General features: G+C 42.8%; 1 protein-coding gene and 1 non-coding gene across 3 annotated transcripts; one reads left to right on the top strand and one right to left on the bottom strand.

The window, feature by feature from the left end:
* Positions 1 to 30,384: 30,384 nt before the first annotated feature.
* LOC8043039 (obscurin) lies at positions 30,385 to 259,186 on the bottom strand. Of its 2 annotated transcripts, XM_040216616.3 has the most exons (98): positions 258,673 to 258,955; positions 212,813 to 212,874; positions 198,524 to 199,164; positions 172,200 to 172,318; positions 171,132 to 171,272; positions 170,309 to 170,479; positions 169,269 to 169,338; positions 169,080 to 169,172; positions 168,907 to 168,999; positions 167,628 to 167,792; positions 164,154 to 164,291; positions 152,917 to 153,082; positions 148,293 to 148,523; positions 145,874 to 145,939; positions 144,146 to 144,382; positions 143,847 to 144,012; positions 143,371 to 143,546; positions 139,128 to 139,221; positions 136,428 to 136,606; positions 132,616 to 132,745; positions 132,341 to 132,516; positions 131,721 to 131,826; positions 131,231 to 131,406; positions 127,379 to 127,484; positions 126,327 to 126,505; positions 125,441 to 125,549; positions 124,618 to 124,796; positions 123,098 to 123,203; positions 120,933 to 121,111; positions 120,358 to 120,463; positions 118,443 to 118,615; positions 118,081 to 118,186; positions 117,796 to 117,968; positions 117,178 to 117,283; positions 115,782 to 115,954; positions 115,033 to 115,153; positions 112,414 to 112,586; positions 110,541 to 110,649; positions 109,892 to 110,067; positions 109,423 to 109,531; positions 108,645 to 108,817; positions 107,450 to 107,561; positions 106,615 to 106,784; positions 105,544 to 105,679; positions 103,060 to 103,229; positions 101,510 to 101,639; positions 100,709 to 100,878; positions 100,455 to 100,590; positions 98,931 to 99,100; positions 96,874 to 97,009; positions 95,619 to 95,788; positions 95,116 to 95,248; positions 94,303 to 94,472; positions 93,949 to 94,084; positions 92,633 to 92,802; positions 91,954 to 92,089; positions 90,919 to 91,088; positions 90,192 to 90,327; positions 85,564 to 85,733; positions 85,023 to 85,155; positions 84,385 to 84,560; positions 83,305 to 83,422; positions 82,716 to 82,891; positions 82,267 to 82,372; positions 81,198 to 81,376; positions 78,574 to 78,767; positions 77,886 to 78,038; positions 76,788 to 77,026; positions 75,789 to 75,914; positions 72,336 to 72,511; positions 66,258 to 66,329; positions 64,892 to 65,329; positions 63,519 to 63,725; positions 62,783 to 62,913; positions 61,808 to 61,964; positions 60,372 to 60,653; positions 59,480 to 59,585; positions 58,938 to 59,138; positions 58,110 to 58,248; positions 56,086 to 56,258; positions 55,069 to 55,095; positions 54,830 to 54,982; positions 54,438 to 54,483; positions 54,200 to 54,280; positions 53,607 to 53,821; positions 51,847 to 51,991; positions 50,294 to 50,525; positions 48,767 to 48,918; positions 47,989 to 48,121; positions 45,874 to 46,005; positions 45,007 to 45,171; positions 44,511 to 44,697; positions 39,392 to 39,674; positions 38,010 to 38,196; positions 36,610 to 36,685; positions 36,112 to 36,261; positions 31,887 to 32,078; positions 30,385 to 30,681 (listed from the first exon to the last, which is right to left on the bottom strand). In XM_040216616.3, exons 2-98 carry the CDS (start codon positions 212,856 to 212,858, stop codon positions 30,645 to 30,647), a joined length of 15,132 nt encoding a protein of 5,043 aa, XP_040072550.1. In that variant the 5' UTR covers positions 212,859 to 212,874; positions 258,673 to 258,955; the 3' UTR covers positions 30,385 to 30,644. The 2 variants fall into 2 exon arrangements, with proteins under 2 accessions (XP_040072550.1, XP_040072551.1); XM_040216617.2 differs by lacking the exon at positions 164,154 to 164,291 and having other exon boundaries at positions 258,673 to 259,186.
* Trnat-cgu lies at positions 91,373 to 91,445 on the top strand. The gene has a single exon. It is a non-coding gene; the product is annotated as a tRNA-Thr (tRNA).
* Positions 259,187 to 261,022: the final 1,836 nt, after the last annotated feature.

The following is a 261,022-nucleotide window of genomic DNA, read 5'->3' as shown; positions in this document are numbered from 1 at the left end:
CTGCGATTGCTTTCATAGACATTTCATCGACCACGTACACCCGGATACCTTCGCGAAATCAAGACGACGATGTCCCGTCAGAACCTACTACGATGAGCTCGACGACATCATCGCCCTTTCTTCGATTGTTTCGGCACGGACTGACAGGAACAGGGTTCCTGTACTACGAAAAGGTGATCGACTTCAATTTCGAATTCAGGCGCTTGATCAGGCTTTCAAGAGCGGAGCTGGCTGACCGATATGAAGCTTCGGCGTTTTATCCGGATCCCGTTGGTGGACGACCGCAGATTTCGGCGGAGAAGGCGTTGTTGATCGTGCTTAGTTACTTAGGCACGAGAGCCAGAATGTATCAGATTGGGGACCGCTTTGACATGAGGGAGTCGTCCGTTCACCACTGTATTAAAGTGTGCTGAACTTTCTGAACGGCATCAGCGCGCAAATAATCATCTGGCCTGACCAGGAAGGATGTCGGAGGAGCCAAGCCGGCTTCCCGAGGAAGACTAAGGGGAAAGGGCCCCGCAAAACGATCCGGGCGATCGATGGATGCCACGAAGCCTCCGAACCCCTACTACAATCGAAGCAAAGTTTCATTCCATTGTCCTGCAGGGGATCTGCGATGATCAAAATCGATTCATTGATGTCTACATTGGGTTCCCCGGTTCAGCGCACGACGCCCACATCCTGAAGGGGAGCCCAGTCTTCGAGGACGCGGAAGCCAAGTGTGCGGGTGGGTACCTCCAGGGGGATGTGCGGCTTATCCTCTGCTGCCATACGTCATGACCCCCTTCAAGTCTTCAAAAGCGCCCCTGCCGAGCTGTAAGACTACGTATAACATCAGAAACACTTTCGGGCTGCTCATGCAGCGATTTCAGAGAATGTACTTGGTCGACAGCGCCAGCATCAGACAGTGCTGCCTTGTCTTTATGGGCGCCTGTGTCCTCCACAACCTCTGTAATGCAGAGGGAGACTTCTTCAATGACCTGAACAACGCCCGCCCGCCTGGCCAAGTCGCCAACGACGACGACGACCACGTGGTCCGACCGGACGATGCCACAAGGAGACTCTCCAAGCGGATCCGATAGGCCATTGCTAAAATCGAGTGTTAGGAAGCGATATCTACAGTAGCTCCTCCAAAAATATAATTCGTCTTTTTCTTTTGTGTGTGAACGTACGAAGATGGTATGTGAGCTTTGAAAAATGAAACGTGACTCCATGAAACCACGAATAGAAAGTAACGGGTTACTTTGTTCCTCCCCTTTCTGTGTACACTATTATTATGATCCAATTTCCTACTACATTCGTATCGCAGAAGACATATGTGAGCATGCACAGGCAGCCAGTGCCATTGACTCGTAATACTAAAACGTAACATCGTTCCCCAAGCTATTTTCAGCCTAACAATATGGCGCTAAAAAAATACATGCTGCAAAACTCGGAAATCTTTTTAAAAACTACGAATAAATCAGGGAACTGCAGAGGAGAGGCAAACAAAATCAACAAGATAATTTCAACGAATTTATTCATACTGCCAGTTGAAATAATAAAACTAATAAATAAAACGGCCTGCGAAACTGTCAAACAGTAGTCAAGTTCAGTGAAGTGCATGAAGCACGTCTACTCTACCGGCGCGCTCTTTTGGATGGCAGTCACGGTGCGCTCGAGAACAGCCATCCTGTCCTTGTGTTGTGTCGCTGCTTCTGACTGGCCTCCACGTCGGCGAACACCTTGAGCAGCGAGCCCATGGCTGTTTCTCTCTTCCTTTTGCTCGATGTGCCGGCCGGAGCACGCTGGTGTGAGGGCGGGCGGCGGAGCCACCCCTGAGGCTAAGGAGGAGGGTTCTGTCTCTGCCCCTCGGGAGATTTCAACATCGGTAGCTTCGGTCCGAGCGCGGCCGATGTTATGAGCCGAAGGGCCAATCAGAGAGCGCAAAAAGCGCAGCATCATGGCGTGCTCTCTGCTCTTGATAGGACTATCCGGCGGAGAAGCGTGCACAGATACACGGCGAATACCGGCTGGTCCTATCAACTGCAGAGAGCACGCCATGACGTTTCGCTTTCTGCGCTGTGTGATTGGCCCTTCTGCTCGTAACATCGGCCGCGCTCGGACCGAAGCTGACCCCCTCTCTCTTCCTTCTGGCCGAGCAGAGAGGGAAGATGGTTTCTTATCGTAAAGTATTTGGTTTCTTTGTGTCAACTTCGGGGCAGAAGATAACCCACGATGGGGTTTGGGGGAGCCGTATGTAGGTTACAGCGGCTCAACGGGCGAACAGGATTTGGCTGACGTTTTGGTTGTGGAACGCGTGTGGCCGTTGCAACCTAAGAACGAAGGGCGAGGGTAAGACGGGCCGGGGAGGAGGAAGCAGACGGAACGCTAAAGAGAGAAGGAGGTTTCTCCTTCTCTTCTCCAGCGTTCCGTCCGCTTCCTCCTCCCCGGCCCGTCTTACCCTCGCCCTTCGTTCTTAGGTTGCAACGGTGGCAGTCTCCCCTTCTTTCTCAACCACTCTTCCCGGCGCTAACAATAGGGTTCGTGGAATGTGGTGCTCCTTCTCGAGGACCACAGAAACGGCACGTTACAAGTGATGACCAAAAAAAAAAAAAAAAAAAAAAAAAAAGAATTAGTGAACGTACATACTCCTCGTATTCAAAATGATTTTTTTTTCTTTTTTGGCGTTTTTGTAGGCTTTTTTTTAAAAACTTCCACTTGTTCTCGGCCTGGTCAGCTGTGAAAATGCCGCCGAACACTCCGACGAAGGTGCCGGCCAGCTGCTGACACAGGGCTCGTTTTTTCCTAAAAATGATTGTTTACTAGCATGTATTGTAAAATATCCCGACAAAGGCATACCTGAAACCCCCCTTTGTTTTGAGAAGCTCCTTTAGTTACGAACTTAGTTTTCACCAGTGCCGGATAAAGAAATGTTGGGGCCCTGGGCTAATAAGCATTCCCCCCAATATAGCATGATTCTGAGGAAAGCGAGAAACGCATCAAACGTTTGCTTGTAGCCATCAACGGCTACATTTACTTGGGACGTCCATTTTATGCGTATTTTGGTTTCCGGAAATGTTTAGACCCCTAATCCCGTAAGTAGACAAGACTGTATTCGAAAAATTATTTATTAAACTCTTACACAAACATCACAGAGCAGCAAAGAAAGAATGTGCACATATGTTACACAATGAATACATATAATCAATACTATACAATATATAATTGGCAACACGAACGATAAAGTGGACGCTACAGTACAAATGGAAATTACCAACACTATAGTTACAAAACAATTTTCGACTTTTCTTATTGGCAGAAGCGCTTTCTCGGCAACGTGGAAGTTGAGACAGATCCTCTATATTGTAATGACATCTTTCGTGCCTTCGCTTTGGCAAAATCTGATATAGTAATAATAGTTTGTTCAAAAGATAAATCATGGAGAAGGTCACTCTCAATTGACATGATAGCGAGCGAGTTCAGCTCCCCATCCAGAATGTTAGAACGAAGGCGATCCTTTATGACTCCTTAGAAAACGATCGCTCGCTTTCACAATTTGCCACGGGTATGCTTAGGTATATTCGCAATGCAATCGAAAGGTTTGGAAACACATGAATAAGTTTTCTTTCGTGCAGCAATTGAATTAATCTATAGGGCACTCGTGTCCTGGCATGGAGAACTTTGCAGAAAGTTTGAAAACTGAATTACCTCGGCTGAAAACGCTGGCTCTAAATCATTTTTGTAGGTATTCGCCAAAGTTCTCGGCCTGCTGTGCCAGAGACATCTCGCTCCCAACTTCTGTCAGCAATTTTAAAAACCCGAACTTCTCGCAGAGTTCGGCGTAAACAACATTTCGCACCCGCAAAGCAGAGCCCAGACTGTCAAGTACGACATTGTAGGTCTATATATAAAAAAACAACTTTTCCCTACCTTGTAGCGCACAATCGCTTTTTCCGTCCGGGTACCTTCTCGCAACGGTACGTTTGCCCACATCCTGATAACACTGAATGGTTCTCAACATGCGTGCTTTCGCCCGCATTTCACTGCGCCACGGAGCACTTCCTAGATAACAAAGAGCAGTGCTGCTAGAGATGTCGTCATCAGCGAAGGCCAACGCATGGGCTCATACTGGCCGCGACGATTGCGTCAACGTTCGACTCAAACTTGGTTCGAAGCCAAACGCTGACGTAGCACTCGTTTTCAATCAGTGTCCATGCGTCGGCCTTCGTATTGTGACGAGAAAATGACAGCACTACCGCCTTGTCTTCTAGGTGGTGTTGCACTCACACGCTCTGTTGGCTGTCAGTCAATCGCTCACGGCCATCCGCTGCTGTTCATGTTCCGTACACGGGAAAGGGAAGGATACGAGGGCGCGGCAGAACAGACGGACAGCCAACAGGCACACGATTGGCAGGTGGCGTGTGACGTCAAGTCTGACGAGCACCGATGTCACAGAAAAGCAGAGGAGGCGAGGAGGAAAGCCATGATGTTTGTTTGCCTGGTGAATGTCCGAACAGAAGACGCTCTGCCGGTCTTCAACTTTCACTTCATATGACGGAGAAATGTCGCTTCACGCGCTCTGAGGTATCCTGTTTGGAAAAGAATGCGACGACTTCAAGCTTCCACTATGCCTTTTGCGCACGCCATCGAACTTCTCGTTCGACGCCATCTTATTTTCTCGCCGGAACGATGGAGCAATCCTCGGGTTTTGGCAGAGTACGGGGATTAGCAAGATGCATCCATGACGTTGCGCAGAAGTCCTCGAAGCACGATGATGTTTGTTGCTCTCTACGGGAAAAACCTCCGTCGTGTGAGTACAACATTAAGCGCCGTTCACACTCTTGCGACCGACTTCGACCGAGAGAGACCAGACCGGTTTTTAAAGGGACACTCAAGCGGTTTTTGGAGAAGCTACTTTTGTAAGGTCGCAAGAGGCTGAAAAATCGAGATCGCAAGAGGCTTAAAAACCGGTCTGGTCTCTCTCGGTCTTACTCGGTCGCAAGACTGTGAACGGGCCTTTAAGGCCCGTTCACACTCTTACAACCGAGTACGACCGAGAGAGACCAGACCGGTTTTTAAGCCTCTTGCGATCTCTTAGGACCAGCTCCGCTGCACCGCATCCCGTCCTAAGAAGTCGCAAGAGGCTTAAAAACCGGTCTGGTCTCTCTCAGTCGTACTCGGTTGCAAGAGTGTGAACGGACCTTTAGGCGCCATTCACACACTTGCAACCGAGTACGACCGTAGAGACAAGACCGTTTTTTAAGCTCTTGCGACGGCGTACAACCTGCTCCGGAGCAGCGCATCCAATCCTCCGCCGTCGTACTCGGTGGCAGGTGTGTGAATGGCGCTTTAAAGGGCAACTCCGCTCAATTCCGAAAAATTTAGGCTTCCATGTGATTCACATTCACAAAGCACTACTAAACAACTCTACGTCTTCGGATTCGCGAAATGTGGATTATTATTTGTGTAATCCTAATTTAAACATCAGCAAATACCGAAACCGAAACTTCGGTTGCGTCAGGCAACATCGGTCTCGGGTCGTCAGAGGCATGGCACGTCACGTCGAACCACGTGGTCTTGTGACGTTCCGGAGGGAGCGAGAAACAGGACACGCAACGCGGGCAGGTTTTTTTGTTTTTTTGTATTTTTTTATTGGACGCGGGCAGGTAGCTTTGCGTGGCGTGGACGGTGATGGCCTGGGGGAGAGGTGGAAGGGGAGAAGACGAAAGAGAAGGGGAGCGGAGAAACAGACCGGTAAGCGCGCAGGGCAGCGCAAAGTAGCGCATCCGTGTTACGGTGATCACGTGAACGCCCGGTCAGCCAACACCGGGAGGAGAAACTCATGACGTCATCGTTCAATTTCGCTCTGAGAAGTAAAAACAAGCAAAACGTGAGAATGACGTATCATGCCTCTGACGTAGTGGCTCAACGTTGGCCGCTCCAACTCCGTGGCACCCGTGGCATTGACTGCGCTGATGATTGCGCCTCGCGCCGCACGCTAGAGTTGGCAGATTTCGGCGACTTGGCTCGCTTGAAGGTTTGCTGGCCAGTTTAATAAATAAATAAGCGGAATTAGATCGTAATATTTGACGTGGGGTCTTCCTATATGATACTGAAGAGGGCTACATAGTTTTCTAAATATCAAAAATGAAGCGGAGTTGCCCTTTAAAGGGTAACTGCAAAGAAAGAAAAGTGTTTTTTAAACAGCCTAATTTAAACAAGCAAGTCACAAAACAACTCTTCCGCGAAAAAAATATTGCAGCAATATTTATTGCGCGAGACTCATTTTAGTTTGCGGCTATTTCGTCCGTTTTAAATCGCGCGCCACAAAGTTGGTATTATGCGTCATGGAGTGACGTGCGATAGCAACTCTTCTCATTGGCTAAGTGATTGATTGATGGCTTAGATCTTGGTTGTTGAACCTTTGTGATATGTTGCAATTTATTTTTGAGCCGCATATTTTTACGCTTTAAGAATAACCCATGTAATTAGTTGTTATTATTCTTTACAAAAGGTCTACAAGACGGGCACTTCCGTTTGGATTCCTACCATAACTAACAAAAGCATGGCCGCCGATGTTTCTGCTCTTTGCTTGTCTCGCCTACCTCAACTATAGTCGGATGCAACCTGAGAACAATCTTTTAGCTCCACCCACAAGCGCATTGCGCCCATCTGAAGTGCCTCCGCCGTCGAGAAAGTAGTTCGCTAGCAACGTTGCTTTTTCTTCCTTCAGGAAACGTGTCTTAAACTACTACAATATTTATTTAATTCATTCAGGACATTTAAATAAGTTAGAATACGTTTTTGTCAACGAAATAGCTGTTTAGTAAAGAAAGAAAGTAATGTCCAATGTACCGTTTTCCCAATTCATTTTCTGTCCAAGATACTGTCTAACATACCGTCTTCTCACCTCTCAGCAGTGCTAAGCCTCGCGCCCGCTTCGAAATTTTCGTTGGCGATAGCGTCGCTGGATTCTCACGTTGTCGCGCAAGAACTGCTGCAAACGCAAGCCGATACCATTAAGATTTCGTGGCGTAACCTCGGGCACGTAAAACACGGTGCAAAAAAGCAGAATAATTGTCACGAGAAACTAGCGTCGCATTGCTAAGGCCAGCAGCCATGTTGAGCTTTTTTTTTTTTTTTTTAAAAGGATCGCGATTGGTGCACGGAATCGTGACGTCATGAAAACGATTGGCTGGCGTTTCTCGGCGTAGGATTACATTTTCCTCTGAGAGGCATTTCCGGTTTTTTCTTAGCTTGCAACCGACTATAGTCGTTTCGCCTGTAAGTAATCAGTGTCTCCTGTTGACCCAGGTGCTTTAGTGAGACTTCCTGAAGTGGTGTGTGTTTAGCAGCTGTCGCAGGTGTTAGTGATAGGAGGCGACGCGAGGTTTTGGCTTTCATAGCGCGGTTTGTTATTGAGGAGCTTCAGCGAATATAGGGGGCGCACCGGTCGATCCAACATGGCGGACAAAAGGGGGATAGTTTTGCGACGCCCGTAGACCGGTAGCGTATAAATTAAACAAAGCGTGTCGTTCTCTGTTTGTTGCCGTGTGCGAGACGATCATCGTTTCAACCAAGACCTACCGTGATGCTACAGATGAAGTGTTCAAGCCAATCGAAGGCAAGAAGAAATCTTGCCATAGTCAAGATACGTGTGCAAGTGTTCGACGTGAGCTCTCACGCTGGTGCAGCTGTCATCAAGTTGAACCGAATGTACGCGGGTCCAAAGAAAGGTACATATCGACAATTTTCGCGCGTTGAAGCTATGACGCGTACTATCGGAAACAATATGAGCGCGAACGCGCCTCCGCGGCGACAAGCGCAAGCGCGTTCACGCTCATATTGTTTCCGAGTGCGGCTACAAACATTTTCGTTGACGTTGCTTAGATGATGTAACCATTCAGGCCTCGCATTAAAAGGTGTTGCGAACTCTTCTATCCTTGGTGTTATATTGCGATCAGCTGGTCGCCGATCGTCCTGTTTTTACGCATAATGTAAACAAGCCCCGAAAGCGCCAATCTCATTTCGATGTGCTTGTGCACCCCTACAAGCCTCTTTCTTGGCTCTTGTGGGAAGCTTAAAAAAAAAAAAAAATCGAATGTTGTCGAGAAACTTCGCAGAACTAAATGGTATCGGACTCCCTCTCCGGAGGTGCGATCGGGGACAGCAGGGCTTGGATTGCCGGCTGGACGCCGCGAAGCGGCGTGTACTGGTTACGCTTTGTAATTAGCAGCCGATACTGTCGCCGCGAAGCGGCGTGAACGCAGGCGGGGGGCTGTGTTAACGAGCTCCCCAGTGATTCACGCGCCGTTCGAAAAGGGTGGCCCGAGCGGCATGATCTCTCGGAGGAGTGCGTATAGCCATTTCCGCGCGAAGCGCACTCCGGAGTGCGTATAGCTTTACTCATATTGTAATAGCAATCGTCGCATCGATCATTCGAGTTGTATGCGCCACGGTGATATCTGCTGACAAACATGTCTGTATTAAATGCGAGAAGGAGAACGAAGGTAAAGCTTTTTCAACTGTTTTCTTTTTACAGAATAGCGTGCTTTTTACAGAACAGTGTGCTCAAGAATGAATGCCAAAGGTGCTTATGCTAAGTGGTAGATGTATGCAGTTGATTTTCTGTTTGCCTCTGCATTGTAAATTCGAAGATATGTATCAGCAGAAGACACATGTCCTTTGAAAATGTCTTTTATTAGGGCAAAATAAGTTTTCATACACAACCAGAGTTCACAACACCATTTAATGCGAGGCCTGAACGGTTACATCATCTAAGCAACGTCAACGAGAATGTTTGTAGCCGCAGACCGATACATTTAGGTTTAGATAAGTACGCGTTATAGTTTCAGCCTCAAACACGCAACATTGTTGATATGTACCTTTCTTGATAACTGCACCAACGTGAGAGAGCCCACGCCGTCGAACACTTGCACACATATTTTGACTATGGTATGGCAAGATTTCTTGCTTGAAGTGAAGATCATCTCGCTACGACTAGCTACGACCACCCACCGCAGCGATGCAGGCGTCGAAGGGGCGGAAAGCAGTCAGTCGCCGTCACCCGACGCTGCTCGTTTGGCATTCACGGCTTTCTGCCCAGGTGCTTCGTTTGTACTTGGCACCGAGTGTTATTTTCTGTGCTTGTGTGCGCTCAGTGGCTAGATATGGGCCTCAAGAGCAGTTCTTCAGGCTCAATAGCGTTCGCCGAAGAACTTCTGAAGAAAATGCTACCAGGAAAAAAAGCACGAAGACACAACGCACCAGCTTGGCGGACTATGCACTGGGCACGGAAATCGGGCCCTGCGGATTATACACCAAATGCGAACTATCTAAACAAAACAAAAACATTTTTAAGCTCAATTGGCTTCTGCAGACTATACGCCTGGACACTGGTGCCTGTTATTATGCATTGTATATTCAGTGCTGTTTGTTGCGGCTTGAGACTGCCTTCCTGTAATGATGCAGAGGGGTCCACTGAACCTTGAAATAAAGATATTTAAGCATATCTAGATGCAATGTCCCTTGAAGCCAGGTGGTCAGGGAAAAGATGTGCCACTACCTTATTTGCCAACAGCACACCAATGGTCACGATCAAAACTCACCGAGTCAATGGGCAGTTTTTTCACCACAATATTTATTGCCGTGTAATCACCAATTTGTTTCGTTAAAAATCTTGAGGCTGTAGCCTATAGCACACCCATTCTGGATCTGCAAAGCTTATGCTGTCAACATGCATCATCACATGGGCATGTTTCTTATCAATCTTAAACGTAAAACGCTAGTTATGCAACGAAATTCCCATATCATCACATTTTTAGCAAAATGAATGGTCCCACCTGTCACACTGTTAGCTTTGGAAGTAAACCAATTCACAATACCACCAGTGGCATACATCGTGCCAAGCATTAGTGCCGCATGTGGCACAAAAATGTCCTAACTAGGGAAGCAAACTTAATCGATCGTGTTGATTAAAGCACTTAAGTACGGGAGAAATTATCAATCAGAAGGTCACTCGAAAGGGAAGTTTTCTCGCTGAACGAATATGACTTTTTATTGGGCGTTCCGCAACGAAAGGCCGAAGACATTCACTCCGTGATCGGTACAGAATCATTTGCTTAGCAGTCGGTCGTGCGTGCTAAAAACAACAAAAACAAAGGAGGATTAGAAACGCGATAGATTCACCTTTGCACGGAGTACTTACACTCAAAGTCGTGTCAACATAAAGCGACTATGGCCCACCTTGCTAGCAGCACTCTTAAAATTTATCCGTGCAGTCGTCGCACCCGTGCACCAACCGAAAGCGTTGCTGCAAGCCCCTCCGCCGTCAACTTTGAGTCGCTGTTGAGTCTGAAGAACTGCTTTATGAGGTCCATATCCAGCCACTGAGCACATACACAAGCACGGGAAATAATACTCGGTTCCAAGTACAAGCGAAGAACCCGGGGCGGAAAGCCCTGCCAAACGACCTGCGTCGGGCGACGGCGACTGACTGCGTAGTACACAGGTTGCGCTCCTTCGACGCCTGCATCGCTGCGGCGGGTGGTCGTAGCGAGTCGTAGCAGATCGTGTCACCTCTGTTGCTCGTACCGGAACACTAGAACCGCGTAATATTCTTGCTGCCGAAGTTTATAAGCCTACGTTCGCGGCCAACGCACGTACATAAAGCGCGAAACACATGTACGACGAAACCGTCCGATCCGACGTCCGACCGCGCAATCCGACGGTCGGAGGCGAGGGTTTTCAACGCTCTCCGATGCTACGAACACCCTCTCCCCCCAAGGTCATTCCGGCAGTCCGCACGTCGGATCGGAAGGTTTTCGTCGTACATGTGTTTCGCGCTTAAAGCCAACGCCCAGCGAAACTATCCCCCTCGTTCTCTTTCGGCGACCGGCCGCCAGGGCGGTGACACCGTCGCTGAAACTCCTCAATACTTTCGTTTTCTTGGGGTGTTCTCTTTGCTTTCGTAGCACATTTTCTTTGCTTTCTCAGCCTGTTTTTTTTTTTTTTGCTTGCGCGTGCAAGTGCCGATTTTTTAGAGATGTCAGCTCCTGTAAAGAGGCGCCGTTGCTCTGTAAAGTGCTGCCAGATGAGTGATCGCGACTGCGAGTCTTCCAGCAGCGATGCCGCCCCGAAAGATGACAAGTTGAATGCTATTTGGTTTGAGGCAATCGGGCGTTCACGTAGCGACAAACGTGCCAGGTATGTTCTCGTCCTTCTGCTCCGGAGGCCTTCGAGTGAACGTCCGCGACTGACACGGTGCGGTCCCGACGCTTTTCTTACCGAGCGCGCCGAAGGCTCGGGATGCTCAGGCGGTGCGCCGTCTTCGCTGCTGGCCATAGAGTTCATACGTACTAACTAATTCTAGAGGAAAGGGTCCGCCATTTCACCTTGCATTCTGGCTGCCGCAAGCGGCGGAGCATGGGCAGACCTTTGGGGTCCCACACACTGTTACCAACTGCCTTCGAATTCACGAATATAATTATATCGGAGCAGTTTCATGATCTTCAACAATCCACGTACTTGCCGGTGAAAAGCTATTCGTGTTCCTCTCGAAGCTTTCTTTGCATAGCGCAAAGGTTTACGGCATCGCGTCAACGTAAAACTAAACCAGATAAGCTATGGTTTTGGTAGGCGCGCCACGGGAGTATGAAACCGCGTAAGTAGATTTCCGAGATTTCGACTGAAGGGAAGTTCATGCAGCGTAATGAGTATATTGCTTATTGAGGAGTTTCAGCGACGGTGTCACCGCCCTGGCGGCCGGTCGCCGAAAGAGAACGAGGGGAATAGGTTCGCTGGGCGTTGGCTTTGTGTAAATGCGTTGGCCGCGAACGTAGGCTTATAAACTTCGGCAGCAAGAATATTACGCGGCTCTAGCGTTCCGGTACGAGCAACAGAGGTGACACGACCTGCTACGACTAGCTACGACCACCCGCCGCAGCGATGCAGGCGTCGAAGGAGCGGAACCTGTGTACTACACACACAGCGAAAAAGTACACCCCTGGACGTGTAAACCGTTGTCCCAGGGCGGACTCCCCAAATGGTGTTCGTTTTACACGCGAGGCTCGGTGTATTTCGTTTGCACCCGAGGTCTCGTGTAAAATGAACATCTTTGAACGTGTACTTCGTTCTGCGATCACACGTCTAGGGGTGTTTTTTTTTACAATGGCGGCCGTTTGACGCAAGACGGGTTCTACGAGCGAGGCCCAGCGCTTTACACGGCTTTTCGCCGCAGCGAAAGCGTAGTTTGCACGTGTTCGTTCGTAATCGTCCATACGTGCTGAACTACCGCAAGCATTCACCCCCAAGCGCCGACGCCGTATCCATTACGGCGATTACGCGACAGTGGGAGCGACCATCGACTGCATCCAGCAGCGTGCTTCCCCATCGAGCAGGTCTCGTTCGCGTGGCGGTTCAGCCGATCGCCGAGGCCTCAAGCCGGTTGCATTGTCACCGACGCCGGGTAATTTCCACAGCAGTTATCTTTTCGCGACCACAGACATGAACTTTATTGAAAAAGCCCGTTTGCCGCGAGCGACGACGAATAGCCCCGACACCGACCCTACCCGACCGGCGTTACCGACGTCCCGCTCACCTCTTTACCGCGAGCAAAGTTGTACGCGACGTTTCGACGTATCCACTCATATCTCGTGTGTACGCAAATTTTGCGGCTTTCCGGGTACGAATCGGCTACCGAAACGGCCAGCGAACGAAGACGAACTGAACGCCGGCGCTATGCGCCATTTAAACACGCGGTTACTTTTCTACTAGACTGTAGCTATGTGGTGTGGTTCCTTACACATAAATGGACTACGTACAAACAAAGCTAAAATAAAATTGGGCGGCTGCTTGCGCCACCTAGTGAGTATGCAGAAAACTACAAAAATGAAGGACATTTCGGCATTTGAGGAAGTGACACGCTCGAACACGGACGGCAGCATACCAACACATACATCACATCACATACCACAAGATCAACATACAAGCATCTACATACACAAACAACGAACAGAGACACTGACAACCCGACACTCCTACTCGATTACGAGAGAAACCCACTCGGTATATATAGCAGACTTTTTGTTTCAAACGAAGGTCCGGTGACCCCCCCTGTATTTTACATGAACGTAACGATATTACACAATTATTACTCATATAGTACGGCGACATAAATATAATTTGGGAAGGTACACATTTCTCTTAGTCTACATTATAGCTAAAAGACACCCTATATTTAAAAAAAAAATGTTTCGAGCTAGCCAAAATGTAGCAAAATCTGGTTTCGTTTTCGGAAGTTCGAGCGCTCAAGGCTGGAATGCGCTAGCGAAGTGTGTGCTTGCTTCTGTCAAACTATAATCCGTTGTATGACGCTCTCAAAGCTGCTGGATGCAGCCCCCGTCTTGGTTTAGGGTTTGATTTACACGCGCTCCCGTGGAAATGAAATTATGCGCGCTCGAGTCGATATTATTGACAGCGTGAAGTATAAACCGAATGTAAACGATTTTGCGAGCGACGAGAACAGCGACGGCGACCCGCTTCGCTGACGCTCGGTCACTCGCGCGACGACGCAAGCCGCATGAAAGCGGAACGATGTTTTCTAGAAATCCAAAAACCGAGTGACGCGACGAGCGATAGTAAGAAATCTTCGTAATACGTCGCTGACTCGTCGCTGTCGCCGTCGTTCGCTAAATCGCTTTATGCAGTTATACTCACGCTAGTGCCGACCTGCATTACCCGCTGAGCCCAAGCAAGCGATAAGGATATTCAAATATGTCACAACAGTGGCGTGCATTCGCTAAAAAAACATATATCTCAAATTCCTGTAGTTTGACGTCGGGATCCGTTACTTGTTCTGCTGTCACCTTGGCGAAACGGTCACTAAAGAGAAACTAGTCAGTTTGTTTTATCAGAAATTATAAAAACCTTATCTAGCCACTGTTATGCACAAAAGCACTCTGGAATTTCATATAAATAGTTTAGAATAAACTGAACACAATCGGTAACTTAATTTTCCAAGCATAATAATAAAAAAAAATCTTAGAAAACAATGTATTTTTAAGGTGTTTCAAATAAAAAAAATTGAAAAAGGAGCCTTATTTCAGCTGTACTATCACGTAAATACTTTGGGAAAAAAATATTTATTGAGAAGTAGGTTTTGCAATCTCTAATTTGCTTCTTTCAACTTTCGTTACTTTATGCATACTTGCAGATTGTATCCTGACAAATCTAGACAAAATTGTATAAAAAGTAACAGTCTATATAAAATTTATAGCTTAATTAAATTCACATTTGTTTGATAATGTTCAATCTTAAATATGAGTTTTAAATTTCACATCTATTATTACAAATGATTGAATTACATGCTGCTTGATGCATGCTGTGCCGCCCCCCCCCCCCCTTTTAAATATATATATCCTGTATATTTGCTGGTTAGTTGTTGTAAACCTCTTAATGTCGTGTTATTTGTTCGTTGTTGTAGGTGTGTGAATGCATATGTTGTACCCCACTCCTACTTGGGCCTTCAATGGCCAGTAGTATCCTCTAAATAAAATTAAAAAAAACAAGTGAGCAGTAAAAATCTGGAAGACAAAAGTAAACACAGAGCCGTGCAAAAAGGCATTCAGTATATGAAACAGATACAGATATGGGCCTCTGGCGGTCCATCGGTTCAGCCTCCACACCGCCTAAAGACGGCAGTGTTGCAATATTACGAACCAGCGCACAGGTAGACAGTTACCAAAAATCCAAACACAAAAAACTCACATCAGTGCTGTGCGAGTGCATATTTTTGTGTATTTGGATTTTGAGTAACTGGTCTACCTGTGCGCTGGTTCGTAATTATGCCGTACCAACTCGCCCAATCTGCCGTATTAATAGTGTTGCAAAATACTTAGATCAACTATAATGCTAATGACTGCAGTGTATAAAAGCAAGCTACTCGTCGGAACGAGCTTGACGGTACGAGAATGAAGAGAATGTTTTCGCAGTTAAACTCAGAGTCTGTCGCACCGTCTCTTCCGTCCTCAAGATCGAAAGTGCTACAGATTGGTGACCTGGACATGATGATTGACTCCGAGCACCTGCTATCCAGGGGAATGTTCTTCGTGGCCAAGGGCACGGCAATGGCTCTGCCTTTTCGGACGAAAATGCAGTAGGCACATATTCAACTTTCTCAGCCTCCACATCTGCAGCGCCTCCGCAACCACCTCTGCTCTGTCGCATCTAGCACCGGCATCTCCCAGCAATGGGCTGCGACCACCTTGCTTGCCCCACCGGCTTGGCAAGTGAATATTCATCGACATCTTCACACTGTTCACAAGGCATGTTGCTAGCCGACCAGGGTCTCCTCATCGTTGCCATGTCAGGCATTCGCTCTCAGTTCGGTTCCTCATCTTAGGGGATGTTGCATCGGCCCCGCAGTCGGCCGGCATCCCCCTTTCAGTCCGAGGCTGTACACTCCAAACTGATCGAGCCGGACTGAAAGCACGACAGGGTCGATTTCCCCCGTCTGCTGCCTCATTTCCTGACCTCGGCGTCAACTACCATGCACGGCTTCCAAACGCTCTCTTTCCTGCTCTCTAGTATGTCATCCTGCTTGCGGTATATGTCAACAGCAACGACACCTCTCTGGAGCCGCAATCACTTCAACAAAATCGTGCCATCCCTCACAGTGCAGAGCTGAGGGCGATAGCTCTGCGGCAGTCTATCGGTTCAGCCTTGGCATCGCCAAAGATGACAGTGCTACTCATACTCGTCACCACGAGCTCAACGACATGAGAATAAACAGAATGTTTTTATTGCTCGGAGTCGGTCGCAGCATCTTTTCCGTCCACAACATCGTATACTCTATAGGTAGTAAGCAAGAGACACACTTCAGATGAAAAGAACAAATGCTCAGATCACACATGCCGCGGGTGTCCAAAATTATCCATCATGTTGAATATTGTTTTGGTTTTTTTAATTCTAACAGAAGACAAACATCATTATCGCGCAATCAAAATGAATACTTACGAAACACCTACGTCGCAGTGTAAGTGCTCATCGCTGAGCTGCGGCTGTGGCATATATGTATTTATTTAAAAGTGCACCGATGATAAAACCTTCAGGTTTGGCAACAATACCGAGATTACAACGGTTGTTGTCCATTATAAAATACAAAAGAAATAAAAAATACCGGAAACAATGCAAGGTACAAATCTGCACAACAGGCTTCCGAATTCAACTACTTCGTCGTACTGGAGTTTGTTACAGTAATAACAGCTTTGGATGGGCTGTGAGGACAGCATTCACACTGAACTGGGTGCCTTGGTGACTATCACCAGTGTTGAGGAGTTGCCACTCCAGAGTTGGAACGATTCCGCACTTCCACAACCCTGGAATCGAATGCAAATAAAATGGTGGCAGCATTGGAATGAAATGGGAATGAAATTAGTAGTTACATTTTGCCCAGAATAGAGTAGGAATGGAATAGGCTTTGTTCTAATGCGAGCTGCTTAGATGCCGTCAAAGGGGCTTTCGAAACGGCATTATTGCACTTAGGTAACTGACGGTTTGGTTATCTGACTGCTTATGTTCTTTCGAGGATGAAAGTGGCAACCCCAGTGAAGCAACCCAAACTGTAGAGTTGTAGGCTGACAAGGGCAATTTACTCGATCTTAATCCAGGGAAAGGGTTTTGCACCTCAGCGTTCCAAAAACTACCCGTGCCCAGCACTTTTCAATCTGTGTTGTCACGTGACACGACCCACCGGAGTAACTCGGATCTATTTGGGTAAGATTTGGAACACAGCCAAAGTGTCGTTCCTGGTGCTGCGAGATACAACCATAGGGCGGTTGGGACCATGTGTGATTACAGCACCAGTTGCAGGCCACCAGGCAGGGACAATGTCACACCGCCCGCACTTCGTTAATACACGTGACTCCTCACTTATTATGTATCTCGTAAAAGTGGAGGACATATACGGTTCTTTTGTGGAAAAGATGGGCGACTTAGTTTTCCTTTCTGTTACGAGGCTTTTACACCTGGTGGTGCGATCAATATCTGCAGTGCCCCCATACCAATTGCCACTAGTGCTATGTGCGACCAAAGCTCAACTTAGTAAAATCAATGATTGCAGGTAGGGTTTTGAATTTTGCAGTTGTCTACGCATTTCACAACGCCAGCTTTACGCCGACGTTATTTTCCGGTAACTTAGTACTAGCTGTCAAGTGCCATTTTCACAATTGGGAGGGATTGAGAGGAATGGAATGCAGCAGTTCAGCCATTCCAGGAGTGGGAATGGGCCCAGTTTTTCCTTTCCAGGAGTTCAAAGGAATGGAATTAGTATTAGAAAATTCCAATTCTCTGCAATGGAGTTGGGTGGAATGGGGAATCTTTTGTTTGTTTGCACGCCTAGAATGTTTGAGATGACTCGAGAATCTTGTTTGTTCGAGCTCGGAACCTTCTAGATACCTACGGGCTTACAAAAAGAGCTTTGCATGGCTGCTCGAGTCAGTCGTCCTTTTGTCGCTGTCAAAGTATGTGCGGTCTTTGTTACTTTATGTTTCTCGGCACAAGTTCGCTGCATTTAACATTGATCTGAAGTTTTATTAATCAAGTTTGTTTTTGTTCATGACATATTGGTGGATGTGCAGGGTAACGCAGTCTATGCCCATAAAGCGTACCATCTGCGAACACGATAACTCTGAAGACGACGATCGTGAAGGCGACGTCCTTGAAATCATCCGAGGACGACTCCAACTCTGACACCAACGACGACCTCAACTATGGCCTCGGAAGCGACCCGGACAATGAACTTGACAAAGCCCCTGGCTACCACACTTAGACGAAAACATCATGACGACTTCTACGCTGATGATGAAACGGACGACAACTCCAAAGACCAAACCCGGCTACAATGTCAACAACCAACCTGACAACGGCCTCGATGACAAACAGTCTTCAACCGTGGTGACGAGACTGATGACGACACTGATGATGACCCAGGCGAAGACTCAAACAATTTCATGAAAGACGATCCCGACTACGGCTTTGACAGTTATCCAAGGGCAATCCGGACAATGACTTTAAAGGGCAACTCCGGCCAAAACTCGAAATTAAAGAAATTACTGGTATCACTGTAGTGACACAAAATACGACCCCAGCCAAAATATTACGTCCGTGGGATGCCGCATTCTCAACTAATGCCGATAATAAAAATGTGACCCGCCGCGAGCCGCTGCACCTTAGCGGTCGGCTAGCGGGTTGCCGATCACTAAAGCAACATTGGGCCGTGACGTCAGTATCGTTCTTTTTTTCCTCCAAGCGTTACGCGGAGTGCGCTTCTTTGAGCCGCTACCACCGCTACTTGGACTTGTGATTGTCATGTTTAGCCATTGCTTTTATCTGTAGCCCGTGTAGCTTCGGTATAGCCTTTTGTTTATTTGCTTGTGAGGACTCAAAGACTGGTTTTAGCGAGCAACTCGTAGCGCCCAAGACTGCCCAGCTGTTCCTCGAAGGATGCCGAGTAGAACTTGTAGTGCTGTGGGCTGCTCAAACAACCCGCTGCACAACCCGGAGGTGCTTTTTCACAAGTTTCCAACATACCAGAAATTGAAGAAGGTGTGGGTAAATGCTGTTCGACGAGTGGACTTTGGCTTTTACGCGCCCAAGGAAAAAAGAATGCAAAAACAGACATGTACAGCCCTAACGCAGCAGCCCGTGCCGGAAAGCCTCAGAGCTTCGTGTCTGTTACTGACCCGCAGCGCGAAAGCGAGAGGGCACCCAGTACTGTACTTCACTGGCAGCGCGTCGTAGAGCAACGCCGCTCCATCCACGGAGCCCCGATGACAATTTAGGCCTAGCGACAGAGTACGGAAGACTGCACACACGGCGACAGCCGCTGAGTACGGTACTGAACGAGTTCACTCGTTTTCCAGTCGCTACCTTTTGGGTATACTAGCGACAAGTACGGCATGGCACACGCACGGCGGCAGCGGCCGCCGAGTACGGCACTGTACGAGTTTACGGGTTTTCCAGTCACTGGCTTTTGGGTATACGCACTAACTCTTCCTACATGTGCTGGATAACTACCACATATACAGAATTAAAATAAAATCAGCTTACCTCCTACCTTTAGACGGCTAGCGCAACAGAAGTAGCTGCTGATCAACCTGCATACTCGTTGAACAAGAACGATCCTGACGTCACGTTCACATAGCGGCTGATTTCTAGTGCTGACAGGGCCTCGAGCGGCTAGTTTCGGTTTTGTTGGCCGTGCCCCAAACAAAACTTTGAGACGTCCATATCTTTAAAACTACGCACAATAACGAGGAAAAAATTACACCTTGCAATTCAGGGACGCTGACTGCACTAAAAACAGTCATAATCCCAAAATTGAAAGTATGGTCCGGAGTTGCCCTTTAACGACAACCACGACTACAAACTTGACGGCGACCTTGATGATGAACCCGATGACAATACCTACGGCAAGTGTGGTATCTGTCACGAAGACGAACAGGACGACGACGCCTGGTATGTCACTCAACGAACGGAGGAAGTTTGCCAGCTTGGTAGCATTTTGATGCAAGCCAAAACTTCCTGACGATGACTGCTACAATCTTTGTCACCACGACGCCCAGTTTCAGCCTGGCTACCCACTGTGAATCTAAACACCAATTCATCGTCGCAGCAAGGAACTGTTAAAGTGGTGCTTCGACCTCAAGGTTATTCGCTACATGAGACCCAAGTTGTAAGTCGTTGGCCAATGGCACATCAACATTGTCACGCTGCCCTCTGCGACCCGTAGGCGATTCACGTCTTCCGACTCAACTGAACTAGGTATGCTCGGTAGGACTGTGAAAATCTGCTATTTACGAGACTGTATTTTGACCTAGTCTTGTTTAAGCTGTTAATTTAATTTTGTGTTGCATAAAGACGAGTCTTTCACAAGAGGGGAGTAATGCCACATGCAAATAGCAGAGTCAGCAGCGTGATCGACTCACATGCCGCTGACCCCGCCAGCGCATGTCCTTCTTTCTATTGTTTGCGTGACTGGAATGATGAGACGACTCTAAATTTTTTTTGTTCGAGCTCAGAAACTTCTAGATACCCACGCGCTTACAAAAGTACCTTCGCTTGGCTGCGTGAGGCAGTTGTCCTTTCGACACCATCAAAAGTCTTTGTTAATTTATGTTTCTCAGCACAAGTTCGGCGCATTACACACTGATTTTAAGTTTAATAAAGAAGTATGTTTTTATTTGTGACAAAATTTAGATGAATTTTGATAATTCAATCTTCTGATATTTCAAACTAAAGTGTGTGGCTTCCAGGGCCCGTTTGCTCAAGCGCTAACCGCGGCTAAAGTTAACCGCAGTACCTAGGAGAGGGATTTTGAAATCATGTGACTGGCTCGGCAGGAATGCAGGGAAACATGGCGGTGCCCCGGTGAGTGAGCGCCGCTCGCTTTGAAACTAATATGTCGTTGTAGCTGCAATATTGGGCGCGTTAGTCAGCAATGAATGGTGCCAGAGGCTTTCGCTTTGCCTTACCTCATTTAAATCGCAAAGCATGAGCATATGACCTCGCCGCATTTTTTAGATAGTCTTTCGATTCTGGCCATTCCTAAGCCTAAATGAACGCGATAAATGTTAACATGGCAATGTCTTTGGAAAGTGGATTGCCTTGACTCAATCGGCCGGGTATTAATAGCACACAAAAGCAGACAGCGTCCCAATAGACCATATTAGACCTTTCTCTAAATTTCCCAAGCACCGAGGTGCATGCTACAAGTGTAGTTACACGCGTTGCACGTGCTGGCATCTGAAGTAGTAACTGTTCTAAAGCAAAAAGTCTAAAACAAATTTTGTCTTGCATGTGCGTTGGTCAAATATTTATTATGATTATTTACTTCGAATCTTTTATAAGAGGAAGGCCAGTGCGCGCAGACCGCAGAATTATACTTCCAGCGTTCTTCTCGATGCTTGGGTAATTTAGAAAAAGGTCTATAGGGATGCCGTTTGCTTTTGTGTGCAATCAATACCCGACCGATAGAGTCAAGACAATCCGCTTTCCAAAGATGTTGCTAAGCCGACAATTACCACATTCATTTAGGCTTAGGAATGGCCAGAGTCGAAAGACTATCTAAAAAATGCGGCAAGAGCCTTGCTCATGCTTTGTGATGAAGTGAGGTAAGGCAAAGCGAAAGCCTCCTGCACCATTCGTTGCTGACCAACGCGCCCGGTATTGCAGCTACGACATATTAGTTCCAAAGCGTGCGGCGCTCACTCACCGGGGCACCGCCACGCTTCCCCGCATCCCTACCGAGCCAGTCACGTGATTTGAAAATCCCTCTCCTAGGTACTGCGGCTAACTTCAGCCGCGGTTAGCGCTTCGAGCAAACGGGCCCTGGAGTTTGAAATAATGAGAGTCGACTGTAAAACACCATTTTTGCTACCCCAAGTAGCAATTTATTTTAGTGTAATTTCTGGAATCTTTTATTCAGACCGAACACTTCTTTTTCAATAAGCTTGTCGGCATAAAATTTAGACTATTTTTTATAGCCTAAACGTAGCAAGCGTTCAAAACAAATACAACCTAGTGCATCAGATACACAGAAAACACAATATTAGCAAATGCTACTTTTATTGAACACATCTGGAGTTTCTGTTGGATACATACAGCGCTGTGAAGAAGTACACCATTCTTATATGAAAATAAGCTTCCCACCAGTGAAATTTCTCAAGTTGGACAGCCTTGTTGTAAGTCAGGCACGTTAAAGAGAACCCTGCCCAAGTTTTCATAGACACTCTTACGAAGTTGTTTCATCCGTACAATAGCGACTTCAAGGTATATGTGTAGAAACTTCCCAAAGTGCAAACATTATGTGAAGAAACTGCATTTCAAAGTTGACGTCCTCGCAACCCCCCCTATCGGTAGCTGCTCTACCGGCAACAATGAAAAGAACTATAGAAAGACCGCTGAGGCCACATAACGTAAGACATGGTGTCCAAGATTCGCCATGCACAGCATTGTTGGTAGTTGGACTTGTTTGTGCTCACTCTTTTACCCAGTCTGTCGATTGACAGCTATTTAGAGTGCATGATAGGAACTATTTGTGCTGTAGACATAAAAACATGTACATGTTGCCCCCCCCCCCCCCCCCCCCCCCCCCCCCTTTGAATCTGGCAGGCGAGACCACTCGAAAATGTTTGAGAGTAGCTGTGTAGAACTGACATGTTCTAACATTCTGATGACACAATTATTCATATTAAAAGGTATGCTTAACCGAAATTCGAAGCTTGCAAAACAACACTGGGGCGGTAGGCGGGATGCTGCAAAACCCCCAAAACATCACACATAGAGCATTATTTCTAACGGATGGCCGTATTTTTGGAAACATGTGGGATTCAACAAGGCCGACGAGACATGTGATGTCGCGATTCTCATTCCCTCTCCTCTAGGCTTCATCCCCTTAAGCAGGTGAACCGAAGTGGGAATGAGAGAAACGAGGCCGCTTCCCCTCATTCTAAAGTGTACCAGGAGAAGTATGATGTCACATTTCTTGTTTGATTGTGCCCTTTCCTTTCCAAGAATACGGCCATCCGTTTGAGATATTAATGTATGAGTGATGTTTCGGAGTTTGTAGAGCTCCCATTCAAAGCTTCCGCGGCCTTATTTTATGAAATCCAAATTTTGGTCCAGCATCCTTTTAAACAAGCTTTTTCAAATATTAGCATAATGAACATACAATTGGACAACTTGCTAACTCACAACAGCATCCTCCCGATGATGCCGTACAAAGGTTCTGTCACACGCACCAACCGAGGGGATTGCTGCAAGTCCATCCACCCTCAACTTTTAGTCACCTTTGAGACTGAAGAACTGCTGTATGAGGCCCGTCCAGCCACTGCGCACACAAAGAGAAACACGGGAAATAACACTCAGTGACGAGCAAAGTCTCTGGGCGGAAAGCCCTCCATGACAAATGAGCACTGTTGGGTTACGGCAACGGCGTAATACACAGGTTCTGCTTCTTGGATGCCTTCACCGCTGCAGTGGGTGGTCGTAGCTAGTCGTAGCAGATAGTGTCACGTTTGTTGCTCGTACCAAAACACCAAAGCCGTGTAGTATTCTTGTTGCCGAAGTTCATAAGCCTACGTTCCCAGTCTACACACACTACACAAAGCCAGCCACGAGCAAAGCTAGCCAACCCCGTTTCTGCTACGGCGACAAGCCGCCAGGGCGGTGACACCGCCGCTGAAACTTCTGCCTCGGCTCTTCAAACTAGGGCCCCTCAGTGCACAAGCATGACACTTGCTAGGCTGCTCTGCCTGTACCAAGTGACACGCGCCCGCATGTTCCCTCTCATAATTCTTCTGACTGTACGTGCCCCGTATTGTACACGGCCATACTGTGCACATGGCGAAAGTTCCCTTTTGAAAGTGCTCCACGGTCGGCTTACAATGCTGCGAACACATAGCACATGACCACTATAGGTGACGACAGTTGGGACACTTGCCATCCGTCGTTGTGGCGCAAAGTCGCTTTCTCAGTCGTCCTCACAAGGGGCGAGGAAAGGCAGGCACTGCATAAAAAATCAATACATATTATAACACTGGCTGTGGCAAACTAGTTTCAAAGATGATACAGTCATGTCTTTTTAATATGGACACCTCCGTACTATAAAAAGATTTTTTTTCTATAATGTAAGGTGTTTATATGAGAAAATTAAATTTAAAACAAAAATTGGATAACAAGCATAACCAAACAAACAGTTTATTCAGCTAAAAGATAATGAGATGTGAGTTTGCTCTATTGCTTTAGAGCCGTTTAACATGTAGCACTACTGTCGTTTACAAGAACAGATACCCAGGCTGTAAAGTGATGATCGGCTGAATAGCAAAAGATGTTGCACTGTATGCACAAGCCGGATGTAATTGACACTTAGCTGCCGGCAGTTAGGATCCTATAATCTTATGATCGCAGACGGGAATTACATCTGGTGCCTACGGCTGGAATAATGTCTCGCTTCGTAACAGAAAAAGCACAAAAAAACACAGGATGGAGAAACCGGGTGTCACAAATTCAGGCTTCTCTTCATTTTTTTAAATACTTTTATGATCTTTTTTTTTGGACCACTTTAAGTGTTGGTACGGTCAAAAAGGGGGAGTGTGGTGCCACTTTTAATCTCAGTTCGTCCTGTCGTAGTTCCTTTCTAAGTCCCCAATGAATTTGCTCGTTTGGGGATGGGGTTTTTGTTAACGGGCGACGTAGATCATCCCAGGTCACAGTCTGTGGCTTTGACCTCGCGGACGGAGGGGTGCGTATGCTGGCTCGCGTATGGTGCCGATTTGACATGCAGGGGCGCCGCCGGGATACAAAGATGTTTACGCTGGCTAGCACGCTTTTTGAAGGCGGCGGCTTTGCTCAGTCTGCCGCCTGTCGTGTTCTATGTATCGGCGATAATTGATGTTTTTGGACTCATACGGGGGAATGGATGGGCACATATGTTTGGTTGTCTGAAAAATGTAATAGGTTTTGCCATTTGGGTCGTTGCTGTGTAGCTTTGTTTTTCTTGAAAGTTGACTGACCCGAAAGGCGGGGAAACGGGAGGTTGGTCGGTAGACGAGCCTATAAAAGGGGGTTCGGGAACAAAGAAGGTAGTCCAACTCCAGAGCTGGCCGGGTCGCTACTCAACGTGGTTACTCCCTGCAGATGAGTCTTGGAACGTGTAATTTTTGGCTTCTGCCCTGCCTGTCGGACAAGTGTTTGAGTTCGTTGTGCTGAAGCGTGTGTGGCTGTGTGGTGCGCGGTGTCGACCTCATCAAGCCTCTAATCGGACCGCTGGACTTCGAGACGCCGTTCTTCGGCCGACAACTCCAGACTACGGACTGCTCTGGACTCGGCACCTACCGGAAAGCTAAGCCTGGTTTTCTAGGACTTGTCTACTACATTCTCTGGCTCTGAAGTACGAATTGTTGAATGTTGGGAAGATTTTTACACAGTGCTACTTTCTGTCGCGACTGTTTTGGGGGATTATCCCATGTGTGTAGAGGTAACGTTCGAGCTCCATCTCGGTTTGCTCTCGTTGTTAGTGTCGGGTTTTCGTCACTGTTTTGTTGGCTTATTCCGGTTTTATGAGCGTCGAGTCTTTTTAGTATTAGTTTCTGGCTCGCAGGGCTCCATAGCTTTGAGCTGGAGTGTGGTTTGTGTTGAGTGCTCTATTGCCGTGTACAGCTTAGTTTTTCACTTTATTAAATCTAATCTTTTGTTTGCTTATCCTCCCTGTGTCATCATCTTTCTCTACTGATTATACACCAGGCGTGGACCTAGCGCTAGTCAATGGTCGAACTTAGCTCTCTTGTTCTTTTCCCGTAATTTCTCGTTTATTCTCAGAGTGGATCATTGAATTATTTTTATTAATTTGAACCCCACTCCGTGACACCGAAACAGATGGGAAAGCACCACAACGTATTAAACTCGTCGAACATTAAATGTTCTTGAATTATACCTCACCCATGCTTGCTACGTGATGAAGCCCAAAGGTTAGTTCAATGCCAATCAATATTAAATGTCTTTAGATGGGCACCTGCTGCCCGATCATGGCCTTTATTGCAAAGCACTGTTCACACATTTGCGAGTCCTGCAGTGCCTTGTGGAATGGTGGGCGATACTTGCTGTTCCGCAAGGCACTGCAAGACAGATCAGGCTCAACTTTTGAATGTCGACGTGCTTACGGAATGCTGCAGCAAACCAATCATTCGCCGAGGGAAAAAGAAAGGACGCTGCATGCCTCCGTGTGCTCATTGCCAGTGTTTTCTGCTCTGCTATGTACCCTGCTTGTGTGCTGTGATTTGCAAGCCAGCGCGGGATATATTTCCTTGATTTGTTTGTCTGTTCAGCTGTGCGAGGTTGTGATTGAAACAACCAAGAAGTATAGACCGCCATTCTTTTCATCAAGCTAAGGCCTCACTCATCCGAACCGGGGACGATGACTGCTGTTGTTTACACGATTTTCGACAGCTATGTGGAGTGGCTTTGTGTTTAAAATTGCAATCCTAAGTGCAAAAAGAAGTTACCGCAGACTATATTGTTAAAGGTTGATTTCAACTGGCAGGCTCTGGCTACAACCACCTTAATATTCATTCAACATTGTTTGCATTTCTACTTACCCGTGATCGCTTCATTTGCCAAACACGTTAGTGGCCGGTCACCTTACCAATGAAACTAATGTGCTGGTGTCTCCGGCGAAGAATTCCCTCAGGGCTACATGCAATGCACAACCCAGTTTGTAGCCGGTTGTGACTGAAAGCTTTCACACTGGGGAAACGTTGTTGTCACAAACGCAGTCAAAGAATGCGATAGGATTGAGGGAACAGGGGGATTGTCCAAGTTGACTGACTGCATGAGCATATGTTTCTATCGCCACCGTGTTTCCTCCACGCAGGCGACGGAGAAAACGATATAGAGACTCCTCGCGCTTGCCAATGCCAAGTTTCTCTAAAACGTCGAAATACGAGACACCCAGCAGCGAAGTGTCGATATTGCCGGAGAGAGCGGCGGGACAACGATCAGCGCAGGATCGCGGCTTCGCCACTCTTATGCGACGGTGTCTTCGGTTTCCGCTCTCTGCAGCTTCCACCGGGACGCTAGCCGTGCCTAATTGTGCTAGCTTTGAGCACCACAGTTCATAGGGTTCACCGCGCCCGAGCGAAAGCTCGCGCAAAAGAACCGGCGAGCAGTCGAGTCGTTTCCAATCGACGGGGTGGCTAAACGCCGGTTGTGTGAATCGGGCTTAACGCCTGAGCCGGCTTGCTCAAAGCAAATCTAACGTTCTTGAATGTCATGTAATAAAAATCTGAGACGTGCTACATTCTATACAAACTTGATAAAAAAAATCAAACACTCACCTTCGGCTGCTACGTCCTCCGTACCGCTTCAAGGCAGAAGCAACATGGCGCTCGACGTTTGGGGTGTTGGGCTGGGGTGTTTTCAGTGTTGCTTACACGCCTAGTCGTGTAAACCGAATCCGAAACACCAATTTTTACTACCCCAAGTAATTTTTTGACGATTTATCACTAGCAGAGCGTGTAAAAATATGCTAACGAGTGAAAATGGGGTGTAAACAGGCGAAATATTACATTTTCGCTAACAGTGTACGCAGTCAGTCGCCGTCGCCCGACGCAGGTCGTTTGGCATTCAGGGCTTTCCGCCCCGGGTTCTTCCGGAAGCTCCTGAAGATACGTTTGAATTTTTATTCTTACTTTCAAGCTTCAGCTCTACATATACAACTGTTTAATGTTATCTCAAAGCATTTGCATTCCAGACAACTCCTCTGTGTATTTAACTGCAATTAAGATAAATAACCTATTGAGTTTAGTATTGCATTTGACGATTGTACTTCAATTTGTCAGGGTAAACCGAAATTATGCGATGATGTCTTCCAGCGCAAACGAGGACAGATATCCGACGAGAAGTTCGAGAATCAGCATCGGTTGCGTGCTAATAAACCATTCTGGTAAATCAGATTTGCGCAACTGTATAATTGTTTTTCACTGACGTCGATACAAATAACGCAACGCGGGAGTATCTTCGAAAGCAATTGATTGATATTTCTCAGTATTTGTTCTCTACTCAAAATACGTTATAGTGAAACAAACTTGAGTAGTATTTCAAATACCTTATGAAGCAGGTATTTAGTAACTTAACTATTTTTATCAAGTATTTTGTCCAACACTGAGTATATCCAACGCATTAGAAGGCAGGGAAGGCAGCCGAATCATATAAGGCAGCACATGCTGTTTGAACGCCGTTAAAGCCGTTAACAAACTAATGCCACGCTGGCTCCTTGCCGATGCAAAAATAGCATCAATGGGTGAAAGGCACATCGTATACCGGCGTTTCAGTTAAGTAACTGGACACTGAATAAAAAATCGGGACAATCGGGACAATATTGAATCTTTCTAGACAATCGACGTAAAATCTGGACAAAAAGTTGCTGACACTGTTATTGGGACACTTTTCAAAATCGGAACATGTCCCGGAAGTCCCAGCTCTACTTAAAACCTCTCGAATTTCGAGAAAGGGCCATTGAACAATATACTCTCGTGCGGTTTAAGATTGAGTGCACGCGTCATTCGTATAGGATCCTCATACGAACTCGCTCGTCCTGTCTCTTGAATCCATCTGGAGTCGCTCTGCTAGTTTTATCCTGTCTAACTATTCTACAAAGAAAAGCAAGCAAGCGTCTTTTCCAGGAAGGGTTATAGGTAATGTGAGCACCAAGGTACCTATGCGAGGAAACGAAAGACAAAGGAAAAAAGTACATGGATGAGATGGATCGGTCGACATTGTGACTCCCACTACTTTACATTTACTGCTATTTAGTTTCATTAGCCAAGTGTCACACCACATATAACTTTTATTCGGATAGGATAGAAGAAGTGGCGCCACTCAGCGCCAACTGGGCACGGTGGCCCGCCGCGACACCCTGGCACACCCTGCTCTCGTGGCCCGCCGCGACACTCCTACCTTTTTACTGCCCAGCTGCACCCCCCTGAGCGCTGCAACTAGGGCGTTTCGCCATCCCCCTTAGTGACGTCACTGGATTGATGGCTAGAATCATCGGACAAGTTAGAAATTTATCTTTATAGAACACAATCATCAGCGAAAAGTCTTATAGATGTGTGACGGAATCAGGAAGGTCGTTAATGTAGGTGAGGAAGATGGAGGTCATGCTCATTAGTGGATACATATTAGGTGCGACCATGGAAGAAGCCTTCAATTCATTTCAAAGCATTAGTATCAAGGTTAAATTTGCTAAGCGTGCAAAAGTAGTGCTTGATGTGACAGGGTATCATATGCCTTAGCAAAGTCAAGATAAGTACCATGAACTGCCGATGACCGGCCTAACAGAAAACAGGTAGTTTTCCCAGTTAATGAAAACAGAATCCATGCTCACAAAGTTTGAAACGCGACTGTCGGGAAACGCAGGCGGTGAAGAGTCAGTGGAAGGTAATGTGAATGTATTATTAAAGATGACACAGCAATCATGAAGTGACACGAAAACAACTGCAGTCAAATTTTAATAGGATGTCTTTTGTGGCGCGGGGGTTAACGACATTTCAAAACTTACGCGGGTTAGTAGATATCAATAAATATAAAAAAAAAGTAAAAAAAAAAAAGTGCGCTTGGCGCAGAAAAGAGCGTGATTGTATTCGGCTGTGGCATACAGACAAGAACACCATCTGTTATTGCAGCGACGAAAGAATAGGTGTTTCTTATTTTGAAGACGTACTTTGACGACATGTTGAACCACGGTGACCGACCCGAACAAGGTAGTCGACGGGGAGGTATATATTTTCTACGATCATATTCTGGGTTTTAAAAGGAGGATTATTTTTTTTTTATGAATCGATTGTTTCCAAAATTGCGGGGAAAGAAAGCAGCGAAATTTTTCATCTCGGCGGTTTTTCGTGGCGGCCGCCATGTTGAATTCTGACGTAGCTGAGTTGAGTTAAAATAGCAAATCACATTTATTTTTCGATTAGGAGGCACTATAATTCAGGTGGTTCGTGCCAATAGTTCTAGTTTTCTCTTGGCTATATTTTTTGTTGTATTTATGCTTAAACTATTTACTTTAGTTTTTCACGCCAAACACAACTACGTTATATTTCAACGTGGCAACCGTCACACGAAAACGGTCAATTGTCTCGAATTAGTTTTTACGTTTTAGAAGGGAGGGGGGAGCTTGACTCCAGAATGAAGTGAAAAAACAGAATGGTTGTTTCGACCCGGCAGTAGAGATAGCGATGAGACAGATTCAGGAGAGGTGGTCAATACAACGTTCAAAGTATTACCTGGTGAGCTAGTAATGCGAGTAGGCTTTTCTACGAGCTGACAGAGGTTAAAGGTAGAACACGTCTCAATGAAGGCGCTAAGCACTCAGATGAACTAGTAGTCACAGTAGGGCAGGATTCGTTCCAAAATATGCCAGGCAAATTGAAGTCCCACAGAGAAAATATTGGGGGCTTAAGAAACGTTTAAAGAAACTTGCCAGGACAATCAAATAAGCTATCACAAAATATGGGCGCATTTTGGGGCGGACGCTAACAAACACACAATATTATGTCTTTGTGGTTTAGACAGATGAACGTACAGGGAAATTCAAGAGGTGAAGGCACGAAAACGTCCTGAGAATTAATGTCATCAGATACAGCAATCGAGATACCACCGCTCGTGCACCCACGGCGAACGTTTCGAACAGTGTAATCTCTCTGACAGGTAAAAATTTACGGCTGTCTACTTTAATGGACAGCCACGCTTTGCAAAATGACGACATCGGTCATTCTGCGAACGTGCGCTAAAAACAACAATATTTCAACGATAAAAAAGAAAGAAAAAAAAAACACTCCTTTCATATCTAGTCACAGATAAATTCTTTTATTTCCAACAGACCAAAAAATACAACAACGTTACGGGGGAACCAAGCATCTTTTGTAGCTGAGTGCCCCCGGAAAAAAATATTTGCAACGAGTACCATTTTATACGTTGGAGACTCAGGTCATCTCGGGGTGCCATACCCTCTTGTCAATGATAGACTGCTGAGTAGGCGAAGACATCGCATCAAAAAGGAACTCTTCACAGCTTCATCACGGCAACGAACTCTTTGGTCTTGTCAATTAGCCTTCGACGGCATCGACGTCAGAAAAGTGAGACCTGAAAAAAAAAAATGTATATATATAAATTTGTTGTTTTATCTCCATAATAGTACAGTGGCGTACGAAATTAGTGTTAAATTAAAAAAAAATATGTTTCTATCCCCCCCCTTTCCCCCCCACCCCAGCCCCTAATATTTTGAGAGAACGTTAAATTAGCCGTGTGCATTCAGGATCGCACGACTGCTAAAACAAAGGCATGCGAGTAAGTGAGTTTGGTGTAACTATAAAGCTGCTGGACTTGACTGCACTTTATGTTTTCGGCAAAATTACATAACAATAGTCTCTTCTTAATAAGGAATATTCTTGGATTACATCCGATTGTGAGCGGTGCCATAGTGGCATGTTAATAAGGTTGAGTTAATTCTTAGGTAGCAAATATGCCTTTTCCTTTCAGCGGCATTCTAAACCTCGAATATAGCCAACTAACTTAAAAAAAAAAAGAATGATGATTTTTTTCTTACATACGTGCACTACAGGATCGATTTTTATTAGTTTTAACGTGTGCTAACAGTCTGAAGTGACTGACATGGGACATTATATTGATTGTACTTAAATTTCGGATAATCGTATTTATCAGCCATTGGCCTGTACAACCTTAACTAGGATGAAAATAAACTCAGTGATCAATCGATCGATAATTGAGAGGGGTGACGAGTGGAATTAAAAAAAAAAGCTTTGCGTGAAAATGATATCGGGTCGATTATTAATGAGAGGACATATTTAATGCAAAATTACCCGCGAGTTACCAGCTAACAATATTTCCCTCTAACACGAGTAACACATCAAAACACAGAATGTTTTTTGGTGGCAAAAATTAAAATTACAGAAGCATGACGAAGTTTTGCTATAAAATAAGTTAAAACGCCTACTATCTAAGAATAATGATAAAAAAAGTTTCTACCGTGCATCCAACAATTGAAAATTTAACTGTTTTTGAAGATGCACACGCAGCTCAGTTCTAGAGAAAAAAAACACACCTAGAATATATAAAGCTTGCAAATTGAGATTCGTATCTCAATAGGACTGAAATACTCCACGAGAAAAAGAAAAGCATTTTAGTGACTCATTAGTCAAATCCACAACACTAGCGTAGAACTGTGTTTGCTAACACATTTCAATACATATTTATATTCACAATTAATGTTTATTAGGGATATGATGAGAGAGAAAAAATAGAAACCAAACCAAACAGCCACACATTACCTCGAAAGAGACAGTCCAAGAAGCTTGGAGAGCTTGTCGGCTGTTGCACTGTTTTTCTTCTTCGCACGGAACTTCGCTGCAAATTCCTGGAGCTTATGAGAGTGAAAAACGGAGTTTTCTCGCTTTCGGAGCATGAATTCACTTGGAAGCATCCACTTGTTTTCGAGACACTCTGAAATTGCCGGCCTTTTTCTGAAAAATAAAACAAAAAAGCGCGAGCAATTTTGGTGATGCTCCTGCCGAATAAAATTAAAACTTGATGTTGAGAAATACGAATGCTCTTCGTTCTGTGTTGTTTCTTTGTTTCCAGCAAAACCGACTCACTTGGTTTTCGCTGGATTGAAACGGGAATTTCGAGCTTATTCATTCACGTTTGCTTCCAGCCAAACCGAATCTATACTTTTCTAGCAGTTCGCTATTCGCTAGAAGAGTCGCGTGTACAAAAAATGTCGAGGCAAAAACTGTGCTAGGGTCTTGTCTCTTTTATAGAACTAGAACGAAACATAACGAATTTATTGTGCTTCATCGCTTCAACACTGACTCTTTTATAAACTTTTTTGTTTGTTTGTTAAATGTATCGATGAATGGAACTGTCTGTCCACAGATGCTGTTAACAGTGACAAGGCGTGTGATTTCCTTGATAACATTTTTAATACTTAAGTGTGTTTCTACTTTTGAAATACTTACGAAGCAGTTTTGGTCTCACGGCTGGCAGTATGTTAAAAATAAAATAAAATAAATAATCAAACAAAAATAAGAATTAACTTATTAAATTATTACGCGATTTCATTTTTTTAAGAGTGCAAGGAGTTGAAACCTTCATTTGCTAGCAATAGGATGACTGATGTATAATTTGGGATTGACAAAGAATTGTAAGAACGGTTAACCTGGCCTGTCTCTCTTCTGCATTAAATTTGGTTAGACCTGGTTTGCGCCTTTTTGCAGCTTGTGAGGCGTCCTATATTGAAACTTGATTTTGGCTTTGTGATATGGAACTTTCATATTTAAAAACGTATTCGCTGGAGGCAGTGCTATACTCCGCGACAACGTTTGTTGGCAATGCAGTGGAAGGTACAGGCACGCGTTCCCTCTCCCATTTTGAGCGCTGAATAAAGCTGTGCGCGGGCTCTCCTCCTCTCCCTGGAAATGCCAAGAAAAGTTGTCGCCGAGTGTAGCAATACCGCCTAGAAGACAAGGCCTGCGCGTTTCCTCCTCTAAACGTCATCACTTGTAGATCGCCTCAGCGCCCCCTAACTAGCCCGAATGAGCACCATCGTCTGCTACATCGCCTGCGACATCGTCTGCTACATCGCTTGCTTCAGTGGTTTGTGTAACAGATAATGAAACAGATGCTCACGGGGTGCCTCAATGAAGGCACCCTACTCACGCCGAGTGTATGTTGCTGTAGCATACGATGAAGTTAGACGTTCATTTGGAGCGGCAAATGCACGAGTGAACATGCCTTACTGCTGTGCGAAAAGCTGCAAAGCCCTTCGCTGGACGCTGACACTGGACGCCATTTTTGAGGGCGTTGTTTATACTCCGTTCACTCTTAAGCGAATAGTGTAGTGAACACCACAAGCACGAGAGTTTGCGGTCGCTGCTTTGAAGCGTTCTTCCTCCAAACGAGCACTCGCGCCAGAAATGCACGTCCATAGCTATGGCACGTCCCAAACTAGGAGTGCGGGCTAGCTCGAGCTTGTAGCTTTGGCTGCATTCTCAGATTAAGTGCACCGTCTCGTGCTCTGCTCGCGCAGACCCACAGCGGCGTTGTCGCGCGTGCAGAAAGATTACAGTTTCCAGGATTCATGCAGGCAGCGACGGTGTAACGAAGCTTAACCGAGATATCAATGTATTTGTATCCATACTTTGTACAAATATGTAAAAGTAGATACATAGCAGAACATGGTATGTCTTTTGCCTTTGTCTGTACCTCACATAAAACGTAACTTTGCTCAATAGTTTACCTAAAACAAAGGTGTTATATCAATTTAGTAAAGAAAGCAAGCCTTCGAAATTAGATACCCACAAAGCTATGCACAATACTGAAAAAAAAAGAAAGAAATTGTACCTAGAGATTTAAAGGCCCGTTCACACACTTGAAACTCTTTAGAACCAAGTGCCTTAAAACCTCTTAAAATCTCTGACGACGAGAGAACACACTGGCACGCTGGCGCCATCTATGGGATGACCCTGGAACTGCATTTTACAAGAGCGAAGGTTTTGCGGTATTTGCGAAATCAAATGTACGTACTACCAATGAGAAACGGTCGTTTATAACGTTGACAAGATTTTTTTTCGAGCCAAGAAAGAATAATGCGCAAAAAAATATAAAGAATATACGGGACCGCCAATGGTTCCACTGCTACTCGATATTTGGCGCCATTGTCTTCTCTCGTCGTAAGAGATTTCAAGAGGTTTCAAGGCACTCGGTCTTAAAGGGCCCTTGAAAAGAAAAATAAATGTTTTTTTTTTTAACAATCTGGTTGGGGACACGCGTGTCAAAAAATCAATTTAAGGCAAAAAAATAATTTTAGAGCAGTATTGACGGCGCAAGACGCTATTTAGTCGGTAGTCACCTCCTTTCCACTTGTTTTCTCTCAGGGAATTTCGGGCGCGTGGAGGAGAGGTGGATCGGCTTCGCCTTCACGTTGAGGGGGAAAGAGGAAATGACCATCTCGTTGAGGTCGAAAGAGCGAATGACCATTCCGTGACGTCATGGACTTTGTGCGCAGAATTTCAAATCAATCTCTCACCGTCAATATTGCTCTAAATTTTTTTTTCGCGCAAAATTTATTTTTTGACACGCCTGTCACAACCAAACTGTAAAAAAAAAAAACATTTTTTTTTTCTTTTATATTTTAGAGGCCCTTTGAGAAGTTGAAAGTGTGTGAACGGGCCAAGAACACTGGCTTAGTTCAAAACTGCCCTAACCGCCAAAACGAAAAGCCATACAGAGCGGAGTTGCTTTTAAACAGCCGTAATCCCTAGTTCCAAATTGCCATAATCGCCAAATAGAAAAACCGTATAGAGCGAAATTACTCTTTAAGCTGTCGTAATCTTTGACCTTGCTGCGGATGGTTTTTCTATTCGTTATTCTTCTTCTTTTAGATTCGTGCTGTATTTGTTGTGTACCACATAGAAGGCCTTGCGTTGTTTGTGGACATGTCAAAATGAAGATTAACAGTATTAAAACGTAAGACAGCCCCCCCCCCCCCCCCCCCCTCCTTACTGTTGTGATCGGACGTCAACAATATCCTGCCCATTCAGTTCTAGTGGTACAGTGCAGTCCACTTATAACGATATTGAGAAAACCGCAAAATCCAATCGTTATAGCCGATTATCGTTATATCTGGATCAAATCAAATCTAAAAAAATAGCGATCAAATCTAAAAAATTTGATCGCTATAAGCGATATATCGTTATATCTGGTATCGTTATAAGTGGATTACACTGTATTTATGTTTTGGTTGCTATTTGTGTTATGTATTTCTGCACGTAGGCGAGGCCTGCTTCGTCACATAAAAAGACAAACAACAACAGCCATGGGAAGCATTTCCAGAAACTTTATGCTCTGGTGCTATCCTTCAGCCATGAGAAGCATTTCCACAAAACTTTATGCTCTGGTGCTATCCTTCACGTTATACGCTGTGGTGCCTGGTATACGAAAATCACGAACTACTGCCAGTTTCCGTTGTCAAGATTTTATGGGGAATGGACTACCCCTTGTTCGAACCCTGCACACATGGTTCAAACCCTGCACTTTTTGCTTCCGAGTCCAGAACAGAACCTCAACACGAGGGAGTCGTCCCAGCGATGCGAGACAAGGTAAAATACAATATTGCGCGTTTGCATTTCGGTCTACGTGAAGGTACGCTAGAAAGTATTGCGTTCGTTTTATTCCAGCAGAAATCAGAAACGAAAACATTTACAATGGACATAGAAGGCACCTGCGCATAAGAAGAATTGCGCGCAGCTTTGTTCATGGTCAAAACTCCCGTGTACTCGTCAGTAAATTTGAACTTCAAAACAAAGCGTTCGAATAGAAAAGACGTCTTATCACATCAAAAAAAATAAAATGGTACTGTAGTGAAGTTATTGCACAGTTTGAAATCGTTGAATACCTTACTCTAAATGTTCAGCCCTATAGTGGTAGAGACGTGTTTTGGGCTCCCTCGAACCACATATATGCGAAGGGGTAAACTAGTTTCTGTAGAGCACTTACTCTGGCGTCCTCTTAAAAAGTTGCATGATGAATCTCGTGGCCTCAGCTGAAGCCTCTTTGTACAACTTGTCGAAATGGTAGCGCACATACATGACGTTGCTTTTTGTATCTTCCTCGTCACTTCCGAGGAATGGTGAGTAGCCACTCAATCTGCAATGAAACGTTGAAGATATGTGCACTGGTCCCCGATTACGCTTCGTTCTTAGATTCCTGAATGCGTAGTCGGTTCAATTGAAGTTCCTAGACAAGAGGTTCCTACAAATAGCGACATTCTTTGAAGGGCTGACTGCGTGACGGTGCAGGTTTTAGGAAGCGAATGGCGGCGCACAGCAGAAGAGTGAACTGTATGACGCCATTTTGTTCCTACGGAATCTGCTTCGTCATTCCTTTAGTTGTCGTTACTTGTAAAAAGAAGCATCAAGAGGCTTCAGGTTCAAACAGTGCGTTTGGCTACTAGGCAATAAAAGGAAGACAGAATGGTACAGCAGATATACTCACAAAATGTAGGTCAAAACACCAACACTCCAGATGTCTGTGGCGTGACAGACTTCATTACCTTTCAGCACCTCCGGAGCTGAAATCAGAGTCAAGCGATCATGAGTAATGCTTAGTGTTGTTTATCCTTGCCTCAAAATTTTACAGCGGAGCTGTTAAGGGCTAGTTTCTCCAGTTCCGTGTCCGTGGACTAATAAATATCGACACAACTTTCCGGACAGCTACCTCCAACTATGAGCGACGGCGGCAACCCGACTTTCGGCTTGCCGGTTGTCTGGTTACCGTCGCCGCTTATAGATGGGGGCACATAGTACAGCTCCGCTGCTCTTCCTTATTCACCAAAGTGGAGAGGCTGAATGTTTTTTTTATTAAGGCGAAAGCCTTATGTGTCTTATTGCTCAGTCGACCTTCAAAGTCCTTCAGCGAAAAGACGTCGGCGACACGAAAGGTACCAAAACGTTTACGTGACCACTCAGTGGATGACTAAGCGAATTAAGATGATGACTCCTCATATTAAGAAGGATGACTCACCACATTGAGAAGGATTACTCAGCACATTAAGAAGGATGACTCAGCACATTAAGAGGGATGACTGAGCGAGTAAATTACGTCCGTCTTTAATGCATCGGCGCTTGGGCTTTCGCCTTCAAGTCGTATTAGGGATAACATACGAGACCCTGTGAATTTTTGTGAATGTTTTTTACACATTAAATACTTGCATTAAATCCTTGCGCTGAATAAATTCGCAAGAAAATTTACAACTACACACAAGGAACATCCCCCAAGCGGCTGTCATAAAAGGACTATGCTCTACATACTCAGTGATTGCTTAAAAACCTAGGGCATGACCTATTATGTTCAAGATTTTTTACTTCGTGATTTCTTCTTCGACGTTATTATTGCCTAATGCCGCGATTTTATTGGTGGCGGAGTCATAATAAAGGCCCGTTCACACACTTGCAACTGAGTAGAATCAACAGAGACAAGACAGGTTTTTAAGCCTCTTGCGACGGCTCAGGACTGGATGTGCTGCTGCGGAGCTGTTCCTTATGGCCCGTTCACACACTTGCGGCCGAGTAGGACCAACAGAGACAATACTGATTTTCAAGTCTCTTGCGACGGCGTAGGACCAGCTCCACAGCAGCGTATCCGGTCCTACGCTGTCGCAAGAAACTTAGAACTGGTCTTGTCTCGGTCGGTCATACTCGGTTGCAAGCATGTCAACGGGCCTTATGCCGTCACAAGAGGCTTAAAAACCGGTCTTGTCTCACTCGGTCCTACTCGGTTGCAAGTGTGTGAACGGGCCTTAAGAGGATTGGGAGTCACCACGCCCTTCGTTTCTTAAGCTGTCAGTGATTGGAGATTAAAGCTCTGTTGAATAGGAAAATAAAGGCAAAACGTACCGAGGTATTCTATGCACGCATTCTTGCCCACATTGACCACCGCCCCTGTTCTTGGTACAAAGCTTGCGGAGCCGAAATCTACAAGCTTGATATTGCAGCTGTTCGCGTCAGTCATCACCACGTTGTCGGGTTGGAGCTCAATATAGCAAATGCCGCGGAAATGCAGGTATTCCAGTCCGTCAAACACCTGAAATTGCAACAACAACAACAAGGAATCGATATTATGGTACAGGATATTGCACGAACTCTCAGAGCACAATAGAATTTATGAACCAGGAATAAACTCTTGTTCCGATGGTCTAATTCCACATAAACAAAATTTCTGCTTCAGTGTAGAGGCGCGAACAGATACTGTCTGTTTTAACATGAGCTACGAATAGCAGATTTTGAACTGAATCAAAATAATGCAAGTATAATTGAAATAAAATTAAATATTAAACGGTTTGTGCAAAACATGTTTTGCCGCTACATTTGCCGAATCCATGGCCGTCGTCTTTCGCATGGAAATCAATATCTTGGTTAACTTCGTTGTTTCGAACGTTTCGGCCGGCCGAAACGTCGAAGATTAAATCGTCCGTTGTTGCTGTTTTCACTAAGGGTTTTTCTTCTCAGTTATATATATATATATATATATATATATATATATATATATATATATATAGTGACAGGACACTACAAAAAATAGTTTTATGCTCTGCAAAAACACCACAAAGCACTACAAAACCATTTTAGAGGGGAATCGGTGGCCGAGTGGGCTAACGCACACCAACTCGGAGCACGTGGAGTGAAAGCTCGCGCTGCAAAACCCAGGGACCCTGGCCTCAATCCCCACCTCTGCCCGTTTCGATCTGGATGAGCATCGTATCGGCGTGCGGTCGTGTATCACTACTGCGTGATGCACGTTAAAGACCTCCGGTTAGCGGTTGTACCGCAGTGGCTAAATTTCTCATCTACAGCTGGGAAGACAAGTCACCCGCTGAGGCAGACTAAGTTTAGGCTGTATAAACATACCCCCACCCCCCTCCCCCCAAGAAAACAACAACAACAACAAAAAACAACAACAACAACAACAACAGCAAAAACAAATAAACAAACAAAAAAACAAAAACATAGTAGACTATGCCACCTTTGATTGCAAAGTCTAGTCTTTATAATCGTCTTATAGATTATAATACGCAAAATACTCTAAATAAATATTTGCCCCCCCCCCCCCACCCTTTTCCCAGGAAAACATACAAACGCAAGCTTTGATATTGGCTCACTGCATTCTTGTAGCAATATAAGTTTACACAACTAATAGCAGAGCTTTAGCTTGAAAATAAATATGTCATATAATAAACCTGTTCATTGCACAATGTTCTAAATCCGAAGTGTTTTTATACCTGCTTGATGATGCCTGCCACCATGTCTTCATTGTAATGGTTACGCAGTGTGAGGTATGTCAGGACATCCATCCCAGAAAGCCTCTCCATTCCGAGAACAAGAAGGTCATCGTGGAGACTTGCTGTTTTGAGAGCAACAATCCTCTCATGGCAAAGACTTTTCATAATTTCATATTCCTTCAGAACGAGGCTTTCAGTGTCGCTGCTTGCCAAGACCGTCTTTAGGGCAAGGTTGCAGGACAATTTCTTCGATGAACCATTCACCACTGCTCCAAAGCGGCCGCTGTAGGGGCAACAGGCGAAAATATTATATTTTGCTCAAAACCAATACTAATTCGTAACTCTAGGGTAATGAAAGCCAAGTTAAGTAATCCCAACCTCGAAAAAAGAAGACGCGAAATGTGGAAATTTCAAATAAATTTCTACGTCTGCAAGCAATCGTATAAATGTACGTCGAAGCATTAACCTATAAAAAAAAGTTAACTAAAGTTTGGAGCTGAACTGAATAAATGTCTGCTCTTTAACGCTAATAATCCCCGGAGAAGGGGAACAAAGAGAACATAGGACAAGCACAAATCTCAAATTTGGAGATTTGTGTTTGTCCTTTTGGGTTCGCCTTGCTCCCCTTCTTCAGGGATTATCTTTATTCTTGTCCAGCTCGCTTGCACCTTTGCATTAATTGCATTATCATCAGTCTATTCTTTAACGTTTGGAATTGAAATGATTCACTACAAAAAGTGGTGGAAAAAAGTAAACCGCACAGTTAATAAAGACGAAACACCTTCTTATAAAGCACGATTAAAAAAAAATGTAGACAAGCCCAATAAGTTATTCTGTTTCACTGAAAGGTAAATAGTTTTATAGCTACCAAAGAAACAAACTTAAAGCTGTAGCTTATTTCCAGGGTATAAATCCTTGAATTTTTCAGTCCCATGCCTCCTCATCTCAAATAAATATTGATTAATAGTCCTTATAAATTGTCCTATTTATTGCGATTGGTATTCATACATGCATTTCGTATCAACACATTCATAATGCATACAAAATCAGTGTTAAGTGCATGAATACTGTATGTCAATATCCTTCCAACAGATCTTCAACATATTCTGACGTATTTGCTAATGAAATCAACCAAAAGGCGACTTGCATTATGTGTGGTTGCCCGTTTTTTTTATATATATATATAATCGCAGTTTTATTGTGAAATTAGTAAATTAGACCAAAAACGCAGTCTGAGTTGTGACATAAGCAATTAAGAGTGACGTTTGGCATTGCTTAATGTCAACTCAGACTGCGTTTTTTGGTCTAAACATATGTTTCGACATCGTCATTTGCTGAGCTGCCTCCGTAAGTTGCGGTGATTGGCTCTCCGAGTGTTGTGCGGGAAAGTAGACGCACGAGCTTTTTTTAGAGTGCAGATGATTTCTGCAGCTTTGATACGTAAGCACCTTAAATTTCTTTGAAAAATTCAAGTAAAGTATCAATAAATAGAACATGACTTTCATAAGAGTGGATTCCTCTCTATATGCATATTACAAGGTTTTTTTTTTTTTTTTTTTTTAAAGGGACTATGAAGTGACCTTTTTACTTTTGTCAAATAACTTTTACATTAAACCTTCGATGATCACTGAGCGCGGAACAGGCATTGTTTTTGTATCGGTTTTTTAACGTCTACACGAAAAATTATTGAAATATCGAGTTTTGCTTCCTCTCCAGCTGACCGGAAAAAAATCCGCGGCGTAATTTTGACGGTCGTGACGTACTACGGCACCGGGCATGCAGTAGGAAAATGTGAGCGTCAGCGGCGGGCTGGTAGTTTGCCGGTAGGTTTTACCACAGGATGTTACTGCGCTGATGGCGCCGATGCCACCGACATATCTGAATGGGCGCCGATGCCACCGACATATCTGAATCGGCGCCTCTCACCACCGCGATAGCCACGGACACATAGCAGCTGAGCGAATTTCAATTAGATATGTTGCGCTACAGCGACAGCGTGGGACTAGTTCCATAAGCAAGTACGAAGCGCAGCAGGTCGTCAGCACGACAGCCGCTTCTCCTCCGCCGTCAGCCGTTTCCGCTGTATCTCTAAAAAGAAGGGGACGCGCTGTCACTCACTGGCGTAGCAGAATATACGCAGTTTTCTATAGGTTCAAGCTTGATTAACTTTTATTTTGTCAGAATAGGCTCGCAGGGCAGAGTGGATTAAAAAAGAAAAGAAAAAAGATGCACTACGCTGTCTTGGACGATCACGGCTTTAAAACACTTTATGTATAGTACAGACCTTGCCACACGCCTTTTCTACGATTGCAAAAGACAATGTAATCTTAACAGAGGTATAGCAACGTAGACATATGATTTCGTGATAACATAGACGTTGTGATCGTTCAAGGAATGCTAGCACTAATAGCTTTTCTCGGGTGATGAAAACGCGTCAAAATTCGCATCCTTCATACGAGCCTTTAAATACAGTACGCACCAGTCATAGGGAGTTTTAGGGAACCGTCTTTACACGTCCGATAGGGTACGATGAGCCCTCCGGTACGAACTGCGCAAGCGCTACCACAGAAGACTCCCATCTGCGCAGCTCGTACCGGAGGGCCCAACGTACCGTATCCGATGTGCAAAAACGCTTCCCTAACACTCCCTAATATCTGGAACTTCTGCACACGCATGGATGCGCAAAATAAGAAATACGAGAGGTGTTCGAGGAGACAAATGCTAAGAAAGCACCGCAGTAGTCGAAGTAGACAAAGACGACAGCACGAGCGTTTCTGCTGTCCTGAGGGTGCCGCCACAGCATCGCCGCACGAGTAGATGGATCTTCCTTTCGAGGACGTGCTGGGTTATCATCGCGACACGCGACGAGAATTCAGTCAAGGATAGCGCTCTACGCGGAATGATGAGCTTCTACCACGCCGACCACGTCAACTATTACCCGCGACGCCATGTTTTTCAGCATAACTGCGCGAAACAGCGCAGGCGCAGTTAGCTTTCTCTTGCTTCGCTTACCACACGATAGATGGCGCATAGCTTCCAGAGTATTATAAAATTCAGCAATTTCGGTCACATCCCTAATTATTCAACAAAATGTGGATCAGAATATTTTTTTTTACAAAACATTTAAGAAATATTCGCCGGCTATTTATTGTTTATGATCGCGGTGCTAATGAGGTAGGCACTTATCCAATAGGTGTTGTGGATTCGGGTGACGTGCCGTCAGGGGCGGATCTAGAACTCCGGTTTGGGGGGAGGGGGGGGGGGGGGGTGGCGTGAAAATTCGTAAGGATACTGTTTTCCCATACGACGGAGTGGTTCTCCAAGTTCAGAGTAAAAGTGTGCCTGCTAGGGTGCGACCTACCCTATTTTGAACCCTCGTCCTTGAGTACCGAGCCTTCTACCACCTGGCAGGCCGGTAATCGGTTTTATTTGGGGGGGGGGGGGGGGGGGGTCGGGTCGGGGGTCTACCCATGTCAAATTGCCCTCCGAAAAGGGGGGGAGGGGGGGGTCGACTTAGTTTGGGAGGGGGGGAGCGGCTGCCCCCCCCCCCCCACCCCCCCCCCCCCCTCCCCTTGGATCCGCCCCTGCGTGCCGTGGCACCGCGGATGCATCGCAGTGAAAAGACAGAGAGCTTTCGAAGGAAAGAAGGTCTAAAAGAGACCGATTTTCTTGAAAACGTTCTATAGCGAAATTGTTTTTTTTTTCTCTCTATTTTTGTGTTTTGGTTTCCTTTTCACAGCTTTTATTAGGTGCGGTGGACGAAATTCGGTTTCAAAATCGCTTCATGGTCCCTTTAATTAATACCACCTTGTTTAAAAAAAAAATAACTATTAACAACTCACTCTATAGTTATGTTTCAAAATACTTTATGCGAAATTGCTTGGTTGTCTGACAACATTAAGAGAGTCACCATTTTGAGTGTTGGCAAGCGTCGTCGGTACCGAAGCACGGTGAAGGCATTGGAAACAACCGTACGGGCAGTGTGCGATGGCGCGGCAGCTGTGTTTTCCGCCTTACGACCATGGAATGTGTACAAACAGTTTAAACAACCCACCGCAACTGTCTGACGAAACTCTCGGAGGCCTCTGCATGCTGGTGACAACCCACAGCGTATAAGCTTCCACAGCGAAGGCGTAGGACTTGGTCCGCTGCTTCGACGAAGTTAGCGCCTTCATGCACAGGCCTCCGAGAGTTTCGTCTGACAGTTGCGGTAGGTTGTTTAAACTGTTCGTCCACATCGCATGGTCGTAAGGCGGAATACACAGCTGCCGCACCGTCGCACACTGCCCGTACGGTTGTCTCCTATGCCTCCACCGTGCTTCACATCGGCGACGCTTGCCAACTTTAAAATGGCGACGCTCTCAGTGCTGTCAGATCACGAAGCAATTTTGCATAAGGTCTATTAGGATTTTCTATCAAAGTCGTAATTCCGAGAGGCTATATATATATATATATATATATATATATATATATATATATATATATATATATATATATATATATATATATATATATATATATATATATATATATATATAGGTTTTTTGTTCGTTTTTGTTTTTCAAAAAGAACGACTTATTTTTTAAATATTGATTGATAGTGTTTTTTCTCGTGCTGCCTTATTCTGAAGCTGTATGCCGAAAGAGCGCTTGAAATCCCGCACACAATGATTCGAAAACAACGGTGACGGGCTTTTTCAACAACGGGATTTTCTCAGAGTATGGGGCCCTAAACCCGTCAAACACAAAGTTGGAGCCGAAAGTTTGCGAAGCGCGCCGATTGGACGCCGGCGACAAAAGCGCGAAGTCATCGTCGTGATAGTCCAATCGGTGCGCTCCGTGATCTTCGGCCCCAACTTTGTGCTTTGACGAGTTTAGGGCCCCATACTTTAGCCCCAGGAAGTGTTCCTTCGTCGCCTAGTTTCGAAATCAAGAGGCATTAAAGCAAACAAAGTTTCGATTAATATATCGATTTAGATTTCAATTTTGTTTGCATTGAAAACGCTATCCGGTAATGTATCTTATATATATTGTCACGAATGACAAGTGATGAGGCGGCGAATAGAAAAATGCACCTTTTAAAGACAGGCATATTGCATAATACTTTAAATTGTACTTACACAGATACTTCTGAGCTGAAAGAGTACAGTTCTTGCAGACTTCCCGACTCAAGCTGAACAGGACTGCTTTCTTGACTGTAGTCCAATGAAACTCTGGTGTCTTTGCGTATAGCGTGCCCTGGATCACACTCAAAGATTTCCTCTTGGTACTTGTGAACTTGAGACAGTTTTATCTTTTCCGCAGAACCTAAAAGAGCCAGTTTCTGAGCTTTAAATTTCCAGGCTTTGAAATGAAAAGTGGGAAGTAACGACTGAATCATTTGCTTCATTCGTTACTGGTTCATACAATAAAACTTAGATGGGATATGTGGGTCGAGCTGAAGCAGATCGCTTTTGGAAGTTACATCTCTACTTGATATTTAGGAAGCGCCTTATACTTCTGCTCCTGTGCAATGTTTGTACTCTAAGAGTGTCAATTACATATTCTGGTTTTACAGAGAAATACATATTGGAATATGTTGCGGTGCGCGTTAAACGAAGATCGATTTTAGCGCACCCTCGGGTTTCGTGCTGCAGGCGTCAGATGACAGACTTTCTTCACTCCATCCAAACTGATTTTTGGCGCTAACTCGGAAGAGGTAAGTCGTCGATGGCTGGAGATCGCGAGCCACCCAGAATTCTTGCGTGATGACATCGCACAGCTTTTTCCATTCGCTTTCTCCTGAAGAAAGAGAGAGATAGAGAGAGAGAGAGAGGGAGGGAAAACAAACGCAAATGAGAAACACCCGAGAAATACGAGGTTCCACTCAGCGGTTTGCAAATATAGCAGTGCGCATATGTACAGCATTTATGCTAATTCTGCTAGTTCTGAGCGCTTAAGCTGCATATGTTTATGTGGTTTAACGAGTGTATGGACAACTGTCCTAAACATACGAGTTATATGGCAAAGTGAACACAGACTTGTACCTTGGGCAAGAATATTTATATTTTATGACTAAGTAGATAATTATGCACAGAAACATGAGTGTTCCACAAAAAAGAGACTATGTCAACTTGACCGTCGGAGATTCCTGCTGCGGTAACGTTAACAATCTTAAAAAAATCATCCTAACCAAGAATGTCAATAACAACAACAGCAAAAAATCCTTAATCGTGAATGTCGTGCCAATTATACGAGAGAAAATGCTATTACTCCATACGGCCTGCGGAAAAGCGAGGGAACTACCTTTTCACAACGTCGTGTATAACCAAAACCTTCTACTGATGCTTCAAATGTTGTCGTTAATGCGAGTTATTAGTTGGTCATTTAATGGTACTTTATACGTTGACCGCGAATATTAAACATACTCAAAAATTAACGAACCACTCATTTTTGTTTACTCACATACACTTCGCCCGCAAAAGTGCGACGAGCAACACTCACCTGGTTCCTTCATTTCCAAGCAGAAGCAAAGCGTGCGAGCGTTCCCCTCGTGCTTTGGGCTGCACCATTCAACGTAGGCTTGGTCAGAGGTGCATTGCTTACAAACAGGTGGTTCCGGACGAGAAGGACGTTCTAAAAAAAAAAAAAAAAAATTGTATCAAAAGACACACACACGTTTGAGGATTTGGTGTCTTGCTACTTTGCCAGATAGTTAAATTCGCCACTTCAGCCCGCCGCTCGCCCTCTGGCGCACGAACGAAGAACCAGGGGAGCGGGAACGGCGACAAAGGAGGTGGCATGGACTGTCGGCCTTGGTGTTGCATTTACTACATGGTTCTAGTCGGCGTGTTCGTACATTATGCAGTTTTAACGGAAAAAAAAGCGAGTGCGTTAAATAGCAATTGTTGTGTTCCTCTTCGCAACTTTTTAAAAATCAACATACCCATTTCCTTAACGCACGTCAACATCTCCGTCACCTGTAATATGCTCCTGCCCTTACCGCTTTGTATTAGTAGCCAAATATATTCATTTTAGCGCACTGACCAGCGTCAGCGAGCAGGCGCACGAGAAATCCTGAAGAATCTATCCCCGTTTCTTCCGCCATCTTGGAAGTACCGTTCCGCCCTCTACAGGGCGTTGGAGCTGCGAATAGTTTTTTTTTTCACAATGCAATAGTTGGCTTGCTTAAAATTAAGATAAAATATACTCTCTTGAGCTTCAAGTTTATTAGCTCAAATAAATTACACCGAAAAAAAAAAGCTAATTTGAACGAAGCGCGATTTACCTAAATTACAAACGTTGGCCATGAAGATATTCATTCTCGTCATAACGTCCGAAAACTCAAAGGCATAAGACGTGTTGAGAAAAGTTTAGAGCTCTAAGGTAGCATATAAATTCTAGAAGCATACAAACTGAACATATGATACTTGTTTTCCATGACCAAAACAAGTAAAACATATTTGTTTATATGAAAATAGGTTGAAATTAAACCCAACAAAGTTTCAAGACCCTGGTCGCGCAATCAACGTGTAAAAGTGGTATGTAAATTAAAAATAAAGACGGTTCCGAAATGATGTAGTGTGCGCCTAGATGATATAAATAATAATTGTATATCTTGATTCCCGACTAGAATCGTGATAAACCGAATCCTACAGTGGCATTAAAGACGCTCTTAAGTTCGTCCTTTTACGGCGATAGCTCGATCTCACGCTTTAAGCGTCCCAAGAACCCAAAATTTCGATCATGCGCAGCCTATTTTCGATGTTAAAAATGCGATCAAAGATTACGACACGCCGCTTTTCGTAGACAAAGGGACGTGTATTAATCGCACATGATAAAAATTTTGGGTTTCTACGGTGCTTAATGCGCGTAGGCTGAGCTATCGCCATAAAAAGACGAGTTCTAAAACATCTTTACATCAGCCTCAAGAAGCACGAGAATGGGTTATGAAATCACGTAGGTGGTATAAACGGTTAATATTAAATTTGGTTTACCGGATTTCAAAATATTTATATAAGGAAATACATTGGAAACAACTTATTTGAAACACCACATAGAGAATACTACTACACTAAACAAAATTACTTTCATCATGCCAAGCAGTGAAGTGGTCCTCGATTTTTTTTTTCAATTATAGACAGCGAACGACAGCGGGCTATTTAAGGATTGGCCTGAACAAATGAGTAATATGCAAACCTGACAAAAGAAGTGTACAGAGGCTTTTTTTTAGACGTTTTCTCGAATAGATTGAGCAATCTCTGCATAATAAACGTTCACCATCTATTTCTTCGCAGGCATCGTCAATGCAAGCTTTAAAAGAATGACTAGAGTGCGCGCCGTAGCAGTTGAGTAGTAAACATGTTTAAAAGGAGTGTGTAGTGAAAAAAAAAATATACAGAAACAGTGTGCTGTCCACGGAACATTTTTTTTCTCGGATGCGCACGAAAGACAATGGAAACGTTTACAACATTGCTTTAAAAACATATCAGTGTCCTACAATAATGAATACTCGTCATGATTGAAAAGCGTCGTGATACTTTCTTCAACCATGAAATACGTAACACAACAATACTAAATCGTAAACACACATAGTCAAAACAAAGCACACAATCCTACCTCCAATTTTGAGTCTCGCATAGCACAAAGCAACACCGTGGCTATTTCTTGCTGCACATTTAAATACACCAACATCATACGCTTTTCCAGGCTTCAGCAGCAGCTCAGAGCGACCTTCAGCATCCTGTTTGATCTGAAATATAACGAAAACCTGACTCAGCGGACACGTCAAATTTTCAAATTATACTTACTTCACAAATTCGCTAGTTCTTTTTTCCTTCAAATTATGCAAAATACCTTCGCTTACGCCTAGGCTTTCTCTCCTTCCTTACTCATGGAACCTCGGACGCGAGGCTGATGCTGACGAAGTATTACTTTTGTCAAGTCCCCTATTAAATTTTGTGGGTGCACCGGGGGGCGCCACTTTGTAAGGACACACTGTTTTAATAAGTTATCGATGTAGGTCATAATTCGTATATGTCGATAAAGATTTGAAGCATTTATTCACTTAATACACTGTGAAACTTAGAAAAAATAGCATTCATTCGAAAAGTGATCTTTATACATTGCAAATGAAGGTTGCAAATAAACTATAAGTGCCTATAATAAGACAACATTTAACAGTAATATTTAATTTCATAACAGGTCGATGCTCGTGTGCGTGTACATATCCTCCTATATAGGGAGCTATGCATGTATGATATTATGGTTTATGCCCAAACCGACCAATTAAGAATACTATAGAAAAAAATTTGGAATGAAATAAGGTGTGAACTGAGACTGAAAAATTTGAACCAATTAAAAGTATATGATTGCACATCAAAACAGGCCTACTTACTTGTACTCTGCTACTTTCGATGAGAATACTGTCGTTCCTAAACCAACTGTACTGCGGGGGTGGATTGCCAACTGCATAGCACCTGAAGACGACGTCATCATTTTCTTTGATCACGCAATCCTCGATTTTTTCTCTGAATAACGGTACCATTCCTGCAGAGAGAAAGAATTCATGCACTGGTCACTCGAGAACAGCAAATTCACAATTGTGGGTTTGATTTAATTAAATTTAAAACAAAATAAGGAAGGGCTGAGCTAGAAGTATGGTAATTAACTGTGCTTACGAAAAGGTATAAATGATTAGTCCAACCTAATCGCGAGGCGTGAATATATTTCTTGTGACCAAAAAAAATGTTTTGACTGTATAGTTTCTTGTTCAAAAAGCAAAGATTCAGTGTTAAAGGGAAGCTGAAGCGGTTTTGTATTTGAGGAAACAGACCTAAATGGTCTTCATTTGACCCCTAAGATCTCGTATATCCAAATCATTTTTTTTAATTTGGTGCATGGAGGCTGTAGAAAATCATTCATATTTAAAGTACCGCTGAAGGCCCTCCTTCCTGGAGCGTGACGTCATGAAAGGTGTTTTCGTAATCTCCGCTCTCGCTCATCTTCTGCGCCTATCAAAGCTATGCACGCGCACTCTTGCTATTTTTAAAAGGGCAGAAAAACACGTTACTGGTGCCAGTGTGGAAGAATATACCTGGCAAGCTTGCGATTGAACACGCGGCCCTTCAGCGGCATGCGCTTGGTGGCCGAAAGATCCTCTGTTGAAGTAAGGACTGGTCGGAGGTTTTTCGTATTTCCTCGCGTTTAATTACATCTTCGAGGAAAACGAACGTGGTATTCAGATTCACGGAATAAAACTACGCTAGAGTCAACCTCAATCTTATTTCTTGAAAGAAGTGTTTCAGCTTCTCTTTAATGGTTTTTGATACTTTTAGCACCGAAGAATATATTTTGGACAAATTAGGGGCTGGAGGGGGTTAACAAAACTTACGCCTGACAACAACCCATTCTTAGTTTGTGAAAACGTCAGCGAAGGAATAATGTTGTTTGGGGGGGGCGGGGGGGGGGGGGGACGAACAATATTTAGGTGCTACATTAGTGATCAGGATTATGTGCTACAAATGTTTCAATATATGATATTCAACCTAGCTCCGTCTAATCATTACTGGTGCACAAGCTTTTATGTAGAACCTGTCAGTGACGTGTCGGCCGATTTTAACCTGTAACCAAGAAGGTGACGATTTTGCAGGCATGGTAGCGTATTGGTAGTAGTTTCCTGTGACATAATATGTGGCTTGATATATCGTACCTACTTTCGCATTTAGCATAAAAGTATAAAGTGTATGTTAAAACTTTGCTCTCTTGCACAAATGAACTAACTAGTTCTTGCAGGAAGTTTAGAAAACTCACGCTCGCGTTTCCTCTTTCTTATTGTATCATTGTTTTTACGAAATGGCATAAAAAAGATTAGAGGTTATTCGCCGAGGTCGGTCGAATGAATGTTAGGGGAGGAAATGATCACCTATTGTTTTGTCCCTGGATGCTTGGTCCTTCCATGCCTCGTATTTGAGGTTCTCTAGCTGATGATGGGCATATCCGAGGCTTCCAACTTCACGCTGCAGTCTCAGAGGAAGAGTGCGCGTTCCGAGACCTTTCTTCTCGTCATCAATTTCTTCATCCATGACATCAACAAACTTTCTTCTTTCTCTGACCACAACCTGAGGATAGGTATTCTTGGTGCCGCGTTCAGCAATCTGAAAGCGCAGTAATGATTTACTGTCACATATTTGCGCAGTTGACCGAACGCCAACATTACCGAAACATGTGATCGACATGTGTCTGCATTTTGTAGGAGCTCCGATTTTATTCAGTTAAATAAATGAATGCCGTGTCAGTCATTTATATATTAATGCTAAAGCATTAACTGTCCCATGGAGCGAAGCTGGTGTTATCTGATGTCTGTAGCAGCGAAAAACGGCACCTAAATACCCATTGGCTAAGCGAAACGGCAAATAAATTCCCATTTTGGCTGAGCGAAATCGCACGTAAATTACCATTGGCTGAGCGAAACGGCAGATAAATTCCATTTGGCTGCAAAGCTTACGCACCTCAGTAAAAATAAAACAAAAGAAGAGTACAGCAACGCAGATGCCTCGTCACGGAAGCCGGCGGGGCGCTCAAGGACAAAGCAGACGCGCCTCAGAAATAAAACAGAAAGAAAAGCACAGGAACACAAATGCATCGTCACGGAAGCCGTGGAGCCGGCAGGGTTGTCGCGCCTGGGCAGTGGGGGAGCGTTATGTCATCGCAGGAGCGCCGTGTGACAAAGGGAGACGTGGCCCGCTGCTTGTAGAAATGCGCTGCGTGTAGGAATGCTTTCGCATTCCTACACGCAGCGCTGTCTTAAGTGTCTTCGTCTGATAAGCTGTCTTAAGTGTCTTCGTTTTTGAGCGATTAAATATTGAGCCATTAAGCATAAACTATACCGGGTGTTTCAGCAAAGATTTTCATTAATTCCTAGTAATAAAGTACTCGATAAAAAAAATCTTTTCGGGAACAATCTGCCAGCCGCGGTGGACGTCAGGAATTGAAAAACAAAAACGAAAGCGAATTAGCTAAAATGTAATTAAATTTGGTAGCTTTCTAAGTAGAAAAAAATATATGGTTCCAATTAAAAACTTGATGAGCGTCATCGAAAACCACTGAATCCGAAACCTGAGCATACCCCCACGTGTGAAGCGGACGGGGGGGGGGGGGGGGGGGGGGGGGGGGGGGGGGTGTTGCGCTAAAGTTTTCACTCAAGGATGGCGATGGCAAAACGCAGCTGTTCTTATAATTTGCTGAAACACCCGGTATGCTATAATAAATTTTACATCTGACTCTGTAGGTAAAATAAAACGTGCATCTTGTATTTTTTTACTCTCCTACACACATCTTAAAGTTATGACGCCGGGATTGGCAATTAAACACCAGCAGCGTACAACCGCTCGCTCGCACGTACACTTGAACGCACGCACGCACGGCTTTTCTAAAAGTGGACGTTTGAATAAATCATTTGCATTAGTTAATACAAACCTGGAATCCTCCCCAATGTCTTTCGCGGAGGTTTGCCGCAAGACTTGGGCTTCGAGATGCTCCAACACGAAGGTACTGACGAATTCGCAAGGGGAAGTCCACGTCACGGAGTTGTAGCAAATACGTGTCGGGGCCGCTTTGGTAGCTGCAAAAGGAGAGAAAAGTGGACGAGAAAAATGAAATTTTGCAAATAAGAACTGCCTTTAAATATAGGTCACAAGGAGGATGCACACGCGTGTAGAGGAGCTTTTTACGCAGAAGTAATGCCGAACACCTTTTTTTATGGTATAATTTATCCTAAAACGCAGTATTTCTTATAGTTTATGCCTCCTGAAATAAACACAAAAGATGTAAGAACATGGTTCATGTGCATATTTTCAGGTATATTTGTGCAAAATATTGCGTCTTGAAAAAAAACAAAAACTCTTGCGATGATTCATTCAAATAGTTCCGCCCCTAAACGCGATTTTAAACCTCATAATTACTTTGAATACCCTTAAACCACCGATGTTCACTGCTGTTGACGTGAGTGCGGCACGATCCTTTCCCCTCTGATAAACCTCAAGACTGAGGAAAGCAGAAAAAAAAGGGACATCGTTTTCTACTGTCCTGAGGTTTTTCAAAGATGAATTGTCACCAGCTCGCCTATGGTATGAAGATTTTATCTGAGATCCTTTCCCGCTTCGTTTGAGACCACATACTTCAGAATTCGAAACATCTGAGGCTGCACATACTTGCTTAACCTGCAATTTCCAAACATCAGCAAAAAAAAAAAAAAGGAAAAAAAGGGGGTGGGGATGTTTTGACTTGGCAGTGAGTATTCCGATGTCCGTTCGTGAAAGTTACCTTAAATGTCAATTTCACGTCTATGGCGTTATAATCGTAAAACCTGAAAATATATATTCTTTTCAAATATTTTGACGTCCCCCATATAACCAATTTGTCGGTGTTTCCCGTCACAATAGTTGCTCATGTATTTTAACGTTTTTTTTTTATGGTGTTGACGTTGTTGCCTGCTCAAGACCTCCAGAAGCCTCGTTCCTACGGGACAGTGAAAGTGTCTTCAGCGAGTGTGGGCTCGACAGTAGGGTGGTTCTCTTGGAACAAATTTCGGACGTCGTAGTCACCGTAAAATCGGTGAAATCGCCACCCAGAGCAGGATTGCGTGGATTTAGTGCCGTGCTCTCGCTTTGGACATGTGACATAGTTTTAAAAGTTATTCCCACGTGAAGATTAAAGATTAAATCTTACAAAAAAGGCGGGCTGGGTGAAAGTTTGTCTTGTTTGCACTCAAGAAATGTAAGTGCGCACACTGGGTAAACGGAAAGCTCGATTTTTTTGTTTGTTTTTTGTTTTGGTCTTTATTTTTGTGCGAGCGCTTCTTTGGACGGTTGCAAAGTCGCGCTCTGCATCCAAACTTCCTCTCTTTGACGGTTGAGTCGTTTTATTTGAAGTTCTTTTTATCGTGGCTGGGTGGATACCAGACAATTGGGACGTCAAAGAAAGCGGTGTGAATGCCAACCTTAATTTTTGTTTTTATGTTTCTTGAGCAGTGATGTTCTTGACAGTTACGTCAAAATAAGAAGACAGTCATTTTAGCAGGGAAAGTCCTAAGAATATAACAATTAATTTAACGCCTTTACAAAATAACGTCACAAACTTGAAAATAACGCGCGAAATTATTTCGACAGTGGACGTCGAAATCTACACTGCCGTCTGTCACTTCTATTCGAAGTAAGCGAGATATGGCACAGACTTACCTGCTTTCGGAACCGATGTCAAGACGGTCCTGAGCGCCTTTTCCTGGTTGAGTGTCGTCCACCTGACGTCTGGCTTTGAGGCCCTCCACCTCTCGCTCGGGGCTTGCAGGTGGCGTGTACATCTCGTCCGGTGGGTAGATCATTTTGCTTGGATGCGTGAAGCATGACTCCATCGGCCGTCGTCGGTAGTGGCGCCGGCAGGAAGCGTTTGCGTACTGCGAACAACCAAACACACTGCACTCACTTGTTCGCACTAAACGCGCATTTCCATCAGAGCGGAATGTCGAATAAAAGGGTGTTTCTTTTTTTACTCCTCACGGTCATGACGAGGTCGGAAAAATTAGGGGGTCTAGTCACTGACAAGTTGAAAACAGCTGCGCGTGCTGCGCGTGCTGCGCGTGCACGTGGGACAACTGAAAGACCATTCTGCCATTTTCACTCTGTCAGGAACTACAGCCCAATAATTGTTGCCGACAATGGAACTTTAGCGTATAAGACTCGTAGATTAGTCTAATCTAGCCCCTGGAAGAAAATGCTTATTCCAGATATGGTGCTATTCGAGCGCCAAGTGAAAATAAATGTTATTGAATTACCCAACTCTTCCATGTTCTCTGGTAGTCTCGCAGCCTGTCAATGTTTGAAAGGCTTTCGCCTCTGTCTGGCCTCTCCGTGATCTGGAAAAAAATATAATTACGGAGGCACCGAAAATGGTGAAGACACTGCTCCCTTTCTAGAAATCCGCAAAGTTTTGTTTAGTTAGCATAAAATGAATACACGGAGTTTACCAGGCTTTGGTATAGAAAATCGGGCTAGAAAAAGAGAGATATTCACCTTCAGCCAGGGATGGGCAAGAGCAGCCCTTACGTCAAGTCTTTCGCTGAGAAAAGAAAATACAGACATTGAAGGTGAATTCCAATGTTTACTCAATTTCTCGGCAAACTGTTGCGCTGAATGGCGGTCCCTCAGACCCTGTGCCACGATTCTTTAATTTTGTTTTGTCATATTTTGTTTGGCACGCAACGATATAGAGTTTTAGAGTAGGGGGCTCCGACGCTTCGGGTGCCCCGAGCAGGTTGAGGCGTCGCATTGCCCATGCGAAGTGCGCCGCTCCAGGTTGTTTTGGGGCCCCCAAGCGTTGGGTCCCATATTCTGAAACCTTCTATTATCGTTTATTATTTCCATATTCTTTTTACCGCAGCGCGCAGTGCTCCTCTGAAACGTACCTCGGGTCAAACACCAGGAGCTTTGATATGAAGTCACGTGCATCATCTGAAACCTTGGCGAAGCCGTCATGGAGGAAGTTGATTTTTCCCGTTTGCACATTTTTCAGAGTTTCCCGGTCATTTTGGCCGAGGAATGGCGAAATTCCACTGAGCCTGGTCAAAATAAAATATATAATTAGAAGTCCGCAATAATAGTCCGTTTTTTTTTCTATCGATGAAACCACATATCAAGTACTTACAGAATGTAGGATATGACTCCGACACTCCTGGAAAGTTGAAAATATCGTATTAGGACTAAATTGGTAATTATGACCGATCAATAGTTCAGGCTAGTGTGGAGCTTTTTAATTGTGGAGAATAAAGTATTTTCAATTTATTTAAAGTTGGAGTTGCAGAAAAGTACAGCATAGATACTCACACCAATCAGGCAAAGAAAAGCTTACTTCAGATATAAACACACAAATATTATTAAACTTCCTATAATAGGAAAAAAGAGCAATCTTTGTTTTTTAGTTATTCTTGTACTTTCAAACAGTACACGATTGCAGGAAACGAGTCTGGGCATCGCCATATTTCTGCTCGTGTGAGCAAGCTCGTGCAATTGTAAGCCCGCCAAATTTGCCTTGACTCACATGTATAAACGGGGCACCTAGAACACAATGCTTGAAATTGTGTATAATATTAGAAAATAATTTTGAGCGCACTCCGGGGTATTGTTTGCAGTTACGGCAACTCAAAGTTAAAGCCCTGCAGCGTGTCGACTCTGCATCGTCCACAGCTTGTAAAGCGCTTCCTCGGACTATGCACTAACTGAACAAGGCTTATATATATATATATATATATATATATATATATATATATATATATATATATATATATATATATATATATATATATATATAATTAAAAATTGGCGTATACGTCATCTTATGAGTTATGTGCAGCGTTGTGCAACACGCCGGGGTAAATGTGTAGAGCCAAAAAGTTTTTTTCTCACATTTTCCAGAACTTTGTACCCGCGCCCGTTCCACTGATAAAAGTTCACACCAATTGTTATATGAATTAAAGTGACCAACGACCAGCTTGAGTTTGTGCTTTTAAACAAAATAGTTATCGGCGCAGATCGGAGACAACCAAATTTCTCCAAAGGGGCAGCGACACGTACGATAATGATCATCCATACTTGTTCCTAGATAATTGACTCTTCCTCACAGTGATAATCACAACAACACTTGAAGTTAGAAATATCAGCATACCACATGTCCGAAGCAAGGCTCGCAGACTTTTTGCTCGCAATCTCGGGAGCCACATACTCAGGATGGCCGTATTCCTGGATGAAAGTCTTGCCCCTTGGTAAACGCGCTGAAAGCGCGAAGTCTCCGATCTTAATGTCCTCACTGTCCACGCGAGTAACCAAGACATCCCCGAGCTGAAAAAAAAAAGAAAAGAAAGGTCGGACAGGGGATTTTGTTTACTTTTGATAATAGGTCTTCTCAACTCTCAGTTAAGTAAAACATTGCATCAGAATATATAAGTAAAACATTGCATCATAATATATGATGCGCATCTTGTTCACTGTTCAACGCAGTTTCACCGAACTCGACATCGGCGATTTGTGTTCCGCTGATCTATGTTAGCGTCGGTCGCTGTACCTTAAAACACGCTGTAAAAAGAGTCGGTGATTTACTGAATGCAGAGGCGATGCGCGAATGGGCAACGAGCAAGTGTTGCCCCTGCGCACATGACATTGTTCCTGCGCATATGACATTCTTTACGTCTAATTGTATTCTGAGCTTCGTCATTCGCTGGAATCCTTCTATTTTTTGCCGTGATTGGCTGTCTCGGTGTTCTGCCAGGAAAGGGAACTCAAAGACTCTTTTCACGGCGTGTATGTGGTGCCACACTGACAGTTGCGAAAAAACAAGTTTTAGTAATACGAAAAAACAACGTGGTAAATCGACGATGTCGATGTTAAGGGTAACAGTGTTTACCTTATGGACATGGATTATGTACCTGCACTTTATTTTCTTAAATTCACTCGAGGCAATCATGTTAATGTTAACAGATCAGCGTTTTTCATCGATACACTTAATGCACCAGGCAGTCAATACAACCCCTTCTTTTAATAGAGTGAACACGCAAACATTTCAGTACAAAATCTAAAAAGGGGTTGTGAATATACAGGGTGTCACAATAAAAAAATTACAGGGTTTTTTTACCGCAAAAATAAACTAGGCATCGCCGAACACTCATTGTCTGCCCAAAGGTAGCGCTAGAGGTCACAAAAAAAAACAAAAAAAACATGTAAATTTTTTTGACACCCTGTAGTTTAACACATCAAAACATAAATAACAAATTACAGACTTGTTTTCTTTTAAGGGCAAGAAGACCTATTATTAAAAAAAGTTTGAGAGGGATCGAAACACTTTGTCTTTTAATACGATTTCGTATTTAGTATATCGATATACACGACAGCTAGATAAAATTGTTTCGCCACATTCTAGTCGAAGGGGAAAGTATAGAAAAGAAACGATGCGCATCTTTGGAATCATGCGAGAGAGTCAAGATAATTAAGTTAGACTATAAAGTGTTTTCACTGACGTAATTTCGTCCACCATTGTGCCGTTATGAGCTGCTGGCGCGTGCTGAAAGCCAGTATTCCGAAGTTTCGCAGGACATCCTCAATGCAGTAGTGCTCAAAAGCTGGTGAGTTTCGTCGTGCCTTCTTTTTTTCTCCTCTGATGAAACATTTTTTTTTTTCACTCACTCACTCTAACAACAAAATGGCGGACTGACGTCATGTAAAAACACCCTATAGTTACTGTCAGGGCTCGTGGATCATTACACTCACGCCTCTTGTTGCCTTCTTTTGGCGTTCTTATCGGCTAATAGAGTTTTAGGAAACCGTGTTTGCGCATCCAACACGGTATACGATGGCCCCTACATATACGAACTGCGCATGCGCAGTACGAACTGCGCATGCGCTACCGCAGAAGACTCGCGCATGCGCAGTTCGTACCGGAGAGCGCATCGTACCGTATCGGGTGTGCAAAAACGGTTTCCTAAAACTCCCTAATGTCAGAATCCCATTGAATGCGGAGCAAACTCAATTGACGATCGGGACTGGGCAAGCCCTGAGTTTGGGTATATATTGTCATCTACTGGCTGGTCTCGAGCTCAAAATACGCCTGCGGATAAATTTACTGACGCAGTTTTATGCGGATGAACACAAAAAGGCTTTTTGTTAGCACACGTGGGGAGAGCGAAACTTTGTGCTTACTGTGAGACCCAGGTGACCGATGTTTTGAGCGTGCATGTAATTTAGCCCTTCCAAAATCTGCCGTATGTAATTCGCCACTTGATGCTCGGTGAGCTTGTCCCTACTGATGATGTTGTCCAGCAGTTCGCCACCACCGCACCTGTGAGCATTTTTGGAGCTAAGGAGTCCCACAACTTTCATCTTTGCATGGTTGAAAGTACGCGATCCAACTGGAATAACCCATACTTTTGGGGCCAATTTTTTTCGCGCAGGATTTTATTAGTTAGTTTTATTGACTGGCAGAATTTCAAAACTCGTTGAGTTTTAAATTAAATGAGGCTCCATCTGAAGCCTTGTCCGCTAAACTAAGCAAAAAAAAAAAAAAAAAACATCGGTTACGTAACATTTGTTGGTGAGGTTATATCTTGTTTCAGAACGTTTAAAACGTTCGGAAACTCAAAACTCCGTCTAAAACACGAGTCGTCCACTCATCCTGGCTGTAGTGCCATGCGCATGCGGCACATGCTTCGCATCGTGGAGTTATTAGAATAATTACTGTGTCCGTAAAAGTTAAGGCTGCGTTGATTTCGTGACTCACTAGATGTTTACCCTATTCTATAATGTTGGCCGGCGGAAAAAGAAATATATTCTAAAATATAGGCTGATTTTAAATAACGTTTTAATTAATTGTTGGGTCTTAAACGTACAAACCAAGGACAGAGTACATGTCTCCAAACTTGTAGCTTCCCTATAAGATTCCTTATAGGGAATCCTATAAGATTCCCTATAACACGTTCGAAATAACTACACTTCCGTTACTATCTACTTTTTCAGACATAAAAAGGATACAAATCTGTTATTAGGGACATGGAATTTTTTGTCTCAAACGCATCCCACAGGCGAACGAGACGAGGGTGGCAAAGCTGGTTCATCATATCCAGCTCGGCTTTCATCCAGTCCTTGAATTGGCCTTTGCCGTGCATCATTTTTGCAGCGTAGTTCTTGCCTGTTGGTCGTTCGACAGCATGATAAACAACGCCCTGTGTACCTCTGAAATGAATTAAGCGATGCATATTAATCCGTAATTTTAGATGATATTGCATTGACTACAATATTAAAGAGAGAAGGTGATCTGAGAGCTCCCACAGAGAAACAAAACAAGAATTACTTATTATACTCAGACTATAACTTATACAAACTTTGGTTTATTCTATTTTGTTAACTTCGCACATTTTGTTGACTACAGAATATGTAAATTGATTGACACGACAAAAAAAAAAAAATCAGGTGCAAGTTCGTGTCACCTTATAAACCCTACTATAATATGTATAAGTAAAAATTAACATAACATTAAGGGTGAATGATGCTATAAAATGAGTGTCGCTACTAACCTGCCGAGTTCATCACCAAGGTTGTAGTATTCATCAATATGTTTGGATCGAGGTCTGACCAGCTTGGGTTGGCGGTAGGTGTTCAGGTCAAATTCATCTTGAGATTCTGCGATGAGATTCATATAATCATCATTTGCAGCAGTAATAATTTCATCACTCTTACATTCTATATATAAAAAGAAAACTACAACAACAACAACACCAACAGGACATCGTATTTGACATTATTTATTGCATACAAGCCTACCTGAAAGTTTTAAGCAATAGCCTCCTGAGAAGCATCGCAATTATTTTACTGAATAAAAATAGCTTCCAAGTATGAATCATGCAGTATAAAGCATGCGCCGCAATGTCGAATAAAGTAATAAGTTCCAAGACAAGTATGGCTGCGGTCCTATTAGATTAGATCTAAAACATGTCATGTGCGCAGGGACAATGAGCCAGTGAAACGTCACGCGCATTGTCCCTATGCACAATTTATTTTGTTTTTGTTTGTTCTACTAGTATGGTGAACTTCGTCGTACGCTAGGATCCTGGTACTGTTCGCCGTGATTCGTTGTCTCATGTTCTGGAGGAAAGTGAACTCACGTACATTTCTTTCTAGAGTGCAGGTGTTAGTTGCAAAAAACGTCCTGGTAGAAAGATATGTCATAATAACTAACGAAAAAAAATGGAAGAGCGTCTGAAATGTTCGGCGACCGCATGAAGCGGCTCTAAAGATTTGTTCCCGCTTGTTTTTTTTTAAATTCTAATGTTACATACACGAATTCGTGATTTACATAACTCTCAGATTTCGCACAAGAGCTCTTTCCCAGTTAAATTTATCAGGGAAAGATAGCTGAGTTTTAGGTTGTTGTTGGTTCTTATGTGTAAATGGGCATAGGACACTCACCTTCAATCGTAAGAATTGCCGAGCATGAGGTTGTACCGGCGATATTGGAGGCTGAGCACGAGTAGAGTCCAGCGTCGCGTGATATAGAGTCATTCAGTGTCAAGGTGCAGATGTCAGGCGCTTCCCATATAATGTTCACACGAGAGGAATTGCAAATGGGCTGCCAGTCCTTGAACCACTTGATCTTCGGATATGGCTTTCCAATCGCACGGCACTGGAGCTCTCCGCCACGACGCAGCATGATAGTGGTTGGTTCGAGCCTCTTGGTGAAGACGGGCTCCTCTGTAATATGGCACAGGTGTCAGGTGAGCACTGTTCCTCAAGGCGAAAATAAGTATCCTCACTGGGAATGAAACGTCCAACTTAAGATTGTTTAGAAGGAGCTAAAACAACGTACAGTGAAGAACACTGCAAGCTAAAACCATCGAGCGTCGACCGAAATTTTCCTCGGCGCGACAAGTTGAGCCATCAAGGAGGGATAGCATGCAGATGAGAGTGTAGTGTCCATTGCTGTCCGAGCCAGGCTGCTTTTTTTCCCCGTTTCTACTCTGCTTCATTTGAATTCCGGCCGCAGCCGGTGCTCGATCCGATAGAGCCGATCACGGAGCGCCAAGAATGCATCGTCACTGCGCTCATTGTCTTTTTGCGCAATGGCATACGCAAGCAGTCGCAGCATCATCTAGATGCGTCCATGTAAACTGCTCCAAGCAATTCAAGAGGTCGGTGTTCGGTCGAGCTGGAGAAACGAGAAGGGCACGCAGAGGGCCGCTGTGTACGCACGGAAATATCGATAGCGAGCGTACGTGCGCGTAGCTCGCTGCGTTGCGTACGTACGGCGCTTGTGCAGTATAGAGCACGGGTCGCTAACGCAAACGCCCAGTACTTGCGTCTGCTCCTGCGCGCAATATAAAACTGTCTTTTTTCCGGATGTCTGTAGCAGGCAGAAGTGATGATATCTAGAAATGCCCCCGATAGCAGCACGTGCGTACAACAGTGCGCAATGTTTGGCAGAATTATGCTGAGTCAGATACTATACACCATTGCAACCTGGTGCGCCAACTGTATACCCTTGACACAAGACCGAGCGCCACCGGTATCTTTCGGAAGTCGCTCGGTCATTTCAACTTCCTTTGTCCACAACTGTACACATGTGGTGTTTTTAATGGATTTACTGGTGCATTTCATGGTTTTGCAGCGATTTACTTGGCGCGGTTTTGGTACCTACCTTCACAATTTTCTTTGCTATCGATGAGAACACTTGAGAGAAAGTTTGTTAATATTGGGAATTGTATCTATTCCTTTTTTACTGTTTAATACCGTTCTTGTTTCTCTGAGTGTGTTCGCGGAGAAAAATGAGAAGTAGGCAACGGCCCGTGCGACATGTGACTCATGTGTTATTTTACGGATGAGAGTTGTCCGGGATCACGGGCACATACCAGCAAGCTCCAGGTAGATGCTCTTCATGGCTTCGCCATGTTCATTGACGGCTGTGCATGTGTAACTACCCACGTTGTCTTCAGTCATTCGACTTATGAATAGAGTTACTTGGCCGTTTCGGTCTTGCATGCAGTTATACCTGCCACCCATTTCAATCTGAAAAAAAAGCCATAGGTATTGTTCAGATATTTTAGTATGGAATCATTTTCTGCGCATGACCGAAAGTGTACGACTAATAATAATTTAAAAAAATAATCTCCACAACCATGTGACGACTTTGTTAGACGAAATTGAAAAATGGTTAAAATAGAGCTGTTTTTAACAGACACAAGTAAATAACACTAGGAATGGAGATACATAGAACATTTATTGAAAATATTTTAAGAACGAAGGATGAAATTGAGAATACCCAAAGGCAAGCAGGAGTCAAGATGTTGATATATTCAGTAGACGAACTATATGGCCATGTCTAGTAACCCACACGAAATAACAGCGTAAAACATACCAAGACAATGAGGAAAAAAAAAAGCATGTACCTTCTGTTTGTTTTCGTCCCGCTAAGTTGGAAGCTTTTATTTCTTGAAAATATTTGCCAACACGCTCATTAAGTTCCTTAAGAAAGCTCTTGATCTGAGTTAATTATAACGAACTTTCTACCACGCAACCCAACACATTAATTAAAATAAGAATTGAATTTTATCTTAGTTATAAATCTAGATACTTAACTGGTGAACATGTTTTGAAATGGCTAGACACCATTGCGATGTCGCTTTACATAAGGTAGAGAAACAGTTCCGTGTAACCAGCACAAAGAGGAAGAAACTACTATAATAATGCGGTTACCTCTGTTAATAAATAGATCGGTAACGCGAGTAGGTGGAACTAGAGAATGATGATGATTTCGCAAGTTTTTAAATTCTCAACATAATCATGACCATGCACCATAGATAAACTAATGTCAACGAGATAGTCACCTTTGTTCCTTTGAAAGTCCATGTAATATTCGGTTGAGGGTAGCCATATACCCAGAATTCAATGCTGACAGGGTGGCCTTGGATGCCATACATAGTATCCTCCTCACGGCGCACGAAATATGGTGCAGTTCCTAGTATGAAATCGTGCGCTATTAAAATCAGCCCTGCTTCAATTCTTGAATACAAGACATTGCATACAAAATTGACACCCCTAGAAAAACATTAACTTCGTTGAATGAAAAAAAAGAGCCCTGTTCCAAGAAAAACAAAGCATAGTAATAAAAATAACCTAAAGCGTACTTGAAGACTTATTGCAAGAACCGGGTTATATTTTTATTTCTTGGATGTTCTCGAAGAACTGAAAAAGGCAACGCGCGCTGATACAATTGTAAATAAAACACAGTGTTAATAGAGACTGATACGTATGGCTACATCTTAAAAAAAATGTCTATACTATTAGAGAAGTTGAGCGTTTCTTTTGACAAAAAATTGGTGCTTGACGCCCTCTAAGTATGTTTTAAAATGCTTTTCTATCAACGAAGATTTTAGTAGTATTTAATATTCAACGATAAATATAATCAGATCTCACCGATATAATGCTATTAACATTTAAACCTCAAACAATAAAATAAATAAGCTAAATAAGTAATTGAAAAAATAGGCCACATTTTTAATAGAACATTCGCAGATGTGGCATATTTTTCACGGTCACTTATGGTGATGATATCACAGGTACCTTGTTTATCCAGTGGAGGATGTTCTAGTTCATAGTCTTTCGGCTTGAATTCCTTCGGGACAGGCGGGGGGCCTCCTAGCCGGCTGCGGTGAGCGGTCACATATGGGGACGGGTCACTAAGACCATACTTATTTCCTACTCGTACTCTGAAACGGTAGTCCTTGAAGGGTTCCAGTCCTCTGATGTCAAGTTGTGTATCTCTTGTGCCTATTCAGAGAATAAAACATAACGAATGTAATTTGTTGTACGGAATTTTAGACAGCAGGAAGTTCGACTGCCCCTAGTGACATGTCATGTCCCTGCTTTACTAGATGAGAAATTTAGCCAGTGCAGTACAGCCGCTAGTCTGGGGTCTTTAACGTGCATCACGCAGCAGTGATACACGACCACACGCCGGTCCGGTGCTCATCCTGTTCGAAGCAGGCAGAGGATGGGATCGAGCCCAGGATCTTTGGGTTCTGAAGCGCCATAGGTATGTGCAGTACACGATTAACTTAATCATGTACTATATCTGGCGCAATAGCGCAGCTTTTTACGTCGTCTTTTCAGGACTCTAACTTAAGCGACATGCTCCAATTATTTGAATACTGACAGAGATATTATAATGTGTCTTGATAAAGGAAACGCGATAAAAATATTGATATGGTTTCTCTCTTTTGCGCCGAAAGGAGAAAAAAGAGGCGCATAAGTAAGAAAGTACAGCAGGGGATTGAAGCGACACTAGTCATTTTCCTCTCAGCATCTCCCCTCCTCACCCTTTGCATTCGGCGATCGGTAATTAAGCCTGTGTTTGTTAAGCATATAAAAGTGAGACACACTTGCCGATAATTTGAAATTCGCTGAAGCACAAGGGAAAAAAATATAGCATAAAAAACACTAATAATTTTACTGCAGTTTTATATAAATACTGTTTAAAACCATATTAATATTAGTGAAAAGACGGTGAGAGTGCAGGCGAGCTGGTGGTAGCTAATCATGTCGTATTACACCTGAGACTGCGGTGGAAGAAATCGCAAGAACTTTCAGTAGAAGGAACAGACACAGAGAACGTCTCAATTGAGACGTTCTCTGTGTCTGTTCCTTCTACTGAAAGTTCTTCCGATTTCTTGAGACGTTCTCTGTGTCTGTTCCTTCTACTGAAAGTTCTTCCGATTTCTTCCACCGCAGTCTCAGGTGTAATACGACATATTAATATAAATGGCTTCAACAATTATCAATTGTTTGAAATCTCTTTAATCCAACGCTGCCTCAATTTACGAGCGTCTAACGAGTTAGTCAACTAAAACAGAATAATTGAAGGAGCGCAATCTACTCATCATGTGTAAGCGAAGAAAAAAAAAACAAAAAACGAAAGCAATTTTGGTGTGTAGTACCTGATTTATACGGAGCCCAGTTGCCGTCCGGAAGGGGCGCCATTTCCACGTTGTACGTTACTGGAACGCGTGAGCCGCTGGGAATGTACGGTTTCCAGCCCAGTGTGAGGTCGCGGTCGGTCATGCGACGTATGTACGGCTTGTCTGTCAACGCCGCTGGAACACCTGCAGAATACGGCTCGTACTGATCCGAGGGCTTGTAGCGCCTGTCGTGGGGTCTGTCAAGGTCGTCGTACTCTGGGTGGGGTGCCTGCCGCGAATGCGGTGTATAGTCAGGGCGGTCAAATGGTCGATGGGACGGGTAGGGTTCTGCCGGAGGAAGCTCGTGACTGTACGGGGCACCGTACGGTTCACGTCGACGATCGCCTCCGGGGTGGGAGGCATAACCATTCAACTGAGGTGGCTCGTATGGGGAGGGTGCACTACCGAGTCCGGGCTCTGGAAGAGATAAAAGGAGCTAGAGAGAAAGACATGCGTGGCGAACGACACAGGGTCTATCTCTATTGTAATGCTGTTTTGAGGAACAAGGGGGTTGTGGCTACAGGACTGGATGCAGAGACGGGAAGCTCGGACTGTATGAAACCGCAGACGACTGTAGTCGCCTTTGAATGATAGTTCTTAAATTTTGATAATCTGAACAAATATTGTGCACAGCTGCGCACAATTCTATGTGCACAAGTGTCCGTGTGCACTATTCCACGTCTGTAGCACTCATTTGAATCAATTGGGTCTGCAATGCGTCATCGGAACATATACTTATTTTGACTGATAAAAAAGTTTGATAACAAGATTCTTTGAATGTTTCAAAGAAAAAAAAATTGGGACCTGATGCATTTTTGTTTTATGCGGAGAGCAAGTCGTCTGTTTCTTGCGCAGGAGTTGTGGTGACGTCAGAACGACACCGAGCTTCGATTGGCTTTGACTGAAAGGATAGTGGGTAGAGTTCAATGCTAGATGACTCGAGGTCTACCCACTATTTTTGTTAGTCAGCCAGTAAAAGCTCGGCGATCTGAAATCATTGCAACCCCTGTGCAAGAAGCAGACGAACTTTCTCTCCGCATTAGACCGGTCTGATTCTCAAAATGTTTAAACAGAAATTGCGGCTATATTTTATAAAATATTTTGGGAACAAGAAACAATCCGGTTGGAAGGACGCATGTGAAATCGCAAGTATATAAAGGCTAAATTGCTAAAATGAGTGGTCTTTTATTTCTTCTTTTTTTTTTGGGGGGGGGGGGGGGGGAGGGGGATTTCGGTTTTGAGAGTCAATGATATATCCACACTATCAACGTCGGCAAACTAAGCACTCTAAAATATTCGTTCTGAACAATTCATATTGTTCATGAACGCGTAGTGCAATGCTCACCAGTTCTATCAGGTTTTTCATACTCTGGATATTTGTCAGCAATACTACGCCGCTTCCCGGTGTCGTGAGGGCCTGGACAGAAGAGGGAGAATTGTTGGCGGCACAAACAAAATAACAAAAATCAATTGCCAATAACTTACCTATCAGGTTAGCACACTAAACACACACGGTGTTTGGCATTAAGTACTACAGGTAGTTTTAGTGGATTGTTTGTTGCAATACATAGATGAAGCATATGAGTTTAGATTTTTTTTGTTAAGTAAACCTTGAATGCAGTTATTTGTTAGGCACGTGTTAGTTTTGAAAAGACACAATTCATTGGTTGTGTTGCTTCGTGCCACAAGACAATTTCTCTTGCTTCTACTATACTGAACCCTGTTTGGAGCAGTTGGTGTCATGAAATGCACGGCGGGAAAATATCGAAGGTAACATATACCACAAAAAAAAAAAAGAAGAATGGGGTGGGGTAGCACAGGGGGAGGCGCATGATGTTGTATTCTTAATATAAAATCAATTACAAAAACTTACATATATTAAAGGAAATATATTAAATAAATCTGCCTTTATTGAGCATTTATGGAGATCACGAAATTTGTGGTGCCGACTTAACTTCTGTTGAAATTTAGGATGTCCCTTAGTCAAACATGGAGACGAGGGAAAACTAGGGAAAGAGTTGCATGCGCATGTTTGACTATTGGAACGAGGTCAACAAATCCCAAATGTTTGAAAATATGTCTTTTTGTTTACTTCCCTAGAACTATATGCACATTTAACTGAGGGAGAGCATAACATGTTTTGTTTTTGATTCAGGCTGACTTCCCTGTCTTTCATTGGTTAATATATCCTTTTTTTTTACCTGAAGTTTTGTATAGCAAAATAAAATGACGAATATATGACCTGGAGAGAAGGGCGACTGTTGATGCGTGGTCAGTGCCTAGCGACTAGGGTTTTTGGTCAATTAGGTTTTCGTGCGTCGAGGAAACCACTGAAGTTTAGTTTGCGTATATCCCTAGCTATCCTTACAGTTTATCGTGTTGTCAACGGTATAGAAGATTTACTTTGTCTTCTGTCAATCTCACATATTTAAAACTTCAGTGGTGTAGTGCGAGCACTCGAGGCAAGTAACATTGTGTGTTTGATTATTGCAAGTTTTAGTCAAGTTGCTGACATTCTAATTGTCAGAAATGCAGGAGAACTAGGGAACATGTATCGAAAAAAAGACTACCATAAAAAGATTTGCATTAGTGTTCGGAGGGGTCTCTTAAGGCTGGATATTAAGTTATGTTTTTGGATTAAAAATAATAGTAGACATACAGCAGTAAGTAAGGAACGTTACTTGTACACCGCAAACAGTAAATAAAATTTGCGAGAAACTGTGTTCTAATAAATCGTCTCATTTAGATTGAGCATTCCGCTTTATGCACTTCCTGAGAGTACGATAAAATACTTAAAAGATAAAGTTTCATACCTTTTGAAGTTTCCCATTAAAACGTTGAAACGATTTGTCGGCGCCATGATAACAGAGTTGTACTGAGCGCAGCACAGTTAGCACAAACACATGATTGCCGATAAAAGCCTCGCAAAAAATTTATACTGCAACGAAATGTGCATATGCGTAGCATCAACTTAGAAGATTCATTTTCATGTTAGATAATAGATAACATGAGTAAAATGTGAAAAAGTGTCGATGTCGTGTTGGTCCACATTGTGTTGCGCAGTATACATTTGGAAAGAGCCGGCATCGAACTTGAAATTTTAACCGCTAGAATGAAAGCTGCGAAACACTTACCCAGCACGTACTAACTTTTAAATACATAGGTCACTCTCAAGTTTTCCGTGAAAGGGTTCTCGCCTGGTTATTTACGAAACTTGTTTGACGCGAAAGTTGTTCCGCTTTTACATGGTGGGTAAAATGAACTAAATTGTAAAAAAAAGTTCCACGCACTAAGACACCGTCACTTGCCTCAACAGAGCAGCGAGGTAATGGATTTCATTGTTAAACTGTGAAGGAAACAACTTGCTGTAAACCAAAATTTGTTACTAAAACCCTACATTTCCAATGAATCATTGTGGATGTAAGACTTATTCACGTCAAAGTGAGTAAACATTAGTCGTGGTGATTTAGGCGTTTGACTCAACAAAAAGAGAATGAACGTTTCGTTCACTTTGAAATCGAATTGGCTCCGTATCAGTTTATAAGAAAATTGGGAGTTTTACTTGTAGGGTTTGATTGAGCCAATGCTTTCCTTCAGTATTTCCACAAAAATCCACAACCTATGGTACTCCTGTGGTTAATCACTGTGTATCCACATACATAGCTTATTTTTGATATGCATTTAAAACGACATTCGTTGCAGCACAATAGAAACTGTCTGAATAAAGAGTCAATTTTAATAAAATAGTAGTGTCACATATATACTATGGTCCCGATAAATAATATTTGTCTCCAAATTTCAAAGAAAAACGCACAATGCCACGAACCCTGAGTACTATATGGCAAATACTTGCGGTTTGTATTGTGCAGCATCCTTCATATAATAGAACCACTTCCAGCCTAATATTATTTTTAATGAATTTAAGGTACTTTTTTTGCACATTAGCATAGTATTACGCATAGTGTTTTTACAACATGAGCGTTTTGTCATCTATTGTTAAAATATCACTATTTTATTTATATTAATAAGTTGCCCTCAAATATTCACATATTGAGATCTTGTTCAGTTTACTACGTAGGAGCACTGCAGCTTATATTGTATGTAACTCAACACATTATGGTTAAATTTTCTTGTCATTTACGTATGTCGTTTATGTGCTGCAAGTATGATATGTGTGTGTGGCACCATTTGCATGGTGTTGTAGTGTTGCCTACACAAAAGTTAAAATGTTATTAATCTTTTCGAAGCGAAGTTAGAGCTCCCGAAGCCAAAGAACAATCAGATATTCTTGACAAGTTGCAAGTCAACGTTTTCGTTTACATCAAATAATTTTGGGGTTGGTGGAAGCTGTCTACAGCAGTGGGTGTAACTTTTGTGTGAGGTAACACTGCTTTGAGAATTAAGAAAGTCACAAATCAAACAGTGGTAAACGATGTAAGCTTTAATAGCACTCGTAGCTTCAAAAAGTGGACAGCATCATACACCCATGTTTTTGTGATACATGCCAATGTCAAATATGACCAAAGTTTATATTCCACACATACTGACACTGTTCGATTGCCTCCGTGAGCTCAACAAATAAACGCTTTATGCAATTTGCAGCTGGCCATGTAGCCTAAATTCCGTCCATTGACAAAGGCCAGCCCCAGTAATTCGAACTTATACACAGAAAATTCTTGTTCTTGAGCAAGCGTAGAGCGGCGTCTAATAAAAAGAGACAGTATCTCCGGGGGCTGCTTAACGCTCATGGCCTTGTCGCGTACATGGCGCTGTATTCTATTATAACGTTTCTACTATTATTATGGCTTGATAGTCCAACGTGCACATGTTTACACACAGTCATCGTGAACATAAAATACGACTTCTGGCAAATATCGTCAATATAGGTCAAAATAGCGCAATGAGAAAAATTGCAATTGAAAGCCACGACTTCGAACCATTTATGTTTAAGCTAACGAACTGATGACAGTAGTGAGAATGTTTAGTTAATTTTCAGTTTTTAAGTAGATATCAGCGGGTTATGTGCTGTCAATACAATAATTTATAAATTGTACAAGTATTGCTGTTTGAGTTTGAGTTCGTAAAAATCAGAGCATAATGAGCTCTGACTTTCTCTCTAAAATCGAAATCGAAGCATTGGAGTGGTGTCCTTTTGTATGTCATTATTAAAAAAATAAACTATCTATTTACAAGGGTGGTCTTCGAATAAAAATTCAGTTAATTGAAATTATTTATAGTATTAAGTTTCGTCTATGATTTACTTGATTTCTTTATGAAGGACACGCCCACAGCCAAACAAGAAACAAGTAACACTAGGATTTAACGGAAGTAACAGTACAAAATGTGTACCAGTTAAAACGGTAGAAAAAATAAAATTTCAAGACAGAGCGATGTTGGTATTGTATGTCCTAGCTGTAAGCTCAACAGGCCAAAGTTTTACGTACGCTGCCTTTTCGTTGCTGTGGACAGGGAAAGGTCTACTCAGTATGGAATGAAAACTTTCTCATTGAAATATATCCAAAACTATATATCTAAGTCTACATAAATGTTTCTTATGAAAGCCATGGTTACAACGCGCTGACAGTCTCATAACTAGTTCAATATTTTTAGTTAAATTGTTTTTTAAATGAAAACTTCTGTTTGTAAAACAAGTCCAAATTAGATGGATATTGCTTAGTCTGAACCATATTTATACTAACACACACATATATATGCGATCTACGAAATCAGCTCAGCCAATGATGAGGCGGAGCCTGAAAATGAAGTCTGCGCTGTGGCATTACGCAATGCAAAGCGTCATGCTTGCATGGCGTAATGCCACAGTGTATACCAAATTTGGAGGTCAAAACAGATGTTCCGCCTCGTTATTCGCTGAGCTGACTTCGTAGATCGCAGAGATCGGCTCTTCGAGTGTTTTGCGGGTTAGTAAGCGCGGAGGAATTTCTTAGAGTTTAGGAACAAAGTAAAGTTTGCCAGTAATTATTCACACCATTTTTATGTAAAACAAAACTAATTATAATATTAATACATACGCGTTCGTATATATTAATGTAGTAGGCTATCTCCGCGAAGGATACCAAAGTCAACGGCAGTTGATCTTTTTATACACTCGGAAGCACCTTTCTTCTGGCTAAGTACAGTAATTCCTTGTGAAATCGAAATTGGGTGGATTGAAATGTCGAGTAAGTCGGAAATTGCTGGGTAAAATTTGTAGAGATGTTCTCGCTGGGGACTACGAGACAAAATTTACAAATGTGTAGAGCAGACATCGCCCGAAAATAACTCTAGTTGAGTGAAAAGCAAGGAGATACGAAGTCACTTAAGCTAATGCACGCCATTTTTACACCTTTTAATGTCATCATCTATCCCAGAGAGCGAATCTGAAAATAATTTTGCATCACCTGATCTTTGGTGAAACGCGATACACTGCGCTGGCGCATAGTGCGACAGGCAAGACATTGCTGTCTGATATTTATCGGGCTTTGGTGCGTGATACTTGAGTGGCTTCTGTACATAATTTATCTTTGCATAAACGCTTTCACATATTATTGTGGCATGTTCTTGTTGAGTTCTGCTAATTATCCGGTAAACAATAAACATTACACCACTCTGATTATCGAAATTAATTTTCACCATGTACTTACAGTGCATTTAAATTTATTTTCATTGATTTGAGTATAGGGAATTCACAACGTTTCCACACCTTAGGACTCCGAGTTATCAAAGACTTGCTGTATAATACAGGATATATGAAACAAAATAACCGTATTAGGCTATTTCTTAGGGTTTCAAAATATAATCTATGTTCGAAAGCACCATGGTTGAAAGAATGTCAAACATTTCGATACTATATACACTTAATACAATAACTTCATATGTTCCACTACCATACAACATATACCGATTAAAAAATCAACACAATCTCCGGCTTAACACGTAAACTAAGTAGGGCTCACAAAATCAGGGCAATTCCTAGGATGTACCACTACACCTAGGAGTCTGTACGTTACATATAAAGTAAATAAATTTAATGCTTTGTTGAATTGCTCAGTTATCTGGACCACAGGCAGTTTTGTTATTATATCATGCATTATTTTATAGTTTGGTACCTTTCATGCAGGAATTCAAATAGTTCCGAGTAACTACGTCAACATTTAAGTGCTCATGTCATTGCGAAGATCCCGTCGTGGAGCGGCCAGAGCACTAGTATGAGCAAAGAGTCAAGGATCACATGAGCTGCTCAAGCACGTGTATATAAACTGGTTCAAGTCTTCGAAAAACGGTACATTATCACAGCGAGTTTCTATACTCCCCTGCTGTGAGAATATGATGAGAAGCATTGACATGGTGATGCCCAGCGCAGCGAGGCCATACACAAGCGGGTCGACGGGAAGCTGAGAATGCCACAAAATCAGACTCTTACTCTTGACCCGCAAGGTTCCCATGCTGCTATCGCTTCCGTAAGGGTTGTAGATCGAAGCTCGGTATTCGCCCAGGTCCTCGGGCCGACAGTCTCGAATGGTCAAACGCAGCGTGCCATCAGGTCCAAGCTCGAATTTGTGGCGAGGCGTGCGCTCAAGTTCTTCTCCGTCTTTGAACCTGCGTGCGGCAGAAAACGCAGAAGTCGTAAGGGCTAAAATTACAGAGGGAACTCTCATCTGCTGCCCTCAACACAGACACACACACACGAAGTTTAGTTTATTGCTGTTTCGAGTTATTTTAATGTTCATGGGCCAGTGTGGTCTTCAAGTGATAGTAATGACAATTTTTATCTAACTGGACTTAGCAGCTTGTCAATTTTACACTACGCAGGGTCGGGTGCACGCGTAATCTTGGTGTATATAGTATAGATTCTCACTTGTCTTTTAAGGTACATACTAATAATATAATTGCCGCCTCTTTCCGTATGTTGGGTATTATTTCTAGAATTATGCGTAAGTTTTCCTGGTCAACCTGCATGTTACAAGTGTACTTCTCACTGGTTCTGTCCAAGCCTCACTCTATCGTCAGGGGTTGTATTGGGTGTACGAGCCTAGTGATGGTAGGAAGTGTTCAAAAGCGTTTCTTTCGGATTTCTATGATATTAATATGGGTCGTACAGTCTGTTATGATTACAGACTTTTTAAAAGTTTCAATTGCCCTACTTTAAACTCAAGAAAACGTGAGCGAGATTTAACATTTTTTTTTGTATAAATGCCTTCACTGATTAATTCATTGCCCTAATCTCACGTCATCTATTCGTATTCCCGTTCTAAGGCGAGTTTTACGAGTTTTTTTCTGCTTTCTTTGTTAATCAAATCATCTCAATGAGTCCCTTGACTGGCATATAGCACTTATATATCACCCTAGGTGCAGCGGATATTGACTGTTTAGCTATATCACTGTTTGTGCATCACTAACAAGGCATCAGGTGTTCATGAGCACAAAAAATAAACAGACGAATGAAATGATTGAACACATTTTCATGACTATTGTGAGTGTTTATGGATCTAACTGACTTTACAAAAAATACGTAACGATAAATTGAGGAATTTGGCTGCTTAAGGGGGAACACTGGTCTTGGAGCATTTTTCCTTATTCTATAACCAAACTCAATGAAACTGCACAAGCTTGTTCAGCTTTTTTCGCTGATTTCATATATCTGATAATTTCTTCATTCAGTAGAATTGTCCTGAAGATAATTAAAACTTGCCGGCCTTTGTTTGGAGGAATGATAGGGAAAAAACAGCTCAGCAAAATATCCTTTTTAACACATGGTCAGATACTATGAAGTGTAAAGAATACAATGTTGGAAGTACTTTTAAGATAAACCCATTATTAGTGATTTCACAACATATTGAAGTTCAGTGCTCAATGCATGGATAACAAGTAATAAAACAAAAGTTCAAATAAAAAATTTTCTAGACTTAAATTAAAATATCTGCTCTGAACATTGTATGCTTTACACATTTAGCAACCCATTTCAAGAAAGGTTATATTTCTGACTGCTGTAGATGCTGAGATATCCGTCCTGCAAATTTTCAACGAGTCCCAAAATTGTGTTATGTGAAAACAATGTTTTTGAGTCAACTTTAATGCACATTCAGCCTGCATAGACATTATAAATTGATTTATAGCTTAAATATTCATCCACGAAATTAGAAGCTTGGTAGATTCAGAAGAACAACAGCCATCGCCGTTTTGAAAATAATCCAGTTTTAGGAAGTTTTTGGCTGCAAAGACCCATGTCCCCCCTTAAGGAACAAAGTTGAAGTACAATTGACGAATATTTTATGACACGAATAATTTAACGCGCGTTTATAATTTGACATAACTTTACATCACAACTGCTTTTTGTTTTTGTGCATTTAGATTTTAGTTGACCATTGCGATTTCGAGACCTGTAATTACTATTATGTAACTGTGTTGGTTTATTTGAACGTAATTATACGATCAGAAGACTACCTAAGTATTATGGCCCTACTGATCATTAAATGATTTTAGTATCGCGATGTAAAGTGACCAGAAAATTCAGTTAAAGAGTATTCGGTTTTGATTAATTTGGAATTGGGTATCTTTCAGTTGAAAGTACTAAGTAAATGATTAAAGTAAATCTAATCTCCTGAGCTCCGAGTTGCTTGTTGATATTTTCAGATCAACTATGGAGTAAAAACACTCTAAAAAACTAACGCTATAAATTGTTTTTAACCTGCTTTAATATATATATATATAAAGCGCGGATTTTATTTTAACAAACGTATACTGCGCCTGTGTCTTACGAATGAGCGACATTTGTATGGTAGATGCACATACATTTTTGCTCTGTCCCCTAGATAAATAGTTCAAAATGTTAATTTCGAAATTACTCAAAACGCTCATCTATGTCTACTGTATAGGGCTATAGAACACCCATATTAAATAATTTTATAAATAATTTACATCTATAACGCATGCGTGCTTATAGTGTTCACGTTTTTGGTTCCTATTTAGCTCGATCTTTTGCGAACATTATTATTTGTTACGTCAGATTAACGAATAGCTATGCGCTTTCTAATTCGTAATTATTTCGAATTTACCTGGTGTGAAAATAAAACAAAATAGCTTTGTGTAACCAGCTAGCCCATCAGTTTATTTATTTATCATCGGTTATCTGAGAAATTTTCAGCGTTCATACAAAATGCCTTTCAGGCATATTTCCCGTGAAATGCACCACGATAACAAAAAATTTTATTTCAACGGCTTTCGGAACCAGACGTGTACACGCCACTAAGAAAAGTAACTGAATACCATTATTTGTTACTCCTTCAAAAAAGTGACTAATTACGTTACTCATTACTGAGGTTAAAAAAGGCTCAAAAGTAACTAGCTACTTTCTCGTTACTCTGGAAATGTCGTTTTTCTGAAGCCTTAGCCACCTTCCAATGTTTTGTATAATTAATGACGCCTTGCTTTATAAGTTATAAAGCATTCATGGACGTTTTCTTTATTTTCTTGTTGGCGCTTTTTTGCCGTGAAAGTCACCGGCGCGATCTGGGCAGATAACCCAATAGGGTCACTTGTATTATACTTGTTCCCCTTCTGGAAAAGTAACTAGTCGTTACTTTGTTACAAAAAAGTAACTAGATACAAGTAACGCGTTACTAGTTACGGATTACTAGTAACGCGTTACCTGCAAGTCTGTTAGACCCCATTTGTATGAAACTAGGCGTCGCACTAAAAAAAAAGCACAAACAGGAAACATGAAGTAGGAAATGACCTCGCGCCTTATCTTGGTGATAAACAGACAAGGCAAGGACTGTGGTGAATTACATAATGAAACTTTCATTTCCACTAGAACTTTCTTAATATTCGTGGAGGTAAACATATTTGCATGGTGAGAAGCAAGCAACAGAAATACCATTTCACTTCCGGCAGAGGAGATCCTGCAATACGCGCCGTGAATCGGGCCGTATCGCCTTCAGGGACTTCGACATTTTCGAGCCTTTTCAAGAAACATGGTGGTTCTCCCTTATCCGCCTTCTCACTGAAAGAAAAATTAGAAGGTGTTAAATAGCCATTTTTTGCAAATAAGGTGGCTACCACAACAAGGCTTTCAAGAAAACGAAACAAAACCCTTCAGCTGTAGGCAGAAACGCAAGGCTACATAAAAATTGCGTCAAAGCCTTTACTCAATTTGCCATTAGAACACACTGGATAATGAAATGCACATGTTGCGAAATTGTATAGAGTTTTAACACAAGTTGTTATTTGGGGAGCCTTTGCAATCAAAAGTGAAGCAGATTACACACAAATCGGGGCTAATTTAAAACAATGATTTTTACAACAAATGAGCAATATATCAGAAAGAAAATCTGGATTTTAAGTATAAAAACACGTAAGGATTGACAATTTTTAAGACTAGAGATATAGAAACATTGGTGTCGCAAAACAAATCATTATCATGCATGTGCAAATTAAAAAAAATAACACCTGACGTTTTTTAAGCATTTGTGGTTTTGGGTTACAATGAAAATGACATCATTCAATGAAATGCGTCCCAAATAATGAGCATAGACGCGCGACCTTTTGCAGATATCAACAGGAACGCACACCATGCGTGAAAAATAAATGACGTGCTTGCGGGCATGTAGCATTTCAACTTTGTGGATAAAAAGTTTACATTTTATATGGCACAGATTGTATGAGATTGCAGTTGGCAGAACTCATATCACAAAAGATACAGAGGAACGCATACAAAACGACGGCGTCAAACAACTGTGTCTAGAGCAGAGTTTACGCTCCACGTATAGTTCGCGTAACGTAGTTCTTTTTTGCACTCGTTACCAGAACGTTTAACCAACTCGTTCTACTTTTTCTGCCACTAAGAAAAGCTGTCACCATAGCGGCTACAACGTACCGCATGGTGACTTGAGCTTGACACTTGTCTTCACCCACTGGGTTTTTGGCAAGACACTCGTAGACGCCGCTGTCTTTGCTCTGTGGCCAAGGGATGGTGAGCGTACAGGTGTCTCCTTCCTTGCTCATGTTGTATTTTATACTGGGCTCGATCACCTTGCCGTTGTATTTCCAGGTGATTTCGGGTTCCGGGTTCCCTTCCACTTTAGCCACCAATGTTAGCGGTTCATTGGGAGATCCCTGGAGTCATAAAATAGAATACGACGCACAAACTTTTAATATATCGTTTTTTTTTCTTCAAAAACATCGAGGACGACCGTACAACCCAAAGTGAAAATCAATTTGGATGCTTATTTTGGGTTATTCCCGGATGACAAATGATTAATTGAGCTGCAATAATACTTAAAAAACAAGCGAGCTGGTGATGATTCATGGTAATAAAACCCGAGACTCAGGAACACACAAGTGTTGCGTTGTGTTGTGTTGTGTTCTTCCCCTTCTGTGTTCCCGAGTTTCGGGTTTTATTACCATTAATTGAGCTTAAAGATTTATATGTCGGGTAATCATTTTTAAAATGAAAACAGTATATTACCATTTTATGCTTAAGCCACAAAAATGTCAATCACGTGATATAATACTACGGTGGCAAATTCGGTATTACTATCCAAATTAGTGGTTGGCCAGCATCAGCTGTTTGTTTACCTCAGCTTATTAGACAAAACATAGAACGTTTATTTAAGAGGTGTTTTAACTTGAGATGAATTTACCAAAGTTCGCACTGATAAATACAACGGTGTAGTGAACAATACTAATAATAACTTACCCAATAGCGGTAGAGGTGGAGTCTCGATTAGTAGGGTCGCAGTTAAAGCTCTTCCAACGACACTTGAATCATTAAATACAATTTTTATACTTAGTAAAAAAAAAAAAAAACGCTTGCAAGGAGCGAAGACGTCCACATAAGCGTTTGTGTGTTTCGATGTTAAAAACAAAGATATATAACCACCTTTGAAAGTTCTGTAACGCACTTCGGTAGGATTGAAAAAGCGCATGTGTGAAAAAATTACAGTGTTGCGTCATAAAACCACGAAATGGGTACCTCAGTATCCGTTAGGCGCTTCGTAAACCGTGGTTTGCTCATGGCAGTGACGCCGACTGTCGATGTTGCCGATGCCTTCCCGGCAGGGTTTGATGCCCGACATTCGTATTGGCCTGCATCTTTCGGTCGGCTGTTCTTCACGTAAAGTTTTGCCTGCGAAGAAACAATGCGTCATACTCCGTGAAGCATCCTAAGCATGAGTGAGATTGCTTATACGGAACATGTTAAAGCGATACGCCATTTTGACTAGTCCATAAAATAAATATAGAAACAAATATCAAAGCTGATCTTGATTTCGTAATTGGGATACAATTATGTATTAGATGACATAACCCAACATCTTTATGAGCCACTGTAGATCATACAAGATGTATAAAAATATATTTCATAAGTATGATATTCTTTGAGGACTGACAATATAGTTCTTGGAATTCCATTTTTAAAAATGTGCGCTGTTATTATATGTCGACTGTTTTTAAATTTAAACTCCAGTAATTATCTTTATCTTGTGACGTAAACCAAGTTATACGAAATGTCAAGTAAAGCGATTTTCTGATTTTGCACTCTTTGAGGTTTGTACACATCAGTGAATTATTTGTTTATTAATGTATTTTAAAATTACTAAAGTAATGACGGCCGTCCATGGGGCATCAGCCGTAACGTGACTACGTAAAATATGCTTATCTACCTTCCGACCATCAAAGCTCTGTTGCACGTTGTCCGATGTTGAAACTGGCTTGCCATCTAGGAGCCACTGGACCTCAGGCAGGGGTTTTCCCGTCACCTTGGTTTCCAAAGTGAACGGCTCGCTTTCCATTACGTTAACATCCGCAATTGGAGAAACTGTCGGCTTTTCTTCTGGTTCTCCAGATGTGTCCGCTCCTGCAGAGAAAACGATAACGCCACTTTTTATATCCAGTCAAACATACTACGTCCTGATCTTCAAATGATAAGGGTATTTTTAAATTTGTCAATATAACGGGCGTATTTCATTTTGGATATTGTACTTCTGCGCTGCGGTAGACTTAAAATCTATTTTGAGGAGGTAGTAGGGGGGGACTATACCCATGGTGAAAACCAAAAAGAAGTGGGTGTGTAACGTCCCTAGTGCATCATGGCTCGTCTTTTCGCCTTATAACCGTTCAACTAGCTGGTTTTGTGCAAGGCAGAATATTCTCTTCGTTTTCTTCTTTCCCAAAATGCGAGTCGTTCAAAATTAAAAAAAAAAAGAACGCTAAAAGAGATTGACGTGGTTTCGCGTGCTTTCAGCTTAGAGGGGTGGACGTGGAGGAGCCAGGGGGGAAAACCTCTGGGGTAGGAGAAACGAATGAGGGAAAGAATTTGCATATGGAGGAAGTGAAAAGGGCGAAAAGCTCAAAGTGTACGTCGGCTTTGAAGCACTGTTTAAAGTCTATCTTACTTCTCTGTTGTTTTTTTTTTGCATGGTGCTGCATGGTGCGAGACAAAGTAAAAAGGTAACCGCAATATTTTATCTGCACAATAATAGGGACAGCATGAAAAGTAAATGACCACTTTTGAATGTAACAAGTTTCAGCAAGCCGCTGGGCAGGCGTGCGCAACTTACCTTTAGTTGAGGGCCAAGCAATATTTGGAACAAAGCAGTCTATCGCGGGAGTTAGACTTTTTTATAACTAATGTTCGGTTACATTTTGACTCTGCCATTAAGATAACAAAACAAAATGAAAGTGATAGCCAACAAATCCTAACGGGCGCCAAATCGGAGGCTTCCAGTGGCACTGTCAAAGTGAGTGAAGGCGGATATAGCCATCGAGCGTGACACAGCACGAACAAATTAATAGCTTATTTTTACCACCTTTCGCTTGGAATTAAATGGCACTCTACAAACCTAATACTCATTTGGGGCATCAGCTTCAGCTGTAGAAGAATGTCGAATATATTAGTACACTTGAAATAGTTCTAACATAACGAACTGATCAACATTGCGGGTCAAGAATTTCTACTTCATTACGGAGGTGGCCCTAATATTTCTCTGCGAACATACGAGGGCTGTTTTATTTTAACCTCCAGTGAGCTGGGTAAACAACATCGATAAAATGTCTTAGCAAACAAAAATTCAGATACACAATGGAGCTACTTTTCCACTCAACCACCGCGCACATGTAAGTACGTATCATTACGTGGCACGAGCTTTTGGATGCAGTCCTCAAAGAAGGTTGCCGCCTGGACTCTCAGCGATTCCATTACGTGCCAACAGGACTGACATTCGCCACAGGTGTGTAATGTGTATACAGAAAACTACACGAAATTTCGGGGAGGATGGACAGACGTCCATACACTCTAAGAAATGCCTGCGCGTCTACTTACCCGCAATCCATCTTGCTTGTCCGCTGTAATCCCATTGTGAAGGATACAAATTGCTTACGATTCAAAGAAAATTTTACCTCGACATCTTTTTATCCACTCAGGAGTTTATGTTAAATTTGCGTGACTGGATGTCTGTGAACTAATCAATTTTTGCATTATGATAATGTTGCATGAATTTTATTGATTTAACTTTGTTGTTTCCTGTATTTTTAGGTTTTACTCCATGCATATTTAGCGCACCACACTGTAAACGAGAGGTTGTTTGTGGGCACGAGAAAAATAAAACAATTTATTATTTATTAGTTTTTATTAAAACACTCGATGCGCCAATTTCTGCGATCTACGAAATCAGCTCAGCGAATGATGAGGCGGAACATCTGTTTAGACCTCAAAATGAAGTCTGCGCTGTGGCATTACGCAATGCAAAGCGTCATGCTTGTATTGCGTAGTGCCACAGTGCAGACTTAATTTTGAGGTCTAAACAGATGTTCCACCTCATCATTCGCTGAGCTGATTTCGTAGATCGCAGAGATTAGCTCTTTGAGTGTTTTGCGGGTAAGTAGACGTGCAGGGATTTCTAGAGTGTAATGAGTGTAATGTCAGGAAAAAACGTCTGCGGCGACTGACGGCCGTGTTAACGCATGATAGAATGACTAAGGATCCCGGCGGCAACCGATGTTCAAAAGCTTATGGCACGTCATGATGAGTGCTAAATCTTCGCTGTGACTACGTGGAGAGGAAGCTACTGTATGTATTTAAATTTGATGTATCTTAGAACAATTTTCATCGCTCTGGTTTATTTTATTTGTTTACCCAGCTCATCGGAGTTTAAAAAAACAACAAAAAAACACCCCTCCTCATATATGGTATTGATGTTGAAAGAGAATCGCAAATAACTACAAAAAAAAAAAAAACAATAGGTGCCAACATAATCCAGATATTTGTTTAAATTGTATAGACGCTTACCTGCTACAGTCAGCGGAGCTTTTGTCTCTTGTTCACCGAAAGGATTTTTAGCTTTGCAAGAATAAACACCTGCATCCTCAGGCTGGGTTTTCGGTATAATAAGGGCCACATCCCCAGAAGGTGTTTTTGACTCCTTTATCTTCTCCCCGTCAGGTATGAAAGGCTTTCCATCCTTCTTCCTGTAAGTGCAAAGCGCGTGACATTTAAATGTAGTTTGTGTAAGAGGTTTCAGATAAACAGCGAACAAATAAACTATGTCGACGTTTTATCTGAACACAAGCAATTAAAACATTGCTTCTGGAAAACACTTTAAAAGTATAAACATTATTTCACTTCTGCGATATAGATAGCCATAATAGGAACTTGCACAGCAGAGATTGTTAGCAACAGTTCTCTTGTGAAGCTATATAGACACTTTCCTATGTTCTGATTTTAATTTGAACAAATTTATTTATAAAACGATGTTTGGAAGTGTAGACTAGTGCGGCCCGTGCAGATTAGTTATACAGTCAGGGGGACATATTACACGAGTGTAATCATTACGATAAGTCAAAACGAAAGCGCGAATGAAAAGATTATCTGGGTTTTAGGAGCGCCAGCATTGCGCCTGGTGCACGAGTGAAAACTTTAGCGTACCCCTGTGATTACCACGGGCTTGAAATTTTTCTAAAATTGAATGCTTTAGTGGTTTTAGATAGCGCTGAGCGAGTTCCTAATTGGAACCATGTGCTTATTTTCACTAATTAAAAAGTTATTTAATAAATTTTACCTAATTACTTGACTTATTGTGATGATTAGCCCCCGTATTACATCCTCCTGACTGTATACAACTCACCTGCACAGATCGCATTAGTTTACTTTTAAGGTTTTTTTTTTCCTTTTTTTTAAAAATAAATCTGTTCGAAAAAACAAATCAATCACTTTATAGTAATCAAAATGTTTCGCGTCCGAAGTGGAAAAAAATAAGAGAAATTTACACCTTTTTTTTTGACCTGTGGTCGTGAACAGGTGATTTCGTTTCATGACACACTTTACCGGTCTAGTTGAAAGAAATCAACCTTTTACTCACCATTCTGTTTCCGGCGTAGGCTGACCACTAAGCTTCGCCTCTAACCTTGCTGGGTAGCCTTCCACTGCCTCTACGGGTTCCAACGGCGTGGTGAACCTAGGTGGCTCTGTACACAAATAGATTGTATGTACAAAGTTCTGAATAGTGGACTCCACATGAAGAAACTGTTTCCTTCCGCTTTCTAGATATAAAAAAAAGTTTTGAGGTATCTACAATGTGCTTAGTGGGTTTTTATGGAAACGCGAAGCTAATGCATGAAATGCATGTAGTCTTTAATGAATTCTATTGGCGCCTGGCAAATTTAGCTTCATCATTGCAGCTTTGCTTTCAACGTTAATGCATATTAAGAAGACGGACCTATTTTTAACATACTTTTAAACTGACTGGTTCTGTACTGGAAAAATTTTTATAATCATACATCTACAAGGTTTGCACAAATTTCAACTTACGGTTCACCGTGACTGGGGCAGACGTCCTACATTCTCCTTCGTCATTAGCTGCGACGAGGGCATATTTTCCAGCATCTTCTGGCTTAACTGGATCAATTGTGAGGGCCACATCTCCACCAGGGGATGTAGTGGAGCGAATACGGCTGTCGTCAGGAAGCTCTTGCCCATCTTTTATCCTACAATAAATGTTGGAATATTACGACGTTTACGGTTATATCCTCATAATAATTAAAGAATACTGCCATATGGCACATCTTATTCTAAAAGTCAATAGTTACAATACTTAAGAACATTTAAAACATACAATTGAATTACTTTCGTGCCCGCCTGCAGGCCAAACACATTTTACTATCACAGAGTCGGAGATTGAACCGTACTATGGTTAATTAAAAAGGGTTGCATATGTGGACATGCCAGATTCAAATGGCATTAACGCTGCCCCTGAAGCACCCAAGTGATGTCTATTGAGACACTTATAAAAAAAAAGTTAATTCTATTGTCCCTCAAGTTGCAGCCAGGTTCTGAGCATTTCTATTGTGTTGCAACGGGACTCAATTCCACAATAGATGGTCATAATAAGAGTACTTGCCATTTAACATCAGGCATGGGCTCTCCAGAGACCTTTGCCTCTAACTTTCCAGGTTCACCCTCAGTGAAAACAGTGGGTTTAAGTTCATCCACGACCTCAGGTTTATATTTTGGCATCTCTGAAAGAAGACAACAAATGACTTTAGCTTCTAGAGAGCTGGAGATTTCCATTATTACAGCCACCTTGAATTTGCAGCTGTATTGTAGTAGGAACCTTTTGTACATGTCCCAACTGAAAGGTCCGTGTCTTAAATTGAACTGTCTAAGCGCGATGATGAGTGATAAGTTTGACATACTGAATGGGGTATTCATTGGATGCCATATTGTTAGTCTTTGTTCGCAGCGCATACCCAGAACAAGCTCCCATTTAATGTATGCCAAGAACAAATATTTTGATTGAGAGGAAGGCACGATTATGAGCGTTCAACGCACATTGCACCTCATCATGACCGTTGTTCATGGTAGACTGTAAATAATATCTTGTTCTGAGCATGCCCTGAGAACAACGATCGACCAACAATATACTGCCCCGTTAATACTACATGTAGCAAAGGTTGTCTCTTGAATGTCGAACAAATTAATGTCAAGCTATCAAAGAAATGTAGGTCCCTTGGCTGATAAGTTTTCTGCTGACTATATTGCGTAAAATTAGGCAATTCGCTCTTGCGGTACTCCAGAAAAACACCCTCATTAACCTAATAATTTATGAATGTTGATTTTACACAACAATACACTTGATGTCTACGGGGGAGTAAGAAACTGACGAAACAAAACACACTACAAGTGCACTGGTTTTGTATTACTTTTTTCGTCATCCCGATTTATGCATTAAAAATAGCGATTGCATATTTGATTACGAATGACGCTTCTTTTAAATGTTTGATACGTATTCAAATAAACAATATATAACTAATTATTTACTTAAAATTGTGAGCAATAGCTACCATTGTACATAACTTCAATAAAACAATAGAATGGCATTCTTTATGCATGGCAAAAATCCAACGCTAGTAATTTTATTAAGCAGACGCACTCGGTGGTTGTAGTTCACAATAAAGCCCCGAAGCGAACAACTGCTTACCCTTGACATTAACTGTGCTCGAACTTCTCGCCTTCCCATCGGGATTTGTAGCGACGCACACATATTTGCCGGAGTCATCAGGGGTTGCGTGATCAATGGAAAGTATCACTGTGCCATCCGGTTCTTGGGAAAATGACAACCCGGACGAAGTCTTCAGAGGTTCACCATCCTTCAGCCTTAAATAAAATAAAACTCGACTTAAATTACTACTTAAAGAAAAGTAAACGTATGGCGAATTCGACCAACGAGACAAATAAAATGTAGGTATACGAAAACATAACAGTAACGCAAAGACAATTACGGAATTAGGCCAAACCTAGTCATCGCTATTTGCAGAAAAAGCCAAGCGAATGACGCGGCATCGATACGGTTGAGACAAAACAAAAATCGCGATGGGTTATTGGATTTTGAGTACGTGAATATACAGCATATTGCACCTCTGTAGGCCACATCTTTAGATGCGAACGCTCTCAGTGCACCGTAATTCAACGTGCCCTATAAATGGAAATGGTTGGATTACCCCCGTAATGCGGAGAATGCAAACATAGGAATTCAATTCATAAAACGGATATCTAAGTTTCGGGTCAATACGATACTTTGTTTGCGAACAGCATTCGTGTAATAAAAGTTTCTCTCACCATTCTACTGTGAAGGGACTGTCACTCTTGACCTTTCCAACAAGATGTAAAGGTTGCCCTTCGAGAAGTTCCGCATTTTTCAGCTCAATCACAAATTCAGGCTTTTCTCCGGGGACACGTGCTGTAGGTTTAGCTGAAATGAAGTCAAAACAAACAGAATGACTGACACACACAAAAAAGTTGTATCATGTATCACGCAGGCAAAATATGTATTTTTTTTATAATTTATAGGCAGCTAGTTGTTCGTTTTTGATTTGTTTGCATGGCATTAACTTTGTGGTATAGTAGCATTTCATTGTAAGTTGATGTAGAGTTTTTTTTTAGAATGATTGATTTATGGTCTAAAAATCTGGTTTTGTCTTTTACGTTGTAGACAGAAAACCCTGGTAGACAGTATTACCAGTCTCTAGTTTCTTCTTTCTTACTCAAGTGAGATCACAGGAATACACACTCATATTATTTTCTTAGTTTCTAAATATTAACGAAATGAATATCCAAATATATGATGTCTTATAAAACTAGAAACTTGAAGCATTCATACTTTTAATGTCAGCCTCCGAATCAGCCTCTCCAGCATCATTTGCAGCGACCACAGCATATCCACCGGCATCTTCGGGTTTAACATCATCGATTGTTAATGCCAGTGTACCGTCCGGATTTTCTTCTAGCTTCACCCGTTCACTGGGTCTAATGGGCCTGTCGTTTTTATACCTGAAAAGCAAAAAACCGTTAGGTCAAAGATGGGGACGGACACCGACCAAAAATACTAACACTAAAAATCAGGGCATGGTTCCTGCATATAAATATTAAGGAGATATAATATAATTAAAGAAGTTTTTAAAGACTAACCGCACACCTTGTTATCTAAGATAAAACCTAAAATTCGCTCGTTCAGAAGAAATTAATTTAGCTTACATACCCCTGGTAAAATCCCAACTTGAATATACATCATCGATATGGTTGTCATTTTAAAAGGTTCTCACCAAGGAGGTAGAGAACATCCAAAACAGGGCATTATTAATATATAAATGGCAGAAAAATAAAAGCCGTTGACAACTCCTGTAACGCCGATTTAGAGCGCAGCTCTTGAGGTGGAGGAGGGGAGGGTACTGAGGGGAGGGTATGCCCCTCGTCCTCATCGGCACCCTCTCCTCCTCCTTTCCCCCTTCATTCACGCGCGAAACGCGAGTCGTCACGTGACGCTTCGGCGCGGTGCCGAAACGTCACCTTGGCGAAGCGTAACCGCGGTGCATAACGGGAAACGTCCCCTAATGCAACGCGGTGACCTTTCGGCACCCTGCCGAAACGTCTGCGCGGTGCATTATGGGAAATGTCCCATAATTCACGATGATGAAAATAATCCCTGGAGAAGGGGAACAAGAGGGACAAAGGACAAACACAAATCTCCAAACACAGCTAGGTGACTGGTGGGCGACCGAAAAAATGCGCCTGGTCCGGGTATCGAACCCGGGACCTCTCCATTACAGGTATTGCGCTCTACCAATTGAGCTAACCAGGGGTTAGACATCAGTAGAGCAAACGGGTTTTATCAGCTGCCACCAGTCTAACACCAACAAGGGTGAAGCTTGCAATTTAAGGTTATAATTAGAATGCAATTAAATGCAAAAGTGCAAGCGAGCTGGACAAGAATGATGAAAATAATCCCTGGAGAAGGGGAACAAGAGGGACAAAGGACAAACACAAATCTCCAAACACAGCTAGGTGACTGGTGCGCGACCGAAAAAATCCGCCTGGTCCGGGTATCGAACCCGGGACCTCTCCATTACAGGTGGAGCGCTCTACCAATTGAGCTAACCAGGGGTTAGACATCAGTAGAGCAAACGGGTTTTATCAGCTGCCACCAGTCTAACACCAACAAGGGTGAAGCTTGCAATTTAAGGTTATAATTAGAATGCAATTAAATGCAAAGGTGCAAGCGAGCTGGACAAGAATGAAGAAAATAATCCCTGGAGAAGGGGAACAAGAGGGACAAAGGACAAACACAAATCTTTAAACACAGCTACTGATGTCTAACCCCTGGTTAGCTCAATTGGTAGAGCGCTCCACCTGTAATGGAGAGGTCCCGGGTTCGATACCCGGACCAGGCGGATTTTTTCGGTCGCGCACCAGTCACCTGGCTGTGTTTGGAGATTTGTGTTTGTCCTTTGTCCCTCCTGTTCCCCTTCTCCAGGGATTATTTTCATCATTCTTGTCCAGCTCGCTTGCACCTTTGCATTTAATTGCATTCTAATTATAACCTTAAATTGCAAGCTTCACCCTTGTTGGTGTTAGACTGGTGGCAGCTGATAAAACCCGTTTGCTCTACTGATGTCTAACCCCTGGTTAGCTCAATTGGTAGAGCGCTCCACCTGTAATGGAGAGGTCCCGGGTTCGATACCCGGACCAGGCGGATTTTTTCGGTCGCGCACCAGTCACCTAGCTGTGTTTGGAGATTTGTGTTTGTCCTTTGTCCCTCCTGTTCCCCTTCTCCAGGGATTATTTTCATCATTCTTGTCCAGCTCGCTTGCACCTTTGCATTTAATTGCATTCTAATTATAACCTTAAATTGCAAGCTTCACCCTTGTTGGTGTTAGACTGGTGGCAGCTGATAAAACCCGTTTGCTCTACTGATGTCTAACCCCTGGTTAGCTCAATTGGTAGAGCGCTCCACCTGTAATGGAGAGGTCCCGGGTTCGATACCCGGACCAGGCGGATTTTTTCGGTCGCGCACCAGTCACCTAGCTGTGTTTGGAGATTTGTGTTTGTCCTTTGTCCCTCTTGTTCCCCTTCTCCAGGGATTATTTTCATCATTCTTGTCCAGCTCGCTTGCACCTTTGCATTTAATTGCATTCTAACCATAATTCACCTTGGCGACGTTTCGGCATGGTAACATTTCGCCCCCGTGCCGAAACGTCCGCGCGGTGCATTACGGGAAACGTCCTATAATGCATCGCGGTGACGTTGCGGTAGGGTGATGTTTCGGCACCATGCCGGAACGTCGCCGCCGTGCATTATGGAACGTTTCTCATAATGCACCGCGCGGACGTTTCGGCACGGTGCCGAAACGTCACCTTGCCAAAATGTTGCCGCGGTTACGCCGACGGCGACGCCGACGCCGCTCAAGTCAGAAACGGGTGCCTAAGAGCTGCGCTCTAAAACGTACTTGAGGCGGTTGTTTCGAGTTCCATAACATATTTTTCGTAAAGTCAGTCGACGTTTCGGCCTGAGACAGACCTTTTTCAAGACTGGTTACATGAGACGAAATATTTACACACCTTGGCTACAACACGTGGCCCATGGCATCAAGAGATTATGCTACTTCAAAACACTTTATTCCTTCAAGAGCCCCACGATAGACGCGACAAAGTTTTCGCCACAAACGCCGATCATTTGGGGCCTAGCCCGAAGGGTAAGCCTCCAGCGTAAACCTGGCCGGGGAGAAAACGACACGTACAGCACTGGAAAATCTGACTTAACGAAAACGGAGAGGCAGCCACAAAACAGCAGGCACCAAATGCTCGGCGAAGGTCAAATTCAGTAAACGCAAAGCCGCTCACAAAAAAAAAAGAAAAAAAGAACAGTCTTGAAAAAGGTCTGTCTCAGGCCGAAACGTCGACTGACTTTACGAATATGTTATAAAACTCCAAACAACCGTTTCAAGTACGTCATAATGCCGTTTATACTTCTCGGCATCCTGCGCTACTTTCTCTCTCTCTCTCTCTCTCTCCATATATATATATATATATATATATATATATATATATATATATATATATATATATATATATATATAATCAGCCTCTGCTGCGCTGTCCTCGCGCAACGCAGCAGAGGCTAATTACACTATTTCTCCGTGGGGCGCGGTGTGCAACAAACCTCTGCTGCGCTGTCCTGGCGCGACGCAGTAGAGGCTGGTTGCACTATTTCTCCACGGGGCGCGGTGCCGTCCGGGCCGAAATGCGCTCCGATTGCAAACCGAAACTTAAAAACCCGTCGTCGTTGTGAGGTTTTTCATAAAGCCGTAAAATGCTGCACGTGCCCTCTATCGTTCTGCAATTTGTTGATTTAGTGTTTATGAATAATGTCGAGCAATTTTCTTATTGAAACCATGCCCTTAAACACAATATTAAAAAAAGTTAATTACGCAAACATAATTAACAATCTAATTATCCCGGTCTGTGATAATTTTCCTAAATAGGCCCCCTGCCGAGGACCAAAACGACACAAGCCTTTTTTTGTTGCGACGCGCAGTTTTCGCAATATCGAATTTGTCCTCCTTTCGTGAAACACCCTGTATATATATATATATATATGTATGTGTGTGTCTGTCTCGGGTAAAGTTGCCATTCATAATAAAAGTTAAAAATGTAAACCAAACCGAAAAATTATAAAGCGGGAGCAACACGTTGAAGAGTTTGATGGTTCGATAATAATGCATTTTGTGATATCAATATACTCTGTGTGATGAATGCAAATTTATATTTCTTATGGCAGAACGGCTAAACATAAACCGATAATTTTCTTAAGAACTACTGGGATCTTTAGGCATATCGAAAAATGGGCTATTTTCCATCTGCCCTGATCAGCTGGTGTCCTGTATAGTAAATTTTCCTCTCTAATACCCTTAAGAGAAGTTTAAATGGCAGGGCACCATTTTTATTTTTTTTTCTGAGTAAGTTGGTGCTTGTTTTTTTTTTTTTTAATACGCCAACTGGACCAGTAAAACACCTCCGAAGAAAAGTTTAAGATGCTAGGTTCAAGCGCCGATTTGTGCAGTCGGTTTTATGCTGAAAACTTCCTTTTCATATATGATAGTGACTGTCCAACAGTGAACCTCCAAAGGTTGTGAACACCATGCGGTGGCATCGTTTTTTATTATGATCATTTACATTGAACGACTCCTGTCGTTTTACTTGTAGACAGGAAATAAAACCATGAATGGATGCTTATATGTTATTTTAGGAGCCCATAGTTTTTCTCTTTCTTTAGTACTTTATCTTTCTTCAACGATACATCCGACAATATTGCAACATTCATATGGTGGAACTGCATCACCTGGACTAGCTGGAGCGTTGCGATTTGTGATGCCCTCTTCATATGGAATTGAAAACTTCCGAATTACTCGTATTTAAAATTTGAATGTGGCTAGGGAATGTTCAAGTTCCTCACCACTTGATACTTGTGGGCTTGCTTCCAGGAGCGAGCTTTGCTTCGAGTCTCGCTGGTTTGCCTTCGGCCAAGGTCATCGGTTCGAGCTCCTTCTCAAATGCAGGCTTCTTCAGTTTACCCTCTCCATCGGCAACCGCTTTATGTATATAAGTAGAAGAAAGTAAGAACAGGTTAAAAACAATATTTCGGAAAATATTTCAAACTTTTTTGCACGGGTAGTTTAGGTGCTTTATCATGCATGTACTCCAGGGTCCATTTTTAATGCATTTACAAACTGGAAGGAGCATTCCGCGATGGCAAATAAAGGAAAAACATTAAAAACGAGCGTGTGGGAAATTATGCTTAAACAACCGGAAAGGATAAACACGAAAACGTCAATTCTCGTCCCGTTTTCATGTTTATTCTCTCCGGTTGTTTAAATAAAAATAAAGGAAGCTTGCCGATAAGGTACTATCGCGTTTAATATGAGCTGAAACAGTACTTCATGCTCCTTCGGCATACCTACCAGTTTTGGAGTGGGTTTTGGTCCAAACTAGGAACAGAATGCCGAGTTAAATTCCCATACGTCGGACTTTTTTTTTTTGTTTGTTTGCATAAAATGAGAGTTAATAGAGCTTGTGAGGACTGAGGACCTGATACTCATAAAAAGGATTGATCGGGTGTTTCAGTTAATATTGATCGGATAGTACATTTCTTCAAGAATATGACCAGCATTAGAAATTCGTACTTTTAACAGGCGCCTCAGATTCAGCCTCTCCAGCGTCATTCGAAGCCACCACAGAGTAGCGACCAGCGTCTTCGGGCTTTACATCATCGATGCACAACGCCAATGTCCCATCGGGCTTCTCTTCTTGCCTCACCCGATCACTGGGCCTGATGGGTCGCCCATCCTTAAACCTGAAACAAAATCAAATGGAATGTAATAAATTCAACAGAGAAGACTATATGTGTCTCTTTAGGTCTTGCAACATTTCAATAAGAAAAGTGGGAGACATGTTACTTCTCATGATTTAAGAACACTAATCGCTTTCATAATGAAGTCGAAGACATCTAGGCTACAAGCAAACAACTAAAGCGTATTTTAGAATTCGGTACTTCAGCATTGCAACAAAGTAATCATAGCTACACTGCAATAAGAAAAAAATAAAGCAACTATAGCTCAGTGCACCACATATTAAGAAGCCACCATAGCTCAGTGGCTAGAGCACTGGTCTCGTAAACCAGGGGTCGTGAGTTCGATTCTCACTGGTGGCAGTTTGGTCTCTTTGTTTTGAGCCGTACTATCAAATTCTGAACTCTCCACTTTGAATTTTACAACGCGTTGCCCCCGAATGTAATATAAATTGCAGATAAATCAAGCTTGTAAATTGATGTTTTTCTGATGATGTGATGTGATTTTATGTTTCCTGGCGTTGCCGTTGTAGTTTTTTACAACGGCAACGCCAGGAAACATGCTGAAATAATCATTTCAGTGCAGTACAGCCGCTAGTCGGGGGTCACTTACGTACATCACGCTGTAGTGATAGACTAACGGACACAACTGAAATAGTAGTCACTGAGCTATGGAGCTACGGAAAGCAGCAGCTAAAACGGTTTTAAAAAAAAAAGAAAGAGGAAATTTCTTTTTTTAAATTATATTAGTAACGCTAATATCGCCGGCTTCTTGTGCTTAACGCTTCGTTTAAATCGTTTTCTGATAACTCTATTAGTACGAATTTTTTCGTCTGTTTAGTTAATTTTATGGAATGGGATGAATACTTACCACTTGACACTTGTGGGTTTGCTTCCTGGAGCGAGCTTTGCCTCGAGCTTAGCTGGCTTGCCTTCGGTCAGGGTCATCGGTTCCAGCTCTTTGTCAAATGCCGGCTTCTTCAATTTACTTGCTTCATCAGGCGTAGCTTTATGTATGCAAGTAAGAGAGAGGTCAAGTGAAGCACTATAACACGAAAAACCAACAACTCGAGTTCCGCACCCCAAATACCCTTTTTTTTTATGGTCGTAACAAACGCAGTATTTTATACACGCGAATGAATTAACAATATAATTTTGTTGGGTGAGACCATCTGAACATAAAAAGAAAGGATATATGAGATAGAGGAAAGGACAAGCTGCCGCTGGACTACCAGCTATTTTAATGATTGCAAGTTAAGTGGCACAGAGGCAACTAAGGTCATAGTGAAACTATTGTGATGAAGAAAGCATCTTCATCTTTAACTAGATTTTTTTTCTTCCTCTTTCTTTTCTGTTTGATCGATCTATGGCATCTACCATATTTGTTACGTCCTCCTCGTTGTAATTCTTGTCATCAAGAGGATTCAACTTATTCCCGTCGTAAGTTAACACTATAAAAACAACCATCAGCAACGCCGAACAAGCGACTTGCCGATAAACTATGTATCTTTAAAAATATGTTAATAACGTTTTTGTTTTTTACAACATACTTTTAACAGGCGCCTCAGACTCAGCTTCTCCGGCGTCATTTGAAGCCACCACAGAGTATCGACCAGCGTCTTCGGGCTTGACGTCGTCGATGCACAGCGCCAATGTCCCATCGGGCTTCTCTTCTTGCCTCACCCGATCACTGGGCCTGATGGGTCGCCCATCTTTGAGCCTGAAATAAACAATAAATGAAACTAATACAAATAATGACCATCTGAAAGAAACAAGTACTCCAACAGCTAACCTTATAATAATAATTAAAAAAAATCAACTCCAGCGAACATTAAAAACAAATCCACAAATTTAAAGCTTAATTTAATCCTATCTTTAAGAATATAGGGCGTGGCTTGATACGTGCACGCCTCCGGCTTTGTGATTAGTTCTTTGGCGCTCTCGTCGGCGAATGCCGCAACCTCATTGGCTGAGGACGATAATGAGATGCTCGGGACTCGCCACGCCCCAAGTGTCTTAAACTCTCGGTGGCTATACATCCAATCTAAAGTTTGGAGGATCAAAAGAACCGCAGTTTATTTAATTTCACCTTCGTTCTAAAATCCCCGGAGCGACTACTTTCACGCAAAGCGCTTGGGAGAGCCAATTGCTGCAATCTGTGGAGGGAGTTCGGCCAATGACGAGGCTGGATCGTTTCTTCCTAGTGCTTTGCGGGAAGGTAGACGCTCAGGACTTTAACAGCTTTGAATTAAAACGTGGAAGGTGATGATGATGATTATAACGATGGGGCATAGAAGCCAGAAAAAACGGGCCGCTTTTTGTGGATAATATTTCTCAAGGGAAAAGACATAACGTTATTCTTTTCGGCCTCGTGTGAATATTAAAGAACCACTGAAAAGAGGAAAAAAATGTTGTTTTTAAACAGTCTGGTTGGGACACGCGTGTCGAGAAATGAATATTACGCGAAAAAAAAATTTAGAGCAATAATGACGGCGCGAGATTTATTTGAAATTCTGCGCTCAAAGTCTATGACGTCACGGAATGGTCATACACTCTTTCCACCTCAACGAGATGGCCAAGCCGATCCACCTCTTCCCCATGCGCCTGAAATCGCGTCTTGCGCCGTCAATATTGCTCTATTATATATATATATATTTTTTTTTTCGCGCGTAAAATTTTTTTTTTTTTTTTGGCACGCGTGTTTTAGCCAAACTGTATAAGAAAACTGTTTATTTTTTCTTTTTCAGTGGCCCTTTTAAGGCTTTCGTTTTAATCAAACAATGATGCTTGGTTTTCTCACAAACGGACACGGTACGAATTGTTTCGTCTGCTTAGTTTGTTCTGTGGCAACGTTGTCAGATCTTACCACTGGACACTTGTGGGTTTGCTTCCTGGAGCGAGCTTCGCCTCGAGCTTAGCTGGTTTGCCTTCTGTCAAAGTCATCGGTTCGAGCTCCCTCTCGAATGCAGGCTTCTTTAATTTACCTGCTTCATCCGGCATAGCTTTGTACATGCAAAGAAAATAAATAAATGTGAAGTAAAGTACTACGACACGACAAAACACATTTGTCAAGTTTTGCAACTAAGATTTACTTTCTACTTTTAGGGGATAAAAATGGTGTATCAAGCAATTTAACGAATCAGCAAGGAAGAAACTGGTATAAACTGGTAAGACATCTTTCATTAGGAATATGACCAGAATCGTTTAAAAGAATACACACTTTTAACAGGCGCCTCAGACTCAGCTTCCCCAGCGTCATTCGAAGCCACCACAGAGTATTGACCAGCATCTTCGGGCTTGACGTCGTCGATGATCAGCGCCAATGACCCATCGGGCTTCTCTTCTTGCCTCACCCGATCACTGGGCCTGATGGGCAGCCCATCTTTGAGCCTAAAGTAAAAACAAAGAAATATCAATATAGACGAACTACAAAATAATAGTTACATTGCAGTAAACTTTGGAATACTTATATATATAAAAAAGGCATCTCTGTCGTGAAAATTAAAAATAAAACAAATTGTCTCGAAGTTCGAGGTATTTTGTTTTCTCTTTTTATTTTTTTTCTTATTCTCGTGGTAGTTGAGATAGGAAGATTATAAGAAGCGTACGACATGTATCGGCATGTCGAACACAATGCAAGCATGGCGCTTTGCCTTGCGTAATGCCACAGCGCAGACTTAATTTTGAGGTCCAAACAGATGTTCCGCCTCATCATTCCCTGACCTGATTTCGTAGATTGCAGAGATTGGCTCTTCGAGTGTTTTGCGGGTAAGGAGACACGCAGACATTTCTTAGAGTGTACCGATGAGCCGTGAAGGCTGACAAATAGAATAATGAAGCACTGTGAAGCCAAAACGGGACTCCTTTGAGCGATTAGGACGTGACGTTAAGAAATTTAATATTGTTCTGTTCTTTCTTGCGCGGTTATTATTTAGTCTAAGCCAAACCACAATGCATCATTTTTGAACTTCCAAAACGTTTATATCCTTCCCGCCTGTTTGGTTCATACTTTGGCAACTTGGTCACTTCTTACCACTTGACACTCGTCGGTTTGCCTGGAGCGAGCTTCGCTTCGAGCTTAGCCGGTTTGCCCTCCAACAAGGTTGCTGGTTCTAGTCCTTTCTCAAAAGCAGGCTTCTTCCGTTTGGTGTCTTCGTCAGGTTGCGCTGTATTTTTTAAACAAACAAAAACACAAATGTCATACTTGAATGCGCGATGCACACTACGGGACAGTCAGCGTAACTTGATTATACAGTTTGGACTGTTGCTTGGCACGACGCGAAAGAAAGTACGATGTAAAGGAGTTTATTAAATGTTGGGTATTCGACATGGTTGACGCATTCAGAGTTAAATCATCTGCAAATGGCTCACACCTCACCATGAACTAGATTTAGCGACATCTTATGAAAGGCTTCTTCCTTCGTGATTGGTTCTTGGGCGGTCTTATAGATAATGGCGCAATCTGATTGGCTGCGGATCAATAATGAGATGATCTCTCTCCGCCCTGCGTTGATGAGAGGTGTGAAGGATGCGTACTTTTAACGGGCGCCTCGGAATCCACCTCTCCAGCGTCGTTCGAAGCTACCACCGAATAGCGTCCAGCATCTTCGGGCTTCACATCATCGATTAAGAGAGCCAGCGTCCCGTCTGGTTTTTCTTCTTGCCTGACTCGATCGCTCGGCCTAATGGGTCGTCCGTCCTTGAGCCTAAAAAGAGTAAGATGTGAAACGCATAAGCAGGCCTGTCAATGAATTCAGAGAAGAGCCCCTGACATGATAATACAGGGCTATTTAAGCTTAACAAATTTATTTTTAAAACAAGCCGCGAAAGATACACTAACGCGGTTTGTACAGGTGAGTTATACGGTCAGAGGGACATGATGAGACGGAAAAACTGCGCGGGCTCGTTATCGCACCGGTAGCCTTGCTCCTGCTTCGAGAGGGGTAACTTGAGCACTACACCGGTGTTCCCACGTGCTCCAAGTCTTTCTAAGATGGTTTTCGATGATGCTCAGCAATTTTTTAATTAGAATCTTGTGTTTATTTTCAACATTTAAAACTTTAATTGACATATTTTAGCTAATCAGCCGACTGATCGTTACGATTTGCCCCCTACACTATGTCCCACTGGCCGTATAATTCATTTACACAAACCGAATCAGTGTAGCTTTCGCGGCTTTTTTTATAGAGTTGTGTTAAGCTTAAACAGAAACACCCTCTATAATACTGTGAAACCTGAAGATGGATAGAAACAAATTATTTTTTACTCGCTTATTGTCACGAAGAGTTTCAAAATTCTCGCCACCCAAAGATATTTAGAATAACGAACGTTATGTGCGAATAACGGCGCATAGGCCTATTGCGGGGAAGACGCCGCCTAACTGAGCTTTCGGTTGCACACCTCAAGATCTACAGGTGACTTTCTATTTTTCGCCGCGATTGACTGTCCGCGAGTTCTACGAGAAAGTGAGCTCACAGACCTTTTTGTAGAGTGAATGTACACTGTACCTTAAGCCCTCTTTTAGTGAGTTTATGGAATTAAGGTACCGTGAATGTAAAGTTGCTTTAGTTCAATATTGAATGCGCTCCTGCTCAGAAAGTTTCACATATTTTAATAAAAATAAGGAATTTTTTTGTCATAATTTCCTCCCGCATTTTATTTGCCATATAAAACAACAAATCCCAATCGAGACCGCTTTCGGGGACCCCTTCGCTCGACAGCACTGGCACAGTTCAACTATAAGGGCACCTCTATTGGGATCCGATGCCTTTGTAGCGAGAATATGGCTTACCACTTAACACTCGTAGGTTTACTCCCTGGAGCAAGCTTGGCCTCAAGTTTAGCAGGCTTGCCTTCTACCAGGGTAGTTGGTTCCAGTCCTTTCTCAAAAGCAGGCTTTTTTGCCTTACGGTCCTCATCAGGCTGGGCTTTAGGGCAGAGAAAGGAATAAGGGTTCAAATAACAGCACGTAAAAGAAACAGATTTGCGTAGATTTCGTTTACTTTTTTAATTGTGTGGAATCATAATAAAAATGTGTAGGTAGCTGCTCAATATCTCACATGTTAAAAACAAAAGTAAGTTAAAAGAAATGGAACGAAATGGAACTTGAAAACTAATCAAGACATCCTGTGCATGCACAACCAACATTGCTTCCTTGGGGATGCACTCCGTACAACGTTTATATTTAACAACAAAACGCAGAGCTCGGTGAAGCTGCTCCTTGCACAGTTTGATTACGCTTGTTGCGACTTAATTTGTCTCATTTGCTTTGCACGCGTGCAGCTGGGTGTACACTCTAATACACATTGGAATGTTTACGAGTGTCAAAAAATAAATTAAGTTGATTGGAGTAGCCATCCAGCTTTACGCAGCAATGTGCTAGCCCTGAGAGAGGTAATTAGACTTCTTTTTCTAATTTAGACTCGTATGCTTTTGTTAACTTCGTATGCGTATTTTATCCATCTCATTAAAATTTCAAAAAATCGCAGCCGAGAACTTAAAAAGAACACACAAAAAACAGCACGCATGTTATGGTCTCCAACTTTGATTCCAGCGATTATGAAAACCACGATATCACCAAGCATAGAATGGCGACTCCGGATACTGATGGTGGTTCAGCTTTACAAAGATATCTAAGGCTGCGTGCAGCAGTAGCTCTATCAATATCGGCGATCGGCATATAAGTGTTGTGACTTCATGACAGTCATCGTGCATGTCGATCGAGTTTTATTTTTTTAGAGCGCAGCTCTTAGGCGTCCGTTTCCGGGTTGAGTGGCGTCGCCGCCGCCGTTGGCGTTGGCGTCGGCGTAACCGTGCGCTTTGCATTATGGGGAATTTCCCCCTAAATTTAGAGAAGAAATTTTTGCTAAATTTAACCGGAAATTTAGCGAAGGTTTCCCTCTAAATGGGAGGGCAGCAGGCGAGGAGAAGGAGAGGGGAGGATGGAGAGGAGGGGCATACCCTCCCCTCCGTACTCTCCTCTCCTCCTCCTTAAGAGCTGCGCTCTACACTCTAAAAAACGCCCGTGCGTCTGTATTCCCACACAACACTCGGAGAGCCAATCACCTCAACTTACAGAGGCAGCTCAGGGAATGACGATGCCGAAACATATGTTTAGGCCAAAAAACGCAGTCTGGGTTGTGGCATTAAGCAATGCAAGAAGACGTTTTGCATTGCTTGATGTCTCAACTCAGATTGCGTCTTTTGGTCTAAGCGTATGTTTCGGCATCGTCATTCGCTGAGCTACCTTCGTAATTTGCGGTCATTGACTCTCCGAGTGTTGTACGGGAAAGTAGACGCAAGGGATTTTTTTTAGAGTGTAAAGAAACTGTTTGCGCTGGGGTACTGAACATGACGCTTCGCCGTGCTCAGTGCCACCGCGCAGACTGTCTTTTTCTCTTTTTATAGGAAGGAAGGGTGTCTAAGCATATTATAAGCTCCAATTTTTGCCGAGATCCCTTTGTAGATTACAGCAATTTTCTCTCCCACGTACTTTGCGGGAGAGCAGATGCTCCAGATTTCTTAGAGTGCATATCCTGCAACCTTATTGGCTCCCTCGGTTCGGAGGATTGCGGGCAAACGAAAGGTATGTCGAAATGCAGTACTTATCAGATGCCGTACCAGGGGCGGCACTAACTATTGAGGCATGATGCTCGAGTGTTTTCTAATATATTTTTAGAATCGTCCCTTCGCTGCGAGGTAAAGGAAACAGACAACCCATTTTCTCATATCCGCTCTTTTGCGTTTCGCCGAGCACATCGGGTAAAATCTAAAACATTTCAGCGAATTTCGTTAATTGATCTTTTGTCTATAGTGTGAGTACATATGAACTCGTGTAAGCATCATTACTTTTCACATCTCCTTCTGAAGCAGATTTTCCGTCATCATTTGAGGCAACCACAGCATAGTGACCAGCATCTTCGGGCGTGACATTGTCAATCTTGAGCGCCAGTGTGCCATCGGGCTTTTGCTGCATGGTAAGGTGATCACTTGGCTTGAGGGGTTTCCCATCCTTTAGCCTGCAGGAAATTTTATATTTAATCGATTAGGCCATAATTGTTCCAACATGCATAGTAAAAGGTGACAGTACAAATCGTGCACACCACCACTCTGTAATGTACAATATTATCGGTGATTTTAACTGCGAAAGTTGTATTGGGGATGGAGATGGCATCAGTGTTGACGTCCCATGTGCGAACCTTTTGTTAAATTAGAAATGCCACCGGAATCGACTTTCTTAAATTCATCAAATACACTGTGCTCTGTTCTCTATCTGTCTTCGGCGGGGACAACGCTGCCATGCCACCCCGCACATTCACCCTTTCTCTCTTTTTTTATTCCGATAGAAAACGTTTGTGTTCATGTTTAACATAATTCTACATGGGAAAAGGGGAGTCTGCCTAAGCTGCAGTCGTGGGTACATAATCAACATGTTTTTTGTGTCTGTGTTCTCCGGTTTAGGTTAATTTTCAAGACATGAGGCAAAAGCGGTATTGTAGAAACTTGAAAGATATTTGCTCTTCTGAATAATACTCTTCTCAACAATAACAAAAAGAAACACACAAGACAGTACAGTCCTTTAAACGCTGTTTACTTTCCATTATGTTCAGCGTATACCAAATAACCCAATTCTCAAGTTCGTTGACGTAACAAAATTTCCGATTGAACGAAGGCTCCGACCCTTGCTTTTTAAATTATTTTTTAAGCTCTTGGTTAAAGATCGAAACCATAAACACCAAATTTTATGTAGCACATAACGTGGCTTCAAAACGCAATAGTGTTACTGACTTGCCTGGCGATCGACAAGGCATGCATTTAATAGACACTAACCGTTTTATGGAGTCACTGTGTGCTTAATTATAACGTTTGAACATTGTTAGTTATTTTCTCTGCCACTTCAGCTCGCCTTAATTCCGAATGTCTTATGATATAGTTTATCAAACGGGATCTACGGTGCTTTCAATTCTGATTTAGTTTTTGCTTTGCTCTATGTTTTTTTTCTTCAATAATTTGTTTCATCTACGACTAAAGAAATATACTGTATGTAGACGGAGAAAGATTGGGCGATAGAATGAGATAAAATACACGAATAAATTAACGCTCAGCACCACTTTTATTAAAATGTTTTGATCATGCTCTTTGAGCAACCTCGATTATTACCTTCCTTTATGCGTGCATTAATTTAGCAACGTACTCAGGATAGTCAGCATAATTCGTATGAGAAGATTTCGCGAGAGTTTGTAAACTCTATAGTTTAAACCTTGTGTTGACAATGTGGAGAGTTCGAAGTTTTTTTTCTGCTTAAAGATATGAAGGAAAGAAATACCCCTCTACTACATTTCAATTTAAATATTTAAAATAAAATATCAGTACCATTCAACCTTCGTCGGCGTTCCTCCGGGAGCTATTTTAGCCTCCAATTGCGCCGGTTTACCTTCAGTCAGAGTACATGGCTGAAGACCTTTTTCGAAGCATGGCTTCTTGTCAACAAGGGCTGACTTTGGTTGAGCTGAATGGGGAAAACGAAATCGCAACTGGTCAGTCCCACTGTCTGTTGTCTACACGGAACGCATATTTGTCGGACTACTCGAGAAACTGTAGGCAAGTGCACCTGAAGCAGCCCTTACTTTTGATGTCAGCTTCGGACGATGTCTCTCCCTTGTCGTTGACAGCCTTCACGGCATAGTGCCCGGCATCATCGGGGCCAACTTTGTCCAACTCCAGGGCTACAGTTCCATCGGGTTCTTCGACCAACTTGACGTGATCCGTGGGACGCACGGGTGATCCATCTTTGGTCCTGTTTGTGGTGAACGGGACAGAAACGCACACAGTGAATTGGTATAACGCTATTTTGACTCTGCTCGTCTTATTATTTGGTCTATCGTGAAAAATACGTAGGAAAATTTAAATGTGTGACCGCTTTTCACTCGTAGTTTAAGCAATTACGTTAACATACGAAACGTTTAAGGTCAATGAAAATATAAGGCAAATAAACGTTTACATTCTTTATCTGAATCCTAAAAATATTCTGTTCGACATTTGTTTTATCAAGGCATATATAGCTTATTACATTTTAAAACGGCGGAGAGGAAAAGGGACGAGGACATCCCGAGTCATATCGAGTCATCTAAGTACGCTTCGACTTGAGCAATCCGTTATAAGGCAACTGCCAGATATTGTTTAGTTTCGTAAAGGGTCTGGATAGTGGGAAACACTATCTTTCCAGCCGGAGAGAAAGCAGTTCAAGTATTTCACTCGTACCACAAAAAAGTAAATAATGCGGAATTACTATAATAATTTTATGTAGGAACGCGCATTACAAAATAAATGCAGTGTCTAAAGTGCGTGGATTTTGAGGCTCTTCAAAACTACGCGATTCAAGCAGTAACGTTAAAGCGACGAGGAGGATAGCGACGGAAAAATATTACCATTCCACAGGAGAAGTAGCAGGCGGTGACACTTTTGCTTCTAAGCGTCCAGGAGCCCCCTCTGTTAGGGTTGTCGGCTTCAAACCCTGCTCAAACACCGGTTCGCCTTGGACCGCCTTCTTTGGCTGAGCTGTAAGATTGAACATATAAATGCTTCAAACTATAAAAGACGTCCAGTAATACTCGATACAAGTTAAGCAGGGGCAAAGAGAGACATGTTCGCATTAAAGGAAGTTTTCAAGATGAATCTTCGTTGGAATGTTACTCGACACTCTAAGAGATGCCTGCGCGTCTACTTTCCCGCAAAACATTCAAAGAGCCAATCTCTACGATCTACGAAATCAGCTCAGTGAATGATGAGGCGAAACATCCGTTTAGAGCTAAAAATGAAGTCTGCGTTGTGGCATTACGCAATGCAAAGTGTCATGCTTGAATTGCGCAATGCCCCAGCACAGACTTCATTTTTAGGTCGAAACGGATGTTCCGCCTCATCATTCGCTGAGCTAATTTCGTAGATCGCAGAGATTGGCTCTTGGAGTGCTTTGCGGGTAAGTAGACGCGCAGGCATTTCTTAGAGTGTAGTCATGAACGTCAATAGATAAGATAACGCACTCGTACCCCTCGGAGTTTGTTCGGTATTTTGGCGAGTGAGTAAGAGGGATCGTCCCCAATCCACGCCTGGTTGTGGTAAGAGTAAAAAAAAAATAATAATATGCTTCCAAAATTAGTTTTAAGAAACGCAGGGAGTGGCGTCTTCTCTTCACGCTTTGCGCTTCGTGATGGTTCAAGGCCGTTCTTCTCGGCCAATGTCGCAATATCAATGGCTGCTAAGCGATAATGAGGTGCTCGACGCTCGCCACGCCCTGAATTTTTAAGCTCTCTGTAACTCGGTAACTGTGTGCCAAATGACCCTTCCCGTGGTTCCTTTGATCTCGTCATCCTTATTACTGGGGGATTTCAACGCAGAACAGGTCATAACAGGTAATAATAAGAATATAACTCAGATTATATAGGTCTCTACAAAATAAAATTTAAAAAAAAGTGTGTGAGTCAACTTTCTGCACAACAGAGAGACGGCCAATCACGGTGATCATTAGAAGAATCCTAGCGAAAGACCAAGCTTGGAATACAAGTCGATCCGAAAAATGTGTCGTGCGCGGGGACGATGTGCGAGTGTAACGTCGTGCTTTATGTTCCAGCGCACATCGCTTTTTTTCTTTGTCTAATCGCATTCTTAGCTTCGTCGTTCACTGGAATTCTTCTATTGATTCCCATTAATTTCCAAATGGCCTTTCCAAGAAATTTCCACTTGATCCAAGGATCCAGTTCATTTTACTTTAAATTGGCTTTAAGTCTGCGGTGCGAAAGTGGGAGCGGACCAGAGACACAACATTTTTCTTATTTCTTTAAGTCTCAACATAGCAAATGTCCATGTGTCCGATAGGAAAGTGAGCTCACAGGGGCTGTTTTTAGAGTGTACTGTCTTCAGGAATATAGATTGGGTGTTATGCAGCATGGCGAGAAAGTTACGAAATAGCAAAACAACTTACTTTTGACGTCTGCATCGCTGATCGCTTTTTCCTCATCATTGCCAGCAACTATGCTATAATGACCAGCATCGTCGGGGGTAACTTTGTCGATCTTTAAAGCCACTGTGCCGTCTGGTTCTTGTACAGGCTGCATGTGATCCGAAGGCAAAATAGGTTCACCATCCTTCTTCCTGCATAAGCAAAGGGAAGAACAAAACAAGGAATCGATTTTAGTTTTAAGGCTATTATTAAAGCGGTTAGCTTTTTTAGGACCTTCTGGCCACTTTGAGGTATGTTACTGACCGTTTACTTCCCCGCTAAATTTAGCGGGGAAAAGGACGTCACATGACTTGATGTCACGTGGCCTATAAACAACTTCAGTTTCCCTTGTAGATTTAGCGGAAAAATTGACGTCACGTGGCCTCAAGACCAATTTAGTTTCCCCGCTAAATTTAGCGGGGAAAAGGACATCACATGGCCTGCTGTCACGTGACCAACACACAAATTCACCTTACCCGCACTGTAAAAAAAGCCCGTGCGTCTACTTTCCCGCACAACACTCGGAGGACCAATCACCGCAACTTACGAAGGCAGTTCAGCGAATGACGATGACGAAACTTATGTTTACACACGCACAAAAAAAAAAAAAAACGCAGTCTCAGTTGTGACATTAAGGAATGCAAAACGTCACTCTTGCATTGCTTAACGTCACAACTCAGGCTGCGTTTTTTGGTCTAAACATATGTTTCGGCATCGTCATTCGCTGAGTTGCCTCCGTAAGTTGCGCTGATTGGCTCTCCGAGTGTTGTGCGGGAAAGTAGACACACGGGCTTTTTTCAAAGTGCACTAAATTTAGCTGAAAAATTGACACGTGACCGGCCGCAGCTCCTTCATTTATATCTGCAGCTAATCGCTTAATCATACAGTAACATAGTTGGTTCTGCCCGAAGTTGTATTCTAAGAATTGTCATTATATATAACTGAATGAACTGTCCTAAAAATGTTCCGATGACACCCAGGTGAGCGCGTTTCAACTGACATATGTTAGGTTTTTTAGGCACTTTTGTACTGACAGGTAGATTGAAGGAGCCAACACGGTGGAATATCTGGACGCCGTGATCAATGACGCTGTCTGTCCATACTTCATAACTAGGCTTCTGAGGAATCGCTCCCAAGGATCGATTAAGCTACTGTATGTGTGATATCACAAGTGATCGTGTGGGGTCTTCAAGAAAGTCCCTCTGCAATGCAGGGTAACGGTCTTCGCTCAGCGGTAGCCGAATCGATATCCTGCTAACCAGTTATTAAAAAAAAAAAAAAGTTCTATCGGAAAAAATAATCCAGACCCCCACATAAATAAATTATTTTAGTGCTTCTGCTATGATCGTTGTCTATCGCAACGATCTCATGATGATCGCTTGGAAGAAACGTTAGGTAGTATGTGCTCTCAGCAGATCATAATACACAATGAAAACCACCCGAGGCTAGGGTTACTTAGGGGAACTCGCAAACGCTTACATGTCTAAGACGTCTGCGTGTTTCTGTTGTCTCTCAAGTAGCCCAAATCTCGTGAGCCTTTTCGCCACGCTTAACCTCCCCCTGGTCACTTACACTCTTACATCTTGTTTTTTTTTTCAATAATAGTACGTCGTATTGGGCGATGCTTTTCCAATGAAGCGTCCAAGCACATATGAACTCCGGTGAAGAGTTGGGGCTCTATAATACTTTATATGCTACCTTACAATAATGCCCAGGAAAAAAAAAAAATTCGCGACTGCGAATTTCTTCTTTTCTGTGTATACGCTCTCAAAAAAGCATGTTCGTCTGCTTTCCTGCACAACACAAGGAGAGCCAATCACCGAAACTTACGGAGGCAGCTCAGCGAATGACGATGCCGAAGCATATGTTTAGACCAAAAAACGCAGTCTGAGTTGTGACATTAAGAAATGCAAAATGCCACGCTTGAACTCAGACTGCATTTTTTTTTGTCTAAGCATATGTTTCGGCATCGTCATTCGCTGAACTGTCTCCGTTAGTTGCGGTGATTGGCTCTCCAAGTGTTGTGCGGAAAAGCAGACGCAGGTTTTTTTTTTTTTTTTTTTTTTTTTTTTTTTTTTAAGTATACGCCTACTCTCTTCATTCGTGAGATACCGCTCCGAGGTTCTGGCGGGAGGATTCGCACATGCTCCCGTGCTCATCCTCATATTGAAGGCGACTGTACTACGTGCCGGTGTATGTGCGTGTGCGTGCGTGTGTGCAATTAGTTTGTCACGTTAACCCATATGTAATCAACCACTTCCCAGCAACAACTCCGTTTGAATTATGGAGGGCAACAGGACTCCATGAATGAATGTATAAATAAATTATTACGATAACAAATGAATAAATGCGACGGTCCAGATTAATCCATAATTTGGTTGCGTAACTTTGAAGAATATAAAATACTACGTTGTAAAAAAACATGAAACCTTGTTGAATACGCCTTTAGCTCATCTTGATACGTACCATTCGACATCCGGAGGAGGACTACACCTCGAGAGTTTGGCTTCTAACTTTCCGGGGCATCCTTCGGTGAGTGTCGCGTCCTTCAAGCCTTCAGAGAAGGCTGGCGTTGAGGGAACTTCTGCACCTTTCGGAGTGGCTGTAAACAAAAGGGTTGCTAGAAGGTAATGTCACATTACGCGAGACCTGGTTGCGCTATAAAAAAAAAAAAAAAAAACGCTAAGGGAATGACGATTCGACATGGAAGCTCTGTACGGAAGCGAACACATCGCGATAAAATTTCGCGCATAACAAAATATATCGAATTTTGAAACAAAACATTCACTTTTGGCACTGTTACGTAAATGCGAAAGAGATGTTTTATCTTGTAACACCGCCAGCCTTGGTACTGTGATACTTCATAATATAACAACATCACAAATCCTACAAAAAGGAACACGAGACACAAACAACGAAAGTTGGATACGTCGAATGAAAACCGCAACCCCTGAGAACCAGCAATGTACCTTTGTCCCAATACTCTATCAAACCGCCCCCCAATTTGACACGCACTAACGGCTATTTCTAACGTCCTTGTGCACCGCATCCAGCGAATTTTACCCCAAACATACGGGGCACCCTAAATGCTAATAGCGCCAAAACTCAAACGGCTTTTTAATGGAACTTAAGAGACAAAAGTACAAACGCGCAACACGAAGGTTAAAGGAACCCCCGCTAACACAGTGGACGAACATATGTAATAACCGAATATATTTAATTACAGCTTGAATGTGACAAATTTTGTTTACATTTAGTTTTACAGGTAGAAAACCTGATCTTCCATGTACGCGGAGGGCGGCGCAGTTAGCCAGAACAAGCATTCGGCAGGTTTTTCTGTTTTCTTTTTAGAACTGTAGGGCTATCATCAAAGCTGGAGGCGAACTGGAAAGGGGGGGCGGGGAGGGGGGGGGGGAGGGGAGAGGTCGCAAGTGTTTATTTTGTGCACCACCCTGAGCGGTAATATAGAGCTCTCATGAACACCCTGTTTGTAAACTGCGAAAAATGCACCGATGCCGTATACGTATGGGAACTTACTTTCCACGTCGGTTTCACTTGTGGCCTTTCCTTGGTCGTTCCTAGCGACAACAGTATAATGGCCAGCGTCCCCAGGCTTAGCGGAATCCACTTCTAAAACGACTGTGCCATCTGGTGCCTGTGAAAGCTTGACGCGGTTTGATGGAACAACTGGCTCACCATCTTTCAACCTATAGGTGGGATAGTAAAATTTTTTAAATATAAAACACCGTAAATGAAGTGAATGAAAGCAGTCTATAGAAAAACAAATTTATGTAAGTTATTTGTTCACCATGCAGTTCAAAAGATGAAATAAGTTCGGGTTTATTTTATATTTTTTTAACGAACCTTTATGTTACGGTACGTATGTGCAAACACACTTTTAGAAAATGACGCCATTCATATGATATAAGCCAGGTAAGGTAAAAACAATGGTATTTAGAACAAAGAAACGTACGTTTCTCTCTTACGCTCTAGTAATTGTATATACGGAAAGAAACTGAGATAGAGAGGAAGAGAGAGAGAGAGAGAGTGCGGTGACGTCAAAGTGCCGAGCTCTAATTTGGAAGGACGGTGGGCAGAGAGCTCTAAAGGCTCGGTCATAAAGTTGCGTTTGACTTGGTTAAGACTGCATGCATCGAGCTGTAGCAATGGCGACCCTTGCGACGAGCCAATGGGGAGGCGCTGTGCAGCACGACGCAGGGCAGCGCAACGCAATCGACACACTCTCACGTCGCCGCACGCTCTCATCTCCTCCTCTCGTTCCGTTTCTTTCTCCGTGTAGCGACCTACAAATATCTGAGGCAGAGGAGTTTTGCGGTGGTTCCGGTGGGATATACAAATATATATTACGTACCACTGTATGTCGGGAAGAGGATGTCCGGGGATCTTGGCTTCTAACTTTAAGGGTTGTCCTTCGTCCACACGAACTTTGCTTGGAAGGCCCTTGTGCACCACAGGCGCACTGGCTAAATATATAAAAAAATACAGGGTCCTTTGTGGATATGCTCGAGTAACTTGTGGTCAAAAATAGGAGTCAGAGAATAAATAATGATAGGCATGTATCGTCGAGTTAGTTACAAGTGATTTTCTATAAAAAGAGGACCAGTTTCTTGTGGTCAAGAATATCACAGCAGTTTAAGTCTATACTTAAAAAAAAAAAAAAAACGCATATAAGGCGTACCGGTGTTTAACGCGTACTTTGGCGGAAAAACCGCAACTCAAACACCGGAAAGTATGGTACATTCGTATCATTTATTTAGTTAGCTGGAATGCTACCTGCTGGAGAACTAACCATTTGTAAATTTTATAAGGAGAATGTTACCAAACCCTACACTCTAAGAAATGCCTGCGCGTCTACTTACCCGCAAAACACTTAAAGAGCCAATATCTGCGATCTACAAAAGACGCGCAGGCATTTCTTAGAGTGTAGTGCGGGTTGTAAACCGAGGTGTGCAACAACTGGAGGGGAATATGGTCTCGGAAATACGTATGTAATTGTTTTGTCAAATATAAAAGTGCTGCTTTTACAACGCCGTTTTTAAATTTGACAACAAAAAAAGTGATTCTGGTTAATGAGATAAGCACGGTTTCTATTTTAAATCCTAAGCAACATAATATCACGAATATATATTAAAAACATAACTCCGGCATGCCTCAACATTTGTAAAACATTATAACGCACACGGTAAAAAAAACAAAAAAAAAACATAAAGTTTTATAATATCGACGGCACAACTAAAATACCGTTCATATACATGGCAGTTTGTGAACGTGTTAACTTCATTGACAGTTCCAGAAACGCAGGGAGTCCATAACATCTTATGATCGCTTCTCAGCGAACGAGATTGCGTGATTGGCTGATTAGAACGTCCATGTCAACATATCACGAAGCAAAACGCGTGAATATAAGCTGTGAATGTCTATAATATCAAAAATAATTTGACGAAACGATAACCTGAGAAAACGTAGGACACATTGTTTACTCACAAGCACATATAAAAGGATAGCTAGAAGAAATGTGATATATATATTTTTTTAAAATGCAGTACCTTTGATAGAAAGTGCGGCTTCAGATTCCGCCTGCCCGATGGAGTTTTGAGCTCTGCACACGACTTCTCCAATCTCGTTGGATGTCACATTGCTAATTTTAAGGGAGTAGCGTTCTCCCTTCTCGGAAATAGAAACGGTCTCCGATTCCCGAAGAACCGTATCATTGAGTAACCTACGAGAAAAAGAAAGCATCATGCTCGTCAAGTACAGTATTAGGCTCAATAGTTGGTTTTATTGAACAAGCTTTTAGTGACAAAGATTGATTTGTCTTTTTTTAACGTGTTTTAATATTGCGACAAAGAATAGCGCATTTTAGAAAGAGGAAACATTTCACTCAAGCCGTCATAATTTGAGACAGGTGCAGGCTACAAAAGTATCATAACACTATATACGAAGGACAGTTTCATTCATTGCCGACTTTAAAAATCGCCCATAAAGCGTTTTTTAAAAAAGTAGAAAACAATAAAAAAAAATTACCTAAAAAAAAAAAAAACTCGCGTGCCTGCTGATGCCTGCCCTTGTCGCGTACAAGTTCATTTAAGAAAAGCAAACGGCTTTTCTTGCGTCTAAGATTGTGTTTACAACGTGCTTTCGAAAACCGTGTGGCATTGGTACATCCCTCATGCATTCGCTAACCAGAATAGGACTTGGTAATCCTAAATAAAAGCATTGGTAAACAGTTCAATATCTAAAACAGTCCCATTAGAAAGATCAGTTTTTTTTTTTTGTAATAAAAACAACCGTTCGAATTAAATAAAAATAAAACCAAAAACGTACCAGGTGGCTGATGGAGTTGGATATCCCTTGATTCGAGCTTCGAATGATGCCTCTTCTAAAATACCGACCTCAGTATTCACGAGCTTTCGGATGAAAGAGGGTGCTTCACCTACAGTGCACAAAAAGGTGTTGTTATGAAGCGCCTTGTCACATGTCCAAACGATATTTGAAATTTTTCATTGGAATAAAAAAATAACGGATGTACAAACAAACACACCAAAAATGAGGTAGAAACGATATTAATTACGAAAAAATTTTGCGTAGTTACTTTGAGGACAACAGAAGAATAACTGACTGATTATATATATTTCAGGATTGTTCTACAGCAATATATCTGGCTTAACCAAATAAAATATGTAGTTCAAATATTGAGAACGGTTTACTTACAACACCTTAAACGATGTACTTTTAAAACTTACGTGTGTTTACAAGAAAAACAAAAACAAATCTAGTTCAGACTGGTATTTACCTTTCATCATAAGCTTTGCTTGGGCTTCGTCCTCCCCGGCGCTGTTAGATGCATGACATGTATAGGTTCCGAAATCGTCTTCTACTCGCCGAATCACAACCGTGTAGGATTCTGTCTCCACGTCGGCGGAAATGACAACATTTTCGGAAGGAGTGAGGACGGTGCCATCTTTTTTCCTATAAATTTAAATCACAAAAATATAAAAACGTATTGTAAAAATCTGCATTGATATGTCTTGGTTCAATCAGTGTTTTCCCAGTACCGATGCTTAAAGTTGCAAGTCATTGTGAATCACCAAGACCGCACACGCAAATAATTCACAAAGAAGAGAAAATGGCTCTTCACATATCCAGCATTTAATACCATACATTGGTATTAAATGCTACCTTTGCTATCTTTGCTATGCTACCTATCGGCTGCCTTCGGGTACGGGTGATATTTTATACTAGAAGACATATGGTATGTAATTTGAGGCCTCAGAGAAATCTAGCGCTACTCAAAAATATGATCATCGTGTTCATCTGCAGAAGTACAAAATATTAATTTGCATAATCATACACGGCCTGTCCCCTTATTTAATTATGCGTTGCCTCCAAAACGTTTTCTGAATTAGCCCTTCTGTGTAGCATTCACATTTTAGTTTACTTACCAAACTACATCAGGCGCTGGAAGACCCGAAATAGTTGCTTCAAATGTTGCCGACCAGCCAATACGTGCCTCCTGATTTCTGAGACCGTCTATGAGAGGTGCGACCGGTTCTGGAAAAATAAATAAAATAACTAGTTAATTCTACTCAAAGAGGAAGTACAAATTTTACCAAAGGTCAGAAATCTCTGTCTAGCGTGGTTATCTCTATTAGCAGCAGTATCAAACACAAGTTTGCGCCATGCTTAAATAAAATAAAACCCGTCTTTTTGGTAACTTTAATAAGTGAGCCAAATTAAATCTGAACATAAGGCGAACTATGTTGACCAGAGTCTTTCCGGCCCATCCAGGTTGATGCGTGGGTCTGCAATGCTTGCCTAGATCATTAGGGTGCTCTAAGTAACAGTGAAATAATTTACTCATATAAATCCCCGTGTCACCCCTAGTTAAAGTAAGTGAAGCTACACCACTCGCAATGAAATGTGTTATCTAAGTGGTGCTGCTAACCACGTCTGTGAGATAGAAATGAAAAGTCATAAAAAGCTGGGGCTGAGTTGCAGCACTGGTCCGCTGCAGACTACGTCGAAATTCGAGAGCATTGCTTCTCTTCTATGAAGGCTAAAACATGCCGGCGTCCCTAGCACGACGAGCAGGATCATGTCCAGTACATTGCCCCTTTTATTCAGCTATCTCCTGTTAGTCCTCTCCTTCCTCTCGCGAGGCATTGCGAAGACTGCGGCTCATGAAGTAAGCGCCTCGTCCCGCGATTCTCTCTTGAGCGCAATGAGGAGAGGATAACGGCGCATGGTAGAACTCACTCTACAGCAACCCGCGCATGCGCGGGATAAAGAGTGGACGACGGCGCGCCTACCTCACTCTGCCACGGCAGCGACTAAGTTTTTATCTGACGACCGGAGGCTTTCGGAGGGAGGGTTGACTCGAAGACATTTTAATATTTGATTCTTCCTCGCAGGTATCGTAGCAAACATAATTGCAACACCGAGTATATGCGGAGCAAAAGTTCGTCTGCTTCTTTTGCAGGGGTTGTGGTGACGTCAGAGCGCAGAGCTCTGATTGGCTCTGATTGAAGGATAGAGGGTAAAGCACTTGGGAGAACCAATCGCTGCAGAGTGAATCGAGTGACGAGGCTGATGATATGTTTAATCCCCCGCTCCCCCTCTCCCCCACCCTCCAAAAAAAAACAACAACAACAACCAAAAAATTTGCTCGGGGTTTGAAATATTATGCTCAGTGCCACAATGCAGATTGCTTTTCATACGTTCCGGCTCCAGGGTGGAACAAATGAAACGCGTCTGTGACATTTTCAGGCTGTCTGCGACTACCCTCTAAGAAGTGCCTGCGCGTCTACTTACCCGCAAAACACTCCAAGGGCCAATCTCTGCGATCTATGAAATCTGCTCAGCGAATGATGAGGCGGAACATCTGTTTAGACCTCTAAATTAAGTCTGCGCTGTGGCATTAGGCAATGCAAGCATGACGCTTTGCTTGGTGTAATGCCGCAGTGCAGACTTCATTTTTAGGTCCAAACGGATGATCTGCCCCATCATTCGCTGACCTGATTTCGCAGATCGCAGATATTGGCTCTGGGTGTTTTGCGAGTAAGTAGACGCGCAGGCATTTCTGAGAGTGTATATAGTAGCCATCTAAAGGCATTTTATTTCAAGCATGAGCATGCTGTTCTAAAAAAATGCAATGCATCTGGAATGAAATGGCGCATAATTTCAAACTACACGAAAAAAAAATACTAAGTGCTTGTAAAAATATAAATCATGCTATTAGAAGGTCTTGATATCCTGAAATAATAACAGGAAACGTATCGACTTCATTTCAATTTAAATGTCAGAAGCATCACTTGCCTTTTACAATTAATTTCGCATTATCTTCGTCCTCTCCTTTATCGTTTTCTGCCTTGCACGAATATTTTGCGCCGTCACCCTTTACGATGTCCTTAAATGTAACCGTGTGTGTGTCCCCATCCTTCGTGATGGTTACTTGCTTGCTTTCGGTCAACTCCTCTCCATTCTTGTACCTGTATATACGAAACAAAAACGTTTGTGTCAATGCTGACAATACTCAAAATCGTAAAACTACCTCCAAAATAAATCGTGAATGTGCTTTAAGCAAAGGTGTGAAATGCTATAAAAATTGAAAGTCGTTTACACATCCCTGTAACGCGAAATCAAAGCGCAGCTCTTCAGATATATATATCACTCTAAAAAAAGCCCATGCGTCTACTTTCCTGCACAACACTCAGAGAGCCAATCACCGCCATTTACGGAGACAGCTCAGCGTATGACAATGCCGAAACATGTTTAGAGCAAAAAACGCAGTCTGAGTTATGACATTAAGCAATGCAAAATGTCACGCTTGCATTGATTAATGTCACAACTTAGATTGCTTAAATTTTCACGTCAATTTGTCTACTGAATACAGCGGGGAAAGTGAATTTGTTTATAAGTCATGTTACATGAAGCCATCTGACATCATTTTCCCCAGTAAATTAGAGGTCACGTGACGACAAATTTCCCGCTAAATCTAGCGGGGAAACTGAATTTGTGTATAGGTCACGCAGACTTGTACCGTACGCATTACAAGTAATCAAATTACTTGTAATCGATTACTTTTTGGAGTAATTTTGTAATCAGTTGATTACTTTTATTAGGCAGTAATCACAAGAGTAATCTGATTACTTTTTGAAGTAATAAAATTACTTGTAACCGTTACAATTTGTCCACGGGACCCCCCCCCCCCCCCCCCCCCCCCCCGCCCCCCTCGGCACACGCCTTTTTTTATGAAATGACAAAAATAAAATTTGCTTTTTTTTTTCTTCGGACGGAAAAAAAGAAGGATTTTTGCGGAGCTGTAGGAAACGAGGTCAATCTCTTTTTATTTACAGTTTCTGTGGACTGTCCGTTTTTTTTTTTTTTCGAGCTGGGACTGGGAGTGGGAAGCCCCAGGGAAGCCACAGTGCATGACAAAGGCCATTCAAGGCGAAGTTTGAGGAAGCAGAATAGCTTTGTGAGTCCTTCGTTCAAACTAGCCCCCTCACGCACACACACACACAGAAATAAAAAAAAAAAAAAAGAAATCCTGCTTAGGGTACCTACTCGCAGCCCGTAGGAGAACCAGAACCGAAGAATGCCTAAAGCGGATGCAAAATATAACAAAGGCAGTTGAAATATTTCCCCATTTCCCCTACGTGGTCTTTGTGTCAAGCAATGTTTCGAGTTGAGAAGTGGTCGGGGTGATCTCTTCCGCTAATGGATACTACGCATTATCCGTTTGAAATCCTGGAGCTGCTGCTCTTTTGTATAACATGCGAGCTCATCCACATGTGAATAATAAAATGAGTGACGCAAGCTTTGAGCGACAACCCTTGCTCAAGCTTAACAAGATCCGCTCCCCCCCCCCCCCCCCCCCCACACACACACACTGGCGAACGCCCAAATCATTAAACGTCTTCAAACGAATTCTATGCTTGTGTCTGCATTGTGAAGGTGCAACGACCACGAAGAGGGAGCCAGTGTTTCTTCAATACTTGTGCAAATGGGAAATATAGGTTGGAAGTAGTTCATTGTTATGAACGCTAAAGACGTGTCTTCACACAATAAAGTAATCGGAAAAGTAACGATTACTTCTTTAAGTAATGTCCAAATACTTTTGCCGTCGAGTAATCAAGTAATCTAATCGAATACTTTTTAGCCAAGAGTAATAGTAATTGTAATCGATTACTTTTTCTTAGTAACGTGTACAAGACTGAGGTCACGTGACACGAAGTCAAGTGACGTCCTTTTTCCCGCCAATTTTAGGGGGGGAACTGAATTGGTGCTGAGGTCACCTGACATCAATTTTCCCGCTAAATCTATCGGGTGAGAGGCTGTTTGGGAGCAGTCTCTCCGCTAAATTTAGCGGGGAATTGAATTGGTGTATAGGTCAGTGACGTCCCTTAACGCAACGCGCGGTTACGCCGACGCCGACACCGACGCCGACACCGACGCCGACGCCGACGCTGGCGCCGACTCTGTTAAATGCGGGAACTGGCGCGTAAGAGCTGCGCTCTAATAGTAAAAAGTGTGAAGGATCACAGCTTGTTCGATGCATAAACCTATTATGAAAGCAGAACACGACACATCCTGACGTTTGTGAGGATCGTTTTAAGCATCGTTCTGAGACATATATTACTGAGTCATTCGGAGTTTTGTATTTGAAACAACGTTCCAGAAACATTTCAGCTATGAAAATGTTACACGCCAAAATGTTGCAAAGCGTGATTCTGACGGATGCTGAATGAGCATTTTTATCTTCTTTTAGAACGCGCTTTGATATTTGAGCATTATGACGGTGTTTTGTGCGCGGATCTTTTAGCATGATATACAATGGGAGCGCTCTGCTCACATTGTGCACTCTGTTTTTCATCATGATTCATGTAAGAATAATGTGACCGGTAACAAATTTAAAAAAAGGTGCCTACTCACCACGTGACAGTAGGGGTTGGCTTTCCTGCGACCCTCACCTCTAGGCGGGCCTTGTCCCCAGTAATGGCAATGGTATCCACCATACGGCGAATGAAAGTTGGGGCCTCAGAATCCTCCGGCACTTGGGGAAGACAGGTGAAATTTATTTATAGTGTTTCTTTAATTTTAGTGACCATTTCTTCGTCATGTTAATGCTTCAGATACTGCGTTCGATGTATAGAACTAGTAATCAAAGCGCGCTTTGAAGGCAGGCATTATAATATTATTAACTTGTGCTAATCTAAAATTAAATAACCAACAACAATGCAACGAAAACCACGTCCCAGTGAAACCCAGAAGAGGCCTCGGGACTACTATATTTTAAAGGTAGCGAGCAAGGTGAGCGTATTAACAAACAAACCAATTTCAATATAACAATGAGTTTTTCGTTACATCTGCTTGCAGAGTACCGTGGTTCGTTTAAGAAAAAAAAACAATTAAATGTGGCGCTTGTGTGTTTTTAGGTTAGTTTAACATTACGACAGAGTCAAAATTTTAGTAAATAATCTACTATCTCTATTCCACTGCACGTCGAGTGTCACTTTGAGAGATACGCTCATATTGGTTTCCAGTTCTTCACATGTTCCGATCTTGGCGATTTGGTCATAATTCTGGATATAAATATAACAAAATGCGAGAAATGCGGGTACGGTTCTGCCGGCGGATAGCAGTTACATACGAAAAGCAAGTAAGACATTTGTGAGACGTACCTTTGACTGTGAGTTCGGCTTGTTCCGACACCCTACCCAAGCTGTTCTTCGCGGTACAAGTGTAGTCAGACTCATCTTTTCGATTGCATTCCTTAATGACCAAGCGATGGGTGCCGTTGTGCGTTGTGATGGAGATGCGCTCGGTTTCTTCTATCTTTACGCCGGCTTTGTACCTGAAATAAAATATATTTTACAGCGTGAGTGTAATATTCTTGTTTCTGAAGAATATTTTTGACGATAGGGGTAGTTTGCAGTTTATTCTTAAAGTACCAGCAGCGCAACGACACGGACAAAATAAAGAAAGAGGGACAGACAAAACCAAAACCCTCCACGCCAATCTTCTAAAGATTAACGTGAAGGATTTGCCAAGAACTTTGAAAATGACACAAGCTGCGCTCAAAAAAAGAACGAAAATATACTATGTTGAGTCTAAATTAAGCCGTAGAAAATATATTTGTTTATAAAGGGAGAGTAGAGCGTGTGAACTATCACAGTCGAAGGGGTGGAAAATTCTAGTAGGAAATATTAACATTTTGTAATGAGCGCTGAAAAACTACAATGATAGAAGTCTTTTTTTATCTGAGTTACAAACTTGTAAAAATAATGTTTGTAACTCGGTTGCTTCCTCTTCGCAAACCAGTCATTTGAACAAAATTTTGTGTTTGCGCCTATTATAAACAAGCTAATCTGTATAAAATAAGAAATACCAGTTCTAGTTTATACATTCAGGTTTTACAACATAATTTGTCTTGAAACGGACACTTGACATTTCTGTAGAGTAGAGAAATGTCAAGGAGTAGAGAAATGAAGTCAAATGTATAGAAATGAACTGAGAACTCATCAGTTACAGCAAGATAAATTAAAACTTTACGGGGAGCTGCGTAGACCATAGCACGACCTTTTTGTCATTAAAATTATTTAAAAAAAATTGTGGACGCATTTTATTTAAAAAGCTTGCCAAATTTGGTACCGTTTGCTCCCCTTTGGTGTCTGTGTTAAGGGAGGGAAGGGAGTGGGACTCGGGAATCTTCAAACCTTCAAGCCTTACAAATGAATATTTTTATATTTCGTGTAAAAAACGTTTTTCAACATTTTGAAAGCTTACATTTTAAAAAGTGAAATCTTATTAAAAAATTTCACTGTTTCTTTAGAATTTCTTTTTAATAAAAAGAGCGACCATACAAAAACCGCCACTCACAAAACTGGAGGCTCTGAGCTGCATAAATACGATCATCCTAAGCATAACAACAGTTTGCAAAGGCATATTATCTTCAAAGCTCCTTGTACATCCAGCAACATTCATAGCATTTAGGCAACACACTTACAAAAGAAGACACTAATGCTCTTTGTTGCACAGGTTGCACAAGGAGCTACAGGTCCCCTGTGATGCACGTACCAAGAAACTTCTGGGGCCGGAACACCTGTAACCTTGGCTTCAAACACGCATTCTTCGCCTGTGTAGATGCAAACATCTCCTGGCGCTTTTGTGAACTTGGGTTTGCCTAAAAAAAGTGGAAATACAATTTCAAGTTTTACATTTTGAAAAAAAAACAAAAAAACTTGAAAAAGGTATCATCGCATCACCTTTGAAGCAATCAACTATAAGTACTCGAGTGATATAAGGAAGCCCAAAACACTGTGCATATCTAGCTAAACCATGGTGGTGACTGAATAACGTACGACATAGTTGGTGGAAGGTATATTATAAGACTGGGATGTAGACAAAGAACCCAAATCGTGCTTGAAAGTTCCTTCTTAATTGCCTGTCAAGTGATCGAGAAAAAGAAGGGGCACATGTTCTCGCGTATCGTGCATATTATAAATAATGGATCTGCTAAACATCTCTGAACAGGTTGGCTTTGCTGTTTGTCATCTTAAATTGTCTCACAGAATGATTCTAATTGCGTTGCATTTTTATTCCCGGCAGAGCCAAGTTTTGGTGATAACTCTAGAACGATATAAGTTTTTTAAACCATGTTTTCTTGTTACGCTACAAAACTTTAGATACACTTACTGTTCACAGTTAGCTTTCCCGCCGTAGAAGCAGTGCCATACTTGTTCTTTGCGATACACTCGTAATCGCCGGCTAACTGGATGGTCAGCTCGTCAAACGCCAGTGTGTAGGACGGTGCCTGGTCCATTACCTTCACTGTGGCTTCGACGGAAACCTCTTCGCCGTTTCTTTTCCTAAATCCGAAAAAAAATAAGCCACGAGTCGCGTGGCAATGATGGAACGAGAAATGAAAGGAAATTACATGAAGAAAAGGAATAACGACGAATGAAAGGAAATAATACGAACCACACAATGTCTGGCTTGGGCGAGCCGGAAATTTTCACATTAAAGGAAACAGCTTCGCCGACTTCACCTTCTATATCCTTCATGCCTTGGATTATTTCAGGTTTGCCTATAAATAATTAAATATATCAGAATTACAAGCGTACGAACTATGAAAAATTATACAGTGCGTTACTCGGGTTCGACGGTGGAAAACTAGGAAGTACTTGCTAACTTTTCAAGTTCTGAAATTTGAATAAATTAATTTAGAGGTCTGTCAAATGCTTTTAACAATGCCAGACTTTTATAACACTTAATAATGCTAAAACTTAAATGGTATACAGTAATTTAACCTTAAAGTCAAAACCAAAAGAAAGCTGACTCACTGTAAATGGTAAGGCTCGCAGAACTTTCTTCCTTGCCACACGAGTTTTCTGCTTGACAGGTGTATTCTCCAGCCAGTTCCTTGTTCGGTTTCTTCACCTTCAATGTGTAGGTTTCTTCGTCCGAAGTTATCTTATAGACGTCGTCTTCTTTAATCTCCCTCTTTCCATGGAACCTTAAACACGACATAGTCAAGAATGAAAACCAACTCACTTTCTACATACTTGTCTGTAGAGCTAATGTGATAATAACAATAAATGTTGTGTTTATATGCCATCATTTTTGCTCGTGTTAATGACATGAGTTTCAGAATGCATCATTTTGCAAACGTGTAAAATATTGTGCTTTGCGTTTAGGTGTGTCAAAGTCGTTTTAAAATAGGTGAGATATATAACCCTAAAATATATGTAAAAGTATAAATTTTGTTATGCATAATTTAAATTAAACAATTTTTGTTAGAGTAAATAACTTGAAATGAGCGTATATTTTACACCACTTCAAACAAAAAAATTCAAAATATGAAAACGATGAAAAGTCGCAGAAATACAGCTTAATATAAGCGTCGACTCCTATGAAAACTAATATTTTAAAGATATGTACATCATTTGAGTTTCCTTGAAGTCTGCTCTTAAAGTTATGTTCAATAAATTTAGAAAATGTTTCCGAGTTAAAAATGTGAGAACTCGACAAAATGATGACGCAAAGTAGCTTTTCACTTTGTAGCGGTCGTGTAGGCGAACATACACTAACTGAACTCTTTGTTTCAAAATCAGCAACTCTGAACAATAGGAACGAAAACTAAACATTCGTGGTGTTCTTACTATTTCTGAATTGACAGAATTGTTTTCTTGTAATTGTGTGTGCTCGATAGCGCATAGTTAAAAAATGCCTGTTGCACATGGAATAATGCGCTCCATTCATGCCGCAATTCCAGTCCTTGCATCTTTGAATGTCAATGAGCTTATACCTAAGATAGCTGTTATCTTCTTGCATTATTGCAACAATACCTGTGGCATAGTACGACAAATATGTCAATAGGTTCAAGTTTGGAGGTATCTGGTAATGCTCCTAATCAAAGTATTAAATATTTAGAAATCTAACTGTTATGCACTATTTTGGACGATCGCGAACAAGTAACTGATTGAAATGTGCGTGATAAGATTAATATCTATAAAGTAAATGAGCAAACTTAATGAAAGCAGTTGGCTAATTATGAGGTTACACTCGTACCCTAACGTCGGTCACATGTGACAACCGAAGTAGCGCAGTCCTTTGGGTCAAAATTAGTTTCTTTTTGTCTGGGAATTAAGGGCCTCAAGAAGGCCGAAGAAGCCAAGGCAGAACAAAACTTGACCTACTTAGGCATAAGCCTGGGTACCTTGTCCCTAATTCGCCAAACAAGTGCCAAAGTAAGGCTTCACTGCTGATAGCTGACTGTCATCTGGCACTTTTGGACCTAAATCGCTAAACATGCGTCAGAGTTAGCTGCTTCACTTGGTTTTCATGTGGCAAATTGGGCCTATACTTCCAAACAAGTGCCAGATTTAGGTTTCACTGCCGGTTGCTTAATTTATACGTGGAATCTTTGGATGAAGCCCTTTATTTTGGCAATCATGTGGCGAGCCAGAGAAAATCCATAGGAACGCAAAAGAAAAGCACTTGGACACTAATTAACGCCTTGGAGCAAAATCGTAGTACGCCTAAGTTAGGTCCTTCCCTAGGATTGCCAAGCTTGTGCCAAGTTAAGCGGTTCTCTGCCATGCTATCAGGGAACGTTACAACCGAAATATTATTTCGTTACTTCGAGGTCACTAGTTTTAAAACGTTTTCAATGTAAACGCAATACACTCATGTATCATGTCTTAAAGTTTAAAAATGCGATTACATGCTATTACAATTTTCAAGATTTTAACGCACCATTTGACGCTAGGCTTGGGATGGCCTCCCACTTCGGCAGAAAATACAGTTTCCTCTTCTTCTGAAATCTCCTGGTTTACGAGATGCTTTTTGAAGAATGGCTTACCTGAAAACACAAAACATGGTAAAGCATAGAAATACGACTTCACTATTTAACCAGGAAGGGTTTTTGTATCACATGGGAGATATATATTGCATGTAGAGATTGACTCTGCGCACATACAAAAATGAAGCCAAGGAGAACAAAAATAGTTATTCGGATGAATAATGATTAGTTTTATACCAGCGAGCTCCTCTGAGATAGAAACTCTGTGGGCACGAAGAGCGAGAACAAGAGAGAGGGGGGCGAGGCGTAAAGAATCAAAATTGTCTTCGCTCTCAAACTGAGTGAAACTAAAACCAGAGCGTAAACCGATACATATGCAGTATCTAGACCATCACTTTTTTGTACTTATCATGACTTTTCTTTACTAGAAAATAAACCTACTTGATGAATTGGAGATATATGTGTTCTCATACGGGCAGGCAGCTAAAGGGAAAAAAGTTATTGAGCCCGAGGAAAATGTTTAACCTACTTTTCGTGGACATGCGGGCTGTGCTTGAATCTTCACCCAGCTCGTTCTTCACCTTGCAGGTGTACTTTCCAGCGTCTTCAGCTTTGACATTTTTAATTTGAAGTGTGAATGTCGCGTCAGCCTCTTCTTTGGCATAGATGTTCTTGTTGTCCAGCACAACGTCACAGTCGTCTTTGGACCTGAAAAGTTAGTGAAAGGGAATATTAAATGCATAACTAGTTGAATAAAATTAAGGTTAAGTTCACAAGTGGACTCAATAAAACAAGCAACGGTAATATTTGATATGAAGATGTTTCAGCAGCAAAACTGTCACAGTTATTTTTGTATACTTCCCCTATTTTGCTTGTTAGTGTTATTACGGTTACAACTTCCTTCAATTGCGAGAAATAAGACAAAAGCTTAGGTTAAAATGGGTGTGAGGATGCTCTGTTGGAGTTTTCATTGTTGGCGATAGAGGATGTTACTTTTGTCATGATTATGTCTCTCTCTTAAACGCTAGTCTCTCGCCTCTTTCTAAAACATCAATAGTTCGCAATATGGCGCTCAGGTATGAGGTGCTGTGATATATTCTGCCCTTCTACTGAGCATGATATTGTTTAATCTTCCCCGACGACAAAATTGTTCTAAAGCCGTTTTGTTACACATGTAACTTACAACCTGATACTCCATTCACTCCGATGCCACTCAAGTAGGACAAGTGAAATAACTAGGGAGGGGCAATTGTTCGATTCACCTACCGATTAATCGACTAATGCTTGAATCACCATTATATTTTTAACCGGTAAATTGGTAAAATTTGGACGAACCAAAAAGGAAGTAAAAATCGAACGCTTTAACCACGTAAACGTGGACGACCACACTTGTATGAGGAAACAATTTTAGGTCAAATATTTTTATTGAAGTAAGCTGCAGGGGCGAGTTATGTAACTCCATACAATTGTGGAAGGTTACACGTGTCCCGGCCACTTCGACGCCGTGTGAGTGTTCGTCCAGCGCAGCAAAAACTATTGTGAACAATCAAAAAAGGTCACTCTTGCGGCTGAATATCAACGAAGCTCTTTGCCTCATGCAGCTGAAGTATGAAGGCCCATTCATACACTTGCGTTTGACTACGATTAAGTGAGACATGAGAGGGGAGGGGGGGGGGGGGGGGTTAAGCCTCGTGTGACCGGCTGTGCATGATTACAGCCTGTTGTAAGCCGTCAGAAGAGGCTTCAAAATCGGTCTTGACTTACTCGGTCGTGGTAAAACGCAAGCGTGTGAACGGGCCTTAAAGGCGCGTTCACACGCTTGCAACCGAGTGCGGCCGAATGAGACAAGTCCGGTTTTTAAGCCTCTTACGAGCGGATGCGCTGCTGCGGAGCAGGTCGTAAGTCGTCTCAAGAGTCTTAAAAAACCGGTCTTTTCTCAGTCGGTTGTAGTCAAACGCAAGTGTGCGAACGAGCCTTAATCAGGGAGTGTGAGTGTTTTTGAACTATTCTTAACTACATATCGAGACTGATTCATATTCGAAGTTGTATTTTGCGCCGTTTATCACAGATTCAGCAGAAGCAAAAATAAAAAAAAGAAGTAACACACTTTTAGTACTGTGCATATAAATAAACGAGACGGATTCATTGATTAATTCAGTGGTTCTCAGCTGTTGTTGTTTCGCGGACCCCTTGTGGATTGACGGAGATGACGGAGGACCCCATTTGTGGTAAGGGGAAGGGAAAGGTAGAGGTTAAATATGGTAATCATTCAGCAAATGAATATAGTTAAGGGCTGGTGTGAAGTAGACCTCTTATTGGACACATACATGAGCCAACTCAACCAAAATTGGAACGTTTCTTTTCAATCTGCGAGAAGACAACTTTTATTTCCTGGCCTAATTGATGAGGCTGGGATTGGCGGACCCGCGTTTGAGAATTACTGGATGAATTAATCAATTAAGTTGTGGTGATTAACTGGGTTAAAACTTTTAATCGACGCCCAGTTCAGAACACTAATATTTGACGCAAATTTTTCTTGTTAATGCTGTTACAATTGTCGTCGATCAGCGGAACGCAGTCTACTTAAGCGTGTTCTTATCCGAATTTTCTACAACATGCCTTCAACAAAGGGACACAGTAAATTAAGATATCCGTTACTTAAGTTCTACCGGAATGCAATGCAGGAGTACTTACCATTTTACGTCAACATTTTTGCCATCAGCAAGCTTTACAGTGAATGTAGCCGGCTCACCAACTTCAACTTCAATGTCTTCTAATCCTTTTATTATCCTCGGCTTAGCTGAAAAGTCAAATCTGCCGGTAAGTTTTTTTTAAAGGAAAGACTAGCGATTTGCTCATAGAGAAGCCGATAGACAACCGGCCAAGCAAGGAGGAAGCAACGTAAAATATTTCTCGTATCCTTGATTTCCCAGTAAACCATACCTCACTTTTGAACTTGCACCATCATGCTACATCTGTGCTGTGATACATTTGAAAGCTCAAATTAAGCGCCCACTTTGATAGCCTCATTTCAACAGAACGAACACGTAATCTCTTCATTCTTATTCCTCAACTCTATAGAACAACACACAGTTTACAAAGAAGTGAGTGTTTGGCCACACCAGGAGTGGGCACTGCGCGTACGTAGAAACCAAATTCGCCAGACGTGAAGCATCTTTCGATGCGCCGTGCCGACAGCAGCGCTACCACAGCGGCATGACGCCAGACCCCGGTAGGGGTTTATAGCTTTAGTTCACCCTTCCGTCTTCTCCTTGCCCTCTAATTTTGTAGCGTGAGCTACACTGGCCGAGGTTGAGCAGTTTCGCGTGGCTGTTAAAGAGCCGTGCCGCGCAAGCGCGAGGGGCAGTGACGTCACACGACGCACAGCTGGCGCGCCGGAGCCGCCGCCGTCGCGCGCTCCACCGCCACCGCGCGCGCCTCGCCGGTCTGCGCATTCCAGAGGAGTGACGTCATAGCCGCGGCAGACGCACTGGCCCCGCCGCGTGCCCAGCTGTGCGCCTCCGTTGCGCAGTAGCCAAGTCTGACGCTGCACCAGAGCCGCTTGATAGTGCCTCTCATTTTGTGCGCATAAGCTCACGCTACGTATATCCTGGCATAGCCGAGCTAAATTTTTGTTTCACCCGTTCTTCTAAAACATATTTGTTATTTCTCTGGCTACCATGACAAAATTCTTGCCATTTTATCATTTTTTAATGTTTTATCGCTCTGTCTCGCTTTTTATTAATTAATGAGGTAATGCTTTCACTAATACTGTGGTGCAACTTGTGCCTTCGAGTCGAATGGTGAGCAGCTGAAAAAGACAACGTAAAAACGTAGTCCTAATGTGCATAATCATTTTAATGTTACCAGTTATCCAAAATTGCTCAAATTATATTTGGCACATAAGACAAGGTTTTAGCACAACTTGCCGAGTTTTGATTTTTAAATATGTTTTGAGCTCTTTTTATGACAGACTCTCCTTCGAGTGTAAACAGCCCTGTAACGAAAATTACAGAAGCCACAAGGGAACGTCGACCATGCGACTGAAACATAAAAAGTTAAAAAAAAAGGAATATGAGATTTCTGCAGAAGAATCCTGGAGTGAATACAATATGCTCCGCTTGCGGAGGGTATCCTTAACCGTATTCAATGTGAAGCTAAACCGTGCTTCATCATGTTGCTCTACGGCCCATAAACACAGAACTTCAACTCACATTTTACGGTGACGGACCCGGTGCAGGAGTCTTTCCCCTTTTCATTTTTAGCTTCGCATGTCAAATTTCCTGTCATGTCCGATTTTGCTTCCTTTATGACGAGGGTATATTTACCGCTATCTTCCACAGATTCAAACTTAAAGCTTTCGTCTTCGCGAATTTCGGTTTCATTCAAAATCCTGCGAAAAAAACAAAAAAGAACATCATCAAGTAACACAGTTTTCTTTAGCCGCATTTTGAGCTAAATAAATGTTTTAGTGTCCTCGCACAGCAAAAAACCACAAACCGTCGTGCTAATTGTTTCAGGTATTCCCGTAAACATTTCTCTGAATTAATTAATTTTTCGTTATGTGAAGGTGTAGATAGAAAAAAAATGATTGATCTTGATATGATAACGAACTCGGTGGATATAATAAGGGTCATCGCAGAAACTAAGGCACTGTTTGCTACTGATATTTCCACTCGGTTTCTCATCAAGAGCCGGATATAAAAAGATTCGACTCCTCGTGAATTAAGATACCTGTGAGAGTACTTATGTTAGTTTTTTTATGAAAACGTACAGTATTTAAACACAAAACGCATCATGTTCTTCTTTCTCAACTAAATTTTGTAACAACTAGTACTTCAGGCAGCAAGCTATGTTTTCCTTGAAGTGACAACGAATATTGAAATAGAGCACAAATGTCAGAAAGAAAGATCCGCTTCGTAACTCCCGAAATATTTCTTTCTGTATTCGGGATTTGTGTTACGTGCAATCACAATACTTATAAAACAAAATTTAACAAAAAAACCTAATATGTCAAATTACGTATATGGCAGTTACCATTTTACTTTTGGAGCAGGTGACCCTTCAACTTCAATGGTCAGTTTAATGTTTCTTTCCCCTTCACTGCATTCCACATCATCGAACTTCTTCTTGATCTTGGGTTTACCTGTGAAGTGGCAGAGGAACAATTAGCATAACTACATAGGCGCGACTTCCCAAAGAAACGATCGTATCCGCCCTAAACGTATAAAAGACTTTTGGTCTTTACCCAATATAGGTGTTTCATTCCTACGATATTGTTCTAACTCTCTGGAGCCAGGGGCAGTAGCCCGAGGGAAACATTTTAATGGGAAAAGCAACATACGTCGTCCTTTTTTTAAACATATGCTTAGTTTTATGGTGAAATGGCAAATATTAGGTCAACAAAATAGATGTAGGCAACGTATCGCCCGTGACGTCAGATTTCTCCGCAGACCCCCCTCCCCCCCCTTCCTTTTCCCTCCCCGCCAAAGTCTGACCCATAAATCCGCCCCTGTCTGAAGCCACCCGTAGTTCTCACAACAGTCGCAGAACGTATGAATAAATATTCATGTATCTTGAGAACTTCACAATTAAACGACCCCAAGTTGTGATCTCGCAATATTAAGGTGTCTGTGATTAGATTTGTCTCCATTTACGTTAGAGTTTCAATTTACCTCCCGAAACATTAAAAAAAAAAAAAAAAAAAACAGTTAAAACCAGTGTTCCATTTAGGACGAATATCTAAGCCGATATTATGACAAGACCCGAAGGTAAACATCTGGAATTAGCAAAAAAAGAAAAAAAAATATTTTGAAACCTAAAGGGCTTGAAGGTTGATCGTTCCTCTTCTATATTATTATGCTACTTCATATACTTGATAAACCGACCCGTGATGACGTTTCAAGCACTTCTCAATACTCACACGTGATCGTTAGTGATGCATTGTCAGTTTCCGTTCCGTACTCATTCGAAATCTCCACGGAGTACTCCGCTACATCTTCCGATCGGACATCATCGATAATGAGGCAATGCACATTTTCCGCTTCTTCGAGAGTTTGATATCTCTCCTTATTTGATTTGATTTCCTTCCCGTCTTTTTTCCTGCAAATTAGGAAACAGAGAACGTTTTCTCACAATTTAACAGGGGAAATACTACTAAGAACACTTACCCTTAGGTTACCAGAACATTTATAATTTGTTTCTACTTAGTGGCCTGCACAGAGTTTACTTCACATTTTATTCTACCCGTAAAATTTTAGCAATTATAAAAGAAGATAGTTATGTTTGCATGATTATTTTGTTTTCTATTGTTGGAGGGTTTTAGCTCGAACAATGGAAAAAAAATAATACTGCGAATAAAACTACTTCCTTGATAATTACTAAAATATTTTGGGTAGAATAAGGTGGGAAGTAAACTCTGTGCAGGCCACAAAGCAGAAAAAAAAAGGATAAACATTCTGGAAACGTAAGGGACGTGGGACATCTATTTTACAGTGTTTGATGGAATTGAACACCATGGAAGTTAATTGTATTCCTCGTTGCCAAAATATAGAAGGTTTTATAAACCACCACAAAATAACATTTACATTAATATTGTTTTTTCGGGGAAGTATTTTTATTGTACATGCAATAACACCACATTTTTTAATGCTTTATGCTGAAGGAATATTCGATTATCTACTGAATATATTTTTGTCAAGATCTTAGTCAAATAAACCGGTGAACTAACTCTGATTTATTAGAAGGCCGAAAAATATTGCTATTATGAATTTAACCCAAGACTGGGACAGGAGGGAAACATATTCCCGCAGGTAGAAGAAGAAACAGGGACAAACAATTAATATGTCCCTGTTTATTCAGTCATTATGGTAAACTTCCACCTGGTCGCCTGTGCAATAACTGTATTTTCGAAAAATATTATGCTTAATGAAACTGATCAAGAGGGGTGACAGGCGTTGTAAGCATGCAACTTACCAACACACTTTGGGCTTTGGACTTCCCGATACTTTTATTCTAAAAGTAACATTCTCAGTTTCAGTTGCTTCGTAGTTTTTCAGTTTTTGAATGAATCTTGGTGGAGCTGAAATAACATAAAAAACGGTCAATACAAGGTTAGTGTCACGCTGGAACACAAACAGCGACATAACAAAGTAAATTATTATTATTATTATTACTTCACACTACTATGTCAAACAATACTTGAAATAATATTTCTCAATGTTTTGAATAATCAAAAGTGCTTCGGGAATGAATTTTGAGCACTCCGTGCCACTTGAGTCGGCTGGTGGCGTCTCGAAGGGGAGAGCGCCTTTAGAGCGCGCGACACTAGAGCGCCGACGTTAGAGCGCACGACACGAGGACGCATGACCAGTTGAGCGCGCGACACGAGAGCGCACCCCATTTGAGCAAACACCGAAAAACGTGTAATGTACCCGCGGCTCCACAGACAGTACAAAATTGTGCGACTCATCGAATTGAAGCATTGGTGATTTTTGATTCATTAAATATACCTTTAAGAAAAATAAAAAGGGTACGACTCTTTCTAACCAATTGTTCACTGAGATCGGAGAGAAAAGGGGGCAGGGGAGTGGGCTGGGGCATATTGGTACCGGTAAAAGTTGAGTGTAGCAGCGAGTTTAAGATTTCTTCACAGTGCTGCGATGCGCATCTCGGATATTCTATCAATAGTTTACATTTTGCAATATTTTGTCTATTCTTGGCATGTATTTGGGCTCTGACCTATTTGGTGGCTATTTAGACACCCCTCGCATAAGCTTAAATGGTATGCTGGCGTCGATGTCCGTAATGAAGAAAGATCCCCCCCCCCCCCCCCCCACCCAATCGCTAAAAAGTATCTGTAAAAAACTTATCGAAGGAAAGCTGAGCGCAATTTTATCGCATGCAGATCTTTCCAGCCTTTTAACGGATACAGGAAAACCTCCCTGAAAATTTGTGACATACAAAATCAAAGAACTAATGAAGCCTTCATCAGTTCTTTCATTTAAAAAACGTTAGAGAAAGAGTTAAAAACAAATTAGAGAAAAACATGGCTGCTGACATTGGCTAGGTCACCGGCAATGTTTTTTTTTTCTGCAAAATGCACGCTACAGATATTTTTTTTTTTTTTTTGCTAGCGTTTTGTAACACATTTTGGTTTGTCACATGCAAACATTTCGTCGACTCATTTCGCAATGTCACTGCTAAATTCCGCGGCATACATCCCTGCCAATTTTACATAAAACACGCGATGCCCGAAGAAGTGGTCGGTCCGGTCGGGCCACTCGCGCTAGACTGGTTCTGCGCTCTCGTGACGGGCGCTCTAAAGGTCTATTCACACAACGCACCTTGTTGGCGAATCTTGTCGCGAAACTAGGTTTCGGGAAACAAATTTTCTGTCTGAACTCGACCGAAAAAGTGGCGCGCCTTCGAAATAAGTGGCGCGTGGTCCTCGCTTCTGGAGCAAGTTCTCGCTGAAACCTCACCGAGGCCTGTCAATTACCCGAAGGAGAAACGCGGACGCCGCCAATGGCCGCTTGACTTCGCTATGACGTCTGACCTTCGAGGAGGAGCGAGCTTTTGGAGGAGTCTGATTTTTGGCCGATTCCGTATCCGAGCCAAAGCCGAAAGAAAAAAAGCGAACATGGTGGTCGACATGCGGAGAAGCGGTGCGTACGCGCGACGAGTCTTGTTCCTACTCGGTTGCAGGTAACGGCGCTGTAGCAGTGCGGGTTAGTGGCGCGGTGCAGCTTCATCAGCAGTCGCGACGAGTGCGAGCACCGCATATATAGACCTTTTCTTCAAGTGCGCCGCCATCTTGAATTGACGTCACTTCCAGTGTGGGCGAAAACACTGTTTTGCCTTTGCCACGCCAATAGAAAGCATTTAGGATATAAGCGTGACCGTCACACTTTCTCGTTTTGCCTCCTCTTCATTTTTTTACTATTTGCAGGTTGAAACGTTGGATTATATTTTCGTCGCCCATACCGGATACGCCTATTAGGTGGCTGGAGACGAGAGTACACAGAAAAGGTCTATAGCCTCGTTTACATGAAAGCGACTTCAGCGCATCGACTTCACTCGTTCTTCGAACGAAGCCGACGCGGCAACGTTTACATGAATGCGCACCGAGTTTATTTTGATGGGTCATTGTTATAACTTTGTGATTTACTAGATTTTTATAGATGTATATTTTCTATATCTTGTATTACTGCGCAGCAGTTTTTCCACCATTGTTTTCTTGTTTTATGTGCGACCATTGTTTTTTGTAGCGTTATTTATGTTTACCGCCCACCCTGCTTGCACCTCGAAAGGTCCGCAGTATGTACTAAATACATAAAAAAATAAATACACGAAGGTGGCGCCACGCCGTGTCAAAGCTCGAAGTTATGCAGTTCCGGCACCAGCCGCACCACGTTTTCCGGTGCATCGCACTGGAGGCTTTCGACGCGTTCAGTGAACGTAAAGATCGTGCCCGCTGTCTTTGGTGCTGTGGGAAAAGTTACGAGACGGAAGAGACATCAAAACCCAAGCGTTTCGGGCTCGAGGCCGGGCCGCCGGGTCACTCTGGACCAAAGGCGACGTGTGTGCGCTCGCTTTGAGGAAACCTCCGCGCTTTGCCGCGCCAGACCTCGCCGCGACCGGACCAACCGGACCCCGAGTCCGAAAGGCTCCTGCGCAGCCAGGAACGGCACCGAGGTAGGAGCTGCTCGTTCTGCGCTACCATGCAGTGCTCTACAGTGCTCGGAGCTCTCGGTGTCGTTCGTGCTAGCGCCGAAGCCTTTGGGACCCCCTGGGACGCGCAAGTCGTACTTCGCAAAGCTTGGACAGGGGCCGCCCTCATCGAGCAGCTCCACTATATTCCGCTTACTTATGATGGCAGTAAAAGCTCGCGTTTGTTCTCGGGAAAAAATTTCGGGCGACCATACGGGACCGCTCTCCGCGCCGCCGACGAGGTTGGCCGCCACCATGTTCTCAGCTGTTCACTAGCTCCCGCAGCGAGCGCCTTCCCATAATCTTCCCCGTTCCAAAATGCGATGCGACCTCCAAGCGCGCTAACGTCGCTGCGCTCTGAGTCGCGCGCTCTAACGTCGCGGCGCTCTAGTGTCGCGCGCGCTAACGTCGCGGCGCTCTAGTGTCGCGCGCGCTAACGTCGTGGCGCTCTACTGTCGGCGCTCTAATGTCGGCGCTCAAGTGTCGTGCGCTCTAGTTTATTGTAATGCCTACTGAAAAAAGTAATGTACGGTACAGTACACAAATAAAGGTAGCGGTAAAGACGAGGACAAGTGGAAGACACATACACTACTTACACTGCACTAATCACAATCTTTTGTCTGAGAACTTCGTGTCACTAGCGTAATTTTCAGAGGCCTCTTCTTTCTTTGTTCTTTTTCTTTCTTTCACTTTATTGGAGCAGGTTTTTATTCCGATTTGTTTTTGCAACTTTTTCCCATTTTTTCATATGTTTATATCACTGTACATTTTTAATTTTAACCCCGCTTCTTTTCTTATTTCTTCATTTTGAAGTCAAAATAATCTTTGCTTTCTTTAGTCTTTGTTAGTCCTCTTTCTCATTTGGTATATGTCCTTGAAATTCAGTTTTATCTTCCTTTATACTTCACTAACCGTCAGTTGTGGGTCAGCGCTTGTCCGTGTCTGTCTTCTACTTGTTCTCGTCTTGAGCGCTACCTTTATTTGTGTAATGTGTAACCAATTAGCCCGTCATATGATCTTATGGTATAGTGGCTGTATAAAAAGTTACCAATATTTTACATTTGAAGACAACGCCTTCTTGTTCAAGTCTAACTTGGTCAGTGAAAACCACCTCACCATTGACAGACACTGCAGAAAATCCAGTCTGCGTTCCAGTAGTGTTGCTGATAACGCAAGAGTAGTTCCCAGAGTCTTCCACCTTGACGCGATCAATAACCAGTGCGTGTTTGTCTTCTGCTGGATGAAGAATTTTTACTCTGTCATCCTCAATAACGGCTTGTCCATCCTTGTACCTGAAGATCAAGGATGAAGGTAAGTACAAAAGAGTTAAGTGTCTTAGCTGAGATAATCAAAGTACACGTAGTCACCAGCATTGTCTACACTTTAACAACAGAGGGGTAATATCAAATTGCCAAGAGCTATTTTAATTTCCAAAAAGCCAAACATACATATTAGAAACTTCACTCGTGGTTGATATAAAGATTCCTAATTGTTACAATGCTATGTTTCATAACCTCCTGAAAATTAGATCAATGGACATTTCAGAATAATTGATTTGAAAGTTTATATGAATTTAAAAAAAAAAAAAAACAGATCGATTGCTTACCATTTGACATCAGGTTGGGGACTGCCTTGAACTTCGACGTCCAGCTTCAAAACCTCATCAGTCATCACTGAAACGTCTTTCAGTTCCTTCTTGAATGCTGGTAAGCCTGTTTGACCAGTTTCTTTTAGTTACATGCGTATATGTTTTAAGTATATGGCTGCTGAAATTTACTTTTCAAACTGGCGACATATTTGTTTAAAAAAAAGCAGTGGTAAATCACCGTTATGCAAATCGCAACATTTTAATACTGGTTTAGAGGACGTAGTAAAACAATTAAGACCTTGGTAGGCCAAGTAAAGAAACCAATGAAAACAGCCAGACGTCGTACGTCGGACAGTAATAATTATGAATAAATGTTTTAGCCTTTGTGGAATAATATAAAATATTTTATTGTAAAGCCGGCTTAAAACAAGCAGTCAAGTTTGAAAAGTAATGTCTTATCTAATATAATATGCAGTAGGCCGATATATTGCGTCGAACTTATTCATTTATTACAAAATGGTGTAACCCCAGAAAGAGAAAGTGTATGATCAGATATGTGTAACATGGTAGTGAACACGAAACCACATAACATATTTGTGCAGCAACATTTTCGATAGTGATGAAGCAAAAGTACTCACTATTCACAGTGAGCTTGCAATCAGTGTTGGCACTTCCAAGCTCATTTTCTGCTACTACGCTATATTTTCCAGAGTCAGCCTTGGTCACGTTCTTTATGATGAGAGTCATTGACTCTTCATCCTCAAACAAAAACCGGTATCGTCCTCCAGCTTCAATAACTTTGCCGTCGTGCTTCCTGAAATGTCATTTGGAGACTTAAGCATGAAGAACATAATTCACAAATAGTGAATTGCAGTCCAGACAACGTCAGGTTGCTCGAAAGTGACGACCCTACCATGTGATCTTTGGTTTCGGGTAGCCAGTCACCTTCAGCTCCAGCATGGCAGAAGCACCTTCATTGACTTCAACATCTGAAAGGCTTGCGTGAATGGTGGGAGCTTCGGGTGACTTCTTAATGACCGAACCTGTGTTAAAATCAAGGAATGAATACTAGAATTTAGGATCGTTATTTTGCGTTAAGGTGCAATATTTTGTGTTGCGTCCGAGCACACCAATCCTAGTGCTCTAAACTGGGCAATTTACGCGAACTTGAAGTAATCCCAAAGATTTAAGGTGCGGTCCTTCATTCAAACTAACCACCGCCATAAAAAGGAAGCGCACTCAGTGACTATTTTAGTACAGCCGGACATAAAACGGAAGAATAACCATTCTCATAAATAAATGACAACGTACCGCTTAAAATGAGCTTCAGTCTGATTTTTCGTCTTATCAAGGTGTGCAGAAATGTTCTAAAAACCGAAATAATTCATGGTTAAAGAGTCAACGCCTAACTATCAAGGTCTGTCTGCTTTCAGTGTAAATGATATTTATTACTGGTTTATGTCCAGTTGTACGCTTTAAACATTTGTTACCATTTGTCGGTCACAGAAAGGATAAGCCACCCAGCTTAACATTATTAATGCTCGTAACGTAAGAAATGTGATTAGCACTTGCTGAACAATCTAAATGGAAATCAGAGAAACTCTCGGTAGGTTTTCAAATTGGTTATTTAGAACCCAGTCACTCGGAGTCCGCAGATTGCTTCAACGTAGGATTGTAATATTACCAGTGTCTGCGCCCTAAAACGTAAAAAAAAAAAAAAAAAACGTAAACTCACAAACAATAAACCCAGTTCAGTCAAATCTAACGATTGATATATTTTATTATTTGTGAACTGCTTGCATTGTTATCACACCGTCTATGGGCGATCTTGGCGATATTTTTCTAAACTGACTCCGTTTGGTAAAAATAATTGAAGAACTGGAGATATCGATTTCTTTTGCATATTGCAGATTACTATGATATAGAACAGACAAAATGCTTATGAGACAAGTTTGTCTGCGAACCAAGTGGTTGGTACTAAGCTTAAGAAATTATTTGCCACGAATGATACCGAAGGCGGTGTTTTGACCACCACACCCTGAAGTATATCTTCTGCTAAATTAGAAAAAATAGTTTACTACTAATATAATTGTGTTTCCGTCATGCTTAAATCAGAACCAAAAAAAATCATGCCCCATTTTGTTGGTGGCTATATAGTATACGATTGCAGCTGCTGACATGCTTGCGGGTATAAATATATTTAACTTTTGTAGTTGGGCGAGTCGTTATACTCTCCACAAAAAATAGCGCGCAAACACAAGGACAAGTAGAAGACGGACACAATACTGTGTCTGTATCCGTGTTGTATTTATATTTATGTCTTGCAGCCTAGGTTTCGCAAATTAATTTATTTGTTTTGGTTAGTGATCTTAAGAATATCAGGTTCACAACTGAAGGTAACAGGATACAAATGTATCAAAACTACAGCATAGGATTTCGTTCTATTCAAGCCGCGATTCAGTAACCTATTTAGTTAGTTGGAATGACTCAAACTGCAACGTAATTGTAAAAGATAATAAAATCGAGATACAAAAGAGCACGAAAAAGGTCACATCACGCCTTACCTCACACCACTGAGGTATGATATGAAATTATCGAACGGCAAGTAATATTCTTGCACTAAAACACATTAGCACTCTATCAATTGTTACCTTCAATAAAGTTAACACCTTAAATAAAATTCCCGTCGAAGTAAAAATTAATATGAACCGAGGCTGCAATTAAATGTTTGCTGCGATTAGTCGGCATAAAGCACATGCCAGGAATTTAAAGGCTATCATGAGGTGAGAAGTGCGCCCTATCACTAAGTGTTACCATGAAATTTGAACATTAAGACGAAACAACGGCTTTTGGGAAAAGAACTAATTATAAGCAATGTATGCTGCACACGAAAACAAATACTTTTATCAAGTATACTAACTCACATATAGCTGGCGCGACACGTTGAATATGACATTTTTTAATTATGGGATTACTAATTCGGCTATGACTAGGGTAATTTTACTGCTAGCTGTCCTGAACGTTGGTACGTGTTTACTTTTGTACAATTTATGAAGTATTAATTACAAGTCACTAAATATGTTAAATATCTTATGACGCCACACAAGCAACGTTAGGCGTCATGTTCGAGTGCATCAAACTCACTCACGTCAAATGTTATTGTCAAGAAATCAAATATAAAGACATAGGTTTGGTTGTTTGCAGGAAACCTCCATGCATGGCAATTCATTGTTCTCAGTTAGTCAGTAAGTCTCACATCATGCATAATAATAAGTGACGATGCAAAGGTGTCTGGTATTTCAGAAGGTGTAAAAAGTTTCTTTCTGTGGGTAACTTGAGTGCACATCAATTTTATGAAAGTTGCGAATTATAGGGTTTAAATTCTGCTATATGATGCCCTAGATGCTTGAGGTTTAGACTGCGTCTAATTTTATAAAGGTACTGAACTAACCATAACGGAAATACCTAAAATTGATTGCAACCCTGAACGTTTTGTTGAGCGCAGGCCATACTTTTCCCATGAAAACTACGCGTCTCACAGGATAAATAATAAGGCTGTATAGGTCACTGCCAAGGGTAATTTGGGGTGTAGTATATTGCGTTTGAGGTAATAATTGTTTCATTTGTTGAATATAATAAACTTCTGAACTGCTAAAAAATGTTCAATAAAGAATTTAGTTGAGTATTATTCGAAAAAAAAACAAGCTCGTCACTTTTATACAATATGAGTGTGAATGGGGCGCTTCATCTCGCCTGAAAACAATTTTAACTCGCCACCACGGTTCCGGTTCCCTAACAGCTGTTCACGAAAAGACGCTGTCCTTAGATTACGTCTTCCAGGTTTCAGTGTCGTATTGATCCTTGGCCCTAATATTTAGCTATATCAAAATGGCATTGTGTTCAAATTGGATTGTTATTCCCATTATTTATATTATTCTTACCAGTACGCTCTCTATCCCACGTTTTTCTGGACGCAGTAAAATGCTTCAAGCGCTTTAAATATTTTGTAAAGTAAGTGATCTAGAGGGGCATATGTGCCTAAAGGTCTTCTGTAAATGCGGCATTAATCGTTTTTATCCTGTGGGGTGCGCATCTTCTGTGGGAAAAATGTGGCCCGCGTGCTTCGTGAATCAACCTGCATGCGTATATGACATTTCATATGTTTGTAGCTGTTTATAAATAAAAAAAGCATTAAAAAAACGCTAAACCCGTGGTTGATGAAACTGGGTTGTCTATAAAAGACACCTTATATACATTTTGTGAGCATACACATATAACACCCAGGCATTGGGGATTATAAACCGCTAATAGTTTCTAAACATTTTATGATCATACTCCCTAAAATACTATTAGCAGTCAGAACCAAACAGTTGTTTTTAAGGTAATAAATTTCAAAGCAATAATTTTTAATACATTTTAATAAAGTAAGACTAATGGTCGTAGATTAAACAACAAAATTTGAGGTTTCTCTACTTGTGCAAAGGTTGGATCAATTTGTTAGCATTAAATCTCCTGTAAAGTTCAGACACATATTCTAGGTTTCTAGCCCGACCAGTCAGTTTGTCCATGCAATGGTAATGCTAGAAAATGCTTTTTCTAATTTTAGTTTTGTCAAATACTTTTTTTTTCGATTGAGCTTTCACCAAAAACCCTGATATGAGACATTTTGTGCTTAAATAAAAGACAAATGCGTTACAACAGTTGAATGAATGAAAGCTCTCAAACCTTGAACTGTTAGCTCTGCACTACAAGAAATTTTGCCGCTGGATGTGCTAGCGACGCACGTGTAGAGACCAGCATCGTCTGGGGTAACATGTTGAAAAACCAGTGTTATATTGTCCTCGATATCATCGAACGTCACTTGAAATCTTTCACTGGCTTCAAATTCTTGGCCATCCTTGAACCTAGAATAGCAATTGAGACGTCCGCTGATATTACTGCAACCGGTAAAGTACAAATCACAGTCGGGTATCATTAATGCTGAAATTTAAATTTTATTGTGCCAATAATGCAAATAAAATATTTGAAATATAAATTTTATTGTAGGCCTACTTTCGTGCTTTTATTTCCGATGAAAGTTTTATGAGAATAGTTAAGTCGGAATGCACAAAAGAATACTGTAATCATTTATCTAAGAAGCCGTTGGGATATAAAAATTTTATTGCAACAATAGTAAATGTAGCACGTGTTAATAATGTTGAAGTCGCCGAATTGGCCGCTTCAACATTGTCAACATTGTCAAATGAATGACATATGGCACGGCCTCAATATACAGGAAGTTTGTTTTTAATTCGAATATAGTTTTTTTTTTTTTAAAGGGGGTGACAATCACATAAGTGTTGTTTTTATTGAATGTTTGTGGGGCTCGGTGGACACTAAAAAGAGAATAATCGTCTAGACAAGTTGGATATTGAATCACCGTTTGTTAATTAGCTTTTTAATTAATGGTTACACAGGTTGTGTTTGCAATCGCAGTTTTAACGGCAGTAATTCTGAAAGGCTAGAACAAGTTGAACGATTTCCAGAAAGAAGACGAGTTATAGGGTATTCATTGATCAGTTCTTGCTTTTCTTTTTGTCGCCCGATTGGAAAATCGAACGCAGAGAGAGCGCGTAATTTTTGCCCCCAGAGAGAGTGGCGTAATCGGGTCGATGACGACGTCACTACCTCGGCAGCGCGTCCTCGGTTGATGCACCCTCGGCCAGCATCATGCTAGGATAATCAAAGCCCGTGCACTAGTATTTCGACGTCATCCCACTGAGATCGAGCGCACATACAGTCTGGACACGAGCGCAGCTGCGTCTGCGTTCGGCTGAGCCTCGTGTCCATCAGCGGATCGAAGGACGCTTGGCGTCGTGCTCGGGCCCAGTTGCTGAGTTGACGCCCTCCGAGTGGGATGACGTTCCATGGAGGTAGCAGATGCTATTAACAAGGTTTCATCATTCTAAGGCTTGGGCGAAATGGATTGAACGCTCTTTACACTGACCACATTCATTAGTTTCTTAACTTACCGCTCTCATTTACTACAGAGGTGCCTGAAGTTGGCGAAGGAAGCTCACGCTAAAGTAATGGAAAGATTGGCTCACCTGAGTAAATCAAGAAGACTAATATAATTTGTGTGTGCACTGATATAAATACATAGTGTGTTACTGTGACGCTTATTTGTGCCAAATTAAGTGAGGAATGGGTAAGCCAATTTTATTTTATTTTTATTTCTCAAATTTTTTAATCGTAGTAACTCCAGAATAGCCCACAACGCTTTTCTGATTATTTTGAGGGAAAAGGCTTAGAGATAATGTTTTTCATAGACAAAGCCAGTTTTTATTTTCTTTCTTTGGGCTACGAAGGTTTCATATATTCATATTCTTAACTAATGAATGAACCAGCTTCGACCATCTCTGTCGTAAATGCCAGCGCGATAAGTTAAGAAACCGATTTATGCGGTCAGTTTAAAGTGCGTTCAATCCATTTCGCCCACACTGTAGTGCCACGGCACGCGACCGAGATTTTGACTAGGTCACAGAAATAAGTATGTCATTATTAAACTTATGGCTGTAGATTTAGCTCATGGGGCTATTTCTGCGTCGAGTTTTGGAATGGGCGATAAAGGCGAAAAAACTGAGCGGTGAATATCTAAAAAAAAAAAAAAATATAGAAAAAAATTTACACAAAAAAAACCTTTTTTAATTATTTAGCTTTTAACAGTATAAGTAGGCACATCAATTTCTTCATAACCTGCCCAGCTTGCTTAACAACTTTGTATTTTTCCACACTGACATTCATTGCTTAACAAAAAAGCGGCGTGCGCTGTTCAGGTAAACAGTGTTGTTGCTTTCTTTACTAATTGTATAGTGTTCTGATGGTGCAGGAACTCCGGACGTAGTAAAGTTTCGTAACTTTTTGACCTCTGTCCTCAGCACAAATTTCTTCTCATACAGTTCAGCTTCAACATTGTAAAAACACCCCGAGAAAGGAAAAAAAAAAGACGGAAAAACACAGAGGTAGCCATTAATGACCTCTGTGTGTGTTCGTCCTCTCTTTTCCCCTGTCTCGGGATGTTTATACCATGTTCAACTATCACTAACTCGTTTGCGCCCTATGCAGTTTCAAGTTTAAACAATCATTGCCGTCGATACTGCAATTGCAAAGTGAGCCATCAGCCCATTAATTAAAAACTTAATTAACAAATATGAGCTCATTATTATACTGATCGACATGGTTACCCTCCCATCAAATGTTTCACCGAGACCAACACACGTGCAGTGAAGACGGTATCCACATACTGGTTACCCCTTTTTTAGAAATTTTGTTCGAATTAAAAACAAACACCCTGTAGTAAAACACACGTTATTACATAATTAAATTAATCTGGTGGTTACGACCGCCAATTTCCATGTAACAAACAGAAAAAAATTTAGGCCTTACCATCTAAATGCGGGAGACCTCGGAGGAGGTGTTAAAGGGTGAGATCCTTCGGCACTGAAATCTCCCGTTAGCCCTTGGAATAATATCTTGTCTTCTGTGAAGGTCAAAATTGTGCAAACGTTTGGGGGACGAATGAATCATGCAGCAGAAGCAGGTTAACGCCATGTTCAAAAATCAAACAGACACACGCGTACGCACAAAAGTCAAAAGTTTGCGAATATTTCCACATTCCGATACAAGAGGCATCAACGGCATTCTATTTGGCATCCGTATTTATATTAAATCATTCGTGTAGCTTGATGCAATTGGAGCGCGAGCAGCGGAAGTTCGTAGAATAAAATATTAAGTTATATTATAATAGAATAAATATTAAAATTAATTTAACATATTTCGGATTCCTTGCAGTCGCTTCAAAGAATGGATGCATCAGATAACAGGCAATTGTTACTAACCAACGGTTTTCAGAAGTTGCATTGTTAATAAAAGCATCGCGAAGAAAAATGATTTGTTAGAATGTCACAAGTTCTGATCATAAATCAAAACATTCATGACAACCATGAGCACCCACGAGTGAGCGTTCGTAAAATTCGTGGCATGTTTATAACACAACTTTTCAGTCTAAGTTAAAAAAAAAAGTAACAGATTCATACATAACAGAAAACAATGTATTCCCTCCTTCCTTATGTAAAATCGGTTGATAGCCAAAGTCGCAATGGTTGATGGCGAAAGCGTCACAAATTTAATGGAATCTTCAGATATGGCATACTAATCTCCTGGAAGCCTCAAACCGGCATTCGATGTTTCGCTAAGGTATATTAAACTTGAAAAGTTTAACGAGCGTACTGGCTTAGGCATAAGTCGAAAGCCTAAAAATACACAAGGACAAAGAGAGAAGAAGACATCTTTCCAGGCGTGTGTTTGTCCGACTTTATCCTTGTATATTTTAATATTTCGATTCCTGTAGATTTATCTTCTTTGGGGTACAGATAATTGTGGTCTTACACGTCACTGTGTCATAGTGTGTATAAACGAACTTCGGAAGTTTTTTCTACACATAATAATGTAGGTTTTGCTTTATGATCAAAGCTAAAAGCTACGTAGATATTGCGTAATTTTCTCAAATGTTTCATGGATCTTGTATGTACTTTTGAAGATGTAAACGTTTCGTAGCCTCAATCAACTATATGTGTCTATATATAAAATATTGTCTCTGCAAAGGCACGAGGCACTACACCTAAATGTGTTATATACGAGTCTTATGGGACACAACACGCTTCGACAGGCGCTCTACTCTACATAACCACTTCTTAAAACCGACGTCAGTGAAACCACAATTTTGAGCAAAGAAAATTTCAGAACATTAAGCAATTACCTGGGGACTTCGATGTTGAAATCAACACGGAAAATTCTACAGAGTGTAAACCCCTGAGATATTAGTGAATGAAAGCACTTCATGGCGCAATGCAACAATGTGAGTTTACACGAGATTGGAGTTTTCTAGCGGATGACGGAAACAGAAAGAGTTTTCTAGGTTTGTCTGAGAATTCAATGTGTTTGTTTCGCCTTTTAGAAATGTCAAGTCTCGGGTAAATTCCCAATGTCTAACCTGCACCAGTTTGCTTTCAGCCTTGGTTTTGTTCGACCGTGCAGAATTATGCTTTTAGAGCGCAGCTCTTAGGCGCCCGTTTCCGGCTTGAGCAGTGTCGCCGTCGCCGTCGGCGTAACCGCGCGGTGCATTATGAGACATTTCCCATGATGCAACGCGCGGGGAGGAGAAGGAGGGGGAGGGGAGGAGGGGGTGCGGAGGAGGAGGGGAACAGGAGGGAGGAGGAGGGGAGGAAGGAGGAGGAGAGGAGGGGAGCAGCTTGAAGGATGAAAGGAGGAGGAGGTGAAGGAGACATCATTCGTGACGTTCACGAAGGTCTCGCGCGGTGCATTATGGGACATTTCTCATGATACAACGTGCGGGGAGGAGGAGGGGGAGTGGAGGAGGAGGACGAGGGGGGGAGGAGGGGGAGTGAAGTGTGAGGAGGAGGGAGGAGGCGGGTTAGAGGAGAAGGGGGAGCAGGAGGGAGGAGGAGGGGAGGGAGGAGGAGGAAAGGAGGGGAACAGCTTGAAGGATGAGAAGGAGGGGAGGAGGAAGGGGAGGGGGAGGTGCTGGGAGGATGAGGAGGGGAGGAGGAGAAAGAGGAGGGGCATACCCTCCCTTCAGTACCCGTCCCTCATCCTCCTCAAGAACTGCGCACTAATTCGGCGTTAGAGGATGTTGTAAACATCTTTCATTTTACTATGTTTTATTTTTGTTTTAGAATTATTCCCAATCGTGTTATTTTCAGCTTTACTCTTCAAATCTTATTTCGATGAGGTTGCTTTCTTGTAGACATGCCAGCATCTTTATATCTAATTATGTCCAAATACTTGTGTAAGTTGTGAAGTATGTTTAGGAGTTTTAGACAAAGCAATTCACTGTGCATGTTTATTTGGCACTTAAAGGCACATGCCAAAGGCAGCTGCAATGAAGAGATCGTAATTAATTACTGTAATAGTGCTATTTTAAGTACCCTATTCTCAGCATATCTGCCACTTTAGGAAACTTAGTAATCGGTCACTACAGATCAAGTTGTTTGGGAACAGTTTGATGTTTACGAGCCGGATGGCCAAAGTGTCAAGTTAAACTATGGATGTGCACTCTACTTAGGGATTTCGTTATACAATTAGTTGTATTTAGAACATTATTGCGTTTCACAAAACAGCTATTCAAGTCGATGTGCTCAACTCTCTAACACCTTGTCACTCTACTTTCAAAAGTTGCACAGTGGTATTTACAAACACCTTTAAATGTACGGTTACCATGGGGGTTATACAGTGAGGTAAATACAAGTAAAATATACGTTTTTGTCACGATTTACAGAAAAAAAAGTATAAGACGATAAAGGTAGAAACGAAGCATGATTCGTTTCCCGTCTCGGCAAAATGGTCAATTTGCTTTCTGAAAAAAAAAAAAAAAAAAAGAGAAAAAACCTAAAATGCATTATATATACAAATGAAGTAGTGTGCCCCAACCTTAACGCCGTCACCTGAGCGGTCGACACTGGTGGTTGGCAAGGGGAGATAAGAAGCCCCGTTTTGGCGGAAATTGTTTCAGCTACCCGTCAGGCCAAATGACATAATCTACCTCCGAATTGGGCTGTGGCGAAGCAGTCGGACGACTCAGGTTTCTACCTGATTGCCGAGAGTGATTTATATATATATAATCATATCAGGACAGGGCCAGGTTCTGCAAGGTTCAGAGAATTCCTGCCTTGCTCTAGAGTTTTGTGATGCTGTGCACCGTCTTTTAAAGGCAACGACAACCAATACTCATGACGCTGTGAATACTGGAGGAAGAGCATGGCGCTTCCAGTCCATTCTCTTGCTGACACCATGCACTCCGCGTCACTAAGAATGTCGCGACCAAATAAAAGTGCTAAGTGCGCCTTTCAACTAAGAGGTTTACCACACTCCATTTTACCTAGGTCGGAATTTGGATAGGTCCCGCCACGTGACGGGCAATTAAAACAACTGTTACTAGGATAGAGAAGCACACCTCAAGAAGGACGATCGCGTGGCGGCATTAATATCGGCAATGAAGTGCACCTTCGACGTAAACCATGCACATTTACCTCGTTGAACTAAACAAGATAAAAAAGGTAGTCGAAGCTGGTACAAAAAAACTCGATCAGGAACCTTCTGGAAGCCTTATAATGTCCGCAAAAGTTTCGCGAAAAGACATAGATTCCAAAGGGCCCTGAAAAAGCGAAGTATCTTTGCAAAGTGTCGGCTGCCAGTCGGACACCTCGAGGAATTTTCTTTTTAAACTCGCTCAGTTTAATGTTTTAAGGAAATTGGATGACCGATTAGGGTTAGAAATAGTTAGAGAATTATCGTTTCAAATGATGTCTCTCATTCGCAGCTACCACTAGTCACATGACCTACACTACGTCGGAAGCCAGTCGCAAGTTGGGAATACGCGCGAGGGTAACTCGCGACGTCAAGAAAATAGAATGTTTATTGGCTTTTTGCTTTTTAATATCATTACACGGTCTGCATCACAACAATCCGCTACTTCCAAATATACATTGCACTCTTTGTCTTCCCTTCAAATCAAGAGATGCCTTACACGTTCTTTATGTTTTGATTCCTAACTCGACCACTGCTATGCTATCGAATGACAGGGACGATTAACACATTTTAATGCACTTACTTGTAACGGTGATGGTGCCGGAAGATTCGTCTTTTCCTTCCGAATTAACGGCAACGCACGAATATTTTCCCATATCCTCAAACGAAATGTGATCTATAACGAGTTCGAAAACTTCCTTGCTTTCATAAATTACTCGTACACGATCATCCTCTTTCAGTTTCTTGCCGTTCTTGTAGCTGAAAAGAGGGGCCAAAAACGTAGGTGAATCACGTTTCTATTGTTTGTTCCGGTAGTAAGCTTTGTTTTCTATCGAGTAACTGTACCACCATTAGAAAATGCACTAAGCTTATCATTTCCGTCGGGCAATTGATCAACCCCGACATCACTCTGTTAGCGAAATCTAGGTTCGGCTTTAATAACAAAAGTATTGTAAATTCTTTTCTCTTCTTTTGTTTCCTTAGCTTCCGGTGCAGTGTTGTTGCCGGCAATAAAAACAACAACAAAAAAACAAAAAAAAAACAAAACAATACACTTACAAGGTTACTTCGGGTTCTGGGCACCCTCGCACCACCAGTTCAAACCGGACGGATGTTCCTTCCAAGAGTTCCGTATCTTTCAACTTTACTTTGAATACGGGAGCGTGAGGAAGAACAGTTCCTCCGGGACTCGTTGGTCTTGAGTCTCCCTTAGACACGCTTAAACCTGAAAAGAAAAATGATGCATGGAGAAAATCCTGGGTATAAGCCATTTTAAACTTTTAGGGATTATCGTAAAAGTTTGTTTTCTATGCTGCAGTGCTGTTTATACGCACTAATAATTATAACAACATATTTACCAGGCTTGACATAAACGGGTGCACTGCAAGAGGCAGTTCCTTGCGGGTTCGACGCAATGATAGTGTACATTCCAGAGTCCTCAACTGATGCTTCATTGATCAAGAGTTTGTGCTTCCCGGCATCTTCTTTTGTCTCAACGCGTTGACTCTTCTTGAGAGGAATGTTGTCTTTCAGCCACTGCACAGTTGGTGTTTCAGGAGAGGAGACTTCACATTCCAGGGAGAGGTTATCGCCCTCTATATAAAAGTAAAGGACAAAGATAAGGGCATGGTCAATTTCTGTACTAGTTTAGAACTGTTGAGTGGTAGGCTGAAAAGATAAACTTAATTTATGAGTAAATATAAAGACACAATAGACTAATTTAAGTAATAGGTGCATGAAATGTTATCCTGCACTCAAAACGTTGCTTAAGAGATATTTGCGTTCCTCAACCGAAAGCAAAATCATTGCATTTGATAAAAAAATGTTAATTTTGAAAGGGCCGTTGTACAAATTATGGCATATTAATGGACATAGTTTTAACAATAAAATAGCTTAAATACAAACAAAAATAATAACGGAAATATTTCTTGATACATTTTGTTTCTCGCTAGAACACCTTATGATTGCAACGTACCCGTAAAAATGATAAAAATCGAGAAATGGTATAACATGCTTCCAAAGTTCACAGTGTGACACATTCAGTGCAAATACGATATCAATCCCAGTTCGTCCTTCGTACCTACAGGTAATTATAAAAAGCAAAATTGCACTGCCTAAGTTGGCGCCTTATAATCACATATTCATTACACCCCCACCGTAATATCGCGAGAGATAGCCCACCTATAATCGAAAGCAAATCGGTCGAAAATAAGGTGTAGGCTAACTTTCGTTTTTGCGATAATAAGAAAAATGAAAAAATACTAGTTTTAGATTTTGTGACCTGCGAAACTTGAAATCGCAGGGAGAGGCGATGCACTACAGACGACTGTCCTTTCCAGAGAGCAATGTTCGCTTATCTCTCGCAGTGGCTAAGTCACCCAATTTCTGCTGAGGACCCCATTGGCCAGAGCCCTGCAATTACGATAAGTGGCTATCTTTCGGTATCTTTAAATAAAGAGAAAATCTTGCCATAAATTGCGGTGGGTTATATATCGAGGGTGGGGCACCTCTGAAGGTTTTACGATAGTTTTGATGCTACACGTGTAGTTGTAATGGATACACTTCAGAGACCGGTGATCACGTGTGTAGCTAATTGGATTGTGAACTGCGGGTATCTAAAAACTTGGCCCAAATCCTTTTCATTTTGTTTATTTTTTTAATGTGCTTTCAAGGATCCGATTTATAAAATAACTTGATGTGATAAGTGTCTGGATATTTCATATAAGTGTCTAGACAAATGAAAAGTCTAACTTTATGTCCGGGAAGAACATAAATACCAAAAGTATAATAATGTCTGTTCCATTTTATGGCAATTTTTTATAAATTAAGATTAACAATTTCTCGAGGGAAAACTGATTCGCTCTGCTGTTTCCGCTTCTATGAACCGATATATATATATTAACATATATACATTTCTTCATTGTGTACATTGGCATGAATAATTCTGGGGCGCAAGATAAGTAAAAAGAAAACACAAACGGAGCTGCACCTAAAAGACAATATTAAATAAACACAGAAATTCACTATATTAGACACGCACAAACGACGGAACACGCACGATTGTAAAGAAAAAAAGAAGCACTAACGTGAGCAAGTGAGGCCCCGAAGTGCCTTCTGGAACTGCGGCTTCCCTGAGGCATCCTTCCTGGATGCTGTTAAATAAACAGATTCGTCTTCAGCAAAAGAATTGAGTGACTGAATTTCTGAAAAGCACCAGAACACCACAAGTGCGTTTCAATACAATAAAGTATTAATTCTTCAACGAATGTGAAGTGTGAAAAATTTAGAATATCCGTGATTTACTTTCCCAAATTTAGTCAAGTTCGATTTCATGGGCACATTGTGATTTGATGGGCACCCTGAAATAAAGAGCTTTCACGCGTATTTTTGTCCCTTGTAAAAATAGAAATTATGGAAACGATAACAATAGACTTCTTCCAAAATCGAAGCGCCTCATCGCGGCGAAATACCACGCAGTGCACTGTGGGAACTAGTTGGCCACTCAGTTTCGGTTTCGTTTGAGCAGCTTCATTTCATGCCATCACGCCGTGACTGAATGCGCTGCTTGCGTTTTCGATTATCTTACTTTTCACGAATGTACAATACATTCCCTATCGAGCGATGGAAAACGAAAGCCGGGGCACTTTCTTTGGTTCCCGAAACACCGGATATTGTGCGTGCCTATGCAAACGTAGTAAGACGTGGCTTAGTCACCTCACCCCACGAGTGCATCTCTGAGCTCAATTTCAATAATCCCGTCAGATACCAGAGAATTAAAACTGAAATTAGGTGACCTTGAGTCTTAGGTGTATTTTGTTTGCCAAATGTCCGCTTCTTGTTAGTTTATTAGGCGAAAAGCAAGCCGCATCCTCACAGGAGTATCTAAGTTAAGCCCAGCGTTGCCGCATTAACTTTTAAGGAAGCGCAATAAATTCGGCCTCATTACTGCACAAAAGTTACTATGATGTCTTCCTCGTGTTATCATATATATCCCACTCAAATTTTATGCTGATAGGAGATTAAGTGTTCGCGAACGCTGAGACCGGCTAGTTACAACGGAGGCCCTAACAAGCGTCCCCTATACTCCTCGCTAAGCTTTTGTGGACGAGATTTTACTGACGCCTAAAATCTTTGTCTGGATGGTGTGTCTAAAATGATCTCGGCATACTCAGGAAGAAAACAAACATAAAACAAATATTATGGCCATTAGCAACCGTCAAATGCGCTTTGAATAATTTTGTTCGTTTAGCGCACCGTATAGCGGCGCACTTCCGGCGAACGGTGCGACATGCTTCACACAAGTGCTCGAATTTTGCTTTCCTAAAATGGTTTATATGAACGAATGTGCCTATATGATTGCAGGATACCTTTATGCGCATACGTGATGTTGAATATTAGTGGAATGCAAGCGGGTGGAGACCACTTCGTGCAGTGCTGCGGGGCAGTACAGGTAAGAGATGAGAAGTATGTTCGATTTGAGCTTTTCAATGGCGCCTCCGAGTTTTTCCTCGCATACTCAGGCGTATTGATAAAAGCAGTAATTTAAAAAAGTTATAATTCGTCTATGGACGCACAAAACAAACAAACTTCTTGGCCAGCAACACTAATGTAAAAGTGCGAGCTCGATGTATGCATACGTATTGGTTGTTACAGCTTGTTGACTCGTACATAAGCAAGATCACCGAGCTTCGCAGCGTCGAGATTCCCAGCACTGACTCGGTCACATACCTCGAAACGCTAACCGAAAGGCTCGAGTACAGAATACCACAAGAATGTGTTAAGATTAAGCTATACGTCTCGGGCTTGTGGTAAAGCTTCGAGGCCTGGCCATTTAGGTTAGTTTGGAGACCAAAAATGACGCTCTCGGGACCAGAAAACATAAGATACGCTCTGTGTATAATCTCCTGTCGGCATGTCGATCGAAACCGAAAGCATGCCACGCTTCTCCCTGGCCAACTAGTTCCCAGAGTGAAGCGCGCGCAGTGTTGCATGCAGGGGTTTATGGAAGTAGTCTATTGTAAAAATAGGAAAAGAAAGAAACTAGACATTTGGAGTTGTATCACTTTGTTAGTCAGCACGGAATTCTAATTGACGGAGGAGTAACGCACCGAGCATTTTAGCAGAAATGAAGCACGGACGGAGTTAATACATAACGCGGATTATACGCCAGGTGCGGACAATCTAAGAAGGAAACTGTTTTTTTTTTCTTCAGTCAAAGTTTGTTTTTGCGGACAATGCATCGGGTGCAGGCTATATATACTCTGGAAAATACGGTAATGCTGATTTTTACAGTGTTGTGACCATTACGCATTAGCGCTGCACGAACGCCATAAATACATCGGCACACACACAAAATAAAACTAGAAACAGTAAATGCACTTGTTTGATACACATCTCTTACTGAGAGGTGGGAAGAGATAATCGGAGCTGCGGTATTGAATGAAAGAGATAATCAGAGCTCCATGGCTACATTGAATGAGAGGCATGGGCAAAGACACTTATTACCGTCAATCGATGTAACCGAGCCAGAACGGATGCTGCCTGTTGCGGCGCTTGTAGCCTCCTTGTACGCCTCAAATCCTTCCAAAATTTCTGTCTTTGGCAGAGATGATGATGGAGGTTCGGGACTGACGGGTACTGCAGTTGATTCGGACAAAGAGCCTGTATGACTGTAGGCACTCTTGTCTTGAAGACGTTCCGCGATAGACGTATCTTCACACTGCATTTCTTCGACAACTGTATTGAAATAGACAAAAACAAGCATTACGCTTTGTTGAAGTGAATCTCAACAGTAGAACTAGTTTTAACGAGCGTCTTCATATCCACATTATTTCTAAGAAAACAATAGAAAATAGGGAAACAGCAGAAGATATACTATTTTAGCTTTAGCGACATTTAATCTTCTCCCGGTAGTGGAAAGGGAACAGCGCATCGGGGCACAGTAAATTGTCGATGCTGGGAGGCTGTGTTTTTGTCCGTCTTTTTTTTTTTTACATATAATTTGTAACCAGCAGAAGTTTCAAAGGTAACCAGCACGCCGAAAGCTAACTTACATCAATACGAGCATTTCTTGATAGCTTCTGCTTTTCATCTGTTTTAGATCAAGATTTAACTAGCTTGTTGTTTAAGCACTGGGTAACTAATCGTAATATTATTTATTACTTTATAGCAGGGATGGGCAAAATACATGCAAATATGTATCGAAATACAAATACAAAATACTTCGTCAAAAATGTATTTAGTTAAAAATCTGAATGCATTTCCAAAAAAGCATTTAAGTACAAGATACAAATACAACCAAATGTATTTGGTCTCCTCCAAATACTTTTCCAAATACATTCCTTAAAGGGATACTACAACGAAATTTCGGCGCTCATTTTTTGGTCTATATGTGTTTAAAGGAGCAGTATCACATCGAACATACCAATATATTGTTAAAAAGTCTCGAAAAGAAATTTTAAAACGAATTAAACGATTATCAAAGAGCACCTGGTGGGTGTCGCTAACGCCTCGTTTGTAATGCTCGTCTAAGAACCTAGTGATGGAGGTTGTCTCGCCTCCGTCCACGACGAAAAAAGAGGGGCAGGAGGAACTGCCCTCTTCCCGAGAATGCCTTTTGTGTGTCGCAGAAGTAGCTATTGTCTCCCTACAAGATTATAGAAGATTAACCCGTCACTCAAAATTCATACAAAAGCAGCCGCTTCGGTGGCTGGAACGACTAGGCCATCCTCTCGACGTCAGCCTCGCCATAGCTTTGCTCGTCCCGAGACGACCTACGTCACGATTGCGTTGGATATCACGTGGTCTCCGCAGGGCCTTCTCCGAGCGCTTGCCAGAGTGGGCCGTTTATAACGAAAAGTACAGCCACCAGGCTCAAAATACAAACGTGCGATTGTCTTTTACGGATATTGTGGATACTATTCAACCTATTTTTGAACACGACGGGAATATTTCAAATTTCGTTGAAGTATCCCTTTAAAATTTGCGTCAGCGACTTCAGAGCACCTGCAACGGGTTTCTGGGTATCTCATTTTAATTTTGCATCGCATTTTGCATTTTGCTCTAGTAACGTAATAGAAATATAATCACAAAAAAATGTAATCAGCTTAAACGTAATAGGTGAAAAAAGTACAGAGCTTCAACCGCAGGGTTGGGCAGTATCGCGATACAAATGTATCGCGATAGTATTTCAGAAATACATTTCGTATCTGTATTTCTGTATCGCGATACATTTTTTTCACCAGTATCTGTATTCCTGTATCGAAATACATTTTGAATGCTCCTTTGTATTGCAATACAATCAGGGTGAAATGTATTTCGTTACATTTCTTGAGAAATACTCTCCCCCCCCCCCCCCAAAAAAAAAAAAAAAAAAATCTAACGCATTTTTTTTTTGAGGGCACCAGGGCCAAGGAGGTGCTGGGGAATTGCTACCATGCCTGACCAAGGTTCCTTCATATTCTCCAAACTATTTTCCTATGCGTCCTCTTTTCCCTTCTGAGAAGTTTTGCGTAGTCGGGGACTCGAACTAGGTGGCGTGCCAGGAGTGAAGTCAGAGCATCTTCTGCCGCAGGTCCTTAGGTAGGAATTTCTTGAGTTATTATTTGCTGACATCCAATGCCCGCTGCTAACTGTCTCTCTTGCCTTAGCGTACGCAGTACACCCGGCCGGCAAAGCTGAGTCACAGTCCGTTGCAGCAAAAGCCGGGCGGTGGTTGACTTGAAACAGTAGAATGACTCACGCAGTGAAGTTCAACACATATTCGAATGCGTCTGCGGCTGCGCTCGTAATATTGCACTGCTCAAGGCTACGTCATCAGCCGACCTGAAAGTAACCCGCTGCTCTGGTGATCCGAAACCCAGGAAGGAAGTCAGACGTGGCCTCACTGTGCCGACCCAGACTTCATACACCTGCGACTCGTCTCGAGCTCGCTGTTTCTCGAAGAGCTCGCACTTGTGCCGGCAATATCAGGTCGCAGTCCGCGAGGTCTCTATTTGGAGTATGCGAGTCAGAACTTGTGGAGTGCAATCCATGCGTCGGTGGCAGGGGGTCGACAGGAAAGACTTTTACAACAGGGATGCCACCATATCGTTTTTAACCGTAAGAAAAGATAAGACAGGTGTTCCAGGATGCTTCAGGTAACCCACTATTCTCGAAAAATCCAAATGACACTGCCTGCTCGATCTTCAACGAGGTAACCTACGACGAAAGTACGTATTGTCCTTTCATAGAGCAGCGTGCAAAATTTTCATGTTCCTGGTCACACCTACAGATAAAGAATGCCAGTTTATTCCACCGTGACGTCATGTGATAAATGCTGACAAGAGCGTCCTTATTGAACAGGGGCATGGTGATTTTGGATTACATATAATTTATTTAAAAATCGAAGTCTTTTCGCACCCCTCATCAGACAGACAGGATGTCAGGGAAGGGACCGCAGTCAGTCCTTGATGGAACGTTTTTTTCAAGCCCATTGAAGACTCCTCGTCGTCCGAAATCACTACCTTCAAGGCAAAGTGCCAAGCCTACGGTAAAATAATTTCAGATAAAAAACTTCAACCTCCAACTTCAAGGTTCATCTCATTTGGCGTCTCAAAATAATTTCAAAAATGTATTGCAGTATCAGTATTTCTGTATTTGTATTTCTGCCCTCCCTAAAATGTATTCCTGTACTTGTATTTCCAAATACTTTTTGCCTCTATTTAAAATGTATTTCCGATACGTATCGCGATGCACTTTTACAGATATATCTCAGTATCAGTATTTTAGCTACTATTTTAAGGTATCGCTGTATTTGTATTTCCAAATACATTTTTGAGTATTTCTGCCCAACACTGGCCCTTCAAGCAGCTTTTTTCGTCGATTATATTTTGGCATAGACTAACAAAGAACCAAGACGACCAAGACGCGCGGCACTAGCTAGAGAATTTTTTATTGTTGCAACTCGCACCACTTACGAAAATCTGGATGACCCGCGCATTTAAAATGTTCGAGGCAAACATATGGATGGAAATCAGGCTGGAAAGCATCACAAGTTGTCACAGGCACTTATTTAGCCAGTCTGCCTGTGAACGTCAATTTCGTCACTATTCTTGCCCTGGACTAGCACCGTAATCACTGTCACTAAACGCTTGTGCTTGATTGAGAGACACTGCATTCGGTGCAGAACGTAGTTTTCTTCTTGCTCTGGACAGTGACAATAAATTTGAGGGATGTATTTTCGCCCACAAAATTGTATTTAATTACAATTGTCTTTGAAATACCCACGTTTTAGTATTTAAACACACGTCAAATACATTACCCAATTTGTAATTAAATACAAATGCAAAATACACAAATTATTCGAAATACGTATTTCAAATACTTGTATTTGAAATACTGCCCATCCCTGCTTTATAGTTTCGGATATCTCTGCATGCAAACATCTACACAATGCATCCGGAACACAAGACTGGTATTTCATTGATGTGCTTAGCCTGCAAGGAGGGCGAGTAGTATTCCGTTCAGATATCCATAAAGCATCAGTGACAAGAAAGGTGGAGGCTTTTTGTCACTGATGACCATTCCAGTGTGTATCGACACTCTCCTCATTGGCTAAATTTATTAAAATTACTAGTGATCGAGCACTCCACGGTGTATACCGGGAAACATGGATCCTTAAAACAATATATATGTAAACATTTTAAGAGCAGGAATTTCTGTTATTCTGTAGAAATTTGTATGTACCCGTGAGATGACAGTTTGAGATTGTAACTGGTAATATCCCTTTCTGAACTTTCCTTTACTCTACGTTTACTCCATGTTTTGGGCACAGCTGATAAATGTAAAAAAAAAACATATGGTGCTCTAACAAAAAAACAAAAAAAAAAGCGCAACTTTTTTGCTAATCTCGGAGGGGTACAATCCAGGCGGTCAGACTTCCGTTGTCGTTAGGGTTAACTCAATTTGTGAGGTGACGGGAGTCGGTGCCAGCCGCATTCTGACATGCCCGCAGAGTGCGTCGGCAAGCGTGCTTCGGGATTATGCGTCCCGTAGACAAGTTCACATGCGTTTTTAATGGCTGTTTACTTCTCGTAATTCCGTAGATTGATGATGTAATAACAGATCTAAACCTGAAAAAGTTTCTCACCTTCGCTGGCGATCGTTGATGCATGAAGTTCCTCTGCCCACTCCCTCTTTTGCTCTTTGTCTTTGGCGCGAAGGGTGATGGGCACATCCTCACCAGAGGCGTCTCTTTGTAGAATCTTCAATGTAACGTCCTCATCTCCAGTATCCACAATTTCAGATTCCGTGGTCTATTCAAATTAATGAAAATACTTCAATGTATAAGCGTGCAGTATTTTTTTTTTTTTTTTTGCTATTCAAAACATGTTAGCGACACAACTATACAATACTTTGCCGTAGGCTATCTATTTTTAGGTGTGCATTACTATAAAACATTCGACCATAACAAAAGATGCAACAAGGAAGACAGATAATATCACGTTTTAGTCAGTAATTCGACAGTACGTTCTTCTCGGCGCGCAGAGATCAGTGAAAGTTGGGGATATTATTACTTCAGATGTTTTAACAACTGAGTATAAAATTTAAGCACAGGCGAGTCTAGATTTAGATATATGTATAACATGTAGTAATCATCTTATTGTTTTATGTATTTTGTAATTTTTTAGACTGCTTCGGCGTATCAGGCGACAATTATGACATATACAAACCTCTGATTACGTATACTATTTAAAGATACAAAGAATCATATATGACTTGCGGGTTTCGTAAGGCTGTACTTTTTGTGGCTCTGACATTTCGTAGTCATAATGTAAGAAGTCTACATACACACACTCAAAAATAAGTTAAAGTAGGTAAAGCTAAGCAATTAAACGAGGTATTATCTCGGCAATGTTAAATAGTCGTTGCGACTTACAGTCCGGAGAAGAGAAAGTTTTTCAGGGCTGGTGTCTACTTCATAAACGTTTTAAATAGGTAGCACAGCCGCAGAGCGAATATGAGTTGAGAGCACAAACATGTGGTCTTGTAGTTCCTTAATTACACAAAATAACATATAAAGCTGAGGGCTTTCATTTGAAATCGAACACGCGTGTCAGGGTGAATATTTTGATTTGACTAAAGCACACACACACACACATACACACACAAACACCTTGTATATACTGGGTGATATTATTTATTCGGAACAGGTTTTTGTAAAAACGCGTCTTTACTGCTACGTGAATGCCGTTTCCGCTATATGTTTCTTGAGCTCGGCGGATACTCGAGGGGCGAACAACCGTCACAGTTTGGTGAGTAATTAACTAAGCTCGTTAATTAACTTTTTTACGGTTCCAGTTATATATATATATATATTAGCCCCGTTTGCGCAATGAACAAAAAATCACTTTTTAATATTTTTTTAACAATATCTCTCTACTAATTTTCCGAAGTGGAGCACGGTGAAATGCGACGTTTAGGCTGCTTGCTTTTTCTACGTTCTGTCAGTCGTTATAGATAGGTAAAAAAAAAAAAAAAAAAAACTCACTGTAGCTTTTTGCTGTACATTTATAACACATAGCCTATTTTTTGTTTCAAACTAAATTTCTTTGGCTTATTTCATGAAAGAAATTAAAAAAAAAACCAAACATTGCATCTTTGTTGTTTTGGGGGAATATTTGGAGCCTTGTATCTTAGGATTCATTATACATTTTTCTTAAAACTATATGCCTCTAGGCCTATACATCTGCTGTTGACTGGTAACACTTCAATTTAATTTATTTTAGCGAAATAATTTATGTATTTTGTTTTTATTTAATCAAAAAGTAAATTTTGCCATAATTTCAGCTCGCGTTATTAAAAAAAAAAAGAAGTCAATTTGATTTTTTTTTATATTGTTCCCAATGATGTTAACTATCTGTGCGCATAGTCAAAGTCCCCCCCCCCCCCCCCCTCCTTTTTGTGTGTTTTCTGTAGAAGTGCTTAAACACATAGACATGCACCCGAATCGGCAAAAGAGTAGTATCGCAAGTTGGCTTTAATGCAAGGTTTTAATAGCCTTAAAATGCTAAGGGGAAAGGGTTCGGAAGTGTTTGGGAGGTGGAGGGGCGACAGAAAATGGCGATGGAGAGGAAGAAGGGAGAAAGTGTTGACGTGCCCCCCTTAAACAATAATGTTTGTCCCTACCCCTCCGCTGTTCCAACACCACTGGCAAGTCATGCTTCTTAACGAAATAATAGTGAGTGAGCAGGCGAGCTCGTGATAATTAATCATAACGTAACATCTAAGATTGTGGTACAAACAATTTAAGAAACTTTCAAGTCGAAGAAATAAACAAAAAGATGCCTCGATCATTTTTAACGCATTAAAAATAATTTTAGACGTTCTCCTTTGAGGCGTTCTCATACTGTTTTTTTCCCTTCGAGTTGAACGGTTCTTAATTTTTCCGCACCACACTCTCAGGTGTGCCATTATGGTGCATGTTTCTTTTTTTGTGGGGTAGGGGGGGAGATTTTAGTTAGGACACAATTGAGTCGGGCTGTATATTTTTCTTTATCTCCGTTAGTAGGTATAATAGTTTTTATCTCTCATCTCGTCCGCATTTCTCTGCTGTTAAAAACCATAAGACGAGATCTGCAACCGGCAGGCTTTGTGTAGCAACTGTCATTCCAGTCCTCTGCACGAGGTTTTTACATTTAAGTTTGGTTGTGTCCAGATTTATCAACGACCGTCGTTCACAGATTTCATTGTCTACTTACGACGGTCGACATAAAAAGAAGATGTATCGAAATGAACGTTTTCGCTTTGTAAAAAAGCACCTTGACGTTGATGTGCTGAGGTCAACCTAGTCCACTCGCAGCGTTGTTGCTGTGAGGTATACTATAACTTGCTTTATGCCAGAATTGCTTCGCACGCCTGGCTGAAAACTCTGCGTGCTGTGCCAGTAAGCTGAGCTTAAGTTTGTGCCCAAGTGTAATTTCCAAGCATGATATGCCCAGGGACGTTAAGAAAGCAATTTCTGCCGGTGGACTAAATTACAAACAATAGACATGCCGTGAAAGTAATTAAGGATTGCAAGAACAAAAGTCGTAATCAGAAAATACATGATAAGGTCTATTTAGAAGACCTACCCAACGTTTCTGAAAGCCGAAAAGGAGATCCCAACATGTTAATCACTCTGTCTAAAATTAATGAAGGTCAACTCAAAGCGAACAGTGTGTTCCTACTTATGTTCTACCAAATTTTGTCTGTTTTTGTAATCATTCAAATATGAAATTACAAAACAAAAACTTATCTCCATGAGCCTTTCACAAAGTTGGCCTCACTATATCTATGGTGAGGTGTTTCATACGGGGAAAACATTGATTAAAATTGTGTTGCTTGTATTTTTAGAGAGCCTTGAAGTTGGTATGCTTCTACGGGTGACCTGCTTCATAGGAGTAGATGAGCAATTAAGCCAGTTCAGTGCAGCCGCAAACCTGGGGTCTTTAACGTGCACCGCGCAGGAGTGATTACACGAACACGTGCGGTACGAAACTCATCCAGATCGAAACGGGCAGGGGCTAGGAATCGAACCCAGGAGGATTTGCAGCGCAAGCTTTTACTCCACGTTCCAAGCTGAGACGGGTTAGCCCACTCGGTCACCGAGACCCCTAAAACACTGATTCTGATATATCTTCCTTTTATGTTGGTCATTGTATCAAGACTCGACCAAATCTGTGAATGTCAGTCATTGTTAAAACTTGACACATGTAAATTATCTGGTGAACAAAAAAAAAAAAAGAAAAAAAAGAAACTAGAGGAGCTAGGGGACTGGAATGCTAGCGACAACACCATGTATTCGAGAATTTGTAGATATAATCTACTTTTAACTACCGTTAAAATTGAGTAGTTGCACTTCTCTGGAGGAAAAGAACATGACAACCAGAAGAACACCGCCAACATGAGGGATAAAATATATTATATATGCTAAACTGAGATAAACGACAATATGCACCCTGACTTAAGTGTTCTAACTTAAATAATAATAATAACAATAATATAAAACGCATGCGTTGCCAGTAACGTCAGAACAGCTGAGGGGTAGGGGCGGACTTTTTTTTTCTAAGGGGGGTGCGTCGCCTCTCCACCACCATTTTCGAAAAGACCGAGGACACTAGACGAGTGGTTCTGTCCCAAGGGCTCATCATAACACAGGAAAGCCATCCTCGATTTACTGGTGAATTATATAAGATCTGGTGCCCATCACCTTATCTAGACTGCGTAATCATCTACTCTAAGCCCTGCAGTCTGTTAAGACTGAGAATAACTCGGCAAAGGCAGGCGATTCTTTGATAGAAATAAATACATGCTTTATCTCACTCACACCGTCGCCCCTTCACCACCCAAACACGTTCCTTAGCATTTTAAGGCCAAAAAAACCTCGCAGTAAAACCAACATGCGAAATTGCCCTTTTCCCAATTCGAGTGCGTGCATGTGTGCCTAAGCACTTCTACAGTCAGCAAAACAAAAAAGGTAACATGATGCGCACAGAAAGTTATCGATGTGAGCAATATAAAAAGAAAATAAAAGTAAAAATGGCCTTTTTTGATAACGCGGGTTCCAGATATGGATACATTTATTTTTAATAAAACTAAAAAAATATATATATTTAAATTATTTTGTGAAAATAAAAATAAACTAGAGTGGTACCAGTCGAGAGCATGTGTGTAGTCATACGGGCGTATAGTATTTATTAAGCAAAATATGTAATGAGTGCTAAACTACAAGGCTCCAAATATATCACCAAAAAAATTTTTTTTTAATTTCTTGCACGACATATGTTAAGCCAGTTTAGTTTAAATTCAAAAATAGGCCATGCGTCAAACATTTACAAGGAAGATTGCCTGTGAGTGTTGTCATTTTTACCTATATATAACAACCGACAGAAGTGGGCACAGATATCAAGTAGACTAAACATAACATATGATTTCACCTTTCTCCACTTCAGCATTTTTGTGGAGAAAAATAATTAATTTTTTTTTAAACTGGTATTGTTTATTGCGGAAAGGAGGATAAATAAAATAACCATCCCAACACATGTGTTTGATTTCAAATGAAACCACCAAGCTAGTGATTATTACTAGTAGTGGAACCACACAAAAACAGCTACCACATTTCGGCTCTCATATGTTTCCTTAAAACAAAACTCATCATAGAACCAAAAATAACCGTGGTTCACAATCTGGACAAACCTAAGTTTGATTCAAGGAGTGAATTGTACTGAAGTAAATGTGGACAAACTAAACTAAAACAAATGGAGAGTAAAAATTGCATTTCATTTTTAGACTGCTAGTTCATTAAGCGTTGTCTTCCTTACTGTATCTGTTTTTAAGTAGCGCACATAGACGTCCGTCCCCCCCCCTTGACGCTCTTATACTCTAAAGCAATCCCTTGCGTCTACTTTCCCGCAAAACATTCGGAGAGCCAATCACCGCAACTTATGGAGGCAGCTCAGTAAATGACGATGCCTAAACATATGTTTAGACCAAAAAATGCAGTTTGAGTAGTGACATTGAGCAATGCAAAACATCACGCTTCCATTGCTTAATGTCACAACTCAGACTGCATTTTTTGGTCTAAACATATTTTTCGGCATCACCATTCGCTGACCTGCCAGAGTAAGTTACGGTGATTGGCTTTTCGAGTGTTGTGCGGGAAAGTAGGCGCAAGGGCTTTTTTTTAGACTGTACAGTGGAAACATTCAAACAGCCAGCTGCAAGTAACCCAAATATCGGAAAACCAGAACCCTGTTTTTCACCCTTTCTGTTTTCGTGAGCTTCTTCTAGTCAACATCAACATGAATTCTTCTGAACTGCAGCTAACACCTTTGCTGTTCAACAGCGACGACAGCGATCATTTACATAATGCACTGCGAATTCCTCAATACTATGTCAGTTCACGAATTAAACTGATAATTAAAAAAAAAATAACAGCTGTAACATCAATGGGAAAGTAAAAAAAGGGCTCTTATTCCTTCCACTTAACAGGCTTCAATATTGTTTTCTTATGACTGAGCACGTATTATTCGGCTAATTTAGATATCGGTTAAGGAGTGACCGCAAGCCATATGATCTGAATTTCACCTGGGAATAACATTAACAAAAACAAGTATATGAAGAAAAAATAAAACGTTTAATCGACCGTGCTAACTCCTGATATACTTCAGACTATCACCAACTTTTCGAGTGAACACAGGCACCAATTATAAGTCGCCGTTTGTGTCATATCTTTTTACTAAACGGCGGCAATTACCTCAAGCTAAAGGAACAAAACATTCTTGGACCTGCTCTAACACTATAAAATACGAAAGGTTTGCACAACAATTAAGAAATGTAAATATTATACGACTCCGTGGACTGTGCTGAATTAAAATAAATGTATTGGGACAAAACCGGCGGAAAGATACAAGGCGTATACCATTTATTGGTCAAACACATTGCCATGGTTAATTTGTACTAAAATAAATGAGAAGGTTGCAGTTCGCGGAGTATGCATTATTATTATTCTAGCACATAGAGGAACATGCAGCACTAATGTGTGGAGGCGACTGATAGAATATAGCAATCGCACCTCGTTGTATTCTATTATAAGTGCTCCAATGACCTTGAGAAGGTTTACTCTGCAGAATAAGCTATAAGACACCTCACGTCGCTCGTGTTCAGAATCACTTGAAACATTTTAGTTCAGATTTTTGTATAGTTATCATGCTGAAAAAAACATACCGTAGACATTTATAGCGCACGTACTCTCAAACTAGAAGAACAAGACGATTAAAAGTGCGCTAGACTGAGGTTACTTAGAGGATAACAAAAACACACAAACATGTTTTTTTTTTTTGTTTTTTTTTGTGAAATAAGTACTTTTCGGTCTGCGTACCTTCCGCCATGTTTAATCTCCAGCAGCCCACTTGAATCTTTAGATTTCGTTTGGTGAAGCAAAACACCCAAAAATTTGAAGAGGGAGATTTGGGCAAAAGAAAAAGATAACCCTGGGTGTATCTTAGATTGGCTCTCTAAAAAGTTTGAACTAAATTATGCAACAGATGCGCGCTCGAGGAGTAATTAGTTATAGAAGTTCGCGAAAATCTTTGTGGTTGGCACCCCAAAGATTTTCGCGCTGCTCTATAGCAGGAGTCACCGAATGTTTTGGCTAAGGAGCCGGATTGGGGGTCAGTCGCAGCCTCGAGGGCCGGAATATGGATTTTGAAAATGTAAGGTAAAAAATTGGCAGCGACTTTTACCGTCAAATCTCTATAATGCATGGAAATGCATTGGAGGGAGTTGGTGAGGGAATTGGTGTGTCATGTGACGTACATTTTCCCGCTAAATTTAGCGGGGAAACTGGATCGGTGTCAAGGTCACAAGACGTGTATTCTTGCGTTAAATTTAGCGGAAGACTGAATTTGTGTATAGGTCATGTGACGTCAATTTCCAACTAAATTTTGCGGGGAAACTGAATTAATGTTTTGGTTACCAGACGTGAATTTTCCCGCTAAATTTATCGGGGAAACTGAGTTGACGCATAAACCACGTGCCGTCAACTTCCCCAATGCGTATGAGTCACGTGACGTGACTCATACGCATTGGGGTATGAGTCATCATATGCATACGCACGTGACAGACAGGGAAAATTTTGGGATTTTTGGGTATAAAGTTAAAAAGCGTTTCATGCTTTAAAAAGTTGCGGCTCCAATCCACGATGTGAAGGTGTTTGGCCAGAGAAGATGGTGGTATCACCTGCAGCGATTGCCCACTGAACTGTAGTAAATGCCGCCGCTGGTCGCAGCACGCCGCCGCTGGTCGTATTGCCGTCTCTTTTCCCTTTGCCGCTCCTCGTACTCACGCTGCTCCTCGGGAGTCCTAACTATGCCATACTCCGTTTCAACTTCCGTTTAAGCACAGCTGATGTTACGAGCCATCGGAGTCAATCCAAGGTCGTGTGAGTGTCACGTGACCGTAGAGCGGGGTCAGAGTGACGCGCGGAAAGCGTATCACGGGCTACGGCCACAGAACGGGATCGGCTAAGATAGCTCGTATACCGTCCGCTGCGTCAGAACGTAAGGTGTAACGGAGTATAGGCGGGCCCTTTTATATATGAAAGGCTAGTGACGTCACTCGCCACGTCGCAAGCTGCCGTCGCCGCGGTAGCTTGCGTAACAGTAATCTTTACCGCGAAACGTATGCGGAGAGCGCTATGTGTTTCGCATTGTTAGCAGGAGCGCCTATCATCAATTATGTGGTTCGGATGCTTGTTTTCTGCTTGTTATTGTAACGAAGGCTGTGCTGTATGTTGTACGTGTAATGTATGCACTTTTCGCTTCAATCCCTAAAAGTTTTCTTTTTTTACAGCGAAGTTATGTTTTAGGATCTGGGAAAAAAATGCCTCCATTTTTGGACGCATTTTGTGTCCAAAAATGTCACGTGTGACGTCACATGACGGCACGTGACGTCACACGTGACATCATAGTCACGAGTTTTTTGTAATGACGTCACACGTGCCGTCACGTGGGACGTCACGAGGGTAATCCTCGTGAGGATAACTTTGGTGACCCTCACGAAGGTAGCCCTCGTGACGTCACACGTGACGTCACGTGTGACATCATTATGGGAAACGTCCCATAGTGCAACGCGCGGTTATGCCGACGGCGACAGCGACGCCGCTAAAGCCGTAAACGGGCGCCTAAGAGCTGCGCTCTAAGAAAACGACTAGCATCTTTATTTGGATTCCAGGAACTGCTATCAAGTTTATATGCCACGTGTTATCTGATGAAAAGCGCCGTGAGCGTAGGCGCCGGACTCGGTAACGTTCTGGAGCGATACCGGAACATTTCACGTGTAACACAATTGTCCGGAAATGTTAAAATGTTTCTGCGTACTGCCTGCGTGTGATCGAGTTCAAGGTACTACTGGTGCGTACTGCTTTTGAAGATGTGTCTGAAGATGCGAATTTTCGCACGTTTTCATTATCCGAGAATAGTGATTAGTAGCAGCAGTTCTGACCGCTTGCAACGTCTATGTGACCACGAAATCATATCTCGACCTCGCTATATCGCTGCTAAAAGTGCACCGTCCTCTGTAATTGTAGTAAAAGCTTGTGGTGAGATTTGTACTATTGGTAAAGTCGTGCGTCGTAGTCGTCCCAAACGGCGTACGGCGTATTTTTTTTTTTTTCATTCATTCAGCTTCGCGAGCTTTATTATAGAAATATGAAAATAAATAAAGCTCGAGGCTATACACAACTTTCTGTTCATTTTCTGTTGTACCAGCGAGTGGCAGTCCGCCTCTTTCTTTTTAGAGGCACCGCGAAAAGAGCTGACGGCAGCGGAGAAGCTATGTTTGCTAGTCTCTGCGCTTGTTTCAGAGGTTGCAAGAGTGTACGCGCGTCGCAGAACGGTCGTTCCAGTCGCTCCGGTCACAACGGACGCAGTCGTAGCTAACGTGCCCGTTGCAGATGTCCGAACCGGCCTTTAGCTTGAAGAGCCCGTTAAGAGGTTCAAGATAAAAAGTTCCCGTTTATATATCTGCCGTAGAACACGCAAAGATCCACCTACAGCGATTCACGGAAAGGGTCAAAAAGACTGCCGGAGCCCAGACAACTTTCTAAGTAATGGGTTCTGCTCTTGAACGCTAAGCATGACCATGGGCGTCCGGAGGGGGGTCCAAAAAGAAGCACCTCCCTCCCCCCCCCCCCCCCCTCCTTCTCCGGAAGTATAGGGTTTGCCTCTCTTTGAAAAACGTTAAGCGGACGCCCATGAGCATCACAGTTCACATGCTCAATGTAATTATTTTGAGGGCATGTTTGTGGCACTGATAGACTCTAAAAGAACAATTAGAGAGCGCAGGGCTCTTTTGTGAGTTAAGCAGCAATAGTTTACTTTCCTTCCCATTTGGGTCTCGTGAAAATATATTAAAGAAAAAAAATCATACAAACACAAAACATTCCGACTTCGAGCTATTTTGCAATTGTCTGTTTAGACGGACGCATCAAGGTCTGTCCAGACTGACACGCGTGATTCATTCACGCCGTGTTCACGTTTTACAACGGCAGCTGCTAGTGGCCCACTTTTGGACAGCGTGGGCGTAAACGGAACAGTTTCCTCCCTAAATTTAGCGGGAAAACTTACGTCACGTGACCTATGCACCAATTCAGTTTTACCGCAAAATTTGGCGGGAAAAAGCATCACGACCATGGTACCGCTGTCGAAACGCACCACGTCGTGCGATCGTCGTGCAATATATATCTTTTTTTATCTAAGGAATATAACATATAACATTTTTAAGTCACACCTGGCAAACTTGAAAATGATAATAGAGTATCCATCACTCTGCTAGTCCGGTGACCTTCGCCATAACTGTTTATAGGGGCAAACAAATGTTCCGCACTACCTTGGACGTGAAAAAGCGTTTGTAAACGACTAGATGAATAAAAAAAAAAGTCATATATTATCCGGCATAAAAGACTTGCACGCGAGGCGGAAAGGTCCCGTTTTATGGTGTGGACAGCCGTTGAAATGCTCGTCTAAAGGGACCCAGTGCGCGCATTTGGAACGAAGGGATGTTGGCAATGTTGATTATTACATTGCCAGTGCTTATGTTGTCTTAAGTAAAGGTTACATTACAAAGCAGTTCACCCTCTCTACGGGCAACAAAATGGCCGAGGAGAAGGGCAGAGATGCATTTTCAGCAGGCACATGCCAATCATGCACATAATCATATGAATGTAAGCTCAAGCCGCTACAAGCTAGATTGGCAGGAAAAAGCATTGTCAGAAACATTATTAAACTGAAAACCAGTTTCAAACGAAAACTTCTCAAATAGTGTCACCTTTGAAATATCAAACAGCTCTAACTAATCTCGCAGAAATGTTTACTTTTATGAAATCATCTGTCCCCAAACTAAGAAAGAAACAAGCGAGCAAGAGCTAGACATTGTTTTGTTAGAAATATTAATTAAAAAAAAAAAAGAAGGCGAATACGAAAAGCACTCTTTTTAATAAGAATGTTAAAAAAAAAAAAAGCAATGAAGGACAAAAAAAAAAAAAAAAAACTAACCTGCAAATTAAACACTGTTTTATGCCGAGAGATTGCAGTGTGTTATACTTATTTTGTCTTTTATTTTTAAACATATAATATTCCGACAAAGCTAAAAATAAATCATGTGCTTGTAGTGCTACAACGTATATGCTACTTGCTTTTCAGATACATGACAATCATGCATTACCTAGATCTTGTTTCATCTCCTTCCTTAAGTACAAAACCAGGAGTGTGTGCAGGTACAAAGGTACGCGAACCGGGAGGGGGCGATAGGCCTACAAACGACATTCCGTTCGCAATATGGCCTCACCTTGATTATGCCCTTGACAATGTAGATATTTCTGTTGGCTCTAACTTTCTTCACTTCAGTTATGCACAATCTCCCTTTGAAGAGGAAGAGATAGCGCAGCTGTTCACGGTTATTAGCGTCGATAATATCGAACCAGCCCTGTACCAAAGCAGACACAACAGATGCAGCCACATATATTTGGGATACACTAAACAGATTTCACCCAAAATACCGGTATATGTCTGTATTATTTACTGCAGTAAAAATTAAACCCAGGATACGTCAATAAAATAAAGACTCTTTTTTACTCTGTTCAAGAATTATAAGAAGGTGCCTTGAAACGGAGAAGCTGAAATTTACTTCTTTATGCATTTGTTGGGAATACTGATTTAAGATAAATAGCGTTGTTGTCGGTATTGGGAAGAAGTAACTAATCAACTTTGACAAGAAAGTTCTCGTTTGAAATTAAATTAATCGCAGTAGATCAGTCATACCATGTCTAGCTACTTCCATGTTATGCATCAAATATTTCTGAAAGATGGACCTCTTTGTAGTTATGAGCACTTCTGCATTTATTACATTGCCTATCTATGTGACATAAGCATTGGCAGAAGCGTGCAATTCCTGAAACAGGTTGTGATGTTACGTTTAAATTGCGTTTAGCAAAGCTCTGGCAGTCGTTCATGCAAACTTAATAGCATTTATTACAGTCGAGTGCTTAATCTGCGTGCAAATTGTATTTTCAATTGAATGTTCCTGACGCGTTCGTAGCCTATTTAGTGCAAGATCGAACTACAACAGTTCAACTCACTTTACTACTATCGACCTACATTATAGATTATTTAATTGGAATGCTTCCAAAACAATACACTGACATTAGTGTAGTCGAGTGTGAAAGGTTTACTAATGCAAAACAAACATTAAGACGTTGATATGTGTGCCCTATAAATAATGACTATAGTCCGTTGCAACCTAAGAACGAAGGGCGAGGGTAAGATGGGCCGGGGAGGAGGAAGCAGACGGAACGCTAAAGAGAGAAGGAGGTTTCCCCCTCTCTTCTCCAGCGTTCCGTCTGCTTCCTCCTCCCCGGCCCGTCTTACCCTCGCCCTTCGTTCTTAGGTTGCAACGGACTGTAGAATCCTGGCATTATTCAGTTGTGCCGATATACCGTTTTTAAAGGGGCCCTGCAATACTATTTAAGCGTCGACCTCTTTGCGGTTTGCACATTTCTTGTGGTTCGGGGGCACGGAGAGAGTAACTAAATATCAGTGAGTCATAATTTAACCGGACGACGCGGGAGCCTCCTCCACTTACGGGGGCTCCCCGTGGTACCGAACGCGCGCGGCATATGACGACATCGTGACGTTGTCAGTCCTGGCCAGCTCCTGCCTTACGACTGGTGAGAGCCACTAAAAGCTTTTTTTTTAAGTCAAAATACCAAATATAAGTGGCGTGAACCGTTTCAATTATTTATAAAAGTAGTTTTTGTTCAGTTTTGTAGATCAGAAAAGGAACAAATGCAGTTTATAAAGTACGGAAGCAAGAAATGACCCGTCGACGTACCCGCCACCAAGCTGTGGAAAAGCTGGCGCATACTAGAAAGGGGTGCCGACGCGCGCAACGGATTGCTGTGAAGCGGCGAGCGTAGAAAGGTCCTGGATATACGCGGCGGCGCTGCGGTCATATGGACCGGTTCCGAGCGTTCCGAAAGCCTTCGGTGAGCAGGTTCGGCTTGCGGTTTGGCCGTTTGGTGGATTGGCAGCACGAAGTGGCTCCCGTTCTGAACTATCGTTTGTGGCCAATGAAGTGTCATGCCGAATTAGTGTTTAGTCGCGCAGCAAATGCAATGCGAGCCGCCCTGGCCTCCCGCTTTATCCAGCCTATCCAGCGCATGCTTTAGTGGCGCCCTCTTGAGCAGTCGACACGGAGTCTGGCAGCCGTGAGCGCTCGCTGAGCTCACTACCCCTCCTCTAGTTCACGGCCACCCAAGCCAAAACCAGGGACGTCATGAAGGAGGTTATTTGTTGCTTGTTTTTGTAATCTTAATTTGTCTATAACTTTTAAAATAAAGCGAAATTCGAGAAAAGAAAAGTTTCGCTAAGTCACTACGTTCAGTGCGCTCAAGTTCGGTGCACATTAAAAACCAGTCAGAAAGTTGTTGCAGGGCCTCTTTAAAACGGGTATAGCTCTCCTACACTGCTTTGATGGCGGCGTTTATTCGTCTTCGCTTATTTTATTTAGTTTTTAATCAGATCGAGGAAGGCAAAAAATATCTGACACACATAACAAATACAACAGATAATTTTGCACATACTAAGGCATATAACACTTAAATCGGAGGAATATGATAAATAATCGCTCGACATAATGCACTAGTTCTTTTTCCACCAATGCCGCAATGTTTTTCAAGGTGGTCATAGGTGAAGGGTGCGATTCCGCACTGCAGGCAGCCCAGACTAGGACGGGATTAATCTGGAGCTGCTGTTGTAATGGTTCATACTTGCTCAGCTAGTAGGTTATTAAGAAAAACTTGTGGATTTCTATTTCTGTAAAAAGCACAATCTGGTACTGATTAACTATATGCAAATGTATTGTGCTTTCCGGAGATGCTTCGCTAAGTTTGGTTGCTTTTTAATCGTCTTGCAAAACATTAATGTATGTCGGGCTTAAATAAGAAACCACCGCTTGCAGACGACATGATGGGAACACTTATTTGATTAGACTTGTCTCGCATTACGGTGCGAGAACAATGTCAATTGGCCCTGACTATTATTTGGCAGATACCGGCACCTACCGCAAACCTTTCGCAGTGTTCGATGACACAATCGAGGAAGTAATAACATTTATAAACCCCGTCACAAATCGTATGCCGGATAACCAAATGCGTGTTTCTAAACCTCCCAACTCACAGCTGGTAAACAACTGACATAGTTTACTAGTTTGTGATTTTCTTCTAATTTCAAAGTCTTAAGTAATAAAATATGAAAACTTAATCCCTTTCACGCCCAATCCGAAACGCCTTTTTTTTTTTGTTCTCCCATCTCTACAGAAGAACCCTCAAAGGCTAAAAGCATTATTGTTTGATTGTAATGAATTTGTATTCACAAGAAGATACATATTCCGATGGTACGTGATCTCACACTGGTAAACTAATAAGTGTAAATTCCAATGTGGCGATGGAACAAAAATGCCTTCTACTCAACATTTAACGTATAAAAGAATTTACACACTTTAAAGCATTCTGATGTATGACTTTACATAGAAAGCTTACATACCAATATAGCTTTTAAGTAGCTATGTGTAATTAGCGAGGCTATTCTCCTGTACGGAGATGTCAATATATGACGCATCTACTTGATGTTACAGGTGCAACTTTAAATCAATATTTTAGACAAGAAGAAGGATTCGTGGGCTATAGTCTACAACTTGAAACTTGCAACACAGATTATCTTTAAACGTCTTTAGCGTTGAAGGCTCAAATCAGCCGTGACGTACGTGCTTCATAACTCGACCCCAGTTGTGGATGTTTCCATGATAGCCTTCGATGGCATTTATGTACTGTAGATCAGAGGCTCTCTGAGGAATAGCCTGCATAAAGTCCAAGGCTCTTTGCAAATCTGAAAAATCCTCATGCAGACGAGCCGTGTATTTGATGAGTTCCTGAAAGGGAAACATGACGCATAAAAGAACTGTTATGAGTCAGATCGGTGTCCTTATAAAAGTCGCTTGCGTCTAGTTGCGCCAAGTAAGGCTATTTGCAACACCATTCAAACTAAAATAAACATGGTCTCTCACTGAAAAACAAAAACCAATAAAAGGCGATTTAGTGAAAATTTTCACTAATAATTTTGTTCTGTTTTATCTGAACAGAAGGTATTATTTTAAGAAAAAAGTAATTTTCCCTTTCTGTTACGTTCCTGCAGGGCAACTAACGCGTGTGCGTTGGTTGGCTCAAGATTGCTGACATCTGGAAGTGGAGTGCAGGTCGACTGGTATGCGATTTATTTCCACTACAGTCTCTAATTTAGACAAGGTATCACCAAACCTTTGGACTAAGGGGCCGGATTGCGGATTAGTTGCAGTAAAAAAGTAAAGTAAAAAAAAAAAAAGAAACTGTTTTTTCTACTACCTTCGTGTGCGAGCATGGTGCGCGTCGCAACGCCGCTTTTTTTTTTTTTTTTTTTTTTTTTTTTTTTTTTTTTTTTACACGCGTTTATTTTCGCGCCGGTAGCAGCGGGCCGCGGGCAGGGCATCACTGGAAGGACCGCTGCCAGCCTCAGGCCGGTCGGAAGGCCTCTGCGGGACGGATCTGGCCCACGGGCCGGGGTTTTACAGACCTCTGATTTAGACGATTGATTTTTCACCGTACCGCATCGCTCCAATAATGCCTGCTCCTAGATTTTGATGTTTTTTTTTAATATTTAATTGATAATTATGTAAGGTTTGCACATTCTCGTTCGTATCAGTTCATATTTTTTTAAAGCTAGCTACAGTTTCTTAGTTTTCTAGAAACTTTAGAAACATCCATTTGTATGCATGGAAGTAAGACATGTTGGAAAAATAGTGAGATAAAAAACACAAATATAACTAAAAATACCTCTTAAAAAATCCAAATAGCACTTGCGTTGTGCATAAGAAATCCCGAACGTAGTACTAAAAAACATAGTGTGTGAGTGTTTGTTTGTTTGATGCATCTGATCCGGGTGGGTTTGCGTACTTGTGATTTTGCTTTCTTAAGTATCTGTGCACATATTTGGTTTTGTATTGTACTCACCTTGAGGAGAAGCTGGTAGTCATTAATTCTTTGGATAGGAAGTTTCAAGTGGTCTGATAAACATTTGTCGTCGTTGATGCTTTTGCTGAATTCCTAGAGAGAAAGAGCGCATATTTCAAAATCCAAACCCATAAAACGTGTTAATAAAAACGTAAAAACGTATGGCTACCTACATCAAAGTATTCTTTCATGGGTCCAGAAGCTAACAGATCTTGGGCGCGTGGAAAATCCTCACAGTACTTCACGTGTTTATCAAAATCTCTCTCCTGAAAATAAAAGAAAACGTAGATCAAGTATAGTAGAGGTACAATTAAAGATACTTTAACACTCGAGAAGTCTTTGAAAAATCAAGCATGGTTTACCAGACGAAGAAATGTCACTCCTAATTTGGCGGGCTCACTTGCGTTGTACTGGACGCCCTTGATCAGCTCCCTGGATGAAAGCAAATATCTTTTTTTTTGCAAATTGTGTCTTAATAAAACCAAACTTGTGCTATATATGTTAATTAGATTCGGAATTGAGATAAGGTTTTCTGTGCTGCAAACCTTAGTGAGATCGAATATATTCTGAAAAGGGGAATAATCAAAAATATTGTTTTCATTTTATTGATAAATTTATAAATAGCATACCTTCCAAGATATCAATAATGATATATTCCTCCAAGCAACCAGCCGCAGATATATTGTTTCAACAATGAAATGCAATGAAATGCACACGTCCGACACTATTTGTGTCGTTCCTTCATCCTACCTAAGCCGAGTCAGTTACAAACTCAAGAGGCTTGCGCGAGTGAGGGCAGGCAAGGAAATGGCTAGGTCAAAGCGCAACATCTGAAAAATCTGGCGCACGTTCTCTCCTTTTATCTTTCGCTCTAATCGTAATAACCAATTTTCTTATTTGTTAAAAATGATTGCACTCAGGATGTTGATGGCAGTACTAAAATAACGTTTTTATGCATTCGTTGGAAAGCGCTGAAAGACCAGCACTAAAAAGAAATAATTGCGTCAAGTGCTAACTCACGACGAATACGTACGAACTGGTCTAACTTTCCGCCTTTTTGTAGCTGATTTTGAAAATGTATGCGAACTGGGACAATGCAGCAGGTTAATCTCTCTCTCCTCCTGTTCATATTTGAAGACCGCGCTACTTTTAGAGCTATGATCTGAAAACCGACTTTTAAGCTGAATTGCTTCAGACGACCCATCGCGTGCCAATAAGGGAAAAGTTTTACATTTCCGCAAATTGCCGTGGCAACTTACAAACAACCTACGATCCGACAGTCGTCAGAGCAAACACTGTTTGCGCTGAAGAACATGTATATTTAAGTCGTAGAATTTTAAAAGCTTGTGGGAATTCGATGCAAGGATATTAGCTCGCCTATAGTGCCTCCATGAACACGTACGTGTTGTGGAAGTCACTTATGTCCTTGAAGTTGCTAAACAAAACGTCCTTCTGCTCTTTGAGCTCCTTGGGCATAGAAGGGCTCTCCATTTCCTTCAGGTAGGTATTTACAACACGCTGCATATCTCGAGAGAAATCTTCTTCTGTCTCCACCAGTTCCTTGACGACGGCCCTGAAACGAAAACAGACACAAAACAGAGTCAAGGGCAGAGGCGTTTTATGTTACACTTTTAATTCAAATCGAGCGTCACATAAAAGTAAATGTCCTATTTCGGGTTGCTAAGTCTTTGTTGTCAACCCGCAGGTTCTGAACGTTTCTCAAAACTCGTGACCCCTTCTTCTTGCAATGCAAATGCAAAGGTTTCCAACTGATTGTCGAGAAGAACTTGATAAGGAAACATGCAGAGTATCGAACTGGTGGCCATCGTTTTCCTAAGTGACCTAGAATGTAAGGAAGCTAACTTCTTTTTACGACTTAGTGTTAATAAAATATCGTTCAACGAGCACTTACGGCGGACATGCCAAATACTATACCTTGTTAAGAACTACTCTTACGCTTTAACCGACGATTAAAGAGCGTGGTTGGGAAGGAGCGGCATGGATTCAGATCCTCAAATTGAGGCTGGATATTTTATGTAATATCGAGTGTTGGCCGTGGTTTCTGGTAGTGGGACAAGAAAACTTACAAAAGGTTGGCCAACATTGTGCAGTTTTATATTAGATTCTTTCCCGAGTTACTCCTACCACCTTTTGGTAGTTTCGGGCGTGATGTTAACGCACAGATAAACGCACACCAAACTCTTGCCCCTCTGTTGTATACTTACTCTCGCTTCACTTGGGACTCCTTATCTTTCGGGCTGACCTGCTCAACCACAACTGCACCCTCTTTCTTTTCCAGGTAGCAGGATGGAACCCAACCCTCCTGAGTAATCCCTGTGGTACTGGATCTAGTCCGCACGCGCCATCTGTGAACAAAACGAATAAATAAATCGTAACGTTCTCCACCGCGAAGGCTACACCTTAGGTAGCATTAAAACTCAGCAGTGCAATGTCGTTGAAGGCGGTAGATATATTGTGGCGCGTTTCGTTTTAAAAGCTAGAGTATGCACAACTACGATTCAGCCACCATAAGAAAGATGCATGTACCACTCGAAATTCGCTTTGATCTACTTAGATAAGTAGGAAAACGCTTTAAGAAAAATCTAAAAACTCGATTATCAACGCAATTTACATCGATGTAATGCATATCAAGAAATAATCTAAATATTCTCCTTCTTACTGCCAAATGACAACCATTGCGCTTTAGGATCGACAAATTCAACGCACTGTCTTTAATTTTGGAAAATTTATAGTATATTGAGTTCGTAGGATCTACACCCAAAGAAATGCCTGCGCGACTATTTACCCACAAAACACCCAAAGAGCCAATCTATTCGATCTACGAAATCAGCTCAGCGAATGATGAGACGGAACATCTGTTTAGACCTCAAAATTAAGTCTGCGCTGTGGCATTACGCAATGCAAGCATGACGCTTTGCATTGCATACTGCCACAGTGCAGACTTCATTTTGAGGTCTAAACAGATGTTCCGCCACATCAGTCGCTGAGCTGATTTTGAAGATCGCAGAGACTGGCTCTTCGAGTGTTTTGCGGCTAAGTAGACGCGCAGGCATTTGTTAGGGTGTATATTAGATAACATGCAGGTGTAAAAGTTCGCGCACACTTTGAATGTTTCTATCTCAAGGCTTTTGTTTTACCGGTCGATAAAATTACGCAAACTGACGCCCCGCCCTGCAATGGACAAGGCATTTTGGATTTATTCTTCATTTGTGAAGCAGCTATAGAGCGGAAATGGCAAGCCGCAAACTATCCCTTGTAAGTGTTGTACTTACTTCCGAGGTTTTGACGTGTCTATTACTTCCACTTCTTGACCTTCTTTTAGTGGAATCCCCTCGTCGTCGCTGGAGATTGGCTTATAGTCCAAAATGGCCTCAAATATTCCTCCAATGGGCTATAGGGAGAAGCAGAGAAACTTTATGTTGATTGTGATGCACACAACCATGTAAAATTAAAAAAAATTAAGTAGCGTAACATGATCCTTAAGTCACAAACAATGGTCCGCAAATACCGTTTATAACGTAACGGCATGTGAAAGGTCATGCGTTCTGGCAAAGCACCACGCAGATAACCATGTACTGAGGCCTCAAAAAGCAACAGCGTTGCTCCTAAAAGATATGCACACAGCATTTTATGCCTTGAGGACAGTGTTATAGAGGTTTCTCCAAAACATGAACGAAAGCTCGTTTCTCGTGCCTTTTTAATCTTGGAACGAGTTACCCTTTTCAAGTTCCAGTGGTTCAAAATGAACGTGTTCCCGTTACATTTCTAAGACTGATCGTTATTTTAACGTTACATTTGCGTACTTAATGAAATATTGTGCCATATAATTCGTTAATAAAAACAAGTCTCGAGGTACTCCTAAGCACTTCTTATGAGTTGTGAATGCGAAAGCATGCAAGCCGCTTGTCTGCTTCCTTATTTCGCCTGCTGCGTACTTTTCGTCGGAGGTCAGCGTGCGCGCTCTCCGCAGCGCGCTGACCTTGGACGGAGCGCTCCGTGTTAACGGCGCGCTAACGGATACGCAGCGCCATGAGGTGAGCGGTCGTTGAAACTGGCGCGCAGCGGCCAATGGGAACCTCGTCGGTGCATTTTTTCTTTAAAATTTGCAAAGAGCGAACTTACCTGAGGAAAAACTTTAAAAAAATAAAAAAAAGGCTTAACTTCTATGGAAACGCATCGAAGACACCGTTCCTCAAACAATAGGGCGCCGTTTGGCACGGGAGACAAGAGACGGCGCAAGCGGTCGTGACGCCAACGATGCAAACTGCCGCCAACGAAGGAGCATACGGCGCCGAGAGCCGGCGTCATTAGCAGACGATCTTTACGACTCAAAAGCGGCGCGCGTTCCGCAGGCGGCGACAGTCGCAGAACCAAAAACAGGCGCGGTAACAAGGAACTGCAAAGCAGACGACATAAGTACCCTCCCCCCCCCCCCCCCCCAAAAAAAAAAAAAGAAACAGTCAAAATAACTTGACAAATCATTTTTTTAATAGATAGTGTCCATTCAATGTGTTCTATTAGTAAGGATGATAAAATCGTGCATTGGCAACTGATATCGAAAAAGCTCGCGCCGCTTTTGAGTCGGAAATATCGTCTGCTATGTGTAGGCGGCTCTGGGCGCCGTGTGCTCGTTCGTTGGCGGCAGTTGGAGTAGTTGGAGTCGCGACCGCTTGCGCCATCTCTTGTCTCCAGTGTGAAACGGCGTTCTATTGTTTGAAGACCGGTGGCTTCGCTGCGCTTCCATAGGAGTCAAGACATTTTTCTTTTTTAACGTTTTCATCAAGTAAGTTCGCTCTTTGAAAATTTTATAATAACAATGCACCACCTATGGGCAACGCTGCACAAAATCTTAGCGCGATAGGTTAAGAAACCGATTTTCGCGATCGATTTAAGGAGCCTGGTCGCTATTTGAGACACCCTGTAGTTGATAATAAAAGCATAAATGCCTAGAAAATTTGGTTAAAATCGCAAAAAGAAACGCCGTTCCTCCTACCGTTCCCTCGAAAACGTAACGCATCCCTGTTCCACCGACGGAAAATGGAACCGCGGCGTTCCTCTCTTTTTCCTAGAAGGAACACGCTGCAGGAACGCCTTGCAGGAACGTCGTTCCTTGGAACGCCGTTCCTAACAACACTGCTTTAAAATCATGGCTATTGCGAAGTAGTGAAAGCAAAGTAACATTTAATAATGGCGAATATTCTAATTCAGATACACTTTTTTTACGGGCATGTATCAAAGACACATTCACCGCCTGGCGAAGAAACAAGATCAGTCGCGTGCGGGTAAACAAGCATAGCGTTCATTATTCTAATGCATATCGAATCGAACGAAGCTTATGCAAAATAAATATCTGAAACGCACATAATGCCTTAAAACAGAATCAAGATAAAGGCAGACGGCGTGGTTAATATGATATTTAATGGTAAGGAACCAACATGCGTGGGTTCGGCTTCAGATGATTCATCAACCTGAAAAGCACCCAGGCCTGAAGTGATATAAATTAAAATAAACATAGTTTTTATTCTGCCATATAAGATACCATAACAGACTATTGCAAATAAACATTTGAGTAAAAAAAAGTTCCATGGTGCCAGCTAAGTTTTGCACTGTACCGGTAAATACTCCATAAAACAGCACTGTGTTTCACCAAAACTCAGACCGACTTCTTTAAACCCATTTGCAAGATTCTGGAGCACAGCAGCACTGTTCAAAAGCATCTCCACTCTAAATTCGGTTGACATAATTAAGGGCAAAGTGTTCAATAAGCACTAATTGTCGACCCGTTATGCCCGTGGAATCGCTGGCGCGTTCACCGAGTACATTTGGGGCAGTGTGGCCCCACAGCTTCCGGGCGGACGAACCCCTCAACCAACTCCACAGGATCAAAGAGGTCAACATTCCTGGCAGGACTCCAGGCTTCCGCGACTGTTTACACTTCCCTCCGCGGGGGAAAGACCATTCTGGCTACCCTCCACGTCTTGTTTAGCGAGGCTCACGCCAACAAAGCGGAACGCTTTCGTCCTACATCAGCAAGCAGCGTGAAAAATTGTAGCGTCAAGTATCATCCGGATGAGGCTGCAACAGTCTGTTCATCTCGTTGCGTAGGTTAAAAATAATCCGCAAAAAGACAGACAAAAAGCCAACAAAAAACATCGAGTAATATTTTGACGCCGAGATGTGCAAGCTCAATAAATCTATGCTTTGTTTATATGACTAAATTAGGTAGCACCTTCTGTAGTGATATGTGCCAGAGGAAAGGAGAAAGTGGGTTTCGGCAGAATTGTGACCAAGTGCCTTTTTTCACGGTATCCGATAAAAATAAGCATTAGGTTAAACTAAAAAGCACAGCCGATTTCGCCGCCCTGCAAAACGTGCACTGATAAATTATAAATTGTCCGGTATACGTCGTTTCAATTCATTTCTGAAAAAATCTGCTGGTCGTGCAAAAAACGCCACCCACTGAAAGCTCCACTAAACAAAAGTCTAGCGTAAGCTATATGTGGCGTAAATAAAGCGACGTACAAAGAGATGCAATAAAATATAATTCTTTATTGCGTCACCGCGAGGCACAACCCCCCGGTACACAAGAGAGATCGTAATCTGGATTCAGCGTTTCGAATGAAGCTATGAATCAATCGCATGTAAGCGCATCAGACTACATGCTGAATCAGGTTCAGGGCGACATGTGGCATTATACATACTTATAAAACAATTAAGATTATGAGCTTATGCTTGATTCTATGAAGCAAAGCGTACAGTTCACGAGCGCAACCATGCCAGTTTCCACATCTCTGCACGTGGACACAGGAAAGGGTGACTTGCTTGCTTCAGAGTTCATTGAGAGTCATTCGCATCGTGGTTTATGAAGACGTCGTCGTCTCCTTCGGTCTTGGCGCTGACGAGTGGCGGGACGCCATCGTCACCGAGCGATTCATTTCTGGCTGCTTTCCCAGTTTGCTCGCAGTCTGGAACGTCGCATATCAACACTGCGTTGGCCTTGGCTGCCAGGTCGTTGAGATTAACGCCAAGATCCTGGCCTGTCAGCGTGTCTCTGCGTTGGCTGAAGGCATCCCATTCGCTCCAGTCAAAAGGCTCATCATCCTTGTACTCCCTCCAGTCACCCGTATCGATGAAGCGATTTTTTCTGTTTCTTACGTTTTCGTAGTAAGTAGGCAAGTCCAGCTGCTCTACGCTAGTGTGCAAGATGCCGTGGGCTTCCATCTTAGCCAAGAATTCTTCTTCGGTCTCAACAATATTAAGCACGTCGCGCAGACGCTTCACGTTCGGGATGTCCAACCCCACGACGAACTGTTCAACTACGTGGTCGCTGGTTGTAGATTCTCCAATATCCGGAACAGCGAAATTCTTGTTCAAAAATGATCGTGCCTCCAGTTTTCTTTCGAGCTCCGTTATCTCTCTGTTTTTTATCGTTTTCAGTCCAGCGGGAAATATGTCGTTCCGCTTGCCAACAATGAAAAGACCAAGTCTCTTGAAATTAGTGCGTATCGTATCAATGCCCCCCGGTATCATAATCTCAACCTCCGGAAGGACTAGCAGTTCCAAATACTTGGTGTCTTCTCGGGTCAACTCTTGTAGCATATCTTTCTCAACGGTCAGGTTGGTTCCCAGGATGGGGTAAATGTAGGTGTCTCCAAGGAGCCCCTTGTACTTACGGCACATCTTGTTATGAAAGTCATACTCCGTCAGCAGCATCGTCTTTCCGCCGGGACTGATGTAGGGGAATATGTGCTTGTAGTCTGAGAAGGGTTCACTGCTGGCTGTGATCCTGCAGCAGCCGCCCGAAGATGGTCTTCTTTTGGGGATGAAGGGAACATAGTGATGTGTCGACAAGTCTACCCCAGACACCTTGCGCACGTTGCTGCTGCGCCGTTGATCCAAGCGCGGTTTGGGCTCGTCCTCGATCGGTATTTCGACACTCATACTTGCAGCACCTGCCAGGAAACGATGGCACACTCGATGTTGCACTCAATGCTGCGCCCAGCGGCGGATAGCCCTCGTCGGACCGACGATTGCACGACCAGTTCCCACACTCTTCGATGACTGGGCAGGCAAGAGCAAAATGCGGACAACTTGCGGGAAAGACGTCCGGTCTGAGCAAGTCTTCCAAGTCGAATGCAATTCTCAACAAGAGCAAAGACAAGCCAGCCTCATATAGTGTGATCACACGACAAAAATAAGAAAATAAAAAGGGGCGCTCCCGGGCCAGTCTTCTTGCCCGCCAATCACAGTCGAGCAGCCTCTTTGGCGCAGATGGACGCTCTCCAAGGCGTAAGAATTCAAGCTGGTTCCTCGACAAACAGGGAATCCTGGCCTCGCGTCCCTAGGACGCTCCTCCCTAGGCTTTAAAATCTTATTTCGGAGCACCGTATTGGCCGGGGAAGAGGAGATTAAATTTAGCCGCAGCGCTTCTATGTCCTAGTGCAGGAAGAACAACAACGACAAATTGGATCTAGCCGCTTACTCACCCGGTGGGACAAACGCACCGAGATCGCAATTCTTATTCGGCCAAATTTAACCGTCCTCCAAACGAGGTTGGCCTCCAAACCAGCGTTAGCGCTCCGCGACTTCTCCCACAATCGTGGCTGCATCAGCCTTGAAAGTGAAACATTCCGTGCATTCCGTTGGGGGAAGTCATGCGCCATCTACAAATAGAGCCCATCGCAGGACAGGCGGATACCACTGCACGCCGCTCCTTCGATAGTGCCGCTGCAAACCCCCCGATTGTTGTGGGGACTTTGGTGCCACTCGGGTTGTTGGAGCGTTCCGATGCGGGTGTGTGCTATCAACTGTGAGCCCCTTTTAGCTACCCACAGGAGCGCCAATCAGGCAGAGTTTTTTTTCCACTCGATGCACTGCAACGTTTGCTGTTTTCGTGGATCTTGCTAGTGGCACGTAGCAGAGCGTAAGAGGTGATGCATCGGTTAAGGCTGACAATACGTATCTTTATGCTCTTCAAGTGCCCATAGGTGGTGCAGTCTACAAGTCGTAACGCATTAAGTTTGGGAGATGCGTACCAGTTGTTCTGTTTTCTTTGTAGATACCGGGTTACATTCTCAAATCACCTCATACACCTGGAATACGGTTGTGCTTCGCTATGACATTTGTTTGAATGCTAGACGATCGCCGTCTTGTTGTTGTTGTTGTTGTTTTCTAGAATTTAGCTATTTGTTAAGTGTTTTGATTTAATTGGGATATTCTTCCTGTGACTATTGTGTTCTGACGTGGTTTAAAGACTCTGCTGTTATGGTGCTCACACACACACACAAGTAGCAAGATCACTGCTTAAAAAGTCCAATGATTCAAAACACCTCCGTACATTCAATGTTACAAATCAAACAATGGCAGTATAGCTCTGATACAAAATCTTCAAGTTGATTTTACCGATGGCAAACAAATGTAAAAAAGACAGTGAGACCGCTTATGAAATCTCAAAATATGCGGATGAAAGCCACCGGAGTGTCACCCTGAACTCTATGCTTCCTAGAGAAAGAGTTCACCCCATAAATTAAAGAAAAACTACGGAATGAACACCAGGGTAGATAAATAGACAGCACCTGAATTTGACTTTTTTTGGCAGCAACAAATAACCTTCAATGGCACCCGAACTAAGCACACCAAAGACGTTATGTTGTCTACAAGTGTGTCTGATCGTGCGCTAAGCACTCGATTGAGTCTTAAATTTATAGGCAAAACTATTATCAGCCATAGTTGATCCTCTAGAGTCAGACTGAAAGTTAGGCACCAGCTAACGCATCAGCAGAAGGAGGCAGGGATGGAAGAGAGAACCCCTCTTTTATCTATGGAGTTAGATTGAACTGCCAGTTGCGAGTGAGCGCTTGTCTGTCGTGTTTGTTCTCCACTTTGTCCTCTTCGTTTGTGAATTTTTCAACCAGAATGAATACTTCCCATCTAGCCCAGTTTTCAACCCTTCTACCTCTCAACCTCCCTTTGGCCGGTATTTTTTAACGGAAGCTTCAAAAGTTGGTCGTAGCATTAAGACATGTAAGTTTAAAATAACTTTAGCTATGTAAAATCAGAACATCAAGATTTAGCTGTTCATACGAGGTATGACAATTTTACCCGACAGGTAATTAACGTAATAGAGATAGGAATTAGTAATCTTAAAACGTGTTGTATTGTAGATCGCACGCCTGTCTTACACCTTGTGCAGGAAACACTAGAAGGATTCAGTCGTTGAATTATAATTAAAAGTTTGGAACCAATTGAGAAAGATAATTAGTTTTACGCACAGCTGATTAGCCCCACTTTACCCTTTTTTCGTTTCTTGGTTTTAAGCATCAGTAATTATATTAAAACAAGGAAAACCATTTATGCCACAAAATAGTGCCATAGATGGGAAAATATTCATACTTATGGTAGCATCCCCATCAAACATGTGAAGCACGATTGTCTTTTTTTTTGGTGGGGGGGGGGGGGGGGGGGGGGGGAGAATCCATATGTCGCTTTAATTCGGGATTTTGGTTTTGCGAAGCACGGTTTATTGGACACCTCTGTTGAAAACAAAATGATCCGTTTTTTTTTTTTTCGTTTGTTTTGTTTTGTTATTGCTTCTCACCAGCTTGTCTCAGAAAAAAACTTGAAGGAAAACTAGAACTCGTATATTAAAAAGTAAACTAAAAATGCTAAGCATTCCGTTTTTACAGATCTCAGCGCCGTAACAGTTGGCCTGTTACCAGACCACCGCTCATAACAAGGCGCTATTATTAACGCCGCCGTCAAAACAAAAGGCCAAAGTCTTGAACACAATGCGTGAGGGGAGCGTCAAAAGCCAACATTAAAATGAACCGAAATAATCGTCGGAACTGGGCATGCCCAATTTTTCGACAACCACGCTAACTGTACTGTATCCATGAAACAGCGAGACTTCTGGCGGTCTTCCCAAAGCTGCTTGATCTAAAGCATGGCTTGTCTCGCTGCTTGAGTGTGAAGAAACTTGGCAAGAACCTCAAATGCAGGGATTTTAATTTAGATTTCTGTGCTCAGTAAGAGGCCACAACACGCTTGCACACTACCGGCTCAGAATAATAACAATGACGTTGAAGCTCTACGCTAAATGAAGATTATGTTGCAGGTGCCAAGTATACAGTCTTCACCTTATTGTGCTCCTGCAAGCTCATAATATTTTTTTTGTTGTTTTTTTTACGTGAAGTTTATTGTTATCTGGTGATCATACCACTAGCCGCGGTCCAATGACTGAAACCTGCAACTAACTACCAAAACGTACCTTGTAGAGTAAAAACAATAACAAAAAGGTGGAAAAGCTGGGGCCACGAGCTCAACGTATTTATTAGGAACGGATATTCTAAGAATGAACATAGCATGCCGTTTCGCAAGTCCTCGCCAGGATTCCTACCGTTCGGCAGCTCCTTCGATAACTGCCGCCAGAACTTCGAGTTTGCAATGCTAATTGGATCATAAATATATAGGCAGCATTCGCAGAGCAATTCCCAAAAATGTAGAAAACTAATCATTCGAGTAGACATAGCGCACTTGCTTGTCAAGATAGGACCTCGAGCTCCAAGCTTGACAATCAGCAGCACTGTATCTTAGGAAGTGACTCTAAAGCAATAGCGCTTTTGCTTTTAGAGTTAATTCGTTATCAACTTAACGGTTTTCCGCTCAGTGACATTGCAAATGACAGCCGCATTTCTCTAAAATTGGTCACGAGGGACGGCCAGAGGCTCCTAAGGCCGCACGCCACGATCACTATAAGCACGTAAGAAACGTCGCGCAATCCAAGCGTAGAGTAGTGTTTAAATCATATCTTAATATGAGTATCGAAAGATAATAAAAAAAAGAGTAGCGATTTTAAAAACGGTGTTTTTGACCCGCACCGCCGCCGGAGCAGCTGCACTTCTTTGTAGGACAACAGAAAATCTCGCTTTGCGAGTGTGCGCTCTGTTAACAGGGTGTGCCAAATGGCCTTCTTTAATTAGCTGTAGTGTTCCTTGCTCCCTACGCTTGACGCTGCCAAACGCCGTTCTTCTTTCCGCGAGTTACCCGCCTGAGGGTGTGGGCCTTCACGCCCGTCCAGACAAGTCGTCCATAAAAGAACTGTGGAAAGGGAAAGCATGGGGACAAAAGAGCGTAGCTCCGTGGAGCTCGAAACATTTCCGCGCCGCGCTGTTCTTTGGGACCCGGAATAGCCCTTGAAATGCCCGAGAGATGTAACGCTTCTTAGCGCATTAAATCTTCCAAGCGTTCGTAATAACAAAAGCCGGAAGTAAAAAAAAAAAAAAAAAAAGGAATGTACGAGGCACATTCAGAGAGTAAGTTCCGTTTGAGCGTGCGTTCCGCGAGAGTATTCCGTTTTGCATCGCGCATGCGCAGTTTTGTCCCTCCCCCCCCCCCCCCCCTATTAGTCACACGTCCTGACGCAATTCCGTGACACTGTGAATGTTTGCGGTGTTTGATTTTCATTAGTATTTCTGTTTAAATTAATCAAACAGCCTGCCGAACCCGAAGTCCAGTCTGTCATAATACATTTTAATGCCACAAATGACGGATTATGTAGACTATGAACGATCCATCGAAAGACTGGCAAAATATATATACCAAACGTAGTAGCGAAAAAATGCTGCGCAGTTGAGCTTAAATATTTAAAGATGGCAACATATAGTTCATGAATCATGATGCATTGCCGATCAGTGGGTTTTCTTTATGAAAGATTTGGTAGAGCAAGCGAATAAAAATATTTCTGGAGAACCAACGCCGCACTTCTTCAGATCTTGCAAAGGTTCGAAATCATCGCTTCGCGAAATAATTCAAAAACTCTTCGGTGGCACAACGTTTCTTCACGGGGAGAGTCAAGATATGTTGGCTCGAGACTTCGGCGACAGACTTCTATGAGCTGGTTATCCAAACACTTGTACCACGATGTGAAAAAGGCCTTAATGACCAAGGGAATTACGTGGAATCGAAGATTAAGGTATACGCAGAATTCATTGAAAACAAAGCATTTTAGAAACATGGTTGACTAAAATTGTTATTTTAAGACGGAACTTGGTTTCAGGATGCGCCTGGTCATCGAAGAAACGCCGTATTTCTAAAGTTTAGTTCTGCATTATTTATTGTAGCAGTCCAGTAAACGATTTGAATATTCGGGTTGTTTTCGATAAACGCGGGCCTCTGCGAATGGATACTGCGCGGCACAGTTAGCCCGAGCACAATTCCAGTGCTTTCTCGCATTTTAATAGGTAAGAGTATTGACGGACATCAAATTTTACCGCCTGAATTGGTGCACTGGATAAGCAATTTCCGCCACTATTAGTTTTGACGACAGCGCTTCACTAACGTGATAGAATTGCAACAAAAACCGGCGATCGCTTGTTCGTTGCTAACTGAACCGCCCTCTGTACCTAAAGGCTCGTTCCCACAGTTGCGTGGACTGCGTTGCGCTGCGTTGCATCGTGCAGCACAGCACCTCCCCATTGGCTCATCGTAGGTGTTGCCATGGTAACAACTCGACGCGAGCAGTCTTAACGCAGTCAAACGCAACTGTGTGAACGAGCCTTTAAGCTTTGATATGTAATACCGAGCTTGTGTCATCTCTTTATCTGTTGCTATGCTTTATGCTTCCACCCCTACCGCCACCATAAGCAGTATTTTAAGACGTACCCATACTGGCTAAGATGTTCCTATGTTAAGCTGTCTGGTCTTGAAAATGGACTTATTCGCTCAAAATAAAATTTAAAAAAGGACTATGTTTTTGCAGTGCTTCGCCACAGACTGTACGTCAATATGAATCAGCATTGCTTGTGTTCTATGAAGGCTATATTTCGGCGTATTTTTGACACGTCGAGCACGCTACTACTCAGCAGGTCGCCGCTTCTGCTTTGCTCTCTCCTCTTGAGTATTTTCCTTCCTCTTTCGAGAAACTGTGAAGCCTCGAATCACGCTAGTAAAGACTGCGGCAAGTCCGGTGAGAGCCTCGTCTCGCATCCTGCACATGTACGCGTGATCAGGGGATGAGAACGGTACGAGAACCTCACTCTCCCACGCTTGTGCACGCGTTTCAATAGGACGTTCGAAAAGTGGTGGGAAGAGGAGGGATTTAGGAAAACGCTACCGCACTTAACCTGACATTGAAAAATTTTGTCTGGGCTGCTCGACGTGAACATGTCAGATCGCGTCACGCATGCACTGTGAGAACTATTTTTTGCATCGTCATGGGTCCAGCCTTCCCAGTAAAACTCAGTGAGTGACTGTGCTCTGCAGAGTAACCTCTTGTTGACTGCTTCACGCTTCTCCGACAAATGTATCTTGATTCTCCCTCGCCAAGTTGTTGGTACAGAAAGAGGTTAGTCAGCTCGTCAAAAAGACACAGAACCATGAATTTGACATCCTAACCACGCTTCCATCTAGCTTTTCTTGTATCATCGGAAACATGCGAGCAGGGCTGGCGCACCTGCTATAATCTTTTATGCTAGTTCCGAGCTATTGCGAGAGCATCATGTGATGAAGCAGCGAGAGCTCACTACGAACTGCGTTGTTTCTTCGAATCGTTGTTGAGGTTATGCGTAATATGCGATGCAGGATACTTTCACAACAATCCGAATAAGCTGAGGCGCAGGAAAGTCGCCAACAATTAAGATATAAATATTGCACCCGAGCCGCGTCGCTATGCTTGAGGCGTCGCAAAGGCTTGTTTACGCGTCCACGTGATGTGATGTATTTAATGGAAAGCGCCGAGATGGCCCAAAATAATTGTGGTGACGGGCATGCTCGTTTAGCCACGATCTACGTCTCCAGTCCTGCATCTCGTTCTCCTCGGCCCGCTCCTATGCTCCTTCGTGAAGTTTGCCTCATAAAAACCGGCGATATATCCAGGAGCTATTCTGGGAACCTGCTAATTGCGGCACCTTCGGCGGCTTTTGTAAACAAGCGCGTCACTGTTTCGAGTCGCCAATGTTCGCCGCTGAAAGCCATCGAAACCCTACATCATAGTCACGGGGCGCCCAGGGAAGTAAGAACTGCATCGTGGAGGTGCATAGGTACGCGTCTGTAAACTCGTGTATTCTTTCGGCGCGTAAATGAAGGACGAGGCAACAGTGCTGTCTCAGCGAACGAATCCATGAAGAACAGCCCAGTTAGGGCGAGTGCCAGGGGAGGACCCTACTGCCAGCGTGCATGTGTAGTGGCGCGACATAACGGCCTTCGCCTTGGCAGAGATCCGTGGCACCATGAGACGCCCGAGTCGAGAAGACTGATTATCTGTTTGCCCTCTGAAACGCTGATGGAAAGGCTGCAACAGCTGGCAGGGATCCGCGAAGGGAAACCCGTTCACATGCTGATGTCTGGCATCAAAGGTGAGCTTTCAGGTATGTTTGTGCTTCGCGTTGCAGGTCCGTTGAAAAATGGTCTTTAGATTGCTATCGTTTTCGGTCTGCCCCCGCGGGTTTCGGGTTGTGACGTCCACGAGATGTCAGAACTCACTGAAAATAGCCCGGCTCACGTAACGACACATGCGCGCTATTCCCTATGCATTGTGCTATAATGAGGACTCGAACACGTGCTATTTCAGGGACCCATGAAAACACAACAACCCCAACGTTTTCTTGGCCTGGATCCCCTGTTGTCGTTTATATCGACCCCGTGTTTTCTAGAGCTCCAGTCTAACCCTCAACAGAGAAGTCGATTCACGATATTTGAGGGCTTATAAGCCAACCCAATGTCATCGAAAGGTCAGATTGGGTATCATTCCTCGCGAGGACTGGCTCAGATGAACGAACATTACAATTGGGCGTCTTGGATCTGTTTTACTCTCCCGGTACGGTTTACGATATGATGATAGCCGCTACACACGGTGCATTAGGAGTTTCGAACGGTGACGCTCGCTCGCTGCGCCGTCAGACGAAGTCGTCGTCAATAGGTGGTGCCAATTAACATAGACAGTTCATACTAAGTTGGAAATTAAGCAGATTATGTTTGCGTTTTTAGTACACTTAACTGCTTACAAAAATCTTTTTCACCTTGATTATTGTTTAATATATCGAGAACCGATCGACCAGGACGTATCTATCCATGCCGTAGCCAACGTGGTCTATTCACGTGACGAGGGGGCTGGCTAGGTGCCACGAATTAACTCAAGATGCTTAGGGAACAAGCTTGCAACTTTTCTGTGAAGCTTCCGTTATAATTATGCATGGTAGCGCTAACCAGAATCTTACTTATGATTCACACTAACTCTTTAGGTCACCATGACGTCATCTCAATAAAGCCATAAAAGACTCCGCTCAAAATGAACTTAATCTCCCATCATCCAGCATTCAAGTTAAGAAATCTTAGTAGCAACTGAAGTTCATAAAAACTTTTAAAAACAATAAGATGCACGTGTATTCTGACGTGATATGCTGAATAAAAGCGGATCTAAAAAAAGCCGAAGCAAGAATGACTGTAAATGGTAGAAAAGAAAAAAAAAAAATCCCTCTGACATCGATTGAACGAATCGTTACACCACAATGGGTAAGCATAGTGCCAGTTTAAGTCACCTAAGTAGAATTCCTAACGTTTTAAGCATTACGAAGGACTGTTACTAATTTTGTAAGCTTTACATTTGACCATTGTGTGTAGATTGTTGGTTAAAGACGCCGTGACAAAGCGCGACACAGTGAGCGCGAACAAACGATCGTCGGTGTTTTGTCTTTCTCTCACAACCAAAACGCAATCACCAAAACTGCTAGTGTAGTTGAATATGCTCATCTGGGGTACCGGCTGATGACATGAGATGAAATTTGATGGTCGTAAATAGCGTGTTTTAGAAAAACTGGAAAAAACGGCCGATGTTCCGTTCATGCAAATTGTGTCACGCAGTGTACTTACATGGAGGTGCTCAGCCTGGAGGCATTGAGTCCAGACTATGTATAGTGTTCCAGTTCGTGTACTTTTTGTGCACATCGTGCGTTTGTTTAGCCTCCAATGCGCCCACGTGCTTTTGCCCCCCCCCCCCCCCCCCCCCCCCCGATCTCAGCCAGTCACGGTGCACGCTTGACTGTCCCGTCATGGTGCGTTCCGTGCGCTTTCTCGATGTTGCCCTGTGATTGGCGTGCCCCTCCTTGCGTTCTGCTGCCTCCAAATACGCTTTTTGCTTTTTGGAACACTTGCTCGCCGTGTAGTCACCGTCAGTGTTCATGCTTGTTGCTACGCGATTCGACCTCGGCGTTCTGATTGGCTAAATGCCTGAACCTCACAGCCTGCAGAGTGGTAATAAAGATCGGAAATCGGTGCTGGGCCCGATGTTATTTCTTGTCCATGTCATTCATCACGCATCGGCGAATATTTCCTCCTACGTCATTGTTATCTGATGTCTGTGCCGTCTGCCGACCAGTTAAACATGCGTTGAACTGCTGTGAGCTGAAAAATAAACTTGGACAAAACGTTCAGATAAAACAAACCCTTGCGGGCGTTCTTCACGAGAAGGCAGAACGTGCGTTGCATTGTTTGCATTGTAAACAGTTCCCCGAACAAGCTGCTCTTGAATATCGGTATTTAAAAGTGTGTCTTACTTTGTCCTCGCGTTAGCGAGCACCGAAACATTGATTTTGCAACTGATAAAGCTTGTAAAGTTTTAGGTTCTGTGTCTATCACTCATAAAGTATTTCCCCAACATCCACGAGATTAGCTATGTAAAAGTGGAGTTAGGAAGGTCCTAGCGTATGCTTGCTCAGTGTCGGACCCACTAAACGCTACTGATAAGAATAAACTCGAAAGAAGTTTAAAACTTAGGGGCTCGATATGTCTTGGGAAATTGCGTTCGGAAAGCCAGCATAGAAAGTTTAAAGCCACGCCTACTATATTGGTAGTCTTTTAAAGTGTGACAAAAACAAAAACAAAAAAAAAAAAACTTGCGGCTGAAGTCATTTTATAACATCTAACACCAGTTGGAATGCAGCGTGCACATCCCAGCGTGGTCATGATGAGCATACAGTCTAAAATAAAGTATCTCATTCTACTTTCCTGGACTCGGAAATAGCCAATCACGGCGAACAAAATAAGAATTCAAGGGAATGACAAAACTCAAACTACATTTAGCGCCCCATCCCCTAGCAGGGAATCTCAGTTGACGTTTGCCTTGTCCGCATTGTCCCTGCGCACATCGCATCTTTCAGACGGAATCATATTGAGAGCTTTGTCATTAGCTGGGGACTTTCAATTGTTTGTAGTGATTGACTGTTGTTCTGTAAAAAAGTAAACACGAACATATATATGGGTGATTTCATCTCAACTCAGGCACGAATTTGGGTCGAATTTTTAATTTTTGTAAAACAAAATACGTGTTCTCGGGCAATTCCTATAATAAAAGAATACGCAAACGGCGAGTTGGGATCTTTTGTTCTCAAGTTATGGACCGTTGAAGCGGCCAAGGGTGAAACTGCTGACGTTTTTCCAGCATATCGAAGGTGGCATGTTTCGCTCCATCCTTTTTCCCTCATTTTTACGCTACATCAATATAACTTTTTGAGAACACTCTCGAGATATGCTTTTTTATGCTAATTAAGCGTCTAGGTTATAAAATCCTCAATGTTTTTTTTTTTTATTTGTCAAACCGCCTCTCTGCGACGATATTCAACGAAGTTCAGCGAGCTGTGCTGTGTGACCTAATCAACATATTTTTATTACCTTTACATCACCGTAAAGCTACAATTAAGCTCTTTCTTTTGAGGATAATTTGAATATTTTGCGCTGTATATGTAATGCGGAACATGTGCATGAAAAATGAACATTTTGAAAAACTAGATAGCTTAAAATCAATTTTCTAAAAAAAAAAAAAAAAATCTCCTTTTATTTCTTTTATTTTTTATTCACAGTTAGGTAATATAGTAGTCTATCAGGAATTACCAACAGAAATTGTAATATATTGCTTGTATGGCCGCTAATAAGACTCGAATCTCGTGCAATGGACGTTTTAAACAGGACTTCGGAGAGGCGCTGTGCTGAGCAGAATTTTGGCCTATGTAAGGTTTTCTATTTATCGCTAGCAGTTATCTCAATATCCAACCAAAACATTAATAAAATTTGGAGTATTGCACTTAAAAAACGTATAAAAGTTCATCCACAAGTGCGGGCACAGCGCTTACTTCCTCCCGATTCCGGGGAGTGCAGATCGTTAGAGAATTCCTCTGGGGCCTTTTGCTTTCGGCTTTGAGTTTGAAATACTGAACTTGATATGTAATTCTCATATTTTCTTATGTCAAACAGATATACAGTGCATATACATATGTACGATTTAGTGCACACACGGACTCTTTTCTAAAATGACGAGCATTTCGTAGCGTGTAAGGCTTGAAATGTCTTAGTCATGTGTTTAGGTTTCATTTCTATTTTCAGTGATTCATGCCGGGTTGCTTAGATGTTTCCCTCTTGACTTAAGTTTGACCGGGACTCTAGATGGTACGTATCCTCTCCATCAATACACAAGGCGAAGCTCACACACCTTGCAAATCACCCCAGTGCCAAGTAAATAAACATTGTTAGGATAAATATTGTTGCTTGACTGGTTTTTGCGCTGATATTGAGGTAAGTGCTAACATTAAATAGAAAACCTTACATACGTCAAAATTCTGCCCAGCTGAGCGTCTACGCGAAGTCCCGTTCAAAACTCTCGTAGCACGAGATTCGAGTCCTAATAGCGGCCATACAAACAATATATTACAATTTTTGTTGGTAGCTAGCTCCTGACAGACTACTATATTACCTAACTGTGAATAAAAAGGAAATAAATAAAAGTTATTTTTTTTTTGAAAATTGACTTCAAACTTGCAAGTGTTATCTAAATATTCGTTTTTCAGGCAAAGTTTCCGCGTTATATGTTTAGCACAAAATATCCCCCCCCCCCAAACTATACTCGAAAGAACGAACTTAATTGGAGCTTTACGGTGATGTAGAGATCATAACAATGTATTGATTAGGTCACACTGCACACACAGCTTCCTGAACTTCGTCAAATATTGTTGCAGAGAGGCGGTTTGACAATTCAAAAACAAACATTAAAGATATTATGACCTAGACGCTTTATTAGCATAACTTGCCGTTTGCATCTTCTTTTATTAAAGGAATTTACAGGTAGGTACTAAAAATTTCAAAGGAGCTAATTATGAGTTAGCGTATTTTTGTGAGTCACTTGTATTACTGGGCGACAAGTGAACAAAAACCAAAATGTCAGCTTTTATAGCCGCCATACAAACAAAATTGTACATTTTGCGTTTATTTTACTTTACTAAGTACTGCAATAGATAGCTAGAAAGAAACAGTTAGCCAAATAAAAGGTAGGCTTTTTTTTTAGAAAGTCGACCTCCAATTCGTAAAATGTTTTAAATGGTCCTTGCTTTACGAGCAAATACTGCCCATTCTCGTTTCGACATAACATTAAATTTGCTATCATTGGACGGAGTATACTCTAAGCTTTCTGAAAATACTAAATATGTTAAGACACCTCATATAGGTTACACGAAAGAGCTGGTAAACTTGGACAATTATCGTCAAAAACGTCATATTGGCAAATCTTCTAAAATATATTTTATATAAATAATTGCGTTAAAATTATTTATCGGAGAATACGTGTGTTCACAAGTATCTATTCAAAAAATAAGAGGCGCCAATTTTGGGTTAGTTTATTTTTTCGAGTAAGTTGATTTACTAACAAAACAGTCAAATAAAATCAGACTTCAAGCTTTCCTAGCTGCCATACAAACAAAGTATGAACCGGTCTTAACCCACTGGCTGGCTGCCGTGGCCTTGGCATAGTGTACATACGGTGCTTTGACATATAGGCGAAACGCCACCCACCCTCTCGAGACGGGTGTAAATAATTTGAACGGGTGCATTTGCAATGCCATTCATGAGAAATAAGTTCGTAGCTTCACAGACAAGCCTCAGTGTACTTTGTGCTTGTTTCCGCTCTATTGAACATATCGTATAAATATATAGTTGGTTCATTCCTATAGGAATGAAGGTGATACCGCTGAGGTGTATTATTTCAAAACACTCTAAGAAATGCCTGCGTGTTTACTTACCCGCAAAACACTCGAAGAGCCAATCCCTGCGATCTACGAAATCAGCTCAGCGAATGATGAGGCGGAACATCCATTTAGGCCTGAAAATGAAGTCTGGGCTGTGGCATTACGCAACGCAAAGCGTCATACTTGCATTGCGTAATGTCACAGTCACGGTGCGTGCAGCCACTCCAAAAAAAGCCCGTGCGTCTGCTTTCCCGCAGAACACTCGGAGAGCCAATCACCGCACCTTACGGAGGCAGCTCAGCGAATGACAATGCCGAAACATGTTTAGACCAAAAAACGCACTCTGAGTTGTGACATTAATCAATGCAAGCGTGACGTTTTGCATTGCTTAATGTCAACTCAGACTGCGTTTTTTCGTCTAAACATATGTTTCGGCGTTGTCATTCGCTGAGCTGCCTCCGTAAGTTGCGCTGATTGGCTCTCCGAGTGTTGTGCGTGAAAGTAGACGCACAGACATTTTTTTAGAGTGTACCAAATTTCGAGGTCAAAACAGATGGTCTGCTTCATCATTCGCTGAGCTGATTTCGTAGATCGTAGAGATTGACTCTTCGAGTGTTTTGGCGGGTATGTAGACGCGCAGGGCATTTCTTAGAGTGAAGCACACAATACATTTCCCGCAGTTTGTCCCAATCTTTGTAAGCATGATATTCTTAAACTATGCGCGTATTATGTACCTAAATGAAGCTCGTAGTACCTTATCAATTATTTTTTTTCCCTATTGTGAATGCAGAAGCGGTGCTGCTTCCCATTTGATTTCCACGAAGCAGAAAGGGATTTTTTGTTTCCACTACAGAAACGGCGCCACATCTTGAGAATGCTATTAAAATATATTCTAAGGACCCATCCGCAGGCTTCACATTTTAAAGTCACGGTGCGTGCAGCCATATTTTAAAATGCTCTAATCCTCGTAACGCAACGTCGTTTAGGATAGGACGCCTCATCACTCACATTAGAACACGTCACAGACGACGACGAAGGATCAATACATGGAAACACTTAAGAACAGCAATTTCTCAAGCAAAGCGGAACTCGAATTTAAACAAGCCGAACTCGAATTTGAACCGAACAACCAATAGTACATATTTAGTTTCACTACTAGATAATTTTTATACTGCCAGGATACTTTCATTTGGAATTCTCGTCAGCGTTTAGAATGAAGTGAGGCGCTCGGGCAGTGTTCTATTGAACCCACAAACTGACTTATTAAAACTGCCTACTGGCGTTTGCCGATAACCAGCTAATTTAAATAGCCAGATATAAACTCCCTCATAAATGTACTGAAACCAAATAAGGCGGGAGCAACTGAACGCTCGTCAAGTTGGCAATGACACAAATACAGATCTAAAAAAAACGTCTTTTTTTGTAGCTTTGAAACTATAATGTACCCGTTATTTCATTCGTGATATTGTTATAAGGTTTATTTACAACCTTAAAAAATTTCGAACTGTCCTTTATCGCGTCAACCAGCACCATTAGGATGAGAGCAAGCAACTTATTTGTAGTGCATTCGTGATCGAGCTCAACCTTGAATGCAGTCTGTAAGTGGAGCAGTTGCTGTCAGCCATTCAAAAATGATAAGAGCGCGCGAGTGACACGCTCTTGGAAAGTCTCCCATTGGCATCCTATTCTCCGGTCGAGCCCAGAACTTGGCAGAAGCACGTGAAGATTCCTCCATGGCAGACACCCACGGCGGCTTTGCTCCCGAACACTCGGGCTTACACCGCATTCGAGGCGTTTCAAGGCTTCCGGCGCCGTCTGCAGCGAAACCGTGAGTAACTGCGGCACCTTTTCACTCTAAGGTACTCAAAAAAACGTCCCTTGTATTCCTTTTAGCCTTCGCCAATACACCGAGGCTCGTGTTTTTCTGCCGAAAAACAAAATAAAACACTTTCGCGGCTACTTTCCCGCAGACCAGTCGTAAACAAATAAATAGTATACGAATAAAGCCCGCGATTTATAATCTCTTTCACCATAGGTAAAAGCGCAGTCGGACGAGAATACGTACACACGCGGACACGCATACTAAAAGTGCAAGGTCACGACACAGTCACGGCGGTTGGTTCGTTTGGCTGATTATACGAGACGCAAAAGAAAAATGCGTATGCTCTGATGGTTCCAATTTTGCCTCTCTTTGATTGGTCCCTAGGCTCGTAGCGTCGGCTTCGCGCTGACCTAAGGTGAAAGGAAGTATACGGCGAGCAAGCGAGCAAGTGTTCGAAAATGCGTATTCGGCTCATCGGAACGCTTCAAGAAGGAGCACGCCAATCAAAGGGCGATACAGAGACCGCGCATGGAGTGAGCGATGACGAGGCAGTCAAGCGCGCGCCGTGACTGGTTCAGGTCGGGGGCAGAGCCGTGTATAGAGAGAGTTTGGTCAACGGGAGCACTCTAAAAAAATGCCGGAATATCTGTTTAGACCAAAAAACGCTGTCTGAGTTGTGACATTAAGCAATGCAAAACGTCACGCTTTCAATGCTTAATGTCACAACTCAGTCTGCGTTTTTTGGTCTAAACAAAAAGATGTTTCGGCATCGTCATTCGCTAAGCTGCCTCCATAAGTTGCGCTGATTGGCTCTCCGGTTGTTGTGCTTGAAAGTAGACGCACAGAGCTTTTTTAGAGTGAGGAACGGGCAGAGCCAGGGCGTGCACCAGACGCAGATAGAGGGCTTGACGTGCTCTCTTGGCCAACCAGAAGCCGAAAAGAATCCCCTAGCGGTGCTAGCCAGAAACAGTTTTAATCATAAGTACAGGATGTCACAAAAAAAAAATTTGCAGTTTTTTTTTTTTTTTTTTTTTTTTTTCACCGCAAAAATAAACTAGGCATCGTCGAGCGCTCATTCTCCGCCCAAAGGCTGGAGGTCACAACCAGATGCTAAAGTTTCAGCCCGATTCGATACTTTTTTCAAAAGTTAAGTGATTTTCTTAAAATTTCAATGGGAAAATAGAGCCCATTTTTGTCTGTTTTCGGTTTCTAGTGCCCATAGAGCCCCCCCGTATTCGAAAACTCTGTCGGACGCCATTTTCCCATTGATATTTTCAGAAAATCACTTATAACTTTTGATTAAGGTATCGGATCGGGCTGAACCTTTGGCATCTGGTTGTGACCTCTAGCGCTATCTTTGGGCGGAGAATGAGCGTTCGGCGGTGCCTAGTTTATCTTGGCGGTAAAAAAACCCTGTAAATTTTTTTTTGTGACACCCTGCATATGTTTTTAATAAGCATGTGAGAGTTAAATGTAATACCCTTCATGGTTGAAAATAGGGTGCACGTGATGTTTCGATTATGATGAGGCAGCGAGATATAAGAAACGAATGTGCCACTCGAACTCTGTTTTGCTTGAACGGAGTGTGACCGCCCGTACGGCAGATTCCCGGCCCTCGGCGCAATCGGCATACGGATTATGTCGATCGTTCCGCTAGTCACGCTCTTCCACCATGATTTTGGATTACCGTGATTGAAACATCAAGTGCATCATATTTTCAGACACCGAGAGTTACTCCGACGCAATTTACTGATTTCGTTTCTCGCGACCACCGCCAGGGTATTATTTACGGCTTCTGGTTGGCCACATTCGAATTTGTGAAGACGCCCTGGAACACGCCCAGTACGCTTTCAGCCAGTGGCGTCTCCTCATTTGACTCTTTTCCAATGAATGAATGGCCAAACTCTCTGTATATGCGGCTTTGGTCGGGAAGAAACAAAAGCACGTGTGCGCATTTGGAGGGTAAACAAACCCACATGGTGCGCAAGCAGCAGACCGAATCGCTCGCCGTATAGTACTCAGTATAACATCTGACTTCAAATTTAGGCCGAAATCCTTTTTCGTCAAGCCGTCTCCATGGATTACAGTGGTTGGCTTTGCAACTTGTTCGGGGAAAGTAAGCGAATGGGTATTCTTTTTAAAGTGTCTTGTTTTAGACAATTTTGGTGGCAAAACTTCTCACCCGCACACTTCCTCGATGCCCACGCGGAAGGCCAACCCTTGAGACCGACTGAGGGTGCCCGTGAAGGTCGATGCTGAAGAGTGTTTGAAGCTAGAAGTACGCTCTTCCGTTGGGGCAGTGAGCACGTGAAACGTCGGGTTCACTGACCCAGCACACACCCCTTTTCTGAGTCGAGGAGTTCTTTGGGGAAAAGGGTGGGGGTTGCTTTATTTGAGAAGGATCCTCCATACATCTTATTGACGCGGCTGGACGTAGGCAAAAGACCAGTTTTAGAGGGATGCAAAGCAAGCTCGTCCGTCATTGTTTCTCTGGGCTCTACCGGATGAGCTATGGGCAAGGTTCCAGAACAGGAAGACGGACTGCCTCCGACAGATACACTGTCATTTTGACAACGAAAAGTTGAACCACGGTTGCTTGACGATTTTTATTGCTTTAAGCGGGAACCGGAAAGGCAAACGGCCATGGTTGAAGACTCTGTAGAAACCTTATTCTGACCCACAAATAAATCCCGAATGAGCCACAAAATAAATAAATTTTCCACTGCCTTTAAAAATTATGAGTAAGCAGAAGTACTAATCCCGATGTCCTGATTTACATATACTTTTTTCGCCTTTCTAAATGAATGTCACCGAATGTTATAGTTGCCATCATTAGACTAAACGTAAGATAACGTTCATAAGCATTGATTCCCATGGTGCTTCGCTGCCACCAATTCTCTCAATATCTGACTGTTCGACCACGCCTGAGTGTTTTTCGTAGCTGAAGAAATTTCTGCATTATACATGTATACAGCTTCGAAGAGATGTCTTTATTATGACGGTATTATACAGCTTGCACCACGTGTCAGCAAAATTCTTTATGGTCAGCAGGAACTTCAAGATGCTAACGCAATGTGTAAAATGATTGGTAAAGCTTGAAACTTAAAGTAGGTAAATTTAACTTGAAAATGAACCTCTGAGGCTTCCAAGGGGTAGGTTTTTAAGCCCTTCCTACAACTTTCACTGCCGTCGTGATTAAAGTTGAGACCATTCTGTGGTAATTCATCTGTTGATTGTAAAACTGTTAACAAGTATCTACGAAGAGTACGGACTATACCAGAAACACAGGTTGGTCTGATATGAGCCCGTATTACAATGCAAGCCCCCAGGAACATGCCCTGAAGAAGAATGTTGATGTGCTGGTAATCAACCACATAACCTCAAAAAGTAGGACATTGCTGTTCATCATGTGTGCAGCCTGAGATAAAGGTCTTTGGGAAAAACACATCGCCTGTTGCGATGCTTTTGGATATATTCAAGCGCTTCAGAAAAAGCAAAGTTCCACTACCAAACATGTCGCCGTGTTAACGCACATTGGAAGTTCTCTCTATAGTGTTGTAAACTGCATGAGTAAGCGCCTGTTTCGAAGAGTCACGATGACACAAATGGCACGAAACCAGAGACAGTCTCAATAAATTGCATAGATACTTTCTGGCTCAAAACATTTTCATATCGGCATTATAATCTGCATGAAGCTGTGCTTTTATAATTTGTTTCCAACATCTTCATGGGCAGAAAACGAGTAGAAAACGAAGAGAAGGGTGGAATATAACTTGGACAAGGACACAGGAGTTCACTGTGAATTTTCAAAGAACATTATTATCAAAAGAAGACCTCCTCGAAAGAATGACAGCCGACACTTTGTTAATAAAAAACGTCTGCACGGTCCCGGGGAAGCGAATTATTTTAGCGAAATGTCGGTTGCTGTCATTACTTCTTTTTACGAAGTTACGATACACTCTAAAAAATGTCTGTGCGTCTACTTTCACGTACAATACTCGGAGAGCCAATCAGCGCAACTTACGGAGGCAGCTCAGCGAATGACGATGCGGAAACATATGCTTAGACCGAAAAACGCAGTCTGAGTTGTGACATTAAGCAATGCAAAACGTCACGCTTTCATTGCTTAATGTCACAACTCAGACTGCGTTTTTTGGTCTAAACATATGATTCGGCATCGTCATTCGCTGAGCTGCCTCAGTAAGTTGCGGTGATTGGCTCGCCGAGTGTTGTGCGGGAAAGTGGACGCGCAGAATTTCTTTAGAGTGTACCTCCGTGCGTTTCCGAGAGCACGGGGTACAGCAACATCAAAGCGAGTGAAAGTATCACACAATTCTTGTTGCGCACCATTATGTCGCCACATGGCCAGCAGCAGATGTTCGTCGTAACAGCTGACGAGTTTACAGGCGAACGTCCTAATTCTAAACTTAAACTGTTGGCAAAAAGAAGAACAGTGGGTGGGAAGTCGCGAAGTGGACCGGATGACGAGGGGATGGAGTTAAAAATATATCAAACGACAGCTGGTTAATTGGATATGTTGCCAAGGGATGGCGCCACTGCTCCTGCACCTCGCGGGAAAACCTTTCTGTGCTCGTCTCTTTCACTGTTATACCAGTGCTATTTCAAGACCGTCAAGACAAGTTCCCTCTTTTTTTTAATTTTGATTTGACCCTCCAGACAGAGGCGCACCGGGGAAAACATCGGTAATGGGCAGCCGACTGTTGTCTGGATTAGAGCCACTGGAATGTTCAAGAGTCGTTTCGGAACCGCGCTGCGGCGGTGAAACTGACGGCGAGCCCACTCTTGGTAGGGCAAACGGGCCGGTAGTACTTTTCGTACGGGCTACTTGATAGAACGTTAAAGAAAGGCAGGGCGGAGCTTATTGTGTTCATACTTCGTGATTCTTTCTTCGGCGAAATTTAGTGGCTGATGGCTGATACCACAATCTCATTGGCTGCAAGCGATAATGAGATGCACGGGACACAACACACTCTAAAAAAAGACCGTGCTTTTGTTTTCCGGCACAACACTCGGAGAGCCAATCACCGCAACTTACAGAGGCAGCTCTGCGAATGACGATGCGAAAACATATGTTTAGACCAAAAAACGTAGTCTGAGTTTTGACATTAATCAATGCAAAACGTCACGCTTGCATTGCTTAATGTCACAACTCAGACTGCGTTTTTTGGCCTAAACATATGTTTCGGCATCGTCATTCGCTGAGCTGCCTCCGTAAGAATATTTAGAAATCCCCTCAATTAGGTATGGCTGGGATCCTTTACAGTGTTAATTTTATGTCAAATCTGTCATTTACTTGCCATCCCAATGTAAGTACTGGGAGTTCTGAGGCTACAGTCTATAAATATAGCTAGATTAAATTTAACAGAACTCTTGAGTGGGCAATTAGGAACAAAAACCTTCGTGAGTCCAGCTGAAGTTTTGTTTAAACATGGTGTAACAGCAGTAAAAGGCGTGGAGAAAGGCGCAAAAACTCTTAACATTCAATTAAAAAATATTCTGCCGAAACCGCTATTCATTTCCAATTTGCTTCGAACCCAAAATTCATTATTTGCCCATGCCAAACGAAGAGTTATCGGTTTTTGTGCGAACGGCGCTCACATCAATCGTAATGAATAGGTAGTGCTAGTCGTCGTGATCGGTTAGTGTAGCTATGCGCTCCGCTTAGCTGCTCTTTGGACAGCAGCAGATTAAATACGAGCGAGGGCAGTGTGAGACACATTCAGCACAAAAGTGTCCGTTTGATGTCGATCTCGCGACACTTACGTTACCGAGATTGAAACCCTCTATAAAGTGGCCAAAAACATATTTTTACGTCAAACACAGACCGAAGACGCCATCGGTACTCCTAATAGGTTAATTGAGACATCTACAAAATTGCTGGCGTATGGTTGTCCAATAAATAAATAAATAACTGCACAAGCCCAGTTCTTGTGTAGGCATAACACTTTAGGCTCCCAACGCTCCAACAACTGCAGTTTTTTTCTACGAGCTAACTTTCGAATATATTGTATAAAACTTTCTGACATAAAAGCTAAAAAATATCTGCTCCAAAAGTGGAGATTTCTGCTCCAAAACCTGTTTTTTCCTGCTACAAGAGCTGGTCCAAATCACCACTTGTCAGTTCCACCACTGCTCTTTCTAACACCTGCACCGTCACACAGTCAGCGCTTCAAAGAATGTCGCAACTTGTAGGAAGCTCTTATCTAGGGATTTCAGGTAGTTATTCGCATTTAAAGAGCACCCTGACGCTACGTTTTCATGTGCCTCCCTCCGATGCTTTAAATGACACAGGCCGTGGATTTCGCCGTATTGCCAAGTTATACGTCCACGGCTCCCTGGCCTACCCAGTATTTCTTGATTCAGCCGCCTGGTCAAGCGGCGAACCACCGAGGCGAGAGCTCACGTTAGAACAATGAATCCGCCAGTTTCTGGCCTACCCACTGTTTTTTTTCTCCGGCCCCTCGATAGCGCAACACCAAAGAGCGTTGCAGGTTCCCTATAGATATTAAGACGTGACGAAATTTTGGGGTTTTAAACATCGGTATTTCGAGCTCTCTTCTTGTGGTACTGCGCACGATGAAGCAAAGCATGGAGGTAGCAATGAAATAATTTTCGGCGAAAGAACCGGCAGGACCGGAGGACTTCAATATGGTGATTAAACTAATCTTATTTCTCGTACTGTAACAAAACAGCATTGTATACACTGGTCCTTCGATTGATTAGTGCAGAGCGAGAGAGAAGGCATCGAGCTTACCGAGGGTTCAGCAGCAGCAGCAGCGCCGGAGCTCGAAGAGTCCTTGTAAGAGAACGAGCTCTTGGACGCCACGAAGCTGGCAGCGCCCAGGTCACTCGACTCCACGGAGCTGCTTATCTTCGTGCTGCTGTACCTCACGGAGGAAGTCGACTCGTCGACGTCAAACGACGATTTCGAAGCGAGTTTCGATCTCTTCGTTGCGTAGCTCTCCTTGTCGTCGTCTTTGCTCAGCCGCCTCAGGGCCCTGGACGTCGCGCTTTCGCCCGTTTCGCCCAGGATGCTGGACGCGAGCGAAGACTTGCGGCTGCTGCTTTCGAAAGAATCGGCGCTCGTGAGGCCGTAGGGCCTCCTCGAGACGGTCGCCGATCCAAAGTCGTCGTCGTTTCGGGAGTTGAGCCGGGAGGTGCGGACCGTGCTGCTGCGAATCCTTGAGCTCGAACCAATGTCGTCGTCGTCCAGGGCTGAAAGGCGCGAACTCCGGCGCACCGTGGACATGGAGGAGTAGCTGCCACCCTCGTCTCCGTACGACGTGGTGCGCATCGTGCGCCGAGTTGACGACAGGCTGCTGGCGCTGCTCACGTCCGTGTCCATGAGCGACGAGCTTCGGGCCGATGACCTGGCGAAGCTGTCGTCCGAGATGCCTGCAGTCAGAAAGACCGTCACCGAGCTGCACGTCCGAAAGGAGGCCTGTGAGCCACGCCAGTCGAGCGGGAGGCTCACGGCGGGGAACGACGCTAACTTCGCTCTTCCTTCGCGTCACAGTGCGCTGCGCGACGCAACACTGGGCGCACACACGGATTCGACGCGTTTTCCCAATTCTATTCACCTGCAGTATGGACAGGCACTAACATTTACCGAATTAGCATTTTCCGTCTACATAGTAATTGTTTATTTTTATTCCAACCTTTCAATTCGAAAAACACGAAGTAAACTAACTATTAATGCTTGGTGCTAACTGTGTCGCGGTGGGTATTTGACTGGGGGGAGCGGAAGTGGAAGGAGAAGTCTGCAAGGATGCCCGGATCTGTTGTCTTGACCTAAGATTTGTTATGTCGCCAAAACCTATCATGAGGTCTTCATAAAAAAATAAAAAAAAAAGATAATACATGTCAATTTTTTATGTAAAAAGAAAATCGAGCGCAGTGGAGGCTACGAGCCACCCCGGCCAATCCAGCACTGTGAACGTAACACGTGCTTCCGCACCCCGTGCATCGCCATGCCCCCCCCCCCCCCCCCCCCCCCCGAATGTCGTGTGACACTCACGCGGCATTGGATCGGTGTCAGTGGCTCGCAGCGCCCTCTACGGCACTGTTGTCACGTTTGTACATGGGCTTCACTTTCGCCCAGTAGAAAAAATACATATTTTTCCCCAAAAAATAATATGTAGCCTCAAAATCAGTTCTTTTGAGTGTAGGTATCACACGCAAGCATCTCTAAATGTAAAGAACGCTGCAAACCAAATAAGAAAAAGAAGAGAAAAAAAAAAGAACCACCGAAAAAAAGAGAGCTTAAATATGCACGACTGATCATATAGATCTTTGCCAAATTCGCCTTCTGCGCGCTACCATCGTTGTCTGCTGGGCTGTGCAACGCCTTCTGAGCATGCACTGTTGCTCTGCTGAGCGGTATATCAGACGCTGCGCATGTGTACACAGCTCAGTGACTCGGCATTTTTCGCCTTGCGATGTAAAGGTCTATAGGCAACCTTGCCAGGAAGTGTTGTAAGAACTTCCGCAAGAGTTGTTTTGTTTACATTGTTAGTTAAGCAAAAGCTATGTTATCATAATCATTATTCTTCCTGCTTGGAAAACTTTTATCCTACTTCAAATTTTAATAGTAAAATATTGAAGCTAGGAAAAAAAACAAAAAAACTTGGGATACTAAATGGGATAATAATTGTCTTTGCAGAATCTTTATAACGTCAAACAGAAACTGAAAACGTATACATAATCTTTAGTTTAAATTCAAACGGTTTTTTTTTTTTTTTTTTTAAGGGGATGCGATATAGATGGTTTCACCATGCTTTCGTCGGGCCTGGAGGACTTTAGATGAGGGGATAACCGCCACGATAAGTTGAATAGTTTAATTAATCCGTTAATTAACGTTTAATTATTAATTTTAGGGGCCATGATGTAATTTCAGTATTGAGGGCTTTGACTTGAAGGACACACCAATTTAAAGACTTCGCAAAAATGTGATGTTTTTTTTTTAGATATAAATCGTATAATTTTTTTCCCCCGATTTAAAAGGTGCGTTTAAAAAACAGCGCCACAATCCTTGCCCACAATGACGCTTGGAAGAGTGACCTAGTCGTTGCAGTCACGTCGACACTTGTGTCGTCTGCGCGTCCATCAAAGACACGCTGCCAAGATAGTGACGGCATGATTGAAGAAGCTACGTCGCTCTTCCGAGCGGCATTGTTACGACGCTCTTCTTGAGTGAAATGTTTAAATTGGGCGAAAAACCTAAAAAAAAATTAACCGAGTAATATCTAAGAGAAAAACGTTTTCCCTAATGTTTTAAATTGAATGCTGAAATACAACATGACCACTAAGCCCAATTATTACATACATAATTAACACATTTTAGCTAATTAGCCAACTTACCGTGATGAGCATCTCGTCGTATAATGTCCGCCGAGCCTGATAAATACATGGTGAAGACAGCACTCGTCTAACTCTCACGTCATTAAAACAACAACAACAAAAAAAAGATATGTTCAAATTAAAATCAAACATATTAATGAAAGTTATACACTCTAAAAAAAGCCCGTGAGTCTGCTTTCCCGCACAACACTCGGGGAGCCAATCAGCGCAACTTACGGAGGCAGCTCAGCGAATGACGATGCCGAAACATATGTTTAGACCAAAACACGCAGTCTGAGTTGTGACATTAAGGAATGCAAGCGTGACGTTTAGCATTGCTTAATGTCACAACTCAGACTTCGTTTTTTGGTCTAAACATATGTTTCGGCATCGTCATTCGCTGAGCTGCTTCCGTAAGTTGTGGTGATTGGCTATCCGAGCGTTGTGCGTGAAAGTAGACGCACCAACTTTTTTTAGTGTGGGAGCAAATCAGGCATTGTTAACGAAAAAAACAACAAAAAACGACAAACTGCGAGAACTAGCATGGCTCCTCGTCCCGTCTGTTTTCCTTGATGTTCTGTTCAAACATCGTAGAATTTGTGTTGTTTCTCTTTAACATTAAGATTTACGCAGAGGCTGTCCTCGTGGCTGGAGAGTGCAGAGCGCATCACAACTGCCACCGTGTTTCAGGTATCTACAACCATCAGTTTTTTTTTTGTTTTTTTTGTTTCTGTTTTCTTTTTTTTTTTTTTTATATCGTTTTAAACAGTCACTAAGACACAATGATTTCGAGCATAGTTTCAGCTGCAATATGTGTTGTTGTTGTTGTTTTCACTGATCCCGTGCTGCAGCTGCGTTATTTGAACGCGGAGACTGGATAGGATTGCTTTGAATTCTTCTGGCTGGATCTCTATCTCAAACCAATAAAGAAAAAACTGAAATATTTGTTTCGACGGTGTCAAAATTATTTTTTTTAAATTTCCACGTTTCTCTTGGTCCCTTGAAGATACGCTTTTTCCCGCAATATGGGTAAATTTTCCTGCGGTTTGGTAACATTGCTCTGCGCTTCATCGTCAGGTTACACGGTTACACGGTTACACGGTCGACGCACAGCCGCAGACTTTGCGCTACCGAAGCCGAGCCCCACACAGTGGCAAGAACGTAAATGAGGCAAACACCGAGCTCTTTTTCCTTGGGAGTAACTCCATTTCAACCAACTCCTCCGTAGAAAAAAAAAAAATCTTTAATTAAAATTACAATTTTATATTACTCCCACTAAAAATAGTTGAACCAACGTAATTGAATAGCCATTATTGAAACACTACCCGAACAGAGCAGACCTGCGGACATGTTTTTGAATTGTGGGTGGGAAACCTGCCGTTTCATTTTAATGAGATGTGCTAACGGTTACTCTGAAATCCGTTTTCCTTCCTCCACGGCTACGACAACGCAACTTGTACGTTTTGGGAAAAACTGAAGCACGCTTCAAGGGGAAGCTGAAGAGGTCCTTGAATTCGAACAAACGGTAAAAGTTGTAATGTAGACACCTTAAAAATTATGTCTCAAGATTTATTTCGAACTTAGCAGTAGGAGGGTCGTAATTGACAATCAAAGTTTCGACGTAGACCCGCCCGTTGCGGCGCGCCGACGATTGGAACGCCCGAGAGCGGAGAGAAAGAAAAACTAGCAAAAGTGACGTCATTATCGGTTGGCGTCAGATGACCCTTGCTCGCCACTAAACTCGCTCGCGGAGGCCGTCAATGACGTCACGTTGCTCTGGAGAGATAACAGGCGACAGAGAGGATCGTCGCATGCCCAGCGGCAATCGCTGCGCGTAATTTTCAAAATAAACGCCGGTTTGCGATTACTTCTCTACTCTAAGAAATGCCTGCGCGTCTACTTACCCGCAAAGCACTCGAAGAGCCAATCTCTGCAATCTACGAAGTCAGCTCAGGGAATGACGAGGCGGAATATCTGTTTCGACCTCAAAATTAAGTCTGCGCTGTGGCCTCACGCAATGCCAAGCGTCATGCTTGCATTGCGTAATGCCGCAACGCCGACTTAATCTTTAAGCAGTGAGAGAGTGCAGGCGAGCTGGTAATTAATCGACATCTTGTAAACCCTGAGATGGGGAACGACAAACGATAACGATTGTTGTGTTCGTCCGTTTTTTTATCGTTCCTCATGTGAGGGTTTACAAGATGTCGATTAATTTTTGGGTCGAGACGGATATTCCGCCTCATCATTCGCTGAGCTGATTTCGTAGATCGCAGAGATTGGCTCTTTGAGTGTTTTGCGGGTAAGCAGACGCAGAGGTACTTCTTAGAGTGTATGCTCAAGGTAAGTGCGATAACTGAATTCACCGAACAAAAAGCTACACAAGTGCGCTCCTAACTGCGACTTCTTTGCAAAATGCTTCAGTTTCTTTTTAAGCCCGCCTAGAAGAACCTTCTGTTCTCCGAGAGCCTTGGTTGTAGGATTGTTTTGAGCTGTTTGGCCAACCTTGCAACAATCCAAGTACTCGAGATCGTAATGCACTGCGTGACACAGTCATCGCAATTACGACGCCGGCGCTCAGTTTTGGTTCACTCAAACTGGTTAACCTAAGACGCCCAGCCTTACCGTGATGCTGATGAAAGGACTCTTTCGATCGCAATCCTTGCAAGAAAATAGGAGTAAATACTGATGATCGCGTTTTTATAATGAGTGATTGCTTCGCTTTCTGTGCATGTGTTATTGTGATCCTCGTATGATTGAACGCTTTTTTTTTTAGACTATATACTCTTCAAGATACCTCATATTTCAAATCGATAGCTCGTGTACGATCCGTGGAGCCGATTCACAATAGCTATGGCTTTATTGCACGCTATTAAAAGCAATATGCACTTCCTTTTTTATATACATCAAAAAGTTCGTAAATCTATTGGTCTCCTTTGTAAAAATCGCGATGTCTTTCCAACAGGTGTTAAATTACTTTTATATTATTCTTTGATTTACACTCACTACTTGTATTGCATTTAGTTTGGGGCCAAACAACGATACAAAATATAACAAAACTACTGCTAACTCAAAAGAGGGTTCTTCGAATTATCGCAAATGTACCCTTCTTGCACCCTTCTCGGGAGCTCTTTCTTAAACATAACGTTATTCCTATTGACCACTTGTACCAATTACGCCTGCTGGTGATGTATAATATGGCATTAAAACAATATTTTTTTTCCTTTTCGCACTGTCGGGCTTAGCAAAACTAGACCATAAATATGTCACGTCACGGCGAAATTTGGAGCGTTTCAATACCCCGTACGAATTACGGCTTTACATCATTAAAATACGCATTACCATCTTTACTTAATAAAGTCGAAGCTAATGGTATCAGCATCTATGGGACATCCAATCGGATGTTGGCAAAAATCATATTACAGACAGCATAATTTGTACCTTTAGTGCCTGGAGATTTTGTATCTGTGGTGAAACTTGTTTCTACTTTAAAAATATTTGTTTTTATGCATTCAAGCTGAGTGCAACAATGTAATTCTCGTGATTGTGTTTTAGTGCCCATTTTTGTGTTCGTTTGCGTTGTGATTACAATGCTGCTTTCCCCGCCAAAGTGTGTTAGAGCGCCAGGACCTTGTCAAGCTGCAACCGCAGCTTTTTGTCCTGACGTCCTCCCTTTTTGTACCAACCAGAATGGGAAATAAAATGCATTATTATTATTATATATTTACATGCGCTCTAACCGAAACTATCCTTGTGCTCGAATGCGCTTATGTGCGGCACCCAGACAGGCAGTAAACGTTTGTGCCAATCATTCGTTTATTTTAGCAGCATGCGAAAACCACCCGATCTTGTGTTCATGCTGTCGCGCAGCGTGCATGTGGATTCGTGTTTACTTTTCCTTCAGCTTTATTATCGGCATCAGGAACCGTAAACTCTAAAAAATGCCTGCGCGTCTACTTACCCGCAAGATATTCGAAGAGCCAATCACTGCGATCTACGAAATTAACTCAGCGAGTGATGAGGCGGAACATCTGTTTCGACCTCAAAATTAAGTCTGGGCTGTGGCATTACGCAATGCAAGGATGACGCTTTGTATTGCGTAATGCCACAGCGCAGACTTCGTTTTTTTTTTGTTTTTTTTTTTTTAAACGGATGTTTTGCGTCATCATTCGCTGAGCTGATTTCGTTGATAGCAGAGATTGGCTCTTCGAGTATTTTGCGGGTAAGTAGACGCGGAGGCCTTTTTTTAGTGTAGTGAACATTGGAAGAACGCAGAAACACTCTAAAACAAGCCCGTGAGTCTGCTTTCCCGCACAACACTCGGAGAGCCAATCAGCGCAACTTGCGGAGGCAGCTCAGCGAATGACGATGCCGAAACATAAGTTTAGACCAAAAAACGCAGTCTGAGTTGTGACATTAAGCAATGCAAAACGTCACGCTTGCATTGCTTAATGTCACAACTCAGACTGCGTTTTTTGGTCTAAACAGATGTTTCGGCATCGTCCTTCGCTGAGCTGCCTCCGTAAGTTGCGCTGATTGGTTCTCCGAGTGTTATGCGTGGAAGTAGACGCACAGACTTTTTTTAGAGTGAAGGCAGCCTGGTGTGGGCACTTGACGAAATTACTCTTCAATACTAGATAGCCAGAGCGCCGTTTTCTCGGTCTCTTCAAATTCGCTCAAAGTGACAACACTCAGCAACTTTGTACCAAAGAGATTAACGCTGCCATTTACATGAAAAGAGCTAGATTACACCGAGTGATAATTGAAGTCGAATATACGAGGGCTGTTTTTTTTTTGTTTTTTTTTTCAGCTGCCATTGTACTAAGTAAAATTTAAAAAAATAACAGAACAAGAGTTGTGGAAAGCTTTTCTTAATATACACGCAATGTAGATACATACTCTAGCCACTTTTTCACATGATCACCTCACACATTTAGGCAGTTATTATGACGTGGCATTAGCTTTTGAAAGTCCTCCTCAAAGAAGGTTGCCGCCGGAATCCCACTCGTTCCATCATTCGTCAGCAAGTTCGTCACTTGCCGCATACAGTGTAATGCGTATGAAGGAAACCGCATGAAGCTTCAGGAAAGACAGGCAGAAGTCTTTGATGCTGGGGGGTCACTAAGGAACGTCTCCCTCGACCAACGAGGTAGAGGGACTTGGAGCGATAAACTGGCAGTTGAAAGTGACCCCCACCCGGCTGCCGCCATGCTGCACATTTTTGACCACTAGACACGTGACCTTAAAGCTTTACGTCTAGATTTTAACAGTGTACCGCGCACAGATACATGCTTTTTGATCGTTAATAACGGTACCGACGAGATAAATTATGTTTCGCTTGCTTTAAGTCCAAAATGTGCTTTTACGACAAAAACTCGGGCAGCTTCGCAAAGCCTCCGCTAGATGCCGTCAGCCGAGGTGCCGTATGTTGGGTTTTCATCGGAGCTAGACACTGATCTCTGGGTCTAACAGTACTGAAAAATAGTTTATCTTGGTTTTTACAGCAATCAAAATATAAATCTCGGCTCAGTTTTGCGTAAAAGGCTCAAGATTTGGTACGGCCACGTGTCTAGTGGTCAAAATTGTACAACATGGCGGCAGTCAGATGGGGTCCCTTTTGCCTGGTGAATGAGATACCACTTGTTCGCTCCAAGCCCCTCTACCTCGTTGACGGCGACTGACGGTCTTGTTAAACTGGTGATGGAATGACTGAGAACCCCGGCGGCAACCTTTGGGGAGGTCATTCAAAAGCTTATATTATATGCCACGTCGTAATAACTTGTATCTACATCTTGTTCTTCCGGAAGTCTCCTTCGATTAATTCCAGCTGCATAATCATTGGCTCAGTAGCCAATGACGCCAATTCTAAATAAGTGCCGTGTCCTAATATTTCCGCAAAGTACTCGGAGTGCCTGTCAGGAGGATCTACGGATACAGTAAGGGGGGAGGGGGGGGGGGGGGGGGGGGCTAAAACGAAAACCTGCCTTGCGACACCGGGCAAGACGCGAACGCATAAAACACTTCAGTGTCACATCGCGGACCTTATTCTGTATTTAAAATGTTACTTCCTTCCTTTCTTTTTTTTTTTTTTTGCATTGACATTTGCCAAGTTGTCTGCTTTGCGTGAAATTAGACGCACTGGCAATTTAGAATGAGGGTTCATGTCTAAGACAGTCGTCAGCGGCGTAGCTCGTTAACAGCATCGTCGCACGCATAAACTAAATTCAAACCAAATCCGCCTGTTGTCATCAACGAACACGCGAGGTGGTTGTTAATGCCTCATCGCCTTGTGTTGAAGGATGTAGGTATGTTGTTAAAAACAATCTAATACGCGGACGAACATTGAGATACAATGAAATTCTAAGCTATGAAATGAAATGAACCCTCTCAGGCTCTGGGTCTAGACATGTGAACAGCTTTACCTATGATAATAATGCAATTAATGCGAAGATGCAAGCGAGTTGGACAAGAATAACGATAGTAACCCCCGGAGAAAAGGAACAGGGGGGACAAAGGACAAGCACAAATCTCCAACCACAGCTAAGTGACTGGTGCGCGGCTTAAAAAAATCCACCTGGTCCTGGTATCGAACCAGGGACCTCTCCATTTTCAGTGGAGCGCTGTACCAACTGAACTAACCGGGAGTTAGACGTCAGTAGAGCAAACGGACTTTAACAGCTGCCACCGGTCGAAAACCAACAAGGTTGGACAAGGACCAGGCATATTTTTTTTAAGTCGCGCACCAGTCACCGAGCTGTGTTTGGAGATTTGTGTTTGTCCTTTGTCCCCCTTGTCCACCCTTCTCCAGGGACTATTATCGTTAACTATACCTAACATCGTTTCTTTTTGCCAGGTTCCTTTTCTTATCTTAAAAGCCCATTCCCGCAGTATTGTTGACTTTCGTGCGGGGGTTTACGTCGTGGTACGACCGCGAGTTACCACGGAGACCAAGCGACACGCAGCTTGGTTGCCGTGATAACTCGCCGTCGTACATTGACGTAAGTACGGACAACTTGGTCAAACTTAGTCAGGCACTACTGTGTTGACGGACCTTAATTCTTAACGCGAACAAGATATGAAGAAAATCCGCGCGTCTTCCTTCTCGCATAGTACGTGTGAGAGCCAATCATTCAGGCTTAAGAAAAGCGTTCATACGACTTTTTGCGCTAGGCAGAGATAACATTTAAGTTCAGAACAGCGACATGTACCGAGAGTTTGAACATGATGTCGACATACACCCATTCCCTACGCGAATCGATTATTGTGTTCACATATGCTAAGCACCTTCGTCATTCGCTTCTCCTTTCGCAATTGCCAACTTAACAGGAACGTGGTCAAAGCAGGGGCGAAATCTTGAAAATGAACCTGGTTTAACCCTCGGAATGGCAGTCGACGTTTTCCCAAGGGACGTGACACTTTCAGGGCCTTGAGAAAGATTTCTCATAGCGAAAAACCAGCAGCCCCTTTGAGAATTCCAAGAGGCTCCCTTCTAACTTCTTTAAGTGTTCATTTTATTTGTGAAACGTTTGACCTGCGCTCTAAGAAATGCCCAGCGCTTGTACTTATCCACAAAACACTCAAAGCGACAATCTCTGTGATCTACGAAATCGGCTCAGCGAATGATGTGGTGGAACATCTGTTAAAACTTCAAAATGAAGTCTGCGCTGTGTCATTACGGAATGCAAGCAGGACGCTTTGCATTGCCTAATGCCACAGCGCAGACTTCATTTTGAGGTCTAAACAGATGTTCCGCCTCATCATTCGCTGAGCTGATTTCGTAGATCGCAGAGATTGGCCCCTTCGAGTATTTTGCGGGTAAGCAGACGCGCAGGCATTTCTTAGAGTGTGTATACTCGTATACATTATCTGTTATCATATATTTGTTATATATTCTAAAACTAAAGTAAGAATTATTTCGTGTCATATTTTTTGTTTCTAGAAACATCGCACTGCAACAACCCTCTGGGGAGAGAAGCGAAAATTCGAAACGTAATCGCTGCCGTGGACTTACCTGAACCGCCGAGTAGTTCGATTGCTAGTCTGTGGTTAGCTGACACCGCTATAGTTCGTTGCGCCATAAGAATGCACGAGGGGCTTACCGTAAATTCTCTGAGAGAAATGGCGTCACAACGTCACTCGGAACGACCTGGCCCTTCGTTAGCGTTCTTCTTCCCAGATTGGCGGCCACAAAAAAAAAAAAAAAACGACGCTCAGCCTAAGGCACAGTGCGCCTCGGCGCACTCGGCGTCAGGCCAAGCCTCGTTTCTTGTGAACGGAGTCTCTCGTGCAGTTCATATATTGAAGCAGACTATAAAGAAGGGTTAAATATGCCTGCGGACCTGAGTTCAGGAGTTTACAAGTGTGCGCTAAATACAGTTTTTTTTTTCTCTCTCTTAATAGTACCAGGTCACTACGAAAGGCGTACCATAATTATTTACGCATTCTTATTTTTCTTCAGCTACCTGTCGCTTAGAAGTCGGTAGTATCTGCCTTCTAGACATGTTCCCTCTGGAGCCGAATGCCCTAGCGCCATCGGTGTGGCAGCTTTTTCATGCCCGTCGGTACTACTTTTTGGTATTGTGTCACACCGATTCCTGGACAAGTGCTTCCAGCTCGTCAATGATCGCGAAATGACGTCCACGCTATTTTTTTATGGCTTGAACGCGGTATGATTACTGTAGGACAGGTCAGGCCATACACATGCACAACCTAACGTGAAATAGCCATGTCGAAACAGGCATCAGCCAATCACGGCGTCGCCTGTGTTCATGGGGGGCCGCGTTTGACTGGCACCTGGTCGGGTTCGCTCATTTTTCCCGACGCGTCGTACGAGGCGTCAGACGTTTGGTAGAGCATGCGTACGTCTCGAGTCATAAACAAAAATGAGAAAAAAAAAAGCCGAGACGATGCCATTACGCGGTCATGAGCTGCAAGTAGTTTTCCAGGCGTGGGTGTGACTCACTAGCAAAAGCGGTTCCGACAGGGCATGGAAAGAGTGGTACACCGATGGGGCGGGTGCTTTCGGCTCCGGAGAGTATGTCGAGGAGGTGGACATGTCTACGCGCCTCTAAGTGACCGGCAGCTGCAGCAAAATAATAAAGTGTAAATCAATGTGGTTCGCGTTCATTTTTTCGGGGTCCCAAGCAGATATCAATAATTTCCTCTTACGTGTTAAATGCAAAGCGCCGAATATGGCGGGGCCCGGAAATTTGATCTGTGCCTTGGGGATAACAAAGTAGAGAGCTAGGCTAGTTGGTAAAAGCTGAGCATTGTGTAGGTGTAACCGCGAGTAACAACGAAGACTAAGAAAAGGAACACACAACAAAGGACGAACACAGACTCGCAACTAAGTGTTCGCTAGTGAAAACAGAAACCAGGAAAACATAAAAGGTACACTCAACCACGCACCTACCACCCAAACTGTCTCGTCACAATGGGCTTAATCTATCAACGCACCGCTAGCCCCCCATTCATAGTCAAAAAAAGCATTTTTTTTTCTATAGCGCCACCGATAGCTTGCTGATACATTGCGCTCCGTAATTAACGATGTGGAAGGCCTCTATCACTTCCCTCGTCACGTCATCTCGGTGCTTTCCTCAGGAAGAAGTCTCATTGAAGGCAGAGTTGCCACAAGAGAGCTGCGCAAGAGAGCTTGCCACAAGAGACCTCTCTCTTGTAGCAAGGTATATATTGGACAAATCGGTAGACGCTTCAACGACAGGCTCAGGGATCACGACTATTCCCTGAGAGCTACGGACGTTGGCCATCTATCGGTGCACTGCGAGACTGGCAAGTGCGAATCAGCCTTCGATGAGACTGCTCTCTTAAGAAAGCACCAAGATAAGGTGACGAGGGAAGTGATAGAGGCCTTCCACATCGTTAATTACGGAGCGCAATGTGTCAGCAAGCCATCGGTTGCGAGGTCGAAAAAGAAATGTTTTTTTTTTACTATGAATGGGAGGATAGCGATGCGGCTGATAGATGAAGCCCTTTGTGACGAGACAGTTTGGGCGGTGCATGCGTGTGTGAGTGTGTCTTTTATGTTTTCCTGGTTTCTGTTTTCCCCAGTAAACATTTACTTGCGAGTCAGCGCTCGTCCAGTGTTGTGTGTTCCTTTTGTTGCTCTTCGTTGTTACGCGCTGTTACACATACACCATATTAACCATCGGGATAACTTTTCTGTGCCAATGGAATCAAAGATATGTACGGGAGTGCGAACGCTCACGCACCTTGAGCTCCGATGAAAGGTGTGCACGCGCACTCCTCCCCTCTTCGGAAATGCCACCGAACGTTGTCCCCGATTACAAGGTTACACCAAAGGCCGATTTGTTGTGTCCACACACTCTCAGTGCTCTTGCATTAGCAGGGCTCTATGTGGTCTCAGAATGCTGTGCGGAAACGTTGACGCGCAGTTCGCAGCGCTGGATCATTGTGATCGCTTGACAGAAATTAGAAAATAGTGAGACCGAAAACCTCTCGGTGTAAAAAAAGGTGTCTGCTCGGGGAGACTAAGCTAATACTTCCACTTATCCATGTTCCAACACAGATGGCTTTCGTTCTGTTTTTCGTTCACAACAATTTCTAAGGGAATGTTAACTGCTGCGAGGAACACTGACAAGGTAAATTCCACATAGTTCAGAGAATCATCAATAAGCCCCTAATGTGTATTTGTATGCACAATAAGAACACTACCGGGTCTTCTAGCACCGCAAAATGTGTTTATGTGCATAGATATCTGCAGTCCGTATGATATGGCAGTTTCGAAGGAACCTAAAACCATATCTAGCTGCAATTAATGTTTTAAAGATATGCCAGTTTATTATAATTGCGATATTTGCATTTCTTTGCACTGCCCAGATTCAATCACTGCTCTTTTTTTAACTTCATAGGAATCTTGCGTTAGCTCATTCCTAAAACTTGCATCACATAAGAATTAAAAAGAACACATTTAATAATACATGAGAGATAAAGTATCGGTTTGACGGTTTTGTATATGTGTTGAATGCTCATGTCCTCAAATGCGCTATGACAAAAAAATGCAAAGCCTAAGACAGGCTTTTTTACAACCCATGTGTCAGGCGTATGCCCTGACTACTACCCGTTCTACACCGACATATCAATGACTCCTTATGAACGGTAGTTAACGATCCAGCTCACTTATTCTCTAAGTGCCTTTGATCTAAATGTCTCTCTAGATATGCTCGTGTGGCAGGGGTGTAAGCCATCCAACAGCCGTGCCACACGAGCATTTAGAAAGCATTTGATGTGAAACACTCTCAGCAATCGGCGAACCAGCGAGTTTCCTCTGTAGCATGAAAATCCAGGAGAATCGGATGACAAGTGTAAAAGAAATTTGATATACACTGTACTTTGACAGGATAATAAAGACACATTTAATTCTTTAGGTTGACGCCGCAAAGAAGATTTTCTGCTACTCAAGTAAGTTTAACTAAAACCGGTGATCGCTTGTTTGCGCTAACTGTGTGGCACTCTGTACACTCTGCACCGCAAAGACGGTGCGCCAGATGTACGTTAAAAGCTTTTGGTAAACTATCTTAGCGTAAAAATTAACTTGACCGAGACTGCACTGAATTAAATGTATCATAAGCAGGTCAAGATAAGACAGCCGCAGCGAATGCGCCTCCGAACTCCAATGAGATGCAGTTTTTCTCATGTCTCTCTCTCTCTCTTTCTCTCTCCTGCCCACCTTCGCTGTACTTCGATGACCTGTACGATGATCTTGAGTAAGACATGTTGAGTCCTTGTTGCCTGCAAAGACAAAGTTGAAAGAAAACAGACTGTCACAATATGAACGGGCAAAACGCACACAAATGTAATTAAAGTCACCCGTAGATCTTAAATGGTAGAGCCAGCCAAAAAGCAATGGTAGAGCGAGAACCAGGAAGGCAAGAGCCCGCCAAAAGTGCATCGTCACAACGCTTTGTGGGTTTTCTACCACCGTCTAAAACCAATGACGCCTAGAAATAAAAAAAAAAAACTCTTCGAGAAACTCTTTGCGGGTCGGACCGAACGCAACAGCACAGTGACTGAGCATGACGGGTGCGGTATTCGTAGAATGCTCGTCGTTACATTTCTATTTTTCACATTTGCACTTCTTCTTCAGCGGTACGTCAAAAGTGAATTGCCTTATTTATATATTTATTTTTTTGCTGCAAGCGTCTTATTTTAACGATATCTCAAAGAATCCCCCAACCACAAAATCGCGGAAAGGAAGTGAAAAATTAACAAATTTAAATTTCGATTGCTTCGTAGGTCTGCAGAGTAGTACAGTACAAGGCAGGATGGTCACTCGTTTTGTTCACGAGCTCGTCCAAATCGAGTGTGGAAGTTGTATCAAGTAAGAGTTTCTATGAATAGGATAAGAATGGAGCCTAGTCAAGCGACATGAGTCGCCTTTTGCCCGGTTCCCCAAGAAATATGCCTAAATAAAACGATTTTTGATTGATTTCGATAACATATTATAGGCGTGAATCATGCTGAGTGACTAGCGATGGAGCCTAGTCAGGTGACATGAACCGCCTCTTTCATCACCCTCCCAGACGTATTTTTGAATAAAATTATTTTGATTGATATTTATAATATAATATAGTCCACTTTAGTTATTTTGAATCAGGCTGAGCGCAAGCTACTCATATGTGTTAATAATAATAATAATGTTTTGTGAATGTTTATGCAGCCGGAAGTTAGTCAGCGGGCGTCTGGGCGTCTGGGCCGGTTTGCTCATCTTCTGGCCGCGGCCGCAGTGGCGGCCAAGAGGGATTTTTATGTCACGTGACCAGCTCCATGGGGACATGCAAGTACCTAGCGTCCTTGCCTAATGGCAGAAAAATCCGTGTCACTTCGAGTACAGAAGTTTCATTTCGCTCGCAGAAATTGACCGCTGAGGCTTTCAACGGGAGTCCAATTAATTATCGCCCCTTTATATTTCAGGAGCAGCGGGTAAAGTTACGGCCAGGGAAGGGAAATATGAGCCAAAATAAAAGAAAAAAGCTTTCAGCCTTTCCACTCTGGTGAAGAAGGAAGAGCAGCGGAGCTATGGGGTTCTGTTCACGGCTTTTTTTTTTGTTTTGTTTAGTGGCTTTTGTTCTCGGCGCTGGCTTTGCAGGCGAGCGATCTGCTCTTCTTTCGCAAGGGAATCTGAAGCGCTCGACGCTGTGAAACTTTAGGCGATAGCGGCTGCGCGGCGGTTGCTGAACCATCCGCGCTGCTGCGCACATCGCCTCTCATTCCGCTCCCGCTCTTCTTCGGGTATGTATGTATGTATGTATGTATGTATGTATGAATGTATGCATTCATGCATGTATGTATGTATGTATGTATGCATGTATGTGTGTGTATGTGTGTGTGTGTATGTATGTATGTATGTATGTATGTGTGTGTATGCATGTATGTATGCATGTATATTTGCAGTGCGATCTCTTTTCAACGAAAGTCTATGGTATAGACGTGCCAAAAACTGAAACAAAACAATAAACCACTGGTGTCACCGATGCGTTTTCCACCATGTCTCGAGTCGCCACTTAGAGCAGGCTATATCATATGGTTGTGTTCCTCAGTAAAACCGTAGAAAGGTTGTTCGTAAGTAAAACTGTAAAATCAGTAAAATTGAAGAAAGGTGTTCTTCTGAAGAAAAGTTGCCGCCATCTATGAGCGACGGCGGCAACCAATTGTCTGCTAGCCGCCGTCGCTCATAGATGGCGCTAGCTGTCCAGAGTTCGGGGTCATCATTTCTAATCCGGCAGACACGATCCATTTCTAATCCGGCGAACTGTGATCATTTTTACGAATCGTTCTTGCTATTTCTGAGTCGTCGTTTCTTGCTAAACATCTGTTTTAATAGTTAGTTTCACTAAATGCAGCAAATGTATATTTTGTCCCAAAACGTCTGGCTAGGCTACCTGTTGCGTGTTTTCGCCACTTTCGGTTCTGCAGCACCTGCATTTCTTTCAACCGCTTCTTGGCCGATTGCTAAACCGTCACCGACCGACCGACCGACGCACTGACTACGACTGATTTGCAGACTTATCAACACTCTGTATGTGTCTGACAACCTAAAGACATGTCATCTAGGTCGAGACGCCTTGCTCGGCGAGAACGTATGTATCGGCAGTATGGCATTCTGATGCTAGGCTGGGAACGCGTGTTCCGAGACCGCCTTAAAGTGAAAGGTTAATCCCGTTTGTTTCCGTTTTACGACTTTCTCAGACGTTTCACTTGCTGCTGTGCCTGTAGGATTTCGCTCAATCAATGCATTCACGGCTGCTAGTTTTTTTTTGTTTTTTTTTAAGTTTCAATTTTTTTAATTGATACAACTGCCGTGTGTATTAGTACTCAATAGTCGCATCCTGTTATTAAAAATAGGCGAAGAAAGAGCGTTTTATATTTAAAAACACATAAAATTGTAGTTGTTGGGGAAAGGATACTTGTTTCAGCTCTGTTTGTATGCAAGTCATCCGATGCTGTCATCTTAGTTTCCTTTTAATGAACATTATAAAACGGTCGTATTAGCGCACTAACTTGGATTGATGTTTTTTTCTTCAGGTGTGTCGATTCAACAGGTGGGACAAACAAAAACACAGGACGCCAGATTCACGGAACGATCTTACACCAAAAATGTGCGTACGACAAAAGGTAAGAACAAAAGTAAGGTAAGCGCAAGAGTTACGAAGTTATCGTAACTCTTGCGCAGGTTACGACGGAATCCTACGACAGCTCCGGAGCTGTCTTACGCACTTTTTACGATCAAATCAACATGGCCGACAGCTTCGCTCAGTTTTTTGGTCGCGACGACCAACGGATATTTATTTTTTAACGTGCTCTTCTCGCGCGTCCCGACTTCAAGCAGCAAGAAAGAAGAAGGCAGTACTTGAAACCGACCACGACGAATATCAATGCTGGATCCACAACCACCCGGGAAAAGCTACAACGGCAACGATCCCACCGAAGAAACGAGTTCGGCATAATAAAGACTTAGCAGGCACTCCGACCTGCTCCAAGGTAGCGTTGCTCCGACGGTCCTTGGCCAAGACCGTCTGCCCACGACCGGCTGGCTTGCTGAATGGAATATGCCCGCGCGACCCTTGTGGACCCTTCCTGTATTAATAGTTTGATCGCTGAACTCAATTTTAGATTACGAAGTCAATCTCTTCCCCTTGTAATCTCCTTGCTTCCCGAGGCAGCGGTGACGAACGCTGTCGTCGAAAAGGGACTCTCATGGATTCTATCTCCTTGTTTTATGTAATATAGAGCTCAAATAAACACCGTGTGGATTACCTTCGCAACGCGGTATGTACACTTCGTTATTAGTATGCCATTTTTATTCTGACACGATGGTACGTCACTGTCAAGCTATAACAGTTCGTGGGAGCTACGCGATGCCGGTCCAACCTTTCTTTGTCGAGTGTCACGTCAGAATCGGGTTGCAGTCGTAAAAGATCGGTCCCGAAGCGCTTACCAAGACGCGGTTCAACAGCGTGAATGCTGCACTTCGATCAAACGCGCAAGTCCGCTCCGAATGTGAACAGACATTTACGTGACTTTTGCTGACACTCTCGTAGTTCAAACAACGTCGGGTCGGTCCTGCATCTCCGAGGCCGCGAAAAACGCCGCGGCGATTTGTTTCTATCAACGCCGCTTTGCAAACGACTGGCAGGGGTCGTCTTCTTTTAGCAACGATGACAGTTGTGTTGACTTCGTAGCGATCGAGTTCGCAGCAGTCAACGGAAGCGGTTACGCATCCCGCCTTGGCATTCGGGCGCGTTTAAATCCTGTTAGCGTCGACATATCACTGCACGGACACGAACCCCAGACAAGCGGTAGCGGAAAGGCTGCCTGTGTTTGTTATTAACCATCCATGTGCTCCGAACCATGCCGAGCTCTCCGATTGGTTGTTCTTGTTATCGAAGACGCCGTTGCCATAGCAGCAGCCCGCTCTCGCGGGGATCGGAAGCTTGCGTTACACCGGAAGTTCTAGTTTTTCCGTACGAAAACGTCGCTTTCCTCTTCTCACTTAAGAACGCGCTCGTGAATACTAATTTCTCCCCTTCGATGTTCTTAACTTGCTAACTTTTTAGCTAAGTTGTCGTAACCTAAGAAGCTCTTTGCGAATCTGGGCTAGGGTCTTGGGCTAGGGTCTTACATCGGCGCTTGGGCGTAAGCCCAAGCTCCGATGTAAACGTGATAGCGAACCTCCGAAGACAGCGCGCTCTCTGACGACGCAGTTTTGGCGCCATTTCATTGGTACCTTTCGTGTCGCCGACGTGTTTTCGTACTTTTCGTGTCGCCGACGTGTTCTCGCTCAAGGACTTTGAAGGTCAACTGAACGATGAGATATATAAGGCGTCCGCCTTAATAAAAAAACGTGTAAGGCGCAGCCGTGCAAGTGGACGAGTTCTAAAAAGGATCACAGTTAAAAAGTAAGCCACATGACCAAAATATAAATTTATAAAAATTAAAGGAAAAACATCGTAACGCGATTTGAGCCCGGAACTTTAACGCCGCGACAAGAAGTCCCTCCTCTCTTACCTCTCGATTACAGCAGACATGTTTTTTTTTGTTTTTTTTTGCTGTTTTTTTATTGTCGATTACAGCTGGTGGCTGAAGTCGGGTCGCCGGCGCAGATATATAAATATATTGCCACTGCTTTTATCTCGCGTAATTTCTCTTTTATTTTGGATCATATTTACCTTCCCTGGCCGTAACTTTACCTGCCGCTCCTGAAGTACACAGGGGTGGGGTTAATTGGACTCCATTTAAAAGCCTCTGTGGTCAGTTTCTGCGAGCGAAATTAAACTTTTGTACTCGAAGCGACACGGATTTCTCCGCCATTAGGCAGGAACGCTAGGTACTTCCATGACCCCATGGAGCTGGCCACGTGACATAAAAATCCTTCTTGGCCGCAACCGTGACCGCGGCCGCGAGATGAGCAAACCGCCCCAGGTGTCTCAGCTGTAGACGAGCAATTTAGCCAGTGCAGTACAACCGCTAGCCTGAGGTCTTTAACAGAGCACCACGCAGTAGTGGAACACGACCGCACGTCGGTGCAATGCTCATCCAGATCGAAACGGGCAGGGGTGAGGTCCAGCTGGTCCGGTGACTGATTTATATTTCAGTAACCGGCAATAGATTAATCTTTGAGCTACCGAGTGACGGTTTTCCAAGCATTCGCTCGGTTGTCGGTCAAGTTTGGACGCGCTGTAACTTAAATGTGTTAAGCAACATATAAAAAAGCGAAAAGAGCGGCAGAATTAACGTTGTCAATGAAGATGCTTTGAAAGGACCACTGCTTAAAATTGCGTTCCAAAAGATACAAAAAGGCATCAGTCCGTCACTTTTTGACTATCGCTCATAATATGTTAATACAGGAATGTAACTAGATTGAGTGATTTAACGAGATGTTCCCGTCCGTTCCTTCAATCATTCCTTCACTATTGCATAATTTCTTCCAACGACCTTCGACGTCTTTGTTGCTTGGACTTCGGAAAACAATAATTACGTGTCAAACTGATCCCATAATCAGATACTCGTTGCGTGACACAAGATGTCACCGACCACAATATAGTAAGCAAGCTTCCTGCGTCGTGTGATCACTCCACCGGCTAACCATAATAGTCCTAATTTTAATCCCCGACCACGGTGGAAGAAATACATTTAGGTGATGACTGGCCGCTCTTCCCGCGGGGAGCGCGCGACCAGATCGTGTTCGGAGCTAGCCTCGAACCAGGAGTAGTTAGTTCCGCGCCGCCGCGGAAGGCGCTGGGCTATAATGAGCACCATGGCTATAAGGTCTCTCCTCGGCGGCCACGGTGTCGGTGGCTTAGCGTGCTGGCCTTTTTCGCGGTGTGGTGGTATGGTGGTGGTGTGCGACCTGGCCTCGTGTTTTTCTTTGGTGCTTTGTCGATCACAGGTGCCACTATCGTGCACGAAGGTGAGCCTTAACCCGAAGAAGAAGAAGTTTTGCTATAAGGCTGGGAAAGACGTGCTTCGTTCCCAACTTCAATTCGGAGTACCGGAACTATGCAGACCGAGTGTCTTTGTTTAAAACTGCATCGAATGACGCTCGCCTTTAGCAGTAGCGTCGTGCAATCCCGAGGGCCGATCGCAAGTTACTACCTAGTGATCATGTTTGTGCCAAGCATTTTCCCGATGAACTGATACCGAAATGGTATCATGCGGAGTTCGGTGGGAGAGTTCTCCACGCTGCAAAGAAGCCTGTGCTTTCTGTAGACGCTGTTCTGAGCATTTTCCCGGGCTGCCCGAAGCACCTTACACGTTACCTGTAATACCTTTAAGGCCTGTAAGACAGGGTGACCCCATATTGTGAGTCTATAGATGAAAATTGATTTATGTCTTATAACCGCTACTACTGTTTGACTTTCAGTCACTGTGTCATCATTTCAGTCAGCATGTCACCATACTGTGTCATCATTTCAGTTAGTATGTCATCATAAATAAAAATATTTTCTGCTCACATGGTCTACATGTACCACAGTATGAGGTGACATTGTATGTATAAACCATTTGTAATGCTAATACATTTCTGCGCATGTAAAGAAATATTTAGCCCCCATTATGTAACATTATTAGAATTTATTTTTTTCCATAAGAAGGCAGCAGCAGGGTGGAAAAAATTCCCTGACCTCCTATAAAGCCAAGCAAACGGAACTGTTACCAAACATGCTGCCGGACAAAACATGCGAGCACGACCCAGCTGTTTAACGGAATTATTTTAAATTACTCTAAATTATTTAAAGCCCAGTAGATTCGGTTGGGAAGTTCTGTATGTATACGAGTATTTTTTGTCAAGTTGGGTCATCGTCGGAATGTTTTCGTTTAAAAAACTGCAACTGCACGGGGGAAAAGGCAATCAGTGCCAACGCCGCCAACATAAATTCATCATTTCACCACACAGTACACAGGGACCGAGTAAACAAGGCACAACTTCCCTCACGAGCCCTCTATACAAGCCTTCACAAGCCCCTCTATACTTGGGCGCCATCTATCCCGTGCGAGTGAAGCGCGCTCGGTGCGCCGAACATAATGCGGTCGCCGCGTTCGACAGAGAGTCATCACCTAAACGCATTTGTTCCACCGTGCCCCCAACGTATCCAAACAAAATTGTAAAAAAAAAAAAAAAAAAATCGCTAGGCTATTAGAGGACACATATCAATTAAACTTTCTAAGTCGTTTTTTTTTTTTGCGTTTTTTTTTGGTCCCAAAACGTAATTTTTTTTATCTATACACCCTCTTCTATGGGTAACGCACCTTAATATTCGTGTGAAAACTCTCACCTAGTCACTTTTCCCACATCTTCTTTTTTTTTTTCTCGTGCCAGGGATGTAATGTTACTAACCAAACCACTAATTTTCTTAATCTTAATCCTAATAATCTTAGTACGATTGCACAACATATGTCCTATCTCTTTTTTTAGTTGTCTCACCCAGTCATCCCCAGACACCAGCCAGATATAGCTGACCCCAAAATATGTCCCGTCAAAAAGAAAAAAAAGAAAGTAAGTTGGAAACATTCTTTCCAGCCAAACAGCCACACCTGCTCTTTTTCAGTGGGAACAACCAGAAAGGAGGCCAGCTTGCGGTTGAAACCTCAGCAATTCTGGAAGCTGGCCCAAATCCAGAATCGTCGACCCCAGCGCCGCCCGCAAGAACAGCCGACTCGCCTTGGCTCTTGGACACGTCGCAATGTGCAGATAGTGACGGCGCTTCCTGCTTGTATATATATATATATATATTTTTTTTTTTGCCTTTCATTTATGCTAGCGTATTTGTTCCGGCATCCAGTTGTTTTATATAAATTTTTAAAGCAGAAAGAGAGAGAGAGGGTGTGTGTGTGTGCTGTGTGTGTGTGCGCGCGCGTGCTTGGCTACAGAATCCGAAGTGGGAAGGAAAGACGCACCCGGCAGAATTCAGGCTGTTGCAACAGACAGTCGGGCCACGGTCTTTTGGGCTACCATATATGCGAGAGGTTCTCGCGTTTCTAAGTTATTTTATAAAATTGAAAGTAAATAATCAAGATCGTAATAGAGCTCGTCTGTTATTTTACAATTGCGATAACTGTTTATGGTGCTATCGATCTTTATTCTATATAATGCGGTATATGACCTAAAATAAAGAGTGATGACGAAATGCGCCGAGTTATTGGTCAGCCTCTATATAAATATCGTTACGTATGTTGCTTTAATAAAATGTGTATTATAGGTGGATCATGTCTTCTATTTGTCCAGTAAACTTAAGCCTCAGCTCGGAGCACGTGTAGCCAAAGCTCGCGCTGCAGAACCTGCATGGATCCTGGGTTCAATCCACCACCCCTGCCCGTTTTCATTTGGATAAGCATCGTACCAGCGTGCGGTCGTTTATCACTACTGCGTGGTGCACGTTAAAGACCCCAAGCTAGCAATTGTACTCTATTGACTGAATTTCTCACGTACAGCTGAGACGGCTGTAAAAACATACATACAGCAGAATTATTACGATTATTCGTTTCTGGAAGGGAACCGGAACTCCGGATTGGAAATACAAGTTAACCTGATTGACAGAGACAACCTGGCCCTACGTCCTTAACATTTCGTGTTCAGGCTCACAAGTGAAGAATGTGGATGGGACCAAAATAACGCGGCGGAGTACCTGGGGCGAACCGCAGAGTTCTCCGACGTCTTGGTAGCGGAAACGTTACTTTTGTCAGTCTTCTGTCTTTTGTGTCGTTTCCTTCGTCTAACACTCGTGCCCCTCGCGTCCAAATAAACTAGAAAAATAACATTAAAAAGGAGTGCGACCCATCTAAACAACAAATAGAAAAATAACACTCTGGTGGCGCCATCTAGTTGGGCCATCTAAAGTCTCGCTCTCTTTATGTGCTGCGGAGCACGTCTCCGGTTCCTCCACTAGGGTGCACCAGATCGAGTGTGTTCTAAAATAGATGTGCGCTACGAACGCCCTTAGTGCGCCGGTGTGCTTGACAGGGACAGTAAACAGACTCAGCGAGAGTAACGCCATCTTCCGCCTTTGCTTGCAAACAAACGTTCAATCGATGACATCGCAAAATCGGCGTAGTACTGTTAGGCACAACAAAACGACCACCGTTCGAACAGTGCTCAATATTTTATTTTTATCGCCAGCGACATTGCGTTGGAAGATTATCATGCAAAGTCGTGTTTTTCTATCTGCTTATTGGGCAGCTTGTAGAGCACAGGCGCGTCGCTACCACAACAGTATAACGGAACCCAACGCAGATCAACGACAACGACGTCTCTTGTTTACCATGCAACCAGATTTGCCGACAGGCGTAGGAATCTAGTTATATTCAAAACTACCTGAAACTGTCAGTGTAATACCCTTGCCACACGGGCAACTCGAATGCCATTTACAACGAATGACATTCGTGTGATCGACGAATCGGCTCGCGCGCGCGTGGAACGCCCCACGCGCGGAGTGTCGCGCGCTGATTTGCCGATTGTTCAAATGTTATTCGTTGTAAATGGCATTCGAGTTCCCCGTGCGGCACGGGTATAATATTGAAATAGGCATAGCCTGTGTCAGCTTGAGCTGGAAGGAAATTAATCAGAGATGGCCAGCAGAACACAACTAATGTGAGATCGAAGAACTGTTGCGCTTTCTATACCTACGTTTTTTGTTTGTTTTTTTGTGTAAGAGAGTTTTTTTTTTTTGTGTGTCTTCTTAAAAGTCAATACTATAGGAACCAGAAACTTGTTGTTTCTCCCTCGCCCCTCAAAAAAAAAAAAAAAAAGGTTTATAACAGGAATATTTATATGAATGCGACTTCAGAACATCGACTCCAATCGTCCTTCGACTGAGGCCGACGCGGCAACGTTAACATGAATGGGCACCAAGCCCTACGCGAAGGTGCCACGCCGTGTCAAAGCTCAAAGTTAAAGCTGCGTTTCCGGCACTATCCGCATCACGTGACTTTTTTTTTTTTTCCGGTGCATCGCACGTGAAGGCCTTTCAACGCTTTCGGCGGGCGTAAAGGTCGTGCCCGCTGTCTTTGATGCTGTGCGAGAAGTTACGAGACGGAAGAAACATTCAACCCCATGCGTTTTAGTGCTCCGGGCCGGGCCGCCGGACCACTGTGGACCGGAGGCGACGTGTGTGCGCACGCCCTGGCGAGCAAGATCGTTTCCAACCGCTCCGAGGACGCTACCGCGCCTGACCAAACCTCGCCGACCGCGACCGGACCAACCGGACCCCGAGGCCGAAAGGCTCCGGCGCAGCCAGGAACGGCACCGAGGTAGGAACCGTTGCAAGGCACTAGTGCTGGAAGCCCATATAGTCTGAGAACGCCTCTCTTGTTGTCTCAGAAAAAAACTGAGATATGGAAGAGAGCACGCGACCTTCTATTGAAGAGATAGAGATCGCAGCTTGATGCTCTCTGTCAAAAGTTTCTCAGTAGCGGGCAGTATGCAAAGACGTCCGGCTTCTCTCGTGGGAAAACTTCAGTGATCAAAACTCATTTGTGCTAAAGCCCATGTAAACGAAAAAGCAGACATGTACAAGTTACTCAACAAAAGTAATTAAAGAAAGGTACTGAGTATTGGACTCAAAAGTAATTTGAGTAGAGTGGAAATTACTCAAATAGAAAGTAATGAAGTAAACTACTAACCGCGGTAAAAAAGTAGCGAATTACTTTTGAAGTTCCTTATATATATATATACAGTATATATATATATATATATATATATATATATATATATATATATATATATATATATATATATATATATATATACACTATATATATATACATATTATTTTTATGGTAACATGAAAGTGCATAGGTTTTGATCCGTTAGCGAAATTCTGGTAGCCAAATATAAAGCGGCTTCTGTTTTCACAGAAATGCTTTAATAGCTGGTGCTGCTTCTGCGTGCCTAATAGTTTCGTACTTTTTTTGTTTTTTCGTCAATGATGTACTGCGGATGTATCGTTTCTACCTTGAGGTAACACTGCCTCAGCTTGATTTTTCAGACAGTGTTTGCCTGTTTACAGTGTTGCGTAAAGTACATCTAAAAAGTACTTGAAGTATAAAGAAAATGATAGGTTACGCACTTCAAGTAAAGTAGTAAGTACACCGAGCGCAATGCAAAGTACTATAAATACAATGTACTTTCAAAGTAAAGTACAAGTACTTTTTAACAGAATCTTTTATGATAAACTTTCATGCCCTATACAGAGTTTTCTTAACTGGTATGCATTGCTCCAGCAATAATCGTAGCTGCCTCAGTATTTTCGAAAATGGAGGCAAATATTGGGGAAAGTCAAATCGCCACAGAGTAGTTGTTTTACTCTCACCAACAAACTATTTAACACAATTATTTTATAAGGCACTTATATATATCTGCCTTATAGCCGCCATTACTTCACTTAGAGAAATAGCAGATGACGTCTCGAAAGACGATAGCTCGTTTTCGCATGACGATACGCCATTTTTTGTTTTCCAATTTGGGGAATATCATCGCATGTTTAAAAAATCAGGATTGCAGATATGGTATCAGAAGTTCAGTATATATCGTAGTCTGGTCAAAACACTTTACGAACAAGATAACCGGTTGCACTTAAATGGCATTGAACATAGTCTGACTAAAAATCCTAAGGAGTTCTGGCGCTTCACTAGACAACACTTTCGGGAAAATCGACCAAATATCTGTCTTCGTGATGATGCTGGTTATCACTGTGTGCCAGGAGAAATAGCGAATCGTTATGCCGATTTTTTTAGTCCTAGCTATTCACCGGCACAACAAGGTGGCGCTTTTAGTGACGTTGGTATCCAATGTGGGGACCTTCTGCCTACTTTTAGGGTTGACGAGGACGACATTTTAGAAGCCGTAAGTAAACTTAAACCTAAATTATCCACCGGTATTGATGGCAGACCTAGTTTTAATATTAAAGGTTGCTCCTCTCTTTTTGTAGCTGTGTTGAAGCATATATTTTTAACTTCTCCCTAACTCAGGCTAAGTTTCCTGAGCTCTGAAAATACTCGGTAGTAGTTTCTGTCTTTAAAGACGGTGATTCTACTTTAGTTAAGAATTACCGTCCTGTTTCGTTGTTATGCGGCTTCGCGAAGGTTTTCGAAAAAGTAGTGCATAAGCGGATTTACTTTTACTTGAACAGAAAAATATCTGAATTCCAGCACGGTTTTTTGAAGGGCAGGTCCGTAGAATCAAATTTATGTTCATTTTTGAATTACTGCGCTCCAGTGGTTTCCGAAAGAGGTCAGGTTGACGCGATTTTGTTTGACATGTCGAAAGCCTTCGACCGGGTTAATCTCACATTACTGTTACACAAACTTGCCCTACATGGCTTCAGCCCGCATCTCCTGCGCCTGGTTTTCAAACTATCACGGTCATCGCCGCAATTCGGTTCGTGTTTCCGGTAGCTACTCCGATGAGTTTATTTCGAGTTCCGGCGTGCCACACGGTTCAATTCTAGGACCCATGTTATTTCTTTTGTTTATAAATGACATTGTTTCTTGCGTTAAGGATGCTAAAAAAAAAAAAAAAAAAAAATCCCCGCAATATGACGGAGGCTTATTGCGGAGAAGGCCGAGCTTTCGGTTGCACGTCAAAAGATCCCCAGGTGGTCGAAATTAATCCTCAGTCCTCCGCTGGGGCGTGCCAGATGCCCATCGTAGGTTTGGCACGTAAATCCCCCAAATTTGACTTTTTTTTTTATGCCAAAATTCTTCTTTTCGCTGATGTCAGTGTCTGATTGTTCCAGTCTTCAAGATGATGTAGATTCTGTTTTTACATGGTGTATCGAAAACTGTTTGTCACTGAACCCACAAAAAACTAGATCTATTGTGTTATCTAGAAAGCGCGAGAGAATTTCCTTTGCGTACACTGTTGGTGGCGTCCCATTTACCCCCGTATCGTTTATCAGAGATCTTGGCGTCTGTCTTGACAGCGCACTTTCTTTTAATAATCATGTTGTTACAACCGTAAATGCAGCGCTAAGAGTATTAGGTATGATTTCACGTTTATGTCACCAATTTTCTGCCCTTTCATGTTTATTGCATTTGTATAAGTCTTCGGTTAGATCGCGGTTAGAATTTTGCTCTGTGGTTTGGAATTCACTGACTATTTCGCAAGCTATCGGGACTGAAAATGTACAGAAGCGAATGATTAGAATTGTCTATGATAGGTATATCAGAAGGGGGTGTGTCTACCACTACGAATCATTGCTTCACAGGTTTCTATTGCACAAACTGACTGTGAGAAGACAGTACCGAGATTTTATGTTTTTATACAAGGTTGTACACTCTCCGGGAATATGAAAGACCCACTGGGAGCGCGTGGCCGAGGCGGTGGATGGTGGGGTCGCTGCGAGCGCTCCGGGCGATTCCATTCTGCTTCGAAGAAAGGACGCTCACTCGGGCTCAGCTAAAGCGAAACGCGCTTATCAGATTGTGCTGAACCCCGAGTGAGCGTCCTCCCCTCTAAGCAGAATGGAATTGACCGGAGCGCTCGCAGCGCCCCCGCCAGCCACCGCCTCGGCCACGCGCTCCCAGTGGGTCTTTCATATTGCCGGAGACTGTACATGGTGAGGTAAACTCGACAGGCTGTTCCATGTTCCACCCCGAATCATTAGGAACAAATCAACGTTTTACCCCTTCTGTACTATCGTGGACACTGTTAGCTATAACACGGCAGCGGCGGCCGCCCCGTACCCCCAACGCCCCATAGCAGGCGCCGTCCGAAACTACGCGCACGCGCCGTGTGGCGTACTCGCTCTTCCCGCCTGCGAGCACACCCTCGCTTTGTCGTCTGCTAGGCACAGAGCAGACGACGCCACAGCGCTCGCCAATTTTCGCTGAACATGGTTCAGCGAACCACCGCGTATGAGGTGCCCACGGTTGATTCCCTGACTCCGCTGGCTAAGAATAATCATCGTATACTAAATGTAACATCACGGTAGATTAAATTTTTTTGTGAGACAAACTTGCAGTTATCATCCGTTTCACTGTAGGTCTAAGTGCTGCGGACGCTACGAGACGATATGACCCACCAAGCAGCTACAAAAGCACTTTTTGCACTTTATTGGGTCCCCCGGGGATGCACTCCGTGACGTTGCACCTTTGCCGCTATTTGATTGGCTCTGTCGTTTTGAAGCGTACGCTGCGGTCGGACTTAAGGTGAAATGGAGTGTAACAGTCTATTTCTGTATCACACCTGCTGCGCTCATACTGGTTTGCGAAGGCATATCGGTAAAAATGCTGTTTCTGACAAAGCAAAAAAAAATCTTAAACAGGGGTTATGCCCTAATGACTCTGCAATCTGCCCCAATACAAATCGCCGGTTGAAAGTGAGTTTGAGACCAGTTCGCTATAGCGAGGGTACCAGACGAGCAGCACTGTAGCATCGCCTGCTCTGCGCCTAGCAGACGGTAAAGCGAGGGTGTGCTCGCAAAAGGGAAGAGCGAGTCCGCCGCACGGCGCATGCGCGGAGTTTCGGACGGCGCCTGCTATGGATCGCTGGGGGTACGGGACGGCCGCCGCTGCCGTGTTATAGCTAACAGTGTCCACGATAGTACATCACCTGTGTCACCTCTTTTGAGGGTTCAAATTGATTTTAATAATGCACACCAGAATAACTTTGATATTTTTAGTGCACATCAGGATTTTAGGCAACAATTACGCGAAAAGATGCAATTGCCTTAAGCAGACCGAATCAAGCCTACCCCTAGTTTTTTTTTTTTTTTTTTGCTTGTGTTTGTTGTTAGTTCTTATTTGATAATTTGTATTTTGTCTTATATGTATAATAATTCGCCCATGTTTGTGCACCACACAGTAGACCGCTAGGTTGTTTGTGGGCACTGCAAAATAAACCATTCTTATTCTTATTCTTATATTTTGAAGTCGGGAGTTGTACTTTCCTCGGAAAGTGCCAGAAATATAATTTAGTAAAGTACAAGCACATGCTCAGAGAATGTACTTTATATAAAGTAAAGTACTTCAAACTTTATTTACTTTATTTGAAGTTTACTTCAAATAAAGTAAATAAAGTACAAGTTTTCTAAACTTACTTAAAGTGACACTTCAAGTAGCATGTACTTAAAGCACTTACCAACACTGCTTGTTTATTATTTTTTTATGTAAAAACGCTGGGGGAGTTACTAAGGTTGCTCGAAACATCTTCGAACCTTAGAAAACCTGAATATTCTAAGGTTTGGGAAAAACTCAATGCAAAGAGGTCACCTTTGCGTTGCCCTTTAGCACGCGATTCTTCAAGTACAGCGCGATCTAGGGGAGCACCAGATGAGCTACAGGGCGGGTGCTGCACTTTGTTGCCTCCTTTGAGTGAGGAGGCAGGGTGTACACCTCCTGTAGTGGGCGAGTTTCTACGTTGGGGAAAAGCGGGGATAAGCCCTTTCTTTGAATGCGTCGTCTCCTTGAGCTTCGGGACATAAAGGCGCTAACCCCGCAGTGAGTTACTCGGCCTCACTTGCGGCGTTTCTGTCCGCTCCCCGCGCCTCGTAGGAGAGTTGTTGCAGTGGGGGGCTCGTAAAAATTTTAGAAGGTTTCGGACCCTTCAAATTACTCCCCCCCACTCCCCCTCTCCTGCCTATGCCACATGCCACCCCCCTTTTTTTTTGTGCAAATATCAGCTGATCTTTTAACATCTTATCTCTTTTTGTGCAAGAATGTTTGTTGATAAGCAAACCTACCACCAGAATTCGAAAGTAATTTCTAATTTGAGTAGAAGTTACTCAAAAAAAGGAATTAAAGTAAACTACGAAGTACCGAAATAAAAATGTACTTGAAAGTTACTACACTGCTCAGAAAAGCAGTTAAACTGCAGTAACTTGAGTAGAGTAGTTGAACTACGTACAAATCTGTGAAAAAGAAACGCAATCTCCCCCCCCCCCCCCCCCCCCCCCCCCCCCCCCCCCCCCCCATTTCCGGCCTCTCTCTCCATGACTTGCCATGGCTACACGGCGGCATTTTCGAGAGAAGGCGCCGGTGAATTACGGCATCACGTGCGCTCACTGCGTGACGCCGTGATTGACCGGCGTGCTTCCCTCTCATTCTCTTTTACTTTTTTCACCCTGGCTCCACGACGTCATCAAATACTTTTCTAGGGAATTCATCTTACTCGGCGAAAATTCAATGGCCTTGGAACTGACAGCTTTTAAGTAGTTGGAACGGCTGGAAGCGCAGCCTCGAAATTTCCCCTTTGAATTGAGAGGGGTGGCTGCCGCCATCTATCGTCATAGCAGTGAAGACAGCCGTCTCTGCTGTCTTGGCGAATCCGGTATCTCGTTGCGTCGGCGGCAGCCCTCTCCCTCAGCGTAGCACGAAAGCGCGGAAGCGTGGACAGCCGGGACAGCGCGATGCGCATGTATTCTCCGGAACGCGGGCTGTCCCCATCGCTAAGGGAAGACTTGGTGCTGTAGGCGAGCTGTCTCGTGAAAATGAGCGGACTAGAATGTATTATTCATAACGCTATTTTGATCGAAGACGCCGGCGATGAGGAAGAAATCTTGAACAATGAATCTCGTTACTTTTATAGATATATACTACAGGAGCTTTAATTTATGTTAGACCCATTTTGTACAAGGGCATCGCTGCGAAGAAACTCACGAGCACGGTTCAATACCCTGACCAAGATCTTCCATCATTTTCACAGATAATATCCAGGAAGGGATTGTGACACGATGCAGTCATTCTCGTCAGCACACGGTCGCGCGTTTCTTTACATAACCGTCGAAACCGCATCCCACATTTTTTTTTTTTTTTTTTTTTTTATGCAGCGGGAGCTGACTTGACTACGAAACTCAAGAGACTTCAGACCCGATTTTACTAGAGATTGCAGACTCATCTGACTTTGACAGCAAGCGAAGACATGATGTCGGCTTAACTCGGCACAGGTCGCTTGTCTGACTCTAGTTACGGGGTGTTATTTCCCAAGAATTAGGGAGAGTTGTGAAATTCCGAGTAAAATATTCGCGAAATCGGTTGCCAGCGATCGCTTTTCGCGCAAGCTCTGTCCCCGATAGATATATATATTGACAAAACAAATAGGCGGCGAAGAGCATCCACAAACGTGTCCCATAAATAACCACCGGATCCAGAAGTTTCGGAAGCGGCCTGTTTCCTTTCCAAACCGCGCTTGATTTTTTTTTTTTTTTTTAACTTGGCGGCAGTAGTTGTAAACAAGTGGTCACGAACATGACCTCCGAGATTCTTGGATCAGATAGCTCTCCTCCGGCCGTTTCATTCGCCGGGACAAGACTGGCACAGATAAACAATGGCTCGCGGCCGTTTCCACCGCGCGGTGGCGCTAGGTTTAGAGCCGCAAATCATCACCATCCTCTCCATCATCGCTCTTGCTTGGCTAGCTAGCTGCCCGGACGGCAAAAATGCACTCGTTTACCTGAATTACACTCGATGCTTCTCACCACAACACACGTTGCTTTTTTCAAGGATGCGGTGTATCGGCTATAAAGCTAGCTTTGCGCGCTCAAGCTAAGCGAAGACGAGGAAATAAACGTGACAGAAGCGCGCGGCCGGCACATAAGCGTCCTGAAGCGAAGTGTCCTCTTGATTTGTGCCTAATAGGCACGATACATAGTGTCAGAAGTGGGATGTTATTAGTCGGGTTGTTGACAACCTGACTAATAAATTGATTTGGTGTCTCAACCAGCTAGGCCTGTGTGAAAACACAAACAAGACATAAAACGCGGCCGAGCGCTGTCTCAGTTAGAAGAAGGAAAAACTGTACGAGTTCGAGATGATAGGAATAAAGGATGGTCAACGAAAGCACACGTGATCTGTGACAAGGGCCCAAGGTCGTACAAGATACAAACTGAGAAGGGTACACACATACGGCGGAATCGCCAACACCTACTGAAGTCATCGGAGACATTCGATCCTTATGATGAGGTAGGGTCCGAGGCATACGACAGTGGAAACGAAGATATACAAAGCCCTGGAACACAACGGTCTCTGACTCCAGTCAAGACATATCAAGCCCTGGTACTATCCAGCTGGCTAATGAAAATCAAGCTCGTCAACAGAGAATTTTACCTCTGATCGTACCTCGTCAGTTTGTTTGAGCAGTTCGTGTACCGAAGCGGTTAACGTATGATGAGAATTTCAATCAAGTTTGCGAGTGATATGAAATCTACAAATGACATGACTTGAAATATGCAAATGAAATTACAGTGTATGTATATATTTGTATATATATTTTTATGTAGATATTTATGCAATTTATATATTGTATATATTGTAACTAATGTTCTATTTTTGAACTTTTAAAGAAGAGAAGGCGCATCGGCTATAAAGCTAGCTGAGCGCGCACGAGCTAAGCGAAGACGAGGAAATAAACGTGACGGAAGCGCGCGGCCGGCACATAAGCGTTCTGAAGCGAAGTGTCCTCTTGATTTGCGCCTACTAGGCACGATACATGCCGTAGGTTGAAAGCCGGGGGCTGTTCTTTTAAAACCGGAAACGATATATAATAAATCTACGTTTGAGAGTTTTCAGACTAGCTGCGCGTCCAATTATTTTGTTAGGAGCGAGTCAAAAACAGTCTCCATAAAGTTTCTGGCCCCAAAAAATGAATTTTTTGTTTAGAGACAAAGCAGCGAAAAGTCCTGCTCATTATTCCCTCGCAGATTGCGTTACTGAATAGCAGGTGAGAGCAATTCTTTGGTCTTAACCTTCGCCTGGGACTTCAAATCACATCGTGTCTTTCAAGATACCTTTGTTAAATTTTACTCGCCGTTTCCGCTCTGCCGTTTGTCGCGTTTCTCTCAGGTGATATTTGGACGTCGTCTTGCTATGGCTTTGCATTCGGTTGGGGTGTGACGGCTTCGGCTCTTTTGCCGCAGTGGAATTTGCCTCGACGAGCTCTCCTACTGTTTACTGATAATCAGGACCGGTTTTCTACACTCGTGGACAACTTTCTGTGGCCTTTCAAAAGTGAAGAGCGCCCGTGAACACCTTTGACCGCGCCCAAGGTACTCGTATTCGACAGCGTCCGCTGTGAATGTTTTACTTTTGCTTTAATCGGCCATTTTGGCGCCGAAACCTGTACTATGGTTACAGGGATGCCAACCCCCGTCTCCCAAGTGGACGGGCCGCGAATTACTACCGAAGTTATGACGCGCCCAGGTCGGGACGCGCTACCTGAAATCACCGGTAAGGCATGGTTGTATAAAAACAATATTAATTGTGACGCAAACCCTTGTAAACTAAAAATTTTAGAACACATCACAGGCCTGTTATTTTGTACTGATCTCCAATAAACGTTCCTCCATAAGAAGTTTTTTCCGTTTGTTTTTACTCAAAAACGTGCATTCTAAAACCTCATGGTGACCAATAAAAGAAGATTGAGCCGCCATCTCGGCACCTCGAACATAGGAGTTTCCGTACTCCCATCAAGCATATCAAGCAACTTTCCTGTTTCAACCCGTCGCTAAAGGGTGGCGCTGTTATCGTATTTAGCTCGATCTCGGTAGACGCCAGCGCCCCACGTTTCAAAGGTGCGTTTCCCAGTTGAGTGTTTTAGTAACGTTGAGCGTAGCTCAGTTAGTGGCTCTAGGTTGGGCGAAAGTAAGCACTGCCATACCCAGCGCACGAGCTGAGCGGCAGCTGAATCGCATCTCAACACGTTCGCGCGCTTCAGCCTTCACAGCATTAACGAAAATACGAGCTCCATGCCACGGGCACACACTTGACATTTTATACCCCATTCCCACGACCGTAAAGGTATCTTTAGCTAAGGGACCTTTATTCTCCGCGGCCAATCAATTCACGATCTTCCACGTGTGGCGTGTGCTCGCGGCCCAAGAGCACGGGCTGGGTCGCCGATAGCAAAGGGACCTATGTTAAAGGCACGACCGGCTTTATAGGGGCGACCAGGTCACCCGAGGCAGCGCGAGCGCGCCGCATTTGCTTTTGCTTATTTGGTACTTTCTCTTGTTCGCTGAAACGCCACCGCGTTTTGTGGCGCTGCTGCTTAACTCACTAGCAGACGCTTTCGCGTGTGTATCTGTGTGTGTCCGCTCCACGACCGGTGACGTTTTGAGGATAATCGGCTGTATTTTAAGGACTTTTCTCATCTTTATTGCGATTGTACGTTCGGTAAAGAGCTACAACCTGATCTAGATCGGATTCTTCTCTGGTCAAAAGATAGCAAACTTCTCTTAAACTTAAACCAAATGCGCTATCATGCACATCACTGCCTCGCGCCAAGCCTCGACCCCTCCAACACTTTTCCTGAACCGAGTGGAGGTCCCAAGAACAACGCATATCCACCTCCTAGGGGTCATCATCGACCAGCATTTCGATTTCCATCGCTATGTCCAAAACGTCGTGTCCGGGGAATGGTGACTCCTTGGCTTCGTCATTCGGTCCACAAGAAGTGCCAGTCCCGATGTGCCCAGATTGCTGTCCACAGCACTGGTGTTGCTCATCCTGGAGTTGTGCTGCTGGGTGTGGGATTCGGCAACCAGGCAACGTGTTGCCTCCCTAGAGTTGGTGCAACGTCGCGCTTCCTACCTTATTATGAGGCGCCAACTTGGCCCCCGAACACCATCCTATCGTGGACTGCACCTCCTCCGTTCAGTCGGCAGGGACCCGCTTCAGCATCGTCGTTAAGTAGCGACCACGCTGCTTCTAGCCACTTTTCTGCTACCGGACTCCTCGCTTCCTTTTGCCTCCTCCCTGCGGCGTACTCGCTCTGGTAGACTGCAGCCCCTTTTAACCCGTACGCTTCGTCACTATAAAAGCTTATTCACACGATGCATCTTTTCAACGCGCCACAGTTTAGCGAAACCGAGATTTCGCGAAATCAGCCTGTTCACACGTGGAGTTTAACGCGCGAAACCTCTGACGTATTGGTTCACGAGAATTTCGCCAGATATTGTCATCTTCACCGGGAATATCGAGCGTTTCGCATCAAAATGATATAAAGTACGCACAGTGTGAAGAGACAGTCTGTTTTATTAATACCACTCAATAAACTTTGTCAGATTCGGTTCACTAGGTTTACTAGTCCTGCCAAAACCGGGAAAGACCGCGAACGTCAAAGAACAGGCGGATGATCTCGAAGCATTTCCGACATCTTTGCGCCGCTAAGAGAAGTAATCTCCAATTATCATGTTTATATACGGTGCTTCCACTCGTCGCGGCTGTTGATGAATCTGCACCGCCACCAACCCGTACTGCTTAAGCGCCGTTCACAGACTTTCAACCGAGTAGGACCCGTACGCACCGCCTGTCGCTCGCCATGTTGTTTTTCTTTCTTCGGCTTCTGCTCGGATACGGAATCGGCCAAAAATCAGACTCCTCCAAAAGCTTGCTCCGCCTCAAAGGTCAGACGTCATAGCCAAGTCGAACGGCCATTGGCAGCGTCCGCGTTTCTCCTTCGGGTGATTGACGGGCCTCGATGAGGTTACAGCAAAAAATTGCTCCAGAAGCGAGGAACACGCGCCACTTTTTTCGGAGGCGCGCCACTTTTTCGGTCGCGTTCAGACCGGGAATCTGTTTCCCGAAACCTAGTTTCGCGACACAAGATTCGCCAACAAGATGCATCGTGTGAATAGATCTTAACTCCTTCGCACCCCGTGCAATGCAACTTTGGAAGTTCCCCCTCCCCCGCCAGCCATTAGTTCACCACCAATCAACAGTGTCTCACTTTGAAAATTCACCAAGAGCGTTACGGACCACATGCGGAGCATCTAACTCGATTTTTTATTCCGATCACGGGAGTGGGCTCCAGCAGGCGGACTGGATGCACCATCCTGTTCACTCGTACACCCTATAGATGCTATAGCTCACAATACTAACTATTCTGCTCAAGAAAACTATGATATAGTGACTCATTTTACCCTATTCTATACACCATATGTGCTGGCATTAGCGCCTGCGTATTAAATGCGACAAAAATCATCCGAAACCAACGTTATTTCAACACTCTCCCATTGCCTTCCATAGCGGCCGCCGCGCTTTTGGTGTTGAGCTAGGGCGGCGCCAAGCGGAACACTTGGTCCCTCCAAGCCGTTCACGTGATATTTCTTGGCCCGCGCGCCAAACCAAACCGTGTGAATGGGGTATTAGATGGTGATACTGGCCTTGAAGGAACACCGCCTAGCGGAACTCTGGATAACCCATGTCATAGCTTGTACGCTTCATCTGTTGGGCAAACGGGCGTTTGGAAGGTCTGGAGGAGAGCTTTGCACGCGAGGAATTTCGAAGACCGTGTCACAAGACACGGGGCACGTGCAAGGACGCGGGGAGTGCGGTACCCCCTCATATAAGGGGTATTCACTGAGCGCCATATTTGTGGGTGATGTCTAGAGCGCATGTTCAGAACGAGCCCATATTAATAGGCTGCTAGGAACAGCAATCTTGAGGGTGCGGAATGCACACTAAAAAAGAACTGTGGAAGCTCGCCATCAGCACGCGCTCAGCAGTCGCGCACACAGCTATGACCGCCAGTGAATACTTCCTATAAGATACGCACGGAAGAGGAAATACGCTGCTTTGCATTTCTTTTAGCCACCTCGGTGGCACCGATAAAGAACACAAAAAGCATCGGTGGCTTCGTCGGAGGCACAGTGTCGGCTTACGGATCCGTTGTCGGCGGGTTGGATTCCCGGCTGATGTGCTTTCAATCATAGCCTCCTCTCTACTCACAAAGCCTGGCAGTTCGATGACGGAGGCATGGAGTGCCCGGTCGCAGATTTGGAGCGCAAGGATCTGGTAGCACAGAGCATTTCTCGGGGAGTCCATAGTCAGCGCTCAGCTTTTGCATCGGCGAGGACCCGAAACACAATTTTCAAACCCGACGAGAAAAGACGCGGTAGCCCGAGGAACGCAAGAAGCACGAGCGGACATTCCATCGCTCGGGACGAGTGTGTTTCGGCGTCTCGCCGCAGCGGGGCGCCCGTTACATGCCTCTTATAAAGCCCCTTCATGTTTTAAAAGTAGCACAATGTGCGTCGATGTACGAGGCACGTGCAACGTGCAGCAATTGGAAAGGTCATGGCGGTACAGCGTAGCACTGAGCTAGATTTCAAACACCATGTTCTTCCCAGAAGTGGCACGCGGCACGTGTCTCGAGCATTTACACAACAATGAATGGCGCCACATTTCCCAGGATAGAGGGGTCTTAAGCCTGGTTCAGACAGTTGCGTTTGACTGCGTTTGGCTGCGTTGCGGTAGCGAAAAACCAGGACATCCCTGCTGCTTATATCGAGTGCCAAGATGATTCCTTGGATTGGATTCCACGCTTCATACGAAGCACAGATGTGCCGGTGACTAGCTTTCCGCACTCGACGCAACGCAGCCAAACGCACTCAAACGCAAGTGTCTGAACCGGCCTTTAGCCTCTTGTCTGCCATTCTACCTAGAGCCACTAAATGAGCTGTAGTTTATTTAGTGGCACTAGCTCTACCTTTTCCCTTTAGGCGACCGCGTCTCGTGGCGATCTGCCAGGCTTTGTCAGTATCGAGCAGTCTATGCCTCACTATAACGTAAGCTTATTGAGGAGTTGGCGCCGTGTAACTGAGACTTCGGTCGTTCGTCCAAAGATCCCTCGGTGGTCTTAATTAATCATCAGGCTTCCGCTGGGGCGTGCGGGAGCTCTTGGTTGGGCGTAAGCTCCCAAAATGTACGCTATCCTGTTATTTTCGATGCGGAGCATCTCTTGTCCCGCGGCGTCGGCGTCGTAGTCCGCACTCACACTACGCATGCGCAACTCTCCTCCTTCCCTCTCTCCAACAGCTGCGCGTTACTCTCTCCACTCTCTCTCTCTACCAGCTGCGTGCACTTCGCGTGCGTTCGCTTCTACTCACACCGCGCGCGCATGCGCAACTCTCCTCCTCTAGTCTCCTCTCCTTCAAGTGTGAATGTAAGCAGATGTAGCGCGCTGCGCGCGTTCAGTTCACCCGCTGTTGACTCCACTTCACTCCGTTCTTCCGATGAAGTGTGATGGAAGCAACAGTCCCGTCAGTTAGTAGGTTGGCGCAAGCAAGCGTCAGCACCACCCCACAAACTAAGTAATAACACGCAAGTTAACAACGTTACTAACAACGTCACTAACACCGTTAATAACACCGTTAATAACGATCCGCGATGCTCCGCATCACCCCATGGTTCCCCTCGGGAGGATGCATGGTGTAATTTTTTTCTGTTTTTTGTCGTACTTAGTATTATTCGTACACGACCACCGTTATTTTTACCCGATCATGAGAATGAATCTAAAAAAAAAAAGAAAAACTAATCTCAAATCCTCGAGATAGAAATTAAAAAAAAAAAAATATCCTAGCTTTTTTGGTTAAAGGGTAACTGCAAAGAAAAAAAGTTTTTTTTTGTTTGTTTTTTTAAGCAGCCTAATTGGGTCAAGCATGTCAAAAAACAATTTTTCTGCGAGAAAAAAAATTTACAGCAATATTTATTGTGTGAGACCGATTTTAGTTTGCGCCGTCCGTTTTGAATCGCGCGCCACGAAGTTGGTATTCTTTGACGTTGAATACCAATCGGCTGCTATACTTCTCATTGGCTAAGAGTTTGATTGACAGCTTAGATCTTGGTTGTTAAACCTTTGTTATATGTTGCAATTTTCTTTTGGAAGGAATATTTTTACGTTTAAAGAATAACCCATGTGATGAGTGTTATTAATGTTTACAAAATGTTTTCAAGGCGGGCACTTCCGTTTGGATTGATGCCATAACAAACAAAAGCTTCGCCATTCTTTCATGGCCGCCTGTCTTGCCTACCTCGACTAATCGTTTCGCCGAAATGATAAGTGTTTCGTGCTGACCCAGGTGCTTGAGTGAGACTTCTTGAAGTGAAGTAGTGTGTGTTTAGCAGCTGTCGCAAGTGTTAGTGATAGGAAGCGACGCGGGGTTTTGACTTTCATAGCGCGGTTCTTTCGTTTTCCTCTTTGCTGACTTAGCGTGCTTTTTTGTTTGTTTGCTTGCGCGTGCAAATACCGACTTTTCGAAGATGTCAGATGATTGATCCCGACAGCGAGCCTTCCGGCAGCCATTTCGCCCCGAAAAGAATGCAATTGGCTGGAGGCAATCGGGCGTTCGCGTAGCGACAAACGTGTCCAGTTACGTTCTCGTCATATCGCTCTGGAGGTCGTCGAGATTCGCCCCGTGTGCACCTAACGTCCGCGACTAGACACGAAATAAAAAAGCACTATGTTCACTACGTAAAAAGTGGTCTCAGTTCATGCATCTGTAGGCAGGTACGAAATCGTGCCCAAGTTTATTCACACCGCACGATGCAACACGTCGCTGCAGTCCAACACGAAGCATAAAAACGGCAGATTTAGGACAACAATTCGGAGTCCATTGTTCAATTAAAACGACGTAATTTTGTTGAAAACGCCCGCAGCCTTTTACTCACGGTATGCGTCGGGAAACTTCCACATTTTGAAACAGAACGAGGCAGATTTACTTTTAAAAACGCTCGCTGGCGTCCTCCCGGACCAGTTTGACTGGATCAGCTGACGACGACGGGACTGAACTGGTTGAACGTCAACCCCACAACAACCAATCTGCGCTCCGTGTTAGCACCGCATTACACACACCACGAACGTTTCAGCTCTTCGTCGCATCGCCGTGTTGCACCAAACAGAACGAGATCGCCGAAACCAACGCAGCGCTGTCGTGAACCTTGGCTTGTGGTTGCGCACTCGTGGACTCTGTGACTCCCTTCGCTTTCAAAGCACGCACGACGATTATGAATGATACTTTCCATCTTCCGGGAACATCACAGGGGCACTTCTCCGGTCACGTCTTCGCTACATGAGCTCGCAAACCGCGTCAAACCAAAACAATACCGTCGCCGTGCGTTGTTGCCAGATCTTACCGGAAGTCGAGACGCTGCGTCGTTCAACTCCGCAACGCAAGGAGAGTTGGGTCGAAAGAGCGGGAGTTTCAAATGTGGAGAGGTTCTGACTCCGACTAAATTACGTCCTGTGGCGTAAATATTGATAAAAAAAATATTTTTTTTCGCGGAACATTTGTTTTGTGACATGCTTGTCCCATATAAGCTGTCTAAAAAAATACTTTTTTTTTCTTTGCAGTTACCCTTTAAGAGGGGACACTACCATGAATTGCACATTTTTTCCAAGAAATGCATATTCAGAACTGCAGAGTTTTGGCATGTATGGATGACAAGGAACACTCTCACAAAGCCTTGTTAATGTGCACTGAGAGACAATGTCAAAAATAACTATTCTTTATAAGTTGGCGAGGCGTGCTGCACTGCGTAGCACTCGTCATCCAAAAGTGAAAATAGCTGAAAGCAATGTCAGTATACCAGAAGAAGTTTGAGGAAGATATCACCTACACTGTTGAAAAGAATTTATGACATTTAAGATGCAAAAAGAAATTTTTAAAACGTCATCTTGAAACTTCAAGTGCATTTATCTCAGCTTCACTTTTTGGCAGCAAATCCCACATTATAAAACTATCGTATCAGTGGGAAACTACCGAGAGACTTAATATTTGCGGATTATATGCCGAAATTGTATCGAGCCGGTTACCATGAACTTAGATTTTGCATTTTCATGTTCCTTTATTATAAAAAAAATTGTTATTAGCAGAACAGGGCAAATGTAAAAAAATTCATAATGTGTTTTTTACCTGAAAAATGTATATCCTCTGAAATTTCTTTGCATATTAACCGGCAACACGTATTTCAGTATGTATTCCTCCAGAGAAATATGTGGTGATCAACACTATTTCTCAACGATAGGTTTGTTGAGCAGATTCCATGCAAAGCTATCGATTAACTCGTTTAGGGGGGAGGGGGGGGGGGTATAGAACTTCATAAAATTGGTTCACAGGGCTGAAACTTTGCATGCCGTCCTTCTATATGGCTACAAACACCACCTGCAATTTTCACGCCGATTGAGCGAGCCGTTCAAAAGTAGACATGCCCAGGTAGTGTCCCCCTCCCCCCCCCCCCCCCCCTAGCATATATTTCTTAATTTTTTACTCATAATTATTTTATCACAACAGTTAATTAAGTTTGACAGCGCTATAAGTGGCAATTTCCAGAAGATAGCGGGTATATCTGATTTCGAAAATACTCCGAAACCCGCCGTCTAGTTCAGAAGCGGAAGTGGTAGGGGGCTATTTGCTCACTGACGCCTCCACGTTTTAACTCACGCGAGAAAGAGGCGGAAAGGGGGTATTCACTGGACGTCATATTGGAGGGCGATGTTTAGAGCGCATTCTTCGAGTGAGCTCATATCACTAGGCTGCCAAGACCGGAAATATTGATGGTGCGGAATGCATGTTGCAAAATAACTGTGGAAGCTCGTTGTCATCACGCGCTTAGAAGTCGCGCACACAGCTATGGCCGCAAGTGAATACTCCTTATAACTGCGGGATATTTACATAATACACAGGGAGGGAATGTTCGATGGTGTCCTCGCGCTCCTAGCTCTCTAACGATCGTCTTCCTTCTCCTCGTGACACACTGCCCCCAAATCTGCTCAAATTCACAGCAACGTCACGACGAGAACATGCGCTCAAAACGAAAAAATAAAATAAAAAAGAGAGTAACCTGGGTGGCCATCATAGGTCGGTGCCTCTTTCCTGTGAGCATGTTATCCCATGTTGTTCCCATGCGCCCAAGTTCGGGCCCTTGCTTAAAAGCATGCTTCAAAGGCTCCGGCAGTGCGGTACGCGGAACACGGTAACGGTTTGCTAAAAACACCTATTTGAGAAGGTGAAAACACTGGGAAGCCGAATCACGTACGACGAAGACGTGAAGTGTACAATGTCGAAGTACAGGCCAGCACATGTTTCGAGCATTTCTGAGAGCACAGTTCTTCACTGAACATTTGTGTGATCAAACAAACTGTCCGTAACATGAATATATAATATTGCCGCGTGCATGACCGTGAAGGAAGGCTTTCTCCTTTACCCCGCACCTCCATCAGAAATGTGGCAGATAGAAAAGGCTCGACGAGTCTAGACTCAACATAAAGGTTTAATCGGCGAACGTGTGCCAGAAACAAAAGAAGGAATGCGTCGAAACATGTAGCAGCAGCATACGTAGCAGCGTCGGCGTGGCAGCTGGCTGGAGCGAGAGTGAATGTGCCTCGTTGTCGGGATGATTTGGGTGAGTCGGCAAGGCTCACGCTCAACTCCTTATCAACCACACTCGACATCTCGAACGTTCGATCTAAAATGTTCGAGACTGACTAGGCAAGGGCATTCTGGCTTCCTATCTTTTACACTTGGGGTAAGAGTAAACACGAATCCTCTAGATGCAAGGAGAAGCGTTCCTTCTCGGTCATGCACCGCGGCAACATAACTTAACCGATTCTATTATCCAGCTCCTTCGCTATTTGGAGTCTTACTTAGAACTGAAGAATCAGTTTAATTTTTTTTCTCAGTGTGATGATTACAAGCAGGTACAAAACACACAACCATATTTCTAGCCTGAAAAACCAAGTTTGGGGTCTCAAATTGATCTTGTTATAGTCAAAATAATTGCTCTTTTATTACATGTGACAAGAGGGCCCGACGCTGCTTTGATATCACGTCCTAAAGAGGTGCTCTTATCGCTGTATTTTAGCAGATCTCCCTTCGTCTGAGGTTTTCCGTCAGACAGTATCGTATCGCACGCAAATACAGTTTATATATATGTATATATATATATATATATATATATATATATATATATATATATATATATATAAACCTGGTGAGCTTTCTTAGGCCTGCCATGTTCCAAATCAGGGATGGGCAGTATTTCAAATACAAGTATTTGAAATACGTATTTCAAGTACTTTGTGTATTTTGCATTTGTATTTAATTACAAATTAGGTAATGTATTTGACGTGTGTATTTAAATACTAAAACGTGGGTATTTCAAATACAATTGTAATTAAATACAATTTTATGGGAGAAAATACATCTTGTTTTCATGCACGTGGTTGTAAGATATAGTCTCCATCCTTTATTCGGCCATGGGGCTTTTTTCTTTTTCTCCTCGGGCTTTATTTTAGAGGCACTGTTTAGAGCAGGAAGAAAACTATGTTCTGTACCGAATGCAGTGTCTCTCAATCAAGCACAAGCGTTTAGTGACTTTGTGATTACGGTGCTAGTCCAGGGCAAGAATAGTGACGGAATGGACGTTCACAGGCAGACTGGCTAAATAAGTGCCTGTGACAACTGTGATGTTTTCCAGCCTGATTTCCATCCATATTTTTGCCTGGAACATTCTAAATGCGCGGATCGTCCAGATTTTCGTAACTGGTGCGAGTTGGAACAATAAAAAGTTCTCTAGCTAGTGCTGCGCGTCTTGGTCGTCTCGATTCTTTGTTGGTCTATACCAAAATGTAATCGACAAAAAAAGCTGCTTGAAGCTCTGCACTTCTTTCACCTACTACGTCCAAGCTGATTACATTTTTTTAATTATATTTCTATTACGTTACTAGAGCCTCGCGCACTAACTCCTGAGTTTGGGATGCAAAATTAACATGAGATAACCATAAACCCGTTGCAGGTGCCCTGAAGTCGCTCACGCAAATTTTGAGGAATGTATTTGGAAAAGTATTTGGAGGAGACCAAATACATTTGGTTGTATTTGTATCTTGTACGTAAATGCTTTTTTTAGAAATGTAATTAGATTTGTAATTAAATACATTTTTGAGGAAGTATTTTGTATTTGTATTTCGATACATATTTGCATGTATTCTGCCCATCCCTGTTCCAAATAAATACAAAATCAAAATAGTACCATTGTGCGAACAATTCAAACTGTTGCAGACGGCGTTCTTCAGTCATTCCGTGTTCGTTAGTCACACGTTTTTCGTCTGCACCAGGCATCTCGAGACGTTTCGAGGACCGGACGTTGTTGTCGCAAATATTTCAGAAACAGCCCATTCTTGGCAAACTTCTGTCGTGGTAAGTGGGAAATCGAGGCTCCCTATATTTATTATTTTTAGACGTTTAAATTCCACGTCCGATTTTATAAGGTTCGTTCTTTCGGAGGGAAATTCTGTCCCATGTATTCATCCATAACAACGCCCCTAGCAACGGCCTGTTTGAAGCGGTTACGTCACGCTTACGAGCTCAATACCGTGAAAAAACAGTGTGTTAAAATGTTTATTACCAAATTTTTGGTAGGTCGTTTTTTTATCATAATATTTATGACATCGTTGTAGAAGTAATAAACGCTATGCGCATCTTTGGGTGGTGCCAGAAGTTTACGCGAGTGCATGTGCGAGCATGCCAGCGCGCAAGCATTCTCAGTGCTTTTAATAGCCTGCAACTTATTATAAGTACCATGAATGTGAGCTATTAAACCCAACTGAAATATACCTAAATATATGTCTTTTATAAGCACTGGACGCAACGCATGACACCAGCAGGTTCTCTTTAATTCGTACTAATAAAAAATAAGGTTGTGTTTGTAATAGGGATACCGTCTTCGGTGTGTTTACTGGGCTCGGCAGTCATTATATCGGAGGGAAGCACCGTCATTTTACGTTTCTGCATCCCTTTTCAGAGTCAGGCGATGACAAAGCTAGGACGGTCAATGCTCGCTGCTTTTTCACAAATTGTGTCAATTGCTTTAGCCAGTTATAAATAAAACCCTTGATGCTAATTATTACACTATTTTATTTAATTTTAAACTGATTATGCCGCCGGCTATTTATCGATATAATATCCGTCAAGCCCAATGAACTCGCAATGAAGACGACATTTATGTAGAGAGCACGACGGTTAGCACAAGAAAAAGATACCCATTTTTTTTGTTTTTTTTATTTTTTGGTGTGTGTTTTCTTCACGGGTATTTGAAAGGCTCACCAAACTACTAGCGTACTGTAAAGTGTTAGTCTGGGGAGACAACCCAGTCGGTAATTTTTTCTGTTTCTTAATATACCGTATTTTGAGCAAAATTTGCAAAATCAGCTGTGTCATGGTTGCCCCTATATCAAAAAGTACAGGGTACGACCCATTGAGCAAGATATGTTATTTAAATCATAAAGAATATTGAGATAGTTAGAGAAATATTTAAAAAAAAACGTAGTTTTCTTCAGCATATATAAGCTTGAAAAGCTCACTCGCATTTACTGCGCAAATTTTGTCTGTCCTCAGAATTTGCGAAGATTGATGTTCAATGGTTGTTGTAAGGCTCGCGTGAAAATTAATAAAAAAAAAGGCAAACATTGTGTCGCAGTACAAATGCACCGCAGTTAGTTTTCAACACAAGGTATCCGAACTTCTGGCAGACAAACTTAAATATATGCTCGTTTGCATATCGTGGCCCTTTTTTTTTAATTTCGCGTTCAGTGTTTTTGAAACTTATTTGGAACTGCAGAGAAATATGCATCTTCCTTAGAAAGAAAAGGTAATTTTAATATATGCTTTACCTTTTTGAGAGATAATGTTAGTGGAAACAAGATAGATTATTATCGCGCATACAAATTAGCAGCTTCTGATTTCAGTAAACGTTGCACAGTTGTCTCTAAAGTCAGCAAAAATACATATAATAGCAGGTTATTCTGGAGCTTTTATGGCCGATTGCGCCATCTGTTGAGTTGGGACCGAAATTGAATATCTTCTTGTTCAGGAAAATTCCTAAGGTGGTGCTGATTTTGCCCTTGAGATATAGACGCTTAGAAGTGGATGAGAGAAGCCATTACTTACCTTCACTTTCTCATCCTCTAATTTGGTACGCTTCACTTCATTCCTGTGGTCGCGAGACAGGTTTTGCGTTCTATACAAAACAGCGTTGTGTTCAAAAGGTTGTCTTGCGGGTAATTCGTTAGCACCCATTTTAGCGTCTGGACATCTCAGTGAGGTAACAGAAAGCCAGTTGTTGTCATTCAAATCTGACGCTCGGGTAAAGTGTCTAGCAAAACCCTTACTCACAAAGTGCGCTTGCACGATGGGTTAAACACTCCCAGGTTGGTCTTTCTTTTAATTATTTTTTCTTTCATTTATTGAAATAGGACTAATGCCAGACGATCGACCTTGGCGGTGTTAGTTTAATAATGCGACGACGCCAAGCTTCCACTGTGCTTTTTACAGAGACCATGACCTTTGTCCTTTGCAACTAATGATAAACAACCAGGATCACAATTCGTGAAGTTTCCTCGCGCTTCTCTTTCGTTCTTGCAACTGCCCGCAATCATTGTTGCGAAATAAAATTAAGCAGGATCATTAAGTGCTGCCCTGTCATGTTCTTCTATGGCCGGGCTAGAGAGGTTTTTCTTCAAGCCTTCACTCTCACCTAAAAGCAATGGAACTTTTTTAGTCTTATAGGGGTGTGACCACACTGCCATGCCTAACACTGCCTGAGCCTTTCTGAACAACTGTTCCTCGATCACTGCGATTGAAATAGTGTGCGAATATGCTTATCCAAAATAACTGTAGTGAGGCAATTGAACTATGTTTCGGCTTACGATAGTCAAACGCTTGCTTACAGAAACTCGTCTTTGAGAAAACGATGCCTGTGTGTCTAACTGCTCCAGAAACTTATCCAACTCAATTTCGGAGGAAAAAGGATAACACGGTGAGGTGGACGTGCCTCTCAGAAGGAATTAAAGCGCTGTAGGAAGGGTAGGGTTACAGCGACCCCTTCGAGCTGCGGCCGCAGGGAGCAATCACTCCCAGTGAAAAGGCCGTAAGAGATCGCACTTGTGCACCTCTAGCCTCGCCATTGTTCCTCCAACTGCTGAGCGAGGCAAGTGCTTGCTCATTAGCATACTTGGCTTCAACTAGCGCTGCAGAATTCAAGCATCGTCGACTCGAACCACACCGCCGCCCGTTTCGATCAGTATGAGCATCGTACCGGCGTGCTAAATTTATCGCCCACATCGGGAGACACCAGGCACACGGCTGTGCAGGCACCTCTTGGAGTAGTTCAACTATCCGCTGTATAAACATTCAACAATAAATTATGCTGTATTGGCACAAAGAATGTTCTCTACGCAGAAAGGAGCAGACGTCATCGCGGTTCGAGGTCACGCGCGCCGTCTCACGCTTGCTTGCTAATCCCCGTATTACGCCACTCCGCCGAGAGCTGGGGATAGTTCCACCGTTCAGGCGAGAAAATAACATGGCGTTGAACGGCAAGTTCGATGTTATGTGTAAAAAGCATAGTGGAAGTTTGAAGTCATCGACTTCTTGCACCAACAGCGCCAAGGTTGACAGTCTGACGTTGGGATTATTTTTTCTCTCATGGACGGAAATAGGAGCAGCGTCGTAGTGTTAACTTTGATGTTAGTTTAAGCATCTATCAAATTTTTCACGCACATCATCAAACTAATCGAACTCCTCGTTCGACGCCATCTTCCTTTCTCGTCGAAGCGATGGCGCAATCTCTAGGGAGATAACAGGTTGTCCTCGGCTCCCTGCAGTGTACGGGGATTAGCAAGCGTCCTTGACGTGACCCACATAACCTCAAAACACCGGTGTCGTATATTCCTCTACCTGGGAAAAATCTCCTTCGTGTGAGTACGCCATAAGAGCAATGACAGACTGTCAACTTTGACGCTGTTGGTGTAAGAATACGACGGCTTCAAGGTTGCCATGTGTTTTTTGCACAAGCCATTAAACTTGTCGTTCGACGCCATCTTCTTTTTTTCACGGGAACGATAGGTCAATCCTCGACTCTCGGCGGAGTTAAAATCACTAAGTAAGCTACGCTTGCAGAGTATCGCATTTCCTTTTCTTTGGCACTTTGCCGACAATACAATCGCTCTATTCAACAATATTGTGGTTCGCTGCGGTATCATTGGACAGCGGCAGTCACGTATCGCGTTTTTTCAACGCCACCATCTTGGGTCCAGCGATCCGCTGCCTGCTGCAGTTTTACTGTTTACTGCGCGCGTCGCTCAGCATACCGTCGCTCAGCATGCACTTTTTCCTTTTTACGTCGAGATACGAACAACGCGACCTTGATTTGCTGCCACAGTTGCGGCTACGGCAGCTGGCGCAGGCGACGGCTACAGCTCGGCTTGGCTCAGCTACAGTCACACCTCCATCTGCGCGTAAACCCAAGATGGCGGCGCCAGACGCGCTTCAGACGCGTAGTTTGGGAGTTTCGGTACTCCGAAAGCGTAGCTTTGTTTAGTGACTCTAGGCGGAGTACGGGAATTAGCAAGCATCCGTGATTTGGCGCACGTGACGTCGAAGCGCGATGACGTTTGCTCCTCTTTGGGGAAGAAATATCCGTCGTGTGGATACACCGTTGGTTGCTTCACCATGAGAGAGGAATGGTCGCGTAAGAAAGCCGGTTCTCGCATTCAGTGCTGTTGGCTTTAATTCGGAGAAGTTAGGTAGATAACTCTAAAACGATCGGGGAGTGAAGATTTTGACAGGCAATTCGACCAGTAGGCCCATGAATAGCCCCAAAAGTGCCAAAAACGATGCATATCTCGGGGCGGTGTTAAATTACTGGAGCAGTATTTTCCCTGGTTGCATTTAAAGTTTTCATTTACAAAACAAATATAAAAGATATAAGAACGTCTTAAACGAGCCAAAGGCTTAGCGTTGTTGGAGAAGGCTTATGTGCCAAATTCCGAGCTATTCTTCTCGGCGCATCGGTAATACTAACTTGTTTGCCCCAAGTGCACTGGCATCCCGCATAAGGCTTTCAGAGGGGATTATGTACAAGCTTTTTATTGTCATACCAGAATTTAGTCGGTGGAATTTTTATCCCAATTCAGGTTCGGGTTTGGTTCCAAATTTTTATTAAAGAAATAACATGTTTTGGGGGAATTCCTGAATTGAACGACCGCGCGAACGGCAAGCTCGGAGGAGTTTGTTTTCTTTTGAAGGTATTCATCACTGAAACGGCCAAGGCGAAAACTGATGTTTCTTCCACCTGTCGGAGAACGGATGTTTGACCGCTCGCTATTCTTTCAGTTCTCGCACTACTGCACTAGAATTCTTCCGTGACACTTTAAATAGCTTTTTGTAACGATTACTTTTAAAAATATATTTTTAATAACTTCAAAAAAGTCTGACCTTCTTTTTTTAACGACTTTTGCCAAAGCTTGGCAAGTTCTTACATGTGTGTGGCCTATATATAAGGTATTTTAAGCACCTTGATATCACCAAAAGTTTAAACCTAGCTCTTTTAGTGCATATAAATTCAATAATACATGTACAAAACAAAATCGGTTATATACACGAGTGTCCCCCAAAAAACAATTACAGGGTATTTTTTACCCTACAAATAAATGACGCGTTTTGAAAGCTCATTTTCCGCCCAAATGTGGTGCTAGCGGTTCGAACCAGATATCAAAGTTTCAGCACTAACTGTTACTTTATTGAACAGTTATATAGAATTTTCTTAAATATATAATGGGAAATTGGCGGCCGACAGAGCTCTCGATTACATGGAGCTCTATGGCGCCAGTTACCCAGTTACCGAAAAGAAGAGAAAATGGACCCCATATTCCCATTGAAGTTTGAAAAAAAAAAGAAACTTGTTAATTTTTGAGTAACATAAAGGTTAGTGCTGAAACGTTGGCATATGGTTCGGACTCCTAGCGCTATCTTTGGGTGGAGGAAAAACGTTCGGCGATACGTAGTTTATTTTTCTGTGCAAATAACTAAATATTGTAGGGTGCACGCTGTACATTTGAATTAGCAAATAGTTCGAAAACCTAATTTTAAACCTACTTTCTTTAAAAAAAAATTGTTTTGTTTGCTTCGCGTTTTACTAGCAACAACGTATGATTGTGTTCTATCAAAAAATATAAATAGAAAATAGAGTACTTCGTTTGTATGACTGCAATTGAAAGTTGAAACTTATCCGTAGAGAATTGTGACAGCGTCCTCGCGTAGGTAATATCTGGCCAATATTGTGGCATTAATATGAATAATTATCTCAAATTAATACTTAACACTTAAGCTTAAAAGTACCTGAAATAGCGCGCAATATGAAGTAAAAGCGATTTCACTCCGCAACAAAGCTTGTTGTATTCCAACGCACATTTTTATTTTTTAATTATTTTTTATTTAACATTACTGCCAGCCTTCATTTGAAGGCCATTACAGGAGAGGTGAACAGTGGATACAAAAGATCATAAACAGTCCTATAATAGTTTTACACACGACACACAAAAATTTACAGTGTCAATGATATTAGTCTTTACATGCATCCAGACTTTTCCTTTTTGAACAACTGTTCTAAAGACGACTCAAAAGTAGACATATCTGTTGATTTTACAACATATTGTGGGAGTCCGTTCCATTCTCCAATTGTTTGTGCGAAAAAGGAATATTTAAAAACATATATTCTACCGTAGTGTGGGTGAACCGCCTTGTGATGATTTAACCTTCGTGATTGTTCAGGGCCTCCTTCCAGATGCTTCTAAGGGTCAATTTTTAATTGCCGATTATAGAGGGAAAAACAGTTTTAGCCTCGCAATGCTTCGTCTAGTTTCTAATGGCTGGAGACCACACTTATTCAGCATTGTAGCTACAGAGACTGTTCGTCTATGCTTTGAATAAAACGCACTGCCAACCTCTGAATCTTTTCTAATTTGTCTTTGTCTACCTTCTTAATTGGACTCCATACCACATTCGCATACTCCAAAATAGTGCGTATCATTGTTTTGTTAGCAGTTAACTTTGCGTCACTAATATTGTTATTTAGCTTCCGTCGTATGAAGCATAGACTCCGTTATGGCGAAGAGCGAACATGGTCAATATAGGTCCGCCATTGTAAATTGTGTGAGATGGTGACACGAAGGTACTTGAAACTGTTCACATTACTCAAGTTAACATCCCCTGTTTTATAAGAACATTTTAAAACATTCGTTTGTTTGTTATGTTAATATAGGCTGACTTACGAAAATTTATCTGCATTTTCCAGTCATCATGCCACTGCCTTAAGATTTCCAAATTTCAGTTTAGATTCAATTGGTCTGTAGTACTGTTTATAGAAGCATAAAGAAGGCAATCATCTGCAAAAAGCTTTACTTTAGTTGGTGTTTGAATGTGCGCAGCAATATCATTTATGTATATCAAAAACAACAATGGCCCCAATACAGAGCCTTGAGGGACCCCTGAGGCTTCAGGTAATGGCCCGGATAGGTTTCCATTAATTTCAACTCTTTGGGCTCTGTTTGATAGATATGCCTCAATCTAATTGAGAATACTAGAACATAAACCTAGTGCTTTTAATTTCCCTATTAGTTTCCTGTGTGATATACGGTCAACTGCCTTCGAAAAATGGACGCAGATAACATCTACTTGTTGCTTATTGTTTACGGCGAAAAACCAATATATGGATAAGATTCAAGCAAGAATAATATGATTCAAGCCTTATTTACGGTTATGTACGGACAATACAATATATTTTATCTATATGTAATGATAGATCACGACATTATAGTGGTATTAAAAAAATGAGGCAAATGTATACAAAACATTTTTATTTGTACATAAAATATCGAAATTATGTGAAATAAAAATATCTGCAATTGAGCTTTCTTGTGATATCAAGGTTATTCAAGTACCTCAAGTAGTCCTGGCGTAAAACCTTGTAAAACTTTGCCGAAAATAATAACTGAGGGATAGTCAGGCATTTTGCTTTATTATTTTAATATTTTCTTTTTGTTTCATTTAGCGTAATATCTTTTTTTAATAGTGTCAGAGAAGAGTCCTAGCGCAATTGCTTGAGAAGTGAGCAAAATAGCGAGCGGTCAAACTTTCGATCCCCGACAGGTGGGAGAAACGTCGACCAGTTCTCGCTTCGATCGCTTCAGTAGTAAATAACTATAAAAAAATATATCCCCAAGCAATTTTTGTTTCCGTTTTCTTTCAATTCAATAATGGACCAGAAAATTATATATTTTTGTAAACATCAAAATATTGACCCCGAAACCGTGTCTGGATTGGGATTAAAACAGTCAGATACTTTTTTACACTTTGATAGCGATATGATATGCATGCGCAAAGGCACGGCGAAGTATTGAGCATAGTTGAACAATTCACTCAACCTAACTTAGTCGGCACCTCAAGAAATATCGTTCTGTGTGGAACAGTTTTTATCTAGGCACTTTAATTTAAGAAATATGCCGCGCCTACCTGCAAAACAGCATTTAAAAAAAAAGAAAAGAAAACTTCGAGATTGATGAAAAAAAAAAAAAACGAAGGACAACACAACAGTCAGTCGTTTTTTCTCCGGAGATATTGGGGGTTTTTGTCTTAAAATATGTTCAACCATCGCCAGCTAGTTTGAGCCCTAACTTTTTTGTTCATTGAAACAGTATTTTGTAACATCCAGTCGCTTTTCCATTTTTATCGTATTGGTCAGACAAACCAATCACCAAGCGCTGTTACATTTCTAGCAGACGTCCTCGTCAACCTGCGTCTTGAAAGAGAGGAACTGCTAAACGTTTATACCGAGCAATTATTATTTTTTTTTTGTTTTAATTCACCAGAAATTAACAAGTTAAGCCGCTGGAGAGACTACGTCGAACAGCAGCCATAGTTGGACGGGAGACATGTTTTCGCAGGCAGATGTGCGTGACATGCTAGATACTGGACCTTCCGAGCGAATCACGAAGCAAGAAGCATGATCACAGTAGGCCACGCGCTGCGTTTCTTTAAGGGCGACTCCGCTCAAGAACGAAACAAAAAACAAAAAAAAAAAATGACCGGGATCGCTTTAGTGGCACGAAATATGATCACAGCCGAAATACAAAACTTGAAAGTATAAAACAGAGAGGACGAGGACTGGAACAGGACATCTGTTCCCGTCCTCGTCCTCTCTGTTTTATACTTTCAAGTTTTGTATCTATTAACCAACACGCTCGTTTTCAACTGTAGCCGAAATATTATGGCAAAGTGAAGCTGCGCACTCCACTAAAACCGATTTTACAGGTGCGACCAGTTGCTCTTTAGCGGGCGGCAAGCGGATTAGCTTTTAGTCGAGGAACACTGACACAGCACCCTTGTGACGTCACGTCGCGGCCGTACGGCTGATGATCAGTGTTGGCATCCCTCTAGCCGATAGTTTCTGTTTTGCCGTAGATGCGCGGAACCAAACTTTAAGCCGTAATATTTACAAAACTACGCACAATATCGAGAAATAAAAATTATACCTTGCAATTCAAGGTATAAACAGTCGCAATCCCAATTTCAAAAATATTAACCGAAGTTACTCATTAAGCTGTTAAGGACGATAGATCTCGCGTCTGGAAAAGATATAAAGATTAATCTCTTATATTCCTTCCACAAAGTAGATCACGCTCTGGAGTGTGAGCGTTTTATTATTTTTTTTTCTACAACAAGACTTATAAAAAAAACATACAGCGCAGAAAAGAGTAGCCGCTACTTTAGTTCTTGAAAACATTCTGCACACGGTCTGAAGTTTCGGAATAAAAACATATGTATAAAAAAATCTGTATGAAGGTAGCGCACAACGTTTATCGAAAACAGCGATGTGGGGTAAATGAACCGAGTGATTTGTAACACACACACACATATATATATATATATATATATATATATATATATATATATATATATATATATATATATATATATATATATATATATATATATATATATATATATATATGTATATATATATATATGTATATATATGTCAGGGATGGGCAGTATTTCAAATACGTATTTCAAATACTTTGTGTATTTTGCATTTGTATTTAATTAAAAATTGGATAATGTATTTAACGTGGGTATTTCAAATACAATTGTAATTAAATACAATTTTGTGGGCGAAAATACATCCCTCAAATTTATTGTCACTGTCCAGAGCAGGAAGAAAACTACGTTCTGCACCGAATGCAGTGTCTCTCAATCAAGCACAAGCGTTTAGTGACTTTGTGATTACGGTGCTAGTCCAGGGCAAGAATAGTGACGAAATCGACGTTCACAGGCAGACTGGCTAAATAACTGCCTCTGACAACTTGTGATGCTTTCCAGCCTGATTTCCATCCATATTTTTGCCTGGAACGCCCGGAACATTCTAAATGTGCGGGTCGTCCAGATTTTCGTAACTGGTGCGAGTTGCAACAAGACAAAATTCTCTGGCTAGTTCTGCACGTCTTGGTCGTCTCGGTTCTTTGTTGGTCTATACCAAAATGCACGTAATCGACAAAAAAAAAAAAAGCTGCTTGAAGCTCTGTACTTTTTCACCTATTACGTCTAAGCTGATTACGTTTTTCTTTTTTTTTTTGTGATTATATTTCTATTACGTTACTAGAGCCTCGCACACTAACTCCCGAGTGTGAGATGCAACATTAAAATGAGATACCCAGAAACCTGTTGCAGATGCCCTGAAGTCGCTGACGCAAATTTTGAGGAATGTATTTGGAAAAGTATTTGGAGGAGACCAAATACATTTGGTTGTATTTGTATCTTGTATTTAAATGCTTTTTCGGAAATGTAATTAGATTTGTAATTAATTACATTTTTGACGAAGTATTTTGTATTTGTATTTCGATACATATTTGCATGTATTCTGCCCATCCCTGATATATATATATATATATATGAGGAGAACATTTTGCATCTGCCCATTGTATTAATAAATGCGCGAAACATCCATATACATAGTTAGTTGCAGTTGGCATGGAAGTTACTTTTACTGTTCATTAATTGCTCATCTTTATATGTCTGTATATTAAATTTTACTATTTTATATAAACCGTAATGTAGAGGCCTAAGACGATGTTCCATTACCACACTTCGCATCTTAACAAAACGTCCTCAGGACAATATGACCTAAAGGTAGGTGAGGAAAATTACTTAACAAATTCAAAAGAAACAGTAATTAATAAAGGCATCAATGATAAGAATACTGAAAACCTCCGGGGATGAGTGGACACAGAAAAGAGGACAAACAGAACACCGTGCACCGTGCACTCAGCGAAACACTTAGCGCGAACAAGCGAGCGCCAGTTATTTTTATATTATTTTTACACTTGAGAGCCCTGTTATAAAAAGTACCATTGTGGTGGGAAGTGCTCATGTTGGGCACTAATCTAAGGGGCAAACTTTGGTGCCAGCGAATAACCTTTTGAAGTAAAATCTGAAAAGTCGCCGATGTCGTATTTGATTTAATAGTGTCGCGCACTTCGTGTCTAATTAATCGAATCTATCTTCTTCTTTTTTGCATATACGTGTTGTTGTTGTTTTTTTTTTTTTTTTTTTTTTTTGCTAGCGGGTTTTTGCTAGCGGCTCGTTTTTATTACAAGTATCATTAAAATGGTCTTGAAATAGAAGGAAATATATATTCGCATGGGAATAAAAATTAGAATGATGCTGCGGAACTCTATGTTTAATATGAAATCTATTGTCGGAGTTCAAGTGTTACATTCTTTTGTAGAGAATTTGTTTCGAGGGTTTTTCTAGTCTACAAAAACGCCTTCTGGAATTACACAGTCACAGCTAGTGACTTCAAAGTAGATCCGACAGTATACAGAACCAACCCTTTCCGTTTGCAGTATAGGCGAGAACTGCAAGCGTGTTATTAATTTAAGGGAGTTATTTGAACTACAGAACCGACTTAGTGACTTCTGAATTCTCAGTTAAGTGCATTTATTTATTAATAATATTGCTATTAACTTGGTAAAAGCGACTGTTGAGATCTCCAAAGTCTCCTTCCTTCTCCAAATCGTTCTGCAGCTAAATACAATCGAAGAACCTACAGTTCGAGAAATATTTATTTAAAGCGTGAAAGTCAAAAAGCCTTTCAAATGTGCTTTTCCGTGCTTGCTCCAAATTGAGAATGAAAGAAAAAGGGTAGTTGCTTAAAATTTGCAGCTCGATGTTTCCGTCGAATAGCAGGGAAGACATTAAACAATGGCAGCTCACATTGGAAACAAATATATGCCTTTAGAGAGAGCTGAATGCCCCATGTTCCGTGAGGTCATCAGAAAATGGAACAGCCATCTCTCTCCCCATTTGACAAGCTCGCAGGTGTGTGTATGTGTTCATTCCGTTTTGCAACCAACAACATGTCTTCTCAACGTGTTGCGCATTTTGTTCTAGAACTCTTGGACTCTTGCGACACCTTGCGGTTTCACACACGCATAGGTGTCACATTCAGGGGAAATATAATCTCAAAGCTGACGGCTCAGCTCATTAACGAAGGGAGGCACAAGGAAGCTTACGTTATGTGGACGACACGGGAGTGCAAGTTGAACGCGAACACTGATTATTTCATGCGCCAAATATTGTATTGCGGAAAAAGCCTTCTCGTAGTTAGACTGGCGTTATCGGAGATAAAATATACCACTAAAAAACAAAACAAAAATCGGCATGTGCTCGGAGAGAGGGCGCGCATAAGGCGCGTCACTAATTACGCAGTGCGCCCGAAGGCCCCAAAAACGAGGAGGTGGGAAATAGGATATCTGCAGCAAACAGGCGTACAAAGGTTGACGGCAACAAAAAACTACTTCTTCCAGAGATATTCAAAAAGGCGATCAGGGTCTCGTAGCAAACGTACACAAAATACGGGATGATTTGTGAACTCTTACGATGAAGGTGAAGCCCGTTATGAGTGGTTAGGCACATGTTTGCACCGTTTGGTTATTATCTCATCAAATGAAGCAATATTGTTGCTTTAGGAACACCGAATTCGTAAGTGAAAAAGAGAAAAGCCAAGTTTGCATTGAGCCGTATATTCAACACGTAAAAAAAAAACTAGAACACCAAGCAATAATAAGCTTTCCTTTTTTTTTTTGTCTTTTTTTTTTTTTTGAGGGGGGGGGGGGGGGTTGGTGGGTAGTTTAGAAGACGACAAGACGACCTAACTTCGTTCAGAGGAAAAGAAATGGGCGAGACAACTATGCAACGCACGCAGGTGAGTCAGTGGGGCTTGGTTGCGTCACAGGTTGTCTGGTGTCCTGTCACTAAATATAGCGGACGACGGAAGAAAAGTAAAACCGCGCACGCCCGAAAGCGGACGTCATATGAGCAACATTATTTGGTATATGAAAGAGGCGGCTCATATGACAGCGTTAAACAGGAACTCTGGAAAATCGCAGATGCACCCGCTTTTTGCGAGAATTCACTAGTCTCAGTAAAGACAAGATTCTTTAACAAAGTATTACTGCGGATTTCTCTCGGCATCGGTGAACCCCGTTCAATAAGCGCCGTGTAATAAACAGCGGATGAAGACGCAGCCGAAAATAAAACAAACTCCAGCAACAAGAGCTCACTGATTCTTTTAAGTCAGAATTTGTAGCGTTGACCGAATGGTCGTTCATATTAACTGGTAAAAAAACAGAACAGGGACACGGACAGAGCAGTGCACGGAAGACAAACACGGCGCTGACTTACAACGGAGCTTCAATCGATGTGACAATGCGTGTAAATATTAAATTTGCCAGAATCAAATGCGAAAAAGGGAGATAACACTTCAGAAGGACGACGCGTGTTCCTAGAGTCGTCTGCGCGCACTGCTGTTCTTCGATCTACGAAGAAACATGCCCTTCTTTACCGACAAGGCAAGTGACGAGCACTAACACAGTCTGACCCGACTTGTCCAATAGCACGCGCTTCTAGAAGTCGTCTCCTACTCTGTCCGTGTCCCTGCGATGTTTTTTTACCAGCCACAATTCGTGTTTCTGAAGATTCATCCCTCTTTAATCATGCTATTATGTGAATCGTCAGCAATCTCTACCTGGTTCGATCGTTGAGGTATTCTCATCTTTTTGAGCTACATTTCTTACTAATAATGACAGTGCAGACCTCAAAATTTAATTTTTTTTTCCGACATGAATTGGTGGATTAGCGAGAAAGTGCTCAAATACTAATTGGAACTAAACAGAGGCAAACAAAATTCACGCTCAATCGTAAATATTCTAACACTGGTATGCGTATTTAAACTGCATGGACTGTGGAGTTGTTCCAACTAGAAAGCATTACCTAACTTTTTAACAACATCAAGTTGCCGTGCGCCCCATTGCAGAGATTTGTAAACTAAGAAAAAAAAAAGAAGAAACCAAAGGGATTTCTTTGACAATACGTTCGTCTGACATATTTGTAAGATAGTATAGTTTAAAATAAAATAAAAAGGCGCGTGGTATATTTTTTTTAAATATTACACCATCATTAACCCTTGTTACTAATGGTAGCAAAGTATTGGACCAAATTTACACTTAAAAGCCTATTAAACAATATATATTTACTGGCTATATAAAACTTATGCAAGTCAAAGTGCCAAGAGAACGTTATTTAAGACGTGGGCCAGGTGTGGCTCTTGGCATCAGAGCCAAATCTGATATATTCGCGGCGTTGGGGAGCCCCCAAATATCAAAATGACTCGGAAAAAAAAAATACTACTGCGCAGAGCGGTAGAAGGTGTAGAAAAGGAACGAATATAATAGTTATTTTTAACAATGCAATGAATAATAGCATTATTAGGAAGTTTGTTTCAATAACTCGTATGTCAAAAGGAGTACAGAAGTGATTGATAATACCCGGCAGTTCTGTCTGGAAGCTGGAGACACAGAGTGGAAGATATTTATAAAGTGTTGCTGAATGTAGCAAAACATGGAAGCATCATAAACCTTTACAAGCGCCAGCTTGGCCAACCTGAAGTGTTCTAAATTTGAACTAAACCCATTCTAAGGAAGATTTAGGTCACCAGTTTTGGTCATACCAAAAGGGTTCTTTATAAGAAACTATGCTAAAGAGGTTAACTTGCCAATATTACAAAGGAATTCATCCACGGTAGGTTATACAAAAAATATTTAAAAATTACAACCAATAAGTATTTCAGTTCATTTTCTTATTTCAAGCATTAAGAATTCAAAGACTCAGGGGTTAATACGGTAGCTGTACAATGGAATGCGGCCTTATGGCAGTTTTCTGATAAACTGTTTTGTGTATACTATAGGTGTCGGGATTGGCATCTTTCATAATCTCAACTATAGTAACAACTAAGGGTTAAGTACAATGCCGGTGTAGAAACTTCATGTAAAGTCGAGAACCTTCAGCAAAAGTCGTTAATTTTACTAGCACTCCTTCCTAGTTGTGTTAGAGCTTAATAACTTACGATAGAATCACAGTACTTATCAAATATGGACGGTAGAAGGTGTTAGAAAAGCCAACATGTGCACAAAAGAATCCAAAGCAAAACCACTGGAAATGATTACAACATGCTTGTGGGGAAGCTCCTGTCAAACAGTCGGAAACTTCCTGCTCACGCCGAGGTCAAGTGGGATTAGACTGCACCGAAGTAGGGTTACGTGTCGCACATATCGGAGGTATCCAACGAGACATTCATCATCATGGGCCGTGCTAGATCCAGAGGGCGGCAAGACCATCGCTTGTACGACCCTCGGGGTCCCTCCCAGACCAGAGAGCGGTTCAATGAGAAGCGGCACCTGTAGCGTACTCTGCGCAGCTGCTAGGGAACAGTCTAAACACAGCGGGGAGGGGCACCTGCCAGTGGCGTTGGCGGCCTGGACAGTGTCCATCGGCCAACGACGAGCGGCAGAGGGGCTCAAACGGCTGCACGGGCCCCCGCTCCGGAGGTCCGAGCCGGGGGCCAGTGTACCGGTCAGCATGGGCAGCTCACCTTGTGGTCCTTTCAGGCAAGCCGGAGCAATCCCATCAACCACACTCGCCAACAAAGACGCGCGCACTGGGAACCTCCCGTCGTGGCCACGTCTCGTGCAGCAGCCGACCCGGTCGACGGTTCTGGTCTTGGATTTAGGTTTGGCCAAAGGACGGCTTTTCTGCCTTAGGCCTAGTGAAGGAGCGCACAGCGACTGCCGCGGTGCCTGCCTCCTTGCCGCTTCGGGCCAGATTTGGAACCGGAGCAGCAAAAGCCTGGGGGTCTGGCGAATCCCGAGAGGGTCAAAGCGGAGGAAGGAAGAAGCAAAACAGAGCCGACCCTCGACGCTCCCGATGCAGGCTATTTTCCGACGCCCTGACATCAGCCTTACGTCGCAGCCCGGAGCGGGCTATTTTTGGTCGTGCCTCCCAGGCTGGGTCTTGCGTTTCATTCTGGGCGTATTTTAAGCAGCCAACAGAGTTCGGATCTTTCCCCGAGCTCACGGCCGGGCAGCTTGGCTGCTGCGCCGCCATTTGCGATGTCCCGTGCTACGCGGGCGGCGCCTCGGAAATAGCCGCCGCCCGTGGATCCTTCCAATCTCGAGCCCCGACACCGAAAGGAGGGAACCATGTCGCGCGTCGCTTCAATTTCATCTCGCCACGCTCCCCGCGCTAAGTCCTTGAGGGGTGCGTCCATGGGGGAGCGGCGCACGACGCACCGCTGGACGCTTCGCTGCAGCGCAATTTCCTCCTGGTCGCTCTCCCAGGTGCCCTGTGATACCTGTGTATCCTACAGAAGCTTTATTGACACGGTCAACTGAACAGCTAAAGGACGTCAAACTTGACCTCGACAAAGACTGTTTTCAAAATTGTCAATAACCTGTTTTACCTTTTTTTATTTATTAAGAAGGCAAGGGGGGGGTGGGGGGTGGGGGGGCAATATCCGTTTTTGTATTTGAACCCCCTCTAGAGCTTCGACCAACCACAAAAAGGATGGGGGCACCAACCCGCTAGGGCAGTTCCAATTTCTTACCTGTATTCTCCAACTACCATGTCTGATTACACTGCGGCCGAAGGGTCCACCTACAAATATGTACGACGCCATTTCAAAGAGAAGTGAATCGCTCTTCGAGTAATATCATCCGTGAAGATTTTTTTTTTTCTTTTTTTTCGTTTGAGGGTGATGCAAAACTTACCCGCACTCTGGCTGTATGATTTATTTTAATCAACTTAATCAACATAAAAATTTTTTTTTATAGTAATCGCCCAGCTTTTTAATACATCTATATGTCAACATGCTTTCGTATTTTCTTATTAAAGAATGTTTTGCCTGAGCTATACTAGCCACAAACACACGCTGTCTTCACGTCTTCATCGGACGCGAATCTTCGTCAAATCGATTGCAAAGCACATCATTTGCGAACAAGCCAAGGCAGATTCTAGGTTGATTTTCAAATTATTTACCACATCCGCTATTGTCACTCGTATATCCGACGGAATCATTTTAGTGCGGGCACGTTCACTATTGTCAACAATCGTGGATGTGGACGGGCGCGCGGCTCCTTCTTCGTAGCTGACACTGGTGCGACATTCCTTTAAATGTATCTATTCATTCAAACACACTTCTTCTATAAGGTAGCGAATTGGGCAAGTTGGTAAAAGTTATACGTGATGAAAACAGCTCAAACAACGAAGACGAAGTGGAGAAACACAACAGTACGGAAGTTCGCCCCGTCGAGCTTGTTTCTTCACTTCGCCTTCATCTTTTGAGCTGTTTTCATCATGTATAACACCTCTTTGTGACAATACACCTTCTTCATATTGTGCGCAGTCTTCGACAAATATCAGCACCAGACACATCCTCAGACCGCGAAAGACGAATGGTTGCACGCAGCTCTTCTTTCGTGCAAATCACAAGTGAGGCAGACACTGTTTCTCGCACCAGCCGCAAGTGAACTGACGTAACACCTTCAAACCTGCACAGCAGTGGCCGGAGAGGTGGCGACATCGTACAAAAAACGCTGATAGGACGATGCGGGGAATATAGGTTTTAGCATAACCGGAGTGGCGGATACATTTGTAATAACCTCGTATTCGACTATACGCTGTCTTGTTCTCGCCACAGATCTGGGAAAACACGAAGCTTCATTGCGCTTCTCAAGCGCACACCGCATATACCCTTGTTCTATCTTTGGTCGGTTTATGTCCGGTCTGTAACTATTGAATGCGTTCGAACGCAGAAGCCAAATGCCAGACGCCGGCGTTCCGCGTTCGTAACGCGTTCGACGAGTGCAGTGGAGACAAAGGCAGCTAGCGTTACGTCTACCCTCTAATCGTTCCAACCAGAGCTTGGCGTTCAGATGTCCCCTTTC

This window comes from Ixodes scapularis, unplaced genomic scaffold (assembly GCF_016920785.2).
Source record: "Ixodes scapularis isolate PalLabHiFi unplaced genomic scaffold, ASM1692078v2 PGA_scaffold9__187_contigs__length_104089568, whole genome shotgun sequence".
Classification (NCBI taxonomy): domain Eukaryota; kingdom Metazoa; phylum Arthropoda; class Arachnida; order Ixodida; family Ixodidae; genus Ixodes; species Ixodes scapularis.
Note: the sequence above shows the minus strand (reverse complement) of the source record. Positions and strands in the feature narration are given on the sequence as shown.

What these genes read in the sequence shown, in the direction of transcription:
- LOC8043039 (XM_040216616.3), bottom strand. Translation starts at nt 212,858, where the DNA reads ATGTCTTACTCAAGATCATCGTACAGGTCATCGAAGTACAGCGAAG. An exon ending in AGCAAAGCTTATGATGAAAG is followed by an intron (nt 109,532 to 109,891) that starts GTAAATACCAGT and finishes TGTGCACTGTAG; the next exon opens with GTGAAGCACCCTCTTTCATC. An exon ending in TTCCGAGGCGCCCGTTAAAA is followed by an intron (nt 95,249 to 95,618) that starts GTACGCATCCTT and finishes TAAAAAATACAG; the next exon opens with CGCAACCTGACGAAGACACC.